Below are 288,358 nucleotides of genomic sequence, written 5' to 3'. Positions count from 1 at the left end.
TCGTCTTTCCTCTTCAATTCTCCTCCTCTCTTCATCCAGGTTGTAGCTAAAAGCTTTGCCCTCACTCATTATTTAGTCTCTTTGAGACACAGATTATTTGTTTTAACTGCATTCTATTGTGTCAGCCCTTCTATAAGACAGTAAGCATGAAATTCCTTATCTGAATGAATGGAGGCTAAAAGTATAAGGAATGGGAGGTGAAGGCATATTGGGCTTCTGAAAGGATGGTCCCTCTTTCATACAAGGTACATTTGGAGGGTGTATCATCAAAAGAAGTTTCCCCCTCCACCCTGAGGCAGAGTAGGAAATAGCAGAGATTTATCTCAAGGGTACTGGAGGGATCCTCAGTCCACAAATGTCTTCCCTGCTTGCCCGTATTTGAAATCCAAAATTCCTCATTTCGACTTTTGTCCTTTTGCATATCTATTTTGTTCTTCAACATTCCCAGATGATGATAATATCCCAAGTTTTTAGCAGAGAATAATTCCCCCTTGAGTAATAGAAACAGCATCATCTGAGATCAAAAGGCTCCATCCTGGGTCTGCCACTGGCCAGTTGGTCAATGTGCTAAAGTCAGTCCATCTTTTGGTGTCAGATTCCCTGTCTATAAAATAAAAGGTCTGGACTGCTGTTCTTTATGACCTTAAAATCTCAGAGTCCTAAAACACTGTGCCCTATAATACAACTGAGAGATTGTTCTAAAGAAAAGAAGATAAGATAGATTGAAAAGAGGATGGGGAAGGAGTGAGTGTGGGGATACAAAAAGGCAGGGTTCAAGCAGGGTGTTGTTAAAAGGGAGGCTAGAAGGCTCCATATTCAAGCTTTGCCTATTTTCTTATTTTATCACCATCTGCTTCACCTCTCCCCACTCCATCCCCTTGTCTCCAGCTGCAAAGACAGGTGTGCAACCCAGGGACCCAGATGGATGAGTTTACACATGACACCTATTATGATGGCAGCTCCAAGTTCCCTCCCCGCACCTTTTTACCCCACTCAGACCACTCTCCATCCTTTGTGGCCTGTATATCATCTTCATAGGCTCGGGTACTAAAAACCAGGAAATTATTAAAGCCCAGGTCTGGCAATTCCACTGAACTTGACAGCTCATAAGGAAGATTCATTCTAAATACATTCCGATCAGCTCTGTCACCTTCCCCTGGTCTGAAAGATAGGAGCTAGTCACACAAGGAAGAGAAAAACCTGGCTTTGTCATATCAGCCACCTCGGCGTACCTCTAAGGCTATCAGGGACTCCTACTGGGTTTCTTTGGTATACAACCCTCAGAGGAGGAGCTGGAATTGTAAATCCTGGTAGCCAGTCCTCTCACCTTGCAACATCTCTTCTTTAAAAGATACTTTTGAAGAGTTGTGTGTACTTACATATGGCTTGCTTATTTCTTGTAAGTAATTGACTAATTTTCTGTCAGTTCTTAGTCACTTCTTAAATTGATGTTTTAGCACTATTTTTCCTTTGAGAGTGGTGTGTCTTGATTTTATTTCTTAGAGTCTATGTATTATAAATGACCGTAAGCTTCTTCACATCAAATGTAAAGAGCAAAAGTCAAGAAGATAAACAAAGCCAATCAATTTTTAAGGCCACCTATCCAGTGGTGTTCTAACTGGTATAAAGTAAGGCACTTGATTTTTTTTTAATGAGTGAATGAATGAACAAACCCTCACTACAAGTAAGATCCTAACTAGAAGTTTGTATTGATCAGTTGCTGTTGCATTACAAACAATCACAAACACCATAGTGTCATACAATATTCAATGTTTATTATTAACGTATGTCTGGCTATGCCTCAAGTGTCTCATTCTGGGGATGAGGCTGGAGGAGCAGCAGCTACCTAAACACATTCTTCTTGGGATCGAGTTCAGAAGCTCCTTGCGGGGTGAGTAGAAAGAGCAATACCTCTTCAAGGCTGAGGCTCAGAAATGGCACCTTGTCACTTCAATCCACATTTCACTGGCCAAAGCAAATTGTACAGCCAAGTTGAACATCAATGTGTGAGAAAGTCATCTTCTCCCACGGAGGACGTGGGGGGAAGGGAATGAATATGTGCCCCAAAATAACCTAATCCATCAAATACTCCAAATATAAAATGGAAGCGACTGCAGCTGCCCTGGTTGATGGTTGAGACAAGCCAGCCCAGAATCATCCCTCAAATCTCGTTTCTCTCTCTTGCCTCCTATGGTGTTTCCTGGGCTACTTCATCAGAAACGAGGGCTCCAAAGGACACAACTTTACAATAAAAGCAAGTACTTATATATTCCCTGGATATGATACTGCAAGTACCACGTTCACAAGTGGGGTGTGAATTCTAGGCTGAGATAACAAACAAAAGATGTTTTTAAAACATTTTCTCCCTAGCTCTAAGTACCATTCTTAGGACATTGTATGTAGGTGATAATCGATGTTTCCAAAAAGGTGAATAAAAATCAGAGTGAAAACATAAATTTAACAGTCACTTGGCTAAAGAGTGTATAAAAATTTCAGCTAGTTTTATAGTTTAAATTTATCACAAACACAATTGGTACTTATAAAGTATACATATAAAGTTAAAGAGAGCTTGTGTGCTTCTTGGAGCCCTGCCACGGCCGTGTGAACAAGTTCAGGCCAGGCTGGTGGAAAATGAAAGACCAAGTGGCAGCGTGTCTAACCAAGGCCACTCTAGACCAGCAACTATAGCTGGTTTACTTCCAAACGTGTAAGAAAGCAATGCCAAGATCTACAGAGCTGCCTACCTGGCCCACAGCTAACCATGGATGCATCAGTGTATCCAATTGAGACCAAAGGAACTATTCAGCTGACTCATAGACGCATGAGCAGTAATAAATGCATACTGTTTTAAGCCACTGGGTTTGGGGTGGTTTGTTGCCTTAGCAATAGACAGTGGATGCAGCTATAGCTGTTTTCTTGCTATCTTTATGTAGGTGCTGGAATTGGTTATAAAGAAAGACAAAGGAAGTGATAAGAATATAAAACAAAGTTAAACTGGAAGTTTTAATTGAGATAATGAGATAAGATAGCCCTCAGCTACCAAAAGAGGCTGTGATATATGCCAACGAGTAAATACTTCAAAGTAGAGGTCCTAGAAACTCCTTAGATATCACCAGATTGAGGGCATAAAAGAGTACTGAATAGAGATGGAGAAATGTTTTTGTGAGAATTATTTTCTTAGAGCATGTTCTCCAAGGGCTATAGTGGATTGCCTGCTTCTGTCCTCCAATACAGTGTGAGGGACTTGAATTGGACCATTTGGAGGCTTGACACATTGAAGACATGGTAGATTGGTGTCCACCTCAGTCTTACTCAGGAAATCCAGAGCACAAGAGATGAGTTGGTGAGTGCTATAGTATTGTAGCCTGGAAACTTGCTGTATTTTGTGATTGGCATATACTCTTAATTTATACTCTGGAAGCAGATACTAGATTCATGGAATAGCAGAGGGAGTAAGCAACTACTGAAATAGAATATATTTGCCTTGGTCAATGGTTCTCAGCCATGGGGAATTTCACCCCTCAGGAGACATATAGCTATGATTGGAGACATTTTTGGTTGTTCCAACTTGGGGAGGTTCTACTAGCATCTGGTGGGTGTGGGGCAAGGATGCTGCTAAACATTTCCCAGTGCATTGAACAACTCTCCACAACAAAGAATTATCCAGCCCCAAATATTGATAGCACCAAGGTGGAGAAAACTGGCTTAGGTAAAGGTGATGTTTGGGATCACCAAAGAATGCACAAAAAGGTCCCATGAGAGAGTCAGCTTTCAACACCTGCCAGGCTGAGAGAGCACAGAGCCATCCTGGGTGCATGCCAGTCATAGAGGGATATTCCTAACCTCTTTACTTCTTCTAGCTGCCCTCCTTCTACCCTTTATTTTCCAACCCTTTAGCACCATGGTGGTGGAACAAAAAAAAAAATGTAACTACAGTAGCAAGAAGGGAAGGAGGCGTAGTGGTATATGCCTGTAATCCCGGCTATTTGAGTAGCTGAGGCAGGATGATCTCTTGAGTCCAGGAGTTTGAGACCAGCCTGGGCAACATAGCAAGACCCCTTTTCAAAAAGAAGGAAAAAAAGCCAAGATTTAGCTGCCTGGATGGCCTTGAGGCAATCTTCTGTGATGCTTTTGGGCATTTGGGGAAAGGAATAAAAACAAAAAAAGAAAGGAGGGAAGATGGAAGTGTAGTGTGTAGAAGGGGATAAGGAAGAAAACACCCTTATCCATGAAAAGTGACTAGTTTGTAACAGGCCCCAGCTGGAAAAGGAGAGATTGATTGTGAAATTGGTTTTGGAATTTGAAATACTCTACTGGACTGATCATTAGAATTATTCAGTTGAGACTGTGTTTATGGCTTAATGTAACCCTAGGTCTCCCTAGAGTGAAAAGAAATTTTTGGAATTTACTTGAAATTTTATCTAGAGCCTTCTAAAGGGATATTGAGATGAAATAAAGTTGCTGATTGCACCCCCTGGGTCCTGCTTGTTTTATATACTCATTACCTTAACAGTTGCTGAATAGCCACTATGAAAGCTGGGAGCTGTCATATATATCATCTCACTTAATCATCAGAATTGAGGAACGCATGTATTTTTCTCTTAGTATTTGAAGAGGCACCATTATTCTTACTTTGCAGGGAGAAAACCAAGGCTTAGAGACGTGAAGTAACTTGACCAGATGGCACTTCAGGGAAGGGCTGGATAGTGGTGCTGCTAGTGGGGAAGTACAGGAGGTGGTTTCAGTGATACTCATTTTGTTAAAGCACATTCATTTTCAGAATCCTGGAATCCTACAGAGAGGCATTTAATAATATATTACACTCTTTTGTCAGTGTGATCAGCTAAGAGAGACAGAAACAGTAAGAGTTTTTAATGTGCTGCACATCAACAGGCTCCAAAAAAATTATTTACAGCCAATATTTTCTAGGTATGGGCAAGCGGAGAGAGGAATCCAGGGCCAAGTCCTGCTCCTTAATGACCCAAATTAATCTCTCTGCAGCCAGTTGAGTTAGTTGGACAGATGTGTGTCCTCTTTCCCTGTGGGCTGACTGAAGACTTCTTCATAGCACTTTATATAAACCTATGTTACATTCCCTGTCACATTGTTTTATAATAATAATTTTTTAATTTTCTTTTGGCCAGGTAGGCAAGACTCCTTAGATCTGAGACTTTTTTCACTTTATTCATTTTTTATCTTGTTGCACCGAATACATAGTAGATACTAAATGAGCACAGAATAAGTTATTGAGCTAAAATCCTTGTCTTTGGCCAGACCCAGTGGCTCATGCCTGTAATCTCTGCACTTTGGGAGGCAGAGGCGGATCACCTCAGGTGAGGAGTTTGAGACCAGCCTGGCCAATATGGCGAAACTCGTCTCTACTAAAAATACAAAAATTAGCCAGACATGGTGGCTCACACCTGTAATCCCAGCTACTTTAGGAAGCTGAGGCAGGAGAATCACTTGAACCCGGGAGGTAGAGGTTGCAGTGAGCCGAGATCACACCACTGCACTTCAGCCTGGATGAGAGTGACTCCGTCTCAAAAAAATAATAATAAAATAATAAAATCCCTGTCTTCAAGGAGCTTACACTGTACATGGAGAAGCGTGTAAAAAGGCTGTTGTAAAATAGTACAAATGGCATAATTTCTGTTTAGAGATACATATATGTTAGTACAGAGACCAAAAATAATATCTGAAAGATTCTGCACTAAACGGTTAACAGTGGTTACCTTTGTGAGGTCAAATTACAGAAACTTTCTCTTTCTGTAGAACATATTTTGAGAAGGGTTTATAATATGTAGAATTATTTTAGCTATTTGATATTTAGTCAGAAAATATAAGGTACACATAAGAGAAATGAAATACTGTATATAATACAAAGTTGTATGTGACTAGTTTTAAAATGTCAGCATGCAGCAAGCATGCTAGAATTCAGGTGGAACTCGAGATGATGAAACTCTAGACGATGGAACTGCAGACGACAGAACTCCAGAAGATGGAACTCCAGAAGATAAAACTCCAGATGATGGAACTCCAGACAAAGAACTGGGGTGATCAGGGAAGCCTCCAGGAGGAGGGCTTTGAAACTTACACATTATTCAGGGTTTTGAAATAGACTTTCAAAAAGCATCCAAGTCCTGATCCTTCCGTTTAATCTCAGGATCTTGTTATTGCTTTTAGAAAAGCCAGCGTCATCTGTTTTTGGAAGCTGGCACCCACACCCGGCTGCTAATTTGGAATCCTAAACCACTTTAAAAATTAATGGCTTTATAAAAGGTCTGCAACTGCCTCTTAAGAGTTTAATATCATATTTATAAACTCAGTCTGTATTGAGTTCCAGCATATTGCAAATAATTTACAGTGTTGTCCTGCACAGAGCATAACTAATGTGGATCCACAGCTGTGCAGATAACTTTTCCTATCAACAGATGATGAACTCTAAGTGGCCCCATTTGGATGTGGGAAAAGAGTCCAGATTTTTAAACCTGCATTGGTGCCACTGGGAGGGAATTGCTATAGCAATGGCTTCCCTTACCTGGAAATCATCTCAATAGTAATAAATACAGCCAGCTTTTTTCCTGCTAGTTATTATACCTAGGAAGAGTGAGCCAGTCATGAAGTATTAATATATCACCTGCTGGTCAGCTTGCAGAAACTCTTTTTTGAGCAGTTGATAGTTTGGGAAGTGGGTCAGCCAGCTAAGGGGCCCTGAAGTCAAAAGGCAAGGTCTGGAATGGCAGAAGGGGTGAAGTAAAGTTTGGACCTGGGTCAGTTGCTATATAAGGATTACACATATTGTGCCTTAACATCTCTTTAGTAATTTCTTGGTGCATTTCAGGATCCTAGAAACCGGGTCTGCTCTCTGCAGGTATGAAGTTCTTGCCTCTGAGGTCATGGTTCCTGTGCAATATTCAGTCTACCTGCATATCAATAGTCCTACTTATAGTGACTCCATGGACAGCTTTTGGGGGAAAGGACCAACGGTATACACATTGCCACTTCTACCATTTTCTATTGGCTAAAGCAAAGTAAAAGCCACGTCAGAATTCAAGGATCAGTAAAACAGACTCTATTTCTTGGTGGGAAGAGCCCCCACATCACACTGCCAAGAGTACAGACACAGAAAGATGTGAAGAATTGGGCCCACTCTGTAATCAATCTACCACACTGAGTGTGATGGAGAATTCTAGCTGTCCATCAAAATCCACTCTCCCTGCTTCCATAGCAAAAGAAATGCAGCCAGCCATGTAGATTACATTGCACAGCCTCTTTTGCAACTCAGTGTGACCTAGGTGACTACGTTCTTATCGTGGACTAACTTTTCACTAATGGAATGTGAGCAGAAGTGACATGTGTCACTTAAGATTTCTGAGAATGTCTTCTGGGAGGCTACAGTCCATCCTTTTGTCAGCTGGAATCTTGATGTAGCAACAAACCTAGCATCATTTTATTTATGCAGCTGATGATGATGTCCCTGGAGATAGAGGAGTAACAACTTACAAGAAACTTGGGTTCCCAAATGACCAAGAGAAGCGGAGCTTTTTTCCTGACCTGAACTGCTCATGTCAGAAGTAATGTGCAAAAGATAAATATACTTTTGTTCTTTAAACTACTCGGTTACAGCCTACCCTCACCCAACAAATACACTGGGGCAACTGAAGGTGCAGTCACCATTCATTTAGAAAACGAGGTCAACGAATACTTCACTATGGTATTTTCTGGAAAGAATCAAAGTCAGTCCTAATCCCTCCCTCCTCAGCCCCTCCATGGCCCACAGCCTCAGAGGGAAAAATAAAGCAATGATCTGACTACTTGTTAAGAGGATTTCAGTTAGGAAGGTGGGGAGGAGAGCTGTCACTCTCTAGAAACACTTTGTAAATATACTCATTCATACTAGGGTTTTTCTCATCTGATGAACCCACGTCACAAATCTTTAACCTTTGCCTGAAGTACTTCTGACAATAATTGTTAGGGCTTCCTGTCACAGGGGCATTGAAATTCTGACTTTACAGCTCCTTGAAGGAGGATGGGCCACCAGCTATATTTCCCTCCCAGCTGGTATATCTCTGAAAATATTGAAGAATGGTGGACACTGACTTGAAGAGTGATCAGAGCTTCCAAATTAAGAGGCACATCATTATTGAAACTTAGGGTAGCCTGCAACTAAACAGAAGGACCCCATGGCTCCTCTATGTTACAATCTTCAAAGAATTTCTTATCTCTTTTAAAATTAAATCTAAAACCTCTGACAGGAGCTATTAATACAAGGCCCTGAATGATCTAACCATTTGTGGCTGCACAGCCTCATCTCATCCACGTGTCCTGATTGCTTCCTGCCTCTGCTCCCACTGGCATGGGCATTCCTGTTTCTCTGTTGCATTTAGTGTCCTGCACTCCTCTCTGCCTGGACAGTTTTCTCCAAATTCTCTGCCTAAGTCCTATCTATGTTTCTGATCAATGCTACAATGTCAGTTCCTCTGGGAAGTTTTTCCTCACCCCTCAGATCAGGATAGAGCCCTCTTTCTGCCTTCTGATGGGACCTTTCTTAGCACTGCAACAATTATACTTAACTAAGTATTTCTTTCAAGTTGAATACTAGACTCGCAATCCCCAGAGGACAGGAACCATGTCTCCTTTCCTTACTGCTACTTGCCGGCACCTGACATAGTATAGCAGGCAGCCCTCAAAAAATACTGAATGAGCTCATGCATGTAATCCCAGCACTTTGGGAGCCCAAGGTGGGCAGATCACGAGGTCAGGAGATCAAGACTGTCCTGTCTAACCTGGTGAAACCCCGTCTCCACTACAAAAAAAAAAAAAATACAAAAAATTAGCTGGGCGTGGTGGAAGGCGCCTGTAATCCTAGCTACTCAGGGGGCTGAGGCAGGGGAATTGCTTGAACCCTGGGAGGCGGAGGTTACAGTGAGCCAAGATTGCGCCACTGCACTCCAGCCCGGGTGACAGAGTAAGACTCTGTCTCAAAAACAAAAAAAAAAACAAAAAAACCAAATGAATAAACATATAGATAAACTAATGAAGGGGAAGTGTCAGAAAGAGAAAGAAAAAGAGAGACAAGCAGACACAGGAAAAGAAGAAGCAGAGAAAGTCAGTTTGCCACCTGATAGAATGGTTCACATGCCAATGAGACACTGGAGGCACACCCTCCACCCCGGATCCCAGGAAAGCTGCACAGCATCTCTCCTCCGTGTCCCACTAGTTGTTTCAGATGTTAGCCAACTCATTTCATTCTCCTTGGAGAGATGCATCGGTGAGGAATCGGAACGCACTTTACTGCACATTCCCTTTTAATAGCAAACATGGTGAATTGAATCAGGGGCCTGGACTTAGGGACAAATTGCATTTGGAAATTGTATTTATGTATCAAAAAACTAATTACCACCAAGTTCCACTTCAGTAGTACTTGATGATTTCATTATTGGACTTAGTTGTACTTCTATTCAGGATAAGAGTTTACTGTCTTTTAATTGATCATGGAAATTGAAGATACAAAAATGTGAATGGATACAAGACCTCTTTCTTTTGCTGATTTCTGGCCCACGGAAAACAAAATAGCCTCCCACCACTTTCAGGCGAAACATATAAATATTTATCCATCTTGAGCAATCTTTTGGGATCTGCTAGCCTCAAAAGATTTGGTATGATACTTTGTACCTGCTTTCAGAAATTTACCTAAATGACACAGGCTTTCAAATCGAAGGTGCGCACTTTCACAAAACTACAAATGCCTTGTTCCTACAAACATCCCGTGTTCTTCCTCTGAGATAAGAAGTGAGGCAATGGAAGACACACTTCTTCATGACCATTTGATGAGGGAATTGCTGCCACTGCCTGCAGTCTCAGTGCAGCCCTGTCTGCAGCCAGGATAGGAAAAGCTCATGGACTCACCCGGCAGGAGAGTCGCGGTGGGACATCTCACCCACTCACCGAAACTGGGAGTGGCAGGGTCTGCCATCACATTAAGCCACATCTTAATGAAGTAAAACACTGGATTATCCCTGGTAACGTTTCTGACTTGTCACTTTATAGAGGCAGCAAAAGAGGGCAGCTGGTGTAGCAAGCAAAGCAAAAGAAACCTGAACTCCCAAAATCTAACAAAAGATCCCCAACACCACCTACACCCAGAAAGAAGGAACCCCTTTGTCTGCCTTAATAATAGGTTTTGATTTCTTTTTCTTTTTCTTCTTCTTTTCAAAAAACTTGGTCATGCAGGGCTCTGGGTGTATTTTTAAAGTGGTGACCTTCTTGTCACCTCTATCAAAGGAGAAAAGGTTTGCTGGCTGGCTGGCTTGTGCGCTTCCCTCTTATGACCAAACCCCCAGTTCCCTTGCCTCTCACATCTTTCTGTCTTTCTAGTGCCTCAGTGACTCGTGTCTCCTTAGCCTGAGGTCTATGCAGTTGGTCAGTTGGAGAATGAGAGTTTGTAACCTGCAGTGTGCAGAATCCAAGGGCCAACAGGCAACTAGGGCATGCTTCTCTTTAGGAGATAATGTTTTGGCAGGGCTCTTGTTCCAGTCTGGTTGTGAATAGGCTTCATTTCCTGGTTCCATCACATCTTCCTCTCCTCAGAGGAACTCGGATACTCTCTAATTCTCTCTGTGTCTCTTTGCCTCAGTCTTCATTGTGTTTCTGTTCTCTCTCTCTCTTCCTCCCTCCACTTCCCCTCATTTTATCTCTTTCTCTTTTTCTTTCTCAGTCTGTGTATCTGTCATCTGTCTTTGTCTCTCTCTGTGTCTCTATTTCTCTATCTATAGATCTATATACCTATCTATCTCCCTCTCTCTTCACGTCTCTTTGTCATTGGATAAGCAAAGCCCAGATCCCACCACCTGTTCAGGCTGAGTTGCCTCTCCACGGCCTCCCTGACATATTCACAACTTAATGCTTTCCGGTGCCTTCCCTCCCTTTTCCTGAGAGATCTCCCACACTGGCCCATCTTGCTCCTGGGCAGATACCAACCCTACTCCATGCATTTTTCCTTCTCATGCTCCACAGCTTTCCAGTTTTTCATAGTCGTGCTCCTGACAGCCTTGATGACTTCCTCCTGAAGGCTTTTCTGCATTCCTCCTGCCTTCTTCCCTCCTCTTTCTCTACAATCGCTCCAATATTTCTTTCTCTAACCTGCCTCACTAAGTAACCCATCTGGGCACTCAGTGCTCATTGTTTCTCAAGAATCCTGATCAAACCATAAAGCAGTATTAACTTATTCCAGTGCAAATCACATGTGTGCGTTTCTAAACTTCATTTTTGACAGGATTGCTCAATTGCTTCTGACTAAATCAGACAAGGAAATTCCCAAAGCCACACCCATTTGAAAATGAGAGATACTGCTCCTTAAGCTGATAAGCAACTTCAGCAAAGTCTCAGGATACAAAATCAATGTGCAAAAATCCTATATGTACAGGCATTCCTATACACCAATAACAGACAAACAGAGAGCCAAATCACGAGTGAACTCTCATTCACAATTGCTACAAAGAGAATAAAATACCTAGGAATCCAACTTACAAGGGATGTGAAGGACCTCTTCAAGGAGAACTACAAACCACTGCTCAACGAAATAAAAGAGGACACAAAAAAATGGAAGAACATTCTGTGCTCATGGATAGGAAGAATCAATACTGTGAAAATGGCCATACTGCCCAAGGTAATTTATAGATTCAATGCCCTAACTTTCTTCACAGAATTGGAAAAAACTACTTTAAAGTTCATATGAAACCAAAAAAGAGCCTGCATTGCCAAGTCAATCCTAAGCAAAAAGAACAAAGCTGGAGGCATCATGCTACCTGACTTCAAACTATACTACAAGGCTGCAGTAACCAAAACAGCATGGTACTGATATCAAAACAGACATATAGACCAATGAAACACAACAGAGGCCTCAGAAATAACACCACACATCTACAACCATCTAATCTTTGACAAACCTGACAAAAATAAGAAATGGGGAAAGGATTCCCTATTTAATAAATGGTGCTGGGAGAACTGGCTAGCCATATGTAGAAAGCAGAAACTGGATCCCTTCCTTACACCTTATACAAAAATTAATTCAAGATGGATTAAAGACTTAAATGTTAGACCTAAAACCAATCCAGTCGGTTCATGAACTATGGTGCAATCAAGGTTTATTTTACACTATACAGGATGAAAAGCAGCGGGAGGTGGGTGGAGGCAGGTGAGAGGGAGCCCTTTCTGGGAAAGGTGCGTTCTCCTTTCTACACCATTTGCTTCACTGAGCTGCACTTAAAATCATTACACAGAAGCCTATATTTAGGGTAAAAAAAAAAAAGTCCAAATGCAAGAGGATTTCCAAACATGGGGAAAAAATGCTCCTACCTAACATACTGAAGAGTTTTCGTTGATACTGCCCCACCCCCCCACTCCTTCCTCTCACTGGGCCTATGAATGCAAAGCAAAACATTTTAGGGCACTCATTGGTATTTACCCAAAGAAGTTAAAGACTTTTGTCCACACACAAACCTGCACACAAATATTTACAGCAGCTTTATTTAGAATTGCCCAAACTTGGAAGCGACCAAGGTGTCCTTCAAAGGGTGAGTGGATAAACAAACTCTGGTACATCCTAACAGTGAAATATTACTCAGTGCTAAAAAGAATGAACTATCAAGCCATAAAAAGACATGGAAGAAATGTAAATGTATACTAGTAAGTGAAGAAAGGCAATATGAAAAGGTTATACACTGTGTGATTCCAACTACATGACATTGGGAAAGGGCAAAATTATGGAGACTATAAAAAGATCAGTGGTTGACAACCAAAGCAAAAATAGACAATTAGGATTACATTAAGATAAAATGCTTCTGCACAGCAAAGGAAACAATCAACAAAGTGAAGAGACAACCCACAGAATTGGAGAAGATACTAGCAACTATCCATCTGACAAGGGATTAATAATCAGAATATATAAGGAGTACAACCAACTCAATAGCAAAAAAAAAAAAATCCATTTAAAAATGGGCAAAAGATCTGAACAGACACTTCTCAAAGAAGACATGAATGACGAATAGGTATATGAAAAATGTTCAACATCAATTATCATCAAAGAAATATAAATCAAAACCACAATGAGATACCATCTCACTCCAGTCAAAATGACTTGTATAAAAAGACAAAAATAGAGCTGAGCGTGGTGGCTCATGCCTCTAATCCCAGCACTTTGGGAGGCTGAGGTGGGTGGATCTCTTGAGGCCAGGAGTTCAAGACCAGTCTAGCCAACATGGTGAAACCCCATTTCTTCCAAAAACGCAAAAATTAGCCCAGCATGGTGGTGGGCACCTGTAATCCCAGCTACTGGGGAGGCTGAGGCACAACAATAGAATCACTTGAACCGGGGAGGTGGAGATTGCAGTGAGCCGAGATTGTGCCACTGTACTTTGCCCTGGGTGACAGAGTAAGACTCTGTCTCAAAAAAAAAAAAAAAAAAGACGAAAGTAACAAATGCTGACGAGGATGTGCAGAAAGGGAAACCCTCATACGCTGTTGGTGGGAATGTAAATTAATATAGCCACTATGAACAACAGTATAAAAGTTCCTCAAAAAACTAAAAATAGAATTACCATAAGACCCAGAAATGCCACTACTGGGCATATAGTCAAAAGAAAGGCAATCAATATGTCAAAGAGATATTTGTACTCCCATGTTTATTGCAACACTATTCACAATAGCCACGATACGGAATCATCCTAAGTGCCCATCCACAGATAAATGGATAAAGAAAATGTGGTATGTATATACTATGGAATATTATTCAGCCATAAAGAAAGAATGAAATCCTGTCATTTGCAGCAACATGGAAGGAAATGAAGTCTATTATTTTAAACAAAATAAGCCAGGCACGGAAAGACAAATATTGCATGTTCTCAATACTATGTGGGAGCTAAAAAAGTGGATCTCATAAAGATAGAGAGTAGACTGGTGGTTACCAGAGGCCAAGAAGGGGATGGGGGAGAAGAAAGTGAAGAGGGGGAGAATAATAAGGTATTTATTGCCACTGATCTGTGCACTTAAAGATGGTAACGATAGTGAATTATACATCTATATTTTACATCAATTAAAAAAAATTTAAGATTAGTGGTTGCCTTGAGAACACATGGACACAAAGAGGGGAACAACACACATCAGGGCCGGTTGCAGGTGTGGAGTGAGGGGAAAGAACTTAGAGGACAGGTCAATAGGTGCAGCAAACCACCACGGCACACGTATACCTATGTAACAAACCTGCACGTTCTACACATGTTTCCCGGTTTTGTTTTGTTTTAAGAAGAAATAAAGTTTAAAAAAAAAAAAGGATCAGTGGTTGCTAGGGTTTAGAGGAGAGAGAGATGAATAGGTGATGGGCACAAAGACATTTTATGGTGGTGAAACTATTCTATATGAAACTATTATGGTAAATATATGCATGTCTTCATAAACTTGCCCAATCCTGTAGAATGTACAACACCAAGAGTAAGCCAGAATGTAAACTATGGACTTTGGGTGAATATGATGTGTCAACGTAGGTCCATCGATTGTAACAAATGTACCACTCTAGTGGGGGATGTTGATAATGGGAGAGGCTATGCATGTTGCAGACAGGGAGTATATGGGAAATCTCTGTGCCATCCTCTCAATTTTACTTTGTACCTAAAACTGCTCTTTTTAAAAAGTCTTTAAATATGAACAAATAGGAGGTCACTCAGAATGATGTGCAAGTCAAAAAGTCCCATATAGTCTCTGACTAGAAACTGTTGGGTCCAGTAAATGCCTACAGATGGAATCCTGGAATATCACTATGCTTTATAACATTTATATTTAGTGTGTTTTGAGTTCATTTTATTTGAGTGTGTTTTTGCTTTAAAAAGTCATCATACCGGCCTGGCAAAGTGACTCACACCTGTAATCGCAGTACTTTGGGAGCCCGAGGTAGGAGGATCACTTGAGTCCAGGAGTTTGAGACCAGCCTGGGCAACTTAGTGAGACCCCATCTCTACAAAACTAATGAATAAGCAAACAAAAGTAGCCTGCCATGGTGCCATGTACCTGTAGTCCCAGGTACTCAGGAGGCAGAGGTGCAAAGATGGCTTGAGCCTAGGAGTTTGAGGCTGCAATGAGCCAAAATCACACCACTGCACTCTAGCCTGTGTAACAGAAAGTGAGACCCTGACTCTAAAAAAAAAAGAAAGAAAAAAAAGAAGTCATTGTAACAAAAACGGGAATCTGTTTAAAAAGTGAAATAACTTTTCTGGAGCTGTTGTGACAAATTGTCCTTAGCTGAACGGTTGTCATGCAAGATGAGTCTGTTGACCAGCAGCTGAAGAGGGAATCTACAATAGTCAGGGGCAGAGTGGGGAATACAAGGGAAAATAGGTAATGAGAAATGCACAGCGCCAAGCTACCAATTATCTGAAAAGGAGGCCCCTCCCAACTAAAAAGCAGGGCCCCTTGTGTCCCTGCTTCACAAGGCAGGGAGAACATCACTGGCTCCAGAAAGCTGAGTATGAAACCACAAAACAGTAAATAACATCTTCTGCCCATGAGAGGCCTCTCTGTCAGCCACACTTGGTTGTTAAATTTAACCCACCTGTGACCGTATCCTGTGGCCCTAATCCCACCCAGTTATCTATCAAATGCAAACTGTCAGTCATCAGGAAGACTAGATAAGAAAGTGTGAACAACAGTGGAATTCTGTGCCCACTGGAATTAACAGCATTGCATAAGACACAACAAGCTGCATTACTGTTTTAAAGTCAAACCCCAGAAATGAGACCTCTGCTAGCCTGCATCGTGCCTTTGGGTAATTTTGAGAAAGGTGCTCAGTCTGGGAAAGTTCACTCAGATGTAGCACCTAGACCAGATTCAGGGCTTAACAAATGAAGCAAACCTTCCATTTCAGCCCTCGTTCACCTCTTATTAGTCTGAGTGTTTTTATGCAGTGCACAGAATACACATCTCTATGCAGCAGCCCCAGCAGAAAACTATACAATGGAAGAATGGAAAACCCAGTCTGCAGACTACTTATCTCAAGGAACATTCAACAGTCACTTATATTTAAATTCCAACACACAGAGGATTCTGGAGTCAAGAGATCAGGATCATATACATGGTGAAACCCTAACGGAATGTATAATCCTGAGCAAATCACTTCTCTTCTTTGTCTGACCTCAATTTTCTCACCTGCAAATAGAGGAAACTGAACTTGCTGACCTCTTCTGAAGATACTTCCAGCTCCGGTCTTCAGGTCTCTCAGAGGAACTGGCACAAAAATGTGGAGGGTACCATTGTTTGCAATGACAGCAGTTTTTTAACAGGATAAAGAAAAAAATCGGCCGGGCGCGGTGGCTCAAGCCTGTAATCCCAGCACTTTGGTAGGCCGAGACGGGCGGATCACGAGCAGGAGATCGAGACCATCCTGGCTAACACGGTGAAACCCCGTCTCTACTAAAAAATACAAAAAACTAGCCAGGCGAGGTGGGGGGCTCCTGTAGTCCCAGCTGCTCGGGAGGCTGAGGCAGGAGAATGGCGTGAACCCGGGAGGCGGAGCTTGCAGTGAGCTGAGATCCGGCCACTGCACTCCAGCCTGGGCGACAGAGCGAGACTCCGTCTCAAAAAAAAAAAAAGAAAAAAGAAAAAAATCCTCACCACCACCCAGATGTTCATCAATAACGGATGGAAGTAAGTAATAGTACATTTATGCACTGTAATAATTTGTAATATTTTTAAATAAACCATTTAAATCTATAGTTAATGATGTAGAGCAATGCCTGATATGTAGTGTTAATTTTTTTAAAAAACAAGCTGTAGAAATATATAAAGAATATGATTTAAACACACAAACATACACACACGCACACACACGCTTATTTTTTATTTACAATGATCGTGTAGGGTAAACACAAGAAACAATTCACAGTTGTTACTTTTAAAGGGTATGATGGAGGGGGGAGGGGCAAGAAGGGAGTCTGTCACTTTTATTTTACATCCTCTGTGGCCCTTTATTTTAGGTTTATCTAAATTTATCTTAAAAATCGTAAAACGTTTCTTACAAAAGAGGCTTACGCTCTGCACCCTGCTGTGAACAGATGCCAGGGACATGGTGGCCCACTGCTACTTTTCCTCCCTGTCTCACCCCTCAAATGTTACAATGGCTACAAAGTAAGGTGTTCACAAAAATTACATGGGGGAACATTTTTTAAAACCAGGGAACATTTTTTTAAACCAGTAACAATGAACACAAAATAAAATCCGCTCATTCTACCGCTGTTTCAAAATTTCCACATTAGTTTTTACAAGCCCTTCCCTACACCCCCAACTCTGTTTGTGAGGAACTAAAACATTGTATCTGGTGAACAGCAAAGGTTTCACTACACCTCAAATGCTAACACCTGTGAAGCAGAGGCATGATGGCTTTTTAAACAGAAGCAGGTTAAAAAAAAAAAAAAAAAGATGCAGGACTCCTTCAGTCCTTCACTAGTATTAGTTAAAACTTTCCAGAAAACTGTTTCATGCTGTCTGCAGCAAATACTGTGCATTCTATATCTGGTCCTATGTTCTTAAATGATAATAATCTAATATTCACCTCCTTCCACAGGCTCATCAGTTTCCATTGAAGCTCCAACTCATGATGGATTTGTTTGATTCACTGACCACCTTTGCCAATAATAGATCCAACCAAATCTTTGGGAATAGTTCCTTGTGTAGTAATAATAGGTCCACGATATGAGCCACAATCCCCTGCATAGGAATAACTATATCTGGAGCCACTCTGTGGCTCCTAAACCATGTGCCATTCTGATGCGCTCCACGTATCTATTGCAGAGTCCCAAGTTTCATCAGCATTGAGGCCAGCCATGCCATGTAACCATCTCCAGGTCTTCCTCTTCTGTCATAGGCCCTTATGTCTCCCACCCTCAGTGGTGGTAGTGAAGAAAGATGAAGATTCTCAGCTTTGCTACCACCCCAGGCACCTTGTCCAAAAGAAGGAGGAGGTGGTCCTCAACAAGGACTCATGTCATAATAATCTCTTCTAGATAGTGGCAGGGAATGTCCACACTGACTGGTAGACATTCTGTCAAAAGCACCTCTTCCCTGCCTGGGAAACCCCACCAGGCATCTAAGGTGGCCATCAGACATCATTGTAAAACCACCATAATGTAATGATGTTACATCATGTAATGTAATAGGTTACACCGTGAAAATTGGGATTATAAGGCTGTGCACATCCTCTGTAGGAGACTCAGACATAAGATCAAGGATGATTTTATGCACTCTGCAACTCCATAGCTTTTCTCCAATAAGAACAACTCTGTCAGTGGAATGAGGACAGCATTCCTGGAAAAGCTTGATTGTTGTTTGAGTGTTCTCCTGAAGCTCTTTGATTTTAGCATCTTTGACCTCAATAATTCCTCCTGCCAGACTCTGATGAGTCAACAGCCTCAACTCACAATCAAAGTTGCTTCCTTTATAATGGTGGTACTCTTCCAAGGTAGGGATGATTTTCTTCCGAATTTCTCCAATTGTGTCAATATCAGCACTGATACTCAGCATGCACTTGGGGCCACTGCCCTCTGGGGCTAGAACCCCGGCACTGTAGTCTGTACAGAAAGCCTTAATATTCTTACCTCCCTTTCCAATCACTGTCCAAGCATTCTTGCTCTGAAATACAACACATAATTCAGCCATCAGTGTTTCTAGATCTTTTAAATGCTTGTCCCTCTTCCATATCTTCTGCAAGGCATTTACCAAATTCACCATTGGTTTCAGTGTTAGGGAAGGTTTCCTCTAGCTGTTCAGTTTCCATTTCTTAAATCGGCGTGAAATGGACACATCAATCTATAGGCATGTGGGACAAACGCAGGACACAGGCAAGATGCCGAGGTCGGTGCAACAGAGAAACAGGATAATGACTCCTCTGTGACTTTCTGAATTTTATCATAAGCATTAATCACATTGGGAATAAAAGGAGACAATAAAATGTTTTAAGTTAGGTAGTCAACAATTAAGATCAAAACATACAGGAGGGATTGCTAACTCTGAAAACTTTGTTCCGTTATTTAGATATTTGCTTATTCCAGGGTCTGCAGCATTGCCAGAAGCACATCTAGTGGGGTCATTTTTATGACTCAGTTTCCTAAAATGCTCTCGCCTCCAGGTTCCAGCTCAGTGCCATCCTCCTCACCTTCTCCCTGTGGAAGATGAGGCACCTCACGGTATCCTGATTTTCCCTCTTTGAAATAGCTTGAGGGTTTCTCCAAAATAATGGCTCTTTCTTCTAGATATTAATTAAGAAGGCCAGTTGCAGTTTCACTTAGAATCATAAGGTCCAAACTGAAAAGCCTAACTTCTCTAACTCCACAGAGAGCAATAAAATCCTCTCTGCGGAGACTTAATATAAGCAAAGAAAATTCATCTGGAAAGGTGAGGCCCGTCAGTCAGCAGGAAGCTACAAATCCCGCAGCTGGTACAACTCGGTTATTGACCTCCACTGTAATCGTATCTGTTTTCTGTTGAGAATGAACTAAATTCCATCAGGCTGGGCTCTCAGGGTCTCTGTTCTCAGTTCAGGATGCAGTGACCTGTGCTGATGTCTCCTAGGGTAAATCTATTTTTTAATCATCTCCTCTATCCTGCTTTCCCTATCTCCTAAATGGGAGATGCCTATCCTTAGCACTGCTGCTTTTAGAATTGAGAAGAAATCAATCAGGAATGACCAAAACACAATGTGTCTATAAAATACAACAAAATAATCACAGCTATTACAATGTTTAAAATCCACCAGGGCCTTCAAATCACTTGGGAAAGCATTTTATATGTGAATATAAATTATACCATCTGCTGCTCTCTCCTAATGTTTAAATCAGATCACTGCCAAATCCAAGCATCAACGAAAGAAGAAAACTGAGTCCATTTTTTTGTTTTCTCATACCTTTGAGCCTCTTCACCTCATTGCACCTCCCTTTGTCCTTCTAAGATGTAGGTTTTCCCCAAGGATATTCAGTGAGATCAAATTCACAAGTGATTGGCTTTAAAAAAAAGTAAATATATAACCTCCAACACAGACACCCACACAAACTAATCCTTGAAAGCACCCTCCCAATGTTGAAAAGAATGGGATTTGGATTGAAAAGAATGAGATTTGTGGGGGGGAAAAAAAGAATTTTTGAAAAGCAACCAAACTAGACTGGGCTCAGTGGCTCATGCCTGTAATCCCAGAACTTTGGGAGGTCAAGGCGGGTGGATCACGTGAGGGTGGGAGTTGAGACCAGCCTGGCCAACATGGTGAAAACTCGTCTCTACTAAAAAAATACAAAAATTAGCCAGGCATGGTGGTGCACGCCTGAAGTCCAAGCTACTTGGGAGGCTGAGGCTGGAGGATCACTTGAACCTGGGAGGAAGAGGTTGCAGTGAGCTGAGATTGTGCCACTGCACTCCAGCCTGGGTGACAGAGTAAGACCCTGTCTCAATAAATAAGTAAATAAATAAATAAATAAAGTCCTGGTCATCAGAGGGCTCACCAACTGTAAGAGATGCTTTCCTTACCATTTGACCCAGCCATCCCATTACTGGGTATATACCCAAAGGAATATAAATCATGCTGCTATAAAGACACATGCACGTGTATATTTATTGCAAAACTATTCACAATAGCAAAGACTTGGAACCAACCCAAATGTCCATCAATGACAGACTGGATTAAGAAAATGTGGCACATACACACCATGGAATACTATGCAGCCATAAAAAACGATGAGTTCATGTCCTTTGTAGGGACATGGATGCAGCTGGAAACCATCATTCTCAGCAAACTATCGCAAGAACAGAAAACTGAACACCACATGTTCTCACTCATAGGTGGGAATTGAACAATGAGATCACTTGGACACAGGAAGGGGAACATCACACACCGGGGCCTGTCGCGGGGTGGAGGGAGAGGGGAGGGATAGCATTAGAAGCTGTACCTAATGTAAATGACGAGTTAATGGGTGCAGCACACCAACATGGCACATATGTACATATGTAACAAACCTGCACGTTGTGCACATGTACCCTAGAACTTAAAGTATAATAAAAAATAAAAAATAAAGAGATGCTTTCCTCTCAATTCCTTTCTTGCTCAGGGAAATACTAAGATACACCTAGACTGGGGATGTTAACACCTCATCAGCTTCCAGGTCACAAACACAGTGAATCACGCACACAAGGGAGGATCAGAAAGCAAGAAAAGATTTCCTGAGGAATACGGAGGCCAACCCTAAAATGCAGGACCACATTACACCAATTATTCCTGATCCAGGCTGAGGTGTCTGGGTACAGTGGATAATTAGAGGCCGCCCCAGTCTTTGCACCGACATGACTGGTGCTATTTAATGTAATTACATTACAGTAAAATGATGAGTTTTCCCATAATTGGTAGTTACAACATAATTGTGTCTACACAGAATATTAACACCCTAATTGCTGGAGCCTTCCATTCATGTCAATGAATGTTTCCATTCTCTCTGGGCCATAAAGTGAGAGAATTGGAATTTTCTGGTATAGCCCCTCACATTCATCCTCTTTTGTTCATACATCGATCCCCTTAGATCTTTTAAGGAATCCCACTTTTATCCCTCAAGGACACAATTTCTTTTTCTCCTCTTACTTTCCACCTTCCTTCCCTGGTAAAACGAGCTCTGCCAACCGGAAAGCATGGGACAGATTCATTTCATTGACAAGTACAGTATTCTAGTGAGTGCTAGGCTCAGAGAAAGGCAGGTCTGTGCACATCCTGGCTTGCCTGCTTTATTTCTGTGTGACCTTGGCAAGTTGCTTAACCTTGCCAAGTCTTAGTTTCCTTATTTGTAAAGTGAAGATTATACTATCCACTTCATGGTGCTAATGTAGCATGTAAAATAAGCACTTAAGGCCAGACGCAGTGGCCCACGCCTGCAACCCCACCACTTAGAGAGGCCATGGTGGGAGGATCACTTGAGCCCAGGAGTTCGAGATCAACCTGGGTAACATGGTGAAACCCCATCTCTACAAAATATATATTTTTAAATTATCCATGCACGGTGGCACACACCTGCAGTCTCAGCTACTCAAGAGGCTGAGACAGAAAGAGCTCTTAGGCATGGGAATTCAAGGTTGCAGTGAGCTATGATCGTGCCACTGTGCTCCAGCCTGGGTGACAGCAAGGCCCTGTCTCTATAAATAAATAAAATAGGGATTTAAGTAATGTTCGTTGAATTTGAGAGGATCTTACTAATAAAAATTATAGGATATTGTCCCCAGGGTTATTTCTATTTTTAAGGGGAATATGGATACTTTGAATTAAATCAACCAACATCATTATTCAACAGGTAGGTAAAGTATTTAAGGAAGTAGAAGAGGTTCTTCCAAAACTCATTGTCATACATAATAATGTCTGGCCACTTAAGACACAGAATAGCATGATGATTTAATGCAATACCCAAAATCCAGATGGCCCAGGTCTAGATCCCAGTCTGCCACTTTTGATCTATGTGGCATTGGGCCAGCAAATTTACCTATCTGCGTTATCATCTCCATCTACAAAAGCAAAATGTTGTTAATTGTACTAAACTCCCAGAGTTGTTATGAGGATCAAGTAAGTTGAAATACGTAAAGCCAGCTCCTCCTACCACCCCCAGCCAACCAAACACTTTCTAAGGATCGAGACTATGTATGTGTGATTAAGTCCTCTTCAATGGTAGGAGCTGTAAGGCGTAAAACTTAGCACTGTTGATAGTAATTATTCCCCTCCATTTGAAAAATAGAACAAAAGGAAAAAGAGAAAAACAGCAGTCTTCAGTGAGAAAGAATGCAGGAGACACAGTGGAAAACAAAGAAAGAGCTGGTGATATTCCAGAGCTTGTTCTAGTTTGTCCTGCATCCCAGATTTCTATAATTTAGTTATCCAACCTCCCTTAGAGTCTATGAGCGGATAAATTCTCCTTTCTGACAAATTGTAATTTCATATCTTGCAACCAAAAGAGTTCTGACTGATATGCCCCTAAATTTTGGGGAGCAACATACTGACATCCTTGAAAACTGTAAGTAGGCCAAGCGTGGTGGCTCATGCCTGTAATCCCAGCACTTTGGGAGGCCAAGGCAGGTGGATCACCTGAGGTCAGGAGTTGGAGACCAGCCTGGCTAACATGGTGAAACCCCGTCTCTACTAAAAATACAAAAATTAGCTGGGCGTGGTGGCAGGTGCCTGTAATCCCAGCTACTTGGGAGGCTGAGGTGAGAGAATCGCTTGAACCTGGGAGTCGGAGGTTGCAGTGAGCCCAGATTGCACCATTGTACTCCAGTCTGGGAAACAAGAGTGAAACGCCATCCCAAAACAAAAGAAAAATGTTAGTAGATGAGCATTGACATCTTCACCAAAAACCTTCTCAACTGCTTTTACAACAGGAGAAAAGAGAAGGGCTGTGTGTATAGTGAATATCGCAGGGAACAGGAACAGTCCTCCCAGGCTTTGAGCTAGCCACCTTTCTCTACCACTCCCTTGGTAGACACTTGAGCAAGTCCTTTAGCTGCTTTAAATCAGAATTTCCGCATTTTTTTTTAAATAAAAGGATTGGATTACAAGACTTCTAGGACCCCTTCAAGCCTGAAAATCCCAGCTTTCAATTTCATTTCTCAAAGTCAATTAATTGCATCTGAGCTGTCAAGATTCATTGGTATTTGTCTAGTAGGAGTTTGTTTTCAAAACTCCTTCCCATTCTCCTTTTTTTTTTCAGTCTGGAAGCTTGTGTTAGCATTTGAGCCAGTCTCATCGTTTCTTCAATTAAATCCAACACTTCTTGGAAATTGGCTGGAAGGCTACAGCCTGGATGGCAGAGAAGGGATTAACAAGAGTCCCTCATTAGCACGATACGGCTAATGAAGAAACAGTGTGTGGTGATCGCTTCTCTGGAGAGGAGTTTAACCTTGGGAAGGATTTCACTAGTGGCAGCTGAGGACACTGATGCCTTTGAGAAGGGGTTGCAGAAATTAGCCTAGGGTTGCACTCACCAAGAGAGAGAGAGCCTTAAGTAAAGGCACTTGGAATTTGTTCAGGCCAATCTGTAGGGAGCAGATGTCGCCAGGAGCTTGGGGCTGGGATGTGAGCCAAGGTCGAAGAAGGAGTCAGGAAAACCCTAGTGACAGATCAGCGGAGCCAGCGGCCATGCCTGTGATAGAATGAAATGCTGGCTTCCAACGTTTGCAGCCAGCTTTGCTGTATCTGAGAAGAGTTGGAAGGAAGACGAAAAGATGAAACACGCCTGCCAAGCAGATAGAAGTCTTGCCTGCCACGTCTGAAATGGCATGTTTAATCACAGTGGCACACTTTCTGTTGCCTACTAATGACAGAAGGAAGTTCCTAATGAAGTTATTGCTCTGCTGACTGAATTAATGATTTCCAGTTACAGGGCTTGTAAACACGCCGTGTTACGCGTGCACATGTTAATTGAGGCTGCACTTTAGAGACACTGACTCCACAGATAACTCATCACAGATAGCAAAGTACCAGAGAAAGCAGGGCTAACCAAGGGGAACGGGCTGTGGTTGCTTGGAACACTCAGGGCCTGATGAGTGTTTGTGAATTAGGGAAAGGGGAAAGGGAGAGAAGAGGATGACACCTATCTAAAGATGAGAAAGAGGGCACCAGAGAACAGATAAAGCCATCCGTATCCCTGACCTGTGCCTCTGCTATCCCCTATATCCAACTTCATACCCCACTCCTACAGCACTCATTCTTCCCACCTTCAAGCCTACTCATCTCAAATCCCAAATTTAGACGTTGCACTGAATATTTTTGCCCAATGGTGAGCCTCATAATATGGCCAAATATGCTGGAGAAAGAAAGAGAAAAAAAAATTGTTTTTTTCTTTTCCAAATGTGTTTTTTAAAGCCATCAGAAGGGCATACGTCTTTTAAGGTGACAAGCTCACCTGTGACCTCACGGGGTCCACAGCAAGGAGGACACACAGAAGCCAATCTCGTAGACCACAGGCTGCGTCCCACTTCCTGTGGCTGCCGCTGTTGCCATCTGCATCTGAGTCAGTCGGGGACTGAGAGCACAGCAGGCCGGCGAGCGAGAGGCTGCCAAATTACAGAGCAAGGAGCACTTAGGGTGGTGGGAGGGGGAGGAAAGGAGGAAGCTAACTAATAGCTTGCAAACGTGTCTTCTAAAAAAGCGTGTTAACCAAACAAGCTGCCATCCCTTAATCCCTCCCACTCCTGCCTGAATGTACACTAATTGAAAATTAAGTTTTCAATTTGAAGCCATTTTCTAATTCTGTCTCATTCAGGAGCAGTTAGAGTCCCGGTGTTTTGCTGAATTCCCAACGTGCTTTTCATGAGCTCCCTCAGAAAGCCAACAAAAGAGTCTTGTCAACATGTTCCTGACAGCAGCAGGAAAAAAAGGTTTGTGTAGAAGGAGAGGGTCATCTTGGGAGTCAAAGAAAGCAAGGCCAGACCAGGCTAAAGATCCTGCAGATCTTGAATGAATGTAGAAGACATTTATTTCCTCCTTCCTTCTCCCATCTCCTCTTTCCCCAGTTGAACCGTAGTTACAGCCCAGTCAGGAGGGAATCCTCTCACTCGTCACTGTCCTGTGCCCAGTGCATTTGGAAAGCCTCACCAATGACACCAGAAGCTCCTTGTGGGCAGGCACTCTGTCTTCTACAAACAGGCTTTGATTTCCAGGGGTGACTACAGTGAATGAACTTACTTGAAAGGAAAACGTCATAGAAAATAGAGAAAACCAGGTTTACTGGGGCTCTATATTAAAACCTGAAGTGGGCTGGGCATGGTGGCTCACGCCTGTAACTCTAGCACTTTGGGAGGCCAAAGTGGGTGGATTCCTTGAGGCCAGGAGTTCGAGACCAGCCTGGGCATCAAAGTAAGACCCCCCATCTAGAAAAAAGAAAAGAAAACAAGAAAACAAAGAGAGAGAGAGAGAGAAGGGAAAAGGAAGGAAGAAAGGAGGAAGGGAGGGAGGGAGGAGGGAAAGGAGGGAGGGAGGGAGGAAGGAAGGATCAATCCAAGCATGGTGCTCCCAGCTACTTGGGAGGCCCGAACAGGGGAGGTCAAGGCTGGAGAGAGCCGTGATTGTGCCACTGCACTCCAGCCTGGGTGACAGCAAGACCTTGTCTCAAAAAATAGTAATAAAACATAAAATAAAAAAATAAAACCAGAAGTGAAAAGTTATAAAAATTGATTTATTTTAAACTTATAAATAACAAGTTGTAGGTCATTACTATTCCAGAATAAAGAATAAATCATGCATTGATTCCTTTGGCATAATTTTTCACAAAATTGTATGATTGCACAATAGGGCATTCTTTATTTCATATTTAACATTCTCAGTGAGAGCAAATAAAAGAGTCATTTTTGAAAAATATTTAAAAGCTTCCTCATTTTGCCCAAGAGACTCCCTTAAGCTTTTGATATTCTAATTATTTTCTCTCAAAGAAGTTCAGGCATCCTCATCCTTATCTGCTTCCATTTATAAGGGTTCTTCTGATTCCTGTTTTGCCAATAGTTCAGACCATCCTCCAATATCAATTCCCTTGACTTCATGAAATCCTACATCTTTTGCAATATTTTCAGTTTCACTTTGCAATTGATTGCAATTGAATTTGCATTGCATTTGTTAGATATTCACCTTTCATCAATCATCAAGAGCCTGACACCCACTCACAAAGACCCTGGGTCATGGAAGGGGATAGAGGCTAGGGCTGATCAGGGAAGGATGTGTGCCAGAGAATTGTTGGAAATGGTGAGTTCATTAGTGGGTATTGTCATTTGCAAAGCTTTTCCTATGCAACTTCATAGAACCCCTGTGATTTGTTGAGTAACTCAGATATCTGTCACAGGTTGCTACCAAGTCATGATTTTGAAATAATCTAATTCTAATTAATGGGTTCCTGGGAAGGGGAAAGAAGGACACTTTGTTTGGGAATTTAATTAATGAAGTATTTCCAAACATCATGATAAATTATGACAAATGACATGACCACTACCCCCTTCTTAATATTTGTGATGAACAAGAATCTCATATGCTTTGATTTAAATGTAGGTCTGAAAAGGTAAATCTTAGTATGGATTGGAATTTGGGTGGCATAAACTTGAGTGAACGTTAGAGAAATGAATCTCAGGAACAGAAAGAAATGGGCAAATAATATGCATGAATTTGCCCGGGGCTTGGGGAATGGAGGAGAAGGAGTGCGGTAGGTTAAAGTAAGGAAGCGTCGGATGGCAAATAGAAGTAAAACAATTTGAGGAAACTTTAAGCCCAAGATGGAGAAGAAAAAGGAAGGACAGATTCAAGGAGTTAAAATGTCAATCCTTATTTCTGGGAAGAGCCTAGAACACCAGCTATCAGAAGTGCTATTTGCTAGACAAAATCAATGGCTTATGGTTTCGGGGCTTAACGTAGTTTCAACAAACAACTTGAGTAGTTACACTTGATTCTCCCCCACATGACTGTGATTCAAAGTCTGGCTCAGCTGTGTGGCCACAGGAAGTAACCTAACTTCTCTGAGCTTCTGCTCCTCACTAATAAAACAGGACTGTCACTCTTTATTTCAGGTATTGTTGAAAGTTAAAACTGATGTCTTTGTTATTATTACATATACTATGGACAATTTGGCACATACTAGTCATTTGCTAAGAGGCAGTTATGATGATGATGATGAAGATGATGATTGATGATGATGATGATGATGAAGATGATGATTGATGATGATGATGATGATGATGATGACAGGGACAGGGCTAAGGTGTAGCAATCCAACCTGAGTTCAGATAGGGTGGAACTGTGTTAGGCTGAGCCAACAACATTTACTAATCCCAGATGCTGTCATAAAGCAGACATTGTCCTCCATACAAATGACTGAGGAGCAAACACTAAAAAGTGGGCTGCCAAAGTGAAGTGCAGAGGAACCTCTAGCAGTCAGAAGCTAAGGGAAAGCGAAGAGAAATGCTTCAGGCCTGCACACACTCTCAAGGGTGGCCAGTGGTGATGAAGGGACAGCTTCCCCTGGATGTGCCTGGACCGTCTCAGCCCAGGAACCAGTCAATGTGTACGGGGAAAACTTTTCATTCTTGGCATTGTAAGATAAATGGCAGAAAATATGTATATATAATTGCAGTACCAAATCATGGGGAAGGCAGGGAGACTGGGAGGTAAATTCCTGGCTCCCTGATATGGTTTGGCTGTGTCCCTACTCAAATTTCATCTTGAATTGTAGTTCCCATAATCCTCACATGTCATGGGAGTGACCCAGTGGGAGGTAATTTAATCATGGGGGCAGTTACCTCCATGCTGTTCTCGTGATAGTGAGTGAGTTCTCATGAGATCTGATGGTTTTATAAGGGGCTTTGCCCCCTTTTGCTCATTTGTCTTCTCCTTGCTGCCACCATGTGAAGAAGGACGTTTGCTTCCCCTTCTGCCATGACTGTAAGTTTCCTGAGGCCTCCCAGCCATGTTGAACTGTGAGTCAATTAAACCTCTTTCCTTTATAAATGACCCAGTCTCAGGTATGTCTTTATTAGCAAAGTGAGAACAGACTAATATACTCCCTGAACATGTTCATGGTAACAGCAATCTAATACTTTCATCCAGGGCACTTGGCTCAGGTCGGATTCCCTGGAAGCAGAACCTGAGGCAGGAATTCAGATGCACTTGACTTATTAAGGCTGTGCTCTCAGGAGAGCTCAAGCAAGGAGAAAGAGCTAAGCAAGGATGTGGTCCCAGATAAAGTCCAGCCTTGGCCAGTACACCAGGGAGGGGAGATCAACCTCCCAGGCATCTCCAACAGAGTGGCTCCCATGGGCCACCTTTTCCAAAGAAGATCACTGGTGTGAGTTATCAGCCATGTCTAGGAATGGGTGCACCAGCTGATAAAGGGATTTGGAAGGGGCATAAGCAATTTCTAATCTAACGCTGTTTTCGATGCTTTATCTATATTAATTCATGACGCTCCTCTGAGGTTCTCCTTTGATTTACAGAGGAAGAAGCTGAAGCCCAGATACTCCAAGTAACTTGCTCTAAGTCATTCAGTGACAGAGCCAGGATTTGTACTGCAACACTCTGGCTCCAGAACCCACACACCAGGCCACTGTACTGCCTTTTGAGATATTGTTATGGAGCAAAGCATGGTGGCTCTTGCCTGTAATCCCAGCACTTTGGGAGGCACAAGGCAGAAGAATTGCTTGAGGCCAGGAGTTCAGAGATATTGTTATGAGTTGAATGGTATCTCCCACAAATAAATGTTGAAGTCTTAATGCCAAGTACCTCAGAATGTGACCAATTGTATTTAGAAATAGGTTGTAATTAACTAAGTGAAGGAAGTGGGGCTATCACAGACTTCAGAACTCTCCTGTAGCTATGACCCCAGTATGTATTATAAGGTACACATGGATTGTGTAACCTTTCTATGTAAGTAAAATGCACACACACAGTCCTTGACTTATGATGCTTCAACTTAAGAATTCTCAACTCTGAGATGGGTCTTTTGGGAGGTAATCCCACTGTAGGTAGAGGAGCTCCTTATAAAACATGATAGGGTTACGATTTCTACTGAGAGCACCTTGCTCCAGCACTGTCTCAACATGGCAAAAGCACAAATGGAACGGTTGAAAGTCAGGGACCATCTGCTGTGTTAGCAGCATTAGGTGCATTTTTGACACATGATAGTTTTGACTGATGATGGATTTATTAGGACATAGTCCATTGTAAGTTGAGGAGCATATATATAAGAATAAAACGGAAGAGTCACAGCCGTTTCCCTTGCCATGGTGACAGTGCAAAGCCTAGTGATGGGTCCTCACGTGAGGATCTTTGTTGTGCCATCAGTGTGCCAAGAATGACCCACCTCTGGGCCTTGTGGGACTCTCCCATGTCAGGACCACCTGCTCATCACAGCCTCCTCAGGCACCTAACCTGCATCGGGTCTGCACTACCTGAGGGGAGAAATCGCCCTTATTTGTCCCACGGGCTTGCCATTTACCTAAAATGAACAACCACCGAAAGTGAGCATCATGCCACTTAGGAAAATGAGGTTATAACCAGAGACGTGCAGACAGCGCTGACACAAAGTGGCTCCCAGAACAGGCCTTGGGAAGAGCTGGAAACGCTCTGGTCCTAGTTCTTGGAGTGACATTTGACTGTTGAAACTCTGTACTTCTTTTTGTTTGTTTTCAATTTTATTTTATTTCAGTAGTTTTGGGGGAACAGGTGCTTTTGGGTTACATGGATAAGTTCTTTGGTGGTGACTTCTGAGATTTCGGTGCACCTATCACCAGAGCAGTGTACACTGTACCCACTGTGTAGTCAGTCTTATTCTTCACCCCTCTCCCTCCTTTCCCCTGAGTCCCCAAAGTCCATTATATCATTCTTACACCTTTGCATACTCATAGCTTAACTCCCACTTGTAAGTGAGAACATATGATACTTGGTTTCCATTCCTGAGTTACTTGACTTACAACAATTGTCTCCAACTCCATCCAGGTTGCCACAAATGCTAATATTTCATTCCTTATGATGGCTCCAAATTCTGTAATTCTGTTACCTGGATAAAAAATGAAAAGTATATTGAAAACAAGGTCCACCCTATTCTAGTATGACCTCATCTTAACTTACCTAATTACAACCTATTTTTGTACCATTTGGGTTGAGGTAGAAAGAAAAAAGAGAGAGAGAGAAAACACAGACACATAAGGGACAAACACCACATGAAGATGGAAGCAAAGACTGGAGTTAAGGCAGCTGCAAGCCAAGGAACGCCAAAGACTACCAGAAAACCACTGGAAGCCAGGAAGAGACAAGGAAGGATTTCTCCCCTACAGGTTTCAGAAGAAGAATGGCCCTGCTGATGCTTTGATTTCAGACTTCTCCAGTTCCACCAGAACTAGAGACAATAAATTTCTATTGTTTTCAGTCACCCTTCTTGTGGCACTTGGTGATAGCTGCCCTAGAAAACTAATATAGGTAGTAGGAGAAGGGAATAAACACTGGGGAAGAAACAAGCCTGCTGTAACTACTAATTTAAAGATCAAACTAATGATGTACTAAAAAGTACATTATAATCGTGGGCAAGTGTTTCAAAAGGACATATGCATGAGGAATTCAAACAACTCTCAGGAAGACTTTAAGCTGCGGTGTTTAAGCTCTCAGGCTCAGGGTCATACTGACTTGGGTGATCATTCTAGATTGGTCTTTTTTTTTTTTTTTAGCAGCTATGTGACCTTAAGCAAGTCCATTGACTGCTCCTCAGTGTTCTCATTTGTGAAGCGGGGATAATGGTATCCTCTCCTTAGAACCGTCAAGAAGATGATGTTAAATAATACATTTGACATTTGGCATAGGGCCTAGTATACAGCAAGCACTGGATAAATGCTGGCTATTCTTTCTATTGCTACTTTGAAATCCAGTCACTGTGGACTCCAAAAACCTGTGCTCACATCTCAGCCCTCCTCTTGGATACTTGCGTACCTCCAAGTCTAGTTTTCTCAGCTATAAATGGGATTGAGCTAAGGGGATATTAGAAAGGTAAACCATCAAAACTGTATGTGTAGGCTGGGTGCAGTGGCTCACACCTGTAGTCCCAGCTACTCGGGAGGCTGAGGCAGGAGGATTGCTTGAGCCCGAAAGGCAGAGGTTGCCATGAGCAGAGATTGCAGCACTACACTCCAGCCTGCGAGACAGGACAAGACCCTGTCTGAAAAACAAAAAAAGACTATATGTGTGTGAATAGATAAATAGATATTATTTATATATCTCCTTTAGGCATACAGTAATAGTGTTCTTTGTAAATATGACACATGTTGACAATGTTAGCTTATTATTTATTCTCCACTGGACTAAAGAGAACTAATTATAGGCTGGTGAGAAGAAATATTTCCTCTGAGATTCTGGAGGCCAGGACTTCTCAAACTTTCCTGGCTACACCGTTCACCTGGGGAGATCGTTGAAATGCACCATCTGATTCAACAGGTCTGGGGTGGAGCCTGACATTTCACATTTCTAAGAAGTCCCAGATGATGTCCACGCTGTGGGCTCAAAATTTACAGGGGCAGGTAGCTGCCTCCGAAAACAGCATGAGATTTACCACGGAGATGGGGTTCACCTCCTGTGCTCCCTCTGGGATTTAGCAACATGATGTATCCTTGTTCTGGGAACAAAATCAGAGGCCTTTTATCATAAGCATAAATTTTGTGTCTCAGTTGGCCACCGCGGGGATAAACATCGTCAGAAGACCTCTTGGGAAGTCCCTCTGGGGTAAGGATGAACGCCTGTTTGTGCCCTGGGAGGTGCTTAATGCTTCCCAAAAGAGTCTACTTGGTCTGAATTGTTGCAATCACTCCCAATGGCCTCGTCCCACAACACAGCCAAAACCAGGGCTGAAGAGTAAAAGCTTCAAAAAGAAAAATGACGGAGGCTTATCGCCACCTACTGGATTAGAAAAGAAAAGGCTATAGTAAAAGATTTCATTGAGTCCACCTCGATGAGAAGCACCAGAGATGGGGGGAGGTGGTAGAACTGCGCAGGACCCTGGAGGTCATACATTCAACCTTATGGAGTTCAACCCAGGAGCATAAACCATCCAGGCCTGATGCCATTCCTTCCTTCAGTCACTTTGCCACTTCCCGAGAGAAAAATAACAGTTATAATTCATTGAGGGCTTCATGTGTGCATCCAGGGGCATTATTTGTATTGCCTCATTTAAACGTTGCAACCATTCTCAAGTGAAAAACTATTATTATCACCACTTTTTCAGAGGAAGAAACTGAGGCTTAGGAATTTAAGGAATTTGTTTAAGCTCACCCAGGTAGTAGGTAGGAGCCTGAATGTAAACCTGGGTCTATTAACATTTGCCTCCAAAGCCTAAACCATAAACCTAAGAGGAGGCACAGACCTGATCAGCCCTCCGCCATCTGGTTGTGTGAGACTGCGTCAATCCCTCGAGTGCAGAGTCGAGCTCCCTCTTCTATTCCCTTGCACGTTCCCTCATCATCCCTAAAACATAAACTTAACCTGAGTTTTCAGAGCAACTCCAAAGTCTATGCTACTCCATGCTGACCAGCAAGTTAAAGAATTGTCGATTCTGGCCAGGAGCAGTGGCTCACACCTGTAAACCCAGTACTTTGGGAGGCCAAGGTAGGCAAATCACCAGAGGTCAGGAGTTCAAGACCAGCCTGGACAACATGGTGAAACCCCATCTCTACTAAAAATACCAAAAAAAAAAATTATGCGGCATAGTGGTGTGTGCCTATAATTCCAGCTACTCAAGAGGCTGAGGCAGGAGAATTGCTTGAACCTGGGAAGTGGAGGCTGCAACGAGCCAAGATTGCACCATTGCACTCCAGCGTAGGTGACAAGAGCAAAACTCCGTCTCAACAAAAAAAAAAAAAAGAATTGTCACTTCCTTCTCCATCTTAGAATGTGTATCCCACTGTCTTAGTTTTCTTGGGCTGCTGCCACAAAGTACCACAAACTGGGTAGCTTAAAACAACAGAGACTTATCGCAGTTCTGCAGGCTGGAAGTCTGAAAGCAGGTCGGAAAGGCCAGGCTCTCTCTGCAGGCTCTGGAAAGGATCCTTCCTCATCTTGTCCTAACTCCTGGTGTTTGCAGCCAATTTTTGGCATTCCTTGGCTTGTAGATACTTCCCTCCAATGTCTGCCACCATCTCCACATGGACATCTTCCCCGTGTGTCTGGGTATCGCTTCTCCTCTTTTAAGGGTACCAGTCATGTTGGATTAAAGTGTAATCCCAATTTAGCCGGTTACATCTGCAATAACCCCTGTTCCAAACAAGTTCATATTCTGAGGTTCTAGGAAGGACATAAATTGGGAGAGGATATTATTCAACCCAGAACATCCACCCCAGTGGTTTAAAGAGTAACCTCAGAAGTCCAGCTGCCTAGGTTCAAATCTCGGCCCCAGATCTAATTAGTTGTATTATTTGGGATGAGTTACCTAACCTCCTTAAACCTCAGCTTCGCCACCCATGAAATGGGTATGACAATAATTATCTCCACCTTATAGGGTTACCATGAAGATTAAAAGAGTTGATACCTATGAAGTAACTCCCAGAACCTGGCAGTAGGGCTATTCTCTGGAGCCCAGTTGCCCAGGTTTCAAATCTTGGCTTTGCTGCTCACTGACCGTGTAGTCTTGGGTAAGTTACTCAGCCTGTCTAGGTCACAGAGCACTCCTTTGTAAATTGAAGGATGTTGATGATGATGACAATTGCACCTACTCATGGAAAGTGGGGTGGTTGTGAAAATTTAATGAGTTAGAACAGTGCTTGGTAATAATAAGTAATTGATAAATGTTGCCTAACATCATCTACCTCAGAGCTTGATAGAAGGGTTAAATGACATAGTCCAGGCCAGGCGCAGTGGCTCACACCTGTAATCCTAGCATTTTGGGAGACCCAGGTGGGCAGATCACTTGAGGTTAGGAGTTCGAGACCAGCCTAGCCAACATGGTGAAACCTCATCTCTACTAACAATACAAAAAGAATTAGCCAGGGATAGTGGCACATGCCCGTAATCCTAGCTACTCAGGAGGCTGAGGTGGGAGGATCACCTGAACCTGGGAGGCAGAGGTTGCAGTGAGCCAAGATCATGCCACTGCACTCCAGCCTGGGCAACAGAGTGAAACTCCATGTCAAGAAAGAAAAATTAAAAAAAAAAAAAAAAGATACAATCCATTTAGACTCTGAGTCTTTCTATGTGCTTGATAAATGCTGATTATTATTATTATTAATTTACACAGGCTCACAGGAAGGAGAGGAGAGAGAGAGAAAGAGAAATGGCTTGAGGCTAAGGCCAGAGAGACTCCACAGGCAGGAAAATGGAAAGAGCCAGTATTCTCAATTCTCCAAAGTAGGAACTATAAAGGTAACTGAGTTTACACTAAGTGACCCAACTGAGCCTCCAGACTGTTAAATCCCAGAGCAATATCTCTATTCCCTTCCCTCCCACACAAGCCCAAGATCCCCGCCATCTTCCTGCCTCCTGCTCTATCCCTCGGGTTCTCTCCCTGTCAGGGTTCACTGTGCAGAGATACAGTCTCACAGCTCCTCCCCTTCTTCAGGACTTTGCCATCAAACCCACAGTTCCCGTCTTGCTTTAAGGATTTGATTCCTAATCATGGCAGGAAAAATGAAATAACAACAAAACAGGGAGGTGAAAAATGTTCCTTAACTTAGTATTTATACCTGGCATAGTCCGTAGTCTGTTTCAGATTCCCTCTCTTAGGTGATACCTACACATTTGATAGTTTCCTCCTCTCTTTCTTTCCTGAAAATGGTGCTCACTAAACCTCTGGCTATCTCGGACCCCAAGCCTTCCTACACGCAAATGCCTACTTTTGTAGTTTAGGAAGACTCATGTGGATAATTTGCATTCATTCATTTAAAACATATATATCCAGCACTGACGAAGGGCAGATACTGTGCCAGGCTCTGGGGATACGATAGTGAACACTGAGCTATCTAGCGCTTTGCTGTCCAATAAAGTAGCCACTAGCTACAAATTTAATTTTAAATTTAAAAGATTTAAAAATTGAATAAAGGTTAAATTTAGTTCTTGAGTTTCACTAGCACCAAGTACCCAAACACTATGTGTGACTTGACAACCATGTTGGACAATGCAGCTATAGAACGTTTCCATAAATACAGAAAGTCCTATTGGAGGGCACCAGTCTAGAGAGGGAAAGAGACACCGAGCAGATACACAAAGAAAGTAACTGCTTCTCTCAGCATCTCCAGAAAGGATGTCATCAATCTTAAAGGATCTCTGACCCACTTTGGAAAAGTCATGCCCAACGCCCCTCCTGGGCTGCCTTACGCCATGGAACTAACTCAGAAAGGGAGGGTAAGGGGACCCCCATTTCTCAAATGCCGCTTCCCAACCTAGACTGTGGACCCACAGCAACACTACAAGATTGGGAACTGTGACTCTGTTTTTACAGCCAAGGGAGCAGAGCTGAAAGCAGTTACTTTGGGGAGAAGTTTAGCCAAAGTTACACTGAGCCAGTAAAGGATGGAGCTGAGATCTGAACCTGAATTTGAGTCTGGGCTGCCTGGCAGCAGGGTAAGCCCCTGGAGAGTTCTCTTCTGTGAAGCAGAAGGTGCTCGCGGGGAGAATCTTAGGGTGGCCCCAGAATCAGCCTGGAGCCCCACTGAGTCTGAGCGGTCCAACAGTCTCATTTTTTGTCACCTTCAGAAGGTAACTCAGAGAGAGACAGAAAGAGAATGTAGTTAAGTTTGAGATTCACAGCCTGGATCCCACTACTTATTGCTGTAACGTGGCATCCGGCACAGAGCAAGCACTCATCATCATCTGTTACATAAGGACTAGAGAGACGATCGAATGTGAAGGTCAAAGCTCTAACGTCAGAGGACCAGGCTGAACCCTGGTTTGACTCAGAGACTATCAGCTTTGTTACCTCGGGCAAGTTACTTACCCTCATTTGTAAATTAAGGATAACTGCCTATTTTCAAGGGTTATGGTAAGGATTAGATGAGATAATTTATGTAAAGCGCTTAGCATAGTAATCTACTAGGCGCATAGTAACTTCTTAATAACTATTAGCTATTAATACTGTTATTACAGCGCAGAGGGAGGGAGCAAGGCAACCAAGCCCCCACTGAGGAACTGGAGTTTCAGGAATAGGCGGTGAGCGCCATCTAGTGGCCCCTACGCGCAGCAACTAGCACAGCCAAACGAACCTGACTTAATTTTTCACTTAATCTTCCCAAGTAAGATTTTCTAGCCCCCAACTCAAAGTCGTGTCTAGTCTCTAGAGGCTGATACAGGAGTAGAAGGGGCCGGGGGCGGTGCGGGGGAGTGGGGGAGGCTAAACTGAGAAGCAGATTTTGAAATCCTTCTCGGCCATCCCTAGTGAAATGCACAAAGCTGATACACTGCAGCTGCCGGGAAATGTCCTGATGCCCTCGTAGTGTTAGGGACAGTTCACAGAGTTCAGAGAAGTTAAGCTTCATCTTAGCTGCCTTTTGTTTTCCCACTGTATCATGGTCTTTTTCATCTTTGCCAGGGCACAACTTTCTCAATCCTGCAAAGCAGCATGGTGCCTGGGAAACAGCATCCCATAACAGACCTGAGTTCAAGCCCCAACTCAGCTCTCCGCCAGCTCTGATTTTGGGGAAATTCATTTAACCTCCCTAAACCTCAAGTTCCTCATCTAGAACATGAGTCTGTACTGCCCAGTGGGAACGGCACTAACTTTGATGTCAGACAGAGCTGGGATCGGATCCTGAGTGACAACTTGGCTTTTCTGAACTGCCAGTTTCTCTTCTCTCTGTCAAAATAATTAATTGGGAAGCAATGACACGAAGGCAACTCTAGAACTCTGAGTTTTGTTTGTTTGTTTGTTTTTTGAGACGGAGTCTCGCTCCGTCGCCCAAGCTGGAGTGCAGTGGCACAATCTCGGCTCACTGCAAGCTCCGCCTCGGGTTTCCGCCATTCTCCTGCCTCAGCCTCCCGAGTAGCTGGGACTACAGGCGCCCGCCGCCACACCGGCTAATTTTTTGTATTTTTGGTAGAGACGGGGTTTCACTGTGTTAGCCAGGATGGTCTCGATCTCCTGACCTCGTGATCCACCCGCCTGGGCCTCCCAAAGTGCTGGGATTACAGGCATGAGCCACCATGCCCGGCCCCAGTACTCTGAGTTTTTCTGTAAACAAGCCAAAGCCCAACTCAGCCTGAATTGGTCAGATCCTAGGAAAACAAAACTTAAGCTTTACCAATCAGAAACTGACAACTAACTCCTAACTAGGGGCTCTGCCACTCAGAAACCAACAACTGACCTCTAACTAGGGATCTTAAAACTACTGTTTCATTTCAACCCAATATTTTCTTCGCCTGGCTTCTGCATATGCAGAACAGAAGTTTTCCCCTTGCATCCCTTCAGCGGAGTCCTGAGCCACTTGCAGTTTGGTGCTGCCTAATTCACGAATCAATGTTTGTTTAAATAAAGTTGTGAAAATTTTAACGTGTCTAAGTTTATGTTTACCATATAAAAGGCAGTAAATAATTCCAACCTTGACAAGTTGTTAGGAAAATTATATGAACTAAGGGTTGTAAACCACCTGACATACAGAAGGCACTAAAAATATTATAGCTCTCTTCATTGGCTATTTCACAATTTTGTTGTGAAATGTGAGGTGTCAATGAAATGATGTCTGTGAAAGTTCTTACCACAATTTGTGGCACTTAGTAGAAGTTGTATGTTGTTAATGCTGTGGGAGGTCACCCAGATCCCCCTAAAACTTTCGGCAGAGTTTTGACAGCTAAGTCCCCCTCTGGACATTGTTCCCAGCTGAAGACAGTAGCCTTGTCCTTACCAGTTGTGGCCAACAACCAAAGACTCATCAGTTGGTGGGTTTAAAGGCCCAATTCGATTGCCTCATTTAGGTCAACTCCACAGGATCTTTCCAGCCTCAGGGCTGCAAAGGGATGACTGAGGCCTTTGTTTCAACTAAATGACACCCAGCTTCTCCCTCTGCCTATTCCTGCTTCCTTTACCTCCCAACTGATGTTGGTCCAGAGAACTCTCTCCAATCAACTTCCTTCATTCAGATCTTCTCAGAGTTTGCCTCTTAAGGAATTGCCCTGCAACAGTTAAATATTAGTTCTTCGTTACACTCTCCTAAGTCCCTGTCTCTTTCTTCCCCCCCTGTAAACCAAGGATATGGAACAATAATGCTTGTCTCCTGCCAGCTTCATTGAGCAAGAATAAATACAACTGGGGGAATAGGAGTGCTACTGTGCTACTTATTCCCAAAATGTTTCACACAAATCAATGAGCTATAGAGGTGAGAACACTTCAGGAAATGATTAAAATGATAAAATCTAAGGAATTGGGAAGCTCTATTGAGTTGACTGACAGCGAGTTAATAATTGTAATAGCCACAATGTATTGAGTACTTAGTATGTGCCAGGCACGGTGATAAATACATGAAAATTATATCATTCCATTGTTACAAAAAATCCTAAAGATAAATACTATTACTATCACCACTTTATACATGAAAATTTGGAATTAGAGTATTGAATTATTTGCCCAAGGTCATGTAGTCATTAAATGGATGGGAGGCAGGATTTTCTTCTAGGCAGCTGGACTCCGGAATCAGTACTCTTATCCACCAGATATGAGGCCAATTTGAAGTAACAAGGAGGTGGGGCTCTATTTCCTTGACGATTAACCCTTCATTATACAATAACTCTGATTTTTAAAGACCATTACTTAGAGTTCTTGGAATTCTAGTAGAAATTCCAGGAAATCTGAGACTTCTGGGCAACATGTGAATGGATAGGTCAGAAGCCATCATTTTACCGTGACAATTGAATTTTTCTAATGATATAACAAGATGATCAGGCTAAGAGACTTCCCTCCAACTGCCTCTTATGCAATTTTAAGTCGTCCTGTTCAGACTTCATGGAGCCGTAGGGTTCTGGGGCGGGAAAAAGTCCCCATCACTCATTTGGAACTTAAGAACTGGCACCTTCTCCTCCTAGTGAAAGAAGCACTTAAACAACCACTTCTTTTTGGTTCTCTTAGAATCTTTCAACAGGGAGGCTAAAAACACAGGCTGCTGACTTCCCAATTTTCCTAGGGCCAGGCCTAAGAAACGAGGGCATTTCACACCAGCGAGTCATCATGGATGAAGTCATAGCTGTGGAATGTTCTCAGAAATGAGGATACCTTGAATAATTAGAAGAATATAGCGGTTATTTCCATTATCTATTGCAGCAAAATAAAGTTTCCCAAAACTTAGAGGCCTAAAATAGGGTCAATAACTACAGCCTGTGGACCAAATTCAGCTCGCCACTGTTTTTGAAAACAAAGCAGCCATGCCCCCTTGTTTATGTGTCATCTATGACTGTATTCATGCTATAATGGCAAAATAATGGCAGAGTTCAGTAGTTGCGACACAAGAGCGGGGGCAGGGAAGTGCTGGGTAGAGAAGGGCGAGGTCCCTGATGAGGGATCCACCTCGGCCTGTGCCCATGGGCCTAAGTAAGAACAGGCACTCCTGTTTTCTCACCTGAATGTTGCATTTTCCAAGACCACTCTGACCCGCCACACCCCCATCATGTGCCCATAGAAACCTGAGACCTTAGCGGGCACACACACAGCGGCTGAATGTTGACAGAAGCAGCAGAGACCAGCAGAGAAGCAACAGCAGAGCCACACGGCAGAGGAAGAGAGAATAGGATGTCTGGATGCTAAGGGGAGTTGGCCAGGGAAGTCGGAGAAGAGTCTGGCCACTGGGTGGCTGAACTCCAGGGGAAGATTATCTACCCTGCCTCTCCATCTTCTGGCTCCCCATCTATCTCACTGAGAGCCACCTCTACCACTCAAAAAAGCCTTGCACTCATGCTTCAAGCCCGCATGTGATCCGCTTCTTTCAGGACACTGGGCAAGAGCTCAGGATACAAAAGGCTGTCACACTGACCCTCTGCCTTTGTGGTAAGGCAGAGAGGGTCCATTGAGCTGATTAACAATCAAAGCTGTCCGCAGACAGCAAAGCTAAAAGAGCTTTGTAACACAGGGTTGGGCTGCAGGCACCCACCCCTAGACACTACCAGGGGACCGAGAGCTCAAAGCACTAGCCCTGGCCTCTGCACCTGCCCACCTGCAGGCTTCCCTCAGGGATCTGAGCTGTGGGGCAACCAAACAGGCGAGTCACACCCCTGTCGTACATCCTGCTAGGGGAATCAGGGAACTCTCCCATTTCAGTTGCAACAAAAATTGAGCCCAAAATATTTACCGCCTGGCCCTTTATGGAAAAAGTTTGCTGACCTCCAGCCTACAACAACGATTTGTTATATCTCACAATTCTTTGGTTTGGCTGGGCTGTCCTGCTGCTGGTTTCCCCTGGGCTCTCAGGCAACTGAATTCAACTGTAGGGTGAGCCAGGGGGTGGGCTTTGCCAAGGAAGCTGGGGCAGCTGAGCCTCTCTCTCCCAGTGGTCTTTCATCTGGGTTTCCCCGTGCAGCTTTACAAGAGGACAAATCCCAGTACACAAATGCTCATCAAGTTTCTAATTGCTTCATGCTTGTTGATGTTCCATCGACCAAAGCAAGTCACCTGAGCAAGCCCAGGGTTCACGTGGAGGGTCACTACGCAGGGTGCGTAGACTGGGAGGTGTGATTCCTTGGGAGCCATCAAGGTAACCATATACCACGTTGGCATTTAGTATTTTTTGGTTGAATAAGTGTAAACGGCCTGGAAAATAGGGTTCATTCTTTCACTCATTCAGCAGATATTTATTGAACCCCAACCACATGCCAGACCCAATCTGATTGATTGCATTTACTCAACTATTTGTCTAAAAGTCCTTTGGTGATAATAGTTTTCACAGGAGCTTCAGTTGTGTTGATTCTCTTGCAGTGAAGACTTAATGAGCTTTTGGTTTAACATGGTATATTTTAATGCACTCTAAGAATATTCAATTCAATGCAGATGAAATGTCCCCCCAAAAAAGGAGCCCAAAATAATTATGCCGGGTTTTGAAATAAAATCACATTTGTGCAAATGAAGCAGAAGTTTCTGCACTTGCTAACTTGAGGTGTAGTCTGGACAGTGTTGACTTTAGCCTTGCTTCAGACCTCAAGCTCTTGATAGGTGTCTAGTTTTCCTGATCACCACCACCTCCAGTGGGAAGGCTCCCAGATTACAGAGCCAGAGTTCTAGATTCTCATCCTGGTTCTGTTAGCACCTCATTGTGTGTTAATGGAATGAAGTCGAGATCATTTTTTCACCAGACATTAACACTGCTTGCCAATATCTTGTTTCCCTCTCCTTTGGGGCACAAGGAAGGCATGTACTTTCCTGCCACTTGAAGTTAGAAGTAGTTGTGTAGCTTTCTCTGGCCAATGAAATATGAGAGGAAGTAACCTGTCACTTCCAGGTGGAAGTATTGAATTGCCAGTGCCCAACTCTCCACCTCACTCTTACCCCCACTGCGGTGATTTTGACAGCACACACAGATAGCGTGCAACCCTCAGCCACCACATGCAGGAAGTCTTCCCTGAAATGTCACCCAATCCCACAAGAGACTTTGAATGGGCAAGAAATAAATCTTGTTTTGAGCTACCCAGATTTAGGAGATGTTCACTACTGCAACATAACACAACCTAACATAACAAAACTTTATTTCTTAGTAACAGTGCAGCATCACTGACAGGCTCTTGGTGCAAAGAGCAAGTTTTTATGACATATTCAAGTAACAAGAAAGAAACTAAGTTTCTAGGCATAAGATGAGGAAAGAAACTATTCTGCTCCAGAGAAGGAGATAGAGGAAAGAAAGAGAAGGGGAAAACAAGATGATGGATGTGTGCATGCTAATATATCCCTTTCTTGTGATCTTTTCAAGTCTCCAGTAGAGCTTAAGCATTTATGAATGTTTAGCAAGAATGGGACTGTTTATATTATTTATTAATATGCTTTTGTTTGTTGTTCATTTGTTTGTTTGCTTGTGGTTTAAAAAAAAAATATTTGTTTCAGTAGAAACTAGAGAAGGGGCTGTGTGTCAAGACACAGGTTGACACAGGGAGAACTAGAGACAGCTCGTGCCACCACACACAGGAGCTGGAGGCAGAGGTCATCATAAAGTGAAAGTACAAGTCCTCGGGAATCATAGAACTCCCTACCACCACCACTACTGATAGCAGGAGGGGGCAGACAAATGCCTAGGCAGATAGGAGCAGATCCCCAGTGAAACTCCACCTTCAAGCCAAAAACAGCCTGAAGCCTGAAAGACTAGGCTGCTGGTTCTGAATGAAAAATGCAGTCTGGAGTGAGAACTTCTATTCCTGTTTGCCCACCCTTTCCCAGTTGGTTCTTTCTGAATAATGCTTTTTAACCAATTGAATGTTGCCTTTTCCAATAGTACCTATGGCCTACCCCTCACCCATCCTATGCCCATAAAATCCCAGGACCCAGCCACACTGGGGGAGGAAACCACCAGACTTCAATTGGGTGGCCATCCCCACATTCCTTCTCTGCTGAGGGCTGTTCCGTCACTCAGTAAAATTCTTCTCCGCCCTCCTCACCCTTCAATCACCAGCATATCCTTATTCTCCTTGGATGCAGGACAAGAACTTGAGAACTGCTGAATGCAGGTATGAACTGTAATACAGGCAGACTGGGGCTGAGCCAGTGGACAAGCCAGGTGTAGCCCAGGCAGGCTGAATGGTCAGGCCACTTCCTGCAGCAGGTAGCATGCCTGAGTGAGGCTCAGACAGGGGCATCACCAGCCACAGGTCCCCAGTTGAAAAAGTGGCAGAGAAAAATCCTGCGTCACTACCACCACAACAGCAATAGCTGACACTTAGAAAAGGTTTACCATGTTCCGGGCAAGTGTCTAAGCACTTTACATTATGAATTCATTTAATCCTCATAATACTACCTTTAAATCAGGTACTATTATTATCCTGATTTTACAAATAAGGAGACTGAGGCATAAGGAAGTTAAACGACTAGGCCAAACAAATAGCTCCTCCTTCCAAACACTCTCCCAGTGACTGGCTCTTTTTGGTAGTCTCTCAGAGCTACCCTCAGAACAGATGAAAAGTCTGTCTGGATGCAGTGACAACTCCTAATCTCTTCTCTCCTCCAGTGATTGATCTTTCTTGGTTCTTTGATGACATTCCTATGGAGGAAGTAAGAACAATTGTGTCCATTTGGAAAGACGCTTTCTTAGATAAGAAAATTCTAGAAAGAGTCCCTCCCAGTGCTCCTTTGGGAAAGACAATCAGAGAGATAGGGAGGGAGTAGAAGATAGGAGAGAGGCCTTAGTTCTACGGCTTATTTCTGAGGCCTTTCAATTCTCAAAGCACTCAGTACATCAAAGTGCCACATTTGGGGGAATCATTCTGTGCCCCAACAATTTGTCTTCCCATCATTAGTCTTGACTCTTGGTCTTCCCTCTACAGTCACAATATGGCTTCCACAGCTCCTAAAATTGTATCCCCATACAACCACATTCAAAGGTTGGGAGAAATAGGAGGTTACCCCTTGATCAGGATTAAAAATATTTTCTCTTAATAGTCCTGAATTATCTTCTGGTTTCATTGGCCAGGGTAAATCATATGCCCAAGCCTTGATAAGAGAGGCTAGAAAAATGAAGAACTGGCATATGCAGTAAGAGGCAGGTTCTGCCACATAGGAAAGTGGCCATCACATGCAGTCAAAAGTGCTAGTCACAGGAGGCTACTCAGAGAGAGATGGTAGTGTTTTGGCCGCCATCTTGGCATCGTCTCTGGAAACAGTAAATAGACATGCATAGAGAAGTTGCCCAGAAATATTAAGTCTGTAAATCAAAACTCAAAGAGAAAGAAAGCCTTTACTTAACATTTATAAAATAAAATAAAAAGTCTTCTTGGAACAACCCTTTGATGGGACAGGAAAGTAGTAAATCTTTCTAAAGAGCAATTTGGCACCATGATCCAAAAGCCTTGAAGAATGAGCTTATCTCTTCTCTTAAGTAATTCCACCTATAGTGATATATCATAAAGAAACAATCAGAGATGTAATCCAAGAAGTATGTGCAAAGATGCCCATCAAGCATTGTTGATAATAGTGAAAAACAGAACAACCTAAATGCTTAATAACAGTTGAATGATTAAATAAGTTATAATGAAATGGCATTCATTGTAGCTATGTGAAAACTATATTTAGAGGATTCTGGTTCAAGATGGCTGACCAGAGACATTGGACACTCACCCTCTCCAGAATGAAGAACCAAAATTATGAATAGATAACACACCTCTAATAGGACATCCAGGAGAGAACACCAAAGTCCAACAGAGAAGTTACAGGAAATACCTGAGGCACAGAAGGAGAAAGAAGTGAGCAACCAGCTCAGCTGAGATCAACATAGACTGGCTACATGGATAAAACATAATCCAACCATATGCTGCCTGTAAGAAATACACATTACCTATAAAGACACATATAGACTGAAAGTAGAGGGATGAAAAAAGATATTCCATGCAAATGGAAACCAAAAATGAGCAGCGGTAGCTATACTTATATCAGATTTTAAAAAAAACTTTAAGTCAAAAACAGCATAGAAAGAAATAAAGAAGGTCATGATTCAATGATAAAGGGATGAATCTAGCAAGAGGCTATAACAATTATAAATATATATGCACCCAACACTGGAGTGCTCAGATTCATAAAGAAAATAAAGAAAGAGATAGCAACACAATAATAGTGAGGGACCTCAACGCCTCATTCTCAGCATTACATAGATCATTTAGACAGGGAAAAATATTGGACTTAAACTGGACTTTAGACCAAATGAACCTAACAGGCAGACATGTGCAGAACATTTTATCCAACAACTGCGGAATATACATTCTTCTCATGAGCACATAGAACTTTCTCTAAGAGTGACTGTATACTATGCCACAAAACAAGCCTCAACAAATTTTTAAAAATCAAAATGATATCAAGTATATTCTCAGATTACAATAGAGTAAAACCAGAAATGGATACCAAGAGGAACTTTGGAAACTATACATATACATAGAAATTAAACAATATGCTCCTGAATGATCATTGGGTCAATGAAGAAATTAAGATGAAAATCAAAAAATTTCTTGAAACAAATTAAAATGGGAATACAACATACCAAATCTGTGGGACATAGCAAAAGCCATGCTAAGCAAGAAGTTTATAGCAATAAACACCTATATATATAAAAAAGAAAGATTTCAAATAAACCAGCAAATGATAATGCACCACAAAGAACTAGAAAAGCAAGAAGAAACCAAACCCAAAATTAGTAGAAGGAAAGAAATAACAAGGATCAGAGCAGAAGTAAATAGAGACTAAAAAACAGTACAAAGGAACAATAAAATTTAAAGCTGTTTCTTCTAAAAGATCATAAAATTGATAAACCCCACTAACTAGACTAACCAAGAAAAAAAAAAAAAAAATGAAAAAGGAGACATTACAACTGATACTACAGAAGTAAAAAAAAAAAAAAAAGAAAGAAAAAAAATCAGTCTTATGAACAACTGTACACTAACAAAGTGGAAAATCTAAGGGAAATGGATAAATTCCTAAAAACATACAACCTACCAAGATTTACTCAGGAATAAAGAGAAAACCTGAACAGACCAATAACCAGCAGCAAGATGGAATAAGTAATAAAACGTCTCCCCACAAAGAAAATACCAGGAGTGGATGGGTTCACTGTATAATACTAACAAATGTACAATAAAGAACTGGTACCAATTCTTTTTTAACTATTCCAAAAAGATGGAATGCTCCCTAACTCATTCTATAAAGCCAGCATTAACCTGATATCAAAACCAGACAAGAACACACACACACACACACACACACACACACACACACACACACACAGAACACTACCAGCCCCAATATCCCTGACAAATATAAATGCAAAAATCCTCAGCAAAATACTAAGAAATGAAATCCAACATGTCAAAAAGATCATATCCCATGATCAAGAGGGATTTATATAATGGTTGCCAGGATGGTTCAAAATACACAAATCAATAAACATAATCCACTGCATCAACAAAATAAAGGACAAAAAACACATGATAATCTCAATAAATGCAGAAAAGCATTTGGCAAAATTCAACACCTCTTCATGATAAAAACTCTAAGCAAACTAGGCATAGAAGGACCATACCTTAAAATAGTAAAGGACATATATGACAAACCCACAGCTAACATACTTAATGGGAATTTGTTGAAAGCCTTTTCCATAAGAACTGGAACAAGACAAGGATACCTACTTTGACCACTCATATTTCACATAGTACTGGAAATCCTAGCCAGAGCAATCAGGCAAGAAAAAGAAATAAAAGGCATCCAAATTGGAATAGAGGGAGTCAAATTGTTCCCTTTTGGCCGGGCACAGTGGCTCTCGCCTGTAATCCCAGCACTTTGGGAAGCTAACGCTGGTGGATCACAAGGTCAGGGGATAGAGACCATCCTGGCTAACATGGTGAAACCCCGTCTCCACTAAAAATACAAAAAATTAGCCAGGCATGGTGGTGGGTGCCTGTAGTCCCAGCTACTCAGGAGGCTGAGGCAGGAGAATGGTGTAAACCCGGGAGGCAGAGCTTGCAGTGAGCTGAGATGGCGCCACTGCACTCCAGCCTGGGTGACAGAGCAAGACTCTGTCTCAAACAAACAAACAAAAAATTGTTTCTTTTTGTGGATGACATGATCTTCTATCTAGAAAAATATAAAAGACTTCACCAGAAAACTTTTAGAAGTGATAAATTCAATAAATTTGCAGTATACAAAATGAACATACAAAAATCATAAGCATTTTATACACCAGTAATGAAAAGACAAAAAAATCAAGAAGGCAATCCCATTTACAATAGCTAACAAAAAAAAAAAAATACCTAGGAATATATTTAACCAAGGAGATGAAAGATCTCTACTAGAAAAACCACAAGACTCTGACGAAGGGAATTGAAAACAATACAAACAAGTGGGAAAACATCCCATGCTCATGGAAGGGGAGGATTAATATTGTTAAAATGACCATATTGACCAAAGCAACCTACAGATTCAATGCAATCCCTATCAAAATGGCAACATCATTTTTCACAGAAATATTTTACAAATCCTAAAATTCGTATGGAACCAAAAAAGAGCCTGAATAGCCAAAGCAATCCTCAGCAAAAAGAATGAAGCTGGAGGCGTCACACTACCTGACCTCAGAATGTATTACAAAGCTCCAGTAACCAAAACAGTATGATATTGGTATACAAATAGACACATAGACCGACAGAACACAATACAGAAGCCAAAAATGAATCCACATATTTGCAGCGAACTCATGTTCAACAAAGCTGCCAATAACAGTCACTGGGGAAAGGACACCCTTTTCCATAAATGGTGCTGAAAAAGTTGGCTAACCATAGGCAGGAGAATGAAACTTGATCCCTATCTTTCACCATACACAAAAGTCACTCAAGATGGATTAAGGACTTAAACCTGAAACCCAAACCTATAAAACGAATGGAAGAAAATATTTTAAAAACTCCTCAAGACATGGTCTAGGTAGAGATTTTATGGCTAAGACCTTAAAAGGCAACAAAAATAGACAAATTGGACTATATTACACTAAAAAGCTTCTGCACAGCAAAACAGACAATCATCAGAGTGAAGAGACAACCTTTTGAATGGGAGAAAGTATTTACAAATTACTCATCCAACAGGAGACCAATATCCAGAATATACAAGGAATTCAACCATCTCAACAGTTAAAAAAACACACAATCCCATAAAGAAGTAGGCAAAGGGCATGAATAGACATTTCCCAAAAGAAGACATACAAATGGACAACAGGTCTATGAAAAAGTTCAACATCATTTGAGAAATGAAAATCAAAACCACAATAACCTATCATCTCACCTCAGTTATAATTGGTTACTATTAAAAAGGCAAAAAAACAGATGCTCGTAAGGATGTGAAGAAAAGGGATTCCTTATGCACTGTTGCTGGGAATGTAAATTATTATAACCCCTATGGAAAACGGTATGAGTTCTCAGAAAACTAAAATTAGAACTACCATATGACCCAGCAATCCCACTACTGGGTATCTACCCAAAAGAAAAGAAATCAGTATATCAAAGAAACACCAGCACTTGCATATTTATTGCAGCACTATTACAATAGCAAAGATATGGGATCGACCTAAGTGCCCATCAACAAATGAATGGATTTTTTAAAATGTGGCACATATACACAAGCGAATACTATTCAGGCATTAAAAATAGAATGAAATCATATAATTTGCAGCAATACGGATGGAACTGGAGGTCATTATGTTAAGTGAAATAAAGCAGGCACCAAAAGACAAATACCACATGTTCTCACTCATATGTGGGAGTTAAAAAACTTGATCTAATAGAGGTCTTATAGAGATAAAGAATAGAAGGAAAAACGCCAGAGACTGGGAATGGTGTGGGGGTGGGGGCAGGGAGAGAAGAGTAGTTGGTTATGGGAGCAAACATACGGTTGGATAGAAGAAATAAGTTCTAATATTTAATAACAGACTAGGGTGACTATACTTAGCAACCATATTATGTATATTTCAAAGTAACTAGAAGAGAGGTCTTGAAATGATACCAACATATACAAATGATAAACACTCAAAGTGACGGATACCTCAATTACTCTAACTTGATCATTACACATTCTTTGCATGTAACAAACACATGTACACCATCAATATGTAAATTAATGTACACCATCAATACGTAAATTATAATATATCAATAAAAGGAAAAAACATTTAAAAAAATTTAACAATATAGGAAAAGGTTTCTGATTTAAGTGAAAAACATGTTACAACATGATATACCCCTAATAAAAATTTTAAATGTTTTCTGTAAGTTAGAATTTATATTTTTATATGTAAATAGGAAAAACTACTCCAACCTGGGTAACAGAATAAGACCCTGTCTCAAAGAAAAAAAAAAAAGAAATAGGAAGAGCATTTTCATTTCTTCAGCAAACATACTGGAGTGTTAATAGAAGTTGTGGTCTCTGAACATAGGATAGTAGGTAATTTTTATTTCTTTCTTTGTGCTTTTCTTTGGGGTTCAAATTTTCTTCAGTGAATAAGAACTACATTTTTAATTTTAAAATGTAAAAATTACCCATACTTTTAAAAATATCTTTTTTTTTTTTTTTTTTTTTTTGAGACAGAGTCACTCTATAGCCCAGGCTGGAGGGCAGTGGCCCAATCTCAACTCACTGCAACCTCTGCCTCCCAGGTTCAAGTGATTCTCCAGCCTCAGCCTCCCAAGTAGCTGGGACAACAGGTGCCTACCACCATGCCTGGCTAATTTTTGTATTATTAGTAGAGACAGAGTTTTACCATGTTGGCCATGCTTGTCTCGAACTCCTGACCTCAGGTGATCTGCCTGCCTAGGCCTCCCAAAGTGCTGGGATTATAGGAACGAACCACCGCAGCCAGCCACAATGTCTCTTCCATTTCATATTTGGGAATTGATTCTGGGACCATTCTGCCTTGCTGAACAAAATTGATACCAACTGATGTCCCTTTGCATGCAGCAGGTATTTGCTATCTGTATTGATTAATGAACGAGGAACATGGAAGGAATAAAGATGTACAGAATCTGCTCATTCTCCAGGAAGGGAAAACAAAGAGAGGAAAGAATTTTCTCCAGCTCCAGTTAGTTGCTATAGTGCAGGATAGTGGGAAAAGATGTAAAGCTGTGGAATCTAAGAGCTAGACTGGGCAAGGTGGCTCACACCTATAATACAAGCACTTTGGGAGGCCGAGGGGAGAGGATCCCTTGAGCTCAAGAGTTTGAGACTAGCCTGGGCAACAAAGAAAGACCTTACCTCTAGAGAAAACTTTTTAAAAAATTAGTCGGGAGTGGTGGTGCGTGCCTGTGGTCCCAGCTACATGGGAGGCTAAGGCAAGAGAATCGCTTGAACCCAGGAGGTCGAGGCTGCAGTGAGCCAAGATCGTGCCATGCACTCCAGCCTGGGTGAGCAAGACTCTGTCTCTAAAAACAAAAAACAAAAAAGAAGGCCAGGCACGGTGGCTCATGCCTGCAATCCCAGAAACCTGGGAGGTCGAGGAGGGTGGATCACCTGAGGTCAGGAGTTTGAGACCAGCCTGGCCAACATGGTGAAACCCCATCTCTACTAAAAATACAAAAATTAGCCAGGCGTGGTGGCAGGTGCCTGTAATCCCAGCTACTTGGGAGGCTGAGGCTGGAGAATCACTTGAACCCGGGAGGCAGAGGTTGCAGTGAGCCGAGATCAGGCCTCTGCACTGCAGCCTGGGCAACAGAGAAAGACTCCGTCTCAAAAAAAAAAAAAAAAAAAAAAAAAGAAAAAAAAAAGAAAAAGAAAAAAAGAAGAAGAATCTAAGAGCTTAGGCTTTGAAGTCAAAAGGATCTGAGTTCAAATCTTGCTTCTATCACCAATTAATAAACCTAAATAAACTCGGGCAACTTATATGACCTAAGGATCTCTCTGCTATAGTGCAGAATTAAATCTGTACTTCCCAAACCTGGAGAGAGGGGCAGATCCCACAAGGAAAGCACTTAGCATGGAGCTGCACAGCATACGAAAAGCACTCGATAATTGTTACCATTGTTATCAGTAGTAGCTGCTGCATCATCTCAACTGCTCTCCCTTCCTCCTTCAGGTTCTCTCCATCCCCGAGACCCTAAAGATTGGTAATCAATCCATGCTAGGAAGGTGAGACCAGCCCCAGCCTCCACTGCACTTTTTTTTTACTGGTAATTCCCAAACAGCTAATGTCCCGATGATCAATAGTGGACTATATGAAACACTTTGCACTATATAAAATGCCTTTTGAAGAAGATGCCATAACTCAGACAAAGTGGACTTTCTTCAGCTCAAGGAGAAATTCTCAATTATTTCCTTCCTGCCTTCCAAACTCCCTAGCTATTTAAGAAATCCAGAGCAAATTTCCTGAGCTTTAAGCATTTTGCAAAACAAAGTGGCCCTACACATGTAAGCCTTTTTCAAAAGCATGAAATGAGTGATGCCAGCTGTTAATATGTTTAAGTAAATGTGAGCCAACATTGTTAAAAATAAAACAAGCTGATCACCCTCGAAGTACTTTTGTCCTTTAAAATCTTCATAGTACACTAATGTAGGAATTACTCTTCTCTGCAGATAGAGAAAGAAGGCTAAAAGAGTAAATTTAACTGAGTGGCCCAAAAAGCATTAATAATAATAATTTCTGCCACTGTTCTCACTTATTTGTGGGATCTAAAAATCAAAACAATTGAACTCACAAAGATATGGGGTAGAAGGATGGTTAGCAGAGGTTGGGAAGGGTAGCGGGGAGGGGGAGAGAAGATGGGGGTGGTTAATGCATACCAAAAAAATAGTAAGAAAGAATGAATAAGTCCTGTTATTTGATGGTACAACAGGGTGACTATAGTCAATAATAATTCAATTATACATTTTAAAATAACTAAAAGAGTATACTTGGGATTGTTTGTAACACAAAGGATAAATGCTTGAGGGGATGGATATACTCCATTCTTCCTGATATGACTATTATGCATCACATGCGGGCATCAGAACGTCTCATGTACCCCATAAATATATACACTTACTATGTACCCACAAAAATTAAAAATTTAAAATAATATAATTTGGCAGGTCATGATCGTTCATGCCTATAATCCCAGCACTTCAAGAGGCCAAGGTAGGTGGATCACTTGAGGCCAAGAGTTTGAGACCAGTCTGCCCAACAGAGTGAAACCCCGTCTCTACTAAAAATACAAAAATTAGCAGGGCGTGGTGGTGCGTGTCTGTAGTCCCAGCTACTCGGGAGGCTGGGGCAGGAGAATTGCTCGAACCCAGGAGGTGGAGGTTTCAGTGAGCCGAGATCGTGCCACTGCACTCCTACCTGGGCAGCAGAGTGAAACTCTGTCTCAAATAATAATTACTATTATTTCTGCCACTAATAATCTCTCTTCTCTTGATTTTTTTTTTCTTTTTTGAGGCAGGGGGCAGGGCCTTACTCCTGTCACCCAGGCTGTAGTGCAGTGACGTGATCATGGCTCACTGCAGCCTCAACCTTCCTGGCTCAGGTGATTCTCTCACCTCAGCCTCCAGAGTAGCTGGGACTACAGGTGCATACGGGGGTTTCACCACGTTACCCAGGCTGGTCTCAAACTCCTGGGCTCCAGCAATCTGCCCGCCTTGGCCTTCCAATGTGTTGAGACTACAGGCATGAGCCACCACACCTGGTCGTCTCTGTCGGTCTTACTTAGCCTTACCTGTTTCGTCTGTAAAGTGGGGATACCCAGGGGCGCATCAGAGAAAACATTCAAAACATGATACTATCATTATTATTAGGCAGACTCTATGTGACAGGCTCTGCACAGTGAGCTCTCATTTTAACCTCACAACAGCCCTATGACATGGCACTGTTATTATTCCCATTTTAAAATGAGAACACTGAGGTTTGGAGTACTTTATTAACCTGCTCAAAGTCCCAAGGATAATATTTCATTGGTCCCCTCTGTCACCCTTCTAATCCAGTGCTCTTAACTGCTAGTGGTCTCTGTCTCTCTCTCTCTCTCTCTCTCTCTCTCTCTCGCCCCTGTTCTTCTGTAGCTAGAACAATAATGGCAACATCTGGGGCTCCTGCATTGCAATGGGCAGCAGACCAGCAGGAGGTGAGCTGTTCTTCAGTAGGTGGTTCGTCTAGAGCTTGTTTTCAGGCAAACAATTCAACTTTTCCAGTGAGTTGTTTACCCTACTACTAGTTAGTGCTTAGGGACCCAGGTCGGGTTCCCAGGTGTTGTGACCAAGGAGCCCCTCAGTCGGTAGACACAGGAGAAGGCTGTGTAAAGACAGATGCAGAGATTACAGTGATACTACCACAAGCCAAGGAATGCTGACAGCCACCAGAACCTGGAAGAGGCAAGAAACGGAATCTCCCCGAGAGCCTCTGGAAGCAACGTGGTCTTGCCAGCAACACCTGCATTTCAGACTTCTGGCCCCCAGAACTGTGACAGCACCGTGAGAACACGAAATGGTTTAAAGACACCACATGTATGATCATTTGTTATGGCAGCCACAGAAAACTAATACACCCTAGTTTCCCATATTTGAGATGCAATCAGAGGGAGCAAATTTATCTCCAAAGAGTAACTGACAGTGACCAAAGATCATTCATTCTTGAAATATAAATTAATAAGACCTAAAATGGTATGAGGGAAGGAAGTGAACATTGAGCACTTACCATGAGGGAGGCATTGTCCTAAGCACTAGCCTGTATTATTTCATTTAATCCCCACAACAACCCTAGAGGTAGATACTATTCATAATCACGTGAAGCTTCCCTGGCCAGACCCAAATTGGATTAGAGGATGGAAGTGTCTTGGTAAGGAACTGGGAGGCTCCACACCTGACTTAGAAATAAACGTATTTAAATAAGAGGTAGTTTAGTAGATAGAGGTGCAGCCATCAGAGCCAGACTACCTGGATATTAACCCAAGAACTTCTAGTCACCAGCTCTGTGGCCCCGGAGACAGGGTCACATAAAGTTACGTAACCTTACATTACGTTATTGTGAATATCATTTGAGCTGAAACATCGAAAGCAGTTAGCACAAAGCCTGACAGATAGCAGTCACTCCACAAGGTTTAGCTATTACTGTAACACATATGCTATTATGCACACGGTCAACACTTAATGTGTATCTGCTATGATCATCATCATTAGTTGAATTAAGACCTAGTTAGACCTTAATTTGGAAATCTTTCTTGGTTTCTTCCAGAGAGCCATGGTCTCTTTTCTGTTAGAATTAAAAAGACCTCCTTGGAAGATGGAAATTTAAAATAAAAGCTCTCAGAATGTAGGCAAAAGATGGATCCAAAATATAAGGCATAAAAGTACTGGCAGGGGCCAGGCACAGTGGCTCATACCTATAATCCCAGAACTTTGGGAGGTCAAGGTGGGCATATCACCTGAGGTCAGGAGTTCGAGACCAGCATGGCCAACATGGAGAAACCTCACCTCTACTAAAAATACAAAAATTAGTTGGGCATGGTGGCATGCGCCTGTAATCCCAGCTACTCAGGAGGCTGAGGCAGAAGAATTGCTTGAACATGGGAGGTGGAGGTTGCAGTGAGCTGAGATGATGCCACTGCACTCCAGCCTGGGGGACAGAGTGAGATTCCATCTCAAAAAAAAAAAAAAAAAAAAAAAAAAAAAAAAGGTATAAATCCATCAGAAATGTCACACCTCTATATAGCAGCCAATGTTTCCCCAAATAAAAGGTCAGGAGTTTGAGACCAGCCTGACCAACATGACAAAACCCCACCTCTACTAAAAATACAAAAATTAGCTGGGCATGGTGGCACACACCTGTAATCCCAGCTACTCGGGAGGCTGAGAAATGGGAATGGCTTGAACTTGGGAGGCAGAGTTTGCATTAAGCCAAGATAGCACCACTGCATTCCAGCCTGGGCAACCGAGTGAGATGTGTCTCAAAAAAAAAAAAAAAAAAAATACTGGAAGTACTGGCAGGGGAGGAGGTGGTCCTTTAAGCTTTTCAGCTAATATTTAACAGACAAACCCAATTTTAAAGTTACAAAATAAATAAATGTAAAGATAAATAAAAGATAAAGATCTATTTCACAGCACTCTAAATGCCACAATATACTGGGGCAAAAGTTACTGATGTTAGGTAGGTGGGATAAGGGGAAGTTAGGAAAAGGGGCCGGGCGCGGTGGCTCAAGCCTGTAATCCCAGCACTTTGGGAGGCCGAGGCGGGCGGATCACAAGGTCAGGAGATCGAGACCACAGTGAAACCCCGTCTCTACTAAAAATACAAAAAATTAGCCGGGCGCGGTGGCGGGCGCCTGTAGTCCCAGCTACTCAGGAGGCTGAGGCAGGAGAATGGCGGGAACCCGGGAGGCAGAGCTTGCAGTGAGCCGAGATCGCGCCACTGCACTCCAGCCTGGGCAACAGCGTGAGACTCCGTCTCAAAAAAAAAAAAAAAAAAAAAAGGAAAAGGGGAGAATAGTTTTCCTAAAAATAAAATAATAAAAAGAAAACAAAGTTTAAAACGATCTTACTGCCAAGAAGCTGGTAGAAGCTTTTGTCATACTATAATAAACTGTTGTTGGAAAACTTCAAATTATTTTTATTATTTTTTAGTTTATTCTTTCATTTATTTAACACTTATTAAACATCTACTAAGTAGTTCCTGATCAAGTTTTATTATCCAGTGGAGCTGTATACAAACAACTGCAATACCAAGTAGGAAGATTCGAGTGTCACAGAGAGGCAAAAAAAAGGAAGAGATGGGCTGGGCACAGTGACTCGCACCTGCAATCCCAACATTTGGGGAGGCCAGGCAGGAGGAATGCTTGAGACCAGGAGTTCAAGACCAGCCTCGGCAACATAGTGAGACCCTGTCTGTACAAAAAAAAATTTAAAAATTAGCTGGGCATGGTGACACACACCTATAGTCCCAGCTACTTGGGAGGCTGAGGCAGGAGGATTGCTTGAGCCCAGGAGGCTAAGGCTGCAGTGACAGAAGGGAAACTAGGGCCAAATGGTGTGTGAAGCCCCTTTTATAAAGGCCTTAATCCCATTTAAGAGGGAAGAGCCAGCTGGGAGCGGTGGCTCACACCTGTAATCTCAGCACTTTAGGAGGCTGAGGCTGGCAGATCACCTGAGGTCAGGAGTTTGAGACCAGCCTACCAACACGGAGAAACCCCATCTCTACTAAAAATACAGAATTAGCTGGGCATGGTGGTGCATGCCTGTAATCCCAGCACTTTGGGAGCTCGAGGCGGCTGGTTCACGAGGTCAAGAGATCGAAATCATCCTGGCCAACATGGTGAAACCCCATCTCTACTAAAAATACAAAAACTAGCAGGGCCCGGGCACGGTGGCTCACGCCTGTAGTCCCAGCACTTTGGGAGGCTGAGGCGGGCTGATCATAAGGTCAGGAGATCAGACCATCCTGGCTAACATGGTGAAACTCCGTCTCTACTAAAAAATACAAAAAATTAGCCGGACGTGGTGGTGGCTGAGGCAGGAGGATGGCATGAACCCGGGAGGTGGAGCCTGCAGTGAGCCGAGATGATGCCACTGAACTCCAGCCTGGGTGACAGAGCAAGACTCCATCTCAAACAAACAAACAACAACAACAACAACCAAAAAAAACTAGCTGGGCATGATGGCGTGCACCTGTAGTCCCAGCTACTCAGGAAGCTAAGGCAGGAGAATCGCTTGAACCTGGGAGATGGAAGTTGCAATGAACTGAGATTGTGCCACTGCACTCCAGCCTGGTGATACAGCGAAACTCCATCAAAAAAAGGAAAGAAAGAAAGAAGGAAGGAAGGGAGGTAGGAGGTAGGAAGGAGAGAGAGAGAGAGAGAGAGAGAGAGAAGGAGGGAGAGAGAGAGAGACAGACAGAAAGACAGACAGACAGAAAGAAAGAAAGAGAGAAAGAAAGAAAGAAAGGCCAAGTTGGGAAGATGGCTTGCGCCTGGAAGATTGAGGTTGTAGTGAGCCATGATCGCACCGCTGCATTCTAGCCTGGGTCACAGAGGGAGACCCTGTCTCAACAAAAACAAACAAACAAAAAAAAAAAACAAAAAAAACCCGTGGGCTTTGGAATTAGGCTGCCAGTGAGAGGTGAAGCCGGCTGGGCTTCTGGGTAGGGTGGGGACTTGGAAAACTTTTCTGTCTAGTTAAAGGATTGTAAACGCACCAATCAGCGTGCTGTGTCTAGCTAAAGGTTTGTAAACACACCCATCAGCACTCTGTAAAAACGCACCAATCAGCACTCTGTGTCTAGCTAAAGGTTGGTAACTGCACCAATCAGCACTCTGTGTCTAGCTAAGGGATTGTAAACGCACCTATCAGCACTCTGTAGAAACACACCAGTCAGCACTCTGTGTCTAGCTAAAGGTTGGTAAATGCACCAATCAGCACTCTATAAAATGGACCAATCAGCGCTCTGTAAAATGGACCAATCAGCAGGACGTGGGTGGGGCCAAATAAGGGAATAAAAGCTGGCCACCTAAGCCAGCAGCAGCAAACCACTTGGGTCCCCTTCCACGTTGTGGAAGCTTTGTTCTTTCACTCTTGACAATAAATCTTGCTGCTGCTCACTCTTTGGGTCCACACTACCTTTATGAGCTGTAACACTCACTGCGAAGCTCTGTGGCTTCACTCCGGAAGTCAGTGAGACCACAAACCCATCAGAAGGAAGAAACTCCAGATACATCTGAACATTGGAAGGAAAAAACTCCGGACCCCACCATCTTTAAGAACTGTAACACTCACCGCGAGGGTCTGTGGCTTCATTCTTGAAGTCAGCAGGACCAAGAACCCACCGGAAGGAACCAATTCTGGACACATTTTGGTGACCATGAAGAGACTATCACCTATTGCCAAGCAGTGAGTTCCATCAGACCCCTTTCGTTTGCTATTCTGTCCTGTTTTTCCTTAGAATTCGGGGACTAAATACTAGGCACCTGTCGGCCAGTTAAAAGCGACTAGTGGTGACCACTGAACTAAAGACATGGGTGTCAGACTTTCTGGGAAAGGGTTCTCTAACAACCCCCGACTCTTCAGAGTTGGGAGCATTGGTTTGCCTGGAAGCAGCTTCTGCTTTTCCTGTACTTCAGGGCGGAGCCGAGGGTCAACAGAGAGGAAAGCCATTCAGCTCTGGGGTCCTGACAACAAGTTGGTTGACCCTGAGGCCATGAGCAGAACTCTCAAAGTCATGTTGCCCAAGCGAGACTCACCCATCTATCCTATCTATCCTGACCCCTTGCCTCCTGGGTCCTAATGCCTGTCAGACAAACCATCCTGCCTCTCTTCTCAGAGGCTAGTCCCACCTCTAAAAACCACTCCCTGTCTCTGGTGCTTTTCTAGTTTCTCCTATAAGAATGATTTCTAGTATAAACTTCAGGACCCTTTTCCCTTCTTTAGGCACCCAGGCTCACCAATCAGAAAGACATAATTTTTGCCCAAAGCCCCATTGGCAGCAGGGGACTATCCAGAATTTTAGGATCCCTCCTCAGACTAGCAGGCCTAATAAAAGCTGTTCCTGAAGCTAGGATATGGGAAGCCTCAGAACCTTCCTATTCAAGTGAGGACGAAAGGCATCACTCTTCCAACTCTGGAGATCCCTCCCCTCCCTCAGGGCATGGCCCTCCACTTCATTTTTGGGGCATAACATCTTTATAGGACACAAGTGAAGTCCCAATACTAACAAGAGAATGTGTAGGACTCTAACAGGTTTTCAAGAATGTGCCGATAAGGGCCACTAGATCCGATTTTTCTCAGTCCTTTTTGTGGTCTAGGAGGACAGGCAAGGGTGCAGGTTTTTGAGAATGCATCGGTAAGGGCCACTAAATCCGACCTTCCTCAGTCCTCCTTGTGGTCTAGGAGAAAAATTAGTGTTTCTGCTGCTGTGTCAGTGAGCGCAACTATTCCAATCAGCAGGGTCCAGGGACCCTTGCAGGTTCTTGGACAAGAGGTGTTTCTGCTGCTGCATCAGTGAGCGCAACTATTCCAATCAGCAGGGTCCAGGGACCATTGCGGGTTCTTGGGCAGGGGGAGAAACAAACCAAAACCGTGAGTGGTTTTGTGTTTCAGATGGGAAACCCTCAGGCATCAAGAGGCTCACCCTTGAAATGCATCCTAAGCCATTGGTACCAATTTGACAAACCCTGAAGAAGAGGCAGCTTGTTTTTTTCTGCACTACAGCTTTGCCCTAATATTCTCTCTCTGATGGGGAAAAATGGCCACCTGAGGGAAGGGTAAATTACAATACTAGCCTGCAGCTTGACCTTTTCTGTAAGAGGGAAGGCAAATGGAGTGAAATACCTTCGTCCAAGCTTTCTTTTCATTGAAGGAGAATCCACAACTATACAAAGCTTGCAATTTACATCCCACAGGAGGACCTCTCAGCTTACCCCCATATCCTAGCCTCCCTATATCTCCCCTTCCTATTAATGGTAATCCTCCTCTAATCTCCTCGGCCCAGAAGGAAATAAGCAAAGAGATCTCCAAAGGACCACAAAACCCCCTGGGCTATTGGTTATGTCCCCTTCAAGCTGTAGGGGGAGAGGAATTTGGCCCAACCCAGCTACATGTCCCCTTCTCCTTCTCAGATTTAAAGCAGATCAAGGCAGACCTGGGGAAATTTTCAGATGATCCTGATAGGTACATAGATGTCCTACAGGGTCTAGGGCAAACCTTTGATCTCACTTGGAGAGATGCCATGCTATCCTTAGATCAAACCCTGGCCTTTAATGAAAAGAATAAGGCTTTAGCTGCAGCCCAAGAGTTTGGAGATACCTGGTATCTTAGTCAAGTAAATGATAGAATGACAGCTAAGGAAAGGGACAAAATTCCCCATCGGTCAGCAAGCCATCCCCAGTATGGATCCCTACTGGGACCTCGATTCAGATCATGGGGACTGGAGTCATAAACATTTGTCGACCTGTGTTCTAGAAGGACTAAGGAGAATTAGGAAAAAGCCCATGAATGATTCAATTATGTCTACCATAACTCAGGGAAAGGAAAAAAATTCTTCTGCCTTCCTCAAGTGGCTACAGGAGGCCTTAAGAAAATATATTCCCCTGTCACGTGACACACTAGAGGGTAAATTCATCCTAAAAGATATGTTTATTACCCAATCAGCCACAGATATCAGGAGAAAGCTCCAAAAGCAAGCCCTGGGCCCTGAACAAGATCTGGAGGCGTTATTAAACCTGGCAACCTCGTTGTTCTATAATAGGGACCAAGAGGAACAGGCCCAAAAGGAAAAACAAGATCAGAGAAAGGCCGCAGCCTTAGTCATGGCCCTCAGACAAACAAACCTTGGTGATTCAGACAGGACAGAAAATGGAGCAGGCCAATCACCTGGTAGGCTTGTTATCAGCGTGGTTTACAAGTACAATTTAGAAAAGATTGTCCAACGAGAAACAAGCCACCCCCTTGTCCATGTCTGCTATGCTGAGGCAATTGCTGGAAGGCGCGCTGCCCCAGAGTGCAACGGTTCAGTTGGCCAGAAGACCCCAACCAGATAATCCAACAACAGGACTGAGGGTGCCTGGGGCAAGCACCAGCTCATGTCATCACCCTCACTGAGCCCCAGGTACGTTTAACCATTGGGGGCCAGGAAATTGACTTCCCCCTGGACACTGGCGCGGCCTTCTCAGTGTTAATCTCCTGTTCCGGATGACTGTCCTCAAGGTCTGCTACCATCCAAGGAATCCTGGGACAGCCTGTAACCAGGTATTTCTCCCACTTCCTCAGTTGTAATTGGGAGACTTTGCTCTTTTCACATGCCTTTCTTGTTATGCCTGAAAGTCCCACACCCTTATTAGGGAGGGATATATTAGCCAAAGCTGGAGCTATTAGCTACATGAATATGGGGAACAAGTTACCCATTTGTTGTCCCCTACCTGAGGAGGGAATCAACCCTGAAGTCTGGACATTGGGAGGACAATTTGGAAGGGCAAAAAATGCCTGCCCAGTCCAAATCAGGCTAAAAGATCCCACCACTTTTCCTTATCAAAGGCAATATCCCTTAAGGCCTGAAGCTCATAAAGGATTACAGGATAGTGTTAAACATTTAAAAACTCAAGGCTTAGTAAGGAAATGCAGCAGTCCCTGCAACACCCCAATTCTAGGAGTACAAAAACCAAACGCTCAGTGGAGACTAGTGCAAGATCTTGACAGAACTAGTGGCACTTACCCAAGCCTTAGAATTTGGAAAGGGAAAAAGAATAAATGTGTATACAGATAGCAAGTATGCTTACCTAATCCTATATGCCCATGCTGCAATATGGAAAGAAAGTGAGTCCCTAATCTCTGGGGGAACCCCCATTAAATACCACAAGGAAATTATGGAGTTATTGCACGCAAAAACTCAAGGAGGTGCCAGTCTTACACTGCCAAAGCCATCAGAAAGGTGAAGGAGAAAAGGCCGAAGGAAACTCTCAGGCAGATGCTGAGGCCAAAATTGCTGCCAGGCAGAACCTTCCATTAGAAATGCCTACGGAAAGACCCTTGGTATGCAACAAACCACTCCAAGAGATTAAGCCCCAGTATTCCGCAGCTGAAACAGAATGGAAACTTTTATGGGGGCATAGTTTTCTTGCCTCAGGGTGGTTAATGACAGAAGAAGGAAAGGTACTTACACCTGAAGCAAGCCAGTGGAAAATACTTAAAACCCTGCATCAAACTTTTCATATGGGTATTGAAAACACTCATTAAATGGTCAAGTCCCTATCTACAGGGCCAAATCTCCTCTGGACCATCCGACAGGTAGTCAAAGTCTGTGAGGTGTGCCAAAGGAATAATCCCTTGGTCCATCATAAGGCCCCTTTGGGGAAACAAAGAATAGGTCACTATCCTGGAGAGGACTGGCAGTTAGACTTCACCCATATGCCTAAGTCAAAGGGATTTCAATACTTGTTGGTCTGTGTTGATACCTTTACAGATTGGATAGAAGTTTTCCCCTGCAAGAGAAGGCTCAGGAAGTGATTAAAGTCCTAATTCATGAAATAATTACTAGATTTTGGCTTCCCCAGAGCTTACAGAGTGACAATTGTCTGGCTTTTAAAGCCACAATAACTCAGGGAATTTCCAGGGCGCTAGGAATACAATATTATCTTCACTGTGCCCAAAGGCCACAATCCTCAGGGAAGGTCGAGAAGGCAAATGAAACACTCAAGAGGCACTTAAGGAAACTAACACAAGAAACTCATCTCCGCTGGCCTACTCTTTTGCCCATGGCCTTGTTGAGAACCCAAAATTCTCCTCACAAAATGGGGCTCAGTCCATATGAAATGCTGTATGGACAACCTTTTCTCACAAATGACCGCCTACTTGATCAGGAAATGGCCAACTTGGTCAAACATATAACTTCTTTGGCAAAATATCAACAAAACCTTAAAAGCCTACCTGAAGGCTGTCACAGAGAAAAGGGAAAGAGTTGTTTCAACCAGAAGATCTAGTGTTGGTCAAATCTCTCCCCTCTACCTCCCCATGTATGGACTCTTTGTGGGAAGTACTGTACTCGGTAATCCTCTATCCCCACTGCAGTTAAGGTGGCAGGAGTGGAATCTTGGATTCACCACACCCAAGTTAAATTTTGGACACCCCCTGAGGAACCTGCAGGACCGTCAGCTCAGGAGTCCCAAGATCAGGCAGACCAGCCTCGATACACCTGCGAACCATTGGAGGACTTGCATCTCCTATTTCAGAAGGAAACATTCCAGACTAAAAAGGCTCCTACCACTGATCCTGAAGAAAAACCCATCCTCCTTAAAAAAGATCAGTGAAAACCTACATAATCTTTATCTTTAACACCTCTCCTTGCCCCTTCAATGGAATCCTTTTACTATTTCATCTTATTATTAAGCAGCATACTAACCATACTCTTTGCGATAGGACTATATACTGTAGCTCCTGTCAGGACAAAAATCCTAGTCACATCAACCTTCTTTCTATCTCCCTTCCTTCTGACAGCAATTTACTCCTACCTTTAACTCAGACTGGATAAGATGATCTCGTCTTCCAGAGCACACTCTTTTTTTTTTTTTTTTTTTTTTTTGAGACGGAGTCTCGCTCTGTTGCCCAGGCTGGAGTGCAGTGGCCGGATCTCAGCTCACTGCAAGCTCCGCCTCCCGGGTTCACGCCATTCTCCGGCCTCAGCCTCCCGAGTAGCTGGGACTACAGGCGCCCGCCATCTCGCCCGGCTAGTTTTTTTATATTTCTTAATAGAGACGGGGTTTCACCGTGTTAGCCAGGATGGTCTCGATCTCCTGACCTCGTGATCCGCCCATCTCGGCCTCCCAAAGTGCTGGGATTACAGGCTTGAGCCACCGCGCCCGGCCCAGAGCACACTCTTTACCTTCCTCTTTACTCTGCCTATCTATTCCTCCTGCTTCCTTGGATACCTCATACAATCATCCCTCTCCTTCCACTAGCTCCTAATGACCTCTACAAGACTCTCAACTTAACCCACTCTCTGTTCAAGCAGTCCAATCCTTCCCTGACAAATGACTGTTGGCTTTGTATCTCTCTATCAACTTCTGCTTACGTTGCCACTCCCATTCCCGCAAAAAATACTGGGTCCTTACCAACTTAACCTACCACCCTCGTTATGAAGGAAAAGACCCTTTCCGACTTCTAAATCTGCAATCATTAGCTGACTTCCCCATCTCTGACAGGACCAAGAATACCGTAACAGGACGTGCAATCCAACTTTTGCATTCTTACATTTCCAACCTCACCTAATACATAAGCAATGAAAAGCCCACACACAGCCCTGTAACTATGAATACCATCTTAACTTTTCAAGCCCCTTTATGCATCCAACACAATCTGTTATCAGGCCTGCCCCTGGGGCACCTACTACCCATCAGTGTAATTACACCCTACAACTTCAAGCCCCAACTGATCATGGTAACTTCCGAGTCACCCAAACAGCTCCATTCAGATGTCTTGTCCACTTCTCAGGGCCCCAAAAAATCATCACCTCCTCCCTGCTTAACAAACAGTCCAGGTTTTGTAATGGCAAACATACTCCCTGCATGACCATCCACCCCTGGACTCCCTGCAGCAGCGTCCCCATCACTAGTGAAAGCCTTCTCATCCCGTCTTTTAATCACTCTCTCAAATGGTTCCTAGTAGATACAAAATGGTTTTATCTTCCAATGGGAAAATAGAACACAGGGAGCCACTCAGTTTGCTCCCAACACCCCTTTCCAGCTGCTCACCGGAGCTACCTTGGCAAGTACTCTAGGAGTATGGGAAAATGAAAACAACAAACTCACTCACCTTTTTGACATACACAACCAGTTCTGTCTACCCAGCCAAGGTATATTCTTCTTATGTGGAATGTCGACCTGTATCTGCCTCCCCACTAACTGGACAGGCACCTGCACCATAGTCTTTCTAAGTCCCAACATTAACATTGCCCCAGGAAATCAGACCCTATCAGTACCCCTCAAAGCTCAAGTCCATCAGTGCAGAGCCACACAAGTAATACCCCTACTTATAGGGTTAGGAATGGCTACTGCTACAGGAACCAGAATAGCCAGTTTATCTATTCATTATCCTACTGCCACATACTCTCAAAGGATTTCTCAGATAGTTTGCAAGAAATAACGAAATCTATCCTTACTCTATAATCCCAAATAGACTCTTTGGCAGCAGTGAATCTCCAAAACCTCTGAGGCCTAGACCTCCTCACTGCTGAGAAAGAAGGACTCTGCACCTCTTAGGGGAAGAGTGTTGTTTTCACACTAACCAGTCAGGGATAGTACGAGATGCCACCCAGCATTTACAGGAAAAGGCTTCTGAAATCAGACAATGCCTTTCAAACTCATACCAACCTCTGGAGTTGGGCAACATGGCTTCTCCCCTTTCTAGGTCCTGTGACAGCCATCTTGCTATTACTCGCCTTAGGGCCCTGTATTTTTAACCTCCTTGACAAATTTGTTTCCTCTAGAATCAAGGCCATCAAGCTACAGATGGTCTTACAAACAGAACCCCAAATGAACTCAACTAACAACTTCTACGGAGGACACCTGGACCAACCTGCTGGCCCTTTCACTGGCCTAAAGAGTTCCCCTCTGGAGGACACTACAACTGCAGGGCCCCTTCTTTGCCCCTAGCCAGCAGGAAGAAGCTAGAGTGGTCATTGCCCAATTCCCAACAGCAGTTGGGGTGTGTTGTTTAGAGGGGGGATTGAGAGGTGAAGCTGGCTGGGCTTCTGTGTTGGGTGGGGACTTGGAGAACTTTTCTGCCTAGCTAAAGGATTGTAAACTCACCAATCAGCACTCTGAGTCTAGCTGAAGGTTTGTAAATGCACCAATCAGCACTCTGTAAAAATGCACCAATCAGCGCTCTGTGTCTAGCTAAAGGTTTGTAAACGCACCAATCAGCACTCTGTGTCTAGCTAAAGGATTGTAAATACACCAATCAGCACTCTGTGAAAATGCACCAATCAGTGCTCTGTGTCTAGCTAAGGGTTTGTAAATGCACCAATCAGCACTCCATAAAAACACACCAATCAGCACTCTGCATCTAGCTAAAGGTTTGTAAATGCACCAATCAGTACTCTGTAAAAACGGACCAATCAGCACTCTGTAAAATGGACCAATCAGCAGGATGTGGGTGGGGCCAAAATAGGGGAATAAAAGCTGGCCACCTGAGCCAGTGGCAGCAAACCGCTTGGGTCCCCTTCCACGCTGTGGAAGCTTTGTTCTTTTGCTCTTGATAATAAATCTTGCTGCTGCTCACTTATGGGTCCACACTACCTTTATGAGCTGTAACACTCACTGCAAAGCTCTGTGGCTTCACTCCTGAAGTCAGTGAGACCATGAACCCACCAAAAGGAAAAAGGAATGTGAAGGAACAAACTCCAGACACACCATCTTTAAGAACTGTAACACTCACTGTGAGGGTCTGTGGCTTCATTCTTGGAGTCAGCAAGACCAAGAACCCAACAGAAGGAACCAATTCTGAACACACCAGGACTCAAAACTCATCTGAGTTAAGGAACATGGTACTAGTTAGTTGATGTCTGTCTATTTTCTCATTTGTAAAGTGAAGATGAGAATAGTATGTCCTAGCCCATAGAGTTTTTGAGAATTGATTCACATGAAGTGCTCAGAACTCTGCCATCACTTAATATATGCTGGTTATTATTGGGATGACTCCCAATATCATTACCATTAGCATCGTCATCGATGTTGTCATCATTATCATCATTAGGACCAATCAAAACCCATTAGCTTAAGTGACCAGCTAGAAATAGAGAAAAATAGGAAACGATTTAAAGCAAACCCCAGGACTGTTACAGAGGAAAAAGAAGACCAAGAAGCATTCACAAGCCTGATGAACGTGGCTAAGTAATAGACTGCATCAGGAAGAGCGGTGTTGAATGAAACTGCCTGGCAACTTAGACAAGGGTGAGGATTTTTTTCTGTTTGTTTGGTGGTTGTTTTTGTTTTTTGAGACAGAGTCTCACTCTGTCACCCAGACTGGAGTGCAGTGGCACCACCTCGGCTCACTGCAATCTCTGTCTCCCAGGTTCAAGCGATTCTCCTGCTTCAGCCTCCCGAGTGGCTGGGATTACAGGCGTCTGCCACCACGCCCAGTTAATTTTTGTATTTTTAGTAGAGACAGGGTTTTGCCATGTTGACCAGGCTGGTTTCAAACTCCTGACCTCAAATGATCCTCCCACCTTGGCCTCCCAAAGTGCTGGGATTACAGGTGTGAGCCACCGCACCTGGCCGTCAAGGGTCAGTTTTAAAGGAGTTTGTATGAATAGCTATATTTTAGAACATAGAAACACAAGTTGAGTTTTTTTCCTCTTCTTAAATTTGTTTTTAAAAATGGATACATAAAATATATTATGTGTATATATTGGCATACTTATTGTAATGAATTAAAACATTAAGCCAAAGCAAAGGTCCCCCAAGCAAACACCGCTTTATTTCCTGCCCCAGATTGCTTTTCCTATGTTTAAACATGTAGGTATCACTACATCAAATACTTAACTTGAAGGATGTGATCAAAATACAGCTTTATTGGCTGGGCACAGTGGCTCATGCCTGTAATCCTAGCACTTTGGGAGGCCGAGGCAGGCGGATCGCTTGAGTTCGGGAGTTTGAGACCAGCCTGGGCAACATGGCAAAACCCTGTCTCTACTAAAACTACAAATGTTAGCCAGGTGTGGTGGCATGCGCCTGCAGTCTCAGCTACTTGGGAGGCTGAGGTGGGAGGATGGTTTGAGCTCAGGAGGTTGAGGTTGAAGTGAGCCGAGATCATACCACTGCATTCCTGCGTGGGCCACAGAGCCAGACTATGTCTAAAAATATACATACATATATTATATATTAAACTATAATATATAAAAACATATGAGAATAATAAAGCTATATATAGCTATATATGTCTATATATAAAAATACACACACACACACACACACACATATATATATACAGCTTTCTTATTGTCTTCCACCACCTCTTTAAAATTTATTCAGGTGGTGTCTTAGTCCATTCATGCTACTATAACAAAATACCTTAGAAAGGATAATCTATAAACAACAGAAATTTATTGCCTCAGTTGTGGAAGTTGGGAAGTCCAAGATCAAGGCACCAGCAGGATCTGGTGTCTGATGAAGGCCTGTTCTTTATGGATTGTGCCTTCTGTGTGTCCTCACAGGGTGATAGAAGGGGCAAACATGCTCTCTCAAGCCTCTTGTATAAGGGCACTAATCTCATTAGTGGGAGCAGAGCCTTCAGGACATAATCATCTGTCAAAGGCCCCCACCTTTTAATAGTATCATTTTGGGGGGTGGGTTTCAACATATGAATTTGAGGGGACACAATCATTCAGACATAGCAGGTAGGGTCATCTCATTCCAGCCCTAGAGAGAAATTCTGGCAGAACCAGCCTTTTCTGCTTCAGAAATTAAAACATCCATTTCAACATGTGAATCCAAACTTAATTTCCAACCAGATCTTGTTCTCTTCTCCAGCTGAGGTTGCTCCCCATCTTGCCTTTCTTCTCTATATCCTCCACTCAGTTTGGTGGGCAGCTTCTGACCCCTCCTGCGCAAATGCACCGAGAGGGGAACATGAGAAGAAAGGAAGAGTAGAACCTCGCAAAGGTCTGGACGGTGCAGTACCACAGGCTCTCTCTGGTCTGATAGAGACCAGGTCTGTCCTGTGGCCACTCCAAGGGCCTTTAGAGGCCACTCCCAACGGTGACCCCGTGAGGTGTTGATGTGCTGCTCGCAGTCACCACTCTCTTTCTGCCGCCATTGACTCTTGCCGTGTGGGCGTTCTTACTCTCAGGCAGAAGGACTCAAAATGAATCCAGAATCTCTTTCTCTTTTATAGGGCTCATCTCTGCTATAAGGGAATCACTCCCATCCCCTTGCTCCAGCAAAATCTGGGAACACAGTAGATCCCAACATGGCCACCTCCACTCTGCAGCCACGGGTAACCTGAGCTTATCAGGCATGTCCAGTCCTTTGTGTCTCTCAACCACCTGGGACCATATTTCAGGCTCCTCAAAATGGCCCCACGCTTGAGGGAAGGGGATAGAAATTGCCCTCAATGTACTCACAAGAACATCTTTCTCTAAAACATAAAAATAAAAAAATCTTATCACCAATTGCTCTCATTTCATTCCCTAATTCTTTTTCTGTTTCTCCATGAAAGTCCAAATTGTAATTTTTTTAACATTGAATTTTACACTTGATTTCTTATTTTTAGACAGGGGTCTTGTTATGTTGCCCAGGCTGGACTTGAACTCCTGGGCCCAAGTGATTCTCCTCACTTAGCTTCCCACATAGCTGGGACTGTTGGCTATCACACTCAGCTCTAATCCTTTTTAGGGTTGGAAATTTATCCTCAATCTAACTGAGAAGTACAAGAGCCAGTGAGTTCTTTTGTAATCATTTCCTGTGTATATTCTGTACAAGTGGATCTGGCTTTGAAATTTACAGTGTATTAGAGTTTGATGTTTCAATCTTGAAATTTTAACATCCTTTAACATCCTTTTACACATACACACATAACTTTGTTTTGTATGCTTTGTATGTTTTACCTAATGGGATCATCTTATACCTGCTTTTTAACTTTTTTTTCTTTTTCTGAGATAGAGTTTTGCTCTGTGGCCCAGGCTGGAGTGCAGTGGCATGATCTGGGCTCACTGCAACCTCTGCCTCCTAGGTTCAAATAATTCTCCTGCCTCAGTCTCCCAAGTAGCTGGGACTACAGGTGCGTGCCACCATGCCTGGCTAATTTTTGTATTTTTAGTAGACACCAGGTTTCACCATGTTGGCCAGGCTGATCTTGAACTCTTGACCTCAAGTGATCCACCCACCTCAGCCTTCCAAAGTGCTGGGATTACAGGTGCGAACCACAGCGCCCAGCTATATATAGACATGATAATTATATAATATATATATAAAATTTCATCTAAACTTGTATCTTAGAAATTCTTATCAGTAAGCGTACGTGATTTCATTTATTTATTACTCTCTTGGATACTATACATAATCAGGTGGCCCCAATTCTTTACACTGGCAGCAAAGATATGCAAATTCTTCCAGCAGGCCGAATTTGACCCCACACTTGATTAGCGTGGTGGACACAGAGGGTTTTTAAATGGCACAGGAATGCTTTTTGCTTCCCACCGGACCCACTACCCTCTATTGCCACTGATTAATATTACCTTCCTTGAATCAGGAGGAAACCGTTTGTGACTTCTCATATGTAAGATCCTCTAAGGGCAGAAACGCGATTATCTTTGTATTAATCTCCCCGCCCACCCCCACCCCTCCCATCGAGAGCCTCCAGCCAGGTTCAAGCTTTCAAAAAGGCGTGAGATAATCCAATCATCCTTGCCGCTTTTTGCTCCTCCAAGCTCTAGAGGGCGACAAAAATCGCGGAGGCGCATTGGAGTCTACTGAAGGCCGCTCCCGACGTGCGCGTCTTTACGTAGACGTCGGGGGCGGAGCCGCGCTGTGAGCGGTGACTGGCGGCGGCACTGGCGGCAGCTAGAGGTGTAATAGTGCAGGTAGTGGGGTTGGAGAAGTTCCGAGGCGGCGGTGGCGCCGGTGAGGACTAGGATAGCGGAAGCGGGCCCTGGGCTTGTCGCTCACCATGCCGACGGTAGAGGAGCTTTACCGCAATTATGGCATCCTGGCCGATGCCACGGAGCAAGTGGGCCAGGTGAGTGAGTCCCCGGGCGGCCTGCAGGGCCCGGGGCTCCGCGGCCTTTCCAAAGCGCAGCCCGCCGCGCTCTCCCGGGCCGGGCGGGGGCTGCGGCTTCATCCTCCCGGGGGAGCTCCTAACCTCCCCAGGCCGTCTCGTCGGGGTGGGCCTCTCTGGGAGTGTAGACTCTGGCTTCACCAGGGAGACCGCGGTCCCCAGGGTTCCAGGCTTCCCTGCCTCCCTCGCCCAGCCTTTTCCCACCTTGGCGTAACCTAACTCAGCCTGTTCAGGCTCACGTTAATTCTCCTCCCGGGCTTTCCTCTACAGTATTCTCTTAAGCCTTTCTCCTTTCCCGTCCCCTTTTCTGAACAAGATTAGATCGGGAGTTTTCTTCAAGGGGTCAAGGTGTGTTGTTTTTTTGTTTTTGTTTTTGTTTTTTTGGAGGCAAAATTCTGCTACTAGTTGAAGAAGAGTGTTTAGGAGACAGAAGTTTGTAAGAAACAGAAGAGGGACTCTTTGGTCCAGACTTTGATGAGGGCTCACGGTTTCATTTATGCAGTACATTTTTTGAGCGCCGAGCGCTGGAGATACAGATGGAAAGGTCCGCGCGCTCTCAGAATGTACAGTTAGGAGGGAGTGTAGTGAGTGATGAATAAGAAAGGCATTGTGAGGCCCGGCGCGGTGGCTCACGCCTGTAATCCCAGCACTTTGGGAGGCCCAGGCGGGTGGATCACGAGGTCAGGAGTTCGAGACCAGCCTGAGCAACATGGTGAAACCCCGTCTCTGCTAACAATACAAAAATTAGGCGGGCGTGGTGGTGCGCGCCTGTAATCCCAGCTACTCAGGAGGCGGAGGTGGGAGGATTGCTTGAACCTGGAAGGCGGAGGTTGCAGTGAGCCGAGATCGCTTCACTGCTCTCCAGCCTGGGCAACCGAGCGAGACCCCGTCAAAAAAAAAGGGTTTTTTTAAAATTATTATTTATTGTTTTTAATGAAACGTGTTTGAAGAAAATAAAACAGGGCTGGGCGAAGGAGTGTGTGAGAGTGCAGCTCTGAATGGAGTTCTCTGGAAGAGCGCTCTTGCCATGCTTGCCGCGGATACACAGTTTCTCAGCAGTGAATTATCCGTACGAGCCATTTGTTCCCTGTATGAGTTTTCAAGTAGCGGAGTACATTGAACTTGATAAGTGGCTGGGAAAAGAACCAGGAAGTCCTAGAGGCAACTTTGATAATTGTTTTAGAAATCCCACACCATAGCTTTTCAGTGCTTAGTTAGAACTTTGTGATTTTTCTGCTTACGCATCCCTTCTTGGAGAAAGTGGAAGATTCTAGTCTATTAACAGTCGTGGGAGTACCTTTCCCGTCCCCTTTTCTGAACATAATTCAAATAAGACCTTTCTGAGCTGAAAGAAAAAAAAAATTCATGTTGGAGCTTTATTGTAGCTTAATCTAGAATTGTGAATGTACCAGTTTGAAATAGCAGATGATTTTTTTTTCCCTTCATTCCCTGTCAGTAGGGAATTTCACTATTATCAGTGAGAAATGTATACGGATATTCTGTTGTACATGTGGATAGAGTGTGTAGGTCGGTTGTGAAGGAGGAATATTCTCTTCATTAAGAAGATAAAAACTGCCGGGCATGGTGGCTCACTCCTGTAATCCCAGTTCTTTAAGAGGCCTGGGTGGGCAGATCACTTGAGGTCAGGAGTTCGAGACCAGCCTGGCAAACATGGTAAACTCCTATCTCTACTAAAAATACAAAAAATAGCCAGGCATGGTGGCGTGCGCCCGAAGTCCCAGCTATTTGGGGTGGCTGAGGCAGGAGAATCACTTGAACCCAGGGGGCAGAGGTTCCTGTGAGCTGATACCAGGCCACTCCAGTTCAGCCTGGGCAGCAGAATGAGACTCCATCTCAAACAAAAAATTAAAAAAAAAAAAAGATAAAAACTATGTAGGATCAGTTGGAATTTGTTATTCCTAAAAAGAACTAGTAGTGAAGATATTCTCAATCGTATAATTTTTCTGGGACTTAGTTGGGTAACTTTGTAACAAATTGTTCTACCTGTGTTTGATTTTGTTGCACATCAGTAGAGGGGATAGGGTGAAAGCTAGAACTGTGGTTCTGTCAGGAATCTTTCTAAGAAGCCTTTGAAACCATATAGATAATGCTGTCCCATTCCCCTACTTTAATTTTGAGATTTGCTTACATTTCCTTCTCATGTCATCTTTATAAAAACCAGATTGAATTGAGAGTTCTCCCCCAAGGAGTCAAAATGTCTTTCTTGCAGCAAAAATGTATTTGCAGCAAAAATGTACTCTTTATTTAGTAAGGGTACTTGAGACAAGTTTGTGAAAAAATGGAAAAGGATAACTTTGTCTACACTTTAATGAGAATTCATGCTTTATTCGGTAGGTTTCACCTACCATGTACCACACACCCGGCTGGACGCTGGAATTTAACACAGTTCCCTGTAGATTATGGGTCATCAATGCGTTCTGTATTGACAGCTGTCAAGCAACTATCTAAACTCTCTCTGCATAATGAGATGTAGTGATTAGCTCAGGCTGCTCAAACATTGTGAATTTTAGGAGAACCAAAGATAATGCCTACTAGTTCTGCTCTGTTGGGTTATACTTCTCCCCTTTTAGATAAAATGCCTAAAATCACTTACTAAAAGACAGTAGGTTTTAGGATATTGCTTGTAATTTTAACTAACAAAGGCAAAAGCCAACTTAGTAGAGAGGATACCATTTCACTTGTTTTTAAGGAGAGAAAACCGTGTTCATGTTCCTGATGTAGCAAAGCCTGATTTTCAGGTCAACTTACGAGATTTATGATCAGTACTAAGTTTCCTGGCAAACAACATGTCTGGATACTTCTGAGACTGCATTCGAGTTTGTCAGTCTTGACTTCCTTCTAACTTTTATTTTGATTATCAACCTTTTCTAGAGAGGTAAGCACAACAGTTTTTCTGATTGCTGCCACTACAGACTAGTCCCTCCCCGTTATTGTCAATACTCCTTTCAGAGTAGTGCCTTCTAAATATGTAAGGGTTAAACACAAGCCCTCCGAGGTTTTATCAGCTAATTTCCCCAAAGCAGATCAAATCCTTCTCTTTTTGAACCCCTTGGCACGATGTACTTATTAACAATACTTCAGACTTGTATTTTATTTTATTTCTTATTCCTGTACTTACATTATAACGTCTTAAGGGTTAAATCCATTGATTGATTGATTGATTCTCTTCTTGCACTGTACCTTGCCCTTCAGTAAGCATTTCTTTTTCATAGTTGAAGAAATGTGTTCAAAGAAGGAACAGAGAAACCATTTACAAAATACAAGAAAAACCATTTACACAGATTATCTCTAATGGATAAAGGGAACTTTATCATACACACATACGTACATCTTTGGGCATGTATATTCTAATAAGCAAACTGCAGATGACAAATTCTAAGTGCAGAATTATTTAATACCTCAAATCTTCCAGTCTTATCATCTTCTCATGTAACCCCCATGTTCTGCCTATGCATTCATCCTGCCTTTCCTCCACTCTGCCTCTGCCACTCCTTCAGGTCTCACTCTTGTGTGCTCCTTTACCTTTCTAATCTCCTTTTCCGCTGCTCTCTACCCAGGGCTCCTAACTAGCCATAACAGAGCAAGTTGTGGGCCCACTATTATTTTAAATTCTGTTTCAAATTATTATGAATTTACTTAAAATATACTTAATTTTATATGATGTATTCAAAATCTTAAAAGTTAAAAAATGTATCAGACACCTGTTAAAGGACCACAGCAGTCTGGCTGATTAGATGTCTGTAATGCTGAAACCCCGATTCCTCCTGTTCTGCCAATCATTGAGTACACTAGCTTTGCAGGGTTGGCATGTAGGCTTCTTGGACTTTTATTTCTTGAAATACCACTCTTGTAGCATTTTTTGTATGATTAAGCTAAAACCACTGACTAACCAAGTTCATAATCCCTCAGAAATACACGGAAGTATTTATTTTGCTTCTCTGAGCCCTAGTTTCCTCATCTAGAAGATAGGAATAGTAGTAACACCTGTTGTGATATAGACAAGGAGTCACTCAGTCCCTGGTAGACTTTCAATAAGTATTGCTAATGATTCCTTTTTATTTGATTCCAGATTTAATATTTTTTTCTTGGCAAAAGGAAGTTTTGTTTTAAGCAGGTTTTTTTTTTCTTTTTCATTTAATTTTGGACAGCGTAAGGAGTTTCTTCAAATGGCTTTATAAGTAAGTTTGAGTTAAAGGGAATTAGATTTGTGATACCCTGCAAAAAGTAAGGATGTCAGAACAAACTTTGATTTTATGAAGCCTGCCTAGAAGTCTGAGGCAAACCACAGGAATGTAAAGTGGTAGAGAAGTCAGCATGATTTCTTTTTTTAATGTTTGCGGTGAAAAGTATGTCATACACCTTTCTTTATTTGAGACAGGGTCTTGCTCTGTCAGGCTAGAGTGCAGTGGCGCAGCCACAGCGTACCACAGCCTCTATCTCCTGGGCTCGAGTGATTCTCCTGCCTCAGCCTCTCGAGGAGCTGGGACTGCAAGCACACACCACCATGCCTGGCTAATTTTATATTTTTTGGAGAGACGGGGTCTTGATGTGTTTATAATACATTTTTCAGTGATGACTCCTGAAGACTGATACATCTGCATTTCATGAAGAAGCTAACCTTATTCACAGAAATTTCTGTTACTTGGGAGTTGTTCTGTAACTTTGCATCCTGCTTTATTTTTTCACTTAGCATTATCCACAAAAAGAATCATGTAAAATAAATCTGGGAATTCTATAGTTCATTGGATATTTATTGGTCATTCCCCACTAGATGGCGTGAAGTAAGCTCATGTGTCTGAAGCACTTAGAACACTCCTTATACATAATAAACACTATACTGTGTATACGTTTGGTCAAGATTATAATTTTTAAGTTTTTTTTGCAGTTACTTTTATTAATATGTCCAAACAGAAGATATATGTGTAGTCTTTCTGTATTTGTTACTGTTATTGACCATCTTTATCAGCGTCATTTCATAAAACAACTGGTTTAGAGGCAAGCACTTGAGGAGGATTGGGAACTTATTGATTCCTCCCATTATGAGTATTTGAGGGAGAGCACTTGTGATTTTTTTTAAGGAAACAAATGAGCTTTGAGTGTATAGTTCCAATAAAATGTTTAAACATGTGACATTAGAGTCTGTCTTAATCCAAAATTGTCTGGCTCTATGGAATGGTCACGGCTTTCATATACTGCTATGAGGTAAAATTAAGCTGCACTTCCTAACATTGCTGGAATTGCTAAATTTCTGGAATGTATTCCCTTCATCCTCTTCGTGGTGCTAATTGGAAACAGGCAAATTTTTTTTTTTTTTTTTTTTTTTTTTTTTTTTGAGACGGAGTCTCACTCTGTCGCCCAGGCTGGAGTGCAGTGGCCGGATCTCAGCTCACTGCAAGCTCCGCCTCCCGGGTTCGGGCCATTCTCCTGTCTCAGCCTCCTGAGTAGCTGGGACTACAGGCGCCCGCCACCTCGCCCGGCTAGTTTTTTGTATTTTTTTAGTAGAGACGGGGTTTCACCGTGTTAGCCAGGATGGTCTCGATCTCCTGACCTAGTGATCCGCCCGTCTCGGCCTCCCAAAGTGCTGGGATTACAGGCTTGAGCCACCGCGCCCGGCCGCAAATTTTTTTTTTAAGTAAATATGGTGCAGTTATTTGTGAAGTCTGTGGTATTCACTATGATTTATTTCCTTGTTTAAGATGGAGTCTCGCTCTGTCACCCAATCTAGAATGCCATGGTGCGATCTCAGCTTACTGCAACCTCTGCCTCCTGGGTTCAAGCAATTCTCGTGCCTCAGCCTCCTGAGTAGCTGGGATTAGAGATGTCTGCCACCACGCCCAGCTAATTTTTGTATTTTTAGAGAGTGGGGTTTCACCATATTTAGCAGGCTGGTCTGGAACTCCTGACCTCAAGTGATTGCCCACCTCGGCCTCCCAAAGTGCTGAGATTACAGGCGTGAGCCACCACACCTGACCATCATTACAATTTTTTTTTTTTTTTGGAGACAGAGTCTCACTCTGTCGTCCAGGATGGAGTGCAGTAGTGCGATCTCGGCTCACTGCAACCTCCATTTCCCAGACTCAAGTAATTCTCCTGCCTCAGCCTCCCAAGTAGCTGGGATTACAGGCGCGTGCCACCATGCCTGGCTAATTTTTGTGTTTCATAGAGACGGGGTTTAACCATGTTGACCACGCTGGTCTTGAACTCCTGACCTCAGGTGATCCACCCGCCTTGGCCTCCCAAAGTGCTGGGATTACAGGCGTGAGCCACCATGCCTGGCCCATTACAAATTTTTTAAGCATGACACAGTCACAAGGCTAGAGTCAGTAATCACTAGAATGAAGAAGCGTTGGTATATTAACAAACACACGTATGCTTTTTCCACTTTAAATTAGACTCGTCCATCTCCCCCAACTCAAAAATTAACCAAAGGTGGAGGAAGAACAGAATTGGGAAGATAAGTGTCCCATTTAAGTAGTAAACCTCCGAAAATGAACCTTATTTCTTAGCCTGTGTAAAAATTTAAAGCACACGCTAACATGTTTTATGGTCTTTTACTTAGCTTCCCAACTTTCAAAATCATGTGTCTTTCTTTATTTCAGCATAAAGATGCCTATCAAGTGATACTGGATGGTGTGAAAGGTGGTACTAAGGAAAAACGATTAGCAGCTCAATTTATTCCAAAATTCTTTAAGCATTTTCCAGAATTGGCTGATTCTGCTATCAATGCACAGTTAGACCTCTGTGAGGATGAAGATGTATCTGTAAGTATATGAGTGACACTTTATAGCAGTCTTTCAGATGTTTCTGTGTGTGGCTAATACAATTGGAGTAGCCATCTGATATATCAGAGTACACAATAAAATACTACAGTATGGTCTGGCATGGCATCATACCCAGGCTTAAATTTACATATGATAAAATGTATTAGCCTTTTTCACCACCTTTAAATTATGAAAAATGCATAGAATCTCAAAATACTTAGTTTTGCTTATTTGTCCACTGTTAAAAATGGATTGTGGCTCACATCTTGTTTCATAGATTGTTATTCATTGTGCATATGAAATCAGACTGTTTTTAATCAATTTGTGCTTACTTAGATATGTGTTATAAAATAAAATGTACTTTCACTACCCTTATATATTTTGCATGGCAGAAAAATGGTCTGAATGGTCTGTGTAATAAGTGAATAGGATTACTAGATTAAAAGAAATAGTTTTTGTTTTTTGGGGTTTTTTTTTTTTTTTTTTTTGAATAGAATTAACTGGTAATATTTCTGGCTGCTGACACAGGTTCCTAAGAATATTCAATTGTTAGCTCTTGTCTTTTCAGATGAAACAGCGAATTGCCAACATTTCATGCAGAATTTGCTGGATTTTTTTGTGTGTTTTTAATAGAGACAGGGTCTCACTCTGTTGCCTAGACTGGAGTGCAGTTGCACATCCATAGCTTACTGCAGCCTTGAACTCCGGGGTTCATGCATTTTTTCCACCTTAGCCTCCCAAGTAGCACAGGCTACCGTTCCCGGGTGATTTTTAATTTTTTTGTAGGGTCTTGCTATGTTGTCCAGGCTGGTCTCAAACTCCTGGCCTCAAGCTGTCCTCCCACCTTGGCCTTCTGAAGCATTGGGATTACAGGCGTGAGCCACCTCACCTGGCCTGCTGTACATTTTTTATGTAAAAATCGAATAAGCTAAGATCAGTATTTGGAATTAAACATGCAGGGTATAGCCACAAATGTTGTATTTAGTAGTCAATACTGAAAATTCTAAAGTAAACAGTTAACTAGGTATAACATTGCCACAGTAGCCATTTTTTTAAGGAATACTGTATTATAAGCCCATCGGTAGTAAAAACCTAACAGTTGCATATAATTAGCCTGTATACAGTTGTTTATAATCTCTCCTTCAGCCAGACATTGTTAACATCACGTTTTACATTTTTTTCTGTGTAACTTGAATATTAAATTGGAGCAAATTCTTTTTTTTTTTTTTGAGACAGAGTCTCGCTCTGTTGGCCAGGCTGGTCTCAAACTCCTGATCTTGTGATCCTCCCGCCTCGGCCTCCCAAAGTATGAGAACAGCCTGGGCAACATAGGGAGACTCGCCTCTAAAATTAGCCAGGCGTGGAGGCTTGCGTCTCTACTTCCAGCTACTAAGGAGGCTGAGGCAAGAGGATCTCTTGAGCCTAGGTCAAAGCTACAGTGAGCCATGATTGCACCACTGCACTCCACCCTGGGCAACAGAGCAAGACCTTGTCTTTAAAAAAAAAAAAAAAAAAAAAAAAAGCTGTGTGTGTTATTTTAAAGGTGATAGTATTTGGTTAATTTTTGTTTGAAATCATGCCCAGATTCGACGTCAAGCAATTAAAGAACTGCCTCAATTTGCCACTGGAGAAAATCTTCCTCGAGTGGCAGATATATTAACGCAACTTTTGCAGACAGGTAAGGGATTTTATTACCGTTTTCTCTAAATATATATCTTCTTTCTGAAATATTGACTCTGTTTTTAGGTTTTGAATGGGGTGCAGGAGAGCTGGAGGTCCTACATCTGATAGAGATTAAATTTCCCACTTTCATTCAGTAGTTTAAAGTGTAATGATTTCTGGTTATCTAATTCCTAGTATTGTTTTGTTTTTAATTCTGTTATTAAGGTGTAATGACTAGATTCTTTTGAGCATTTTGATGTATCATAATTTTCCCCCCAATTTCCTGTCGTTTCATAATTGTAGCATCTTAATAAAAGTTTTTCAGGCATGCCAGATGGGGTTCTCTACCCTTATAAGGAACATGTTATCTTTTTGGTACTTGAGGAAATGGCTTAAGTTACAAGTTTCCTGTCAATGTAACCTTGAGAAACTATGTTGAATCAAGTTTGAAACTGAAGCAGATGATATTTTAAATTTGTTTTATATTCATTATGCCACTTTTTCTTTATCCAGATGACTCTGCAGAATTTAACCTAGTGAACAATGCCCTGTTAAGTATATTTAAAATGGATGCAAAAGGTAAGGCCAGTTCTTATTCTGAATTGTGTTTGATGTCTTACAGAATCACAAAGTTAGGTGTTACTCATTAAGAATAAACTCTAGGGTTTACCCAGAGTTCTATTTCATAAAAATTTTAAGTATTGTGAAAAAAGTCTCCTTAGGTCAAGATGTTTATGACTAGAAAAACCAGCAGAAATAACTGCAAAAACAGATCAAATTTTTCCATTAGAAATCTGTTGGAAGAACTCCCTTTGACACTTTAAAGAAATTCTTCCAAAATATTTGGTTTTTATTATTAGTAATGATAAAAAAGGAAAGTTATGTTCAAGCTGACTATGTCTTCATGAAGAAAGTGCTCTTATGATTCAGGCTGTAGAAATTTCAGACTACTTTTAACTAGTAATGAGGATGATATTTGGGAAGTTCATTAACTTATTTGATAAGAAATACTATAAATTGAGTTAAATGGGAAAACACCATTACACTATAGAATTGACTTGCTACAGGCAACTATTTTGTTTTGCAGGGACTTTAGGTGGGTTGTTCAGCCAAATACTTCAAGGAGAGGACATTGTTAGAGAACGAGCAATTAAATTCCTTTCTACGAAACTTAAGACTTTACCAGATGAAGTCTTAACAAAGGAAGTGGAAGAGCTTATACTAACTGAATCCAAAAAGGTGAACTTTGGTCTTCATTTGGTGGAAATTCTCTAAAGCAAAAGAACATACTTGACTTTGGCAGTATTCCTCAATGTTATGTGTGGCTTGTGTATAAAATGGTATATCATATATCCCATTAGAACCACCATAGAACTTCCGAGTTTTTCTTAGATTGTATTTAGCACTTTTGTCAGTGGTAATGATGAATCAATTTGGTAATTTAAAGGAATCTGATTACATTTAAACTTTTTGTGGTAGTGTCCTTAAAATGTGTGCAACCTCTGCAAATCACCTCCTTCAGGAAACTTTCTCTAAGTCCTACCCCTCCCTTCCATTTTAGGATACTCTCTCATAGTATACTGAATTATTTCAAAATGAAACATATTATCACATCAAAATGACCTCTTTTCACCTTAGCCCTTGACACTATCCGCTCTTCAAGGGTGAAACCATGCTTGTCTTTGCTCCCAGCATCTAGCATAGTTGTAGACGCTAGGATTGGCAAGGTGTGTCACAACTAACTTTTCACTCATCTTAATGTGCCAAAGTTTGGAAATAGTTTCCTTCTTTTTTTGAGACGGAGTCTCGCTCTGTCACCCAGGCTGGAGTGCAGTGGTGCGATCTTGGCTCACTACAAGCTCCACCTCCCAGGTTCACGCCATTCTCCTGCCTCAGCCTCCCGAGCATCTGGAACTATAGGCGCCTGCCACCACGCCTGGTTAATTTTTTGTATTTTTAGTAGAGACGGGGTTTCACCGTGTTAGCCAGAATGGTCTCGATCTCCTGACCTCATGATCCTCCCGCCTCAGCCTTCCAAAGTGCTGGGATTACAGGCTTGAGCAATATGTTCAAGAAGATTCAGTGTTTTCTCTAAAGAATGTGATCACTCTTATGGTTCAGGCTATAGAAATTTCAGACTACTACTATCCACTTCCTTATTGATAAGATTATTTTTCAGTGAGAAAGAGATAGATCTTTAGCTGGGAGTATCAGACTATTTTACCTATGCCCCAGCTAGTAATCTGGTAGAGCATGTCGTGATTGAGCTCCTTTGGTCCATGAATAGAAAAATTTAGACCCACTGATATGGAAGATTTAACATGAGACTTGCAAGGTGTCCTATTTTGTGTACAACAATTACCATATTAATATGAATTAGACTGCTTTTAAATATAGGAAACAATCTGATTCAACAGTTTACTACAGAATTTTTCCAGCCATTTTTTAAAGTCACTCCCCTGAATAGCCAATTTAAGAATTAAAAAAATTTTTTTCTTCTTAACTGCTCTTCCATGAAATTTTAATGCCACATATATACTGTATATCTGTTTACGGTACTATATGTATATCTGTGCTTTGTACATAAAAATGTAACATTTTCTAAGAACCAATTTTTGCCCCTTTGGAGAATGCCTGGTTTACTCTGAAGTTCAATTGACTGAAGCTAGAAGTTGCCTTTTCCTCAGTATTTCGGAAGCATTAATATCAAACTGACTTTAGTAACTGAAATAAATTAGCTATTTTCTTTCAATGTTGATCTGTCCCATTCAAATGATGAGTATACTGTTATTCTGAATTGTCTCTTTTCCAGGTCCTAGAAGATGTGACTGGTGAAGAATTTGTTCTATTTATGAAGATACTGTCTGGGTTAAAAAGCTTACAGACAGTGAGTGGAAGACAGCAACTTGTAGAGTTGGTGGCTGAACAGGCCGACCTAGAACAGACCTTCAATCCCTCGGATCCTGACTGTGTGGACAGGCTCTTACAGTGCACTCGGCAGGCAGTACCCCTCTTCTCTGTGAGCTCTTTATTTTTACACACCTGGTATTTGGATTACTGTATTAGCTGTATATATTTCCATAAATACTCACTTTAACTTTCCCCTTAAACCTTTCCAGTAGTGTCCCTTATCTGAAATGCTTGCTTGGAACCAGAAGTGTTTTCAGATTTTTGAATATTTGCATTGTGCCTGGTTGAGCATCCCTAATTCAAAAATCCAAAAACCTGAAATGTTTCAATGAGCATTTCCTTTGAGCATGACGTTTGAGCATCATATTGGTGCTCAAAAAGTTTTGGATTTTGAAGCATTTCAGATTTGGGATTTTCAGATGAGGGATGCTTGGTCTGTGTTTATAAAGGCCACAGTGGAATTGGTGAGAACCCAAAGCAGCAAGAAACTTTTTTGAAAGAATTTTTTTTTTTCTTTGAGACAGTCTTGCCCTGTCACCTATGCTGAAGTGCAGTGGCATGATCTTGGCTTACTGCAGCTTCCACCTGCCAGGCTCAAGCCTTCCATCTCAGCTTCCCAAGCAGTGGCTTCCACAAGCATGGACTATCACGCTTGGCTAATTTTTGTATTTTTTGTAGAGCCAGGGCTTCCCCGTGTTGCCCAGGCTGGTCTTGAACTCTTGAGCTTAACCAATCTGCCCACCTTGGCCTCCCAAAGTGCTGGGATTACAGGTGTGAGCCACCACGACTGGCCAATAAAAATTTTTAGTCTTCCTAAAGACTTTTTTTAAAAGTCATGAGAATTTTGTATTCTGTCTCAGGCTTTGTGTTTCCTCTGGCCATGCATCTTCTGGGATGTGTATACATTCATTTGAAAAACACAATTTAAAGGAACTATCCTAGATCAGGCGTGGTGGCCTGTGCCTATAATCCCAGTCCCAGCACTTTGTGAGCCAAGGTGGGAGAACGCTTGAGGCTGAGTTCAAGACCAGCCTGGGCAACATAGCAAGACCTTGTCTCTACAAAGAAAATTAAATAATAGAACTATCCCTTTTCAGAAATGTGCAGTCTGAAAATCCAACACAAAGGTTCTCACAATGAATTTATTTATTTATTTATTTATTTATTTGAGACAGAGGCTCACTTTGTCCCCCAGGCTGGAGTACAGTGGCGTGATCTTGGCTCACTGCAACCTCCACCTCCCAGGTTCAAGCAATTTTCGTGCCTCAGCTTCCCAGGTAGCTGGGATTACAGGCACACACCACCATGCCCAGCTGATTTTTTTGTATTTTTAGTAGGGATGGGGTTTCGCCATGTTGTCCAGGCTGGTCTCGAACTCCTGAGCTCAGGCAGTCCGTCCGCCTCAGCCTCCCAAAGTGCTAGGATTGTGAGCCACCATGCCTGGCCATGTCCCAAATTTGATCTGAGAATCAAGGAAGAGATCAAAATGTATAAATGTCCCAATGCTCCAGATGACTTTGCAGTAAAGTATATAAGGGATCTTCAGAAAGTTCCTGGAAAATGCATATTATGAAAAAAAACCTATGCATGGATTTCAAAACATTTTTCACCAAAATAAACTTGTATTTATAACATGTCTGAACAGGATATAGTTTGGGGAACTAAGAAGGGTAAGACATCAGTTTGAAAAACGAGCACCTGTCAGAGCAACATGAATTCTGCTAAAGTTGAAGCAAGAACAAATGTCAAATTTATGGTGAAGCGTGGTGGAAGAATGGTGAAATCATTGATGCTTTATGAAAAGTTTATGGAGACAATGTCCCCAAAGAAATCAACAGTTTACAAATGGATCACTCATTTTTAGAAAGGACAAGACAACGTCGAAGCCCATCGCAGCAGATCAATTTGCAAGGAAAAATTTAACTTGTTTATGCCCTAAATGAAAAGGACCGACGATTAATAGCAGAAACAACAGCCAACATCATAGACATCTCAGTTGGTTCAGCTTACACAATTCTGACTGAAAAATTAAAGTTTAATAAACTTCCTACTCGATGAGTGTCAAAACCACCGCGCTCAGATTAGCTGCAGACAAGAACAGAGCTTTCAATGGAAATTGTAAACAAGTGGGATCAAGATCCTGAAGCATGTCTTTGAAGAATGGGAACAGGAGTTGAAACATGGCTTTCGCAGTGCAATTCTGAAGATAAAGCACAGTCAAAGCAATGGCTACCAGGAGGTGAACATGGCCCAGTCCAAGCAAAAAGAGACCAGTTAAGAGGAAGGGTTATGGCAGCAGTTTTTTGGGATGCGGAAGACATTTTGGTAGTTGACATTCTGGAGGGCTAAAGAATAATGTCTGCTTTTTATGAGCTTGTTTGGAGAAAGTTGGCCAAAGATTGAACAGGAAAACGCCTGGGAAAGCTTCACCAGAGTCCTCCACCACCATAGTGCTCCTGTTCATTCCTCTTATCAAACAGGGACAATTTTTTAAGAGTTTTGATGAGGAATCATTAGGCATCCACCTTAAAGTCCTTATTTGGGCCCTTCTGATTTCTTTTTGTTGCCTAATCTTAAAAACATCGTTAAAGGGCACCCACATTTCTTTGGTTAATAGTATAAAAAGACTGCATTGACATGGTTAAGTTCCCAGGACCCTCAGTTCTCTGGGATGACTGCTATCATTGCCTCCAAAAGTGTCTTGACCTTGATGGAGCTTATGTTGATAAATAAAGTTTATATTTTTTATTCTTTGTCTTTTAATTACATTTTTCCATGAACTTACTGAAGCCCCTTCGTAGACCACCTATTGAGGTTATATCCAGGACATGCTGGGGTGTGCACTATATTGTATTTATAGTCAGAATACTTGATGCTGTAGCACTCAGCATTTATTGAATGAAATTCTCCTATAATATTTGAGCAAATATTTGTTTTTTGACAATGCATTTTCTTTGATTTCTTACAGAAAAATGTCCATTCCACAAGGTTTGTGACATATTTCTGTGAGCAGGTTCTCCCTAACCTCGGTACCTTGACTACCCCAGTGGAAGGTCTTGATATACAGTTGGAGGTAAGCAAAAATGTCAGCTTTAGCACTGATAAGGCATTCTTATATTTTAACAAAAATGTAAACCACTAACTTAGATCTGATTTCTAAGGGAGCAATTTAAATGTCTGGTAATGGCCAGCCAGCAATCTCCCTAGACCAGAATTAATTGCATTAGGACTGCTTCATGGATTCAATTAAGGTTCGCTGCAGTGGGAAAGCACTGCCTGTAGTTTTTATAGTCGGTCTCTACCTTTGTAGCCTTAATATTTTTAAATAAGGTGTTTAATTCATCCATTTCTATCCATAACTGATAGAGCCAATTTTAAACTGGATTAACACAAAATATCCTTTATTCCTTCTTCTCCAATAGAATTCACTACCCCTCCCACCTTTGTATCTCAACTGTAATGTATATAAACATTTTTTCACAGCATCTGTAATACTTTACATTTGTTTATAATCTCTCTCTACGTTTAACCTGATTCACCTCTGTATCCCCAGAATCTGGCACAAAACTTGATTTTGAATCAAGCACCCATTAGTGATTATTGAATTGGACTGAAATATGGAAATGCGTGTGCCATTTCCCTCGTAGGTCTTTGGGATAGAGAAGAATATCACTGTGCACTGGCAAGGTAGTTTGCTTCAAATGTGCTGGGCTAGGCCTATCAGACTGGGATTGGGAAATGCAGGAATGAACCTTAAGAATAGTGGTCATTACCAATATTTTAAGTATCCAGAGACTAAATTTAATAGGAAATGAGGCCCACCTTAACCAGGAGTAATTAGTTCTTAGCTGTTGAGAGTTCTTACTAGTGTGTCTTTTTAGTTAATATATTTATCATTTTTGCCTTGCAATTAGCACTATCATTAACCTGTAGCAGAAAGTGTCATATGGATTATTTTCCATACTTCTTCTCAGAGATATATTGGAAATCATGAGATCTGGGTTTTAGGGTCTGCCCAGCCACTTACTCCCTGTGACTTTGTCGAGCCACATAATCTCTGACCTTTACTTTCCTTCACAGTAAAATCTTGGGCTGCATCTCTAAGGTTTTCTTCCATTTCAAACGTTATAACGATTCTGTAAAAGCATAATTGAAAATAAGTAAAGTCTTAAATCGTTATCTAGAATTACTCTTACTTTACAACCCTTGCTTATTCATAAAAATAGTAATAGTGAATTGTGTGTTTTAGGTATTGAAATTGTTGGCGGAGATGAGTTCATTTTGTGGTGACATGGAAAAACTAGAAACAAATTTAAGGAAACTATTTGATAAGTTATTGGTAAGAACTTTTTCCTTTCCTTATGGGATAGTTAGTATATAGCTCAAAGTCTAATTTACTATTAATTTCTAGATTACAAGAACCAGTTTTTGAAATTTCAGTTAAACAGTAATCCTAACAAGTATTGTTAGCTTCTTAGGCCACATGTTGTTGTCTACTTTGTTTTAATCTTGGTGTTTCTTATAATTAGGGAGAAAATAGGCTGTCTGATAAAATCATTAGCAGCATCACTGAGTGATTTTCTTATTTGATGTATTTGTATAATTAACACAGTGATAAGCATTAGGTCCTTAGCATGAATTGAGTCATCAACATCTGGTGCTCGTCCGGATGTAACTTACTGGGTTGTTACAGCACTGATACTGAATGCCATTGGCAGCACTTTGCTTGTAATGAGTCAGTACTTAATATGGACTAATGTTCAGAAAAGATATTTGTAGTAAGCATAGTATAGTCGTTAAGAGCATCAACATTTGATGTCAAACTTAGATTGAATTCTGGCTCTTTAGTTTATTAACTTTGTTACCATAGGAAGGTTACTCTCTCAGGGCATCGGTGCCTTTGTCTGTAAGTGCCTAATAAATATTAGCTACATTAATTTTCATTATTAATAATAGCAGCTGTAACAGGTTAATATGGAGCATTGACAGGCTAGAGCATTGATCCAGTAAGTAAAAAAGAAATCCAAGTATCTGGTTTTGGTAGTTTTTAATGCTCCATGTCTTAAAAACATGCACTATAATTCCCTGAATATCTGTTTATAATTCGAATATGTAGAGCAGATTGCAAACATCTGTATATTTTTCTCTCTTAGGAATACATGCCCCTCCCTCCAGAAGAAGCAGAAAATGGAGAGAATGCTGGTAATGAAGAACCCAAGCTACAGTTCAGTTATGTGGAATGTTTGTTGTACAGTTTTCACCAGTTGGGCCGAAAACTTCCAGATTTCTTAACAGCCAAACTGAATGCAGAAAAGCTCAAAGATTTCAAAATCAGGTGATATATGATTGAGGTGGCTCAATCCTTGGCAAAGGTGGTAGCTATCTTGAAGTTCCTTGGGTTTTGCTTTTGTTCTATGAGAGCTTTCTCCGTATCCTGCCTTACCCCAGTGGTACAGAATGGAGGGTTCAGATTACATGTTTGTCAACATGTGACAGAAGTGAGCCAGGCACGGTGGCTCACGTCTGTAGTCTCAGCATTTTGGGAGGCCAAGTCAGGAGGGTTGCTTGACGCCAGGAGTTTGAGACCAGCTGGGCAACATAGTAAGATCCTATCTCTATAAAAAATAACTTTAAAAAATTAGCAGAGCATGGTGACACACCAGTAGTCCCAGCTACTTGCAACACTGAGATGGGAGGCTCACTTGAGCCCAGGAGCTCGAGGTTACGGTGAGCTGCAGTCATGCCTCTGCACTCCTGTCTGGGCGATGAAATCATGTCTCTAAAAAAAGGAACAGTAAAAGCAAACTTGAAAAAAAAAAAAAAAAAAAAAAAGACAGAAATGACTTAACAAATCCATGGGGGAATAAAGGACTCTAGCTCTTCCTACTTGTTTTATGATCTTGAGCAGGTACCCTAACATCTCTTATTCTCCCCAAATTTTTCTCAGTTGTTAAATGATAATAGTACCTACCTCATAGAGTTGTGGGAATTTAATAAGACAGTGAATGTACAGCTTTTAGCACAGTGCCTGGCAAGTAGTAGGTATTAGTAAACTGTAGCTATGGTTATTAATAATATGTTAGTGTTACTGGAGAAGCAGCCCTGGAGAAGTCAATATAAGTAGTTTTCACAAAGACACCGCTTATTGAATTGTTCCATTAACAAATTCACATCTTAAATTTTGAAATGCTTGAGCCATTGTGTTACCTGTTACTATCCTCTACCATGTGGTAAGGCGGAAGTTTGATACTTGATGAAGCTCTTGATCAGAAGCAACTTAAAATTTTGTTCTTTAATTTATTGGTCATGTAGCCATTTCTGCACTTAGGATCATTTTGCTATAGTATAAGATTGAGTTTAAAAACAAAATTGAAGTGATGAATTGCTAATTAACAAATACGTTTTCATTTAGGCTGCAGTACTTTGCACGGGGCCTGCAAGTTTATATCAGACAACTTCGCTTAGCTCTCCAGGGTAAAACGGGTGAGGCCTTAAAAACAGAAGAGGTAAGAATACTGGCTCACATTTCATAAACTCCTAGCTCCATACCAAACTATATAGACTTGTGTTGGGAGTTTTTCATTTTCCCTTATCTCACGTAATTTAACAGTCTTCATCCCAGTCCTAATGAAATATTTTTAGATTTTCATTGTGTTCCTATAACTTAACCTGATTTATTTTAAAACAACTTCTATTTGTATGTGACCTTACTCATTTTTTAGGTACATTCTAACCTGTCAAGGGAACACAGATTATTTACTTTCTTTGCCACATCTAGATTTGTTTAGAGTCAAGCAATAGGAATACACATTATCTATAGATTTAAACCAAGGAATTATGTAAAGACCGTACAAGTGATTCTGATAGAGAAGTGTAATTACTCTAGTTCTGTGTCAGAATGGATTACGCCTCATAGAAATTATTGGCAGTTTGTCTTAATTTTCCTTTCCCTTTGCAGAACAAGATTAAAGTCGTTGCATTGAAAATAACAAACAATATCAATGTTTTAATCAAGGTAAGTCTGTAATACCAAGTGACATTTCTGCAGTTACCACAAAATCATACATTTATTTATTTTAAAGTTTTATATAAGATACTTCCAACAAAGGGAGGCTTGCAAACTTCTATCTCAAAGCATTGAAACAGATAGATACAGTCTAAGAAATTTCAGTGACTTAAGTTCTAGTGGTCTTAATGCTATTGGGTTCTTTTGAGTGGCCAGTAAATCCCTGTTTTGCTTACTCTTAAGAATGGACATGTAGTGTGTAGCACAATGAAATGTTTTCCTGTGTTTGTTTTTTTATAAACTTGACTATGTAATAAATTGAGAGCTTTCTGTACTGTAGGCTAGGGTATACCTTTCCATTAAGCCATAATTACTTTTCGATTCTCTTTACCCTTCCCAAGTATCTGCTAGCCTAAATAAAATAATAACCTGAGAGAACCAGAAAAAATCATAAGGTAGCCATCACTTATATCATACAATACAATTACAGCTTAATTGTATTGTGCCAGATGGGAAAAAGAAACAGTATTTGTAACACCTACAGCACGTAACCTGCCAGTAACAAAAATTGGGACTAGTATGCCTTAAAGCTAATGTAAAAATGATATGGAATAATTATAGTTGACCCTTGAATAATGAAGGGCTGAGGGATACCGACCCCATGCATACCTTTTGACTCCCCAAAACTTAACCACTGGCTGGTACAATGGTAGTGGGTTATCAGAACTTACTAACATTATTATCACCAAAATTGGTATACAACCCCCACCCCACTGCTAAATTTGACTGGCTTTATAAAAAATCATTTAAAAAAACTAATAGCTTTCTGTGGACAAGAAGCCTTACCAATAACATAGTTAATTAACACATTTTGTATATGTAGTATATACTGTATTACAATAAAGCTGCAGGAAAAGAAGTTTTATTATAAAGAAGAGAAGATAAGTGGAAGTGTATTATCACAAAGGTCTTCATCCTTGTTATGTTCACATTTAGTAGGTGGAGAAAGAGGAGGGGTTGGTCTTGTCTCGGGGTACCAGGCAAAAGAGGTAGAAGGAGAGGCAGGCACACTAGGTGTAACTTTTATTGGAAAGAATCTGCGTGTGAATGAGACCATGTAGTTCAAATTCAAGTTGTGCAAGGGTCAACTGCAGTTTGTGTCAGGAGAGAGAGGGAAGCATTTGAGAAAAAGCAGCTCTGATTAGATGTTGAGGAAGGAGTATCATAGTGCCAAGTAGAAAAGTGAAAAGGCATTAAACACAGAAGAGGTAAGAATATTATACTAATCTCCTAAGGAAATGTTTCCATTAGCTGCCATTTATTACAAATCTTAAATATAAGGAATTATTTTGCATAGTAAATTCATATATAAAAATGTGAGATTTGACTGTATTTGAACCGCTGATAAAAGTCTATGTTGAAGATACAATGTGTTAAGAACATTTTAAACTTAGCAAATGCTTATTACCTGTATGCAGATGAGAAAATGTTCTTTTCAGGAATCTGTAAGTTATCTAAAGGAAGGTATGGGGAAGAGAGATGAATAGGGTCCGAAACCTGTGTGTAGAGTGCTCTGTGAATATAGGAATAAAGTCAGTTTCTCCTGCTGTACTCACAATGCACTTCTAACACCAGATGGGTGGAGGTTATTCCCCATACATCAAGTAAGTAAATAGTTCTGCAGTGGATACTAGCTGTGTGTCCTCCAATTCAGTCCTGACACTATCTACCTAGAGGTAGCATCAGATTCCACATGTTGAGGGCCCAGTCCCACAAGACCACTTCTGATGATAGTTGCAAGCTACAAGTTGTTTTACCCATGCTTCTGATTGGCTGGCTATAAATGGGGGTTCCCACAATTTAACCAAACTTAAGCTGCTAGAGCAGCTTACAGAACTCAGGGGAACACTTACTTACGTTTACTGGTTTATTATAAAGGATACATATGAACAGCCAGATGAAGATACACATAGGGAGAGGTCTTGAAGGGTCCTGAGTGCAGGAGTTTCCATCCCCATGGAGTTGGGGCGTACTGCTCTCCCAGCACATGGATGTGTTCTTGTTCATATTCCGTCCTGGAACACCCAACCCCCCTCACTCTCATACACACACACACACACACACACACACACACACACACACAGTCCTTTTCTGTTTTTATGGAAGCTCCATTACATAGGCATGATTGATTAAATCATTGGCCATCAGTGATAGATAGACCTTTATTGGTGTTAAATCAGCCCCTCTCTCCTCCCTGGAGGTGGAGCTGGACTGAGTTCCAACCCTGAAAGTATGTGGTAGGTTCCCCAGGCAGTCACCTCCCCCATCCTGTGGTTATCTAGGGACTTTTCAAAAATCACCTTATTAATATAAACTCAGGTGTGATTGAAAGATGCTTGTTAAAAATAAAAGATTGTCTTTCACCTTTATTGCTCTGGAGCTTTTCAGGAAACAGTAACAAAGGGCCAAATGTTTTAGCAAAAGATAATCATATTGCTCTAGTCACTTAGGAAATTTCAAGAATTATTGGAGCTATAAGCCAGGAATCATGGACAGAAACCAAAATGCAGTCAATACAGTCCTTCTGTATCCAAGGGGGATTGGTTGCAGGCCCCCCTGGATACCAAAACCCTCAGATTAACCCTTATTAAATGGCATAGTATTTGCATATAACCTACACAAACCGTCCCCTATATTTTAAAGCATCTCTAGATTACTTATCATACTTAGCAACCTAAAATAATTAAAAGTCCCAGGGTCCAATCAAAAGAGTTTATTCAGGTACGAAGTATGAGATTGGCCATCTGCGAGCAGAATTACATCAAAGAATGCTGGTCAGTGCTCCTGGCATGGAGAAAAATGAGGATTGTTTATATGGGCAAAAACTGATACAGGCATAAACTGAGGTGCTAAAAAGAATGACATTTTCCATACAAAGGCTAACAGATAGATATATGATTGGCTACTATTGATTACACTCTAAAGGGATTAACATTTTATTGTAAAGAGGTAATAGTCACAGTGGTCTCTATCTCCCTCATTTAGTCTAGGTTTAAGTAAAGAGTAGACTCTGGTTCATGCAATCTCAACACAGAGGTCAGGAAGGCAACGGTCATGCATCAGAGAAGAAAACAGCCATGTTATGAGTCAGTTTCCAAGAGTTAACTTCTCCCCTTGGTGTAATACATTTGGGAGAACCTTAAATTTTATTTTTACATACCTAATACAGTACCTACACATCACTTCATTCTCAAAGATTCAGCATAGTAAATTCAAGTTTTGCTTTTTTATAATTTTATGCAATTTTTTAATGAGTATTTTCCATCCACAGTTGCTTGAATCCACAGATGCAGGAACCATGGACACAGTGGGCAAACTGTATATATCACATAATATCACAGGTGCCTTACCTGAAAATCTTGAAATGTTTTTAAGTAGGGTAGAAGTATGTGACATAAATTTTTTGTTTTAGGGAGAACATAGGTATGTTTTAATCCATCCTTGACATTTTTTGTAATCTTTACCTACCAGGCAGACTCATCTAATTTCATAACTTCATTTTTATTTTAATGAATCCCTAAACTATACACCATTTTCCTGTCGTCATCTGAGATTTAACATGTTTATAAGTGAAGATTTGCCCTTTCCTCTTCATGTGGTCCCTTTTTCAGTTAATATTATAATATGCAAAATCACTCCAGTTAGAAATCTCAAGCATTTTTTATTCAAAGCATGTTGCATTGGCCAATTCCCTACATTTATATAGTACACTGGACTTAAGTTTATATACCAGGGATGTTTTTTTATTAGTATACTCATTTTAACTGGGAGAAAAGTTTACTTTTATTTAATTTTACCTATGTACAAAAATCAAGGTAAAGCTGGTAAGAAGTATTACTAAGAATAAATGTGTTTAGCGGTTTATTCAGTTGTGAGGATATTATGAGGTTAGATTATTTGAATTCCAGGTTATTTTAACACATTCAGCAAACATTTGCATTCCTAGCACATTGATCATTCGGTATTTAAATCTTACAGGGTTTTTTTTGCCTTATTAATAATTCACAGATATTTCCTAGGGCAGGGGGAAACATGATTAGCCAGAGCTTTAGTGGTTTTTTGTTTGTTTTTACTTTACCTATGGTGCTGGCAGTAAAGCTTTAGATTTTTTTCTAATTTTGAACGACTTAAAAATTTGCAAAAGCACATGCAGATTGCACCATTGTATTTTCCTTAAAGCACCATGGTGACTGCATCTGTGCAAAAACAAACCAAAACAAAATTTATTTGCTGACTTTGTTTATTAAACTGGATAAATATTGATATATTTTATCCTGAAATGTATACTGACATTTAGAAAAAAATTAGCTACACTACAGTTTGTTATGTGCACAAAGTTATGTTAATGAGGTAATAGACGTGATTTGTAAACAAAATTGTTTCTGTTTAATTTTCTGTTGCAGTAAGCTCTGTCTCCTAAATTTAATCTTTAAGATCTGTCTTGGTTTCCAACCCTCACCACCACTCCCTGCCACCAACAAATACATTAGAATTCTTGTCTGATTTTTGTCTCTCCAGGATCTCTTCCACATTCCTCCTTCTTATAAGAGCACAGTAACACTATCCTGGAAACCTGTACAAAAGGTTGAGATTGGGTAAGAAATATATTTAAAAGAGATTTGAGTATTATCAAAACTTAATTCAGTAGTTACATTTACTGTTCAAAAGGGTGCAGTGTTAAATGATTCATATAAAAAGCTGCTTTCAATATTTGTAAAATAAACTGGTGGGAGGCAACCCTGGAACTTTCGGCCTTACTTGTATTCCTGTAACAAAACGATTTTTTTCTGACACGTTTTGTAAAGTGAGTCACTTGCATGTAAGTCTATGAAGCTACATATTTCAGATTATTTTAAAGCCTTGTAAATGCCTTCTGACATTGTCTGCATAACCAAACTATGGTTAATTTGATGACATCAAATGTTAATTCCTTTTTTCTGATGAGATTATCCTCTTTAGGATGTCTTTCATAACTGATATGCTAAATTATAAATGTATTGATAGATTTTGGCATAATAGAATGTTTTTTAATTGCTGTTCTTCCTATTGTTACAGGCAAAAGAGAGCCAGTGAAGATACAACTTCAGGTTCACCACCCAAGAAATCTTCAGCAGGACCAAAAAGAGATGCCAGGCAGATTTATAACCCTCCCAGTGGGAAATATAGCAGCAATTTGGGCAACTTTAATTATGGTGAGCGTTTCCGTTTGGGTACAAGCAATATGGGAGATTAGGCAGAAATTGTGTTGTACTTTATTTTAATTAGTAATTATTTACAGTGTCATGGTTCTATCCGATGACTTTTCTGAATTAGCTTGGAGAACTAGGGCTGTTGAGGAAACGATTTATCCCATTCCTCTCTCATTCACCCTTGTGGGCTCACTGTATTGAGCATGCAACATTAAACAGTAAGCACTTAAAGAAAAATACGCCCCTTGTATTCAGAGGAACCAACAGAAACAAAAGAAGTTGACCGAACCATTCTTTCCATGCTTTCCCAGTTGCAGCTTCAAGGCAAGGCATTCTGTGCATTCTGCCTCAGGGATGGGTATAGCTTCTGAGAGATAATAGTATGAATGCTCTTTCTTGGACGTTGTCAGCTTGCTGCCTATACTCCCATCTCCTGTAGCTAGTTGAAAAGAAGTCACAGAAGTGGAGTCAGATGTTCAGGCATCATCTAGCAAGGAAGATGTGTTCTATTGCAGTCTCTCCCTCTACCCAGAATGCAATCCTCCTATAAGTGCTTCCTATTCCCCTTTAGCCATTAGAGCCAGGAGAGCTTCATACCAGTCCATCCTCTCCCATGGCTATTGAATCAAAAGTAAAGTTTATCTCTCATTAGCTTATTTCCTCATGGATCTTTTTTTTAAAAGAATGGAGAGAAATATCAGGTCAGTTCCTTACCTTGCTTAAGAAGACAAAGTTTAGGCAGGCATGGTAGCTCACAACTGTAAACCCAACGCTTTGGGGAGGCCGAGGTGGGAGGATCACTTGAGCCCAAGAGTTTGAGGCCAGCCTGGGGAAACAAAGCAAGACCCCATTTCTACAAAAAATTTAAAAATTAGCTGGGTATGGTGGCACGCACTTGTAGTCCCAGCTACTCAGGAGGCAAGAGGCAGGAGGATCGCTGAAGCCCAGGAGCCAAAGCTGCTGTAAGCTATGATGGTGCCACTGCACTCCAGCCTGCGTGACCAAGCAAGACCCTGTCTCTTAAAATTTAAAAAAAAAAAAGTAGATTCTGAACCATACCTGTAATTTTGTTTCCAAGGTGAGATAATTGTAACAGTAAATTACTTCTGTAACAGTTGAATTCTTCTAGTGTTTGAGTAAACAGATTATAGAAAGCCAATTTTAGACTGAAATATGAACCCCTCCCCTCCAGACTCTGAGACATCTTTAAGGATGATCACTGAAATCTTTTACTTACGTAACAGTATGTAAATGTGCATCTCCTTGCCTCTTATCTGAAAATGAGGTAACAGCTTTTACAGCCTTCTAATAACAATATTTGTGAAAGTATTTTGTAAGGGGAAAGGATTCTCTGTTACTTGGTTGAATCACATTGTTCTCTGTCACTTGTATGATTTAATGTGTCTAACAGTACCGTTCTTAAAATCAACAGTTATCTCACATACTGGGAGAATGTGGCTTTAATGAGAGTAATCAAGAGCTGTGGCAATATAAGAATTGTACTCCTTTTTATTGGGCAAGTCAATTTGATTTTACATGAGGATTCTATTGTGTGAAATTCATTGCCTGCTCAATAGTGAGAATCAGGTGATATAATGCTTGTGGAAAAAGAATGTCAAAAATCTGACACTTTAGATTGTATACAATGTTTTTTAAAAAGAAACAAAAAAAACTGTCAATGTGAAAAACATAAGCAAAGTTTTACTCAAGACAAAAATCCAGGAGTCACTACTTCAGTTATTCCCAGTCTTCAAAATAACAGAAGGGCAAAGCAAAGTAAACATGCAAAAGCAAACTAAAATCTGACTCTTCTTATTGGAAAGAACAATGAATTTCTGCAATTATTTTACATTTGAGAATTTAATGTGATCAGGTCATCGGTATTCTCACAACAAAATTTGAAGCATTTGCTTGACTTTATTTCACCTATTGAAATGAAAGTAGTTCTCAGTATCCAAGTTTATTGCTTTACTAACCAGTATCTCTGTTTTTTGCTTTACAAACATGGTATTGGTTCTCACAAATTAGTTCAACTTCCCAGTGCATTCATAAACATATACCCACGTTTAGTTTTCCTTCCAGTGCACAAAGTTCCCCAGTAACCTAAAAGTACTAAATGTTCTACATTTTGTGACTTGTGTTCTTTACTTTTTGGAATATAAAAATAATACTTAAAGTTTAATTTAAACTGAGTTAAATTAAACTGAGCAGTGAGTTAAAAAAAAATGTAAGCTTGAAACCATTGAAAAGATCATGAAAATGCAGAAGTATTTTTAGGATGAAGCTCTTCAAAAAGAAGAAAATTTGGTGAATCTCTGTACTATAGAAATGGCTGTATCAATTGGAGGTAAAAAAGCATTAGCCAATATAGAAAAGATAACTACGTCAAATAGTACCTTCATACAGTGTATTTAATTTCCTCATTAGGTACAGCTGAATAGAGTGTAATCCAAATTCATACTAAAATTGAAAGAGTGGATTGTAGTAGTCTTTTAGCTTAAAGCTAATAATGGTATCTATGACAGTGTTAAGTGTGTTGGTGTGAATAATGAGTATGGTAGGGTGAAATGTGCAGGCATCTGCACAGGTGGCTGTAAGTCTGAACAGTCAAAAATGTAGAAGTCATGGCCCACAAAAGGCTACTGCACTACTTTAATGCCCCCATAGTTACTGCGTCTGTCTCTGGGAGCTTCTTGCCCTTGGAGAAACCACCTCTGATTTTCTGAATGTGTTCACTAGAATAATAAACATAATGATTTCATTTTCAAATGGTTTGCATACTAATCAACTTGTAAAAATGTGTCATGGCATAAGAAGGTGATTTTGAATCGGACCCATTCTATTATGCAGATAAATATTAGCCAAATCGGGGAAAGGTCCAGTGAGTTTCCTGTCTTAGAATTGAATTACTTTTCTTTCTGCAGAAAGGGGGGTAAAAAAAGACATCAAGACATCGCCCTAATAAGACATAATGGCAAAATAATTTATTGCAATATTGACTGAAAAGGTATTTTTCAAGCCTCCAAGATTGTGGATCAAAAATAGCAAAACCAAGCTCTCTCTATTGCTGCTAACAAGATTGCTATAATGAGGAAGTTTAGAAGTTAATGAAAAGATTTGATCTCATTTACATATGATTAAAAGTCCAGCCTTGCTGATAACTTCAATCAGTTTTCTTCACGGGGACGACACCTTTGTGGCTCTAAAAGTGACTGACCAATGGATCAGAGAGACTTGTTCTACTGTATAACACAAGTGACTTGATTTTTCAGCAAAAGATATGCTTAGTTTATATCAGTAGCTGAAACACACTCAGATGCACATACACACATAGCACCTTTTTGGCAGTACTTTGAGAAGCTTATGTAGCTGGTAAAGCAGTGAAAAAAACTCAGCATTTAGATCTACATTTGTGTGAGTCCAGTTGCGTGAAATACTGTGATCAAAACAAAAATTGCATATTTATTGCATTCAGAGGGACATTTTTTAGTCTAACCTGATTTTCGAAATTGATAATTTATTTTTCATAGTTATATAAGTTACCTTTAGTAATGATAGACAATAAAATAAAGAACTAAGAAGTTGTTACCGAAGTCATAGCCAGAGCAGGTAGACAAGAGAAAGAAATAAAGGCCATCCAAACTGGAAAGAAGTCAAATTGTTTCTCTTTGCAGACGACATGATGTTATATATATATTTAAAAAAAAAAAAAAAAAAAAACTAAAGATTCTACCAAAAAACTCATAGAACTGATAAATTTAGAAAAGTTAGAAGATACAAAATTAGTATACAAAAATCAGTAGCATTTCTATGCATGAACAATGAACTAGCCGAAAAAGAAATCAAGGTAATCCCATTTATAATAGCTATGAAAAAAAATCTAGGAATAAATTAACCAAGAATGGAAAAGGTTTCTTCCTTTTTTTTTTTTTTTTTTTTTTTTTTTTTTTTTTTTTTTTTTTAAACAGAGTCTCACTCTGTCGCCCAGGCTGGAGTGCAGTGGCGCCATCTCGGCGCACTGCAAGCTCCGCCTCCCGGGTTCAGGCCATTCGCCTGCTTCAGCCTCCTGAGTAGCTGGGATTACAGGTGCCCGCCACCACGCCCGGCTAATTTTTTGTATTTTTAGTAGAGACAGGGTTTCACCGTGTTAGCCAGAATAGTCTCGATCTCCTGATCTCATGATCCACCCGCCTTGGCCTCCCCAAAGTGCTGGGATTACAGGCGTGAGCCACTGCGCTCAGCCTGGAAGAGGTTTCTATACAAGGAAAACTATAAAACACTGATGAGAGAAATGGAAGGGGATACAAACAAATTGAAAGACACTCCATACTCATCAACTAGAGGAATCAATATATTTTAAATGACCATGCTACCCAAAGTGATCTCCAGATTCAATACAACTTCTATCAAAATAACAATGACATTCTTCAGGGAAATTGCCACCAAAAAAAATTCTGAAAATTTATATAGACCCATAAGACCCCAAATAGCCAAAGCAATCCTGAGCAAAAAGAACAGAGCTGGATTTATCACACTACCAGATCTCAAAATATAAATCAAAGATGTAGTAACCAAACGGCATGATACTGGCATAAAAGTAGATACAGACCAATGGAACAGAACAGAGAACCAGAAAGCCAACTGATTTTTTACAAAGGCAGCAAGAACACTCATTGGAAGGACAAAAAAAAGGGATAGTCTCTTCAATAAATCGTGCTGAGAAAACTGGGTATCCATATGCAGAAGAATGAAACTAGATCCCCACCTCCCACCCTGTACAAAAATCAACTCAAAATGGATCAAAGACCTAAATGTAAGACCTAAAACAATAAAACTACCATAAGAGAAAACAGGAGAAGCACTTCAGGACATTGGTTTGGGAAAAGATTTTAAGACTAAGACCTAAAGGCACAGGCAACAAAAACATAAACCAGTGGGATCATACCAAATTAAAAAGCTTCTGTGCAGCAAAGGAAACCATCAGCAGTGAAAAGACAACTTACAGAATGGGAGAAAATATTTGTAACCTCCTCATCCAACAGAGGATTAATATTCAGAATATAGAAGATATTCAAACATCTTAATAGCAAAACAAATGTAGATTTAAAATGGGCAAATGATCTGAACAGACATTTCTCAAAAGAAGACATACAAATGGCCAATGTATGAAAAAATTCTAAACATTACTAAGCATCAGGGTAATGCATATCAAAACCACAATGAGGAAGTTTGGAAGTTCAGTGAAGAGATTTCTCATTTACATATTTAATCATATGTAAATCATGTAAATATGATTAAAAGTCAGACATTTGCACCCCCATGTTCATTGTAGCACTATTCATTGGCCAAGATGTGGAATCAACCCAGAATCAACAGGTGCATCCGCAGATGAATGGATAAACAAGATGTGGTATTATACACAATGGGATACTATCCAGCCATAAAAAAAAAAAAAAAAAGTCCTTTCATTTGCAGCAACATGGAAGGAACTGGAGGACTTTATAGTAGGTGAAATAAGCCAGCAATGGAAAATTAATGCATGTTCTCACTTGTGGAAGTTTTAAAAAGTTAATCCTATAGAAGTAAAAAGTAGGATAGCACATACTATAGGCTGAGAAGATAGGGGGAAGGAAGGGATAGGGAGAGATTTGAGGGAGAATGCAAAATAACATAGGAATAAGTCTTAGTGTTCTGTACCACTATAGCATGACTATATATACTTTCAAATAGGATAATGAATGTTCCCAACACAAAGAAATTATAGGTGTTTGAGATGATGGATATGCTTGTTACCCTGAGCTGATAACTATACATTCTTTGTACCAAAATATGCTACCCCATGAATATGTAGAATTATTATTTGTGAATTTGAAGAATTAAGTTTTTTAAAAAGTGTACAGGCAGGGCATAGTGGCTCACACCTGTAGTCCCAGCATTGAGGCAGGACGATCGATCCCTTGAAGCCCGCAATTTGAGATCCACCTGGCAACATAATGAGACCCCATCGCTACAAAAAGAAAGAAAGAAAGAAAAAAAAAAAAACGTGGTGTGCATCTGTAGACCTAGCTACTGGGGAGTCTGAGGCAGAAAGATCACTAGTCCAGTTCAGTGTTATGGTGAACTGAACTGTGAACGCACCACTGCACTCAAGCCTGAACAACACAGCAAGACCCTCCAAAAAAAAGTGTAGTTATCATAACATCACCTTGAAACGACTTTGTTACTGGGATACATTTAATTAAGCAACTATCACAAATGTAGTTGGTACCTTGCCTTATGTACTTCAGTATATATGTTGCTCTTGTTTTATAGGCAGGCTAAATTTGTAGATGGAACAGCAGAATATTAGTTCTGTTCTTATAGGGCCTACTGCTGTATTCAGAGTTATGAGCTACATTTCTTCTGCGTTTGCTGTACCATGAAATCCTAAGCAAGACCTAAACCCTTGTTCGCTTTTTCGTAGAGCAGAGAGGAGCCTTCAGGGGAAGTAGAGGTGGCCGAGGTTGGGGCACACGAGGAAATCGTAGTCGGGGAAGACTCTACTGAATAAGACATCAGCATTCTTCAGCATTGTCATGAGCTTAATATACTTAAATTCTACTACTCATTGGATTGCCGGGGATGTCCCTTTAAACAGACTGCTGCCTTCAGCTAAAAACTTAATGTTCTTTATACCTTTGTATGTATGATCTACTTTTGTAACAGACCATGGTTGTGTCCAAGGTAAAACCACAGTGATATTTTTGGATGCTTTGTCTGCAATCTTGACTTGTTTTTGCAGTATCATTATTCAGACTTCAACTTGTGAATCTTTTACTTTTAAACATCTTGATAATTTGTTGTTGAGAGCTGTTCATTCTAAAATGTAATGAAATTCAGTCTAGTTCTGCTGATAAAGATCATCAGTTTTGAAAGGTTACTGATTTTCCTCTTCCCTCTTAGTTTTTTGCCCAATATATGGAGAAGAGTAATGGTCAATCTTAACATTTTGTTTTAATTGTTTAATAAAGCTGCTGGGCAGTGGTGCAGCATTCCTACCTAGTGTCATAAAAGCAAAATACTTACATAGCTTTCTTAAAATATAGGAATGACATTACATTTTTAGGAGAAAGTAAGTTGCTTTGCACTGCTTACTTAATTCTTTTCCATATATTGTGATACAAACTTTTGAATATGGAATCTTACTATTTGAATAGAAATGTGTATGTATAATATACATACATACATAAGCATATATGTGTGTGTGTGTGTGTGTATATATATATATGCATGCTGTGAAACTTGACTACACAACATAAATCACTTTTTAAATTCCAGGAACGGGTAGTCTGACACGGTGATTATCCTTTTGAGGCTGAATCCGTTAACTTGTTATTTAGGTTTTTACTCCCACTAGCAAGGGATTCTAAGTCAGTTGCACTTACATGATTATTGTTATTTAAAACTAAAAATAAAGACTGCATTTTCAAAGATAAATTGGAGTTGCTATTGGTGAAATACAACCAAAATACTGAATTTGATGTACATACAGGTTTCTACAGGAAGAGATAGTATAATTTAGAATTTGGAGATTTAATAACCAGGGCTACCCAGAAAAAGTGACTTGATAACATGGTACCAATAAGTAAGGGATGCTCTCTCGGTTTGCTTTTGCCACTTTCAAGATTTTAACTTCTCAGGTTATTAATCAAAATTATTGTATAAGTTAGCCAATAGAATTTTTAGGTTAAAACAACAGACAGATGGGGGGTTTGTGGAGTGTTTAATGTCATGGGCATTTTTAGTAGCATAGACCCTTTGTTCTGCATTTGAATGTTTTGTATATTTTTGTTTCACAGTTAATCTTCCCTCCCCAAGTTTGCTATTCAAATCAGCTGCCTAAATGACATTTCTAGTAGTCTGATGTATTTTTTTGAGGAATAGTTTGTGATTCCAATGCAGGTGTCTTCATTACCATTACCTCTACACTGCAGAGGAGGCAAAACTCCTTTATTAGAATTACTGCACATGTGTATGGGGAAAATAGTTTTGAAAGACTAGAATGATACAAGTGAGCAAAAGTTGGTCAGCTTGGCTATGGAGTGGTGGCAATAATCTCTAAACATTCCTAAAGACCATGAGCTGAACCTAAACTCCCTTGGAATCTGAACAAAGGAATATAAAATTGCCATTTGAAAACGACCAGCTAATCTGGACCTCAGAGATAGATCAGCCAGTGGCCCAAAGCCATTTCAAGTACAGAAATTGTATTGAGACTACAACTAAATAAATTTGAACATTAAGTATAATTTTACCACTTTTCCTCTTTATAAGCATATTTGTAAACTCAAAACTGCACAGAAGTGACTTTACTTTCTCAAGTTTGATACTGAGTTGACTGTTCACTTATCCCTCACCCTTCCCCTTCCCTTTCCTAAGGCAATAGTGCACAAGTTAGGTTATTTTTGCTTCCGAATTTGAATGAAAAACTTAATGCCATGGATTTTTTTTTCTTTTGCAAGACACCTGTTTATCACCTTGTTTAAATGTAAATGTCCCCTTATGCTTTTGAAATAAATTTCCTTTTGTAATTTTGTTTTGTGTCTTGATGTGTTATAATTATGGTAACTTCAGATTCTTGGATATTCATTAACACTTATTGATTGCTTCTACTGTGCCAATAGGCTGAAAATATAAAGATGGACAAGAACTGCTCTCTACCTTCAAGGAGTTCAGTCTTTATTGTTTTTTTTTTTTTTTTTTGAGACAGAGCCTTGCTTTGTCGCCCAGGCTGGAGTACAGTGGCACGATCTTGGCTCACTGCAAGCTCCACCTCCCGGGTTCATGCCATTCTCCTGCCTCAGCCTCCCAAGTAGCTGGGACTACAGGTGCCCACCACCACACCTGGCTAATTTTTTGTATTTTTAGTAGAGACGGGATTTCACTGTGTTAGCCAGGATGGTCTCGATCTCCTGACCACGTGATCCGCCCGCCTTGGCCTCCCAAAGTGCTGGGATTATAGGCGTGAGCCACCATGCTCAGCCTATAAGGAGTTCAGTCATCAATTTGGTAAATTATCTTTAATTTTGATCCTTCAAAGTTCTGATTTGAATTTATTTTTAGGAGCTAATATAACCTGAAAAAAAGAATTTGTGTGTGTGTTTTTTAACCAAAGCAAAACATTAGATAATTGACGAATCATCATTAAATAAATCATTTCTATCTTCAGATAATGTGCAAAGCAAGTTGGAACTTAGTAATTTAACTGCCAGGCTTTATGAAAGTGTTCCTGAAGTAGCAACAAGGATGGTTGTGAGTGTGGGAAAGTCAGATTTTAAGTGGATCAGGATAAGGTGATCACATCCAGGCCTACAGCTTTTTTTTTTTTTTGAGACAGAGTTTCGCTCTTGTCGCCCAGGCTGGAGTGCAGTGGTGTGATCTCGGCTCACAGCAACCACCACCTCCCAGATTCAAGCGATTCTCCTGCCTCAGCCTCCCAAGTAGCTGGGATTATTGGTGTCTGCCACCAAGCCCAGCTAGTTTTTTGTATTTTTAGCAGAGATGGGGTTTCACCGTGTTGGTGAGGCTGGTCTCGAACTCCCGACATCAGGTGATCCACCAGCCTCGGCCTCCCAAAGTGCTGGGATTACAGGCATGAGCCACCATGCCTGGTCTTCCAGGCCTATAGCTAAGGAATGCCAAATTTGTATCCCCATTATTTCTTGCCTGGAGTTTCATAATAACCTCCTAATTGATCTCCCTGCTGTTATGCTTAACTCTCTACAATCTGCTCGAAACACAGCAGCAAAGAGACATCTAATTTTCTGCCAGAAATTGTTCACTGGCTCCCCATTTCAAAATAATAATCAAAAACATTACCATGGCTTTTAATTCTGACCTCAGCTGCTATTCTTACCCTTGTTCACTCTGCCTCAGCCAGTTAGCTTCATGCAGGCCAAAGACATCCTCCTGCCTTACAGCCCTTGCATTAGCTAGCTGTCCCCTCTAGTCACTGTTCCTTATATCCACACATCTAACTCCTTTTTCACGTCCTCGAAGCTAACCTCAATCCTATCTGTCCCCTACTGCTAGAATATAATGTGGCTAAAATGCAACAAAAGTAAAGATTTTTGCATGTTGTTGATTCATAATCCCAAACATCCAGAACAGTGTTTTGTACATAGTAAGCTTTCAGCTCTTAGTAAGTTGAAGGCACTGTTTTAAGCCTAGAGGATATAGTAGTGAACAAAACAGGCAAACTCATGGAATTTACATACTCTTATGCAGATCCTGACAAACTTAAGCCTGTACCAGAGTAGTAAGTGCTATAAGGATACTGAAGCATTCTATTGTGCTTCAGCTAGTATAGAAAGAATGGTCAGAAAAAAGCCTCTGAGTGATTGATTTGAGCTGAGACCTGGATAATGATACCAAGCCAGCCTCGTGAAGACCTCAAGGAAAAGCATTTGAGATCAAGGCAACAAAATCTGCAGGACTCCTGGCTTTTAAGAATGTGCCAAGCTGTGCTAGAGAATGGGCTATCTCCAAGTTCTAAGATTCCTAACCTTGACCTCAGAAGTCCTAAATTCATCCACTACTACAATAGTGAACTGCTTTCAGTAACTGACAGTTAACACCATGCTCTTTCTAACATTAGGGCATTTTCCCTCTGGAAAATCATGGTTCCTTGATTCTGCCCATTTATCTGGCTGATTCAGGTCTGAATAAATTTGACCCTCCTTGGGATGCCTTTCCTCTCAAGTTGGTTACAGGACCACCTATTATGTGCTTCCTCAGTAGGTGGGTAAAAGACAGCAGGAGAGAGATCATTGTAATCAGTGTGATGGAAACTAAAGCTAATATAAAATCTAACGTATCAATAAAAACCTAAGATGACTATCTTGCTATCCTCAGAGCAGCCCTAGTGTCACTGTGAGTTTGAATCCTTGGTCTCATCCGTGGTAGCCCTCATACTTCAGACTCCCTGATCTATTTGACAAATGATTTCTAAATGAAATTACTATATTAGGTATCCTCTACCTCCCTTTAAAAAATCCTCTTCACTCACTGTGCATATTGATGTTGAGGAGTTACACAAGTAAAGCCCTCTTGCTATAACCAGGCTCCTTTCCAACCTGTTCCCCCCGACCCTGCTTCCCATCAATTCAAAATTGCTCTTAAAGACTTAATTATATGTAGTAGGATGCCAATAATTCCATTCCTACTCAAACATGCTGCTGCTTCTATCAAGATGAGTCTGTTTCCATCCACACTTGAATTTGGGCTAAGCTTGTTACTTTCCTTAATCAGAAGAATGCATAAGTGATGCTTTGCCACTTCTGGGGCCTTGACCCTCTGACAGCCTGGCAGCTTCCTTTTATTCTTTCAGCACCCTGAGCTACCCTGTAAGAAGCCTGTGTAACTACCTTGTCTGAGAGAGGCCCAGCTACCCCCAGCCATTTCAATCACTCCAACTAAAGCACCAGACGTGTTGGAGCCAGTTTGGAACATTTCAGCCTCAGCTGAGCTCCTAGTTGAATGCAGCCTTAAGAGTGACCCCAGCTAACACCAGGAGTTGGCAGAAGAACCACCCAGCTGAGACCAACAAACTGAAAAATAATAAATCATGTTTTAAGAATTAAAATTTAAACCTCTAAGACTTATGTTGGTTTTATTATAAAGCAAAAGATAACAGAATGTAAGCCAGAGTGTTACCCTCCTCCCTAGGAGTATTTATATCTTAAATATTTTCTCTAAGGAATAGGCAGTATGTAAATCCTTTGCAATTTTCAGGTAAGGTGGCCCAAGGGAAGAAGTTAATCCAGAAAGATCATTCATTCTATCAACAGAATGAATTCTAATTAATAACTTCAAGAATTCTATGATTTATAGTGATAGTAAATAAAAGACCTATTTGCTAAAATATGTTCAAAGACTAAATTACATGCAGTTAGGGGCTTGCCTATCATTTGTTGAACTAAGAATTGAATCACAATTTGGGATATCAGCAATTTTGTCAACTGCCATCCTGTATTTCTGTAAGTTTCATCTAAGGAAAAGTATAATGAAAAAAGAAACATCAGAAAAACAGAATAAAAGAACGGGGACAAGTGATCTGGATGTAGAAAATTAGTAGGAACAATTTTATTTAGGTTAAGATGTTTAACTGTTTTATTCACACAAAATGGGAATGCTACATTTGGGGGAGCTAAAAACCTGTAACTATTTTGTACAGAAGCTCCAAGGAAGATAAAAATGTTAGTATAGGAAATGCTTCCTGCCCTCAGTTGCTAGTGTAGGTAAAGAATTGCAAGATGACACGTCCCTGGATGGCCTTGGCCATGCCAACTCTTCCCCCACTTGCTTGCAATTTTCAGGCAGAATGTACTGAGAATGCAACATTCTGAGATAAGGAGGAAGCTTCCAGAACAACCTGGGCCGTGTCCTCATTTTTCCTAAAACAGGATGTTCTGCAACACTTGTACTCAGCAATCTCAGTCATATCCAGGGTATAAAACCCAAAGTGTTTTTGGAGTCCCTCATCTGTGCTGCAACATGGGGTATATGCAGATGAGGCTCTATCTATCTGCCCAGGGCAGCTTTCCTGAGCCATGGGATCAGCTAACCATGGATCCTCCATTTCTGTGTATCTTTGCTGCCTATTCGTAAAAAATTTGCTTTGCCTGACTTACTGTTTGAGTGTTCTGTCTCACCATATTAGAACTAAGAACTTTTGCAAGAACCACTGAAGTTTGGGTGTTCAAAGTTTATAAAATAATATCACACAGCAGCATAGTATTGTCATGTTACTGCTACAGAATTCAGAGGCAGCAAACAAGTTGACAGACATTTTTGCAGGCTAGGATTTCAACTGTATCTTAAATAGATTTGAGAAAGCAGCATGAGGAAAGGATTTTAGGCAGGGAACAGGAGCAAAAGTATGTCTAAATTAGTCTGTGATACTTAAAACAGTTCAGTGAAAGACTAGAAGAATGGTACTTGGCAGTCAGGATCTGTGGTAGGCAAAATTCTAAGATGATCCCCAATGGTCCTTAACCTCATAAAATCTCCCCTACATATATTAAAACATCATGTTGTACACTAAATATATACAGTTTTTGTCTATTTCACCTTAATAGAGTAGAAAAGGGGGAAATTTCCTAACTTGACTGTGTGGGGAAAACATGAATACGATATCACTCCTGTGATTATAGGTTTGGATGTGCTTAGGGCCCACCAAAACTCATGTTGAAATTTGGTACCCAATGTGGCACTGTTGGGAGATGGGGAGGTTTCTGGGGGTGGATCTGTCATGAACAGATTAATGCCCTCACGGTGGGGCAGGGTGCAGGGGTGAGTTCTTGCTGTCTCAGGAATGAATTAGTTCTCATGAGCGTGGGTTGTTAAAGAGTTTGGCTTTCTTGATTTCTCTCTCTTGCTGCTTCTCTTAACATGTGATCTCTATGCACACCCACTCCCCTTCTGCTTTCCTCCCTAAGTGGAAGCAGTGTGAGGCCCTTACCAGATGCAGCTGCCCAATCTTGGACTTTTCAGCCACCAGAATCATAAGCCAATTAAACCTCTTTTCTTTATAAATTGCCCAGCTTTAGGTATTCTGTTATAACAACGCAAAATGGACTAAGATAATGTTATATGGCAAACAAAATTTTTGCAGACGGCATTAAAGTTACTAACCAGTTGATCTGAGGTTAATAAAAAGGGATATTATTCAGATAGACCTTATCAACTCACATGAGCCCTTTAAGTCTGGGCTTAGAGATAGAGGAATTCAAGAGATTTCAGCAGTGGAAATATTCTCCTGCTTGCCTTCAAGGAATAACTGCCATTGTGAGAGCCACATGGCAGAAAATTGTGGGTAGCCTCAGTGTTTGTTAATGGCCACAATCAGCAGCCAGTAACAAAATGGAGCCCTCAGTCCTACATTCGCAATACATTGAATTCTGCCATGGACTTGAAGAATGAGCTTGACTGAGGACCCCCAAGCCTTAGATGAGATTGAAGCCTTAATATGAGCCTTGTGACACTGAGCAGAGAACTCAGTCACACCACACCAGAAGACTCTTGCCCCAAGGAAACTGTCAGATAATGTGTTAAGCTAAGTTTGTGGCAATTGTTACACAGCATTAGAAAACTAATACAGGATCTCAAAAGATAAGAGTTATCTACAGAAAATAGGTAGGTGGTATAATAAAGCTATAGAAGCTGTAATTCCACCCCGTTAGAGGTTAACTTGTGAAGGTCGACGAAATTACTGATAGCAAAATATGTGATGCTGGGGACTTTCTCAAATTCCTCACTATCCTTCATTCATTTTCAGGTTCTCAGATCTAGAGTCAGGTGGCTCTGAGTCCAAACCTGAGCTCTACCACTTAGCAATACGATCTTGGCCAACTTACTTAACTAGCCAGAGCTCGGTAAGTTGTGATGATTAATAGGAACTATGCATGTACAGGACCCAGCATGTATTAAACACTCAAGAAATGTTAGATGATGATGATGATGTCAGCTTTATACACAAGAAAGAGGGTTGACCTCTATGCCCCCAAAGTAAGATGCTGAGACCAAAGGGATTCCATCATTTGCCACTTCTCTATTTTAAAATTCTGAGGCTGGGCGCGGTGGCTCACGCCTGTAATCCCAGCACTCTGGGAGGCCAAGGAGGGCGGCGGATCACGAGGTCAGGAGATCGAGACCATCCTGGCTAACACAGTGAAACCCCGTCTCTACTAAAAAATACAAACAATTAGCCGGGCGTAGCGGCGGGCGCCTGTAGTCCCAGCTACTCGGGAGGCTGAGGCAGGAGAATGGCGTGAACCCGGGAGGCGGAGCTTGCAGTGAACCAAGATCGTGCCACTGCACTCCAGCACTCCAGCCTGGGCGACAGAGCGAGACTCCGTCTCAAAAAAATAAACAAACAATAAAATAAAATTCTGAAACACTCCCTGTTGCCTATGTCTAAACTCTAAGAAAGAAATTCTTACAACATGCCACTGACTTCACCTTTTCTTTTCTTGAGACGGATTCTCGCTCTGTTTCCCAGGCTGGAGTGCAGTGGTGTGATCTCGGCTCACTGCAATCCCCTCCTCCTAGTGTTCAAGCAATTCTCTGCCTCAGCCTCCTGAGTAGCTGGGATTACAGGCGCCCACCACCACGCCCGGCTAATTTTTGTATTTTTAGTAGAGACAGGGTTTCACCATCTTGGCCAGGTCGAACTCCTGACCTCGTGATCCACCCACCTCGGCCTCCCAAACTGCTGGGATTACAGGCGTGAGCCACCGAGCCCGGCTGACTTCACCTTTTCACTTATTATTCTGCCTGAACCAGTACCTGAGCTCCAAGCCTTTTTTCACCTGGTTGGTTGCTCTCTCCTGTACATATGCCTTCATACACCCCCATTATCCTGTATTTTAATTGTTAGCCTGCCAATAATATCTCACTATATTGCACACTGCTCAATGGTGACATTTCCAAACCCAGAGACTATCAGAGTACCAGGCAAAAAGCAAATAAGCCATATATTTTTAATGAAATGAATGTTCAGTCTTCAGGTCTTTAAGTAAAGCTGTTCCTGGAATGAAGAAAAAACAACAACATGAAAAAACCAATGCTGTGGTTGTTTCTATATTTCTATAGTGTGGTATTTAAACACTTAGCAATTGCTCTCCCGCATACACTTGTGTAGGGAAGCGGTTAAACAATATTTTCATCCTTCTTTTCCCAAGGAGAAAACCAAAAGCATACCAATCTTAAATAACAAACACAGAGGACAATCTTGAAAGACCTAAAATGACCTATCTAGCAAGAAGCTGGCAGCCAAGCTTGTCATCTGCCTGCCTGCTGGTTCACTAGAGGGAAGTGGGTCTCAAACTTTAATATGTATACCAGTCACCTGAGGCTGTTGCTAAAATGTAGTCTGATTCGGCAGGTCGCAGGGGAGAGGGAGAAGAGCCGATAATGTGCATGTCTAAAAGCTCCCAGGTGATGCCAATGCTTCTGGTCTCCAGACCTAGACCTCTAGCTTAGACGTGTGCTGACCAGTACTGTAGGCACATGCGGCTATCTATGACTAGATAAGCTGTCAGTGTAAAATACCGATTTCCAACACTTACTGGAAAAAAAAAAAAAAGGAAACTACCTCAATGATGTGTACCGACCACATTGAATTTATATTTTGTGTATTTTGAGCTAAATAAAATGTACTAGTAGGATTACTTCCCTCTATATTTTACATTGCACACGTGGCTCGCATTACCGGACAGCGGTGCGCTAGACTAACAACCGTCTCCATTCTGAAGCTTCCAGTATTGTGAGACTTTAAGAAGAAAAGCAACACCTCTCTTCCCATAGGTGGTTCGAAAGCACACCTTTTGTTCCCCAACTATTTACCAGAAATAAAATGAAAAATCAAAGATTTAAAAAACAACAAAACTGACTCCTCTCACTTCTGCTTAAGCTCCACCTAAGCCACTGCTTTTCTCTCCTTCCGGTTCCCACGCTCCGAGATCGAACCACCCACAGAAAAACAATAACTAAAAAGTGGTCTCCATCCCTGAAGCCAAGCTGGGAGAAGAGCCGAATGTCGCGCTTCCTGGCCGCCCAAACCCAGGAGGAGGAAACCTGATAATCAGCGAGCGACGCCTCTCGACTCCTCCTCCTGCTCCTCCTCCAGCGCCGACCTTTCCAAGATGGCAGGCGCCGGAGACTAGCTTCCGCTTCCGGTGTGAGTGGCCCGGCCGGGGGGGCAAGATGGCGGTGGCAGTAGGGGTCCGTGGCCGGTACGAGCTGCCGCCTTGCTCCGGCCCAGGCTGGCTCCTCAGCCTTTCAACCTTGCTGAGTGTGGCGGCACGAGGGGCCTTCGCCACCACGCACTGGGTCGTCACGGAGGACGGGAAGATCCAGCAGCAGGTAGCGGCCGGGGCGTCCCTCTTCGCCCGTGCCCGCCCTCGCCCCGGGGGGATTCCCCTGCTTGGCCCCTGGCTGTTGGGCTCCGCGCGGCCCCGCCCCCAGCCTACCTTCACACTGTGGTGGCACCGCGACCCCGGCCTCCCTGCATTCGGACTAGGCACTTCCCGCTCCCCACTTGTCTCCTGGTCCTCGTTTGGCCGCCTGGAAGTTCTCACCCTTCCACCTCGCGGGTCGCGCGCCGCGTGGGGAAGAGTCGCCCAGCTGCGGGGGACGGGCCCTACGGACCGTTTTTTGGCTCGGGGTTTAGAAATCACAGATTTCAGGATTCCTGCCTTTGGTGCTTCTCGGGCTCACGCGTCACCGGCCCTCCCCGAGGAAATAGAAAGCAGGTGGCAGCGCCAGGGTGTGCGCGAGTCCCAGGGTGTGTGACAGCTTCTGCACCCCTAGCCTGTGGACCATTCATGCTGCTCCCCTAGTCTCGTCTACCACATGGTGGATTTCGTTTCTGGCTGTGTTGGTTTCAGCTTGTACCGTTACTTAGGTCAGCAGTGGCTCATTAGAAACAGTATAGAAACACTCCCCTTCCCAAAGAATGCTTGAAGATGCCGCTGGTGGCGTTGCCTGCATCTTTTCAGCTGTTACTGCCCTCGTTTCCCAGTGTACTTTGCTTTGTTTCTTTACCTAGTTCCTGTGACCCAGCCTCGCATAGAGGATATGCGATTTCCTGGATTCTTGTATGCCTGAACTAATTCCTCAGAGGCGAGACTGCTTTTCTTATATAACTTTATGATTGCCTGCATTTTGTAAATGCTGCTGATGCCTAAGGAGTGTGTACGTGTGTGTTCCGCTACAGAATCTTGGTAAACTTACTGACTTCGAACACTGGAGAACAATCTTGAAGTGTCTAGCAAACATACAGAAAGTGAAGTGTGTGCCCCATGCAGTGTAGCCCACTGATCTAAAACGTTTTAACTAGTGTGGTGGGAAATTACTGGTCCTTTGGGTTGTGTGTCATGAATCATGATAGGAGCACATTGCAACGTTTAAGGTGAGGTTTACCCTTAGATTTGCTGTGTAATGTAATGGCAAATTCTATCTCAAATATAATAAGTAAATTAAATATAATTAAAAATCCGCCTAGGTGTTCATGAGTGTTTTTCAGCATATCTGAGAAAAGACCGTCTTCCTATTGGGTAACATTTTCTATGTGACATACATAAAGAACAGTTTCATTTTCATTGCCATACTAGCTGAGAGTTTAAATATATGTGTATGTGTTTCAGAAACCCAAGAAAACACTGTAAGTCCATATGTGAGTGCTGGTTGCTTCCACCCTTCTTTGTTTCCTGATGGTGGTTTTCCGTGAGGTCTTTATGAAGGGAGACGTGGAATTAAGTCACTCCTGCTGCAATTTGGGGAGCCTTTCTCCTGTTGGCTCTTCTGCAATATTGTTTTTGGCCACAACTATTTATACTCTATGACATTGACTTCTTCCCATTTTGGTGTCCTACCGCCCAGCTGAAAAAGTAGCCCATCTAAAAAGTGAAAGCTGGTGGCAATGTTTTATGTATATGCTTAACATTGCAGTGGGAAAGTAGAGTCTTTTTTTTTTTTTTTTTTTAACAAATTCCTTCTTTTTGCACTTTGGATACATATGTATTAATGGGCGAAAGCAGGGGTTACTGGAAATTGCCTCAGAGTAGAGGGGGACATCTGAAGAATCTTTTGGATCTCTGCCAAGTCACTCCTGCACTAAGTAATTAGGCTTAAATTTTAAAAAGTTAGATTTCTTTATTACATGACTTTTTAAGTGATCCTTTTCATTGAATTTTCCAATTCTTTGCTATACATAACATTTATAGTGTTATGTTCAGGCAGCCGCAATATTTTATGCCAGAAGAAATAAGGTTGGTGTCTACAGTGTAACAATAAGAGACCAGGGGATGAAAGTTGGATTTAATCTGAAGAAAAGGTGCCACATCTGAATAAAGTAAAGGAGTTGGGTGCTGTGGTGAGCTGCTGAGTTCCACTCTGATAGCTGATTGTGCATGACCCATGCTTCCCTTCCTGGCAGTAATTTGTATATAGGTAGAATCCAAACTCTCAATTTAGGTCGTGATTAATTATCACATTTGGGTATACTGTACTTAAGGACTTGAAATATCCTTTTAGTATATGAAATCCATATATATTGCAGATTTATTTGTACATTCAGAAACATAACTAATTAAAAGCTTAGTAAATACAGATGCTTCTCAGCTTATGAAGGGGTTATGTGCTGATAAACCCATTGTAAGTCAAAAATACTGTAAGTCAAAAATGCGTTTAATGCATCTAGCAAGCATTGTAGCTTAGCCTAACCTACCTTAAACTGCTCACAACACTTACATTAGCCAAAATTTGGGCAAAATCATCTAACAGCCTCTTTTACAATAAAGTGTCAAAATACCTCATGTAATTCATGAATACTTCACTGAAAGTGAAAAACAGAATGGTTGTATGGACACAGTACAGTTGCTACCAAATGAGTATCACTTTTGCAACATTGTAAAGTCAAGAAATCTAAGTTGAACCATGGAAAGGTGGGGACCATCTGTCTACTTTGTCCTAACTGACATACCAAATTCTTGCTACTTATTCTTGGTTACAATATTTGAAAGCAAAAGTGTGATTTCAGTTTTAAAGTGACCTACTACCAGGGAAAGGGCTAAGGGCTAACTGGATTGACAGCTTTTAGAAAATTAGATTGGTATATACATACCTTTTGAGAACCTTTGATATTAAACCTATCCAAATTAGATACATGGGTCATTGTTTTCCACAGTGATCGTAAAGAAGTACTTATGACTTAAAAATCTGAATTGCCCAAAATACAGATTTAAGCGGACATTTTCGATCATTATAACTTTCTTTTTTTTTTTTGAGACGGAGTTTCACTCTTGTTGCCCAGGCTGGAGTGCAATGGCGCTATCTCGGCTCACTGCAACCTCTGCCTCGCAGGTTCAAGCAGTTCTCCTGCGTCAGCCTCCAGAGTAGCTGGGATTACAGGCACGCGCCACCACGCCCGGCTAATTTGTGTGTGTGTGTATTTTTAGTAGAGACGGAGTTTCACCATACTGGACAGGCTGGTCTTGAACTCCTAACCTTGTGATCCGCCCGCCTCTGCCTCCCAAAGTGCTGGGATTACAGGTGTGAGCCACTGTGCTCGGCCATTATAACTTTTTAAGCACAGCAAGGAGTCTTTACCAGGAGAGATGAAAATTCATTTGATTTTTTATATTTCAAGGTTTAGCAGACAATAAAGATAGGCACCCACCAGTTACATACTGCAGACTTGTCAACATGCATATGTTTTGGAAATGGTACATCCTTTGGTGGGTTTAAAGGGGGGCTTAAGTAAGAGCAAGGAGCATACATTCCTGCAGGCAACCTCTTCACAATCAGAGCTGGGCTGCTGCAGGCAGCAGCTGGTGTCCATTACGTGGCATGGCAGTTAAAGGAATTATTTCTTTCTCTTTTAGAGATGGGGGTCTTTATTGCCCAGGCTGAAGTGCATGGTTATTCCCATGCATTGCAGCTTCAATTGATCTTCCCACCTCAGCCTCCTGAGTAGTGGGGACTACAGGCTTGTGCCACCATGCCCAGCAAGTTGTTGCATTTCACAATCCTTGCCTCAGCTAGGAAGCATACCTTCCCCAATTTTTAGGTTATGTTTACTGAGCTGCCACTGAATTCCCAAATATAGTCCAGGGAATCCTGGAGCTGGAATGTGGAGAGAACATTCTAGTCACTAAGCTCCTTTTCCACTGGTGTCAGGGGAAAGAGAAACCCCTTCTTCTCCTCTTTGGCTCTGTGCTGTTTTCCTAGCTTTGGGCTTTGACATACCTCTGATGCCCTAGTCTCTGTCGCTGGTACCTGGAACCTAGTAAGGCCGTCTCACTTTATTTAAGCAAGGGTCCTTAACTTGGACCCCATGGACTTAAGAAGTGAGCTATTATAACCTAGTCACTAAAAGGATCACTAGCATCATCAGGCCAGTGGATCTTTTGGTTGACTTTGTGAAAAATAGGTTTCAGGATAAATTTTGTGTTGTTTCATTTTGAGGTTGTTTTTGCTTAATCACTAGTTTGGCAGTATCTACTTTCTATTTTCTGTTTTTTATTAAGTGTCTGGCAATTTACTTGCATCAAAGGTTAAACTTTTGTGAATTTGCCTAAGAGCCTAACCACTCTATAGCACTTCATTTCGTTGAAAAAAATGTATGTTCCATGTTCTAGGTAGCGCTAACAAGAGAAACTCTTGAAATGTTACCAGTTTGTTAGCTGTGGCCTTATTGAATCAAGAAGTTGTATTGCTAGCACTGAGTTCTCTGCCTCTGGATATTCTTTTTCTTCAGAAGTGGAGGGCTAAAAATTTAAGTAAATAAAGAGTATCATCTGTATCAGCTGTCTTGTACATTTGAATATTTGTATTCTTTGTCACCATTTCCCTCTTCTCCAATCTTACTTAGAACTGTAGACTTTCAGATTTGGAAAACATTCTTAAAGATTATATAGTACAACTCCTAAGAGAGAAAGTCACTCAAAGTCATGTAACTAATGTGTGGCATTTGGTAGCAATAGTAAGTAAAAATGGATTAGTCTGCAGTAGCATGCAGGTGAGCACTTTGTACTCAGTAAGTTTCAAGTACATTTTTTTCCTCTCATAATACCTATAAATGAAGGACTACAAAGAAACATAAAAGCAAAAATGGTAATGAAGTAAAGATATCTTCTTTTCCAGTTTGCTTTATCTCCATAGAATGTTTTGTGATAATGTAAGATTCAGGGTAAGTGGGTGTGAAAGGATCCTAAATAAGTGTGAGTTCATTTGGCATTTACTTAATCATTTTGCCTTTCAGTCAGGCCAATATCTTCAGAGTACAGATCCTCTTTTTTTTAAGAGAGACGGAGTCTGACTTTATCACGCAGGCTGGAGTGCAATGGTGTGATTCCGGCTCACTGCAACTTCGGCCTCCTGGGTTTAAGCGATTCTCCTGCCTCAGCCTCTCAAATATCTGGGACTACAGGTATTTGAGTGCTAATACAGGTATTAGCACCACCACACCCAGCTAATTTTTGTATTTTTAGTAGGGACAGGGTTTCTTGTTGGCCAGGCTGGTCTCAAACTTCAGGCTTCAAGCAATCCTCCTACCTTGGCCTCCCAAAGTGCTGGGATTATAGGTGCGAGCCATTGTGCCCAGCCATTAATAGCTTGTAAGCGAAGGCCTGGTTTAATTTTGGTCTGATGTTAAGTAATTTGGTTAATCTGGGAGAGAGCATCCATATGGCACTGTGAAGCTGACAGCTTTATTTCTGCGCTTTTCAAAAGTAACTCATCTTTTTTTGTCATAGAAGACTATTTCTATGTTTATACACTTCCGGAATTTAGTTACACCTGGACAGGTCATGGTGGTTATTCACTAATTTGCCAGGCATCTGCCAAACCTTTGCAGTTTGTCCAAGACCTTCACTTCAAAGTGATTCTCATTCAGTCCATTTTTTCAGATATCATCCACTATTATTTTTCTTCTTATAAATTACCCAGATTCGGACTTTGTTTATACTATAGGGCAGTGAAAGGAGCTTGGAAATATACAGAGATAAATTAGAACGTTAAATAATTTTCCCAGTTACTTTTTCAATTTTTCAATTTTATTTTTTATGTTTTATTTATTTTTTATTTATTTTTTGAGACAGAGTTTTGCTCTTGTTGCCCAGGCTGGCGTACAATGGCATGATCTCGGCTCCCCTCAACTTCTGCCTCCTGGGTTCAAGTGATTCTCCTGCCTCAGCCTCATGAATAACTGGGATTATAGGCATGCGCCCCCACGCCTGGCTAATTTTGTATTTTTAGTAGAGATGGGGTTTCTCCTGGTCAGGCTGGTCTCAAACTCCTGACCTCAGGTGATCCGCCTGCCTCAGCCTCCCAAAGTGCTGGGATTACAGGCATGAGCCACCGCACCCCGCCATAATGTTTTTTATTTTTTAAAGGTCACTTTGTCACCCAGGCTAGAGTACAGTGGCACCATCATAGCTCACCGTGACCTTGAACTCCTGGGCTCAAGTGATCTTCCCACCACAGCCTCCCTAGTACCTGGAACTACAAGTGCACGCCACCACACCTGGCTAGTTTTTTTATTTTTTATTTTTTGTAGAGATGGGGTTATATCATGTTGCTCAGGCTAGAGTTCAGTGGCATGATTATGGCTCATTGTAACCTTGAACTCTTGGGCTCAAGTGATCCTCCCGCCTCAGGCTCCCATGTAGCTGGGACTACGGGCATGTGCCACCACACCCAGATAATTTTTGTATTTTTTTGAAGAGACGAGGTTTCACCGTGTCACCTAGGCTGATCTTGATCTCCTGAGCTGAAGCAATCACCTGCCTTGGCCTCCCAAAGTACTGGGATTACGGGCGTAAGCCACCACGCCTGGCCAGCTCATCTCCTTCTCAACTTTGTTGTTTTTGTTTTTTTGCCCTTGCTCTTTTTCATACTCACCCTCTAAATCAGTAGTTCTCAGACTTTACCTTGCACAGAAATAATTGGGGAGTTGGGAGTTGTTTGCTTAAAATGCGGATTTCCAGGACATCCAGTGTATCTGATTCAGTAGGTTGGTGGTAAAGCCAGGGATTCTGCGTTTTTATCAGACTCCTTAGGAGAGTATAATGCAGGTAGACCATACATCAGTCTAAGAAATTCAGTTTTAGAATTCCACCTTCTGTTCCAGTTTTTTTAAACTCTCTACATACACCTGAGCACCCTCATCTTGTCTCAGGACATCAGTTACCATATATATGCTGAGAGGATCTGCATTCCTTTTGTAAGTATTTTTTTTCTCCAGAGTTGTAGATTTAAGACCTTTTTTTTTTTTTTTTGAGTTGGAGTCTCGCTCTGTCGCCAGGCTGTGGTGCAGTGGCGCAATCTCGGCTCACTGCAACCTCCGCCTCCCGGGTTCAAACAATTCTTCTGCCTCAGCCTCCCGAGTAGCTGGGACTACAATCACATGCCACCTTGCCCAGCTAATTTTTGTATTTTTAGTAGAGATGGGGTTTCACTGTATTGGCCAGGATGGTCTCAAACTCCTGACCTGGTGATCCACCAGCCTCGACCTCCCAAAGTGTTGGGATTACAGGCATGAGCCACCACACCCAGCCTATAACTTTTAATTCAGTGTGAATGTCTCCTGAGTACTTCAAGCTAAAATGACCAAGTTGAAGCTCATTTTTACCCCTAAATTGCAGCAAGCCGTATTATTGCTAATGTAATGAAAGATACTACCAACCACTGTTGATATGGTTTGACTGTGTCCCCACTCAAATCTCCTCCACCATAATTGTGAGGCTTCCCCAGCCACGTGGACCTGTGAGTCCTCCATTAAACCTCTTTCCTTTATAAATTGCCCAGTCTCGGGCATGTCTTTATCAGCAGCGTGAAAACAAACTAATACAACTAACTACCTATTTGTTCATGTCAGAAATCTAGTTGTCTTTAATTCCTTTGCCTCCCTTAGCCCTTACCAAGATCTTTGTTTTACTAATTATATTTTACTTTTTCCCATAGTTACTATCATTACTCTAATTCAGGCCACCTTATTATTGCCACAGCTTCCTGTTCTCGTCCTTTGTTTTATGTAATTAAAAATTTTGAAACCATCCTGGGCAACATGGTAAAACCCCATCTCTACTAAAATACTAAAAAATTAGCCAGGCATGGTGGTACGCACCTGTAATCCAAGCTACTTGGGAGTCTGAGGCGGGAGAATCGCTTGAGACCGGGAGGTGGAGGTTCTGGTGACCCAAGATCATGCCACTGCACTCCAGCTTGTGTGACAGAGTGAGACTCTGCCTCAAAAAAAAAAAAAAAAAAAAAATTGAATTCAGAAATAATGCATGGCATTGTAAAAATAAACATGCACCATGGCAGCATGAGAGTATTTAAAGTAATAAAGTGAAATCCCGCCACCTCTGTGCACTCTCACTCCCCAGAGAAAGCTACCTTTAGTAGTTTGGTGCATATCCCAGGATATGGTCCAACCTCTTTATATTGACAAGGTTTTAGTTGGGGAAGGGAGACAGATTCTTGAATATATCTTACGTGACCTGGCCCTTCCTCTCTAGCCTTATCTCTGGTCATCCTTGAATACCCCACCCTCACCCTAGAATAACACACACAGCCATACTGACTTAGCTTTTGTGAGCTTCCCCAAATATGCTGTGTTCTCACTTCTTTTGGGCCTTTGCACGTGCTGTTCTTCCCCCAACACTCGAGTCTAGCTGAGTCATACTCATCATAATATAAACATCATTTTCTCAGTGAAGCTTCTGGGATGCCCAAATTTGAATAAGCTGTTCTATGTGCTTCCATAGCATTCCTGAATTCCTTTATGAAAGCATCTACCATACTATGTTGGGCTTGACTACTTAGGTAAATGCCACACTAGACATTTCTCAATGAATCCTTATAGTATTCAGTAATATGTTAGTCATCTGGGGACTAAGCCTAAAGGAGGCCTCAGACTTCCATGTCTTTTTTTTTTTTTTTTTTTTTTTTTTTTTGAGACGGAGTCTCGCTCTGTCGCCCAGGCTGGAGTGCAGTGGCCGGATCTCAGCTCATTGCAAGCTCCGCCTCCCGGGTTCACGCCATTCTCCTGCCTCAGCCTCCCGAGTAGCTGGGACTACAGGCACCCGCCACCTCGCCCGGCTAGTTTTTTGTAGTTTTAGTAGAGACGGGGTTTCACTGTGTTCACCAGGATGGTCTCGATCTCCTGACCTCGTGATCCACCCGTCTCGGCCTCCCAAAGTGCTGGGATTACAGGCTTGAGCCACCGTGCCCGGCCTTCCATGTCTTTAAAGCTTTGACTAACGCATTAGTGAATCAGCCCTTAGGCCCTCAGAAAAGGTGCACAGTGGATGAGAAGAGCCATAATTTCAGAGATCATTCCTGCTTATCTACTGTAGTCATGCTGCGTTATGCAAGGGGAAATCATCCTCGCTGTCTTTGTACCAGTTTAGATATATCTAAAAGGTCAGCTTTAATGGGCAGGCATCAAAAAGCAAAAAGTACGGGGCAACAAGAGACAAGAAAAAAGATAAGCAGAAGAAAAGAATCAGAAAAAACAGAGGCGAGGTAGATGAGAAATGGCAGCTGCACTGTTGAAGAGGGATTAGAACCAGCTGTGGGGTTCAGCAGTTGTTGCAGTTTAGAAGCCACACTGGTGAAAGTAAACAGAAGGCGCTCTGATAGTGAAGAATAAATAAGAGGGCTCGCGAGTTGCTCTCATCACAAGTTAGAACAACTTTGCATTCCAAAATGTTAAGGAGCAGGGTGTAAGGTAAAACCTGCATCTCAGCTGTACTCCTTGATAGCAGAAGTGAAAATAAGGGGCATGTCTGTGTATGTATGTGTGGCTCTTTTACAGACAGACACCCCAAAAGAGTTATTTGTGCTCATGGAGTCTCCTCTCTCATCCTTTTCTTTTAAGCCCCCTCCAATTCATCCTTCATCCCTACAACTCTTGTCAAGATACCCGGAGTCTATGCTCATTTCTCGCTAATCGTGAGTTCTTAGCAGCCCAGCATTTGTCTTCATATCTTACTCAGCTATTTTCTTACATGCTTACCTAAAGGAATGGCTGACACATAGTATACACTGAGGAAATACTGAATAAGGGGGAGATAATGTGTGCAACCAGCAACTTTTTACACCTGTAATAGCTCTTATATACATTAGCATACAGAAGAGCCACCACACATTCCTGGTTTTTCTTCTCAATCCCTTGCCCTGACTTCTGATTCTCTTCTTCTGAATTTGCCTTTTCTTGATGAGTCTTAGATGTTGGTGTGCCCCTTTTCTTCCCTCTGTACGTATGTTCATCGGATGATCTTATGAAGTCTCGGGGCCTAAAATACCTTTTATATTCTAAAGACTCTCAAATCTTATGTGCAGTTTCAACTTCTCCCTGAACTTCAGACTCTCATATCCAACTGCCTACTGAACATCACCATTTAGCTGTCAGCACAAATACATCATGTCCTAAACTAAACTCTTGATTTTCTACCCCACCACACCTGATCTTCCCCCATTCACAAAATTGCCCAGGTCCAAAATTTTGGTATCTTCTTGACTCTTTCTCTCATATCTCATCCCCAACCTAGCAATAACTTGTCAGCCCTACTTCCAGAATGTTTCCTGAATCCAGCCATGTCTTTCCACCTGCATTTCTGTAACTCTAGTCAATACTGTCTTCATCTCTTTACAGAACCTATGCAGTGGCTTCCTACCTGGTCTCCTTGCTTCTACTTTTGTCCCCTAGATCTGTTATCTCCAGAGCAGCCAAAGTAATCTCTTAAAAAGCACAGCTGATCATGTCACTCCCTTTGGGATAGAAGGGAAACAAAGAACATCAGAAAATCTTCAGTAGTTTCCCATCATACTTAGATTAAGATCTGGAGTTTTCCTTATGGCCTACTAGGTCCTGTAAGGTCTAGAACCTGGCCCCTGTCTACTCCTCCAGCCTCGGACACCACTCTCCTCCTCGTATGGTGTGGTGTGCTCTGCCTCAGCCATACTAGCCCTCGGGATGTTCTTCAAACCACCAAGCTTGATTCTGCCTTTGGACCTTTGTCCTTGCTTCTTCCTCTGCAGATGGCATCATGGCTCAGCCTCTCTCTCCTTTCAGGTTTCTCTTCACATGTCATCTCTTCTGACTACTTTTATCTAAAACAGCATCTATTTGAGCTGGGCGCGGTGGCTCACGCCTGTAATCCCAGCACTTTGGGAGACCAAGGTGGGCGGATCACAAGGTCAGGAGATGGAGACCATCTGGCTAACACCATGAAACCCCGTCTCTACTAAAAATACTGAAAATTAGCAGGGTGTGGTGATGGGCGCCTGTAGTCCCAGCTACTCAGGAGGCTGAGGCAGGAGAATGCGTGAAGCCAGGAGGCAGAGCTTGCAGTGAGCTTAGATTGTGCCACTGCACTCCAACCTGGGTGACAGAGCAAGACTCTGTCTCAAAAATAAAATAAAATGAAAAATAAAACAGCATCTATTTCTACTATTCTATATTCTTACTGTGCCTTATTTTCCTTTTTTTTGTTGTTGTTGTTGTTTTGTTTTTTTTTTTTTGAGATGGAGTTTCACTCTGTTGCCCAGGCTGGAGTGCAATGGTGCAGTTTCGGCTCTCTCCAGCCACCACCCCCTGGGTTCAGATGATGCTCCTGCCCCAGCCTCCCAAGTAGCTGGGATTACAGGCGCCCACCACCATGCCTGGCTAATTTTTTGTATTTAGTAGGGATGGGGTTTCACCATGTTGGCCAGGCTGGTCTTGAACTCCTTACTGCAGGTGATCCACCCTCCTTGGCCTCCCAAAGTGCTGAGATTACAGGCGTGAGCCACCATGCCCAGCCCATTGTGCCTTATTTTTCTTCATAGCACTTATTCCTGGCACTGTATTATATGTATTGCCTGTCTTTCAACAAGAACATAAGCTCTGTGAAGGCAAAAACTTCGTTCAGTGAAGCAACCCCAGTGCCTAAAACTGTGGCTGATATATGGTTTACATTCAGGAAATACTGAGAAAGAATGTGTACAAGCAAGGAGTTATTTACACCTGTAATAGCTAATGTAAATACAGAAGGGCCACCATTATTTTAGTAGTCTGGAGCAGGGACAGTGCATTTGCTTTAAAGGTGACAAGCCAGTTTATTCCTTCTCTCTCTTACAAATACAAGTCCTAGGCAATCTAAGTCTTCTCTAAGAACATGGTAATCTCTGAACCAGAGATGTAAAATGGTGCCTTAGATCATGGCTGGAGTGCAGTGGTGCAAGATCATCTACTTTCTTGTTGGTTATTTGGAGATATTCTCTCTCCAACATGTCTTTTATCTGTCTCTCTTATGCTTACATTTTCCATATTCACTTCAGGTATTTTATTGTTTATTTTATTGGGTTTTTTGTTTGTTTGTTTTTTAACAGAGTCTCGCACTGTCGCCCATGTTGGAGTGCAGTGGTGCGATCTCGGCTAACTGCAACCTCCATCTCCCGGGTTCAAGTAATTCTCCTGCCTCAGTCTCCCAAGTAACTGGGATTACAGGTGCCTGCCACCACGCCCAGCTAATTTTTGCATTTTTAGTAGAGATGGGGTTTCACCAGGATGGCCAGGGTGGTCTTGAACTCCTGCCCGCCTTGGCCTCCCAAAGTGCTGGGATTATAAGCATGAGCCACCGCGCTCACTGCAACTTCAGCCTCCCAGGCTTAAGCGATTCTCCCACCTCAGCCTCCCAAGTAGCTGAGACTACACGTACTTGCTACCACGTCTGGCTAATTTTTATATTTTTTTGTAGAGATGGGGTTTTGTAATATTGCCCAGTCTGGTCTTGAACTTATAGGCTCAAACAATCAGCCCTCCTCAGCCTCCCAAAGTGCTGTGATTACAGGCATGAGCCACCGTGCCCTGCCCACTTCAGGTTTTTTGTTTGCTTTCTTTTTTTCAGACAGTCTTGCTCTGTCTCCTAGGCTGGAGTGCGGTGGTACAGTCATAGCTCACTGCAGCCTTGAACTCTTGGACTCAAACAATCCTCCCGCCTCAGCCTCCCAAGTAGTTGAGACTACAGGTATTCACTCCCAGGCCTGGCTAATTTATTTTTTGTGTGTGTGGAGATGGGGTTTCACTATGTTGCCTAGGCTGGTCTGGAACCCCCGGGCACAAGTGATCCTCCTACTTTGGCTTTCTAAAGTGCTGAGATTACAGGAGTGAACCACTATGCCTGGCAGCACTTATTTTATTTTATTTTATTTTGTTTGTTTATTTATTTATTTTTCGAGATGGAGTTTCACTCTGTCGCCCAGGCTGGAGTGCAATGGCATGATCTGGGCTCACTGCAGTCTCCACCTCCCAGATTCAAGCAATTCTCCTGCCTCAGCCTCCCAAATAGCTGGGATTACAGGCGTGCACCACCATGCCTGGCTAATTTTTTGTATTTTCAGTAGAGACAAGGTTTCACCATGTTGGCCAGGCTGGTCTCGAACTCCTGACCTTAAGCAGTCCTCCTGCCTCAGCCTCTCAAAGTGCTGGGATTACAGGCGTGAGCCACTGCGCCCATTATCTCATTTTATCTTCTTACAGACCCAGTAAGGTGTGAGTGTTGATCTTCTTTCTACTGAATAAAGAAATTTATGCTGAACGTGATTAAACTTGTTAGCCAATGCCATGTAGCTGGGAAGTCTCAAAGTGTGAACTCAGGCTCAGATGTGTTCGTTCCACACCGTTTTCTTTTCTGCAGTTCTGAACATTGTTACCAACACAAGAAAAATTTCTGTAGTTTTATTTGTAAAACATCAAGTTTCTAAAAAAAAAAAAAAAAAAAAAACTTTTTTCAATTTTAAATTGAATTTAAAACTATAAGATACATAATTATTATTGAAAAGTATTTTTTCCCAAACTACTCAGCATGTTACAAAATGAAGGTGAAAGTTTCAAAACTACTGCAGTCCCTTTTCCTGGAAGCAGTCATAATGAACTTTTTCTTGTGTATTCTTGTTTTATTATTTTTTTGAGATGGAGTCTCGCTCTGTCACCCAGACTAGAGTGCAATGGCATGATCTGGAATCACTGCAACCTCCGCCTCCCAGGTCCAAGTGATTCTCCCACGTCAGCCTCCGGGTAGCTGGGATTCCAGGCACCCGCCATCATGCCCGGCTAATTTTTGTATTTTTGTAGAGATGGGGTTTCACCATATTGGCCAGGCTGGTCTTGAACTCCTGACCTCAGGTGATCCACCCGCCTCGGCCTCCCAAAGTGCTGGGATTACAGGCGTGAGCCACTGTGCCTGGCCCTCATGACTAACTTTTAGTTACTTAATAACAAGACTTAGACATCTGTCAATGTCAAAAATAAAAAGCTACCTCCTCTTTCCTTAAGACTGTTTAGTGTTCTGTTGAATGGATATTCTGTAATGTATTTAATCAGTCCCCTAGTGACAGACATTTAGATTTTTTCTAGGTTTTTTCTATCATATACAATACTGTAGTAAGTGAAGGTGCTCATATGTATATCTTTGCATGTTTCTATGCATGTATCTGTAAGATGAATTCTTAGAAATGGAATTATCTGGGGTGGCGCGTGGTGGCTCATGCCTGTAGTCCCAGCACTTTGGGAGGCCGAGGTGGGCGGATCACGACGTCAGGAGATCGAGATCATCCTGGCTAACATGGTGAAACCCCATCTCTACTAAAAATGTAAAAAATTACCGGACGTAGTGGCAGGTGCCTGTAGTCCCAGCTACTCGGGAGGCTGAGGCAGGAGAATGGCATGAACTCGGGAGGCGGAGCTTGCATTGAGCCGAGATCGCGCCACTGCACTCCAGCCTAGGTGACACAGCGAGACTCCATCTCAAAAAAAAAAAAAAAAAAAAAAGAAAGAAATGGAATTATCTGGTTCAAATAATGCATTATATTTTGTATTCTTAGATAATGCCAAAATTGTCCTAAAAGACTGCATCAGTAGTGTTTGAAAATGCCCAACAGTATTTGGGATATGTAAAACCTTTGTTTATAATTTGATTCTAATGAAAGACTACTTATTCCTTCCATTGCCCATAGCTTAGCAGTGTTGTGGCTATCGGTAGACATATGAACAAAAAGGAACCTTCGGTTTGGTTTTGTTGCCTTCATAGACAAATTAAACCTTTGTTATTAATGCGTGTTTCACACTTGTTGGGATGAGATTGCAGTAAAATAAATTAGTTATGCTGATATCTTCCCCCAACATTTGATACTACTATTTTGATGCATAATCAAGTTTAACTATATTCGATTGTCTCTTTTTTGTAGAGCAGTCATTTCCAGCACGAAATATCAAAGTAATTCCCTGGCTGTTGAGTTTGCCATCACCTGAGTAATGATCTAGCTAATAAGGTTCAATTTCTGGCACTGGTTTTAGTGTCCCCTTTCAAATATTTGACTAACCTATCTGACTAATAATTTTTAGGCTCATGCTCACTTTCTTCATGTCTAGTATTATGTCTGGTACTTAGTGGGTGCATATATTGGTGGGTGCATCCTATTGCTGCTATTAAAAATTACCACAAACTTTCTGGTTTAAAACAACACTAATTTATAATCTTACAGTTCCGTAGGTTAGAAGTCCAACCCACGTCTCGCTGGGCTAAAATCAAGGAGACAGCAGTGCTGCATACGTTTCTGGAGGCTGTAGGGGCGAGTCCATTGCCTTGCTTTTTACAGCTGCCAGAGGCTGCTCACATTTTTTGGCTCTTGGCCCCCTTTTGCTGCATCTTCAGAGATAGCTGTGTTGCAGTCCTTTGCCAATTCTGCCTTAGTTGCATCCCTCTCTTTGACTGCCCCATTCCACTTTTAAGTTCGTTATGATTAGATTAAAGCCTCCTTATAATCCAGGTGATACTATTTTAATTAAAGTAATCTGATTAGCAACCTTAGTCTGATTAACACCTTAATTCCCTTTTGCCACATAACGTAATATATTCAAAGGTTGTAGGGATTAAGACATGGGCCATCATTCTGCCTACCACTGTGCCCGATAAATATTTGCTGCTGGAATTTGAGTCTCTTCTGAGTTACATATAAAACAGCTCTAACAGCAAAGCTACATTATGTCTGTGTTTATAAGAATATAGTCAAGTATGCAAAGGAGAAAACCCATGACTGTTGTGTCTTGATCCAGCTTTTCACTTACCTTCCTTTTATAGTTACAAATGTTCTACTTTATTAATTATGTTATTTGTATGTGTCCTGGTGACATAAATTAGAAAATGTGGACTGGTAGCACTACTGTAAGAAGTTATTCATTTTTGGTTCATGTTGAAAATGGTTACTAACTTGCTTACCAATTAGGAGAATGGTGATTGTTTACAGACATGAATATTCTCATAAAATGGACTGCAACACTGTAGATGTTCAAATATAGATAACTGCAATACATGTGTCCCATACCTAGGTTATTTTATGTAAATTTGCACCTGTAAAGATCCATTTGTATATTTCAGGAACTGAAAATGAGAAGGTAAAATCCAGTTGAGGGTAAAACTTTAGAAAACAGGGATATAAGGCCATGGAAATTCAGATGATAGTCAAGATTTAGCATTTTCATTTATTTAACATTTGTTTTTGACTTTGATGACTTGATATCCTGTAAGATTAAAATTGGTTTCTAATTGCTTTTGTTTTTTGTGGGGTTTTTTTTGGTTTTTTTGAGACAGAGTCTCGCTTTGTCACCCAGGCTGGAGTACAGCGGTGCAATCTCAGTTCACTGCAACCTCTGCCTCCCAGGTTCAAGCGATTCTCCTGCCTCAGCCTCCTGAGTAGCTGGGACTACAAGCGCACGCCACCATGCCCGGCTAATTGTTGTATTTTTAGTGGAGACGGGGTTTCACCATGTTGGCCAGGCTGGTCTCAAACTCCTGACCACAGGAGTTCTCCCGCCTTGGCCTCCCAAAGTGCTGGGATTACAGGCCTGAGCCACCGTACCTGGCCTCTGATTTTTCAAAAATACTGTATAAGTGCTCTAGCTTCAAAAAGTCCTAATTAACAAATATATTTCCAAATCTTTGCAGTTCATTATAATAGTTTTCTCAATCTCATACAATGAACTGTTTCTAGTAAAAGATCTGTTTATATTACACATTTGTTTTGACAGTTATAGCCAGGAGCTCATGTGTATCTCTTTGAAGAGTGGAAGCTGGGCTACTATTTTGTGAACTTGTACTTCTCTAAACCTCAAAGAAGATGCAAGCCGATGGTGGTTAGACTTGAATCCTGAAGAGATAATTCCATGAGAAGTGGAGCAACAGACTTTCTGCCTGCATCATTCTGTCCCTGTGAAACTCATCTTGCTTGCCACCATAGTAGCCTGGCAGGGATCGCATACAGAAGGGTCCCTTAGGCAATCATTTGAAAATAGCTTTGACCTAGATTTGTGACAAGGGTAAAAATCTGAGGGAAGAAAGGTAAGGAGCAAGAAAATACAAAAGGTGTTGCATTTTTGAGGTGTTCTACCTAGCCCTTTATCTGTGAGAGAAATTTTTTTTTCTGTAAATGAATATATGAGGGAAAAATACGAGATTTTTCCTCAGACTTGACCTTATAGTTGTCATTACAGTTTAAGAAGAAAAAAAAAAAACGATAAAACATGTTACATAGTGTTCTAAAGTTTCAGTATTAACAAGATGACCTATGGATAGCACATTAGAAAAATAAGCACTTTACAAATTTAAATAATACATGCTCACTGTAGAAAAAGTCAGAAAGCACAGACAAGAAGAGAATAATCACCTAGAGTCATATCAACCAGAAACCACATTCTTAAAATATGATATATAAACTGTCAGATAGTTAAAGAGAGGCAGCAAGGTTTTGTTTTGTTTTGTTTGAGATGGGGTCTCTGTTGTCCAGGCTGGAGTGCAGTGGCACAATCATGACTCACTGCAGCCTCAAACTCCTCAAGTAGTTCTCCCACATCAGTCCCCCAAGTAGCTAAGACAGGCACATGCCACCACACCCAGCTACTTTTAAAAATTGTTTTGTAGAGTTGGGGTTTTGCTGTATTATTCGGGGAGGAGGGGAGGTCTTGAACTCCTGATCTCAGGTGATCTTCCTTCTTTGGCCTCCCAGAGTGCTAAGATTACAGGTGTGAACCATCACAGGTGAGATTTTTTTATAAGTACACTGTGAATGAAAAAAACATCTCAGTTTCTCCCACTGTTCTCTTACAACACGTTTCTGACACCACCACCAAGCAACCAATCAGTTCTGCAGCTGACACCGGCTAGGTGGCTTCCAGTTCAGTTCTGACACGTCTACCTGGCAGTGGCTTCAGATCCTACAGGTTGAGAGTTCAGTCCCACAAGACTCCGCCCACCCCATTTAGTCCCAGCCTCTTCTGACCAACCAGCTTCAAGTTGGGGCTCCCACAGCTGCCTCTTTGAGTTCAGTTAATTTGCCAGAGTGGCTCACAGAACTCAAGGAAACTTATTTATATTTACTGGTTTATTTTATTAGAAAAGATACAGATGAAGAGATGTACAGAGCGACGTATGGGGCAAAGGGTGTAGAACTTCCATGCCTTCTCCAGGAACTTCCACGTGTTCGGCTCTCTGGAATCTCCTGAACTCAGTCCTTTTGGGGTTTTATGGAGGCTTTATTATATGGGCATGATTGCGTAAACCATTGGCCACTGGTGATCAACTTAACCTTCAGCCCCTCTTCTCTCACCAGAGGTTGAGGGGTGGGGCTGAAAGTCCTTATCATGCCTTAGTCTTTCCAAGGACCTTCCCCCATCCTGAAACTACCTAGGGGCTGCCAGCCATAAGTCAACTCACTACTGTACAAAAAGACAGCACTTTGGAGATTCTAAGGATTTTAGGAGTTGTATGCCAAGAAAAAGTGGGTGGGGTGGAAGACCAAATATATATTTTACGATATCACATACACAAAAGAAATACATATGGCCAAGGAAGAAACTAAAATGTATTCATGGCCTGACGCAGCAGCTCACCTGCAGTCCCAGCTACTCCGGAGGCTAAGGTGGGAGGATTGCTTGATCACAGGCATTCAAGGTTATGGTGAACTATGATCACACCACTCCACTTTAGCCTTGGTGACAGAGCAAGACCCTATCTCTTTAAACAAAAAAGAAAAAAAAAAAGTGTGTGTGTGTGTGTGTGTGTGTGTGTGTGTGTATATATATATATATATATTCACCCTTATTTCTGCATTCCTAAGGATGTGTAGGAACTCGGTCATTGTTGTTAGGGATTTAAGTTGATTCAACTGTTCTGGAGAAAATCTAGCAAAAACTGTAAATTTAAAAATGTCAAAAAAAAAAAAAAAAGTGCAATTCCTTTAACCTAACAGCTTTCTTTCTATTACAGGGAAGAAATAATCTGATAGCTGTCTAAAAAGGTTTGTGGGTTTGTTTTGTTTTTTTTTTTTTTTTTTGAGAAGGAGCCACTCTTGTTGCCCAGGCTGGAGTGTAGTGGCATGATCTCCTTTCACTGCAACTTCCACTTCCTGGGTTCAAGTGATTCTCCTGCCTCAGCCTCCCAAGTAGCTGGGATTACAGGGACCTGCCACCACGCCCAGCTAATCTATTTTTATATTTATTTATTTATTTATGAGACAGAGTTTCACTCTGTTGACCGGGCCGAAGTGCAATGGCACGATCTTAGCTCACTGCAACCTCCACCTCCCGGATTCTAGTGATTTTCCTGCCTCAGCCTCCCAAGTAGCTGAGATTACAAGCATGTGCCACTACGCCCGGCTAATTTTTATATTTTTAGTAGAGATGGGGTTTCACCATGTTGGTCAGGCTAGTCTTGAACTCCTGACCTTAGGTAATCCACCCACCTCAGCCTGCCAAAGTGCTGAGATTACAGGTGTGAGCCACTGTGTCCAGCCAAATGTTTTAGTATAGGATGTTCATTGTAGTATTGTTAAAAAGGGAGAATAACCAAAAACCTGAATTTTAGTTAGGAACCTGGGAAAATAATATTAACCACTACAAATATTGACATCTGTATTTACTGGGAAGTCTGACAAAGTGTAGAGAGGAATAGAGAGAGGAAGGAAATAATATAGTAGATATATGATTATCCTATTTTTGTGAAAATATTTATCTACAAAGCTCTGTGTGTTTGTGTATGTATGTAGAAGTTATCCTGATATGATATATATCTCACAGCAGATACCTCTGAAAGTGAAATTTCAAGTAATTTTTATTTTCTCCTTCATATTGTCTATATATTTTGTTTATAATTCTAGAAAATATTTTGTTAGTATTAAGTAGCTTAGGGATAAAGAGGGCTGATTTTGCCTGTAATAAAATGAACAACCTAACTGCTCAGAAATAGCCACTGCTAATTAGAGCCTTGGTTTAATTTGACAAATTGACAGTTTAAAAGAAGCTTTTTTTTTTTTTTTTGAGGCAGAGTCTCACTCTGTTGCCCAGGCTGGAGTGCAGTGGCGCAATCTCTGCTCACTGCATGCTCCGCCTCCCAGGTTCACGCCATTCTCCTGCCTCAGCCTCCCAAGTAGCTGGAACTACAGGCGCCTGCCAGCACGCCTGGCTAATTTTTTGTATTTTTAGTAGAGTTGGGGTTTCACTGTGTTAGCCAGGATGGTCTCGATCACCTGACCTCATGATCTGCCCGCCTCGGCCTCCCAAAGTGCTGGGATTACAGGCATGAGCCACCGTGCCCGGCCCTGAAAGAAGCTTTTAACTACAGCTTTGAAAAATATTCCTGCCCATAGTAAGTATGAATTTATATGGGCAAATTGAAAGAATGATAATTTCATTCATTTGAATATCAGACTATTTCGGGGGTATAGGTCTGGCTAGTAAAAATGTGATACTTTTATGGTAACGTTAAATCTTTTATAGAAGTAGGATTTTAAAATTAAAAGGAATTTTAGAAATTATTTGCTTGTGTCCCTTCAGTTTATAGATGAAGAAACAGAAGCCCAGGCAGGGAAGATGATCTGTTTAAATCCACACAGCTAGTCATAGACTGGTCAGATGCATATTTTGTTTCTGATCTCTGGTAGCTTAGCCACTTTACCTTTTTTTCCAAATAGTCATCAGTGAATGATAATGCTTTAGCAGATGGAGTTGGTGTGTCTAATAAATGTGGCAGAGTATCTAACAGACCCTGTCCTCAATCAATCAACAGTATATTAAATGCCTAACATATACCTGAAAGCAAGTTACATACTGAGGGCAGAAAAAGAAATATATAAAAAATGTTTGTGGGAAAGGACTCCCTATTCAATAAATGGTGCTGGGATGACTGGCTAGCCGTATGCAGAAGTATGAAACTATATCCCTACCTTTCACCATATACAGAAATTAACTCAAGATGGATTAAAGACTTAAATATAAGAAATAAAACTACAAAAATCCTAGCAGAAAACCCAGGAAATGTCATTCTGGACATAGGCCTGGGCAAAGAATTTATGACTAAGACCCCAAAAGCAATTGCAACAAACCAGAAATGGACAGTGAGACCTAATGAAACTAAAAAGCTTCTGCACAGCAAAACATCAACAGAGTAAAACTATAGAATGGGAGAAAATATTCTCAAACTGTGCACCCAACAAAGATCTGATATCCAGAATCTGTAAGGAACTTAATTCAACAAGCAAAAAACAACTCCATTAAAAAATGAGCAGATGACTTGAACAGGCACTTCTCAAAAGAAGACATACATGCAGCCAACAAATACGAAAAAATGCTCAACATCACTAATCATTAGAGAAGTGCAAATCAGAACCACAATAAGATACCATCTCACACCAGTCAGAATGACTATTATTAAAAAGACCAAAAAAAAAAAAAAAAAAAAAAGATGTTGGCAAGGCTATAGAGAAAATGGAAGGCTTATACACAGTTGATGGGAATGTAAATTAGTTCAGCCCCTGTGGAGATTTCTCAAAGAACTTAAAACAGAACTACCATTTGATCCAGCAGTTCCTGTACTGATTATATACCCAAAGAAAAATAAATCTTTCTACCATAAAGACATGTGTACTCCTATGTTCATCACAGTGCTGTTCACAATAACAAAGATGTGGAATCAACCTAGGTGCCCATTAACCGTGGACTGAATAAAGAAAATGTGGTACATATACATCAAGGAGTACTATGCAGTGGGGAAAAAGAATGAAATTACATCCTTTGCAATAACACGGCTGTAACTAGAGGCCATTGTCCTAAGCAAATTAATGCATAAACAGAAAAGCACATACTGCATGTTCTTATAAGTCGGAGCTAAACATTGAGTACTCATAGTCATAAAGATGGGAACAGTAGATGCTGGGGACTACTAGAAGGTGAAGGGTTGAAAAACTGTAAGGTATTATGCTCAGTACCTGGGTAGTGGGATCATTTATACACCAAACGTCAGTGACACAATTTACCCATTTAACATATGTGTACATGTACCCCCCAAACCTAAAATAAAAGTTGAAAAAAATAGATACCTATATGTAGCAAAAATTGGTACCTGGATTTTGAATGATTTATGTGTATTTAAATTTAAACCAGCTGTGATTATGGTCAAAAATGTTTTGGAGAGACAGACATATAGTAATTAAATATAAACGCTATTACAGAAGTGTGTATAAAGTGCTATGGGAACTCAAGAGAAGGATGTCTTCACAAAAGAAATGTCATTTGGCCTTCATGTACAGCACAAGGATAGAACTGCATTCCAGGTAGAGGAAGCAGTATGTGCAAAGGCACAGAGGCTCTTAAAAGAGCCACAGTAGTAATAAGATGACCTAGGCAGAGGGACATCAGTGAAAATTAGGTGGAAGTTTAGAAATAACACACCAATACTTTCTGTATTGTAAAGTTTTCATTGGACCGTTTAGGCAGATTCTAAGGGCTGCAGATACAGTTTGATTCAGGACTCAAATAGTATAACAAGGATCGCTTTTTCTGTTTCTGTTTCTTTGCTTCTTCATCCCCATTCTCAGGCCCCATGTAGATACCAGATGGCTAGTTACCAATAGCTCAAAGTTCTGGATTAGAGTCTCTTTAGGACCAACTGACCTTACTGGAGTAGTATCTTAGAAATAATCACCATGACCAAGGGAAAGGAATTCTCTGACAAGGGCTTCCCATGTGGGGAAGGAAGCAAGTGGGGTGCTTTTGCCACAAGGAGGGACTTACGGATATTGCATAGCAGACACTACAAATACTCAACAGAACCATTTCAGATTTTACATAGAGGCAAAATGTTGGCGGCTTTGGAGATTTTGATTTCTGTTTTGCTTCATATTATCTTAATATTTAAATAACTTTAATTCTGAATTAAAATTTTTAAATTATTTTGTCCCTAGTTTCTAACTTAAGGGGAAAACTTTTAAAAAAGAATGGCATAATTTAAGATTATATTCATCAGTTTCCAACCGCTATTTGGAGAATAAGATTATATTCATCAGTTTCCAACCGCTATTTGGAGAAGAGTGAGTTTCCCATGTTGCTTTCGTGTACTCAGATGAATACCATTTAAAAAACAGTAAAAGTGTGCAGTATATATGAAGAATAAGTTGCACATGAGAGCTTGAATTAATGTTACAACAGAAATGTTCAGTTTTCTGCCATAAAGAATAATTAAAAAGTGATTGACTCAAATTTGTTTTTGTAGGGCATCAAAAATGTTTATACTCTTAAATTGGTTAAAATGTTCACCCTTAATCTGATTTGGCAGTGAAATAATTACCCTCATATAGTGAGTGATATTTCCATGTTACCATGTGAACTTACTGAATTTGTTGAGATAGGGCTCCAGATTGGAGGTATAGATATTAACCATATCTTGGTTAATTAATACAAAACATGAAAATAATTTGATAGGAGTAAAATATTTACTCATGTTATATGTAATTGGATACATGTACAGGTTGAGTATTCCTAATCTGAAAATGCAGAATCCAAAATGCTCCAGTGAACTCAAAAAGTATCGGATTTTGGAGCATTTCGGATTTTGGATTTTCAGATAAGGAATATTCAACTTGTACTTATATAATGTATTAAAAGGAAAATGAAATTGAATTGCCTTATATGGCTTGTCATTTTCCTTATTATAATAAATTGCTACAGTAACAGTCAGATTTTGTTTACTTGGAACTCTTAGAGAATGAATCATTCTGAATAATGGAATTCCATGGAGTCTGATTTCCAGGTACTTGATCAGGTTTTCCCTGTAGTTTAAATTTTTCTCTAAAATACTTTTCATGATTTCTTCACCTCCTTAAAGTTAAGTGAAAATTATTCTAATTTTTCTTTACAATTAGGTTATTGTTTGCATCATTTATTGTGCTGTGCAGCAGTGGAAGTTTGTAGGGTTGTTTATCCTTTGTGAAAAAGCCATAAAGTGCTTTGAGATCTTGTGTGTTCATTATGTCCTTTTTAACCTGCCTCTCTCTAATTCCTGTCTCTTTTTTGCTTCTGGGCTTATAGCGCCTCTTTTCAATGCTAAAGACTTTGAATGGCATATTACCATTCTTTTACAGGTTGTATATAACACAGGAGTACATAGACTCTAAACATAGACTCATAGTGGGCCTGGCTTATAAACATTTATTGGTTGAATGGATGTTGTAACATGGCCATGGCATTGCTTAAAAATGGGGATGTGTTCTGAGAAATGTATCAGGTGATTTCAGCCTTGTGCAAACATCATAGAGTATACTTACACACACCTAGATGGTACAGCCTACTACACACCTAGGCTACAAACTTATACAGCATGTTATGGTACTGTAGGCAGTTGTAACACAATGGTAAGTATTTGTGTATCTAAACATAGAAAAGGCACAGTAAAAATACAGTATTAGGTTGGGCGCCATGGCTCATGCCTATAATCCCAGGACTTTGGGGGCCGAGGCAGGCGAATCGCAAGATCAGGAGTTCGAGACCAGGCTGGCCAACATGGTGAAACTCCATCTCTACTAAAAATCAAAAACTTAGCTGGGCGTAGTGGCGGATGCCTGTAATCCCAGCTACTCGGGAGGCTAAGGCAGGAGAATCGCTTGAACCAGGGAGGCTTGCAGTGAGTCGAGATCACACCACTGCACTCCAGCCCAGGAGACAGAGTGAGACTCCATCTCAAAAAAAAAAAAAAAAAATCCCAGTATTATAATCTCATGATCTCATGGGACCACCATCACATACGCAGTTTGCCATTGACTGAAATGTTACTTGGCATGTAACCGTATTTACAGAGTTGTCAAACATACTCTGATAATCTTCTAAGGAGAAGTATTTGAGAGGTGAGAAATTCACATTAACATTTTCCAAAGACAGTTATCATACATCTTAAAATTTAAGAACTTGAAAGTACCTCAGAAAACATGTATGTCAGGCTGTAAGTCTTCTGCAGTCAACCTTTATCTGTCAAAGATCTTTGCCATTTTCTGTCACCTCAAAAAGAGAAACACAGCTGTCAGTGAACTCCCTTCCTTCTGCTAATACTTTTATCTTTATGCCTCCTCTGTATCTTTGCTGAACTAAAAGCTTCAAGGAAATGATAAGTACTTCCTCACAATTGAATGTTGACCAGACCCATGCTATTCAAATATTATAAAACTTTGTTATCTAGTAACTTTTTAATCTAAAGCTAAGTTATGCTTTAAATAGTTCTTTCAATCTTCATTTATCTCATTTTTTCTTTCTTGCAATTCTTCACATATCAGGTAAACAGACTAGTTAGGCATTTTGTTTTTTGGTTTTGTTTATTTTGTTTTTTGTTCTTTTGAGACAGTCTCGCTCTGTTGTCCAGGCTGAAGTGCATTGGCACAATCTCAGCTTACTGCAGCCTCCACCTCCCAGGTTCAAGCGATTCTCCTACCTCAGCCTCCCGAATAGCTGGGACTACAGTCCTGCGCCACCATGCCAGCTAATTTTTATATTTTTAATAGAGATGAGGTTTCGCCGTGTTGGCCAGGCTGGTCTCCAACTTTTGAGTCTCAAACTTTCGACCTCAGGTGATCCACCTGCCTTGGCCTCGCAAAGTGTTGGGATTACAGGCATGAGCCACCACGCTCAGCCTGGGTTAGGCATTTTGGAATGGGACTGTCACACTTCCACAGGTCCTTCCCTCCCCCAATTTTATTTTTTCTAAAAATCTCATTTAAAAATACCTGTAGAGTCATGTACTAAATAGCTATCTCTTGATGTCTGGACAGAGTTGTAAATTAAGCACCTTCTCCTCCTTCCTTATGTGAAGCTCTTATACTCTGGTCACTGGCAGTAGCTTTAACATTTTTTCTGTATCCCATTCCTCTGGACAGTGGGTCTCTCTGTCACTTTATTGATTGACTTAGGTTGTTTCTAATTTTACTTTTGCAGCTACAAATATTGTAGTGAGCATCCTTATGTATATCCTTGCCTACTTATTGAACAATGTCTGTAGGATAGTTTCCTAGACTTTGTTTTGCTCAAAGGTTATGCACTTGTAACATTTTGATATATTTTGTCAAATGACACTCCAAACAATGAGAACACATTTATAAGCCAGCTACCAGTATATGAGTGTTCATTTTTTCTACAGCTTCAACATAATTGTTTGATTTGTTGATCCAGAGAACATGAGCAATAAGTAATAAATCTCAAGGTTATTTTCTATTATCTTTGATTTATGACTTCTACAAATAGCTTTCAAAAAGAGGTGCATTTAATATTTTCCTTTTATCACTTCCAAGCCTATTCAGATATGAAATGTGCTATCAAAACAAGACAATTCATTTTTTATTATTACAGGCATGAAACATCATTTAAGGAAGTTACTTTATCAATCATTGCCAAATACTTCTTTACTATTACATCACCTGTCAAGTCAGGATATGTACTTTGAATGCTTTTTCTTCCAAGTTGGAGTTTACAGGACAACTGTTGAACTTGTCATTTCCTTTGCTAACATTTACATGTGATCACTTTGAAATACTCCTTGAGTTTTGCTGAGCAATAACACTGATTACAATGGTGAATGAACAGTAATTTAAAGCATATTAAAGGAGACTTTGTTAATCCAAACAAGCATTAATGAATCTGAGCTTTGTTTATTTATTGCTTGCTTGCAGGTGGATTCACCAATGAACTTGAAGCATCCTCATGACCTAGTCATATTAATGAGACAAGAAACAACAGTTAACTACCTCAAAGAATTAGAGGTGAGGCAACTGGGCACATGCGATGCAGCTGAAGCTTGCTGCATTTCACAGGAGCCATTGTGTTCAAAGAAAAGCTAAAGCATATTATTTTTTAAGTCTGATTCTTCTAACTTTTGCAGGAATATACTACCTGCAATTTTTTAAAAATCATTTTATCAAAGTGATATTTGAGCAATAGTGAGAAAAACAGACTACTCTAGCCTGGGTATGTGCCTGACTCTTAAAACTCATTTATCTTTGAACAGAGTTTCCATGTTTTTAAGTTTTTTCATCAAATATGAAAATGATATAATCTCTGAAGATATTCCTAGAATAATTTGGGTAAAATCTGAAAGAAAGAAAGAAACATTTTAATAGCCTAAAAATGTAATTATTGTTTATTCCCAGGTAGTGAAAACTAATGTCTTCCTATTATGTCTTCTTATGGTTGACGTGAAAAACATTAATCACCTTGTACCTTGAAAGCTCGAACCTTACTAGTGCTAATAAAATCTGACCTCTTTTTAAAAATAAACATCAGTTTTCTTTTTCTCTAACATGTTTCCATAAATTGATTTTTGCTTAATAGCAAAGAGTATTTGTTATTTGAAAATCTAGGGTTTTTTCCTCGTGAAATCTTTGCTTAAAAGTTACAGTGTAAATTGAATCTAAATTGTAAAGAAACTATAAGTTGTAGAAACATTAAATCAAATTGCAAAATGAGAAAAAAAACTTGAGAATAATAAAAGTAGTAAGAGTAGAATCAGAGTATTTCACAACTACAAGGAATCATAAGATCCTAATTTTAGAGGCAAGGAAACAAGTAGACCTGAAGACACTGAATTGTCTGACTTCATAAAGCAAGATATGGCAGAACCAGAAACAAAAACTGTATCTCTTGACTTTAAAAGCTGGCATATCTGGTTTTTTGTTGTTGTTGTTTTTTGAGACGAAGTTTCACTCTTGTCACCCAGGCTGGAGTGCAGTGGCACAATCTTGGCTCGCTGCAACCTCCACCTCCCAGGTTCAAGCGATTCTCCTGCCTCAGCCTCCTGAGTAGCTGGAATTACAGGCACCTGCCACCACACCCAGCTCATATTTGTACTTTTAGTAGAGACGAGTTTCGCCATGTTGGCCAGGCTGGTCTCAAACTCCTGACCTCAGGTGATTCACCTGCCTCGGCCTCCCAAAGTGCTGAGATTACAGGCGTGAGTCACCGCACCCAGCCAAAAGCTGGCATACCTGGTAAACTAAGTTGGCTTGTATTTTCTTGTTATGTAAAAGTCCTGAATTTCATTTACTTATATTTAGACTAGTGTATTTATCAATATACGTGTGTCTACAAATAGTTATAAATATGTACTTTTAAAAAATCTGTGAATTAAGAGAGAAAAGTAGCACACGTTAACCAGCTCTGCCTAGGTAGAAGTATATTTAGAGTATTTCTAGAACTTGAATACCTCAACATTGTAAAAATAGTTTCTCACCTTGTACACACTGGTTTTATCACTTGTAAATTTGGAAATGTTGATTTTTGTCAATACTAGGAATTAGACAGTAGGTATCCTTATAGTGCTTCATGCTTGGAAGCATGATCTATTTTTATTTAAACCCAGTGTTCAGAAAGATGCAGTGGTGCAGAAAATCTGTGTTGTTGTTGTTTTTTTTAGGTATATAGGCACATTATATATGTTTATTGCTATTTTGGGAGGCTGTATTATATAAAGAGAAAGAGATTAAATTAGAGGATATATAGGAAGAAAGTGCCATTTCTTAAGTCAGTGAAAATGAAATGAAAAATACTGACTCCAACAATTTTTGGTTAAGGTAATGTAGAAGTTTGTACTTAGTAAACTTCTATTTTTGTTTATACTGATACTAAGTATAAACTTCTATTTTTGTTTATACTTATACTATGAAGCTTCTGCTTCATATGCATAGCAATGACAGGTAAAATATAAAAATAGAAACCAAAATAAAATGTGGGCAGGCTTGAAAGTAGTATAAGCATCTCCATAAACCAGAAATGAGGAGAAGCACTAAATTGGGAATGTGACCAAAGCTACCAACCTGTTGGGCTCCAAGGCCAGGAGCAGGCTATAGTATCTGATATTCAGCACTGTGGGGTTAAGGGAGCTGACAATATTCCATGCAAGATGTAGGAACAGAACGAGGCTTACTGCTTGAAGACTGGGATGAAGCCATTCTGCTCATAGAAAGAGCCTGGCCAAAAAAACAACAACAACAACAAAAGAAAACATATCAAAAACAGAAAGACTAATGCTGATGACCAAAAAAAGGAACTGAATCATCCAATAGTTCAATAATTACATCTTCAATTTCCTGAATATCATTTTAGGGTAGAATATTTGCGATAGGAACTTGAAACCAAAATTGAAAGGTCTGATTCTGAACTTGGTAACTGGATAGAACCTGGAAACAGCCACAAGACTGTGAGACCTAGATGATGGTCATGGAGTGATTGGAAAGAAGGGGATGAGACAGAGGGTGTGAAGAAATACTCCAGGGTTTCTGACTTGAGTGATTGCAAGATTGAAGTTGATGTTAGCTGAGATAAAGAAGACTGAAAGAGGTACAAGATTGGGGAGGAGTTTGGCTTTGAAATGTTTTTATTTTTTTTATTTTTATTTTTTTTTTGAGACGGAGTCTGGCTCTGTCACCCAGGCTGGAGTGCAGTGGCGCGATCTCGGCTCACTGCAAGCTCCGCCTCCTGGGTTTACGCCATTCTCCTGCCTCAGCCTCCCGAGTAGCTGGGACTACAGGCGCCCGCCATCTCGCCCGGCTAATTTTTTGTATTTTTTAGTAGAGACGGGGTTTCACCATGTTAGCCAGGATGGTCTCGATCTCCTGACCTCGTGATCCGCCCGTCTCGGCCTCCCAAAGTGCTGGGATTACAGGCTTGAGCCACCGCGCCCGGCCTGGCTTTGAAATGTTAACGTTTGAATTGCCTGTCAGGCATTCAAGAATGGACATCACGTGGGCAGTTGGTTCTTCTAGTGCAAACTCAAGGGGAAAGATTCAGGCTGAAGATAGAAAATTGTTAGTCATTGACAGATAGACTTAAAGCCATGAGACTAGATAAAACAGTTTATCTACCAAGTAGTGACAACTATATGAACATCTTAGATAACAGAAGACAGTGAAGGATAAGGGAAAATCAATTCTACTGAAATTTTATATTCTTTTAAACTATCACTTAAAAATGCGGGCAAAGTAAAGATAATTTCTGACGTACAAAGGCAGTACTAACCACAGACTCTCACTTCAGTTGAAAAATTATTAAGGATGTTTTCTGCAAGAAGAAAAGTAAACCTATTGGAAGTTCATATAATGTATGATAATAAGTTAAAAACATTGATGAAAAAATTGCTAAATTTACTTATTATGCTCTCTGAGGTCAAACTAGATAAAATTAATAATATGCAATTGGGTTGGAGCATGTTCAGTGATTAAAGCATGTTAGATTGTTTTGTCATGATCAAAAGATAAAAATAACTGAATAAATTAATATGCTATGGGAAAATTTATTGGCAAATATATTAAAAACTTAAGAATGTTGCTTGCTACTTTGTAAGTAGTCTTACCAAAAAATAAACCACAATATAATTTGTTATTCAGTGTAATTGGTTTCCTTTGTCATTCTATCTCTTACATTTTATATATTTAAAAGATTATTCTGAGAACAGATCTATAGGCTTCATCAGACTGCCAAAGAAGTCCATGACACAAAAAGATTATTACTCTAGATCCTGCTGTCAATATTCAGGAAATACAGAAAATAGAGGAACATATTCAGTGAACCTTGAGGACCTAGTCAGCAAATTCCCCTAGAATGGCAAACTCTACAGAACAAACAATCCAATTTCCTTTTTTTTTTTCCTTTTTTTTTTTTTTTTTTTTTGAGACAGGGTCTTGCTCTGTCACATAGGCTGGAGCGCAGTGGCATGAACACGGCTCACTGCAGCCTCAACTTCCTGGTTGTCTTCCTCATGCTGTCTTCCTACCTCAGCCTCCTGTGTAGCTGGGACCACAGGCGTGCACAATGCCCAGCTATTTTTTTTATTTTTTGTAGAGACAGGGTCTCACTTTGTTGCCTAGGCTGGTTTCAAACTCCTGGGCTCAAGCAGTCCTCCCAACTTAGGCTCCCAAAGTGCTGGGATTATAGGCATGAGCCACCATGTCTGGCCCCAGTTTCTTTAACACATAAATTACAAGGGAGTGGGGAGAGAAAGTATCCAGTAGATTAAAAGAGATGTAAGAGACAAATCACCCATTTGCAGTGTGTATGGACTATATTGAATTCTGATTCAAACAAACTGTATTTTTATTTTTATTTTTTTTATTTTTTATTTTTGAGACGGAGTCTCGCTCTTGTCGCCCAGGCTAAAGTACAGTGGCACGATCTCGGCTCACTGCAAACTCCACCTCCCGGGTTCACACCATTCTCCTGCCTCAGCCTCCCGAGTAGCTGGGACTACAGGCACCCACCATCACGCCCAGCTAATTTTTTTATATTTTTAGTAGAGACGGGGTTTCACCGTGTTGACCAGGATGGTCTTGAACTCCTGAGCTGAGGTGATCTGCCTGCCTCGGCCTACAAAGTGCTGGGATTACAGGTGGGAGCCATCGTGCCTGGCCTCAAACTATATTTTTAAAAGAGAAGAAACAATTGGGAATTTGAATGCAGACTGGATATCTGATATTAAGGAATTACTGTTTTTTACATGTGATCGTGGTGTGGTGGTTTTATTTTTTTACACAAAAGAGGCTTTTCTTTTCAAAACATACTGAAATATTTACTGATGAAAACCAAAAACAAAAAACGTAGGGGACAAGCACTAAAATAATAGACATGCAGGCCAGGTGTGGTGGGCCACACCTGTAATCCTAGCACTTTGGGAGGCTAAGGCAGGAGGATCACTTGAGACTAGGAATTTAAGACGCTGTCTCTACAAAATAATTTTGAAATTAGCCAGGCATGGTGGCAGGCACCTGGAGTCCTAGCTACTGGGGAGGCTGAGGCAGGAGAATTGCATGAGTCCAGAAGTTTGAGCTTACAGTGAGCTATGATAGTACCACTGCACTCCAGCATGAGGGACAGAATGAGACCCTGTCTCAAAAAAAAAAAAAGGTAAATCTATAGTTACCAAACTTACAAATAAAAAAGAGGATATAGGAGGAGAGGAGAGAATGTAGAAAACGTATCTGCTATACAAATGCTAAGCAAAAGAAAGCTGATATGGATGTATTTATACAAGTTCACAGTTCCTTATTTGAAATCATTGAGGCTCTATGTGTTTAAGAATATGGTTTTTTGTTTTGGTTGTTTAATTTTAGAAATGTTAGGCCAGGCACAATGGCACACGCCTGTAATCCCAGCACTCTAGGAGGCCGAGGCGGGCAGATTGCTTGAGCCCTGGAGTTCGAGACCAACCTGGGCAGCATGGAGAAATGCTGTTTCTACCAAAAATAGAAAAATTAGCCAGCGTGGTGGTGTGCGCCTGTAGTCCCAGCTACTTGGGAGGCTGAGGTGGGAGGATCACCTGAGCCCAGGACATGGAGGTTGGAGTGAGCTGAGATTGCACCACACCACTGTACTCCAGCAGCCTGGGTCACATACCAAAACCAGGCCTCAAAAAAAAAAAAAAGAAAAGAAATGTGACAGGCACAAATATTTTATATTACATTCTACTTCTCTCAGGGCTGTTTCAAAGTCTATAATCAGATACATTAATATTTCTTTAGTGACATGTATGACCATGCGTGTTAAGAGTATAAAGACTGTAAAATGGCTTTCCATCAGGTTTTGTTGCCATGTGAATTTTAATGCAAAAAAATTTTTTAAAGCTTTAGGTTTTCAGAATTTTAGATTTACAATGATAAAGAACAGTGGGCCTGTCTCAGACAAAGTAAGAGCCTAAAATAATTAATAGACAGATACTACATATTAACAACCTACCACAAAATATAATATCATATACTTGTGTGTACCTAACAACTCGGCCTCATGGATGTGAGTATGTTTATATCAAGACAGCCGAAACTGACAGAATTACATGAAAAGTCAGCCAGAGGAAGCAACTTTAGCAGATTTTTGTCAGAAACTGGTAAGTCCAACAAAAATAAGATACAGGAAGTAACACCTTTGGATCTCTGTATAAATCTATACATAGATGTATACAGCGAGACATAGAAAAAGATATAGAGGGAGCGAGTATGCCCTAAATTGAACAAAGAGAACATACAGTGTTTTCAATGTAGAATATTTACCAGAATTGACCACTACCAGGATATAAGGGAAGTGATTTACAAAGTTTTGTTATCATGCGTAATATGTTCTCTGATCACAGTGCAATTAAGTTAAAAGAAATAAAATACACATGCCCAGGAAAAAGGAGAGAAAACACAAATTTTGAAAATCTTGAAGGCATTCTTAAATCACCCATGGTTTAAAGAGAAAAATCACAAAACTTTAGACTATGGTGAGAACACTTCATTTCAAAAATCCTGAAATGAAGCTTAGATATATTTAGAGATGAATTTATAGAAAAATGCATTTATTAAAATAAATGGCACAGTGACTCACATTTGTAATCCCAGCTACTTGGGAGGCTGAAGCCGGAAGATTGCTTGAGCCCAGGAGTTTGAGTCTAGACAGGACAGCCATAGCGAGAGCTTGTCTTTAAAAAAAAAAAAAAAAGACTGAAAAGAAATGAGTTAAATATTCAACATGAGTTAGAAAACATAATAAACCAATTAACTAAAATAATATAAATATGGAAATAATAACATAAGAAATTAAACAGTCTCAAGAAAACAGTATTTACTTAAAAAATAAAAGACCAAACTCTAGCAGCAAGACTTATCAGAAAAAAAGAGAAATGACAGAAAAAAAGAAATGTTAGTGATGAAAAAGCAGATATAAGATAAAGATTTTTAAAACTAAAGACATAATTATTAATACTATAAAAACTCTAGATCAATAAATTTGAAAGCTTAGGTATAATGTAAGATTTTAGAAAACGATGAAATTTAAAAACATTGAATAAATGGGTACAGGATAGACTCTTTATAAATGATATTAGGAAACTGATTGTCCATGTGGGAAAAAAATACCTTTCAATGTACAAAAAAAAAAATTTCCTATACGGTTTAAAAATCTAAGTATGAAAAGTGAAACTTTTTACTAAAAAAAAAAAATTGATAGTCATACATTGCTTAATGACAGGAATATGCTCTGAGAAATGTGTTGTTAGGGGATTTCACCATTGTGGGAACATCATAGAGTGTACTTACACAAACCTAGGTGACATAGCCTACTATACAGTCACCTATGCTATATTGTCTAGACTCCTAGTCTACAGAACTGTATAACATGTGTACAGAACTGTATAACATGTTACTGTACTGAATACTGTAGACAGTTGTAACATAATGGTAAGTATTTGTATATCTAAGCATAAAAAAGGTACAGTAAAAATGTGGTATTGTAATCTAATGAGACCACCACTGGGGTCTGTTGTTAACCAAAAACATCTTTATGTGGTACTTGACTGTAATTGATTGATGTAATTACGATCTCAGGTTTGGGAAGGATTTCTTAAATAAAACAGAGTACAAACCATTAAGAAAACAGTTGATAAAGTTGCCCACCTTATAATTAAAAGTTTTTCTTCAAATGATAAAAGATAAGCTACAGACTAAAAGCCGATACTTGCCATGCATATAACTCATAGAGGATGAGTTTATAGAATTACTTTTTCCATAAATTTCTACAGATTAATTTCTTATTTATTTATTTATTGTGAGACAGGGTCTCATTCTTGCCCCAGCTGGAATGCAGGTAGGATGATCATTGCTCACTGTAACCTCATTGCCTGGGCTCAAGCAGTCCTCCTACCTCAGCTTCTCCAGTAGCTAGGACTACAGGCGAGCACCACCACTACGCTTGGCTAACTTTTTATTTGTTTCGTAGAGATGGGGTCTCGCAGTATTGCCTGGCTGGTTTCAAACTCCTGAACTCAAGTGATCCTCTAGCCTTGGACTCCCAAAATGTTAAGATTATAGGCACAAGCCACCACGCCATTCCTACACATCAGTTTTTTAAAAAAGAAAACCTATTGGGGAAAAAAAATGAGCAAACTTGAACAGCCAGTTCACAAAATATCTCATAAACATATGAAAATATGTTGAATCTTATTAAATATTATTCTATTAGTTGATATAGTCCATATTTTATAGTGTATTAGTCAACTTGTGCATTGGCAACAAATAGCCACAGAACCTCAGTGCTGTTCTTATGAAGGAAAGTGAAGGCTCAAGGAAGAACAACCAAATAATATAAGCCTGGTTAAAGTTTCTACTGAGAAGTGATATACACCATCTCTACTCACATTCCATTGGCCAAAGCAAGTCATGTGGTCATGCCTTGAAGTCAGTAGGGCAGGATAGCATATCTCCGTGAAAAGTGTGGAGGGAATAATTGGAAACAGATCATAGGCTCTGTCCCCATTAATAACCCCAAAATCTTAATGGCATAAAACAATAAGGCCATGCTAAATGATCATTTGGGGCTCTGTTGGGGATCTGTACCATGTCACTGTGATCCATAAGCCAGGACCTAGGCCGACAGAGCAGCCACTGTCTGTAATATTGGCATTCTCAGTAGCTGAGGGAGAAAGAAAGAACATGGTGAAGCATACACTAACTCTATAAAAGCTTTCCTGTAAAAGGGTCACATGGGACTTATGTTACATTGGCCAAAGCAAGTCATATTGCCCAAGCCTGAGTCTGGCAAAACAGTGATGTATCACCTTGTAAGGAGGGGCAGGATTTTAGTGAATAGTAATACAGTCTATCACAATAACATAGTCTACTACCATAATAAATATAACAAAATAATGTTTCATACCTATTAGATTGGCATAAGTTTAAAAGTATGACAAAACCAAACATTGGTAAGATTCTGGGGATATAGGTGTTATGATCTACTGGGAGAATTCTAATAGTTATAACCACTATGAAAATCAGATTGACACGTCTGCATAAAACTGAAAATGTGCGCATCCATATGACCCCATATTTCTGCCCTTGCTAGAATTTTTCACATGTGTACAAGGAGACATAAGAATATTGTAGCATTTTTAATTGCAAAGAAAGTTTTTTTAAAAGAAGCAACATAAATGTTTACAGGAAAATGGATAAATCCATATTTATACATCCATCTAAATGAAAAATTTAGAGCTATTCTGACTAATGTAGATAAGTATAAAAAACATACATACTTTTTTTTTTTAAAGTTGTAGATACATTAAGTATGATACCATTTATGTAAAATTTTAAAACTTACAAAGCAATGCTGTATGTTGATTTGGGATACATATATAATGAAAGTAATATTTTAGGAGAGTATGGGTAATATAGTATTTTATTAAAATATACGTGGAAATGACACATAAACTCAGATTAATTATAAGAAGTTAGAGATTTAGACAACATTAAAGAATACCTTGAACTCCCTCCCTTTTTTTTTCTTCGGAAAAAAAAATCTCAGCTAGGCATGGTGTCTCATGCTAGTAGTCCCAACACTTTGGGAGGCCAGGGTAGGAAGATTGCTTGAGCCCAGGAGTTTGAGACCAGCCTGGGCAACATAGTGAGACCCTATTTCTATAAAAAACAGAAAAGTTGGCCAGGCATGGTGGCTCATGCCTGTAATCCCAGTACTTTGTGAGGCCAAGGCAAGTGGATTGCTTGCACTCAGGAGTTTGAGACCAGCCTGGGAAACATGGCAAAACCCCATCTGTACAAAAAAAAAACAACAAAAAATTAGCCAGACATGGTGGTGTGCATCTGTAGTCCCAGCTACCTGGGGGTCTGAGGCAGGAGGATCCCCTGAGCCCTGGAGTTTGAGGTTGCAGTGAGCTGTGATCGCACTACTGCACTCAGCCTGAGTGACAAAGAGAGACCCTGTCTCAAAAAAAAAAAAAGAAAAAAAATTGGCATTTTGGCACATGCCTGTAGTCCCAGCTACTTGGGAGGCTGAGGTGAGAGAATCGCTTGAGCCCAGGAGGTCAAGGCTGCAGTGAGCTGTGATCGCACCACTGCAGCACTCCAACCTGGGTGACAGCAAGACACTGTCTCAAAAAAAAAAAAAAAAAGTGGGGTGGGGGAAGATAAAATATTGGCATATGATAGATATGGGTGTTGAAAAATGGATATTTGTGTTATTTGTACATTTGAAAAAAGAGATATTTTATGAGTGACAGGAATTAACTGGAATACCCAGGTACCAATAGCAGCATGCTCTATATCTTGAAGGATTGAAACAGCTTGACAGGTTTGTTTTCATTGCAGAGCCATTCTGTGCCAGGAAAGTTAAGTTAGTAGATGTGCTTCATGGGTAGTCAGAAATCATATTATGAAGGTACATGTGTGCCACTATGATAAATGTCGTGTTCTGTTACTTTCTGTATGTGGACATCTTTTTTGAGAATATTGTGTGTGTTGACTAAGTTAACTAAGGGCATTTTCAGAATTCTTGTCTTCCTGCATAGAGGATTCTGACTTCTTCAGCTCAAATTCCCCTTTCTCTTCAATGGTAGTTAGACTAAAATATTAGAAGAATCCATTCTGTTCTTACTTTCTTCTCAACAGAAACAATTAGTTGCTCAAAAAATTCACATAGAAGAGAATGAGGACAGAGACACAGGACTGGAACAGAGACATAATAAAGAAGACCCAGACTGCATCAAAGCCAAGGTGCCCTTAGGGGACCTGGATCTGTATGATGGCACATACATAACTTTGGAGAGCAAAGACATCAGGTAAAGAAGTTCTCTTTCCAAAAATAAAATTGCTTTTTCAAACATTCTTTTCTCAAATTAGTAAGAAATTATTTCTGTAATAAGAGTAAGCTTCAATCACAGATGAGTTTTAGAATTTGAAAGTTCAAAATACATACTACATGTAGAATTCTTATAAATTAATTTAAAATATTTAACACCACAGTAGAAAATGGAACAACTTGGCTGGGCGTGGTACCTCACACCTGTAATCCCAGTACTTTGTGAGGCCAAGGCGGGAGGATTGCCAACAGCCAGGAGTTTGAGACCAGGCTGGGCAATATAGCGAGACCCTGTCTCTACCAAAAAAAATGTAAAAATTAGCCAGGCATGGTGGTGTGCACTTGTAGTTGTAGCTACTCAAGAGGCTAAACTGAGAGGATCACTTGACCCAAGAATTCAAGGTTACAGTGAGCTATGATGGTGCCACTCTACCAAAGCCCAGACTCTAGGCTGGGTGACAGAGTGAGACCCTGTCTCTTAAAAAAAAAAAAAAAAAAAAAAAGAAAATTGAAAAATTTGTAGTTAAAAAAAAATTAACAAAACATTACTTATGGCCAATAAACATGGAAAAAAATTTCTCAGAAATGATCAAATAAGTATAAGTTGCAATATTTAGATAGTTTTCATCTACCAAAATGGAAAGTATATCCAAAAAATAGTAACTTGTAAAAATGTAGAGAGACTGTCAGTGGAAGTATAAATTGGTTTAACGTTTCTAGAAACAATTGAGCAGTTATGTTAGTTATTAAAAAGTCTGTGATCTTATTCTGTGATCTATCTACTATTTTCTATGTGATTGTTGACTTTAATTTGAACTCCCAAAATGTTTGACTTTTCATGGCAGGTATATGAAAAGGTATGAATATTGACTAATAATTGGTTGTAAAGTTGAGATGCTATGAGAATATGAGAAAAAGTTGACATTTCTTAAAGTACTATTGACTGAGCGCAGTGGTTTACACCTGTAATCCCAGCACTTTGGGAGGCCAAGATGGGAGGATCACTTGAGGCCAGGAGTTCAGGACAACCCTGGGCAACATAGTGAGACCTGTCTACAAAAAATAAAAAAATATATAGCTGGTTGTGTTGGTGCATGCCTGTTGTCCCAGCTATTTGGAAGGCTGAGGTGAGAGGATCGCGTGAGACTAGGAGATCAAGGCTGCAGCGAGCTGTGATCATGCCACTGCACTACAGCCTGGGCAACAGAATGAGACCCTTTCTCTAAATAAATAAATAAAATATTGTTTATCTCACCTTTTATTCACTCATTGCTTCTTTTTGATTTTAGTCCTGAAGATTATATAGACACAGAATCTCCTGTCCCTCCAGACCCTCAGCAACCTGATTGTACTAAAATTCTAGAACTTCCATATAGTATACATGCTTTTCAGCACTTGAGAGTAAGTAGAGAACTTTAGGATTTTTTTTTTTTTTTTGCATTCTTCTTTCTGTTGATCTCTCACTTATAAAGACTATTTCTCTTTCTTCTCTTCTTCCGAACAGCTTTATAATTTTACAGGCATCTCTTATTTCTTAAAACTCCAAAATATTAGTATTTCAAAATAAATACTGTAAGATACCGAATTATTTGTCATCTTTTATATCCTTTGATATGTCTTTTGAATCATTTTCTTCTCTTCAGGGTGTACAAGAGAGAGTTAATCTTTCTGCACCTCTACTACCTAAAGAAGACCCAATCTTCACATATTTATCTAAACGATTAGGAAGGAGTATAGATGACATAGGCCACCTCATTCATGAAGGCCTACAGAAGGTAAGTCAGCAGTCACTTTAAGAGCCAGCAGGCTCTGTGTAAACAGAAGGTATTTTTCTCTTGGAAAATACCTGAGTAACTTGTTTTAGTCTAGAAGACAATTTGAAATTACACTTACATTGATGCAAATTGCATAGTTCAGTGCTGGGGAGAAATATGGATAGACTAGTCTCCTTTCCCAGGAAGAGATGCTGGAAAGTTTTATCTATACTAATTGATGAAAAACGAAATACAAACTGACATTAGCAACAGGGTTTATAGGCTGGATTATATACATTGTGTGTGTAAGAAAGTTAATGTTTTAGTGTCTTTAATATTATCTACACACAATACATATATTACTACTGTTTTCTGAGACAGAAAAAGAATCACCACCAGCAATAAAATCTTCTGTAACTTTCTTTTAAGGGAACATCTACTTTAAAAAAAAATGAAATAGGGATTTATGTAACAGGACCCAAGAATTTAAATGTGTCATTCAGGATTAATGTGGGCATTTAGAAAATGTTTTTGTTCTTCTTTGTGCCTAAGGAGTATCATAAAATGCAGTTTAGTTTCTAAGCAGTATTGTAGTGGTATAAAATAAGATGTATAATTGCCAGCTTTGTATACAGTTTATTCAAATACATAACTCTGTATATTGAGAGGAATTTTCAGATAAAAGTACAATAATAACGACTTTCAAATGCTTTATATGGTTATTTTTGTAGCTGTGTTACCATCTTCATCTTATTTTTCTGAAGGTAATATAAAACTTTTACGTTCCCAGAACTTGATGAGTAATAAGAGAAAACTGGCCCAGGATTTTACAGTATCCTTCAGAGAATGGTTAGTTGAGAGTAGACCATAGTGGTAAGTGTTCTATAGAAAATTGAAACAGAAAGTAACTGGGTGGTTACTTTAGATCTAGCAGTTGGGGTTATCTCTCTGGAAAGGTGAAATTTAAGCTGACACCTGAATCACAAGAAGAAACCAAAATTCAAAGACCTTGGAAGAGCATGCTAGGCCACAGCAAAGGCTCTGAATCCTGACTGAGGTTAGGTGGTTGTATTTGTCTGCTCTGGCTTCCATAACAAAGTACCACTTTGGACCGTTTCTGCTCAAAACACTTCTGACACCAAACGTATGGAGTTTTTTCTCACACTACTAATTCTCCAGTTCTCCTGACACCAACTAGGTGTTCTCCAACTCAGTACAATTCTGACACTAACTACCTGGAGTTAGCATGACCCCACAGGTCAAGGACTCAGTCCCACAAGGCTACCTGCACTTCAGATGCCAGTCGCATGTCAAGGCCACCAGACAAATCAGCTATAAAGTCAAGAGTGTTCCCACAACTGCCTCCCCAAGTTAGAACAGCTCACAGAAGTCAGGAAAGTGCTTTACCAACTATTATTGGTTTATTGTAAAGGATGCAATTCAGGAACAGCCAAAGCCATAAGCCAGGGAATAGGGAGAAGGGATGCACAGACCTTCCATGTCCTCTCCAGAACACCACCCTCCTAGAATCTCAATGTGTTCACCAACCCAGAAGCTCTCAAAACTCTGTTGTTTAAGAGTTTCTATGGAGGTTTCACTATGTAAGCATGATTGACTAAAGTATTGGCCATGAGTGATGAACTCAATCTCTACTTTCTCTCCCATCCCCGAAGGACAAGGGGAGAATGGGATTCTGAAAGATTTAACCCTCTAATCATGCCTTGGTTTTTCTGGGACCAGCATCTGTCCTGAAGCTATCTGGGGGCCACCTGCCTCCAGTCATCCATTAGCATATGAAAGACACACATTACTGCTGTGATTCTTCAAGTTTTAGGTTTGTGTGTCAGGAACTGGGGACAAAGACCAAATATATTTGTTCACACCACATACTAGGTGGCCTAACAAATTTATTTCTCATAGTCTGGAGGCTGGGAAGTCTAAGATCAAGGTGCCAGTGATTTGGTTCCTGGTGAGGGCTCTCTTCTTGCCTTGCATATGGCCACCTTCTCTTTGTGTCCTCACATGGCCTCATCTGTGTGCATGCTTGAAGACAGAGAGAGAGAAATCTGTCTTCCATTTCTTATAAGGACTCTTATAGGAAGAAACCAAATTTGGGCCCCAGCCCTTATGACCTCATTTAGCCTTTATCCACTCCTCACAGGTCTGATAACACTTGAACATATGAACTTTGAGGAGACATAGATAGACATTCAGTCCATAACAGGTGGCATGCAGCCAAATTCAGGCCAATATTGCTGGAGCCTGGTGAGCAAGAGGAAGGATGATAAGGAATGAAGCCAGAGAATTAGGCCAGTGCCAGATTATGTAAGGGTCTGAAATCCAGGGTAAGGATTTTGGATCTTATTCTAAGTGTGCTGAGAAGTCAGAGCAGAGAAGCAATGTATTGCAATTAATGGTTTAAAAGATCACTTTGATTGCTATATGAAGAAGTTATTGAAAGGGCCACAACTGGAAATAGACCTGTTAGAAAGCTGTTGCAGTAGTTCAAGAGAGAGATGAAGGTGGTTTGGACTAGCAGTTGTTAGTAGTGGAAATGAGAGGACTTGAACTATTTAGGAGATATTTAGGAGTTTAGAAGCTGATGAGTTAGATATGGGGATTGAGGGCAAAAGAGGAATCAAGGAAAACTCTTAAATTTTTGACTTGAACAACTTGAAGGAGGAGAGTGTTGGGGTGGGAGAAGAGAAAATAAGAGTTCTATTTGGGCCATGTTAAATTTGAAACACCTATATGAGTTTGGAATTTCAGGGAAAGTTAAGAGTTGGGCACATAGAGAGTAATTATTAAATAATGAATATCTGAAGCCAGGGAACTGGATGAAGTCATCTGGGGAAGAGTAAAGTTTGAGAAGAAGCCAGTTGACTCCTGGGTGCGTCCCACATGTATTTATCAAGCAGAGGGGGAAAGCCAGCAAAAAAGACCAGAAAGGGTATCCTGCAGAATGCGATGTCCTAAGAGCCAATGGCAGAAAGTGGTCAAAGGAAGGAGGGAGTAATTCACAGTAACATTAGAACATTTATAGATTTGGGGGAGATTTTATGAGAATTACAGAAAGATATTTCTTTAAATATGTATTTTTATCTTACCGCCAGTATGCTATGATATATATTTAACTTATGCTCTTTTCAGTAGTTCATGTAGAACTTTTAATTGAACTTTTGTCCCAGTTTACACTCTGACATGAAAATAAAAGAAGAAAATCAAAATCAAAGCATTGGTTGATTTGAAAAACAACTTTCTCAAAAGGCCATGAAAAAGAAAACTGAAACCTCGGCCACAAGTCAGTTGTGAAGAATGTATTGTCCTTTAACCAACTTCAAGTAGTAGAAGTTCATAGTCGATCTGCTAATAGTGCAAAAATCTGAAATTGCATCACTCAAAAATCACATACTTTTTTTGATAGAATGCTTAAGGATGAATAATGCAGGATTGTACTTATTGTAGTCTTCAAAAACTACATTTAACTAAATTTAAACTTTTTAACTACATTAAAATAGCTCTTTTAAAAATAATTGGGCCCTTGCGAAAGATTCATACTATAAAAATCTATAAAAGAAAGTAAAGTGAATAATTTCAAAACTGGTTTGTAATATATTCTTTTGGAGTTTGATTTGTACATAGCTTTATAGTTAAAACGTAATTATTCCCCATAGTATACATTTTTAATAATAGAATTGTGGGAGTCAAAGGGCAAATGTAATATACATTAATATGTATGTTAATGTAATATACATTACATTTTTAAAGCTTTTTACATGCATGTCAAGTTGTCCCCCAGAAATGCTGTAGTAACTTAGCATTTCTATAGTTTAATATCTAAAGTTAATAATATTCAGTAAGTATTGGCATTCTTTTTAGTCTTTGCCACTTCGTAAAAGGAAAACCTGTATCTTTTAAATTTCTATTTGTTTGTGAAGTTACACATTTTACATACTTCTTAGCTGTTTGTTCATGTTTTGGGCCCCTTTTCCTCTTTTTTTTTTTTTTTTTGTCTTTATGTTTAGAGTAAGCCTGTTTAGGTTTGTGCCTTCACTCAGATATTACATAAATAGAAAAATTTGTACAATGTTAATTTCAGGAATTTCACGTTAGAGCTATTTCTAAGTAGATGAGGTCTTCTGACTTAACTTCGGAAGTCCTGAAATAGAGCTCAACAAGTTGTGGTCAATTGGTGGGATTTTCAGCTTTATTTCCCTCTTGGAATAAGCTGGAGTCGGATGGTCTCTATATGAAGACCACACACTAATGCACGTGCTCAGTTGATGATTAGAATACCCTTTTGACAGGTATAGTTTCTTTGCACTGTGTAATTAAACTGTCTTGAGTCCTGTTTGTAATTTCACTTTTTTAATCTCTAGAACTCTTCCTCATGGGTACTGTATAACATGGCTTCATTTTACTGGAGAATTAAGAATGAGCCATATCAGGTAGTAGAATGTGCCATGCGAGCACTTCACTTCTCTTCCAGGTAAGATTCCTCCTCTTCTGGACTTGATTTTCCACATTCCTCAGGACTGTTATAGAAACAATACATAAGAAAGCAATAAGAAGCAGCATTGCATTATCTACTTTTCTCCATCCCTCTTCAAAGAAATAAGTCCCACAACAACAACAAAAAAAATCACAGATGTCAAAAAGTTCAAAGTGATAATTGTGTAGTATACTTTCCATTTCCATTAAGGAAAAAATATGTTATGTAGATGCCCTATGATTCACATAGGACTTGAATGGAATTATCGTAAACTAAGTTTAACTTTTCTTAAAGCAAATATAAATCCTAAATAAATTGTAAAATCATAGTGTCTGCAAGACAAAATTTGTAGCTATCAGGTTAAGAACCATCAATAATTTAAAAATGAAACTCTATGATTATCTTATTTGCTCCACCTATATCTTAGTTTCCTAAGCACAAGTAACTTTGAATGTCATTTTTCCTTGTCAAGTGGTTCTACATAATCGTGGAATATGTGCTGCTTTCCTTAGGCACAATAAAGACATTGCCCTGGTCAACCTGGCAAACGTTCTACACAGAGCACACTTCTCTGCTGATGCTGCTGTCGTGGTCCATGCAGCTCTGGATGACAGTGACTTCTTCACCAGCTATTACACTTTGGGGAATATATATGCAGTAAGTACAACTGTTTGTTTCATGAGTCATGCTAGTAGTTGCCACTTTCTTTTTTTTTTTTTTCCTCCCCGCTCGGTAGAATGTTACTTTTTTCCATTTATTTTTTGGTCTGAACAATGGAAATGAAATTGGGAGGAAGAAAAATCCTCAACACAATAATGTAATTGTTCTAGCCTCTTGCCGAAAAAAAATAATAATAATTAAATTGGAATTTTAAACTTCTACAGGGTACACCTTTTAAGGTTAGCAATACCTTCCAACTAAACCATCCTATAGTATGCCTTAATACTGTAGGGATCTGGTCACTGATCAAAATAATGGTCACTGTAGAGTAAGATGTAGGTGTGATCTCCTAAATCATTAGAGGATTTGGACAGATGCAACCAGGCCATGGCTCACATTTTTTCCCCTTGTGCGTGTGTGTGTGTTTTTGTCTCTTCAGATGCTTGGGGAATATAACCACTCAGTGCTCTGTTATGACCACGCTTTGCAGGCCAAACCTGGGTTTGAGCAAGCTATAAAGAGGAAGCATGCTGTCCTATGTCAGCAAAAACTGGAGCAGAAATTGGAGGCTCAACATAGGTAATTGAGAGGAAAAATTTCACTGAAGCACTAGCACTATAGAACCTTAGGTTAAATCTGTGTAGGGGATATCAGTGTTAATTTGGTAATTGGAATTAAGAAAGAAACCTCTTCAGTACTGCAGGTCCTATGCTTTTTCTGTTAGTCCTGGTGGTTTAGCACAATTCAGTGGTTGTGTAGAGGAATATCTTTAATTGTATGGATTCCTGCAACTAGAGACTATTTGTAGTAAAAGCTGTCATTTAAATCTTTATTGACCATTGATTACTTTTATGAAGTCAGTTGGGATGGGGAGACTGGGATACTTAGTAACTTTGTTGACTACATTTTTATTTCCATAGAATATACTAAGTTTCAGTAAAATCACTTACATGTGCAATAGTTGATATTTCTCCTCTTGGAGAGAGGTGGTGGCTTCTAGGGTTGGGCTCTTGTTAAGGTAGTTAAATGGGATCAAGAGACATTATTTGGCCCACATTTTAATCATGATTGTGTGTTAGGTTCTACAGTAATGGAATTCTATTGTATTTGATCCTTGAGGTATAATAAATTAAAAAACATTTCCTTCAGTCAATAGGGCTAGTTAAAAAACTTTATGTTAACTCAGAAGTGAATTTTTCATATCTCAGAATTAACTGTAATAGTTGAGTTTACTTTGGTTAGTAGAGAATTAAATAGAGATTTAGAATTCATTAAGCTTTTGTATTTGCTTATTTTCCAATCTGTTTAAGGCATAACATGGTAGGAAGTAAAAAGGATGACAGCTTGCTTATTCATAACTGGTTTCTGTTATACCTGGCTGAGCTTTTCCAGTATCATGCTCTTAACTGAGCTGGCTCTATCTTTACACAATCTGTGTAGCTCCTAAAATCTCTATATGTTACAGTGTGTAATAGGCAGTATGGGTTTTGTGATTAAATGTAATCAGGCAGCTGATTTACTGAAATCAGGTGGTGAAGCATATTCCTTTCTAAGTATAGTTTCTGTAGTTTTTCCTGGCCTGTAACCAATAAGTTAGAATATGAAAGCAAAGTACTGTGGCCCCTAACTCTTAACTTTGTCTTTAAGCAGAATCAAGGGAAAAAGTGAAAAGGAGGAAAGGATTCTAGAAAGACTTTGAATGTTGATGGCACTAATGCAGATTTTGTAGAGAGTAATAGAGTTGTTAAATACGTAAACTTGTATATTGTCATGTATTTTTTTATGGCACCTGAAAAATGCAGCATACCATTTGATGTCATGATAATTGTATTGCCAGGTGTCATGGCCGATGCCTGTAATCCCTGTTATTCTGGAGACTGAGGCAGGGTGGAGGGGAGGAATCACTTGAGGCCAGGAGTTCAAATCTATCCTGGGTAACATAGCAAGACCCAGTTTCTAAAACTAAATTAGCCAGGCATGGTGGCATGTCCCTGTAGTCCCAGCTACTCCTCAGGAGGCTGAGGCAAGAGGACCCCTTAAGCCCAGGAGTTGAGCCCAGGAGTACAAGGCTGCAGTGAGCTACCATCAGGCCTCCGCATCCAGCCTCGGCAACAGAGCGAGACCCCATTTCTTTTTTTAAAAAGTGGTATTTAAAGGAAGAATTTCACGTTTATCTTTTTGCCCTGTTATTATTGAACTGGTGGTACAGGGTTGTATGTTAAATAAAAGGAAAACACGCAGTAATTGTTGCTGAGAACCAGAAAAATCTATGCATTTAAGTGGGTTTAAAATTTTATGATTTTATAGCTCTAACTTTTTCCTGGTATTAAAAAATGTTAAGATCTCTCCAGCGAACACTGAATGAGTTAAAAGAGTATCAAAAGCAGCATGACCACTACCTGAGACAGCAGGAAATCCTAGAAAAACATAAACTGATTCAGGAGGAGCAAATCTTAAGAAATATCATTCATGAGACTCAGATGGCAAAAGAGGCACAGTTAGGTAAGTAGTGACTCCAAGTAATTGAAGACAGGTTAGGAAATTCGCTTCTAGCGTGCTTTACTATCATAGCTTTCTTGTAGCCTTAAAGCAGTGTGAAGTTGTGTTTATGACTTCCCTACATCTTGAAAGCATGATTCATCACGGTGGGTATACCAGGAGGCTTGGGGAGCTGGTGTGGTCCGCCTTGCTTTTTTCAAATTTACATTTTGAAATAAAAAACAAGTCTTGTACATCCTAGAAATTCTTAAGTTATTTGCCTTCTTTGCTCAACATCAGTTTGGTTTTTTTCCGACTTTAATATGCATATCAGTTTCCTGGAGATCTTGTTGAAATGCAGATTATGATTCAGTAGGTCTGAGTTGAGGTCTGAGAGCCTGCCTTCCTAATAAGCTCCCAGGTGATGCCTGTTGCCGCGGGTCTAAAAACTCTGCACTGTGGTGTAACAAGGCCTTACACTAAGGGAATATAAGCCAGACCCACCTAGAAACAACCCATCCATACTCCTTTTTTTCTTGCTCTCTTAAAAGCAGCATTTTAGAAGTGAAATTTTAGACTGGAATTTTAAACCTGGATCGATGGATAAGTTTCAGGGGGTTCTGAAATCCTCTCGAAAATTATATGTAGAATTGTGTATGTGTCCAATTGTATTTTTCTGGGAAGAGGGTATATAGCTTTTATTAAAATCTCTTAAGCATCTGTGATCCGTAAAAATAGAACCACTGGTTTATAGGAACTTGGATTGGCATGAGAGCAATGATTTGGTTATATCTAGAATGTTTTGTTTCTAATTACGAGGGAGCAGATCTGACAACTGAACACCAGAGAATAAATTAATAGAATCTCTTAATTATACCTTTCTCCCTTGATAAGTATGTTCGTCAAGAAAGCTTCTTAACCTTTGACGCTTAGCTGTGACCATTTATAGTTTATTTTACAATTCCCTTAACACATTTTCTTTGCTATTATGAGAGTAAGGAGTATGCTTATCTTTGGAATTACTTACTGCCCAGTCTACTGAAACGCAACCAGAGCTCTTACATATGCATTTGAAACAAAATTATGAAGTATATAAAGCAAATTCTCTCCAGAAAGATAGCCAAAGTCTCTTAAAACAATGTAATCAATAGATTTTACAATCATAGACTATAATTGCTGAAAGATACCTCAGTAATCATCTAGTGGAGTCCCTTTGTTTTTATAGGTGGAAAAACTGGGACTTCTTAAAATGATTTAATTTGATTAGCCATTAATGAATACTTCTCTATATAAGTACATCCTATATAAGTAGCCTGCTGGGCTCTTGAGGGATACAGGGTTGATACTAAATGACTTAGTCTAAGAAAATCACATTGGCATTGTTGACCTTGCTCATCATTTGTGTAATTTTCTTTCTTATTCCAGGAAATCATCAGATATGCCGACTGGTAAACCAGCAGCATAGTTTACATTGCCAGTGGGACCAGCCTGTACGCTATCATCGTGGAGATATCTTTGAAAATGTGGACTATGTTCAGGTCTTTTTCTTGGTCCAATCTAGTTCTTATAAACTTTTGCTTTATAAAGATTTTTAAAAACTTTTGTTTTTTCCCATGATTCTTTATATGTTTGATCTCTAAAATTTGTGGTTATCATTTAGATCTTTAAGATTTTGAGGCTGGGCACAGTGGCTTATGCCTGTAATCCCAACCCTTAGGGAGGCAGAGGCAAAAGGATCACTTGAGCCTAGGAGTTCAAGACCAGCCTGGGTAACATGGTGAAACCCCATCTCTACAAAAACATATATAAATTGGCCAGGCATGGTGGCTTGTGCCTGTAGTCCCAGATACTCAGGAGGCTGAGGCGGGAGAATCACCTGAGCTCTGGAGGTCAAGGCTGTAGTGAGCCCAGATCATGCCATTGCACTCCAGCCTGGGCAACAGAGCAAGACTGTCTCAAAAAAAGAGAGGGAGAGAGATTTTGATGATCTGTTTTGTTTACGAAGTCAGATTTATAGGGAGTACTCAGTAACTCCATGGATGCTTTCTCTTTCTCAAAGTACCATCTACATATTTATATGCACATGCATTTGATTCTTTTCTCGTTTACCATGGGAGCTAGAATTGGGCTATTATTACTATTGAACTCAAAGCTTTCATCTCCCCACTTTACCTGTTAGAGTAAGACCTATTTAAAATTTGAGAGCAACCATGCCATTTGTTTCCTGAAATAATCAGTCCAGTTATATTGCCTCAACCAATACCACCAACAAAATACTCATTATCGACAGAAAATCTTTTTTTTTTTTTTTTTTTTTTGAGATGGAATTTTGCTCTTTTTGCCCAGTTCGTAGTGCAGTTGCCTGATCTCGGCTCACCACAACCTCCACCTCCCAGTTTAAGCGAGTCTCCTGCCTCAGCCTCCCAAGTAGCTGGGATTACAGGCATGTGCCACTACGCCTAGCTAATTTTGTACTTTTTAGTAGAGACAGGGTTTCTCCATGTTGGCCAGGCTGGTCTTGAACTCCCGACCTCAGGTCATCTGCCCGCCTCGGCCTCCCAAAGTGCTGGGATTACAAGCGTGCACCACCGCGCCTGGCCCAGAAAATCTTTATTAAGCACACTGCTAGGTGTGCACTTTCTCTCACTTTGTCTCTATATACACACATATGTGTACACACACATACACACGTGTACAATCCTAATCTATCTAGTTGGGAAGAACTAACACGAAAATATAATGATACCAAATAGTACATAATTGATGTTGAGTAAGTGATACAGACAGCAAGTACAGCCAGAATTCTGAGTATCAAAAAAAAGGATTCAAACACTGAAACTTTTTGAGCACTGACATGATGCTCAAAAGAAATGTTCATTGGAACATTTTGGATTTCACATTTTTGTTGGGATGCTTAACAGGTAAGTGTAATAAAATATTCCAAAATCCAAAAAAATCTCAAATCTAAAATACTCCTGGTCAAGCATTTCAGAAAACTGATACTCAACCTATATTAGAAATAAAACAACATTTATTCTATCTTAGAGAAAACTCATCATGTCTCTAATTGTAGATATAGAAATTTTCAGCAATAACTAATTAAGATAACTAAGAGATTAGGAGACCATCTATAGCAGGACAAACCACAAAAACTTAGAACTCTTTAATCTGGAAAAATCCAGACTGCATTGGGAAAAATTAAGAGACAAAAAGTAAGAAGCCATTTGAAAGGGGAAATAGTGATAGGGACCAAAAGCTTCCTATGAGTATTGTAAACCAGCTCCCAGCAATATCTCGTGTTTGGTTTCCAAGGGAAAGAATAAAGGAAGACCAGATTCACACCCTCTGGCATTATAGCTCCCTGTCTTAAAACCAAGCATTTTAAAGGGAAAAACGGGGATGTTTAAAAATGAAATAGATTGAAACCCAGGTGTACCTTTTGGACTTTTTGATGGTCTCAAGACCATTTGAAGGAGTGTAGCTTCCAATAGACTATACTCATAAAATTGTATCACCACTATACAGTGAAATAATCCATTCCTATTCATAAAGACCTAGAGCTACAAATTCATCATATTCATTCCTTTTTCTTATGTCTTTCCTACCCCATCCCATCCCCAGTCCCATTCTCATTATCTAGCAAGGTTTCAGAAATACACAGGCATCTTGTAAGTATATCCAACATTGTTCCACCTTGCTTTGAAAGAAGGCTGTATATGTTTGTGTTCTCCCATCTTCTAAGTTACCCTTTCACCCCCTAAAACTTTCATTTGTAATTGATTGAATGCAGTCTGTAATCCTTAAGTGATAGTGATAGAACCCTTAAGAACACTTTCTTAAGTTCCCTCGCTTCTACCCACACACAGCACACTAATTTTAGAGTGGTGAACATTTTAGTGTAGGAAGAAAAGGGGAATAATGAACCAGATTTCTAAATTAGCTAATTATTAACCTAAAGAGACTAAATCATAAAAATGAAGCAGAGGGACAGGAAAATGACCTATGCCATTTTTCTCATACTCCAATGGCAAAGTTATTGAAAGTTGCTAACTATGTATTATCCATGAAAGAATATCATTGGGGCATAGCTCTTAAAATTAAAAGATCCAATTGCTTTATTACTGAGCTACTTTCTGATTTTCTACTAATTTTGAGTATTCACTCGCTTTTTTGGTGTGAGTTAAATTATAGTCACAACTCCTTTTCCACTTTCAATTTGATTGAACTTTTTGTTTCATTTTCTAGTTTGGTGAGGATTCATCAACCTCCAGTATGATGTCTGTGAACTTTGATGTTCAATCAAATCAGAGTGATATCAGTGATTCGGTCAAGTCTTCTCCCGTAGCCCATTCTATTCTCTGGATTTGGGGCAGGGACTCTGATGCATATAGGGTAAGTTAATAGAGGATGATGAAGCAGTTTTCTCAAACTGACAAGATCCATTAAAGCAGTGCCCTCAACCTCACTGATTAATATGGCCTCTATGACTGTTCAGATTAGTTCAGCAAATGTGTATTACATTTCTATTAAATGGAAGCCATTTTGCTAGGTAGTGAATGAGTAAGATGCAATTTCTGCCTTGAGTTTTTCCCAGTCAAGTACAGCAGAGAGATACCCTGATTTCAATTTAAAGCTTTATCCTCTGAATATTATTACCAACCTTAACAAGTTTCTAAACTTGACCCAAGAGTATGTTTTTATATACTTCGCTTGATCAGCATTCTTTTATTGAGCTCCCATCTGTGTGCTAGGCTAATGCTAGCGGTGTAATAGATAAGCCCGCTTGCTCTTCTGGAGCCTACACTCTAGTAGACGACATAGACAATAAACAAGTTAGTACATGTGCATTTCTAGACTAGCTAAGAAAGAATTGTAGGTTAGCTGAGGCAGATACCAAGGTATTAGGACAGAGACTGTGATTTTTATTCACCATTAAATTTTCAGAATTTAATCAAGGGTTTAACAGAATTAAACAACCACTTAGATTTAATTGTATGTAATATAAATCCCCCAAAGTTTGATGGCTTCAAGATTTAAGTTTAGTAAGCCTCTGGTACATCTTGTTTATATTTAGAGAAAGTGAACATTTTACAAATCATAAAACAATTGTTAAACTTTGGCATTGGCAAAAAAAAGACCTTAGTTTAGGGAAAAATAGTGTTCAATGCCAGGTTTTATAGGCTTATGTATGCTTTCAGGTACAAGTAATAAGCTCCACCTCAAATTAACTTAAACACAAAGAAAACGTGCCTATTATTACAGGAAGTCCAGAAATAGGATAAACTTCAGGTTTGGTTGATTCAGTGGCCCAGTGATGTCATCAGTGACCCATTTCTTCTTTTTCTTTCTTTTTTTTTTTTTTCTTCACTCTACCATCCACAGTATTGGTTTCATCCAAAAGCTTGGTTTTTTTCATGGTCATAAGATGACAGCCAGCAGCAACTGGAACAACATGATTTTTTGTTCATAAGTAACATAAGAGCCTAAGACTTGCTTCTGTTTCCCAAAAACCCCAAGCAGACCTCTTCTTGTGTCTCAGTGGCTCAACTGGCTTATACCCTAGCCCAACCCTGAACCAGTCTGTGATAAAGCAGGTAGAATTGCTGACTTAGATTAATAATCTGCAGTAGCAGGAATATTATAGTGTCTACCATAATCTTAAGGTATTATAGTTTTGTTCAGTTATTGTAGTATATTTATATCATTTTAAAAGCTTCTTTAGCATATTGAAATACTGAATCCTAAGAAATTTATGAGAAATGTTATTTCTTTATCAGGACAAACAACATATTCTGTGGCCTAAAAGAGCAGATTGTACAGAAAGCTACCCTAGAGTCCCTGTTGGTGGGGAATTGCCAACGTATTTTCTGCCTCCGGAAAACAAAGGACTCAGGCAAGTGCTGATGGATTTGGCAAAGCACCTGATTCTGCATGATTGTCATCTGGCGGTTCTTTGAGAGCACCAGCCTTGGACTTGAAAGGTTAAGTCTTTATCTTGAAGTCACCCAAACTTTGAAAATATGAATCTTGTTCCTTTTTCTTGTGCCAGGATCCACGAACTCAGCAGTGATGATTATTCTACAGAAGAAGAGGCCCAAACCCCTGACTGTTCCATAACTGACTTCAGAAAAAGCCACACTCTGTCCTACTTAGTCAAAGAATTAGAGGTTCGCATGGATCTGAAAGCCAAAATGCCAGATGACCATGCACGAAAAGTAAGGCTCACTTAGGCTGGTATTTATTGCCGTCCATTCTGGGTGACTTCAGAAGCCTCTTAAATGGAACAAAAAATTGATAGAAGGTAGCTGTTTGAGCTTTAAGTATATGAAATGGAAGGATAGAGTTATAGACTTGGTGAAATGATGGCGAAGTCAGTCATGCTCTTAAAAGAGTGCCAGAGAGTTCCTCGGGGCTACTATACATAGATCACCTAAACAGTATTCCTCTAACTCAGAGCACTTCAAAGATGAGTAGCACAGAACTCTCAATTATCTAATGGAGTCGGTGTAATACAGGCCATTGCAACCACTAAAAGTTAGCTTTGCATCCTCCAGGCCCCCAGAAGTTTATATAAATTGAAAGCTTGAAGAATCTCTTTCTCTGGCCTTATCAACCCTGCTGTGACCTTATATGAGGTCCCTAGGAATTTATATTAATTTGATAATGACTCTGCAAACATTAGAAGTTCGGTTATGCTCTTTTCCTAAATTCCTATAGATTACCATATTAGATATCATTCCATAGACAAAAATGAAAAAAATTACCTTGTTAGCAATCACAGACCATCACAACCACCTTTTCTTTTTTTTTTTTAAGTTAATTTCAAAACTATAGGCACTTATTACTGCTTACATTCGACAGACATTTCCTTAGGCAAGAACATTATGTGCCAGACATTGTTGTGGATGCTAGGAATACAAAGATAAACAGACCATGATCTGTGCCTTAGAGTTGCTTACGGTTACATAAATGCTGCAGGAACAATGAAGTAGAATAATGAGGATCTGGTATTTTCCAGGAAGGAAAGATAGTAGATTTTTATTACATCAGATATTGCATGCTGTTGTCTGTTGAATAATTTCTTCTTGGGTTCTGAACACTTAGGCTGACTTTAATGGGGTATGGTAGGTTACTTTAATGTGTGTGGGTATATATGTCTTTTTAACTTTTTAGTTAAACAAACTATTACATACATGTGAGCAAGTCAACACCTGTTGGTATGTCAATGAATTTATGTCATATATATGATTATAAATATTTGTTCAGATTAGCTGTTCCTGAGGAGCTCAAGAAAAGACTACCATCTATAGAAATTCTTTCAAATGTCTTCCCTGTTATTTTCAATTGAGTCAGTCTTCCTTTTGATGTTTCAGATTTTGCTTTCCCGTATTAATAACTATACTATCCCAGAAGAAGAAATTGGGTCTTTCTTATTTCATGCTATTAATAAGGTGAGTCATTTACTTTAGACGTCTAAAACTTAAATGCTTCTGAATTATAACTGAAAGTTAAAATGCACTTATTAAAAATCTTATTTAGAACAAGTACTGTATTCTTGTACTAACTGAAGTATTTTTGGATTTTGCAGCCAAATGCTCCTGTCTGGCTCATACTCAATGAAGCTGGACTATACTGGAGAGCAGTAGGAAATAGCACTTTTGCTATTGCCTGTCTTCAGAGGGCTTTGAATTTAGCTCCACTTCAATACCAAGATGTTCCTCTTGTCAACTTGGCCAACCTTTTGATTCATTATGGCCTTCATCTTGATGCCACTAAGCTGCTACTTCAAGCTTTGGTCATCAATAGCTCTGAGGTGAGGTGTTAGGGGTTCTCATAGCTCCGTATACTATGAAGGATAACTCAAATTTAGATTACAATTTTTATTTTTCTAGGGAAAGCATAAAAAATGTCATATTCTGTCTTTCACAGTAGAATTTGCATTATTTCAAGAGAGTGTGAAAAAGCTTTTGTTTTATTTTGATGTGTTCTTTAAATTTTGAGTGAAATTTATAATTATACAGTTAAGTTTTTTTGGAAACTTACATTTAAATAACAATAACATAGCTGTAAAAATACACTGCCACTTTTTTATGTCAGTTTGAAACATCTGGTTTGTATTTTATCCTACTCATCACAGCATGCACACTGCTTAATATTACACTGTTTTACAACTTTAATTTATAGAAATATTTATGCCATTCAAGCCAGAGGACAATTCAAAGGTGGTTTTGATAAGAGTAAATAGGTACATTGATTTTTGTGCCCCAAACCTCTCACATGCAGCTTATGGAGTTACATCGGTGCTTTGTAGTTCATGGTTTTGAAGATACAACTTTTGTTTTTCATATTTTAACATCCCTGAAATCAGGATGGATGTTATAATTCCTGTCATTTTAGGTTTCATGAAATTCAGTTACAATAAATATACAATTAAATTGATTTTATACCTAATGTCTAAATGTTTATAGGTTTTATATCCGAAGAAACCTTCAGAAGGGATGTGCATGAATGGTTTAGGTGTATTTACGGTATCTGAAAACTGATTTTTTAAGGATGAGAAGAAAATATTGCCTGTTTTCCTTTGAAATACACAAATTCACAACTGGATTTTAAGCAAAAGTTTACAATCTCAATATTATGTAACAGGTCACATTGCCAGAGAAGTACATCAAATATTTATCTAATGCTTACTGTGTACCAGGTGCTGGTACTGTGGGAACAGATGTGACAAAGTGGGAGTGGAAAGTGCAGTGCAGCGGTATTCCCTTGAAACTTTTCATGGTTCCCTTTTTACTGTTTTCAGCCAAGGGACATAGGTAGTATTCTTCTGAAGAAAAAAGACCTCCTTTAGTGATTGGTTACCTTTTGATATTTTAAAATACTAAAATTTTAGTTGTTAAATACCATGGTGCTACAATAAGAATAAAAAGATAAATTAATGGCTCAGGGTGAGTACCCCAAAAATACACCTTTTTTTTGCTTTGAGACAGGGTCTTGCTCTGTTGCCCAGGCTGGAGTGCAGTGGCGTGATCATGACTCACTGCAGCCTCCACCTCCTAGGCTCAAGTAGTGCACCCACCTCAGCCTCCCTAGTAGCTGGGACTACAGGCATGTGCCACCATGTATGGCTGATTTTTGTATTTTTTTTGTAGAGATGGGGTTTCACCATGTTGGCAAGGCTGGTCTTGAACACCTAAGCTCAAGCAATCCTCCCATCTCGGCCTTCAAAAGTGATGGGATTACAGGCATGCGCCACCACACCCCGCCCCAAAAATGTACCTTAATCAACACCCTCTTCCCAACTATCAATGTTTGGAAATTCTTCCTTATAAGCATGTCTTCTATACAAATATTTCATAATGTTTCAATTCTACTGTACAGGTGATCTCTAAAAAATTTATTCCTACCTAATTTTAAAGCCATCAATTTAAATGGTTGTGTAAAGGACCAATGAATTGATACACCACAACCTACTTTTCTGTTGTTGCATATTTAGGTTGCTAACAGTACTTAGCTGTTATCATTGATGGTTTTCTGCAAAGGCCTTAAAAGATTGTTAACAGTGGAATTACTAAATCAATAAGAGAATGAATATTTTGATGGCTCTGGAACAAAATACGAAACAACCCACTAAAATGTTTGGGCCAATATATATTGCCATGAACAAGGTCTAAAAATATTAATTCCACCTGTGTCTTTATTAGAATTGAACAACTGAAATAACTGCTAGTTTTTTTGATTATTTACTAGAGCCAGGCACAATGCTAGGCATCTTACATGTAATAACTAATTTAATCCTCACAACAACCCTGTGAGATTGAATTTCCCCTTTAATAGATGAGGAAATTCTTAAGAGTTAAATGTATAGAATAAGGGATTTGTGGAAAGTCACGGAGCTTGGTTTTGAACTCAGGGAGATTGGCCACAGAGCAAATACTCTAGTCGTGTTATGCTACCTCTGAATTAACATTTATAAAGCAAGTTTGCTTGCTTAAAAATATCACTTCTCTGTTGTAACATAAAGTTTTATCTTGTGCTTGTTTTTTGTTTTTGAGACAAAGTCTCGCTCTGTCACCCAGGCTGGAGTGCAGTGACATCTCAGCTCACTGCAACCTTCGCCACCCAGGTTCAAGCTATTCTCGTGCCTCAGACTCTGGAGTAGCTGGGATTTCAGGTGTACACCACTATACCCGGCTAATTTTTGTATTTTTAGTCGAAACAAGGTTGTATTTTAGTAGAAACATGTTGGCCAGACTGGTCTCAAACTCCTGACCTCAAGTGACCCGCCCACCTTGACTTCCCAAAGTGCTGGGATTACAGGCTTGAGCCCTTGCGCCCAGCCTTGTAATTGTATTTTTAAAGTAAAAGTTTGTGTATATATTTTGTTCATTTTGGAATGTTATTTTTTAAATTTTATGCAAACCCTTTGTATGATAAACTCTTTAACTCCATCTCTCATGTGTTAAAAATATTTTCCCTCTTTACCTTTTTATCTTAGCATTTAAAAATTGACCTTAAGTTTGCCAGTCTTTTCAGTGTTGATTTCTATTGTTAGATTTCAAGTGTTCTCACAAAACTGTTTGTTTTTGTTTTCTGTGGCTTAATCGTTGAACAGTTGATTCTCAGATTATATAAAGATCTTTTCCTGTGTTGTCTCCTGGATATTTTATAGTTTTAGGCTTTACAGTTAGGTCTATGATTCATTTCAAGTTAAATTTTCTTTGTAGTGTGAGGTAGGGATCAGAGTTCATATTTACCTGGATATCCAGTTGTTCAGCTTCATATCTTGAGCAGACTGCCCATTTCCTGTTGAATTACCTGTCACCTTTGCCCTGAACTCCAGGCTCCTTTATTCAGCAGCTTACTTGACACTTCCACTTAGATGTCTAAAGGGCACTCTAGAACTAAAGGCCAAAAGCAAGCTCCTTAACACCTTTCCAAATTTCTTTTTCCCAGTCTTCTTCTTTTCAGGAAATAACAAAGCTATCTGTCCAGTAGCTCAGACCAAACACTTAGGGACTTCCTTCATACCTTTCTCCTACTCTCAGGGAAAATTCAATGCACTAGCTAACCTTGTTGATTCTGTTTTCAAAATATACCTCAGATTTTACTACTTATCATTGCTTCCACTGCTATCCCATCCAAACCATAATTATTTTTGTCTGGATTATTTTAGTAGCTTCTAAACTGGTCTCTCTGCTTCTGCCATTGTTCCCCAGTCTGTTCTCATACAGCAAGTAGTAAAATCCTTATAAAAAGTCAAATGTTGTTATTTGTTGGCTCAGATCCCTGTGGTGGCTCTCCATAGAACTCACAGGAAAATATGAGTTTGTAATGGTGTAGAAGGTCCTACATGACCTTGTTACTTTTCTGACCTTGTCTCTGTCGAGTCATTCCTTAGCACATTCTATCCTAGCCTCACTTGCCTCCTTGTAGTTCCTTGAACATACTAAGCATGCCCCTACCTCAGGGCTTTTGCATTTTCTGTCCTCTCTGCTTGCAGTACTTCATCCCACCAAGATTCTTCATTGCTTGCTCCACCTCCTCAAAGTCTTATGAATACCAGCTTCTCAGTAAGTCCCTCTCATACTACTCTATTTTAAATGATGCACCCCGCCACCTAGTACTACCTCTATTTCTTCCTTCTATATTTTTCTCTGTCCCATTTTACTCGCTGACACCCCCACACAAGACTGTAAGGTCTATGAAGGAGCAGTTATCTTTCTTATTTTCTGCTGTAACCTCAATGCTCAAAACTATGCCTGCAACATAGTAAATACTCAGTACTTATTTTTTGGATCAAGGGATGAAAGTTCAACTTTTTTTCCAAAATGCTAACCAGTTTATCTCAGTGCAAGATATTTTAACAGCCATCATTTTGTCATAGAGATAATTATAACACTTTGTTTCCTAATGCAAAATATAAAGATACATTTGAAGTCTAAGTATGAGATTTAATTTTGTATCTGGGTGTGAACTACTAAGTAATAGTTTGAATGTAATCTGAGCTACTTAGGTTAGAATTCCTTAATCTAGAATATTTTTTATCCACTGCCTTGGTTACAGTGAGACATTTCTGATGATCTAACAGCCCGAATCAAAAACAGGTAATTGGATAAATCATAAGCATTGTTTTTCATAGGGATATATTGTACATTTTGAAAATAAAACATTCTTAGATCTTTTTAACTATTTTTAATGATAAAATAAATATAAAACATATGGTTTGCACACAAGCAAATGTAAAAACACTGTAGATATATTTCAGTTAAAATGGCCTAAACTGAATACTTTGGGCTGCTTATAAAAACAGTCTCAGCAAACAATTGGAAAACAGCATACAAAGTATGCTATTTACAATAGCATCAAGAAAACATCAGATCTGGTATAGTGGCTCACACCTGTGATCTCAGCACTTTGAGAGGCCAAGTGGGGAGGATCACTTGAGCCTAGGAACTCAGTACCAGCCTAGGCAACACAATGAGATCCAATCTCTACGAAGAAGGAAAAAAAATTAGCCAAGTATGGTAGTGTGCACCTGTCGTCCTAGCTACTTGGGAGGCTGAGGTGGGAGGATATCTTGAGCCCAGGAGTTCCAGACCAGCCTGAGCAACAGAATGAGGCCTTGTCCAAAAAAAAGGAAAGAAAGAAAACATCAGATTTCTAAGAATAAACCTAAAAGAGGATGTGCAAGATTTATATACTGATTACAAGATATCCCTAAGAGAAAGAAGACATAAATACAGGTTGAGCATCCTAAATTCAAAACTCTGAAATCCCAGACGTTCCAAAATCCAAAACTTTTTGAGCACCAACCTGACACTCAAAGAAATGCTCATTGGAGCATTTTGGATTTTGGATTTTCAGATGTGGGATGTACAACCAATAAATATAATAAAATATTCCAAGATGTTTAAAAATCTGAAATCCAAAACGTTTCTGGTTCCAGGCATTTTGGATAAGGGATACTCAACCTGTAAATGGAGATACACATCGTGTTCACACATTGAGAGAGTCAATATTGCTCAGATGTAAGATCTCTGCAAATCAATTTATAGATTCAATTCAATCTCAAATACCTAGTAATTGCATATATGTGTTTGTGTGTTAATAAGTTGATTCTAAAATCTACATAGAACGGGACCTAGAATAGCTACACACACACACACGTACACACAAATGGGGGCAGGGTAATGGGGAGGAACAGAGTTGGAAGGCTTTTATTACCAAATTTTGAGATTTACTATAATTAAATGAGTATGGTATTGATAAAAAGATACTCAAAACATATCAATGAAACATAATAGGGAATTTAGAAGTAGACCACCGTGAATATGGCCACTGATTTATGACAAAGGTGTACCTGTAGTTCAATGAAGAAAAAACATTTTGGTTTTTCAGCAAATTAGTGCTGGAGTAATTGGATGATATCCCTATGGAGAAAGATAAGAACTTTGACTTCTACCTCACACCATACACAGAATTAATTTGAAGTGGATCATGTGCCAAAATATGAATGATAAAACAAGGTTTCTTTATGAAGACATAGGAGAAAGACTTTATGACAAAGATGTCAAAAAGCACTATGAAAGAAAAAAATGATAAGCTGAACTTCATTGAAATTAAGAAATTCTGTTTATCTAAAGATACTTATTCAAAGAGTAAAAAAACAAACCATAGAGAAGATTTTTGCAATAAATATTTTCAACAAAGGACTAATATATAGACAGAAAATTCCTTCAAGGCATTAAGGGCAATCTAATTCTTTTAGATAGAGAAAAGAGCAGGCACTTCAGAAATGAGGATATCCAAATGGCCAATGGGCTCCCAAAAAAAACCCTCAGCATTATTACTCATCATGGAAATGCAAATTAAAACCAGTTAGACACCACTGCAGCTCGCTGAAATAGCTAAAATTAAAAAGACTGACAATACAGAGTCTCTGAATTCTTACACTTGCTGGTAGGAGTGTAAATTTGTGCATCCATTTTGGAAAACTATTTGGTTGTATCTACTAAAACTAAATATACATCTACCTTACAACTCATACTAAGTATATACTCAAAAAAAAATGAGGACAATATGCCTATCAAAAGACATTTACAAGAATATTCATAGTAACTTTATTCATAATAGAAAGTGGAAATAGCCCAACTGCCAATCAGATGAACAAGCTTTGTTATGTTGGAACATTACACATCAGCTTAAAAAACAATGAGCTACTGATGTACACAAAAGCTTGAATGAATTTTAGGTTGAGTGAAAGAAGCTACAAAAGGACACATATTACTTGTAATCATAGGAGAACATGCAGTTTGATTTCATTTATCTGAAGTTCAAGAACTATGATGACAGAAGTCACAACATCACAGCAATGGTTACTTCTGGGGTTGGATTGCCCAAGGCAACCTCCTGGAGTACTGAAAATATTTTTGTATCTTGAGCAGTGTGGTGGTTACAGGGATATATACATATATAGTTTATATTACATACTTTATATATTTTTTTATCTTAGCAAAAAAAGTAGAAAACACATTTACATGTATTGTACAGTTTAGAATTGGCTGGTATGAATAAAATGGGCAGTTAGCAATAACGTTTATGGGGTAACCTAAAAAGAGCCAAAAGCCATATACTGTAAACGTTTTGTAACTCCCAGAAAATAGTAGTAAATTAACATTTTGTCAATTTTTTTTTTTTTTTCTTTTCAGCCTCTGACCTTTTTGAGCCTGGGAAATGCTTACCTTGCTCTGAAGAATATCAGTGGAGCACTTGAGGCCTTTAGACAGGCCTTGAAATTAACCACCAAATGCCCAGAGTGTGAAAACAGCCTGAAGTTGATCCGCTGTATGCAGTTTTATCCTTTTCTGTACAACATCACTTCTTCTGTTTGCAGTGGTAAGCAGCTGTTAAATGCTGACAAACTAATGAGCTCAGCCAGAGTTCCTGTTCTGATCAAAAGAACACAGAAAGTGATTTTTTGTATTTTACCCAAGGATTTTAGATAACTAGTATAATTCCAGACGCATAGGAAAAGATGTTAATTCCTTACTTACTATATAGATGCCTTAGGGTATTAAGGCTTAATTCTCTCTTAGAACTCTGGTTAAGAAAGGCTGACTAAAATACATGGTATATTCAACTGGGATTGATAGGCTTTGAGATTTTTTTCCCTCCCTCTAAAATCTCTAGTGTTTTATAATAACTGACATTCCTGGTAAAGTACATTTTTCCTGTCCGTGAAGTCAAAGTATACAATTTGAATCGAAGCAGTTCTATATACTCATTCACTGAAATACAGTTCCTTGTCTTTCATTGAAGATGATTCAGACCTTTACTCTACCTTTAAAATAGTGACCCAACATTCAGTGGCATATTTTTCCCTTCTTCCACTCTCTCCCACAGCGTATATATGGGCATATATGCCTGTGTATAAGTGTATCCACCTGGGTAAAGCTAATGTCTAAAGCTGTTGCACTTTCATTATTAGAACCTTCTTTCTAAGAATCACATGATATTTGGTTCTCTATTTGTTTAACCTTCACTGTAAGAAAAACTAAACTCGTGAATTTTAACTCTCTGCCTTCGATTGGGATGGGTGCAGTTTACGTATGTGTGGATCCTCAGTATCTAGCCATTGTAGAGTGCACAGTGGGTGCTTTGTTAATATTCAAATTAGGTTATAATATTTAATCACATGGATATTAGTTCAGCTCCTTCACTTTTGATATTTAAAAACAAAGAACAACCTGACATCCACTTATTTATGTGACTTGTCTAAAAGACATCAATAATTATTAGTAGATTTGGGACCAGAAGTGGTTTTGTTGATTCACTATACCAGACTGCCTTACAATTTTAATAGAATGACAGACAGTAAGTAGTGCTTGCCTTTTAAATATCAAAGCCCAGTTATTTACTGAAGAAACCAAGAATCTCCCAGCAATATAACTCTGTAGCTCAGTTGTGAATCAGTGTTGAGCACAATCTGAATTAAAGTTATTTTATGAATGCCAGAGTCAGAAAACAGTACAGCAAGGTGGTAGAGTGGAGTGGCTAGCAGTAGAATCTTACAGATTCATGTTTGAGCTGTAGCTCTGCCATTACTTTCTTTTTTATTTTTAAATTTTTTATATTTATGGATACATAATAGTTGCATTGTTCTTACCGTATGGTAGATACTGGCTAAAAGTAAGCCATTAGAAATTCATAGTGAATACAAGGTGCTCAGAACTTTAAAGGTGTAAATTGTGAATTTTTATCTTTTTAATCCTGGAAGATATGCTGTGGTCTTTTTGTTTGTTTGTTTTTAATTCTACTGCATCTTCTTGTAATACTGGTTTTTTAAATGTTGTGGGTTACCTAAGAACAACCTTATAAAAAGGATTTTACTTTTTCAATGAGCTTTTTATATTAATAGAATCTCTTATTTTCTTTATTTACTATCATCTCCCTCAACTCTGTTGGAATTTATTTCTGTTTTTGAGAAGGGTTTTGTCACTATATACATGTAGTGACCGTTTTCTAAAAAGTCTCCTCCTTGGCATTAATTTCACATGTTTTTTAGTATTTCAGTTTATTGAAATGTATTCTTAGTTCATGTCACTCATGTCAAGAGAGGGAATACAATTGTCTTGAACTTTTTCCCCAGAATGTAACCTCAACTGGTCCAGGAAACTAATAACTTGGAGCAGATCTTTCTCAGAGTTGTGGTATCTGATAGTCCAGAGTATTCAAAGAATATTATTGGGTCCAATATAATAACAATAAAAGAAAATAATTTGACATGGAAACAATTTTTTATAATAGTTCTTTCAGAGGGAGCTCATCCATAAAAAGTATTTAGCGCCTTTTACATTGTAATTAATGAATTTATGAAATTTAGTTAGAAAGTTTGCTCAAACTTACTAAGGCCAACAGAAGAAGTTACTTAATCCTGGGAAATATTCTGCAGTCTTCTTTTTTTTAAATTCTTCTGCATCTTCTCAGAATGCTGTGATCTTTCAAATGTCGTAGGTTACCTAAGAACAGCTAATAGTCTATTACTGCTGGTAGACTTAAAATCCTTCTGATATGAATTTGAAAAGAATCCAACATTTGCTAACACCTAAATAAATACTGTTACCTCCTAATGGATATGTATGCTATAGCATTTTCTAGGTTTAAAAATTCATTAGTAGTAGTGAAACAATTTCAATGTTGTTTTTCTTTGACAATGATTTTGAGTTGCTTATTTCCAAAGTAATCCCATTCATTCATAGTTACTTTCCTGAGTTGCAGCTTTGAAAAGCTAAAATTTGAAAGAAGCCAAACATCTTTATAGAAACCAGGAACTTATGTTTGAAATCTAAACAGTTGCATCTATTCTAGTTATCTCTGAGCTTTGCTAAATAATTGATTAAAACAAAGAAAAAAAAAAAAAAAAACCAGGAAAAACCCTCTGATGGATGATTAGGATTTCTTTACCTTTTGTGAAATCAGATGTTTCTGTTTGCCATTTCCTTTTTCATTTTTGCAATATTAAAGTAAGTTTTATAAGTTATCTTGTCTGACATAATCTGTTTTAAGTTTTTATTATGACAATACAGAGGTTTCAAGAGAGTGACAAGGCTTATGATTCTTTTTCCATGTAATAGTCACAGAATTCATGATAATTGTTGGCCAGGTCACAGAATTCATAATTTTTGGCCGGGCATGGTGGCTTACGCCTGTAATCCCAGCACTTTGGGGGGCCAAGGTGGGCAGATCACCTGAGGTCGGGAGTTCAAGACCAGCCTGGCCAACATGGTAAAACCCTGTCCCTACTAAAAATATAAAAGTTAGCCGGGCGTGGTAGCAGGCGCCTGTAATCCCAGCTACTCAGGAGGCTGAGACAGGAGAATCAACCTTGAAGTACAGGCTTGAACCCAGGAAGCGGAGGTTGCAGTGAGCCGAGATCATGTCACTGCACGATCCAGCTTGAGTGACAGAGCGAGACTCCGTCTCAAAAAAGAAAAATGAATAAATAATTATTTTTACAGCAACTATAGTATAATGTCTTAAATAGCATGACCTAGTGGTAAAGGGATGGGCAGTTTAACATTAGCAAGAATTTTGTTATTTCATATATAATCATGGAATTTTTTAATGCAGATTTTTAGTTTGTGTTTCTTGGAATGCCTATGCAGGTAATTTATTCTATTACTTTTAAATACTGTTTTGTTCAACTTAAAAATACACAATCACTATGCTAAAAAATTTTTTTTGTACTTATAAAGACTTCATAGCTAAAACTATTGATCAGTGAAGCATTATTTATCTGACAGTGTTTTCAAACTTTTATTAACCTAGAAATCAGTGTATTGGCTGCCATTTGTTAGATGTATGTGTTCTTATAGCAACTGTTTATCATCTTCATCTCTCCCTCTTTTGAATACAATTTCATAAATCCTGGTCTTTTATAGGTAGTTTTATATCACTACCATTTCAAGGATGCTGTGAAGGAGAACTTAATAGATTGATTTTTTTTTTACTTGCCCACTCTTGAATTGACTGTAAAAGTTAGTGCTTTCAGTTTCAATTAAACATCTTGTTTGGGCAGTTTTAAAATACCTACTGTTTTCCACATTTATAGGCTTGTCATTTTACAATTTTATTTAACTTACGCAGAACTGAATTGGTTACTGTAGCAAACTCATTTTTCAATAACAACTTCGTCCTTTTAAAAGTAAAATAGAATCTCTTAAATAAGCTTATAATGCTTTTGAAGATAAGCAAAGTCTGTGAAGTGCTCAACACTAAAAAAAACAGCCTTTTTTTAATTGGAAAAAATAAAAGTGTCACAGAGAATGAAACTTTATGAAACAGTAAAGGTTATCTTCTCTAAAAAATGGAAAATAACTTTTAATAATAACATGAGCAAAATGATTAAATATTGAATCTGTAGAAAAGTCCAGAAATACATTGATGTGGCATTACAACATGATAGTGGATTTTCCAAGCATTTATTACTAAAATATTTTTGAAATACTGATCTGCAAATTAAAAAGTTACATCTAGCAAAGATATTTTCTGCTACTAAAGTAATCTAGAGTGTCTTACTATATCTTTGCTACATGTGATTTTACTTTGTTTTTAATGACCTATATTTATTATTTTTCTTATATTGGCATAAAGCCAATGGTAAGTTCTATTTATTAGACTTTTATGCCACAAACAGCAACATTGATCTTTACAGCATATAATTAAGCATTAAACCCAAGATTTCTGAGCTCTGGTCATTTCTTAATTAATTGAGGCACATGCCCGCTTAAAAAAATTGGCCCAGATCCTAAGAAAGTATGAATAAATGTTATGCAGAAGAACTCAGACTTTAATGTTTAGGTGTTCCTATAATTGTCTGCAAGTTTCTCTCTCTAATATATATTTGATAGCTTTTGTCTCTGGAGAAAAAAGTCGAATTTTCAAATCATGTTCATGAGATTTAGTATCTATTCCAATGTGCAGATGGATTATCTTGTCTTCTCTTCACAGTGTTTCTATATTTATAGCATCTATTTATGTAAATCATATCTCCTTTTATAACTTGGTTCATTGTCTGTAGTTTTAGTCTGTGTTCTTCAACCTAAATTTTTATAGTTTAATAACTTGCAGCTTAAAGCAATTTTACAGAGTTCAGATGTCGAAGAAAAGGAAATCCTGCATTTTGCTGCCCTCTAGTGGATTATCCAGCATATATACTGCCTGCAATTAAGGATCTTTGCTTTATCACTTTTTTTTTTACATTCTTTTGTAAGAATTAGTGAAGGTATCTGCTTTTTTAAAAAAGATACTCTTATAGACCCAGTTTTAATAGCAGTTCTTTTAGAGGCAGGGTCTCACTGTGTTGCCCAGGCTAGAGTGCAGTGGCTATTCACAGGCTCTATCATAGTATACCATAGCTTCTAACTCCTGGCTCAGGCAGTCCTCCCATCTCAGCCTCCCAGACAGTTGGGACTACAAATGTGTACCACTGCATCTGACTCTTACAGCATTTTAAATATGCTACTAGTTAGGTCACCTCTATTTCTGTAAAAAGAATTAAAACTTTGGTTAATGTATTGCAGATTTTAAAATCCTGAGATGCAGGTATATGCTGCAACAAAACCAAATGTACTTCTGTGTATGTAATGTGTCTAAATGTGTTATTTCTTTACTTAAAAGGGCTGTAGTTATTTGATTAACAGTTTTTTAACTTATATCTTTAACATGTATTTAACCTGTGATAGAGGAGAGAATAGGAAAAATAATTTTTGTATTTATGAACCTACAAGCAAAGGTTATGATTTACTCAAATTACAGTCAATCATTGGTGGAGCTGAAACTAAAATGTGAGTCCTCTGTCTTCCAGGGCCAGTGTGGTTCCTATGCATAATTCTTCTGCCTTTAGCCAATCATAAATTATTCCACTGCCATGATTGAAAGATTGAAATAATTCATATTTGTAGATTCCTGGGACATTTTATGAAAGTGGTATAATCACTACACTTTTTATGTCATCTCTCAAAAGAGATACATTCCTACATAAAACATGGATGTAAACTAGATTATGGGGGGCAGTCATAATGAACCCCAAGAGCATACCTAAAATGGTCTCTCAATTTAACATATCACCCTGATCTTTTCTGAATCTTGCATCATTAAATTGCCACATAGCCTTCTATTTTACATGGAAGATCTTATGGCTGTACTTTTGTAGTATTAGCTTAGTAGACGGTATTTTTCTTTTGGGATTTCCAGCATTTAGCTTTTATGAACAAAAGGGATATTTTGGTTTTTATAACAACTTGGAGACAGTATTATCAGATTCTGATGACCAATGGTTTTATACTTCAGCCCCTGAAAGACATTATATATAAATATTTGTTGGTTTTTAATGTGAATTTTTTGTCCTGCATACCAAAAAAAAAAATCTGTTTTATTTTAAAGAATGAGCCTGTTAGCCCTAGCCTGAGATCTTTTCACAGCTATTCATCCAGTCATTATAGGTTGTTAGCCTGGCCAAATAATATTTAAGAAATACGAAATTTGATAGAGGATATAATCTTCTAAAGCAACAATTTGTTTTCTTTCAATGAAAGGAAACTGGGTGTGGTTCATTCATTCATTCATTCATTCAATGAACACTTACTTATCTACTATATGCCAGTCACTATTCTAGGAATTGGAAACCAAACAGAAAATACCTCCAGCTCTTACAGAGCTACATTCTAGTAGAGGGAAACAGACAGTGGATAATAAACACAATCATTTAACTAGAAAGTGAGTGCTCAGGGGGTTGGGGTCATTAAGGAAGACCCCACTGAGAAAGTGACATTTGAACATAGACTTGAGGGAGGATAGAGGTTCTAAGCCATGCAGACATACAGCATAAAAGCATTTCAGGCAGAAAGAATAGCATTGTGGAGGCAGAGAGAATAGCATTGCAAAGGTTCATGCAAGAAATAGCAAGGAGGGCTCTCCAGCTGTGGTGGAGGTGTAGGAGATGAAAGCGGAGATAAATATGGTGGAGGATAGAGCCACTTTTTTACTGCCTTGCAGAACATTTTAATAATTTGGGCTTTTCTTCTAAGAGAAAGATGTATGACTAGGAACTGGACAACACAGAAGGAGATGAGTGGTGGGCCAGCAAACAAAGCTTCACCTGCATTTACAGCCAGTCCCCATCACTCGCATTACTGCCTGAGCTCCGCCTTCTCAGTGGTGGCATTGGATTCTCATAGGAGCATGAACCTATTGTAAGCTATGCATGCGCGGGATCTAGATTACACGATCCTTATGAGAATCTAAAGCCTGATTATCTGTCTGTCTCCCATCACACCCAGATGGGACCATCTAATTGCAGGAAAACAAGCTCAGGGCTCCCACTGATTCTACATTATGGTGAGTTGTATAATTATTTCATTATATATTATAATGTAATAACAGAGTGCACAAAACATGTAATGTGCTTGAATTATCCCCAAACCCCATCGCCACCCAGCCCCCAGTCTTTGGAAAAATTGTCTTCCACGAAAGCAGCCCCTGGTGCCAAAAAGGTTGGGGACTGCTGACTTGGCAGATTTTGAACGCAAGAGTGAAATGAACCGATTTACATCTTAACATAATTCCTCTGGTTACTCTGTTGAGAATAGACTAGTGGGATAAGAGCAGAAGCATGAAGATCTGTTAGGATGCTATTGCAAAAATATCAGTGAGAGATGATATCAGCCTGTACCACTGGGGTGGACAGGGAGAAAGTGAGAAATGATCATATTTGGGGTATATTTTGAAGGTAGAACCAACACGACACTACTAGAAAGGGATATGGGAAATGAAAGAAACAGAGGTCAAGGGTGAGTCTTAAATTTGGAACCTGACCAATCAGGTAAATAGTGGTGCTATTTAATGAGATAGTCACGTCTGAGAAAGGAGCAGATTTGGGGAGAAAAACAAGTCTGGTTTTGGACATGTGAAATTTGAGTTGCCTATTAAGTGTTCAAGTAGAGATGTTGAATAGGTAGTTGGATATATGAGTTTTATGATAGGGAAGAGACCAGGATCGTAATTTATGGGTCATGGACATATGCATTTTTTAAGTCATTAGCTTGGATTAAATTACAGCAGTAATTACTATAAAAAGGAAAATGGGTCAAAAATCAGTTACTAGGGTATTCTAGCCAACATTTAAAGGTCAGGAAGAAAAAGAGCAATAAAGGATTAGCCAGTAAGCTAGTAGAAAAACCATTCAAGTATTTTATCCAACAAGCCAAGTGAAGAAAATGTTTTAAGGGGTTATCAAGCATATCATTATTATTGTACCAGCATGCTATATCCTGAGAGATTGAGCTGGATGTGGGCAGAGAATGAACCACTGGATTTGGTAACATGGAGATTGTTGGTAATCTTGTAAAAGCTTGTGTGAAATCGGTTTTGAAGGAAGTGAGGATGGCAAGCAACTCCTAAGTTTTGCTATAGTGAAGAGCAGGAAAATGGGATATAGCTGGAGGGGCCTGTGGGATTGAAGGTATTTGTTTTTGTTATTCTAACAGTAGAAAGCACTGCAGCATGTTTCAGTAGGAATGATCCAGCAAAGTGGGAAAAATTGAAGATGCAGCAAAGGGCTAACTGTAGAAGCAGAATTCTTGAGTAGACAGGAGGGGATGAAATCTAAGGCACAAATGTAAGAGTGGGCCTTAGGAACAAGGATGATATATAAGTAAAGCTATAGGTATGTTGAAAGATTTCATGGTGGGACTTCTGATTGCTTCTCAGCAGAATATGAGGTGACTTGTCAGATGAGAAGAGGTACTGAGAATGTTGGAGATTTGATGAGAGAGGAAAGGCTGAAAACAGTTGTCTCAGAATGCAAATTAACTAGAGAGGTTTCTAACTTTGGTAACTGGATAGATGTCAATGTTGTTAAGAATGAGAATACAGAGGAGAAATCATCTATGCATTGATGTTGTGCTGGGAATAGCAAGTTCAGTGATAGACATGTTCATTTGGAGATGCCTCTGATTCCCTCAGAATGTGCAGGATGTGAAGAAAATGCCAAGAATGGAATCCTAGAAAATACTAACATTTAAGGAACAGAGTCAGTGAAAGAGTGACTAAATAGAGGCACTGGAAGAGCAGGGTCATGAGGTTTAGAAGAACAGAGAGTTTGAGAAGGACAAAGAGGACAATAGTAGTGTGTCCTGTATTGGTTCATTTGCAAGCTTTTAGTTGGTATTTTACTTTTAATATTTATGGTTTGTTTTGATGGGCATTAGAAAAATGTTTAACTGGTGCATAAAACCTGTGATTTATGAAAAGATGGTAATGATTTTCCCTTTTAACCTAAATAAGTGTAAGATTAAACCCTAGATTCATTTAAAAAATTATGTAAGTAATGATACTGCTAAGCTATGGAAAAGTCATGATAGTCATTGGTAAATGAATATACTGTGGGAAGCTCTGGGTTTAACAGTTTAGAAATTATTGGTGCCTTCATTTTATCAAAAGCATTTTTTTAAATGGGGAAATATCTACACTAAAACAACATTAATAAATTTTAGAATAATGGAAGTATTGAAGTGAGCTCTCTATATGTAATTGAATTACTTTTAGAGCTATTAGCATAGTTTCTAAAATATAGCTCATATTTTATCCTATTACTTAGTGACTAAAATAACTTTAAAGCAAATAGGAGATAATACCAAGAATCATTCTTTTTTCTTTTTTTTTTTTTTTCTTCTGAGGCGGAGTCTCACTTTTGTCGCCCAGTCTAGAGTGCAGTGGCTAGATATCAGCTCACTGCAACCTCCGCCTCCCCGGTTCAAGCAATTATCTTGCCTTAGCCACCCCAGTAGCTGGGAATACAGGCGCCCACCACCATGCCTGGCTAATTTTTTGTATTTTTAGTAGAGACAGGGTTTTGCCATGCTGGCCAGACTGCTCTTGAACTCCTGACCTCAGGTGATCCACCTGCCTCGGCCTGCTGGGATTATAGGTGTGAGCCACTGTGCCTGGCCAACAATCATTCTTTAAAAAACATATAATAATAGAACACAAATGAGGAAAGCTTTCTGAAAAAACTTTATTTGTTAGAAACATGAAAAGGTGGCTGGGCCTGATGGCTTCACTAACCCCAGCACTTTGGGAGGCCGAGACGGGCAGATCACCTGAGGTCAGGAGTTCGAGACCAGCCTGGCCAACATAGCAAAACACCCTCTCTACTAAAAATACAAAAATCAGCCGGGCGTGGTGGTGCATGCCTGTAATCCCAGCTACTGGGGAGGCTGAGGCAGGAAAATTGCTTGAACCCGGGAGGTGGAGGTTGCAATGAACTGAGATTGCATCACTGTACTCCAGCCTGGGCAAGAGACTCCATCTAAAAAAAAAAGAAACATGAAAAGTTAATTGTGTATTTTTAATAAAATAGTAGAAAACCTTGATGGGTGATTGAAGAAACAGGACGTTTCTCAGAAAGATAGTCTAAGCTCTATAAGCAAGAGGGGATCTGTTTTTTATAGTTCCCACTACTCATTGAACAAGGTATTTTTTAATATGGTTTGTTGCTGCAGTTGTATTTCATTCTCCTGACAGGAAGTGAAGGGGACTGACTTCTTGTTATGTACACTTGTGTGTAGTGAGTTAGGCAAGTTCATAGGACGTTGTCTAAATCTTGAGTTTCCTTCATCATTGTAGATGTTTTGGAGACATTTCAGTTTACGTAATGTTAAGCTTTGCCATCTTAGGTAGCAAGCATTTATACAACTCTTCTCCATTCAGAAAGATGATTCTAGCTGGGCTTGTGGGGTGTGCACAGTAGTCCCAGCTACTTAGAAAGCTGAGGTGGGAGGATCACTGGAGACCAGGACTATGAAGCACTGATCACACTACTGCCCCCAACCTGGGAAACATGATGGGACACCTGTCTCCTAAAAAAAAAAAGAAAAAAATTATTCTAATTGGCAAAATACACAGACAACTTACTCTACGTTGGTAGAGCGGGTTCTTTTTAAAATTTCTAAGTGATTTGTGCCTCAGAAAATTATGTTTGCTTTGAGACAGTTGAAATGAGTTCCTAGTTTTAGACTATTTTTTTAAAACAGCACCAACTATGTAAACCCCTTTTCAAATTTAATCATTGGGTGATCTCTTCTCAGTTCCATGACCTGATGTATATAAAGCCGTGAGTCTGATAATCATTAGAAAAGAGCATTCGTGAGATTTTAAAGCACGTAAGACTGAGGATGCCTGCCATATGTAAGTGGACATGTGTATGCTGTTTGAGTTTTTCTCCCCCTGTTTTCTTGCATCGCTAGTATTTATTACTAGTGGTTGAATTTATTTCATACTGAGCCACTCTTTGGCCAGGAAAATTTCAGTAATCTGTTACTTTTCCCTAACCAGCAAAGTTTATAATAATTATTATTTCAAAGATGCAGGAGAAATTTAAATCACGTTTCACAGATATTGAAAAGACCATAGCTTTGGATTTGTCTTCCCGTTTAGTTGCCTTTTATAGGAACAAACCTAAATTTGTCATTCAAATTTTGCCATCCTTTAATCCTCTTTAGCTGTCAGGCTTTGTTAATAACCCAGTCAGGTCACAGATATACAGTGAGATGATTATAGAAAGTAATAAGCACAATTTGCCTAAGTACATTTCAGGAAAAAGAGCTAGAGGTCCATGGCAGCTGAGGGGGTACTGCTGTCAAGCAAGTTTTCTGATTCCTGCTGCACCTCTCTAATAATAAAGCCCTATTTTGCTTGACGATGAGAAATACAGCTAGAGAAAAACCTAATATGAACAAATTAATAATCAATTCACCACCCCTCTCACAGTACACTGGCTAAAAGCCATAAATGTTGAAAGTTGGGAGAGACTGAGTAAGATCCTGGAAACCATGTTATTACCTGCAAAGTGGCCACTGAGGTGAGTGCCGCCAGGTGACTTTCATTTGGTGGCATAAAGCAAGAGGAAACAATATGTAGCCAAAATACATGATATCAAACTTTCCCCTTGATCATGCTTTGGCCATATTTACTTAGGTGTAAGTAGATGTGTTCAAATTAAAGTGCCTGTCTTAATTCCATACCCTTGAGGCAGGATCTGCAATCAGGGAATTAGAAAGCTTTATTACCGAGATCCATCCACAAGTCTCTGCTCATAACATTGTTTGATAGAGGGACTTCAGTGGGATTTTTAAAACTTTGATTTGAATATCATACTTGCTACCTCTACCAATGCAAAGGACATTTCCTAGTGCTTGATCTTTTTCCTTCTATGTAGGACCTATGAGGTATTACTAGACTCAAATTTTGATCAATTATGGAATAACTAGGATCTTGAGTTCTCATTTGAAGATACTGTCCTTGTAATTCATTTAATTTGAGGAGGAAAAAAGACAAAATAGCCTTTGTAACTTCATTAGCCTCAGCCTTGCTCTGTGTCCTTGCTCTAGGGGAAAAAGGCAAGCCTAATAAGCCCAAAAAGTGCTGGGCATAATTAAGGATTGGTTTCTGCTCTCAGGGAGCTAGGAGAGTCTTGTTAGAGAGTTGTTCGATGTACAAGGTCTGTTGGTTTAAATATCAAATTTACTACCTATACCAATGGTAAGTTTAAATATCATACTTACTACCTAAACCAAGTCTAGTTTGCTAGTAAGTTTTAAACATCGATACCATATTTAAAACTTTGGTTTAAATATACTTACTACCTATACCAATGCAAAGGACATTTGGTTGGCCTAAATATCATACTTGTTACGTAAACGAAGTCTGTTGATCACTTTCCTACTAGATCACTTTCCTCTGCGTCAGCAGGTGACCACTCATAGCAGGAAAAAGGAGAGGCAGATGGTAAACACTAATGGTTGTGGGTAGCTAGGAAATCTAAGCCCCCTCCAACTGTTTGTAGGCTTGTTCTAAGTTTAAGAATTGAGTGAAGCAGACTCACTGTAAGAGTGTGTGATGGAATCAGAAAGATAGGTTGTATTTTAAAGTCATTGACTAGAAGAACTTTATGACATCTGCCTTTTGCAGAATCCATGGAAATTGTACCAAATCTTGGTACCAAATGATGATGCTATTGCAGGTAGTTTTCTTGACTACATACATCCTGCTTTGCTAGTTTGATGAGTTAGCACACATTTTTTTCTGCAGCTCTATCCCATAACTCTCCAGCTCTTTCCCACAGCACACACACACAAAAGTACCATTTTTACCCATCTTTCAAGACCCACTTCCACCATATGCCTTACTTGATCTCCTAATTACAAGTAATGTGTAATCAGACAATTTAATTGTGCCTCTCCTTTGGCTCCTTTGACTTGCCATGTTAGTTATCTGTGTACATCACACAACTCTCTAATAAGACTCTCCTAGCTCCTTGAGTACAGAAACCTATCCTTTTTCCACCTGCATACCCCAGCTCACCAAGCATTCCATGCTCTTCCCCCCAACATTTAGCACATAGAATATTCTTTAATGGCAAAGTAGCTGATGATATTTCAAGTCTGAACTACTCAGGTAACTAAGTATTAAATGTAATAAAGAGTAATTAACTTGTACCTACCCAAAGTTTGCCCAGAGTGCTTTCCTAGGAAACCCCCCTCAATGTACATAAGTAGATACAAATCTCCTTTAAAGTCTACAGTTCCCGCTGTAAGAGGGAGAAGAAAAATGGAATTGTATTGTCTTGCTGGTCCACTAGGAGCTAACACATCTAACAAGTGGCCTGTATTGTCCCACCCTCAGTCCCTCCTGTTTTTAATGAAAGTTATAAACTAATGGCTCTCCTGACCCTCATTGAAAACTAACACTATGGGTCAGTCTCAGGAAGTCTGTTGAATTTGTTTCCCCAGTAATCTTGCTTAAAGAAAAGTTCCCTAGGCTGAAGTAAGCCAGAGATTTAAATTAAAAAAAAAAAATAGCTATGTCTGTTAATTTTATTTTTCAATATAATTTCTGCATGGAAAAGTCTCATAGTAAACTTACAATGAATTTTAAATTTGCTTTAGATATGTAATCTGATCATTTACCTTTCTAGAAGCACTTATAACTGCTGAAACCCTGGATTCTTCATTAAAATAGTTTCTAACACAGCCTACATGTCATGGTATCTGTGTCTCAACTGGTGCTGACTTTGCTTCCTGTGCTTTAGTCATTTAAGAGAAGGCTACATGGCAAGACCAAGAGGCCAGATTTATAGCCAGTTCTCCTTTCTCTACTCTAAAAGGAGGCAGGGCATGTGGGATGCAGGGGCATATAGGTCTGCAGAAATCAATTCAGCTCTAAGTTCTTGGGCAAAGCAAGTTCCAGGTGTGACCATGTGTGAACAGAGTATTTCCCAGGATAGAATTCAACTCCAGGATATGTAGTAAAAGGGAAACACACACACACACACACACATACACACACACACACACACACACACACATTCATATTTGGGAATCACATACTTTTCTTTCTTTCCTTTTTTTTTTTCCTGTAAACTCTTCTGACTTAATCACCTCACCAGGAGAGAGTGCTGATTTCAAGTCTTTAATATGGTCTGTTTCTCTCTGCCATTGTACTTTTGAGGTCAGTCAGTACATAACCATTATTTTAAAACATTCTGCAAAGAATTTCATTCAGCAGTAATTACTGAATGAGAACAGGTCTAAGGAGCCATTATTTCTTTTCAAATAATTTATTTTTTCTTTTCCAAATAGAGGATAAAACAGGGTAGAGGAGGTGAGGCATCTTCATTTGTCTCTCAGATGCAGTCATCGGCAACCTAGGTTTCACCCAGATTCAGGTTCTGTATGCTTATATTAGCAGTGGTTTCATTAACGATGTTTCCCAAGAATCCTCTGACAGTAGGACAGTAGTTTGTCTCTCCCTTTCAGAGTAAAACATCCTAGACACAGAGATGTAAATTGATTTGCCCAAGTTTGTACAGTAAGGCTGCAACTGAGGCAGGATTTGAATTTATACCATGGAAGTGTTCCTCTTGGTAAAAGGTCTGTTAGACTCTGTTATAACCGCTGGAGGTGAAAATCATAAAGGTATCTATTCCCAGTAAGGTCTTCTTCCTCAGCTACACCTGTTACTCTGTGTGGTACCAAAGTCCCACATGTCACCTGTAGTAAAAGCTTCCTGGTAATATTTTTAAGTAATTTTGTATGACAGTGGTGAACAACTGAAAGATATATTTTTGTTCATGGCATTTTGCTATCTCTTCTAAAAGACAGATTATATTTTACTAAAGATAAATACGAAATAGTGTTATTAGGTAGCTTAAATTATAATAAAAGGAAACAGTCACCATGTGTTTCTAAGCTACCTATTTCCAAAAGAAATCATTTTTAACTGCATAATTTTGAGTGCAGTTGGGTAGAAAGGTAAGGAGAAAATACTATATAAAAAGTCACTCATACCTGTTAAAAGGATGATGATGTCTGTATTTTCCACCTAGGTACTTTAATTGAATCTATCAGAATGCTTCCTGTAGGGTAACTTTTCTGAAAGGCAGAAGAAAGGAGACCGTAGAGTATAATATAAGCCTGTTCAAGCAGGGATGGTAGGAAAACAGAATATTCCACTGTTTCACAAAGACCACTTTTATAACATCTTTGCCTTACATTTTGAATTATGGCTCGTATTACAAATCAGTTTATTATTTATGTCTTAGAAATTAGTTATGTAATAAGTTGCATAGGAATATAACATATTTATTGTATGAAAGCAAAAAGTATGTTTGGGGAAGGAGTGAAATAAGATTAACAGACTAGAGGGGGCTGGGCACAGTGGCTCGTGCCTGTAATCCCAGCACTTTGAGAGGCCAAAGAGAGCAGATTACTTGAGCTCTGCAGTTTGAGACCAGCCTGGGCAGCATGCTGAAACCCTGTCTCTACTCTAGAGGCTGAGGTGGGAGGATGGCTTGAGCCTGGAAGGCAGAGGTTGCAGTGAGCCCAGATCATGCCACTGCACTCCAGCTGGGTGACAGAGCAATTCTGTCTCAAAACAAAAAACAAAAAACCTAGAAGGAGGGAGTTATTGAACAGCAAAGAGTATAGTTAACATGGTACCTGTAGCCTTTTTTCATATTGTAAGGCAGTCTGTCTATTAAAATGTCCTTTAGAGAGCACAGAGCCGACTGTGAGACTAATTTCTAAGTGTACTAAATAATTTGGGGCTTAGATATGCTAAGGAGTTTGATCTGAATTAATTGCTGCTTTCTTCTAAAAGATTGGTAGAAATGGACTCTGTGCTGCCTCCAGTATCCCCTACATACATGCACACAAACATACACACACAGAAAGTTGAAATTACACAGATACCTTGATAACTTCTTTTTTTAATTATTATTATTATTATACTTTAAGTTCTGGGATACATGTGCAGAACATGCAGGTTTGTTACATACGTATACATGTGCCATGGTGGTTTGCTGCACTCATCAACCTGTCATCAACATTAGGTATTTCTCTTAATGGCTACCCCTCCCCTAGCCCCCCACCCCCTGACATGTGATGGTCCTCTCCCTGTTTCCATATGTTCTCATTGTTCAGCTCCTACTTATGAGTGAGAACCTGCAGTGTTTGGTTTTCTCTTTCTGTGTTAGTTTGTGGAGAATGATGACTTCCAGCTTCATCCATGTCTGTGCAAAGATTATGAACTCATCCTTTTTTATGGCTGCATAGTATTCTATGGTGTATATGTGCCATATTTTCTTTATCCAGTCTATCATTGATGGGCATTTGGGTTGGTTCCAAGTCTTTGCTGTTGTGAATAGTGCTGCAGTAAACATACGTGTGCATGTGTCTTTATAGTAGCATGATTTATAATCCTTGGGGGTATATACCCAGTAATGGGATCGCTGGGTCAAATGGTATTTCTAGTTCTAGATCGTTGAGGAATCGCCACACTGTCTTCAGTTGAACTAATTTACACTCCCACCAACAGTGTAAAAGTGTTCCTATTTCTCCACATCCTCTCCAACATCTGTTGTTTCCTGACTTTTTAATGATCACCATTCTAACTGGCGTGAGATGGATACCCTGATAATTTCTAATAGCCGGTTAATTGATCATACTAGAGATTCTGAGTTGGCTATAACTAAAAGGCCTTACTTTAAAAAGATTACATTGGGATAACTTACTATTCCAGTGCAGCTTTTCAGGGAGTCAAGGGCTAATAATATTAGCATCTTACCATGTGCTGGGCAGTGGTCTGGCTCTTTGCATATAATTCTCAACAACCTAACGAAATGGATATTATTATTAAGCTCAATTTGCAGCCGGGTGCAGTGGCACACACCGGGAGGCTGGTAAGAGGATCACTTGAGCCCAGGAGTTCAAGTCTAGCCTGGGCAACATAGTGAGACCCCCACCTCTTAAAAAACAAAAACAAAAAACTCAGTTTGTAGATGAGGAAACTGATTCACAAAAAGGTAAAAGTAACTTGTCTTGCCCCAGTCTGTACCCATAACCACTGCTCTAATGCTAAAAGAACCACATGATCTTATCATTGGTGCTGGCTTTAGTTACTTGGCTCTTACCAAGTTTTGATGCCTCTCAATTCATTTGTGGCATTTCTTTATTATAACTAACCAAAAAGCATCCTAAGTTACCCAACCAGGAATCTCTACCAATATATGAGATTTAGAAGGTAAGAATTCTTTTTAACAAATATGTGTTTACCCAACTCTAATTGGAAAGTAGAAAATAATCTTCTAGCAATTTGTAAACAATTAAGATGAGAAGATAGGAGATCCTGAGACCTTAGTATACTTTGAAAAACTGTTTGGCGACGTGGTAAGTTGTGTCTTTACCCCTCAGGAGACTTTACTTTGACAAGGTATATTAAATATGTAGTTGTTTTTCCAAACACCCTTGTAGGATAGGTTAGTATTAATAACGCTATTTATGCAGGAGATACTCTAAGTGTAGAAAATAATGTTAATATACTAGGATCTCATAGTAGTTCCAGAATCAGAAATACCCTTTTTGGAGTTTTACACTTAGTTGATAGTCTTATAGTCTCTTACTTCTAAGAAAAACCAAACTGCCAGGATTTGAATTAGATGCTAAATGCTTTGCAAGCAAGTAACAGCATTACACAGAAAAGTGTTTTCCGTTGTCACCTGGGACCTTGTTACCTAAAGCATTTGATTTAAATAGTGTTGTTCCTTTAAAGAAAAATCATACCTCTCAAGGTTAGTGTAAGTCATAGAATCTCCCCATTTTGTGTCAGCAAAAAATAAGTCTTATGCATAGAAGATGACTTGCTACTTTCCAGGTATCTTTCCATTTTTCCTTCTCCAATATTTTCCTGTGTTTCTTTAATGAGAACATCATTCCGACCTCTGCCAGGAAAACAGGCAATATTTTTCCACAAAGGCCAGTTTTTTTAGTTCCCCTTTGAGCTGGAGCAGACCTATACTGTAGTCTAAAGAAGAGAAATTTTAAGTTCTTCTGAAATACTTCATTTACCCTTAGAAACTGGAAGGAGTAATTTTAAAAATTAGGCAATGCAAATATCGCCAAACTATGTATGCAAATCATATCAGAATCCTAAACTGGTCTGGTTTTTTTGTTGTTGTTGTTGGTTTTTTGGGTGTTTTGTTTTGTTTTGAGAAGGAATCTCACTCTGTCACCAGGTTGGAGTGCAGTGGCGCAGTCTCGGCTCACCACAACCTCCGCCTCCCAGGTTCAAGTGATTCTCCTGCCTCAGCCTCCTGAGTAGCTGGGACTACAGGCATGCGCCACCATTCCCAGCTAATTTTTATATTTTTAGTAGAGATGGGGTTTCACCATGTTGGCCAGGATGGTCTCGATCTCTTGATCTCATGATCCTCCTGCCTCGGCCTCCCAAAGTGCTGGAATTATAGGCGTGAGCCACCGCACCTGGCCAAACTGGTCTGTTTTTAATAGTTTATTGTAAGAAAGTTAGTATTCACAATTCTAATCTTAAAGCATGTAGCTTTTATGTGATCATTTTGATGCCTACTTCCGAGAAATACCCTAACACAAACCTCTTATTCTTTTTTTATTCCTCCCGTTCTCCTCCCTGATTCTTCTCGTCTCCCTCTGAGAGATGCTGGCCCCAATTTCCTGAATTTGAGGACAAGACATTCTTAGAATGCACATGGCTTGCACAAGATGTCTGAGTTTGAGGTCATGCAGAAGGAGTAATTTAGCTTCAGGGTCCCTTGTGCACACAATATTTTATAAATTACCTACAAGGTATTTTTTCGTATTGCATAAGTTTAAAAAGATGAGACCAATTAAATTTTTACTGTGGGCAGAGGGTGGGAGAGAAACAGAAGAGAATCAAATGTTGAAGGAGGAAATCAACTTCAGAAAACACAGAATTTCACTGGGTTCTAGTGCTAAAGGTTTGTCCTTTGCTTTTATAATGTTTTATACAACCTGTGTCAGTCAATGTGAAGAATGCTTTAATCAGCATCATTGTCATAATTATTTCCTCTTTGCTTTTAATAGTCATGCTTATTTATATCCCAATTAAGAATTGTCTCTGAGAAGTGTGATGTTCTTCATAATAAATTATACTCAATTGGGTGTGCAGAGTTGGTTGATGTCATGATTCTGTTTTATTTTAATGCTCTTACGTTTAGCTCCCCTGACTTAACTACACATACCAGATGGTGAAAACAGAAGTGAGGGCAAATTAACAACCTCTGTCCTGTCATAGGAGAATCTGGAGAAAGAAAGCAACTACCATTGCTCATGACTTCTTTCCCATTAGCCCTCCATGGGCGGACATGCACACACACACACACACACACACACCCCTTGCTCGTGGCTTCTTTCCCATTAGCCCTCCATGGGCAGGCGCGCACACACACACATACACCACACTCAGTCTTTATCAAGCTGTACTTTTCACTGCTCCCAAACACAAATGAGAATTTCTGTCCCTGTTGCTTTGCCCAACACTTTATTCTTCCTTGCCTAGAATGCTGCCTTCCCTACTGACCAGGGGGAAGCCTAGAAGCCTTGTAATAAGATAAAGATCTCAGATCCAGATCTCAGATCTACTACTTTTGACTTTAGGCAAGTTACTTTATTTCACTGAGAATCAGTTTCCTCATTCGTGAAATGAAGATGCACACGGTTTTTATGAGGATAAAGTGGATGAAAAAATATAAAGCATTCAAAAAATATTTCTTCTATTTCCTGTAGTTCTCCTTCTATAAGTCCTGCCTATTCTTTAAAATTCGAGTTCTAAGCTTATTCTCTGAAGCACTTATTTGGAACAAGTGTTCTTTGTTGTCTTGTATTTACTGTCTCCCCAAGTTGTTTGTCAATTTCTTGAGAGCTGAAACTCTTAAAAGAATCCTCAATTTCTGACATAGTCTTGTTAAATATGGTAGCCTCCAATGTATAATAGTGTAAAAGTGGAAAATGGAAAGTGACTCTCTAAACATGTGGTCCCCTTACTCTAAAGTCATTAAGTTGGAAAAGGCTTTGAGTCCATTACAGTTTCTTGGCACAGTAAGGGAGATGGCATTAGAAGTACTTCCGTAAATTGTGAAATCTAAGAGAGCCATCAGTCAAGAAAGAGACATCTTGTGTTTCCATTCATGTAGAGAGAGCTTGATTTGGTGAATCTGTACATATAGATAAGATGATTGATTGATTGATTGATAGAAGGATAGATAGATAGATGGATAGATAGATCGGTCTATCTTTGAGACAACATTCTCTAAAGAATAAACTTAGAGTGTGTTTGAATGTTCTGGTAAAGGAGAGCAGCTACTTCTACACTCTTAACCAAAGAATTTTCCTCTAACAGGAAAGCTGTGATTCTCCATTGGAAATGCATTTTCATTGACAATGTCCATGGAACACAGCGGGCAAAGAGGATAGCTATTCAGCTTGCCAGATCAGCTAGAACTAACCAAGGGTAGTCAAAGGAGGGACAGATGTCAGCCAGATTGCTGCCATATTAGATACAACTATCTGGTAACATACTCTCCTACCCAGAGAATGACCATCAGGTAGAGCTGAATAGTGGGGGTTTTGGTTCATACTAACACAAAACTCTTAATAGGATCAAAATCCTTTAACTCATAGGTAAAAGTCGCTGTAGAGGTCATTCCCACTATATGTGCCAAAAGTTATTTTTATTGACATGACCAGAACTTGTTTTCCAAAAGAAACGTTGCAAAACATTTCCAGATGTTACATTGCAGTCTTAATTGTTGACTTTCTGCCATCATCTCCCTTTAATTCTTTGGCTTTTAATTTGTAATAATTTGTCATCTTTTGATATATCTCATTTTAAGCCATGATGCAAAAATAGTATTTTTCTCTGCTATAATTTATCTCAGACTTATCCAGGTATTAACCTGTCATTTCTCACAAATAGAAGGAAAACTTTTTGATGATACTTCTAACTTCAAGAAAATATTTCATGGCCGTTATGAATGGAACAAGGTCTTGGGGCTTAATCTTTGTTGTTACAGTTGTTTTTATCCTCCCAAATACTTGACAATAGCCTACAACTGAAACTTGAACTTCATTGCAAAAGCTTGAATCACAGTAATGATCTGGCTTTGGGTGCTGCAGCTCACTGATTTTTGTATGTTCTGAAGAAAAACCAGCATTGTCACATTTTTGCTCTTCTTGATATTTTAGGACCTTGTACTATAGTACTACACAAGAGAGATATTTCTAATGTGCTATATCTGTGTCTCTTGTCATTGAGGTAATTGTCATGAAAAAACCCTGGACAACAGCCATGACAAACAGAAATATTTTGACAACTCACAGTCACTGGATGCTGCTGAAGAAGAGCCCTCTGAGAGAGGAACAGAGGAGGACCCTGTGTTCTCTGTTGAGAATTCAGGGAGGGACTCAGATGCCCTTAGACTTGAAAGTAAGTTGATTTGACCTAAGCTGTGCTTCTGGGGAAAAATCAACTCTCAAGCTTTAAGCTTAGGCTTTTCTCTACTTTTAAGAATTTGTTTTCTTCTTTTAACAATCATATTGTAGCATCATGAGGGTGACCCCTAGGTGGTGAGGCAGAAGACAAACTATAGTGTGAAAGTGTTCTTCACACTTTCTTTGTTCTCTACTTCAGTGTCTTCTGTTGCTAGAACAAATCTGATTTGTTTATGTATCAGTCTTCTTAATGTTACTAGTATATTGAGTAAATCATTGTAAAAGGAACATAAGTTGCTTTTACACTAACCCAATAAAATATGAAGATTTGGAATAATGGGCTTACCTATTACGCCTTCTCCCAAGATTCCATTTTATGACCACATTTTGAGCTATATTGTACTAAATGGTTCTTGCTTAGATTATCAGAATTGCCAAAATGCATGACTTCTTTTTAGTATTCACCCACTTGACCACTTTACTGTACCTGGAACTATGCATAACTCCTCCCCACTTCTTGAAACTCTCTTCTTTCCTCTTGGCTTCTGGAATATCACTTTCTCTTGGCTTTCTTCTATCCACACACCATCTTTTAAAATTTATTTCACTTACTCTTTATTCTGCCCCTTATTTGTTGGGTTATCCAGGATCCTGACTTTGACCTTCTATTCTCGTCCTTCTATGTATTATCTCTTGGTGATTCAAATACCCTTGACTACACCAATGACTCCAGACCTATATTTCAGCTAAGACATTCTCTACAACTCCAGATCTTATTTCTACTTTTTTTTTTTTTTTTTTTTTTTTTTTTTTTTTTTTAGTGTACTCTTCATCTGGATGTGCCATAGGCACTTAAATGTAACATATCCAGAATTGAACTTCTCCTCATATGGGCCCTATTTTCTGAAATACTTCTAATTTCTACATTCCTGATCTCTGTTAACAACAGCACAACTCACCCAGACACCACTGTATCCAGTCAATCTCTCAGACCTGTTGCATCTATATCTCTTCATTCATTCCCTCTGCCACTGCTTGAATTCAGACTTTCTTCATTTCTGCCTGCACTATTGCAGTAGCGTCTCAATTTGGCTCTCTAAATCTAGTCTTTTATTTTAATCTGTATGTGAAGAAAGATAATACATGTAATCAATACAGAATTTTAAAAGTGGAAACAACCAATGTTACTAATTTTTTGTACGTCCAAAGAGTTGTTTCTAAAATGTAGATCTGATCAGATTTGCAAGTTACTTAATCTTCCTGAGCCTTTCTTACCTCATTTATTTAAAAACAAACCAACAAAAATGCTTCATAGAGTGGTTTTGAGTATTTAAATGAAATAACTTGGTGAAGCATTTATTTTAGTGCCTGGTACTCAGAACCCAGTAAATGTTCTACAAACATAGGTATAACTGCAACTTCAGGAGTCAAAGTCTTTACAAGCACATACACATAGTACATGATCAGTAAACATCTGTTCAGTTCAAGGGAGCCATAATATATTTGCACAAGAATTGTTACAGGAAAGGTTCCCTGTTTGCTTTTCTAGGTTATCTACTCAGAGTTCCCAGTTTTCTCTTGCTATACTGACCCAGCTAGAAAAAGGAAGAACACCACTGGTGGCAACGAATACTTATGATTATTGTTTTCTGCTCAGAAGAGAATGATTTCCCTACCTACCTTAATCCGAGTGATTTAATCTAAGTCTTTTGTGCTTTCTGATTACTGGCTTGAAATTTTATGTCATTGCTTATATGTTAAATCATAAGCATATCTGCAGCTTTCCAATCGACTTCAAACCAGATGACTGCTTTTTCAAGAGAACCCTAGGACTCAAAACAGAATTGCCCAAGGCCCTATGGTGGTAATCTTTTTTTATATTTTTGAGAAGGAGTCTTGCTCTGTCACCCAGGCTGGAGTGCAATGGCGTGGTCTCGGCTCACTGCAACCTCCACCTCCTGGGTTCAAGCAGTTCTCCTGCCTCAGCCTCCCAAGTAACTGCGATTACAGGCACATGCCACCACACCCAGCTAATTTTTTTGTATTTTAGTACAGATGGGTTTTCACTGTGTTGCCCAGGCTGGTCTCAAACTCCTGAGCTCAGGCAATCCACCTGCCTCGGCCTCCCCAAGTGCTGGGATTACAATCATGAGCCACAGCGCCCGGCCCTATGGTGGTAATCTTAATTTGGAACCAAGTTTGTCTAATTCCTTAGAATACTCTTTCTTTTTTGTGAGACAAAGGGACATATTCCCTCTACAGTATTGTTATTAAAGATAGTATGTGCCTTACTTGCCTTTAGAAGCCACAATCTTAAGTACTCTAGCACCCATTGATATTACTCATGCAAGATTTCTGGAGGAAGATGTTTTCGGTCAGATTTTGCTGGTCATCTCTTTGAATTTGTGTTCTTTACCTCTTTCTATGGCTATGTTTACTTCTGTCTTGTTTTGAATGTAGCACTCATCTTTCCATCCTCTGCTCCCTAAAACTCCTTGAAACTTCTCTTCCAAGATTGTTAATGCTGTTTCTTATCAAATATAGTCACCTTCTGTTAATCGGCTTCTGATATTCCACTCCCTCTCAGTAGTGTTCTCTGTAGCCATTAACTGGCTTCTATTTCTATTCCAGGTGTGGTGATCCCAGTTTCTTCCTGGATAACCATTGTCATCTGATCCAAAAGTCTTTCCTAATATTGAGCTAAAACATGACCTCTCATTTCTAGTTTTGTCTTATGAGGCCAGCAACGTCAGTCTTGTTTCTCATTAATAGCACATTCCTGTAGGTATTGAAAATGGTTATTGTTCCTGCCTACCTTCCTTTCCCGTGTCTTTGCTTCTCTTCAGTTAAATGTCCCCACTTCCTTGAATAACTTAATGTTATGGCATCTAGTCTCTTCACTGTCTTTGAAGTAATCTCCTTGGAATTTTTCAAAATCTTTTCAAGCCCGAATTTTTGGTGTAATATATCAGCTACTCTTCCTGCCACTGGATCCCCCTAGATTTCTTCAGTCCCTCTTCTGAAGTTTTGAGTACTTTTTGCCAAGTATATTTTCTGTGAATGTGCTCTGCTTTGCACATCTCCTAAAGTGAGGTGCCCAGACTTAAACATGAATCTCCAGGTGTGTGTGGAACATTTCAAGCTTCTTTTTGTTTTCAACAGAACTACATATGCATAGCTACGTTTCTTTCTTTCTTTCTTTCTTTCTTTTTTTTTTTTTTTTTTGAGATGGCGTCTTGCTCTGTTGCCCAGGCTGGAGTGCAGTGGCACAATCTTGGCTCACTGCAAGCTCCGCCTCCCGGGTTCATGCCATTCTCCTGCCTCAGCCTCTCGAGGTAGCTGGGACTATAGGCGCCCACCACCACACATGGCTAATTTTTGTATTTTTTTTTTTTTTTTTTTTTTTTTTTTTTGAGACGGAGTCTCGCTCTGTCACCCAGGCTGGAGTGCAGTGGCCGGATCTCAGCTCACTGCAAGCTCCGCCTCCCGGGTTTACGCCATTCTCCTGCCTCAGCCTCCCGAGTAGCTGGGACTACAGGCGCCCGCCACCGTGCCCGGCTAGTTTTTTGTATTTTTAGTAGAGACGGGGTTTCACCGTGTTAGCCAGGATGGTCTCGATCTCCTGACCTCGTGATCCGCCCGCCTCGGCCTCCCAAAGTGCTGGGATTACAGGCTTGAGCCACCGCGCCCGGCCTAATTTTTGTATTTTTATGAAGCAAGATTTTACCATGTTGGCCAGGCTGTTCTCAAACTCCTGACCTCAGGTGATCCGCCCACCTCGACCTCCCAAAGTGCTGGGATTACAGACGTGAGTCACCATGCCTGGCCCATAGCTTCATCTGTTAACACTTCTCCTAGTCCCTGTGATTCTTGATAGTACCTAATATGGCTCAGATACAACCATAAACCTTCCCACTACCCTGGAATAGGCTTCATCTCCGTAAAGGATGTGAACTCACATCTCACATAAACCTCACTGTGGATGCTCACATTCTCTCCAACTTCACAATATTTATTCTTCTTTTTCCCAGTGTGAAAATGGTGCATGGTAACGAAAATCGTTTTCAGTTTATATCATACCATCTGTCCTACAAGCAGCAAGATTTAGTTATTCCTCTTGCTTCAAGCATAATTCGAAACCTTCTGAGATCTCTCTACAATCCAGACCTTTCACCAAACCAGAATTCTGTATTTTCAGCTGTACAGGACAGTTGTGTAGGGCAGTGTTCTATATAGGACAATATCTGAAGATACATTCCTCCATCCATTCTTGTCTAGACTGTAAGTTCCATGGGTTGTTACCACCCAGCCCTCAGCACATTGCTAGATACAGCAACAAATATTTTCATGAATTAATGACTAGTGTCTACAATTCCAAGTCTTTATCCTGTTGCCCTTTCCTAACTCCATTGTCTTTATAAATATCATTCTGTTTACATATTCACAGATTCTAAACCTATAGTCATATATTAAAAATCCCAGTTTTTCACATTAGACTTAAAAATCTTGAAATCATCTTTGAGCCTATCCTATTACTAATTTTTCTCCATTAACATTTCCTTGTATACCTCTTTACCCTCCCTTTTTAAAAAATTCCTTTTCCCTTTACCTTAAGACAACCCACTTCTATAACTCTTTTTTTTTTTTTTTTAATACTTTAAGTTCTAGGGTACATGTGCACAACGTGCAGGTTTGTTACATATGTATACATGTGCCATGTTGGTGTGCTGCACCCATTAACTCGTCATTTACATTAGGTATATCTCCTAATGCTATCCCTCCCCCTCCCCTCTCCCCACTCCCCACAATAGGCCCCGGTGTGTGATGTTCCCCTTCCTGTGTCCAAGTGATCTCATTGTTCATTTCGCACCTATGAGTGAGAATATGCGGTGTTTGGTTTTCTGTTCTTGTGATATTTGCTGAGAATGATGGTTTCCAGCTGCATCCATGTCCCTACAAAGGACACGAACTCATCCTTTTTTATGGCTATATAGTATTCCATGGTGTATATGTGCCACATTTTCTTAATCCAGTCTGTCACTGATGGACATTTGGGTTGATTCCAAGTCTTTGCTATTGTGAATAGTGCTGCAATAAACATACGTGTGCATGTGTCTTTATAGCAGCATGATTTATAATCCTTTGGGACACTTCTATAACTCTTATAAAGATTCTTAAATACCTTTCTAATTGGTCTGTTTGTCTTCTGTCTTCTCTTTCCTTGTCCAACACCCCTGTTCCAATACACAAACTGATTTACTACTCTAAGACTTTAACCTTCGTAATTATTATGGCCCTCATCCTGTTATTCTTCTGCTTAAGAAACAAGAGGCTCCCTTTACAACGAATCCTCTTCATGACTTTCTCACACATTTGTAACATCACCTACCTTTCCTAAGTGTCTTATTTGTTGCTATCCCCTGTATACATTCTTGGTTGTAATTAATTTGAAATTGGTCATGCCTTCCATGTGCCTTTACTATTCCTGTATGTATGTGTGTGGACAAATGAGTCTATGCATACATGCTTTTTTAAAAAAAAATGTCACTCTGGAAGGCTGGGTGCAGTAGCTCACACCGGAATCCAAGCACTTTGAGAGGCTAAGGCAGGCGGATCACCTGAGGTCAGGAGTTCAAGACCAGCCTGGCCAACATAGCGAAACCCCATCTCTACAAAAATACAAAAAAAAATTAGCTGGGTGTGGTGGCCTGCACCTATAATCCCAGCTATTTTGGAGGCTGTGGCAGGAGGATCACTTGAGCCCAGGAGACAGAGGTTTCAGTGAGCTGAGATCGCGCCACTGCACTGCACTCCAGCCTGGGTGACAGAACAAGACTCTGTCTCAAAAAAAAAAAAAAAAAAAAAAAAAAAAGTCACTCTGGGGAGTGACCTCCCTGGCCCTCTACTCTGTCTGTCTAAATCCTGCCTCAGGTAGTCCGCCTTTCTCTAAGAAGCATTTTGTGATTACATGCAAGTATTTTTTCCTCTTAAAAAAAAAGTTAATTGTTCTCTTTATTATTTCATGTATGTAGTTTTCTGTCTCCAACTTGATTATAAATTCATTATATTTAATTTCTTAAGGTTAGAAACTTTCCATTTTTTTTTTGTTCCCACCTACAGCTTACAGAGATAGACACATAGTAGGCTATCAATAAAGTTTGGTTTATTTTTTGCTAACTCAGAGCACACTTATAATCTACTTATTCCTCACCTGTGAGGAGAAAATATAAAAATATGTACATATTTAGTGTTGTTTTTTAGCAATTGCTTTTGCCCCAACCCCAGCAGCCTTTAGAAAAGCCTAATGGCTACCAGCAACAGAAGCCTGCAGCAAGCTCCGTATTCTCTCTTCATTTGAATATCAGTTTCCATTGATGAAAGCCCCTCTCTCTCAGAAGTTTTAAATAATGATAAATATTACCATATGTTAGGAGCACAGGGAAGCAGTAGCCTTGGATTACTGGGTTTGCAGAACTCTTTGTAGCTAAACAGCGTGACTTTTTTCCAGTATGTTGCCTAACGACAGGGATATGTTCTAGGAAATGCGTCCTTGGGTGATTTTACCATCGTGGGAACATCATAGAGTGTACTGTACTTACTTACACAAAGCTAGGTGGTATAGCCTACTGTGCTCCCGTGTTATATTGTGTAGCCTCTTGCTCCTAGGCTACAAACTTCTACAGCACGTTTATCTGCTGAAACACTGTAGGCAAGCATAACACAATGGTAAATATTTGCGTCTCTAAACATATTTAAATGCAGAAAAGGTACAGGGGAAATACAGTATTATAATTTTATGGCACCACTGTGGTATATGCAGTTCATCATTGACCAGAACTTCATTATGTGGTGCATGGCTGTGATACCATGTTCTAAATCCCTGAACAAGCCAGAATTACCAACTGAAGATTACTGCACTAGAATAATGAAACTGGCGTTTTGTGAGGTATCAACCCAGAGCTCTCAGGTTTTCCTGTGGGTATATGTTACAAAAGGAGATGTTTTGTTATTTGTTCTTGTACCCTATCTACTTCCTAAAGGGACTAGGGATAACTTTCATGGAATGCACAATGTAACATCCAGCCATTAATACAAAATAAACAGGAAAAGTTAAGTAGTGCAGAATTTTTTAAAAGAAAGCCTTCTATTAAGAAACTCGGGCTGATTTTCTCTGAACTTCCTTGTTATTCAAGCGTAGAGGAAAACTCAAGAGGGTTGTGTAGCCTTCATTGGATAATAAAGGAAACATACTGAGTTCTCAAGAGAGAGAATTTTTGCTAGGCCATTATGCTGAGAGTCTTCCATCGGGGTCTTTTAGAGACTTGAGCCACCTAAATAATATCTTGGTAATCATTTTAGAAAGAAATTATTGTAGTATATTGCTATTTCTTATATCAGCCATTAGTGAAAAATGGGAGCCTTCATGTAGAATTCGGATAGTTTTCTATTAAACAAATCATTTTTCAGTTAAGTCAGTTAAGCCAGCTATATGGTCTGGACACACAGCTATGTCCAGATATTTGAATAAACCTTGAAGAATCCCATATATTAAATAACATAATAAGCTTCATCCTTGCCATCTATGTTTTGAATGTAGAGCAAGTGGATCTTTTTTAAAAAATGGTATATCACATACCTGTCCTCATGCTCACTAATAGGAGAATCTCTGCCTGCCTGCTGTCTAGCTGCCACTGTTCTCAGCCAGGCTTTTGGCAAACGCTAGATGACAAACTTGGTATTTTATTATGTATTTTGAAGATGCTGAATGGTATTTTTATCACATTGGGCTATAGAAGTGCCTCTAAGCAGAGCCAAAACGTTTCTCCAGAAGCAGGGTTGGAGTCACTCAAGGACTTGAATGAGTACTATGTACCTTTTACTAACATGCTGGCCCTTGAATTTCAGGTACGGTGGTTGAGGAGAGCAATGGCTCTGACGAGATGGAGAACTCAGATGAAACCAAAATGTCAGAAGAAATACTGGCTTTGGTGGATGAATTTCAGCAGGCATGGCCTTTGGAAGGCTTTGGGGGTGCACTGGAGATGAAAGGGCGGCGTCTAGACTTACAAGGAATACGGGTGCTGAAGAAAGGTCCCCAGGATGGAGTGGCCAGAAGCTCTTGCTACGGAGACTGCAGAAGTGAAGATGATGAAGCAACAGAATGGGTAAGTTTGCCAGCTTAATTCTTACAAAATTGTAGCCCATGTCCTTCAGGGGATCCTAGTATGCAAAGTGGAAGTTTCTGTTGGATATGTGGCACTACTTGGCTGCACACTCCAGGACAGCCTTCACATTGGAATTTTACCGGGAGGAAGCATTTCATGTTACTTATGTATTGCTGGCTCTTCTGGGAGGCAGGAGGAAATGGGATGGGTGTGAAGCCACAGTCAGAGCCTGCAGACTTGGAACTGTCCAGTTCAGACATCTTTCTTTTCAGTTTCTCCTATACATTCTTCAAGACTAGGTTATTTTGTTCATTTCACTAACCATTTTTTATTTAGGTCTTTAAGAGTTAAATTCAAGGAGAGAACCTGAGCACAGGACTTGGTTATTCTTAACTAGTATTCACAAGTCATTGACAGATTTGATCACTGGTCTCATTTGTCCCTAACATGTTTCTGTTTCCCAGATTACATTCCAGGTCAAACGTGTAAAGAAACCCAAAGGAGATCATAAGAAAACTCCTGGGAAAAAAGTAGAAACAAGTCAGATAGAAAATGGACATCGTTACCAAGCAAACCTGGAGATCACTGGCCCCAAGGTGGCATCTCCTGGGCCACAAGGTAAATTCGAATGTTTAATATGCCAATTTCTTGTTTTAGATATCACTGTCTCATTTCTCACAGAGGCTGTATTTGTAACTTGAAATAGTTCAGATGAGATGATAAAGGGGCAAAGTGATCAAGAAACCAGTCTTCTGTATCAATGAAAAAAGTGTTCAAACACTAAAACATTATGGAAATGAAATTCCAGTGGATTTAACATTATGTGTAATAAATCATAAATGAAGAAAAACTAGGTGAATATTTACATGTTCTTTCCATGTAGAAAGAACTTTCTAAGGCAGAGAGAGAGAAAGAAAATAATAATTCTGACACTGGAAAGCACCACAAAATAAGACAAAGGACTGAAGCAAAGTATTTTTTGTAGATTATTTTTGTATATATTTACAGAATATATGATAAGCAGAGGGTATCAATATCATTTAAAGAGCACTTACAAATCAATATGAAACATACAGTATTTCAATAAAATGTATGCAGCGTACATAGGCAGTTCACCAAACACAGACACACACACACACACACACACACACACAGAGATGGCCACTAAACTTGAGAAGATGTTCAACCTCATCAGCAATCAAAGGAGTGCAGGCATAAACAGTAACATACCAGTTTTGATTATCAAATTGTTTTTAAATGTGTAACACACATTTTATTTAAATGAAGTGAATTTTGGGGTAGTCTGACTAGACACATCAGAAAATTTAAATATATACCAGTTATTCTACTTATAGTAATTTACCCTAAGTAAATCATCTTACAAGTGCCATAGATGTAAGTAGAAAGATATTGATCATGGGGTTGCTTATAATAAAAATTTGTAAACAACCTGAATGTTGTAATTGCCTAAGTAAATCATAACACGTCCATGCTGCATAATATGCAGCCAAAATATTGGTAATATACTAAGAAAAGCAATTTATAAAGTAGTAAATGTAGAGAATACCTTAATCATTATGCTGTATTTCATCAACTACATTTTTTTCACATTTCAATATCTCTGAAATTGGAATACATCTTAGAGTTGATAGTATCTTATATAATAATTGGCACTGTTTTTCTTTCTTAAATCCTTTAAAATAATGTATATTTACAGTTGGCAGCATCTTAGATTTGATGAAATATGGTATAATAAACAAGCACATAGAAACAAAAGTAGGAGGAAATACATCAAAATGTTATAAATGGTCATCTCTGGGTGCTAACAGAGCTATAGGTGATTTTTATTTTCTTCTGTATGACTTTTCCATTTTTAAAATATTTTACAATAAGCCTGTATTACTTTTATAAACAAAAAAACTAAAAATGTATTATAAAAGTGAAAACTAAAGCTGAATATGGTTGAGATGATATGAGAGCACTTAAGCAGTTTTAAATGTATTCAAATTGGTGGGCCCAAGTAGGGCATTGAATGTACTTGCAAATGGGATCATGGAACCACTTATTGGCATTAAAGTGAAAAGCTCTAAAGCATAGAGGACAGAAATACTAGAGAGATTCAAAATCCCAATTTTCAGTTAAGTATGGATTCTATTCACTGCTAACTAATCAGCTTCATGATAAATCCTGACCAAGTTATAAAGCAAAGTATTAAATAGTTTGTGAGCCCATGGGGGAAAAATGGAGATCATTAAGAGCCATTGTAGATTTTCTAAGAACTAATAATAATGCTTAACTAATTTCATTTCCTTTTTTGGTTAGGGCTACTAGACTGGAAGACCAGGAAAGTGCCATAGACATAATGTAACTGGATTTCAGCAAGGCATTTAACAGAGCCTCTTATGATATCCTTGTGAACCAGATGGAGAGATGTGGGCTTGAAGCCTTCCCATTGCCTACAGGATAAAATTCAAACTTCCTAGTGTGGTGTACAAGACCCTTTACAACCCGCCTCTGTGTACCCTTCAACACCATTCTCTGAACCAACCATGCTCATGTTTTTACCTCAGTGCCTTTGCACATGCTGTTCCCTATGCCTGGAATGCCCTATGCCCCCTCTGCCCTCTGCCGTGCTAAAATATCCCTCATCCTTAAACTTCAAAATCAAGTGCCATCTCTTCCTTGTTACCTTCAGGCAGAATTAGTTACTCTTTCCTCTGTGCAATTGTTCTATATCTTTGCTCTAGCTCTTTTCCTATTGTATTGTAATGATTTGTTTATGTTTACCTTCCTTACTAGACTGTGAGCTCAAGAGCAGGCCGTCTTATGATTCCTGTCTGTACCCCTAGTGTCTTTTATGGTTCTCAGCCCCTTATAACAGGTGCTCAATAAATATTTTTCAAATGAAATTATTAAATGTAAAAGAAAAATAAGATTTTTTGTGAAAATTATGGCTTATTTAAGTTATTAATTTAAAGAGAGTTAATTTGAAACTCTTTCAAAACTGTTCCTTTCTGTTTTGTTAAAATCTCAATCTAAACCCCTGCCTGTACCTCAAACAGTTTTCTACTGTTGGTAAATTCCTATAATATAAAAAGTGCTATACAGAACTAAAGTTCTCCTTCCTGCCTATTCCATTATAACTCCTTCAGAAAACCCCTCCCAGACAAGACAGTTCTGCTCTTTTCTTGGGGATTTGATGTAAGTAAAGCGCCCAGACCCAAAAAGTAGTACCTACGAAGGATATTAATAAACAGAGCTTTAAAATTTTTTGTAGCTTTAAATAGCTTGTTGATTGGGAACATACACGTTAGAGTCAAACAGACTTGGATCAGGATCCCAGCTCTGCCATTTCCTAGCCAGGTGACCTGGGCAAGTCATCTAGTCTCCCTGAGTCTCTGTTTTCTCATCTGAGAAATGAGGGTTAAAACCTACTTCAGGCCAGATGCAGTAGCTCACATCTATAAGCCCAGCACTTTGGGAGGCCAGGGTGGGAGGATCACTTGAACCCAGGAGGTTAAGGCTACAGAAAGCTAGTATCATGCCATGGCACTCCAGCCTGGGCAAGAAAGCAAGGTGCTGTCTCTAATTAAAAAAAGAAAAATGGAAAAAACTTATGAGGTTAAGGATGTAAAGCACTTAGCACGGGATCTGAATACACAGGAAGTGCTCTTCAAATAGATGATAACCAGGCTGGTTCTTGGACTGTGGTGTTGTGGCGGGGGCTGCGGGGAGATGATCATCTTTCATTAACATCATTATTCCCTGCTGCTCTTCTTTATAGCAGTGGTTCTCTCTACTGGGTGTGATGTTGCCCCCCCAGGGGACATTTGGCAATATCTGGAGACATTTTTGTTGTTTTATCTGGGGAACGGTGCTACCAACATCCAGTGGGTAGAGGCCAAAGATGATGCTAAACACCCTCCAATGCACAGGACAGGTCCTCAAAAAATTATCCAGCCCAAAATGTCAATAATACCAGGTTGAGAAACCCTGCTTTAGGGATATATGTTTCTACTAAGTTGGAGTTGTCTTTATAAAATCAAAATACAGAGGGGGCAAAAATTAAGTTTGGTAAGACTATTAACATTGAAGAATACCTTAACCCTTATTTCATGTTGCTCAGTCTTAAATCCACCAAAGGACTCATTTATTCTTTCTTCTCCACCTGTCTTTACTCAGAGATGATCTTTAGTCCCATTTCATAATGACAAGATTTTAATTAGACCATAGATGGGGGAAATGCTAAAGACTACAAGAATGACTAGCACCTCCAAATACACCAATCTGGGTGAAGTAATCATCAGGGCACAAGGCCCTTTGGGTTCTGTTCCTTTGCAATCGCGTGGATTCATGGCATACTTTCCTTCCAGGAAAAAAACGTGACTACCAGCGTCTGGGATGGCCCAGCCCAGACGAATGCGTCAAACTCCGCTGGGTAGAGCTGACTGCCATCGTGAGTACCTGGCTTGCAGTTTCTTCAAAAAACATTGAGTAAGTATGTTAAGCCTTTCCCTCCTTTATGGCATTTGAGTTCCACTGAACCCAGCTGACTTTAAGGATGCCCTCTTAGCAGAGAGTAGAAAAGTTATCCTTTCTAGAGCTGAATTTTCAAAGGATGACCATGCTGACCATGGCCCCCAGGTGGACCCAACCCATTGTAGCAAAGCCTTGAGTGTGCCTCCCTTCCCGGTGCCTTCACCTGTCCTTCGTAAGCTATCTAGCAGCCATGTATAACCTGCTTAGTTTGCATTGAAGACTAGATCCTCTTTATAGAAGCACAAAACCCATAGTTTCTCATGAATATCATGCAGTTGTAAGGGAGCCAGAGCAAATCCAGATTTGCAAACACCTACCGAGACATACTAGGTGCCTCTGATAACTGCTTTCTCCTCACTGGACACTCACTCTCTTTTGCTGACCCCTTTTCTACCCTTTAAGTGTTGGAGTTTCCCAGGATTTACCTCTAAACCTTCTTATTTTGTAATCACGTCTAGTCAGACTGATCTACTCCCAAAATTCCAATCAACACAGATGTACTAACAGCTCCCAAACTTGAATCTCCATACCAGACCTTCTACAATGCCTTCAACTCATTTGTCTGTCTCCCTGACCTGTCTTGTCTAGACTGCACTCAGGCATCCCATGCTCAGGAAAACTAAAGTCATAATTTTCTTGCCCACTTTCCATATTAAAAAAATAATTGTTTCGTTTGTTTTTTCTTTTCCTATTTTTAGTAAATAGCTCCAGCAATGCTTAGGCCAAAAACCTGGGAGTTATCCTTAACAATTTTCCTCCCTTGCTCTTCAAATTCAGCCTGTTACCAATTCTTAGCACTTTTACTCCCTGAGTATTTTTCAAAACCACCTACTTTTCTCCATCTCCATTGGTGCCTCCTCAAACCAGAGCATAACCATCCCTACATCAGTTCATCCAGTACCTCCTAGCTGGTCCTCTTGCTCTGTTCACTCTTGCCTCTGTTCAACCTATTCTCTCCACAGTACTCAGAATTCTTCAAATATAAGTCAAATCATTCTTAAAGCACTCTAGGAAATTCTTACTGCTGTTTAAAGTGGACTTGATCTGCTTTTCTTGATCTGCTCCCTGCCTGTTTTTTCATCCTCTCTTTTGCCCTCTCTCCTGCCAGGACTGTCACACATGGTGTCTCTTTTGTCTGTGGCATTGTTCTCACTGTGGGTTCTCAGCTGGTTAATTCATACTAAACCTTCTGGCCTCAACTTAATCTTATCTCCACAGAATCCTTTACTAGCTACCTCCCTGCTCCACCAGTGCAGAGGCAACGTATACCCTCCTGGAGTGTACTGTCATTGCACCATATTTTATCTTTTATAACTTATCACATGTAATAAATGAATCACTCACAGGAGAATGAACATGATAACAGCAGGGACTGACTATGTTTTACTCATTATTATAGTCCTTGTATCTGACATGTAATAGGCTGTAAATAAATAATGAGTGAATGTTTGCCTAATAATTGTTAGACTTTTTAAATAGCTGCAAGTAAAACATGGCAGTGCCAATTTGTCATATTAGTGCATATGACAGTCTATAATAGTTTGTATATGGTGGGAAAATGAAAGGAAGTACTTAGTCTTACACCTAAATACAATGTATGGCTGTTTATCTCTATAAAATTTACTGTCTAAGCTTTAGGTAACTTTTTCTGTGTGGAGGAATGTGCTGCCATGCATGAAAGAAAACTAAAAGATAATAACCAGTTGTGGGTATTTATCACCACTTATATCTTGGAAGAAGAAATCCTAGAAGAAAACTTACCTCGTTTAAAATCAGGGGATAGCATATTGAAGCTATGATGAGCTGATTGTTGACGCTGTCTCTCTTCTCTTCGCACCCACTCAAAAATTTCCTAATGTGGTCATCTCCATTTCTCAGCATCACAGAACACATAGACTTTGCCACCCCTATACAGCAGCCAGCAATGGAGCCTCTTTGCAATGGCAATCTCCCTACGAGTATGCATACCCTGGACCACTTGCATGGGGTTTCCAACCGAGCCAGCCTGCACTACACAGGGGAGAGTCAGCTAACAGAGGTGAGTGCTCAACTTTGTTCAGGCTGGTTTTTAGCCTCACAATTAGGATGCACATTGATAGTGGAAAGCACAGGTGACCAGGCCTTTAAAAAAAAAATAGGGGCTTTTTTTCAGTTAGGCATCACCTAGGTGGATTTGGGCCAAGCCTGATTTCTTTCAGGCCCTTGGACTGAGCTTATTAGTCTTTTTTTATTTATGACCATGGAATTTTAATCCTGATTTACCCCTCAAGGGGAGTAGTTCTGCCTTGCCATCAAATACAGACTCTTGAGAAAAATGTTTGGGGCAGTTAATTCTCCTGTTGACATTTTTAAGAAGGAAGGTAAGGAAGGCAGACCCAATATATACCTAGCAAAGCATCTACCTAGAAGAATTGGAAAAACATGTCACAAGTATCCAACAGTAGAGCATTGGTTAAATAAATTTTGGTATAGAAGTAAGATAGTATACAGTGGCACCATTAGAAAATATATAGAAATATTCTTATTGACGTGAATAAATTTTCACAGTATATAATGTGAAAACATAGGTAACAGTATATAGTATAATTCAATATTTTGTGAGAAAACGTACATAGAAAAATATCTGAAAGACATATAAAGGTGTTAAAAGTGGTTGATACCTCTCTATATGTCTTTACATGTCTGAATGACAAGATTACACATAGTTTATTTCATTTACTCTGTGGTCTAATGTCGCTATAATGAATGTGTTTTATATTCTGTAATTTTTGTTAAATGTGGGAGAGCTGAGGGGATGCTAAAACAGCCTTAAATGTATCTTCCATAGATTACCTTACCAATAGGACCACAGCATGTATCCCAGAAAAACAGTTTGCCTCTGTGGTATGGTGCCCAACTCAGCATTAGCAGTATCATCTAGATCCTGCGTCGTTTTCATTCTACTAATCTGCCATCTTCCTTCCTTCCAGGTATTACAAAATCTCGGCAAAGACCAATATCCACAACAGTCGCTTGAACAAATTGGCACCCGAATTGCCAAAGTTTTGGAAAAGGTAAGTCTCCCCACAGAAAAGCTGGAAACAATTGCCCTCCTTCTAACTTCTTTTCTAGGTTATTTGCTCCTAAGTGTCTCTAACCTCTTCTGTTAGTTACTTAGCACTTGGTGGCTCAAAGGATAATGTGAAATAACTCCCCTCAGAATGTTTCAGTCACTTTTTTAATATTCTTTTCTGTCTCTTTGCCTACCTTCTGTGGTGAAACTTACCTAGTCAGTTTTCTCTTCTTTACCCCAGTATGTGTGTATAGAGGTGTTAGTATTGGAAACCATGGAATCTAGGTATATGAAATAAGTCAGATATGCTTCTGATGGTGAAGAATATTTGGTATTTTGGATGATGGATGGGAAACACACTTTGAAATGTCTTTTCTCTTGAAATCATGAAACAAAATATTTACCAAATTGCATTTTCATAGAGCCTACAGAAAATATCATTGAGAGATTCTAAGACACCACTTCTTCTGTGTGATATTTGTGTAAAGAGGAGGGGTTTTTAAATTTAATTTTATTACTTTATGACTAAGAATCTCTCTACTACTGTATAATATTAAATAGCTAATTTAGCGTAGTCATTTAAAGAATTAACCCAACTTAAAATATGAATGTGACATTGTGAGATAGTGAGATAGCAACTTCCTTCATCTTCCGGATATCGCACATGGAAAAATCATCAGCAGACCCCAATTATAATGAAACTAGGGCAAGCACATGATCCCCAGACTTCAAAAAAATGTAAGGATTGCCAAAAGTGGTTATGATCCACAAAACCATACAAGATGAATTGTAGCAGAAGTCAGGCAGGGTTAGCAATTTCAGAAAACATCAGCAAAATTCTACTACCTGAAGGAACTTTCTACAAGTAGCCCAACCAGGAAAATCCTGAGTAATAAAAACAGAGCAGACACAGCACTGATACAAAAATAAAAGAAAACCGGCTGGGCCCAGTGGCTCACACCTGTAATCCCAGCACTTTGGAAGGCCGAGGCAGGTAGATCACTTGAGGTCAGGAGTTCAGGACCAGCCTGGCCAACATGGTGAAACCTCATCTCTACTAAAAATACAAAAATCAGCCGGGTGTGGTGGCACGTGCCTGTAATCCCAGCTACTTGGGAGGCTGAGGCAGGAGAATCAGTGCTAGCCCAGGAGGCGGAGGTTGCAGTGAGCCGAGATCACACCACTACACTCCAGCCTGGGTGACAGAGTGAGACTCCGTCTCAATGAAGAATGAATGAATGAATGAATGAATGAATGAATACCATAGGAAAAAGCAGCAAAACTTACCAAAGAACACAGAGCAGGAAACTATTGTCATGGAACACATTATAATTCAGACTAAACTTTTCTCCATGAATTAAAATATTAGGCCAGGCAGAGTGGCTCATGCCTGTAATCCCAGCACTTTGGTGGACAAAGCAGGAGGATCATTGGAGCCCAGGAGTTTGGGCCAGCCTGGGCAACATGGCGAGACCCTGTCTCTACAAAAAAATTAAAATGTTTGCACACACCTGTAGTCTCAGCTACTTGACAGATTGAGATGGGAGGATCGCTTAAGCCCAGGAAGTTGAGGTTGCAGTAAGCCATGATCATGCCACTGTACTCCAGCCTGGGTAACAGAGTGAGACCCTGTCTCATTTAAACATAGAATATTCATTTGTGAAAATTGTATCAGAGCAGTGAACAAATTCCAAGGAAAAAAATAAAAGTAGCATTTTCTGGCCACAATGCAAAATAATAATAATAATAATAAATAACAATATAAAAGCCCTCCTACTTGGAAATTCTAAAACATGTCATTTAAACAGCTCCTGAGTCAAAGGGAAACTAAAAAATTTAGAATTTCTTGAAGATAAATGAAAACAAAATAACAGTCTGTAGAACAGACTAAAACAGTTTTCAGAGAAATTTTCATAGCGTTAAGTACCTGTAGCAGTAAAAATGAAAAATAAGATATGAATTAAACACCCAAAACTGGGATGAAAAGATAAACCAAACTAAAAGCAAAAGAATTAAGAAAGAAAAAAGATGCATTAGTTATACAGAAAATCAGAAGAAATAATGAATCCAAAAGTTGAGTTTGAGGTATGTATCAATAAAATAGATACATCATTAGCTAACCTAATAAAGGAAAATGAGATTGCCAAAGTAAAATTCAAAAGATAGGGGGACATGACCATAAAAATAGGACGTTTAGAGAATCACACTAGTTTGACCAAAACATATAATTTATTCAAATATGTTTGAAAACCTAGGTGAAATAATATTTTTTGGAAACCTACAATGCAGAAAAAATGACCTCAGTAGAAACAGCATCTAAATCAGAAAGACTGCCATAGAAGAAATGGAAAAAAATCGTTAACTCCAACCAAAAAGCACACTAGGCCCAGATGACTTCACAGAGGACTTTTACAAACCTTTAAAGACCAAAAATTTCCAGTGCTGCTATATTTCAGAGTATCAAAAAAAGAAAATGTATTTTACAAAGAAAACGTATCATTGTTCCCCGAATCTGAAAAAATTGGCATTAAAAAAAAAAACGACTAACCTATTTCACTTGTTATCAATTCAAAAGTGATAAAATAGTAGCAAACAATCTAACAGCATATTTTGAAAAACACTTCATGACTAAAAGGCTGCTCTAGGAATACAGAATTGATTTACTATTTGGAAACCATTAATATCATCCTTCATATTGATAGAGGGGGAAAATCATATAATCATATCCAGACTTGTGCAAACATTGGATATATTCAATACCAACTTAGGTTAAGAACTCTAAGAACTGATACTTTTCTTAGCACAATAACACACACACACACACACACACACACACACACACTCTCTTAGCAGAAAAGCCAGGACCTTACTAGGTGCCTTCTAAATGCTTTTCCACTGAAGTCAAGAACCAGACAAGAATGTCCCCTCTATCTACTACTACTCAACATGAGTTTGAATGTATTAATATAGACAAAGGCATTCAGACTGCCTACTGTATCTGCTAAAATCATATGTCTGGAAAACCCAAAAGAATCCATGGAAAACTAACTACAAAGAATATAAGAATTTAGTCAAATAACATTAAAAGTTAATACACATGTAAAAGTAATATTCCAGTTAGGATGTAGTAGGTCAGGGCAGGTCACTGCCTTACAATAACTTGAATGAACCAGATAAACTTCTAAAATCATGTTTTTAAAGCTATCATAGAACTAGGCAAGCAACAAGATATGAAAGAACTAAATTACTAGTGACAGAAGAACCTTTCCAAAGTGAGTGGTGATTGCCAGCTGTGTCTTCCTGCCTATGCCGCCAGCGCTTGTTGATTCAGGGTATGAGCTAAGAACTGGCCTTAGCGTAGGGAGAAAGCCATTACTGAGAAAAAAGACAAAGTAGTAAAGCTTTTAGCAGTTGTTCAAGGTGGAATTAACAGATTGGAAATCAAACACATGACCAGTTGTTTTCCAAGGAGCATTTTGATTAGAGCTAAGGCCACACAGGAGTCTGGGGGATTAGGCCCAAAACTTAGGAAAGGTGGAGTGAAATATCTCCATCTCGCACTGCTTAGGAAATAAGGAGATGCCGAATGACAGAGCCAGCCATAATCATATGGCTTTTTCCCCTCAGGATTTTCATCTAGATACTACTTGGATGCGAGACTGAAGTGAGCTGGGGACCTCTAACAGGAAGAAGTCTTTAGGGCTGAGGAGACAGACACCTAACCTACCTACTCAGACACCTGAGGTCATTCCTGTTCCTCAGTTGTGGCACTCTGGGGATTCTGATTAGGTCTAAATTAGTTTCTAATCTAGCATTAGGTCTAATTAGGTCTAGCTTAGTTAATAATCAGAATCCCTGGTGTGCCACAACTAAGGAACGGGAATGACCCAGACAGACTGAGTCTTGCCAAACTGCATGCCCCAACCTAACTCATTATCGGGCAGGAATGAGTTGATGAGTCTTACAACTTCTTTGCCTAATAGAATGAAGGGAAAAACTGCCCTGATGAAATATTTTAATATCTGGAGCTGCTGTGGTTCTTTTATACAGAAAGACCAGAATACAATTTTTAGAAAGAAATACTAGATATGCAAAGAAGCAAGAAGGTATGGTTGATAACAAGGCAAAGTGTAGACAACAGGAGCAGATTTACAGATAATAGAGATATTGTACTCAGTAGACAAGGACTTTAAGATAACTACAATTAATATATTCACAAAAATAAGGGAAAAGATGAAGAAAGTAGATGAAAAGAAGTACCTTTTCACCAGAGAACTAGAAACTATTTTAAAAATCAGAAAGCATTCTAGAATTTAAAAATAGAGTAATGAAAACTCATTGAATGGGTTTAATAACAGATTGAACAGAGCACAGCCCAGAATTGGTAAACTAGAAAAATATGCAGACAGAACCACAGAGAAAATAAGGGAGTGTGGGGATTGATAAGAGCATAAGAAACGATGGAAAAACTCCAAAGATCTAACATACATATAATTAGGGTCTGGGAGATAGAGAAGTAACAGAATCGGGCAGAAGTGATATTTGAAGAAATGGGCTAGAAATGTTCCAAAATGGATGAAAGGTAGCCTACAGATTCTAGAAGCTCAGCAGACCCCAAGCAGAATAGGTACAATGAAAAGCACACCTAGGAAAATTAAAAGCTTAAGAGGCAGGAGGAAAAATACTATTTCTGTATCAGTTACCTACCATTACAAACAAACAAATGGCTGTTTACAATTACAGAACTTAGCAGCCATTTATTTCTTTGTAATTCTGCTGTCTGGGCTGGGCTCAGCCTGGCACTTCTGCTGATCTCACCTGAAGTCACTTACGTTGCTGGGGCTGCACACCCAAGAGCTCTTGACTCTCATGTTTGGTGCCTCTGGGGAAGCCTGGAAGAGTGGGAGCTGTCCAGGCTCCATCTCTACATGGTCTCTTAAGTACCATGTGATCCCTCCAAGTCCATCTGGTCTCTCCAGCTCCACATGGTCTCTGTGGCACAGTAATAATCACGTGATGGGTCAGGGCTTCAGAAGGGTAAAAAACAGAATCTGCCCAGCATCCCAAAGCCTAGAAACTGATACAGCATCATTTCAACTGCATTCTTGTTGGTCAGAGCCAGTCATCACAAAACCAGCTGAGATTCAAGGAAACAGATAGGACTTCACTTCTTGATAAGACATGGGTGAAGAGGAGGGCAAATAGAATTTTAGGGCATCTCTCATTTGCCCGAGTCTTCCTACTGGCTCAAATTGTTTAAATTCCTCCTACGTGCAAAATGACACCCACCCCAAGAACCCCACAGTCCCATCCAATTATGGCATCAGGCTCAGAGTCTACTTGTGTACAGTAGTTCCTCCTCAACTGTGGTTTCGCTTTACATGGTTTTCAGTTACCCACAGTCAACTGAGGTTCAAAAATAGATGAGTACAGTAAAATAAGACATTTTGAGGTAGAGAAAGATGCAGACCACATCCACACAACTTCTATTACAGTATATTATTTTAATTACTGTTTTATTGTTATTAATCTCTTACTGTATCTAATTTATAAATTAAACTTTATCATAGGTATGTATATAGGAAAAAATAATAGTGTGTATAAGGTTCGGTACTATCCACAGTTTCAGGCATACACTGGGGGTCTTGGAACATATTCCCCCCAGGTAAGAGAGGATTCCTGTGTATGGAAGAGACTCCTCAGATACAGCTTCTCTTCACCTGTAAACCTATGAATTTAAACAAAAAGTTACTGGTCGTAATCCACCCCTGCACATACAACCTACATCATTATGGCAAGGATATGATGTCACATCAATTGACTAAATTTACAAGAGAGGAAATTGAAGGCATATAGCAATCCCATGGCAGTTGTGAACTCCGTCTGGCTGTATGTCACCAATTCCCCCAATTCCAGGGGTAGGGAACGTTTGATTAGTCTATTTTGGTTCTCTGAAGTTTTTCCCTTTTCTGTTTCTCAGTTCTTGACTTTTTCTTTGAGCTGTCTTTCCTTGTCCATGAGAAATGTCCTGTTTTTGTAGCTGAATAGCTTTCTCAGCCTGCTTCTAGGCTCTGTCCCAACTGGCACAGTTATCCACACTGGCACAACTTCTTTAAAAAACTTTGTGGACTTTCAAATTATAAATCACTCACCCCACCAGAGAGAAGCCACACCCACAAATTTCTTCAAGAAGTCCTCTATATACTTTGAATGTGAATCAGGGATGATACCCTTTAGAGTCTTAGATGCCTTTTGTCTAACTAAGAGCATCCGCTAGGCACTGGCATAAATCTTTCTGAAGTACAGGTGGTCGTCAACTTATGATGATTCAACTTAGAATTCTTTTACTTTAGGATGGTATGAAAGCAATATGCATTCAGTAGCAACCATACTTCAACTACCCATACAACCATTCTATTTTTTATATTCAGTACACTATTCAGTAAATCATGAGATATTCATCACTTCATTATAAAATAGGCTTTGTGTTAGATGATTTTGTTCAACTATGGCATAATGTAAGTGTTCTGAGCACATTTAAGCAATGACAGGTTAAGCTATGATGTATGGTAGGTTAGGTGTACTGAATGCATTTCAACTTAATATTTTCAGCTTACGATGGGTTTATTAAGACATAACCCCACTGTAAGTCAGGGAGCATCTGTAGTAGTAACAAGGTTGTATTGCATGTCCTTTATTTTATCTTGACCCTGAGACCATAGTCCTACTGTTAACGCTCTGGAATTTTTTTTTTTTTTTTTTTTTTTTTTTTTTTTTTTTTTTAACTTCAGAACCTTTTGCTGGAGAAACTGGTAACGAGAAAGTTTTATTTTGTAACCCTGCAAGTCCCAGGTTGAAAGTATGTTCCTCTAAATTCTGCTTGAAACTGAGCAGTTCCTTGTTTAGTTCTTCTCTCTTTTAATACCTTTTACAGGTGTTTTTTGAAAAATTGCTTATCACTTTCAGCATTCTTCCTGGAAACCTTAGCCACATATATAACTTCACTAGGTACTTTTTGTATCTTCCAAGATACAGTCTCACTTATTTTGTCAGTAGATTACATGGCTTCTGTCCAGCCTGAAATACCTATTTCCTCAGTGGTTTTCCGGCTTCCATTAGTAGTCTCTTTGCTGCTTTTCCACCAAATGTCTATAACCCAGTCCCCAAACTAGTGCTACATGTCTTAAGTTTCTACCATGGCAATGCTCTATTTAAATACGAAATACTATTTCAGTTATCTTTTTCTGCCTAACAAATCACCCCAAAATTTACTACCTTAAAACAAAACTATTCTTTGCTTAAGATTCTACAGTCTGAACTGGACTCAGCTGGGCATTTCTTCTGGTCTCACCTGGAGTCATTTACACAACTGCAGACATGTGGGGACTCCCCTGGGGCTGGCCACCAAAGATGGCTTTACTCAAATGTCTGGTGCCTCAACTGGGGTGGCTGCATTAGCTGGGGCACAGCTGCAGTTCCCTCTCCAGCAGGGTCCTGGGCCATTTCACATGATGGCTGAGGGCTCCAAGAGGGTGAAAGCAGAAGCATCCGGACCAGGCCTCTCAGAGCTTGTGCATAAAACTGAAGCAGCACTGCTTCATCCATGCTGCCTTTCAAAGCAAGTCCTGGGGCCTGCTCAAAATTACAGACAGGGAAAATATCCTCTACCTGATGGTAGTGACAAAGAATATGTAGCCCATCTTTAATTCGCCAGTTGCCTTCACAGTTGCAACAATGAGACTGTTAGCTTCTGAACAGAAATGATAGAAACTAGAAGCCGTTGTAACAACATGTTTAAAGTGCAAGAATAAGAAAACTGCAAGCTTAGAATTCTAAACCAGCCAAAATCATCTTAAAAGATTAAGGCAAGATAAATATGTGTTCAAACAAACAAAAACAGAGAGAATTTGGTACCAGTAGGCCTGCATTGAAAAATTAAAGGAAGTTCATCAGGAAAATAATCCCAGATAGAAATATGGACTTGGAAGAAAGAATGAAGAACATTGGGAAACATATGTAAATGAATAGTAACTGTACAAAATAATAATTGTACACCCTGAGGAGTTTCAATTTTATGTACTGTATATCTGAAATTCATGGTAACAATAACATTAATGATGAGAGGGAAGCAAATGGAGTTTAAAAGTCCTAAGGCTTAGTTGGTATCAGCCAAGTAGTAAAAGTAATAATTTGCATTGGCTTTAATAAGTAAAAAAGCATGTTTTAAGCTCTAGGCTAACAACTAAAAATTATTTTAAAATGTAACTTAAAAGAAGGAAAATGGAATCATGTAGAACATTTGATTAATCCAAAGGAAGTCAAGGAAGATAAAGGTACATAAAAGTAGAGCACAAATAGTACAATGGCAAATATAGACCCAAGTACATCAGTAGTTAAATGGAGAAAGACTGTGTAACTTAAGAATTAAATGTGGGCTAGATTTAAAATAAAATAAAATAAAAAAATAACAGCTATATAACTATACCCTTGTCAGAGAAAGTAAACTTTATAATAAGAATCATTACTAGAGTTAAAGTGGAATATTTTATAACAATAAAGGGATCTGTGGCAGGCTGAATAGTGTCCCCCACAAAGGTATCCATGTTCTAATCCCTGGAACCTGTGAAAACTATGTACATACACAGTATGGAAAGAAGAGGACTTTGCAGATAAAATTGAGGATCTGGAGATGGACCAATTATCCTGGATTATCCAGTTTATCCTGGATTATCCAGGTCCTAAAGCCAATCACATGTATTCTTATAAAGAAGGAGACAGAGAGAGACTTAATCCAGAAGAGAAGGTTGTGTGACAATAGAGGCAGAGTTATGCAGCCACAAGCAAAGGAATGCCAGCAGCTACAAGAAACCAGAAGAGGGAAGTAACAGATTCTCTTCATCCTCTGAAGGGAGCACAACCCTGCTGACACATTGACTTTGACCCAATGATACTGATTTTGGACCTCCTGCCTTAACAGCTGTGAAAGAATACATTTTTATTGTTTTAAACCACAAAGTATGTGTTAATTTGTCACAGTAGCTATAGGAAAGTAATATAGATTTAATTCACCGGTAGGTATGTTCTGTAAACAGTATGAACCTAAGAATATAGTCTAAAATATATAAGGTAAGCATTGGTGACATAACTGGCAGAAGAAATAGACATATTCCTAATTGAAGTAGTTTTGAATAAAATTATAATAACTGATAGCAGTTATTATTATAGCAGACGAAAAAAAACCACAATTACAAACTGGACCTAGTTGACATATAAGCACTGCATTCAGCAGTGACAAAATTCTTCTTCTTCTTTTTTTTTTTTTTTTTTGAGGCAGAGTCTCGCTCTATTGCCCAGGCTGGAGTGCAGTGGTGCTATCTTGGCTCACTGCAACCTCCGCCTCCCTGGTTCAAGTGATTCTCCTGCCTCAGCCTCCCGAGTAGCTGGAACTACAGGTGTGCACCACCACGCCCAGCTAATTTTTGTATGTTTTAGTAGAGACGGGATTTCACCATATTGGCCAGGCTGATCTCGAACTCCTGACCTCATGATCCTCCCACCTCGGCCTCCCAAAGTGCTGGGACTACAGGTGTGAGCCACCATGCTCAGCCCAAAATTTATCTTTTACATGCACAAGGAAGGAACGTTTATCATATGTGAACACTTAACATATGACTTAGCCATAAAAAAGGACTCAACAAATTTCCAAAGATTTAAAGTACTTAGCATGGAAATGGATATTGACCAAAACAGATTAAGCCAGAAATCAGTACAGTTATCATACAAAAATAAATACTTTTCATATATACAATTAAAAAAAAAAAACAGAAGTTGTAAGAGAATTTTAAAAGATAATACCTCGGGCAAGTTTTTCTAAAATCTCCAAAATTTAAAACTCTTCTGAAAAATGCAAACTAGGCTTGAACAAATGGAAAGACTTAACCATGTTCTTGCATGTGAAGTCTCAGCATCATATAATGTCAGTTCTCTTAAGTTAATTTGTCATTTTAATGCAATAACAAAAATGCCATGTTTTTTTCTGGTGCCAGGCAAGCTATTAATAATTGTTTAAGTTCATCTCAAAGAAGAAACAATCAAGAATAATTAGAGAAACTGAAAAAAAGAACAGTGGGAGAAGAGGAGGATTTAACCTAGAAGACATTAAATGTACATGAAGCCTTTAATTAATGTAGTTTGATATTGCTGCATGAATGCACAAACCAATGGGAAAGAATAGAAAACTAATTGCATATGGCAATTTTGAATACTGTAAAGGCAGCATCTCATCAGTGAAAGGAAATGTGTGTTTTAATGCTAAATAGAGGAAAAGATAAAATTGTATCCATTCCACCAGGTGTGGTGGCTCATGCCTATAATCCCAGCACTTTGGGAGGCGGAGGCAGGTGGATCACCTGAGGTCAGGAGTTCGAGACCAGCCTGGCCAACATGTTGAAACTCTGTCTGTACTAAAAATACAAAAAAATTAGCTGGTGCACACCACCTGTAATCCCAGTTACTCAGGAGGGTGGGGCAGACGAATCACTTGAACCCGGGAGGCGGAGGTTGCAGTGAGCCGAGATCGTGCTGCTGCACTCCAGCCTGGGCAATAGAGTGAGACTCCATCTCAAAAAAAAAAAAAAAATTACATCCATTCCTTCACTACACACCAAGATAAATTTTAAATGGATCAGAGATTAAAATAAGTGTAACAAAATGACTTCATACAAGGACAAATAGAATGCATGGGAATTTCTCTGTAACTTGGATGTAGGGAAAACTTCCTAGTTGACTCAAAATTCATATACACTAAGGAAAAAGATGAATAACTTAATTTTTTTTAAAAAACTTGCATTTCAAATAAACACAATGGACAAAATGAAAAGCCGGGAACAGTATTTTCAAATTATATTACAGATAAAGGGATTTTAAACCTAATTTCTAAGGAGTTTTTTACAAGGAAGGAAGAAGGTCAACAATCTTAGAAAAATGGACTAGGTGCAGCAGAAGAGAAAATGAAAGCAGAAAATTATGGAAAATAGCCAAACGGAATTATAAAGAGGAAAAAGATGGAAATGCAAGCTTTTTTAAAAAAGAGAGAATGATCTGCTACAATACAGGAGGCTGATGTAGGCAGAGAAAAAAAACAGCCTTTAGAAGTCATGCAGGGCTAGAGAAATAAGATTGAATACTAGAAGGGCTAAGATCCTGCTGAGAAGGGAAAGACAGATGTGAGCCTAGTACTCTTCACAATACATTGGCAAATTCTGAAGCTACAAAACACAGGAGACCAGAAAGCCAAGTAGAAAGCTGTGAAAAACCGTTTTTAGGAGGCTAGTACTAGAGTTCAAGACCCAGCATTGAGGACAAGAGGCTTTTGATGACTATCCCGGGATTTCATTTGGAAAGTCTGGAGATTTGTGCCTTTTATGAAGGGACAAAACTAAGAGTAAGTGAAATTTGGATCTAGGAATGGCAAGACCAGCAAGAAGATCACCATTGCCAACTGTAGCCTTTACACAATGGCATAGCAGCCCAAATTCAGTCAGCTATTGAATTAAGTTTATTGTCTACTTGCCAAGCTAAAGAATGTATGAATGCTCTCTTTAGAAGATAACATCATATGGAGCCTCGACACCTTCTTAGACACAATGTCAAGCCTTTAGTAAAATTATACTAGACATTCAAGAAATGAGACTGAAAACCAAGAGAAAGAGCACACAATAGAAATATGCCCACAGATGATTCAGGCTGTGGAGTTAAGACCAGGACTTGAAATAACAATGATAATGTGTTCAAGAAAATAGAAGACAAGGAGAAAATAAGTAAAAGGGAAATTTCCCCCCAGATAATTGGAACTTGTGGGAGATAAAAAGAATCAAATGGATATTCTAGAGCTGAGAATTGCAATAACTGAAATTCAGAACTCAATCAATGGGTATAAAATCAAATTAGACAATGGCGAGCCCAAAAATAAACCCTCAAATATATAGTCAAATGATTCTCCACAAGGATGCCAAGACCATTCAATGGGGAAAAGATGGTCTCTTCAACAAGTGGTGTTAGGAAAACTGTATATTCATATGCAAAAGAATGAAGTTGGACCCTTACTTTATATCATATGCAAAAGTTAACTCAAAATGGTCCAAAGACCTAAGTGTAGGACCTAAAACTGTACAACTCTTGGAAGAAAACATAGGAAAAAAGCATTAAGACATTGTATGTATTTCTTGGATATGACAACAAAAGCATAGGCAACAAATGTAAAAATAGACAAATTGGACTATATTAAAATTTAAAACTTCTGGGCATCAGAGGACACAATTATTAGAGTGAAAAGACAGCCTACAGACTATGAGAAAATATTTGCAAGTCACACATCTAATAAAGGGTTAATATCCAAATTATATAAACAACTTGTACAACTTAAAAACAAAATAACCCAATTAAAAAATATACAAAGGACTTGAATACTCATTTCTCCAAAGATGATATGCAAACAGCCAACAAGCATATGCAAATATGCTCAATACCACAAATCATCAGGAAAATGCAAATCAAACCACAACGAGATACCACATCACACCAATTAGGATGGCCACTATTAAAAAAAATAAAATTAATAAGCATTGGCAAGGATGTAGAAATTGGAACGCCTATGCATTGTTGGTGGGAATATAAAATGATGCAGCTGGCTTTGCAGACACTGCTGCCCCCCAACAGCCCCTGTCACTAGGCCATGGTCATCCCCACTGTGCCCTTCAACATCATCAACAGCAAGCCCTTGGGAGACATCTCCTTTCAGCTATTTGCAGACACATTTCCGAAGACAGGAGAAAACTTTCACACTCTGAACAATAAAGACAAAGGATTTGGTTATTAAGATTCCTGCTTTCACAGAATTATTCCAGAGTTTATATGCCAGGGTGATGACTTCACACACCATAATGGCATTGAGGGCAAGTCCATCTATGGGGATAAATTTGATAAGAACTTTATTGTGAAGCATACAGGTCTTGGCATCTTGTCCATGGCAAATGCTGGACCCAAAACAAATGGTTCCCAGTTTTTCATCTGCACTGCCATGGCCAAGTGGTTGGATGGCAAGCATGTGATCTTTGGCAAGGTGAAAGAGGGCATGCATATTGTGGAAGCCATGGAATGCTTTGGGTCCAGGAATGGCAAGACAAGCAAGAAGATCACCATTGCCAACTGCAGACAACTCTAATAAATTTCACTTCTGTTTTATCTTAACCACCAGATCTTTCCTTTTGTAGCTCAGGAGAGCACCATTCCACCCCATTTGCTCACAGTATCCTATAGTATTTGTATTCTCACTGCAGTTCTTTGAGTTCTACATTTTCATTATATCCCTCCACATATAGCTGGATTGCAGAGTTAAGTTTATGATTATGAAATAAAAACTAACAAAAAAAAAATGATGCAGCCACTATGGAAAACAGTATCACAGTTTCTCAATTAAACATTGAATTACCATATGATTCAGCAGTTCCACTCCTGGATATATATCCAAAAGAACTGAAAGCAGGATTCCAAAGAAATATTTGCACATCCATGTTCATAGCTATACTATTCACAGTAGCCAAGGGGTGGAAGCCATCTGTGTGCCCATCCACAGATGAATGGATAAACAAAATATGGGATATACATACTATGAATACAGCCTTAAAAAGGAAGGAAATTCCAGCGCATGCTACAACATGGAGGAATCTTGAGGAATTACGGTAAGTGAAATAAGCCAGTCACAAAAAGGCAAATACTGAATGATTCCACTTATGTGAGGTATCTAGAGTAGTCATATTCATAGAGACAGAAAGTAGAATGATTGTTGCCAGCAACTGGGAGGAAGGGGCTGTGAAAAGTTGTTTAAGGATATTGAGCTTCAGTTTTCCCAGATGGAGAAATTCTGAAGGTTGGTTACCTGATGTGAACATACTAAACACTACTGAACCATATACTTAGAATGGTTAAGATAAATTTTATGAGTTTTCACTACAATAACAAGTAGAACAGTAAACCAGATGATTAGTCACAGCAGAAAAGATGAAAGATAGGTCAAAACAGGTTATTAGAAAATATCCAGACTGATTTATAAAGACATAAAGGAATTTGTGGAGGCAGAGGGGAGATAAGGGAATAAAGGACGTGTGGGTCACATCCTAAAAAAAATCCAACATACAGAATCCCAGGAGAAGAGGAGAGAGAACAAGGCAGGAGCAATGTTTGAAGAGGTAATGGCTCAGAATTTCCTAAAAATTATGAAAGACATTATTTCACAGAATCAAGAAAGTGTGTGATCCACAGATATAAATACAAAGAAGCCTTACTACAACATCATAACAAATTGCCGAAAACAAAAGACAGAATAGAATCTTAAAAGATAGAGAAAAGAACTCACTTTCAAATGTCCAAGACCGACAGCTGACTTCTCAGCAGGAGCAGTGGAACCAGAAGACAACAGAGTGACATTTCAATTGCTGGAAGAAAACAGCACCAACCTAGACCTCTGTACCCTGCAAATATCCTTTAAAAATGAAGCAAATAAAGTAATCATTATGTGTGTTATTGGCAAAATGATAGACCAACAGAACAGTGGAACAGAAGAGAGAGGCCAAGAATACACCCTTACATACAAGGTCAAATGATTTTCTTAAATATGGTCAAATGATTTCCTCAAAGGGCACTAGAGCATTTGAATGAAGGAAATAAAATCTCTTTAATAAATATGTCTGGAACTCATGGATATGCATATAGAAGAAAAAACCTAACCCATACCTCACATCATCCACAAAAATCAACTTGAGATAAATTATAGACATAAAAGTAAAGCTAAAGCAATAAAGCTACCAGAGCAAAACATAAGATATTCTCTTTAAGTTCTTGGTGTAGGCAGAGACCTCTTAGAAAGCATGAACTATACAAGAAAAAAAAAATTGATAAGTTGGACTTCATTACAGTTTCTCAGCTGGGCATGGTGGCTCACACCTCCAATCCCAGCACTTTGGGAGGCCAAGACAGAAGGATTACTTGAAGCCAGGAGTTCAAGACCAACCAGGGCAACATAGCAAGACCCCGTCTCTACAAAAAATTTAAAAATTAGCCAGCAATGCCTGTAGTCCTAGCTACAGAGGAGGCTGAGGTGGGAGGATTGCTTGAGCCCAGGACTTTGAGGATATAATGAGCCATGATTGTGTCACTGCACTCCAGCTTAAAAAAAAAATTTTTTAAATAAAATTTATCTTCAACAGACACTAAAGAAAATAGACACAGACTTAAAAAATTCACAATACATATATCTGATGGACTTGAGTTCAAAATATATAAAGAACTACAATTTAATAATTTTTAAAAAGACAATGCAGTTTTTTAAAGGTGAGTTTTGTGAATAGGCATTTCACAAAACACGATATATGTGTAGTAATTATATTTTTAAAGTACCCAATGTATTAGTCATCTAGAAATGAAAAGTAAAATCCCAGTGAAATACCACTTCATACCTTCTAGAAGGGCTACAGTGAAAAAGACAGACAATGACAAATGTTGGAGAGGATGTGGAGCAACTGGAACCTTCATATATTGCTAGTGGGAATAGAACATAATATGATTATTTTGGAAAACAGTTTGTCGGTTTATTAAAGAGTTATATATACATAACCCAGTAATTTTGTTGCTAGAAATTTATCAAAGAGGCATGAAAACGTATAAAACGTATGTCCACAAAATACTTGGAAAAAAATATTTACAGCAGCCAAGAAAACTGGTAACAGTGAGGTGCCCATCAATAGAAGAATAGGTAAAGAGTGCTCTATTGAGACAGTGGATGCTATTCAGCAAAAAAGAACCAACATCCACAACATTGATGAATCTCATATTATTCTCACAAAAGAAGTTGGTCACAAAAAAATGCATAATGATTCTAACTACATGAAATTCTAGAATAGGGGAAAATAACATAGGGATAGACATCAGATCAGTAATTACTTAATGGGGGAAGGTGTTGACTGGGATACAGCATGAAAGAACTTTCTGGAGTGTCGGATATTTCTATGTCTTTGACTGTTTCTTAATTGTCAAAAGGGAATGTTACACTTAGGATCTGAGCATTTGTTTATGTAAGTTATACCTCACTTTTAAAAAATGAAAGTTAAATAAAGATTTTAGACCACTAAAAGCTGGAAGATGTGTGTTACCAACAGATTGTACTAAAAAATCACTAAAGGGTTTTTTCAGGCAGAAGGAAAACTATCCCACATGGAGGCTCAGAAGTATAGGAAAGAGCACAAAGCCACAGAATGGGTAAATGTTCGAGGAGACAGAAATGAGAATGGCTTTACAAAATGAGGACAGTAACATCTTCTAAAGTAAAAATGTGTAACAACAATAATAAAACAATAAAAGGCAGATGGGAACTGAAATAAAAATGAAATAACAACAATAATAAAACAATAAAAGGCAGAAGGGAACCGTACAGACCACATTAGATAGTCCTAGGACCAGTTAGACATTTCACATTCATGCCGCTGCAGCAGCCTCAGGTACACCCCCGAGTGAGCCCTCACATAGCTCGCACCTTAGTCCAGGGGCCATTCTCTGCCCACCCGCATTTTCTGCCAAGCGTCAGTTCAGGTAGAAGGGAACAAATCAAAGTATTAATTGTGAGAACTACCCTAGCTTAGATACCCTAAGTTCCAAAAAAAGAATCAACATCTTTTATAATAGCCCCTTGAGCAGAGAGTCCTGGAGAGGGACATGGCTTGGCTACAAGAACCCTGACACTCAGAAGCTCAAAGCTGTGGCTTTTCTTCAGGTATTTGTAGTTTATTCACAATCGTCTCAGTCCAGATAGGTTTACCAGCCAGTGTTATTTTTTACCATATGTTACCTGTAACAGATATTAGATATTTAGTGAAATAAAGCTAGAAGTTTAATCCAACATTGTTTTCCATTTTAGGCTCATGGACTAACTTCCAGGACCTTGAGTTAAAACTTTAGGGTAGATAAGAATTACCTGGAGGCCTTGTTAAAACACAGATTGTTGGTGCCCTATGACTTACTTCCTAGCTCAGTAGCTCTAGGGCGAGGCTTGAGAATTTACATATCTGATAAATTCCCAGGTGATACTGCTGACCCATGGACCACAGTTGAAACCAATGCCTTATTCAACGGCAGTGATAACACAGTAAAAGTGCCCCTTTCCTGTTTACTGTTTGCAAAAGATATGTTCTCTTAGCTTCAACCTTTAAAATACTAGTCATTATTTATTATTGCTTCAAAAGCCCATCTCTTAATTGTCTCTTTAGGGAGTTTTTGAGTTCACATTGACATTAATTGTCACTAACTGTCAGCAGATGGCATTGACCAGACTCTATTTTAGGGTTAAATCCATCTGATCCACCTACGCTATCAGAACCTTCAGGACGCGACTCAGGCTGCGGCTCAGAGGGCTCCACCAGTGGCCCTAGACTTGCACCAAGCTGCTGCCATTGCCACTGCGCCAGCTTGTATGCCAGGTTACCACATAGTCCTATGTAATTATGTGGGCTGCTGCAGAGTAATTCCTTTACTTTTGTCCCCCGCTGCCTCAGGTAGAGGCTCATAGACATTACTCCGTGCTCATTGGATGAGCAGGCAACTCAGCTTGGTCAGAGCCAGCCGGCTGCTCCACCCCCTTTGTCCTATCACAGACTCAGTCACAGACATAAACTCTCAAGTCCTGTGCTTGTCTCCTTCCCTCCCCCAGCCAGTCATCAATGCTTAGTTTGGCCTAATGCATCAGCTGCACCAAGGCAAAATTATTTTTGCCAACCAGCCCAGCTGCAGCTTGGTTTCTGGTCAAGTCTATTTTATGGACAGTGGAGAGGAGTGGACCACTTCTCAGCATAAGTTTCTCTCCAGCTTTCATCCCTTTCCACAAGGGGAAGATTTCCCAGGGAACATAGCCAAAAGGCTAACATGAGATCAACTTCCCATGAGTATTCATGGATAAAGTGCTAGGTTTTAGCATTATCAAGGAAGTAGTGAAATTAAAGTAATAATACATATTTTTAGCGTGTAATAGGTTGAAGATGCAAGTTGCAATCTCTAGGCTAACCATTTAAAGAATAGCAAAACGTGTATAATTAAAGGAAAAGGAATAAACATTTGATTAATTTTTAAAAAGAGACAAAGGAGGACAAAAGGAATGTGTGAAATAGAAGGCAAATAGTAAAATGACAGATAAACCTAATATATCAGTGATTAGAATAAATATAAAAGGACTAAGTACTCCAGGTAGAGTACTGACATTGTCAACTGGGCTTTCAGATATGAACCAAATTATGTGCTTTTTAATATAAATATTAAATTAAACAAATTTTAAAAAGATATATCAGCCAGGCACAGTGGATCATGCCTATAATCCCAGCATTTTGGGAAGCCAAGACAGGAGGCTTGCTTGAGACCAGGAGTTTGGGACCAGCCTGAACAACATAGTGAGACCATCTCTACTTAAAAAAGCAAACAAACCAACCTAGCCAAGCATAGTATTAACTACTCCAGAGGCTGAGGCAGGAGAATCCTGAGCCTAGGAGTTTGAGGCTGCAGTGAGCTATGATTGTACCATTTCCCTCCAGCCTGGGTGACCTCAGAAAAGAAAAAAGATATATCATGCAAATACTAGTAAAAACAAAGTTGGTGTAGCTATACTAATATCAGACAATATGGAATTTAAGGTAAGAAGCATTACTACGGTTAAAGACAGACATTTCATAATGATAAAATGATTAGTCCACTAGGGATATAGAAAATTGTAAATTTATATGTAACTAATAGCATAATTTTAAGTTATATAACAAGTATTAAACATGAATCTGCAGTCTTAGTGAATTTAACATACCTCTCAATAGGTAATAGAATTAAGCAGACAAAAAAATCAGTAAAAATATAAATCATCTTACTAAAAAACAAACTTGACCTAACTGACATTTCTATAAGTTGATTTCAACTATGACAAACTACTCATTTTTAAAAAGGCGTATGGAACATTTGCCATCTTGATCATAACCTGAGTCATAAATTAAGCCTCAGTTAAATTTTAACACATTTAAAACATTTGCAGTATGTTTTCTGACCATAGTGGAATTAAGCTAAAAAAAAAAAAAAAAAGATCAGAAACAAAAGAATAGATAGAAAATCTCCAGGCTGGGCGCAGTGGCTCAAGCCTGTAATCCCAGCACTTTGGGATCCACAAGGCCTGTGGATCACCTGAGGTCAGGCTGGTCAGGAGATCAAGACCAGCCTGACCAACATGGTGAAACCCCTTCTCTACTAAAATTACAAAAATTAGCTAGGCGTAGTGGTGTTTGCCTGTAATCGCAGCTATTTGAGAGGCTGAGGCAGGAGAATCGCTTGAACCTGGGAAGCAGAGGTTGCAGTGCGCTGTGATCGCTCCACTGCACTCCAGCCTGAGCGACAGAGCGAGACTCCATCTAAAAAAAAAAAAAAAGAAAAAAAAAATCTTTAGCTATTTTGGTAACATTAAGCAGTACACCTCTAAATAATCCATGGGTCAGTAAAAACACAAAGGGAATTAGAAAATATTTTGAAATGTATGATACAGTATAAAAGATATGGTATATCAGCACACGTGGGATGCAGTTAGAGCAATACTTGAGGGAAGTTTATATCCTAAATTGATACATTAGTTTAAAACAGAAAGAGGAGAAGAGATGAAAGTCAGTGATCTATGCTTCTATCTCAAAAAGCTGGAAAAAGAACAAATCAAAACCACACTACATTGAGATATTTTTCACCCATTACACTGGAAAAAAATCAGAAGTTTGATAAGACAAAACCTCTTAGACTGTGGGGAAACACACTGCCATACATTGCTAATAAAAATGTGAAATGGGCCAGGGGCGGTGGCTCACGCCTATAATCTTAGCACTTTGGGAGGCTGAGGCAGGCTGATTACTTGAGGTCAGGAGTTCAAAACCAGCCTGGCTAATATGGTGAAACCCTGTCTTCACTAAAAATCAAAAAAAAAAAAAAAAAAAATTAGCCGGATGTAGTGGTGGGCACCTGTAATCCCAGCTACTTGAGAGGCTGAGGCAGGAGAATCACTTGAACCAGGAGGCGGAGGTTTCAGTGAGCCAATATTGCACCACTGCACAGCCTGGGCAACAGAGTGAGACTCTTGTCTCAAAAAAGAAAAAAAAAAAAAGTGAAATAGATGATCTTACAGGGAAGAAATTGACTATATCTAGCAAAATTATACATTCATTTACCATTTTAGCCAGCAATTCTGCTTTTAGTAACTGTTCCCAAAAATACATTGGCAAAAACATTAAAACAAAACTACTTATGAATGAGGCTGTTTATTGTAACCTGAACTGTAGCAAATTGGAACAACCCAAATGCCCAGCAGTAGTGGAGTGATTAAATGAAAAGTTCCCCGTGGATATACATTACGTGTGAACATCCACACAGTGGAAGCTTCCACACAGTGGAGGCTTCTGCAGCTGTCAGAAAGAACTAGGACCATTTCAATGAAATAAAATCTCCAGGATATCAAGTGGAGGAGAAAACGTGGAAAAAAATAATATCTTAGGATACTATTTAGCTTTTTAAAAAAATGGCAAGGGAAGAGTGAATATATGTAGAGAAAAAGATATTTTAAAATGGAAGACTAAATCTTAAAAATATTTTCAAATGGTTTTCCATAGAGGAAAGAAAATAGGGTAGAGAGGACAAGGAATGAAGCTAGGTTCCTTGAATCTACATTATTTTTTTCAATTTGACTTTGAAACTAAGTAAATATTTTGCACAATTACACAAAATTTTTAATAAGGCAGTTTCTACTTAAAATTAAATGAGCCCATGTATTCAGCTGGTAGTATAACCATACCAAGGGGAATTTTCAAGAGAAATTATTCCAAGTGACTTTAAAACACAATTACAGTTGACCCTTGAACAACATGGAAGTTATGGGTGCCAACTCCCTACACAGTTTAAAATCCACATATAACTTTTGACTCCTCAAAAACTTAATAGCCCACTATTGACTGACAGCCTTATGATAACATAAACAGTCGTTTAATACATATTTTATATATGTATTTTGTGTTATAATCTATAGAAAATAAAATTAAGAAAATCATAAGGAAGAGAAAATATATTTACTATTCATTAAGTGGAAGTGGATCATCTTGAAGGTCTTCATTCTCACCATCTTCATGTTAAGTAGGCTGAGGAGTAGGAAGGGAAGAGGTGGGGTTGGTCTTGCTATTTCTGGGGTATTAGAGGCACAAGATGTGAAGAAGACGGAAGGGGAGGCAAGAGAGGCAAGCACGCTTGGTCTAACATTTTTTGAAAAAAATCCACGTATAAGTGAACTTGCACAGTTCAAACCTGTGTTGTTCAAGGGTCAACTGTATTTGACAATACATCCCTAATGAGATTTACCCTAAGAACCAAAGAAAACCTTCTACAGATTGATTATCCTTTATCCAAGATGCTTGGGACCAGAAGTGTTTTGAATTTCAGATTTTTTTTTTAACTTAAGAGAGATGATTTAGGGTATCTGGTGGAAGACATTTCTAAGCAGCAAAGCATTCAAGAGGTGTCATGGGTGCTGTTAAAGGCATTCCGTTTTATAAGGAAAGCAGTCACCCAGGCTAAAGGTGTGAGTGATCACCACTCACTACAGCCACGATCTCCCAGGTTCAAGCAGTTCTTCCTCCTCAGCCTCCCAAGCAGCTGGGACTATAGGTATGTGCCACTATGCCTGGCTAATTTTTAAATTTTTTTTAATAGAGACAGGGTCTTTCCTATGTTGCCCAGGCTCCTGGACTCAAGCAGTCCACCTACCTCTGCTTCCAAAAGTGCTGGGATTACAGGTGTGAGCCATCACACCCGGCCTCAATTTCAGATATTTTTGGATGTTTGAATATTTGCATTATTCTGCTTGAGCATTCCAAATGTGAAAGTCCAAAATGTTCAATGAGCATTTCGGTTATCACATTGGTACTCAAAAAGTTTCAGATTTTGGAGCATATCAAATTTGGGATTTTCAGATTATGTATACTCAACCTGTACTATTTTCAATAATGTTGTTAATGATATTGATGGTATTCTTCTGAGATTCTAAGTGTATGTATTGTGAAATGAATGAGTTCTTTTTTGGTGTTGAGAACTGGAATTTTCGGTAGAGATGAAAGGAGATACAGATGTGAGAATGATGATGTTAACACCTGTGGTCCTGAATTGGGAATATTGGTACAAATTCTGATGTGTTTTATCATTTTTAAAATACAAACGTCCTAGCTTTATTTGCTGAAAAAACTAGAGGTAGTGACAGGTCCAGTATTAATAAGCACCTTTAGTCTCTAGATTGTGGACTTTAGCTTCCATTTTAGTGGAAAATGGTACCTAAAGGTCACAATCTAGGTGAACCAGTATTCCTTGGAGAAATAGCTTCTACCATGTATTTGAGCCAGTATTCTTTGGAGAAAAAGCTTCTACCAAGTCTGGGAAAGCAAGGAAGCTGGCAATGACAACAAAGGTTGTATCAAAAGAATTTGGAGTGAACTTGAATAGGCTCCCGTTGGCCAGACATAAGACAGTTTGAGCAACAGGATGATAATAACTGCAGTGAATGAAATGCATCACGTACAATTAAACTACTGAATTTGCAGTGATAATTGTACCTTGGAGAATGCATGGTGTATTAATTCATTTTCTTGCTGCTGATAAAGACATACCTGAAACTGGGAGCAAAAAGAGGTTTAATTGGACTTTCCATACATCTTCTGAAATCTAGGTGGGGGTTCCCAAACTTCAATTCTTGACTTCTGTGCACCTGCAGGCTCAACACCACATGGAAGCTGCCAAGGCTTGGGGCTTCCACCCTCTGAAGCCACAGCCCAAGCTATATGTCAGCCCCCTTTCAGCCACGGCTGGTGTGGCTGGGACAGAAGGCACCAAGTCCCTAGGCTGCACACAGCACGGGGACCCTGGACCCAGACCACAAAACCACTTTTTCCTCCTGGGCCTCTGGGCCTGTGATGGGAGGGGCTGCCGTGAAGTTCCCTGACATGGCCTGGAGACATCTTCCCCATGGTCTCAGGGATTAACATTAGGCTACTTGCTACTTATGCAGATTTCTGCAGCTGGCTTGAATTTCTCCCCAGAAAATGGGTTTTTCTTTTCTATCACATAGGCTGCAAATTTTCTAAACTTTTATGTTCTGTTTCCCTTATAAAACTGAATGTGTTTAACAGCACCCAAGTCACCTCTTGAATGCTTTGCTGCTTAGAAATTTCTTCCACCGGATATCCTAAATCACCTCTCTCAAGTTCAAAGTTCCACAAATCTCTAGGCAGGGTTAAATGCCACTAGTCTCTTTTCTAAAACATAAGAGTCACCTTTGCTCCAGTTCCCAACAAGTTCCTCATCTGCATCTGAGACCACCTCAGCCTGAATTTTATTGTCCTTATTGCTATCAGCATTTTTGGCAAAGCTACACCACAAGTCTCTAGGAAGTTCCAAACTTTCCCACATTTTCCTGTCTTCTTCTGAGCCCTTCAAACTGTTCTAATCTCTGCCTGTTACCCAGTTTGAAAGTCGCTTCCACATTTTCAGATATCTTTTCAGCAGTGCCCCACTCTGCTGGTACCAATTTACTGTATTATCTTGTTTTCATGCTACTGATAAAGACAGACCCGAAACCGGGGACAAAAAGAGGTTTAATTGGTCTTACAGTTCCACATGGCTGGGGAGGCCTCAGAATCATGCAGGAGGCAAAAGACACTTCTTACAAGGCGGTGGCAAGAGAAAAATGAGGAAGAAGCAAAAGCGGAAACCCCTGATAAACCCATCAGATCTCATGAGACTTATTCACTATCACGAGAATAGCATGGGAAAGACCAGCCCCTATGATTCAGTTGCTTCCTCCTGGATCCTTCCTACGACACATGGGAATTCTGGGAAATACCATTCAAGTTGAGATGTGGGTGGGGACACAGCCAAACCATAACAAATGGGAATAGTTTTTTTTTTTTTTTCAATGTAGATGTAATTAAAAGTAAAAAGCATGTATCCTTCCTTTTCTAAATTAACTTTTTTGAGGGGGTAAGTAACTGATGAGGAAAAGTCTCTCTAGGAATATTCCAATTAATAAACTGAAAGTGGTAACATTAGAATATTACAGTTTTGTAACCCTTAATGAATTTCGGCAGTGATCATCACTGGCTGCTAACATCTCAAATAGAGACACCCAGATAGTAAGTACGTATCATTAGAAGTACACATCCCTACCTATAAAGTAGTTTTGTCCCTACTCTTCCCCCAAAAGTTAAATCTAAACCAGTCACTTCTCTAACTACAATTTACAAGAAATAACAGGGAACAAAGGAGCACATTAAATGGTACCATAAGGATGCAGTAGCAGAGTCTAATGCTGGAAACCTACAGGACAGATAACCCTATTTCTTCTACAAAAATAAATTTGTAAAGAAAAACACTAATGGAGATGGACTCCAGAGATCACAACAGATTTAAGGAGAAAGCAGCCAATTACAATGTACGGAGCTCATTTAGATTGTGATTCAAATTGTAAAAGCAAAACGAAGCTTTTGTAAGACACTTGGGGGACATAGGAACACCAACTGAATACTTGATGATATTAAAGAATCATTCTCACTTGTAGATAATGTAGATAAGCTTATGTTCTAAACGTGAGTTTTTATCTTTTAGAGGCACACACTAAAGAATTTACTGGTGAAATTATATGAAATCTAGAATTTGCTTCACATTAACATGGACGAGGGTATAGATGAAACAACACTGGCCATGAGTTGATAAGTGTTGAAGCTGAATGATGAGCACGTGAGGGTTCATTATATTGTTTTGTTTATTTATGTATGTAATTTAAAGAGACAGGGTCTCCATCTGTCACCCAGGCGAGAGTACAGTGACACAGTCATAGCTCCCTGCAGCCTCAAACTCCTGTGCTCAAGTGATTCTCCTGCCACATCCTCCCCGCCCCATCCTCCAACCCCCCAAGTAGTTAGGATGACAAGCATGGACCATACCAAGCCAATTTTTAAACTTTTTTCGTAAACATGTAGTTTCGCTATGTTGCCCAGACTGATCTCAAAGTCCTGGCCTCAAGCAGTCCTCCCACCTTGGCTTCCCAAATTACTGAGATTACAGGTGTGAGCCACTGCACCCAGCCAGAAGTGCAACTTTAAAAAGAGTAGTTCCAGGCCTGGCGCGGTGGCCTGGCGTGGTGGCTCATGCCTGTAATACCAGGGCTTTGGGAGGCTGAAGTGGGCAGATCACAAGGTCAGGAGTTGGAGACTAGCCTGGTCAACATCGTGAAGCCCCGTCTCTACTAAGAATACAAAAAATTAGCAAGGTGTGATGGCTCAGGCCTGTGATCCCAGCTACTCTGGAGGCTGAGGCAGGAGAATAGCTTGAACCCAGGAGGCAGAGGTTACAATGAGCCAAGATTGTACCACTACACTCTAGCCTAGGTGACAGAGCGAGACTCCACCTCAAAAAAAAAAAAAAAAAAAAAAAAAAAAAAAAAAAAAAAAAAAAAGTTCCTTTATTTTTGTATATACTTGAAATGTTTCATTATAAAACATTTAAATGATGTGATTACAAAGATGAGAAAACAAATAGCATCAGAAATGAGTAGGTAAATTTAAAAGGCAAATTAGCACATCTTAAACTAAAATAAATTGTGTAAGTCAGATATTCAGTTGATGGGTTACATGAATTAGACATAATTAAATAGTGAATTGCAAGCTTCATAAAAAATTTACATGGAATATTATAGAGACAAGGAGACAAATGAATCAACAGACTTAGGAAGTACCATGTATTCCAAGCTGGAAAAATAAAAAGAAATCCATACCTATACATTATAGTAGAACTACAAAATAGCAAATAGTTTGTTTAGACTTTGTTGAATTTTTACAGTAAAATGTAAGGGTATCATTAAAAGAATGCACAAATGTAAAACCTATGAGGATAAAATAATGAAGTAAGAAGAGGATGAGCCAAAAAAAAATCAATACAAGAAAATGCAAAAAAAAAAAATTCAAGAATCTGGACAAATAAAAAATGATCTATAATATAGCATTGACAATAATGTCAAATTGGAAAACTTTTAAAGGAACTACATATTTTTATGACTACACCTAAAACATAATAGAAATGTTAACAAGTTGGAAAAGAAATACCAGGTACAAACTAATAAAAAGGAGGTAGGCATAGTTATATTAATTACCTGAACGAGATATATTTCAAAACAAAAATTATTAGGAGTAGAGAGAATGACTACATAATGATAAAATGGTTAATTCACCAGAAAGATATACCAATTCTAAACTTATACATATTCAATAAAATACCCTCAAAATATGTAAAGCAAACGAAAGATAGATCTACAGTTAGAAATTACAAATCTGTCGATATAAACACCCTCCATTATGGATAAGTCAGTCAGTTTGTACCTGTGTTTATGTTCATGAGGGATATTGGTCTGTGGTTTTTTTTATTACAATGTTTTTGTGAAGTTTTGGTATCAGGATAATAATGACCTTGTTTAATGAGTTGGAGGTGTTTCCTTCACTTTAGTTTTCTGAAAAAGTCTGTAGAGAATTCCTTAAATATTTGGTAGAATTTGCCAGTGAAGCCATCTGGTCCTAGAGTTCTCTTTGTGGGAGGTTTTTAATTATAGCTCTAATATATTTAATAGATATAGGGCTATTCAAATTATCTCTTTCTTCTCTGGTGATCTTTGGCAATTGTGTCTTTCAAGGGACTTGTTCATTTCATTTAAATTGTTTATTGACATAAAGTTCTTCATATTATTTTCTTATCCTTTTACTATCTGTAGGATCTGTGGTAATAGACCCTCTCTTAATCCTGATGTTGGTACTTTGTATCTTTTCTCTTTTTTTTCTGATCAGACTCACTAGAAGTTTATGAATTTTATTGACTTTTTTTTGTTGGGGGATGGGGGGACAGAGTCTCACTCTGTCACCCAGGCTGGAGTGCAGTGGTGTGATCTCAGCTCAGTGCAGCCTCTGCCTCCTGGATTCAAGCAATTCTCATGCCTCGGCCTTCTGAGTAGCTGGGATTACAGGCATGTACCCCCACGCCTGGCTAATTTATTGTAGTTTTAGTAGAGACGAGATTTCACGATGTTGCCCAGGCTGGTCTCAAAACTCCTGAGCTCCAGCAATCCGCCCACTGTGACCTCCCAAAGTGCTGGGATTACAGCCACCATGCTTGGCCAGTTTTACTGATCTTAAATAATCAGTTTGAGGATCCACTGACTTTTCACTATCTTTTTGTTTTCTCTTTCGTTTATGTCTGCTCTTATCTTTGTAATTTCCTTGTCTTCTGCTTGCTTACGACTTAATTTGCTTTGCATTTTTTAGGTTTTTAACAGTTTTTTTTTTTTTAGGGTTTTAATGTAAGCTTGTATTATTGACTTGATCCCTGTCTTCTTTTCTAATGTAGATGTTCAGTGCTAAAAGTTTCCTGTAAGCTTATGACAAATTTAATTGTCATATTTTCATTTTCATTCAATTCAAAGTACTTTATAATTTTCCTTGTGATTTTTTTGACCCATGAGTTATTTAGGAGTATGATATTTCGTTTCCAACTGTTTGGGTGTTTGCTAGATATCTTTCTTTAATTGATAGCTAATTTAATTCTATTGTAGTAAATGAACATACTTCGTATGATTTGAATTCTTTTCAGCTCAATTCAAGCTTGTTTTATGGGCCAGAATATGGCCTATCTTGGTTAATGTTTCATGTGCACTAGAAAGGAATATTGTCTTCTGCTTTTGTTAGGTAGAGCATTTTAGAAGTATCAATTAGGTTAAGTTCATGATAGTATTGTTTATGTTTCAATGATTTTTTTGGTCTTCTATAAGTTATTGAGAGGCTAAAATATTCAACTATATTAATAATTATGAATTTGCTTATATCTTATTTTAGTGCTGTAAGCTTTCGATTTGTGTATTCCTAAGTTCTGTTACTAGATGTAGAAATCAATGAAATAGAAAACAAAGATACAATAGAGAAGATGAACAATCCAAAAGTTGTTTCTTTGAAACAAGTAGTAAAATAAACTTTTGGCAAAATTAAGATAAAAGGAAAGTACAAATACTCAATGTCAAGGAAAAGGGTGAAACAAAACTACGTTTATATCAAAATAAGAGATAAGAAAAGCATATAATTGCAACTTTATGGCAATAAATTTGAAAAAAAGTAGATGGTTTCTTAGAAAAATGTAATGGACTTAAACTGATTCGAGAACAAAAAGAAAACCTGAAGGATCTTATAATTTTCAAATAAATTTAAGTAGTAAGTTTTTTAAAAATCTCACAAAGAATACAACAAGATCTGTTGATTTTGCAAGTGTGAATTCTACAAACTTTTGAGAAATACCTCATCCTAATATAAACAGATTTCCAGACATTAGAATAAGGGATGAAGTACCAGTTAATTCCTTGAGGCAGGTATAACCTTTACAACAAAATCAGACATTATGAGAAAGAAAAATCATATATATTTATATATGTTGTCATATATAATTTCTAAGTTAGCACTAATCTTACTCGTGAACTTAGGTATCAAAATCATAAGCAAAATGTTCACAGACTGAATCCAGCAGCACATTTCTTTAAAAAAAGATATACCTTGACCAAGTTGGGTTTATCCCAGAAATACTGAAAATGGTCTAACTCCAGGAAAACATAAAATATGAGTCACCACATTAAAGGAAAAAAACCGTGAAATCATTTCAGTAGATTGCATTTGATATAATTAATACCTATTTATGGTGTAAAACTTAGTAACTTCCTTAATGTGGTGAAAATAATCAACAATACATCTACTTCAAAGATGATTCTTAATGAGGAAATATGAAAAATAATTCCGTGAAATCAGGAAAAAGAATCACCATTTCTTTTCAACCTTGTACTGAAACTCCTAGCAAGTATAGTAAATCAATAAAAATAAATTAGGCTGGGCGCAGTGGCTCACGCCTGTAATCCCAGCATTTTGGGAGGCCGAAGTGGGCAGATCACTTGAGTTCGAGACCAGCCTGGTCAACATGGTGAAACCCCCTCCCTACTAAAAGTGCAAAAATTAGCCAGCGTGGTGGCGCAGGCCTGTAATCCCAGCTATTCAGGAGGCTGAGGCGGAAGAATCACTTGAACCCGGGAGGCAGAGATTGCAGTGAGCCGAGATTGCGTCAGTGTACCCCGGCCTGGTCAACAGAGCAAGAGTCCATCTCAAAAAAAGAAAGAAAGAAATGGCATAAGTATAAAGAAGACGAAACAAAATATCATTCGGAGATGATATGATTATCTGTATAGTAAACCCCAAAGACTCCACAGATAGTTTTTTAGAAATAATATATTTCTCAAAGTGGCTTCCTGTAAACTCAATAAATAAAAAGTTGCATTTCTGTACAGCAGCACAAAACTTAAAAGTGTAATTTTTAAAAATATACTTCATTATAAAAATATAAAGTTGTCAATAAATCTTACAAAAATTATCAAGACTTGTATGCAGCAAGAGATATAACTTTATCAAAAAGCATTTTAAACAACCAAAATAAACATATATAATGTTCATGGATAAGAAGACACATGTTGTAAACATGTCAGTTTTCCCCAATTTGATTTATAGAGTCAATGCTATTATAATCAAAGTATCAGCAGGGTTTTTTTATGGCACTTGAAAAGCAGGTCTTTATATGGAAAGGTAAAGCATGAAGAATAGACCTGACACTCTTGAAAAGAAAAATAAAGTGAGAGTTGCCTTACTTTTTTAATAAAACAAGACATTATGCTATTTGCTCAAGCATAAATAAAAATGGCTAGGAAGACTAAATAGAAAGCCCAGAGATAGACTCTAATACAGGGGTCCAGCTCCCCACAGATGGGTACCGGTCTGTGGCCTCTTAGGAATAGGGCTACACAGCAGGAGGTGTGTGGCAGGTGAACTTCGTCTGTATTTACAGCCACTCCCCATCGTTCGCATTACTGCCTGAGCTCCGCCTCCTCTACATTAGATTCTCATAGGAATGCAAACCCTATTGTGAACTGCACATGCGAGGGATCTAGGTTGCACACAGGTTCCTTATGAAAATCTAATGCCTGATGATCTGTCACTGTCTCCCATCACTCCCAGATGGGACCATCTAGATGAAAGAAAACAAGCTCAGGGCTCCCACTGATTCTACATTATGGTGAGTTGTATAATTATTTCACAATGTAATAATAATAGAAATAAAGGGCACGATCAATGTAATGTACTCAAATCATCCAGAAACCACCCCCTACCCCATCCACGGAAAATTTGTCTTCCATGAAATCAGTCCCTGGTGCCAAAAAGGTTAGGGACCTCTGCTCTGACATCAGAACTGTGATATATTTAAAAAGTAATATTGAAAATTGGTGGGAAGAGAAGGGACTGTTCAAGAAATAGTACTGGGGCAATTGCTTAAGTTAATTTCAATCTTCATATCTGACACAAAAATTCAATTCCATATGAATTAAGGACTCAAGTGTCAAAAACAAAATGTTAAAAATTAGAGTAAAATATAGGAGATGACCTTTCTGGCTATGGAGTAAGGAAAGTTTTCTTCTTGAAGAAGACACAAAATAACTATAAAAGAAAATGTTAATGAATTCAAGTATATTAAAGTTTAATTTGTTTAATTAAAGAGAGGCAGGCCAGAGAGAAAACATGTGTAACACATTTAATCTACAAAAGATTAATATATGAAACATATAAATTGATGAAAAGTAATAAAATAGAAAAATGCATTAAAGATATTAACAGGCATTTCACAGAAGTGATCTGTGTGATGAATAAACATGAGAAACAATTCTCAATCTCACTAGTAATCAGGAAATGCAAAGTAATACCACAGGAAGATGCCATTTTCCCCTCACCAATAATACCTAGGGTTAAGAAGGATATGGATCAAGAGGTCCTTTTAAACAATGCTAATGGGGCTGTAAGTTGGCATAGCGCCTTTGGGAAACAATTTGGCAATCTCTGGGGTTGTTTTTTTTTTGGAACATATGCATATCCTGTGGCCCAGAAATTCTACTCTTCAGTATCTAGTCTAGACTATAACAGGAGACAAACAGGAAGCAATCTAAATGCCCATCTACAGAAAATGGATAAATACCATGTAGTGTATTCAACTTAATGAGCATTTAATTGTGTAGCAGGGAATTGAATAAATACAACATGAATGAATCTTAGAAATATAATGTTGAATAAAAAGCCCCAAGTTCGACAGGTCTACATATAGTATGCCATAGTCCCCCCGCCTTATTTGCAGCTTCGTTTTCCATGGTTTCAGTTATCCACAGTCGATCATGGTCCAAAAATATTAAATGGAAAATTCAAAAAAAAATAATTTATAAGTTTTTAAGTTGCCCACCATTCTGAGTAGCATGATGAAACCACCTGCTGTTGGACTCAGTCCACACGGGATGTGAATCATCCCTTTACCTAGTGTACCCACACTGTAGATGCTCCCTGCCTCTCAGTTATCAGATTGAAAAAAACATAGTAGATATAAAACTGGATGCTATCCATGGTTTCAGGCATCCACTGTGAGTCTTGGAATGTATCCCCTTCAAGTAGGAGGAACCACTGTACCATTTTCATAAAGTGCAGGAAGAAGTAAACTAATGTATATTGTTGAATCAAGTATACATGTATGTCAGAGATAGAACTATGTTTAAAAGGTGAAATGGAATCCTAAAGATAACATTTAGAATAGTGGGTGAGGATGGAATGGTGTAAGAACACATCGGTAAATACAAGTTCATTTTTCAGTAAGGTGGTCATTTCTGGAATATTCATTATTGTATGTTTTACAGCGTGAATATGTTTTGCATAGTTATATACTTACTATTTATGTTATATAATTTTATATTTACTTGGCATGGTGGCGCATTCCGATAATCCTAACACTTTGGGAGACTGAGGCAGGAGGATCACTTTAGCCCAGGAGTTCAAGACCAGCCTGGACAACATGGCAAGATCACATCTCTACAAAAAATTTAAAAATTAGCCAAGCATGGTGGTGCATGCCTGTAGTCCCAGCTGCTCAGGAGGCTGAGGTGGGAGGCTGAGACAGGAAGATCATTTGAACCCAGGAGTTCAAGGCTACAGTGAGCTATGATCACACCACTGCACTCCAGCCTGGGGGACAGAGCAAGAGCTGCCTCAGAAAAAAGAAGAAATTATATATTATACATGTATTTAATGATTTATATTCTTTTGTGTGTCAAATATTAGCATTAAATAAATTTTTTTTTTTTTTTTTTTTGGAGATAGAATCTCACTTTGTCACCCAGGCTGGAGTGTGGTGGTGCAATCTTGGTTCACTGCAACCTCCTCCTCCCAGGTTCAAGTGATTCTCCTGCCTCAGCTTCCTGAGTAGCTGGGATTATAGGCAGCTGCCACCACGCCTGGCTAATTTTTGTGTTTTGAGTAGAGATGGGTTTTCACCACATTGGCCAGGCTGGTTTTGAGCTCCTGACCTCAAGTGATCCACCTGCCTCAGCCTCCCAAAGTGCTGAGATTACAGGTGTGAGCCACCACACCCGGCCTAAGATCATTTTATTTAAAATCCTTTTAGAATACCAGTCAAAAAGAGCAAGTCACTTAACAAGGAGGAACAAGTCACTTAACAAAGAGAAACAAGTCGGGCTAGCTTCAGATTTCTCTCAGCAGCATTCCACACCAAGAGGCAATACAGAAATGCCAATACATTATTTGAGGAAAGACTAAGCTGTGGTTTTAAATCCAACCAAGCTGTCTTTTAGCTCTGAAAGCACCAGACAGAAAGTTTTCAACATATATGAGTGTATTGGTTTGCTAGGGCCACTAGAATAAAATACCACAGACAGGGTGGCTTCAACAGCAGAAATTTATTTCACGGGTCTGGAGGCTGGAAGCCTGAGATCAAAGTGCTGGCAGGGTTGGTTTCCCCTGAGACCTCTCTCTTTGGCTTGCAGTTGGCCTCATGCTGCCTCTTCACATGGTTGTCCGTCTGTGCACATAGGACCCTGGTGTGTCTCTCCTCTTCTAACTCCTTCATACAAATCCAGTCATTTAGAGTTAGGACCCCACTCTAATAGCCTTATTGTAACTTAATCACTGCATTGAAGGCCTCCAAATACAGTTACATTCTGAGGTACAGGGGATTGGGACTTAAAAATATGAAATTTGGGGGAACATAGTTCAACCCATAGCAGTGATCTCAAAGAATATTGTTCCCATGAGCCCTTCTTGAGGAAACTATTAGAAGATGAGCTTTAGCCAACCAGGAGATGATTGGGAAAAACAAACAAAGGTAATGTCAGTGATCACTGATTATATTCAGCTGTAAAACCAATACTAAAACAAAGGTGAGGCATAGGGTGATAGATCAGAAGGTAAATACTATACTCCCTGACAATGTAGAATTCTAAAATTAACAAAAATGTTATTGAAAACCGAAATCAGACAAGCAGTTATGTCTTCTGAGTGCCTCTTCTGTAATGGCTGGGAGTCAGAGATCAACCAAAAGTTGCAAATGAAATAGATTTTAAAAATCCAAAGTTAGACCTAAATTCAAAATTCAGCCTAAATTAAATACTGTAGTTTTATCTATAGTAAAGGTAGTATCTCACTGGGGAGAGAGGTGAATTATTAATTAAATTTTGAGACAAATTAGTAGCTATCTGGAGAAAAATTAAGTTGGAGCCATATCTTTTACCTTATAGCAGATTAAATTTCAAATGGATCAAATATTTAAATGTAAAAAATGAAATTATAAAAATTCTATAGGGGAAATGGTAAAATATTTATTTATTTTGCTTTTTTAAGAGACAGAGTCTCAGTCTGTCTCCCCCAGGCTAAAGTGCATTGAGTGCTGTGATCATAGCTCACTGTAACCTCAAACTCCTGGGCTCAAGTGATCCTCCTGCCTCAGCCTCCTGAGTAGTTGAGACTACAGATGCACAGCATCATGCCCAGCTAAATTTTTTATTTTTTGTAGAGACAGGATCTTGCTGTGGTGCCCAGGCTGATCTCCTCTTGCCTTGGCCTCCCAAGGCACTAAGATTACAGCTGTGAACCATCAAGCCTGGCCCAGTAAAATTTCTTGATATCCTTGGAATGAGATAGGGCTTCCTAACTACAACTGGAAAATCCAGAAGTCATTGAAGATCATGAAAAAAACAAATTCTGTAGCAATCAAAATCTGCATCACACAAAGTACCATAGTCGAAAGACAGACTTCAAACTCAGGAAACGTATCTGTAAATCATAGGCAAGGATGATCTCCCTAAAATATAAAGAACTTTTTACCAACAGATAAGACAAAAGCCTCACAGAACAATTAAAATATAAAAGCAGATAGTTTACAGAAAAGACGTACAAAAGGCTAACAAATATGAAAGAATGGTCAGCTCCACCCATAAGAAGGGAAATGCAGATTAAAACCACATTTCTCACCCATCAGATTGGCAGAGGCCTAAGAGTATAGTAACAAACTCTGTGATGGGGCTATAAGGAAGTGGTGATACTTACATATTTCTGGCCGGAGATTAAATTGTTATAATCCAGCCAGGCGTTGTGGCTCATGTAATCCCAGCACTTTGGGAGGCCGAAGCATGTGGATCACCTGAGGTCGTGAGTTCAAGACCAGCCTGGCCAACATGGCGAAACCCTGTCTCTACTAAAAATACAAAAATTAGACAGGCGTGATGGTGCACACCTGTAACCCCAGCTACTCGGGAGGCTGAGACAGAAGAATCGCTTGAACCCGGGACATGAAGGTTGCAGTGAGCTGAGATCATGCCACTGCACTCCAGCCTAGGCGACAGAGAGACTCAGTCTCAGGAAAAAAAAAAAAAAAAAGAGAGAAAGGAAAGGAGAGGAGGGGGCAAGGGGAAGAAGGAGGGGGGAAGGGGGGGAGGGGAGGGGAGGACATTCTAGAAGGAAACGTAAGAAACTAAAAATAGCGTTTCCTTGTCTACCATAGAGACAAGGATGGGAGGTAGACTTCACGGTATAACTTTGTATACTTTGTGGTTTTTAAAACATGTGAATATGTTACCTATTCAGAAAGTTAAATAAAATAGAACATAGATATGAGATATAGTTCTGCTATTCAGTAGTTGAGTGAACTTGGGCAAGACACTTAACCTCTCTGAGTCATAGTTTTCTCATTTATAGAAGGGCTGTAATAGTAGTATCAAGCTCATAGGATTGTTCTAAGGGTTAATGAAGGACAGGAGGAACAGAAAGTGCTAAGCAGAGTGCCAGCACTTAGTAAATACTCAGTTGAATGGTCGTGACTTGTGTAACTGAACTTAATCTTGGTAATAAATGAGTATGTTCTTGAAAGGACACCAGCCTTAGCTAACATTCCTTTGCAGAACCAGACATCCTGGGTCCTCTCCAGCATGGCAGCCCTCTACTGGAGGGTGAAAGGCCAAGGAAAGAAGGCAATCGACTGCCTCCGCCAGGCTCTGCACTATGCACCACACCAGATGAAGGTGAGTGGGACTCAGAAGGTGGGAATTTCTGCCCCTTGGTCCTTTCCATTCCCCATGGTTTATTCTGCCCTTTCAACCAGCCTCCCTCATGCTCAGCCAGTGAGGACATGTTACAAGGAGAGAATGGGGCAGGAGACCTTCTGACTGGGCATGTGCCCCAGCAAGCCTGTGAACTATCCCTGCTGCGTGCCTCCCCAGCCTCAGCAGCTTGGAACGTGGGGAAGGCCTTCCAGATCACTGTAAGACGTTACTGCATTGAGTCCCCTTTCTGTTGTGTTCAGAGCCACCCAACATACAGCAAATGCACTGGCCAAAGTGGGCTGACAAATAGAAGTCAATCTGAGTTTAGCTTGTCCTCGGGGGCCTGGTGACCTCTTAGACTTGTTTTGCTTATCCTCTTGGCTTGAGCTTGCTTCCAAGCACAGAGATAGAAGCGAATTTCCATTTCTTCACATGCGTTGATCAGTCCCTGATCATTGTCTGACTTGTACTGTTTCCACAAAAACAAAACAAAACAAAACAAAAACCAAACCAGCTAACCCTGTGTGACACCAAACTTTTCCGGAAGACCAGTTGTTGTTATGATGGGTGAGAAAGTATGGTTTTTATCAGCACATTTGTATCCATGTGTTCTGAGTTCTGCATTAATCCAGATCTTACACTTTTTAAAGACGTGGCTGGTGTCTTCTTTACTCATCAAGGCAGTGTATGGAATGATGGAAGGAACACAGGATTCACTGCCAGGCATTGCTGAGTTTTAAACACAGCTCTACCTCTTACTAGCTTTGTGAATTTGGGCACCTTATTGAACTTCAATGAGCTCATCTAGGGTCATGCATTCTATGGCTGTCACAAAGATGGGTCCTTTTTTTGTTTCTTCTGTGTCTGCTATAGAACCCAATATGGCGTGATACAGGTAGCATTGCTCAGGTAAGGCACTTAAAGGGAATGATATTTGTGATGATAACAGTATTGCAACAATATTGCTACTTGTTCCATCCATCATTTTGTACTCTCTACTGTTAGGCAATAGGGAAGGGCTGAGGCTCCACCTCTAAGAGTCAGCAAACTTCCTGAAAAGGGCAAGAGAATAAAACACTTAGACTCTCGAGGCCAGACAGCCTCTGGTGCACCTACTTAATTCTAGCATTGTAGTATGAAAAGTGCCACAGAAATACGTACAGGACTGGGAATGATTGTGTCCCAATAAAACTTTTTAAAAAATAGGCAGCAGACTAGGTTAGACCTCAGTTTGCCAACCCCTAATGAGATGATGGTTCTTGCAGAAATTATTTTGACTTTCTGACAGCATGACTCCAAGTGTGGTCTGTGGACAGTACACAGACTTTTTATTAGCAGTCTGCAATGAGACAAGGAGCTTCACCAGAAGAAACCAACTACATCATTCAGCGGATTGTTTACTTCAGCTGACATTTTGTTGTGTTTGGTTTTTGAAGCAAGACTCTGCCAATGAAAGAAGGAATTGATTGATATTCTGGTACAAGCACCTTATCTATCACAGACTAGTAGCAAACAGCAGAAAAGCGCTTTGAGTGGCACTATTCTCATCATTCACCAGGAAGCACCGACTATATTCTTTATGATCACCAAAAACAAGAATGAAAGCTCAAAACCCAGTTTTCCCTTCTCACCATTCTCCTTCTTCTCCCAGGATGTGCCCCTGATTAGCCTGGCCAACATCTTGCACAATGCCAAGCTCTGGAATGACGCCGTCATAGTGGCCACCATGGCAGTAGAGATCGCACCACACTTTGCTGTGAACCACTTCACTCTGGGCAATGTCTACGTGGCAATGGTGAGATGGGGGTGTGAGCAGAATGTACCAACTCTGCCAAACAGCAGCACCTCTTTGATTTCAAAACCTCTTTGAATATGTCATTGCCCACCAGTCTCCTGTAAACTTGTCTAAAATTGCTAGCTCCAAAAAAAAATGTTATATTTTGTGGATAAGGGTTTGAGAGGTGTTTTAAAAAAATAATACATGAAATTCTTCTAAGTATTTGCAACTGCGTAGTTCCTCAGCATGAGTTGAACACCAACAGCAGAGTCAGATTTACCTACAATTTCCTGGAGACACTACCTGTTCCAGAGAACCTCTCCTGACATGCCATGTAGAACATGCTCTGTTGCTTCCAGGTTGGGCTAAGGTACCTGTCATCGCACTCATGACACCCTGTGCATATTTTTCTTGCTGGATTTTCACCTTGTTTTATAATTTTTTGTTTAAGGATTTGTCTTTCCCTCTAGCCTATGGGCTCGTTGGGGACAAGACTCCTCTTCACCTCCCTGTTCCGGTGCCTCACAGTGTTTTTGGCACGTGGTAGGTGCTCACCAAGTAGTTAATGAATGATGAAATTCCACTAGTTTCATGGAATACCATTTAGAGAGAAAATGGCAAAGTCATCCAGATCCCTCATTCTGATCAGAAACAAGAACTGATTTCAGAACTGAAAATCCCAGGGGGACCCCCTAAAAGCTGTCATAACCCAGTTTAGCATGAGAATCATGCCGTTCACTTTCATCTAAAATGTGGCATCACACATAGGGCTGTTCCCAAGATGCTCTCAGTAATGGCTTATGGAGTGAGCAGCCCTGGGCTGCCAGCTTCCTTGACTTCAGAGGTGAGAAGTATTTTGCCAGGGAGGTATTGCCGAATATGCAGATTTCCCTCTGCTTCTTAAATTGAAGAATCTGTTGTTGCCCCCAGTAAACGTGAAGTTTGCTACTATGAGCGAGGGCTTGTGTCTCTCATTTGGCTAGAAGTCATTGAACCAGTTGATTTGGGCTCTTCTTTAAGAGTGTAACTCTAAGTAAAAGATTAACCTTCAGTATGGCAGGGATCATTTCCTAATCTTTGTTGGAGTTTTTAAATGTTAAAGTGAATTTTAAAACTCTTCAAAATGTTCGAGTCCAATTGAGATACCTGACTTAGTTTCCGTCTTTCTAGCTACATTAGAAAATTTAGGCAGATGCATAATGGGCGTTTGTCAGGCATGGTTCTAGAGGTTTCTGTGAGGATTAAATGGAAGGATTTCATGAAGCACCTAGCACAGTGTCTGACACATTTCAGGCACTCAGGACTGTTAGGTCTTATTATTACCACAATTACGACTGTTGTTGGGTTTGTAAAAGCTGCTCTACCCCTTTTCCTTTTGTTCTTGGGCTCTGCCGTAGTTTCCTTTGTGATGTTACACCTCGGGGATGAAGGCAGCTGTTTCCTCCCAGAGGAACCTCAGACTTGTCCACAGAGACTTAGATCCATTGAGCAAACGCTGCAGGGTTGTCCCTAGCACAGAGGTGCTTCTTGAGAAAAAAAGAGGGCACAGTATATATTTAGCCTGGTGATGCCATCCCCTCACGTTTGTCTCCTTGGCCCTCACAGGAAGAATTTGAAAAAGCACTGGTGTGGTATGAATCCACACTGAAGCTTCAGCCCGAGTTTGTCCCGGCCAAGAACCGAATCCAGACCATCCAGTGTCACTTAATGCTGAAGAAGGGACGGCGCTCTCCTTAGTGCACTTCTTCTTTCTCTCTTTCTCTTTACTCATGCTCTCAAAAAAAAAAAGAAAAAGAAAAGAAAAAAGAAACCAATCATTGTCAGTATCTACTATTAATGATGTGTGTGAAAATAACTAAGACTTATAACAGGACTATTACATATGCGGGAATTGGTTTGTTTTTAAGTTTCTCCTTTCCCCCAACCAGCCTCAGAAGAGGCACCTTCAGAAACACACATTTCTTAAAAGGAAAGTGCAGCTTCAAGATATTGTGTAAATACTGAGCCAAGACATTTCTGGAGCTGTGCTCTGTCTCCAAAAACCTCACTGCCTTTAGGGCTTTTCTCAGTGGTCCAGCTAGCCTCCTCTTTGGAGGAGGACGAAGCCGCATTGCTCATTCTCTGCTTCCTGTCGTAGCCTCTGTTGTCAGTGGAAATGCAGAAGCTCATCTGGTGCCCGTCGGTGAGAAGCCACGTTCTGCGCTCTCTCCGTTAGACCTCCATGCTGTCCCCAGTCTTGTACGTTCCGTGCTGCTATGTTACAAACTCTCAGAGGTAGTTTGCAGGGGAGGAAGGGGAATATGAATTTTAAAACAAAATATTTGCAACAACAAAAATTCTTAGGATCAGCTGACCTTTGTAATGTTATTTATGTTGGGGAGGGAGGGGGGCTGAGAAGGGGAAATCAGCAGTGTGCAACATCTTTCTCATTTGTACTTTAATTACCAATCACAAGGAAACCAATAAGTTGAAATCCTATATAACAGGTTTATATATATAGAATATGTATATTTGAAGCCCTCTACAGACTGAGTCTATGTTTTACTAATTCTTTGTTCACTGTGTTACCCATCTTGGAATAAGGTGTGAGTGTCAGCTCCCTCTCTCTGAGGCCTCCCGACTTTGCTCCTCAGGAGAGTAATGAGCCAAGGTTGAGTGTTTCCATACAATGCTTTTACCTTTGGTCCCAGGAGAATCAGAAACTCCAACATTTTGGAATCTTCAAGGGCACATACTGAGAAAATAAAATAAAATTGTTTATGATCAAAATAGGTCGGTCGCGTGATTTTTCTTTAGAACCTGGCTAATTTGGGCAGCTGTGAAGCCTTACTTTAACTCGATCTGATCGTCCCAAGTCCTACATTGGCTTTATCTTTCTTCCAGCAGCAAGGTGAGGGGAGAAAAAAACAATCCATCATCACTAGGTTTTATACTTGATGAACTTATTAGAACAATGCATTTAATCAGGAAAGACATACAGTCAGCACATGTTCAGAGTTTAGTATATAATTGACCTTCCTGGCAAAGGAAGAATCATCTAAGCCACAAAGTCATGGTCCTCAGGTAAGCACTGATCTTAACATTCATCCAAGTAAGTTTCACAGACAGCGTTGGGGTGCATCGTGTAGGTTGGGCATGCCCCTTGGGACAGGATTCCACTGAAGACAGCATTTCTGTGGACTTTCCTAGGATGCAATCAGACACTGATCATCTCAGATAATGGCTCGTGGAACTTGAAGGGTTTAGTTCTAGCACAGACTGTGTAATTTCTTAGAAGCAAAGTCTGATTTCTTACACCAGACATACCTGTGACTTCTCTGTTGTTTACGCAGCTGAAGTCCAACAAACCCCAGTTTTATCAGATATATTTTGAGAACAGCAAGCTTGTTTGTTACTGAATACAGTGAGCCTTTATTCTCTCGGGGATCCATCAAAATTAACTTGTATCTAAATGTAGTTCCCTGCTTCCCCACCTCACTACAGTTTTTTCCTGAAACCTTCAACAGTTGCTTGACTTTTTTTTTTTTTTTTTAAGACAGAGTTTCACTCTTGTTGCCCAGGCTGGAGTACAATGGCACGATCTCAGCTCACTGCAACCTCTGCGTCCCGGGTTCAAGCAGTTCTCCTGCCTCAGCCTCCCAAGTAGCTAGGATTACAGGCATGTGCCACCACGCCTGGCTAATTTTTTGTATTTTTAGTAGAGACGGTTTCACCATGTTGGCCAGGCTGGTTTCAGGTGATCCACCCACCTCGGCCTCCCAAAGTGCTAGGATTACAGGCTTGAGCCACCATGCCCAGCCCAGTTGCTTGACTTTTTAAAATTAACATACTATGAAATTCACTCTGGTATACAGTTCTATCATGCAACCATCACAACAATTGAGATACAAAACTTTCATCATCCCCAAAAGACTCCCCTCGTGCTGTCCCTTTGTAGTTGAACCTCCCCAACCCTTAACCCTGGGCAACCACGAGTCTGCTCTCCCACCCCATCGCTTTTCCTTTTCCATAATGTCATATAAATGGAATTCGGGTATGGCCTTTTGAGTCCGGCTTCTTTCCCTCAACATAATGAATGCACTTGGGGTTTGCCCATGTTGTGTGGATCAGTGATTCGATACTTTGTTGCTGAGTAGTGTTCCATTGTTGGCCTGTTGGAGGACACTGGGATGCTTCCAGCTTCTGGAGATTGTGAATAAAGCTGCAATAAGCATTTGCATGTAGGTTTGGCTGGGCACCGTGGCTTACACCTGTAATCCCAGCACTTTGGGAGGCCGAGGCGGGCGGACCACTTGAGGTCAGGAGTTCGAAACCAGCCTGACCAACATAGTGAAACCCTGTCTCTTCTAAAAATACCAAAAAAAATTAACAGGCGTGGTGGTGGGCGCCTGTAATCCCAGCTACTCAGGAGGCTGAGGCACGACAATCACTTGACCCCGGGAGGCAGAGGTTGCAGTGAGCTGAGATCGCACCACTGCACTCCAGCCTGAGAGACAGACTCTGTCTTAAAAAAAAAAAAAAAAAAAAAAAAAAGCATATAGGTTTTTGTGTGCACATAGGTTTTCGTTTCTATTGCATTGATAATTCAGCAAGTATTTTTCTACTCTGGACTGTTTTTTTTCTCTTTTTTTTTGAGACGGAGTCTCGCTCTGTTGCCAGGCTGGAGTGCAATGGTGCAATCTCCGCCCACTGCAAACTCCGCCTCCTGGTTTCAAACAATTCTTCTGCCTCAGCCTCCCAAGCAGTGGGACTACAGGTGCACGCCACCACGCCCAGCTAAGTTTTGTATTTTTAGTAGGGATGGGGTTTCACCATGTTGGCCAGGATGGCCTCGATCTCTTAAAAGCAGGAATGGTCAGCCAACACTGAATGGAGGCAGCTTCAAGTCGGTTTTATACAGAAGGAGTACGGGGTAGGGATAGCTACAAATCTGCTTATCTGAAAGGAAGAGGAAAGAGCTTGACCTTTCTTTGAAATGACTTGGAATTGCCTCCACAGCATTGTTCCCAGCCTCATTTCAGATGCTGCTTCAAATCAGGTGTGGTGGGAAGCTGTACTGCGGGACGGCTGACAGACCATGAATGTGTATCTCCTGCAGGGCTGGCGACGCGAGGGCCTAGTGATCATGCACTGGCAGGGAGCTGCCCTGCCCTGTGGCTGCCATCCTGGAACTCTATGGGGCTTATTCACTAGATAGGTCAAAGCTCTGACTCGCACTAGACTTAGACACTGGCACCAACTAGCTGGGAATGAAACTTGGAGCCCAACTCCCCAGCACAAGGGGTGGCTGTTAGTGGCCTTTCTGTTCCACATACAGCGAGGGTCTGAGAGCTTCCAAGGCAGATTCCCCCAGAACTTTGGCGTCATGAGAACTTTGGCTCTGTAGCAACTCCTCTGTGGTAGGACTGTTCCTGCCTCAGAGAACCTCAGAATGGGTTCAACAAATCTGGGTTCAAATCTCAGTCCCGCCTCTCACTAGCAAGGAGATCTTGAACAAGTGTTTAGCTCTGAGCTGAATTTCTCACTGAAATAAAATAATCTGAGAATGATAAGAGCTACTATTCTTCACAGGGGATAGCTGTGAGAAGTAAAGGAGATTTTTAAAATATGAAGCATTCAGCACGATGCAAACACCCAGGAAGGGGTAGCTGTTGTTATTTGCACCACGTTATAGAAACTGGATATTTTAAAGAAATTTACTTAAGTTAATTTTAAACAAGACCCAGCCGTTCAACTCCACCCTGGCACATCTTCTGGTCAGGCCAGCCTCGCTGTTCTGATTTCCAAAGCTTTTGCTTAATCCATTCCCCAACAAATGTCCCCTCTTCTCTCTGGTTCCTGTCCCCCTTCTAGGCCTCTTTTACCCAAGCTTTCGTGATGACACTGATTGATCTACATGTTCTCTGATTCTTATAACGGCTTCAATTCATTGAGCCAGACAGGAAGCTGTGTGTAGTCAGAAACATCTAAGATTTGTTGAGCTCTTACTATGTTCCAAGATTATTTTAAGAGCTTTACATGAAATAAAATTCATTTAAGCCTCACGTCAAACCAATGGTGTAGATACTGTTGTTATCCTGACTGTGAGAATGGGAAACTGGAGCCCGAGATTTAAGTAACTTGTCCAAGACCACAGCTAGGAAGTGATGGGAGTCAAGGTCTGGGCCCAGGGAGTCTAATTCTAGAGGCCACGCTCCTAACCACCATGCTATACACCCATTATCTCATGGAGTCTTCACAACTACAAAATAGGTTGGCAACATTATCTCTGTTTTACAGATGAGAAAACCAAGGCTCAAAGGTAAAGTAACCAGCTCATAATCCCACAGTATGTGGTAGAGTTCAGATTCAAACCAAGCTGGGATTTGCCTAACACCAACTTGGTGTTCTTACTCCTCTACTATTCTGCCTCTATGTAGTGCTTATTTCCAGGAAGTTCTTCATTCTGAGCTGTTTCCTATTTGCTTTCAGGTGTAAATAGTCAATGCTAGTGGTTAACAAGCAATGCAACTGATATGTTCCTCTGCTTCCTGCTTTTGGCATTCTAAGGGCTTTCCACCCACATCTCACAATCTTTTAGGGAACCAATCTTAGGGAAGTGAAGTATCTTGCTTTCTCTGCCATGGAACTTGAAGAAGAAAAAAGCTCTCTCCATCCTTCTGCCTCAGGCTCACTGCTCTCAGTCTGGCTGGTAGAGGAAAGTGCCTCGCTGCCCATGAACCTCACAAGGCCTATTCTGCCCTTCACTGCCCAACAGCTTTGCACCACTTGCTGGAAGAAGACGCGACCACTGTGGTGTGGCCAGCTTCAGGGGATCCACCCTGCTGTCATGGTTGAGCCAGCAGCCGGGGGGACTGGCTTCTAAATTCAGCTTTTGTGATTATTCTAATGCTCAGACAGGCATCCCTAGATCAAATCTCATGTTTCCCCTTTCTGTGGAGATGTAAACAGGCAATTCCAGCTCTTTCTACAAACAGATTTAGTTCAACATGTACTGATGTCCAACACTGGATGAGACATTGGACATGGTCTCTGCCCTCAAAGAGTCACAATCTAGTTGGAGAGACAAGATAGAGAATTCGAGGACACAAAGTCCACTCCAGCAGAAGCCTGAATATTGAAGACCCAGAAACTGAATTCTCTGATGAATACACAGGGTCCTCTGAGACAGTCAGCCTTGCCTAGGTGCATAAACCATCTCGGTTTCGACACTCCAAGCGAGTCCTCCATGGCTCGGCCACTGCCTGCCTTTCCATGCTTGTCTTCTGCCACTCATTTATTCATTCAATGAACATGTATTGAAGAAACTACTATGTGCCAGGCACTGAGTTGGTCACTGCAGGTAGTTCAATATGGTGCAAGAATAGAGGGTGGGTGGGACAGGTGCTAAGAAATGAAGCTAGGGCCAGATCACAAAAGACATCATACACATGGCTGAGGAGTTTGGACTTTGTCCTCAGTGAAATGGAGAGCCATTCCCCAGATTGCACTTCAGGCTACAATTTAGGATTTCCCACATGCATCAAAATTCTACTACATTCCCATCCCTGTGATCACGCTATTCCCATTACCTGGAATGCCAAATCCTTGCAATCTTCCCCCCCCCCCTTTTTTTTTTTTTCACTTATTTAGGTCTACTGGTTTTCTGAGGCATTGTTCTCAAGATGCCATGCTTCTAAGGCACCTGCCATAATCCCCATGGTGACACTCATCACATGGTATTGAAATGAGCTATGTATCTGGTTCCCCATCAGATACTTAGCTCCATGTCTAATCAATGTCTATGTCCCTTACTTTTACAATATAAAAACCTGGCACAATGAAATTGCTTAATTAAAAAAAAAAAAACAGTTATTTGACTATCGAATTGACGGTTAACTGACCCAACAATACCCTAGAGAAACTACAGCAACATTGAAGACAAGAGATTGGAAATAGGAGCTATTGAAACCGAGAGGGAAGACGAAATCAGGGAGAACTCCAGCAGATATGGAGAAAAGCTGCTTCACTTAATCTACAGAGCTACTGCCTGTTCCCTCAGCCCATCCCCGAGCCACCAACTGCTACTGACCCATGTAAAGTATTTTGAACAGGGACAGGCACACACTAGGCAGTCAATAAATGTTAGCTCTTCTTATTAGCAGAGGACTTCAATCCTGCCAGTGACTCCTTAATTCTAGAAATAAATTACCTTTTCCTTTCTGCTAAGAATGTTGTTCCGGGCTAGACAGAGTGGCTCATGCCTGTAATCCCAGCACTGTGGGGGGCTAAGGTGGGAGGATAGCTTGAGACCAGGAGCTCAAGATCATCCTGGGTGACACAGCAGGACCCTGTCTGTTAGAAAAGAACAAGAAAAAGAAAAAGCCAAATGTGGTGGCACACACTTGTAATCCTACCTGCTCGGGAGGCTGAGATGGTTGAATTGCTTGAGCCCAGGAATTCAAGGTTACATTAAGTTTTGATTATGCCACAGAACTCCAACCTTGGATTGGGACCTTGTCTCAAAACAAAAACAAAAATAAATGGATTTTGTTCCATTTCTGGATTCGGACTCAAAAGCTTGACTGGTTAGGACAGTGACCCCTAGCTTTTAAGAAGGGGGGCTTTCACCCAAAGACAGCACTAAATACGAACACCTATTTCCTAAAAATTGAGGAAATTTTTATCTTCCTTTTTTTCAGTTTGATGGATTTCTTCCATTCTGTCTTCTGATTCATTGGCTTTCTCTTCAGCTGTGTCTAGCCTGCTGTCCAACTCATCCATTGAGATTTTTACTTCAGTAATGACATTTTTCACTTGCATGATTTCTGTCTGGTTCTTTTTCATCATATCTATCTGCTCATGTTTCATAATCTTTTTGTGTGTGTTATGGATGCTACTCTTTTAACTACTTGAACACCTCCAGCATACTTACTTTTCAAATTAGTCTATTTTTTTGTTCATTAGGAATAAGTTATCCTGTTTGTTGACTATTTGCACTGTCTGACCCTATAGCCTTGTAACCCTCTGAGTTCTCAGTCTTTGGATCACTACTCTAAAAACCACAATTACTTTTGCACTAGCCTAATATATTCTCTCAAGTTCTTAGTGATATCATACTATCATACTGTCTCCATGCTTGTGACCTTCCAATTTATATGTCCAGCATAGATGTCCTCTATCCGCTCTAAATTCATTTCATTTATCCAACTTTCTACACAGTATCTTCACATGAACTGTACAAAACAGAATTCCGTATCTTCTCACAAAATTATTATCTAACTTTGGTCTTCCCATATGAGTTAATAGCAATTCCCTCCATCTAGTTATTCAAGTCAAAAAAAAAAAAAGGAAAAAAAAAATCCTAGGCCGGGCGCTGTGGGTCACGCCTGTAATCCCAGCACTTTGGGAGACCAAGGCAGGCAGATCACTTGAAGTCAGGAGTTTGAGAATAGCCTGGCCAACATAGTGAAACCCTATCTCTACTAAAAAAAAAAAAAAAAAAGTACAAAAATTAGCCAGGCATGGTGGCACATGCCTGTAGTCCAACCTACTCAGGAGGCTAAGGCAGGAGAATCTCTTGAACCTGGGAGACAGAGGTTGCAGTGAGCTGAGATCACGCGACCGCACTCCAGCCTGGGCGACAGAGCGAGACTGTCTCAAAAAAAAAAAAAAAAAAAAAAAAAAACCCAGAGTAACTATTGACTCCTATTAAAACATGAGTCAGATCATGTCATTCCTCTGCTTAAAACTATTGGCTTGCAATAACATATAAAACCCTAAAAAATAAAAAAATTTCACAATGTGGCTCACCTCTCTAGCTTCATCTCTTTTAATCTCCCTCTTGTTCACTCCTCCAGTTGCACTGACCTCCTGGCTGTGTTTTGAAACTTCTAGTCATGCTTCTGCCTCAGGTCATCTTCATTTGCCATTCCCTTAGCTTGAAATACTCTTTCCCCAGACACCCACTTTGCTCACCTTCTCACCACCTTCTCTGTGAGGTTTCCCTAATCATGATATTTTACATTGTGACATCCTCCTCCACAATTTCCTAATCCCCTTTTGTGCTTGACTTCTCTTCGTAGCTCTTATCATTATCAAGTCTGCTCTGTACGTGACTTATATATTGTCTGCCACCCCCAACTGGAACATAAGCTATAAGAATGCAAGATTTGGACCTGTTTTGTACCCTGATATATCCCTAGCCCCGGGTACATAGTAGGTGTCCAGAAAAAAACTGCTGAATGAATGAATGAATCCATATATGAGTAGTGCTGAACTTCCTCATATATATATATATATTTTTTTGTCCTTATTTAGCAGCAGTTAATGCTTGAAGTATTTTCATACATCATGTGGGGTCAAGGACACTTCCTCACAGAGAAGTTTCTGAGGTTGTCTTTGCTGCATCCCCTACGAAGTCGAACTTTTTTTTTTTTTTTTTTTTTTTTTTTTTGAGACGAAGTCTCACTCCTTCGTCCAGGCTGGAGTGCAGTGGCACTATCTCAGCTCGCTGCCATCGCTGCCTCTCAGGTTCAAGCGACTCTCCTGCCTCAGCCTCCCAAAGTAGAGTAGCTGGGACTACAGGCGTGCACCACCACGCCCGGCTAATATTTTTGTTTTGTTCTGTTTAGTAGAGACAGGGTTTCACCATGTTGGCCAGGCTGGTCTCAAACTCCTGACCTCAGGTGATCCTCCTGCCTCAGCCTCCCAAAGTGCCGGGATTACAGACGTGAGACACCGCACCCAGCCAAACATGTTTTTATGTTAGTTTCTCAGCTTGGGGTTTCTACACAGCATGGAGAACATGAATTAGGACTCCATTTTCCCACAGGTGGGAGGCTCAGCGTCCTAATAAAGCCTCTGGTGGAAAGGGGCTTTCTGGTCTGTGACTTGCCTTTGGTGCCTGGCCACACCTAGAGCCTAGTTCCATCTCTCAGTTGTCCATGAGGCTTAATTTCTGTCCTTCCATGGCCATGAGTTAGGCCTAGAGTCTGGAGTTAGGCCATGCCCTCCAATCCCAAAATTTCTGTAGAGGCCTATTGCAGAAAGCCTAGCATCTCTGAAAATGTCTAGCTCCTTTGGGAAATTGCCTTTTATTATTTAAAAATGGGCCCTGTATTAGTGAGAGTTCTCCAGAGAAGCAGAACCAATAGGGTGTGTGTGTGTGTGTGTGTGTGTGTGTGTGTGTATCATTATAATACATATATGTCTATATAAACATACATGATTTATTGTAAGGAATTGGCTCATACAATTATGGAGGTTTAGAAGTCCCAGGATCTGCTGTCTGCAAGCTGGAGACCCGGGAAAAATAGTGGTGTCTTTCGAAGGCCTGAGAGCCAGGAGGCTGATAGTAGAGATTAAACTCCATGTCTGGGCTGGGTGTGGTGGTTCACGCCTGTAATCCTGGCACTTCGGGAGGCCAAGGCAGGTGGATCACGTGGTCAGGAGTTTGAGACCAGCCTGACCGACATGGTGAAACCCCGTCTCTGCTAAAAATATAAAAATTAGCCTGGCGTGGTGGTGGGCGCCTGTAATCCCAGCTACTCAGGAGGCTGAGGCAGGAGAATCGCTTGAACCCAGGAGCTGGAGGTTGCAGTGAGCCGAGACGGGGCCACTGCACTCTAGCCTGGGCAACAGAGCGAGACTCCATCTAAAAACAAAAAAGTCCAAGTCTGAAAGCTTGAGAATCAGGAGTGAAGAGGGCAGAGGACGATCAGTGTTCCAGATCAAGCCATGGGCTAAAGAGAACCTTCCTCTTCCTTTCTGTTCTCCGCAGGCCCTCAGTGGATGAGATGACGCCTGCTCTCATGAGGAGGGCCACTTGCTTTACACAGTGTACTGACTCAAAGCCAATATCCCCCAGAAACATCCTCATAGGCACACCCAGAAATAATGTCAAACCAGATATCTGGGCACCTCATGCCCCAGTCAAGTTGACACATCAAATTAACCATCAGAGACACAAACCCCTGTTGAAATGAAGGCCCTTACCACAAGCTAACTTCATACAAATGGCTACCGGGAGCCCGGGGGTTCCCCACTGAGCCCTCTCCAAGAGTTTTGAGAATGTGTCGCGAGTTGTGCTCCCCACTCATCCTCTATACAGCCAGATGCTGTAGAGAGGGGTTTCCACAGAGCATGGGCAGTGAGGATGAGGGGGCTCGGCTGCTGCCAGGCACCAGCCATCTCTAGCTCAGGGACGAGGGATCAATACACCTTGTGCACATTGCTCTCCAAATCCTGCAGGTGGCAGCTGGACACAAGGCTAAGGCTCTGAGGACCAAACTCAGCCACTAAGGGGAGGACCCTGTGGCATTCCAGGTGATGTGTTTTTGGGCACCGTAATGCCCAGTCACGGGAGCTCATAATTGCTCTAGTGGCAGAGGACAGAGAAGCGAAAGGAGAGATGGATGGAGCCTCTAGCCCTGCCCTGTCCAGTACAGTAACCGTATCTGCCCCTAACCACATCTACCTATGGACATTTACACTTAAATTCATTAACATTGAATAAAATGTAAAATTCATTTCCTCACTTGCACTTGCTACATTTCAAGCACTTAGCAGCCACAGTGGCTCCTGTTTTAGCCAGTGCAGATATGAAACATTTCCATCATCAGAAAGTCCCATGGGATAGCGTGACTCTGAACCATGAGCTCCACCACCCAGACTCATCCGTGGAACATGCCCATCCAGGAGGCCGCAAAGAAGACCTCTCATCGCCGCTGTTTTGAGAACTAATTACTGCCCCCCGAGGCTTCTCCTTCCAGCCTCAGGGCTTTGGAATGTGCTAACAGCTCGGCCCAGCACGCCCTTTCCTTCAGATCTACTTATCAAACAGGGAGAGCCGTGCCAGAGCCAGCGGTGCCTGCCCACATCCCTCCGCATCCACTTCTATGAGCCCAAGACTGCAGGCCATGCAGACAGGGACTGAGGGCTTGGTTCTGGTTGTGCAAATGGCCTTTGCACAGGTGGGCAGTACTGGAGAGTTGGTGCCCCCAGAAGCACCCCTTAGTCACCAACAGATGGGTGTTGGTGGTGTTAAAGCAAAAATTTTGGCCAAATTACATTTAAAGGAGTTTAATGGAGCAATGAACGATTCGCGAATCAGGCGGGCCCCAGAATCACAGCAGATTCAGAGAGACTCCAGCGGTGCCTCATGGTCAGAACAGATTTATAGACAAAAAAAAAAAAAAAAAAAAAAAAAAGTGATGTGCAGAAATCAGAAGTGAGGTACAGAAACAGGTGGATTGGTTACAGAGTTTGCCTTATCTGAACACAGTTTGAACACTCGCCAGTCCATGAGTGGTTGAAGTATGGCTGCTGGGATTGGCCGAGACTCAGCTATTGTTACAGGTGCATACTCCTAAATTAGGATTTCAATCTTGTCTGCCTATTAAGCTATGTTACAGTTCATCCACAAGGACTCAGAAACAGAAGTAAGGAGTCCTTCTCAGGCCATAGTTAGTTTGCTTTAACAGTGGATATGTACCCCCTTGAGGAAGATCGCGCTGAGGTGTGTTCTTTATCTTCTCCCAGAGCGCCCCCTACCCGCCCCAACCAGAGATTGAGCTTCTGTTAGTCCCCGGGGGCAGCTGGCCTGATAAGACATCTTTCACTGGCTTTCTCCACTTCCCCCACTGGTGTCTCTTCAGATCACCTCCCAAATAAATGGCCTGCACTTGAATTCCTAGTCTTCTTATGGGGTAATTCGAGCTAAGACAAGGGCCTGCCATGTGCCAGACACAGTGGTAAGCATTAAAAAAAAAAAAAAAAAAAAAAAAAAAAGAGATTTAAAAAGAACTAATGGGCCTGGTGCAGTGGCTCACGCCTGTAATCCTAGCATTTTGAGAGGCTGAGGCGGGTGGATCACAAGGTCAGGAGTTCAAGACCAGCCTGGTCAACATGGTGAAACCCTGTCTCTACTAAAAAAATAACAACAACAATAATAATAATAATACAAAAAATAGCCAGGCGTGGTGATAAGTAGTCCCAGCTACTCAGGTGACTGAGGCAGGAGAATCACTTGAACTCGGGAGGCAGACATCGCAGTGAGCCAAGATCGCACCACTGCACTCCAGCCTGGGCCACAGAGCCAGACTCCATCTCGGGAAAGAAAAAAAAAAAAAAAAGAACAGTTTCTAGGAGGGGGACAGTGAAGCCAGTGTTGATGATTGAGGGAGGAATAGGAGCTCTGGACAGAAGCACTCCTAAGGAAAATGAATAGGGAGCCGCTGACATCGTTCAGCCTGGGTATAACATGATTGGACAGCTACTTCACAAACACCGTCCTGGCAGTGATGCAGAGAAGGGACCGCGGGGGGCGAGGATGAAAGCTCAGTGTTCACCAAGGAGACTGGTGCAGGACTGCTGATAAGGAGAGAGATAAAGCACAACTAGGTAAGGCCCAGGCACTGGGGCTGGGCAGAAGATGAAAGATGAGAGGAGGGTTGCTGCAGGACAGTTGCCGGGACCTGATGATCACTGAGCCACAGAGGCTGAGAGCGGCAAGGCTTCAAGCGGATTCCCAGGTTTCTGACTTCAGAAGCAGGGTAGATGGTGCTGCCATTCCCTGCACCATAAAACACAGGAGGAGGAGTGGGTGTGAGGGAAAGATGATGGCTTTAAGTCTGGACATGGTTTTGAGGTGCCTGTAGGCCAACGGTTCTCAAACTGTGGTCCCCAGACCAACAGCATCAGCATCACCGGGAACTTGTTAGAAATGCACATTCTCAGGCCCTGCCGAATCAGGAGCTCTGTGGGTGGGCCCAGCAATCTGGGTTTTAATAAACTGTCTAGTCCTCCAGCTAGAGGCATCCTGCCAAATGCTTAGCAACAGGCCCTCCAGGGACAGGGAGAAGCCCTGATGGGTGGTGTTTTCCAGTTCCTGGGGTGCCAATCCCATCATGACTGATTTCAAGCTACCCCTGACATCACTAAACGTGCATCACTAAACGGGGAATTGGGAAGACGTGCACACACTGTCTCCTGCAGCAGCAGCATGAACGGCCTCCAGGTGATTGCGATGCACACCTGTGCCAGAACCACTGCTCTAGGCCAGTTGCACGAATGTATCTGGGGGGCAGGAAGACGTATGGGTCTAAAGCTCAAGAGAGAACTGGGAGGCAGAAAAGGTTTTGGAGATGTCAGTGTATATACAACCACCTACCAGAAAAACACGGAGTGTGCCAAAATGAATAAGACTCAGTCCCTGCCCCCAAGGAGCATGCAGTCACATGGGGAGAAAGACAGGCAAACAGTCACAGCAGAGGGAATGGTGGCTGTACCCAGGAAGAACGGTGGGAGCACAAAGGAGGGGGTGGTCCCCTCAACCTGGGAAGGTCATAGAAGCTTCTTGGAGGAAACGGCAGGAGCTGGGTCTCTAAACACAGGAAGGGGATTAGGCAGGTCGGGAAGTGGGAGCCCAGCGTCCCAGGTAAAGGAAAGGCAGAGTGGAGGGAAGAACGAGGTGTCTGCAGGGGCCTGTTGGGGAGAACTGATGGATGGAGAATGAGGCCCAGTGGTGCAAGTGAGGCCCAGGAAGCCAGGAGAGAAGGGTCCTCGGTTCGGAGCTGATGAATCTGAACTTTATTTTAGAACATATGAGGAATCATTTAAAAATGTGGAGCAGTGGAGGGTTATAATCATGTTGGAAGATTCTAAAGGTTCTAATGCCCTCTCCTGGATCATTGCATCTTATTGGCACTGTCATTTCCTGTTTCTCACACGTGTGGTGCAATCTCCCAACCCCTGCTGTTAGGTCCACAATTCCACAATTCCCCTTCCTGGAACTCTCTCGCCTTGGCTCTCCTCTGGGTTACTTCTTATCCTTTGAGGCTCAGCCAAAGGTCACCTCCTCCAAGGGGCCCTCCCTGGCCATGACCTGAATTGAAATAGGCTTCCTCGGTCCTGCCTGTCACAGCAGCCCGTCCATCTCCTTGCTATAGACAGCACTAGCCCCTAGCGATAATGATCTTAATTGTTTCTGTGGCGAAGGTAAAAAGTCATTATGTTTCAGTTCCCATAACTGAACTGTAACTGAATTCAACTTTGTTCTCCAGGCCCTATTCTGACTCTTTCCTAGGCCAGGATACTGGGTTCAATTTAATAGGAGTCTTTTCAGCTCAAGTTAAATATTATCTCATTCACTGTTCATTTCAGACTGTGGTCGCTTTAAGAAAAATAGTCAGTTCTTCAGGATTTTCTTCTCCATGCTGCTGTTCTTGACTTTCTTTTCAACTGGCATCTGGACCCAAGGGCAAAGCACACACATTTGAGTGATTGGGAGTGGAACTGGAGAGGAAGAAGGGGCCGGAGGGGAGTTTCTCAATGCCACCCTTCAGTCTTCGCTGGCCTCATCTACAGCGAGGAGGGTCTGGCTGCGCCAGGAAGATCACTGCTGCTGCTGCTGCTGACAACAGTGCACTTTGCCACTGCCTTTGGCAAAGAGGCCTTTGTCCAGACTCCTGGCCTCTTCCTTCTCCCTGAAGTGCTTTCTCTTTCCTCCTCCTGTCTGGAAGGATCCCCCAAATAGCACATCTTCCTTTCGCAATGAACTTCTTGGTTCTGGGCAGTGTCTCTCTCTCCTCCCCTGCGATGTCGTCTTCATGGTTCAGCCTTAATGGTGGAATACTGCAGAAGGAAAGAGGGTGGGGAGAGGCAAATGATTGAGAAGGAAGACACATCAGAATTTTGTTTTGTTTTGTTTTGTTTGAGACGAAGTCTCACTCTGTCGCCCAGGCTGGAGTGCAGTGGCGAGATCTCGACTCACTGCAACCTCTGCCTCCTGGGTTCAAGTGATTCTCCAGCCTCAGCTTCCCAAGTAGCTGGGATTACAGGCACATGCCACTGTGCCTGGCAAATTTTTGTATTTCTAGTAGAGATGGGGTTTCACCATGTTGGCCAGGCTGGTCTCAAACTCCTGACCTCAGGTGATCTGCCCACCACAGCCTCCCAAAGTGCTGGGATTACAGGTGTGAGCCACTGCGCCTGGCCCATCAGAAATACTTCAAAATCATTTTCTTGGCTGCATTTATCTGCTAATTGTCTGTCTGCATCACTAGAACAGAAACTTCCTGAGGGCTGGGGCCTATCTTATTTACAATCCCATCTTCCTCACCTAGTAGAGTGCCTGGTGCTCTGTAAATGTAGCCAGATAAATAAGTGAAGATGTGAAATCATTACATTTGTCTTTGAGAGTGGCTAACTGATGCTTTTTCTTTTTCTTTTTTTAAAAAAACATTGAGCTTGGAGATGTGGAGGTAAGAGCCTGGACTAAGGTTGTAAACTAAGGTGGTAATGACAATGAGATGGAGGTTTATTAAGAAGAACTGAGGTATAGACAGCAAAATAAATAAATAAAAAGAAAAAAAATGGACACAATCAGACTTCATCAAAATTTAAAACTTTCATACATCAAAGGACACTACCAGGAGAGTAAAAAGACAATACACAAAATGGGAGAAAATATTTGCAAATCACGCATCTCATAAGAGATTAATACCCAGAATATATAAGGAACTCCTGAAACTCAACAACAACAAAAAACCAGGCCGATTAATAAATTGTCAAAGAGCATAAATAGATATTTCTCCAAGAAAACATACAAATGGCCCGTAAACACATGAAAATATTGCTCCATATCAACTAACTACCAGAGGAATGGTAACCGAAACCACAACGAGATACCACTTCACACCCATTAGGATGGCTATTATAAAAACAACAGGCCAGGCAAGGGGGCTCATGCCTATAATCCCAGTGCTTTGGGAGACTGAGGCCGGCAGATCACCTGACATCAGGAGTTTGAGACCAGCCTGGCCAACACGATGAAACCCCGCCTCTACTAAAAATACAAAAATTAGCCAGGCGTAGTGGCTGTCTACTGTAATCCCAGCTACTTGGGAGGCTGAGGCAGGAGAATTGCTTGAATTCAGGAGGCAGAGGTTGCAGTGAGCCAAGATTGCACCACTGCACTCCAGCCTGGGCGACAGAGTAAGACTCCATCTCAAAAATAAATAAATAAAATAAAAACAACAACAACAGAATCCTAACAGAAAACAGTAAGTGTTGGGTAAGCACATGGAGAAATTGGAGCCCCCATACATGGCTGGCGGAATAAAAAATGGTGGAGCCATTATGGAAAACGATTTAGCAAGTCCTCAAAAAATTAAACATAAAATTACCATCCGATACAGCAATTCCACTTCTAGAATTATGTTTCCAAAAGAATTAAAAGCAGGGGCTTGAATAGCTATTTGTACACCATGTACATGACACCATTATTCACCATAGCCAAAAAGTAGAAACAAGCTAAGTGTCCACTGACAGATAAATGGTTGAACAGATGCAGTATATTCATACAATCAAATATTATTTAACCTTGAAAGGGAATGAAATTCTGAGACGTGCTACAACATGGATGAGTCTTGAAGATATTATGCTGAGTAAAATAAGCCAGACACAAAAGAACAGATTTGTATGATTCCTCTTATACGAGGTACCTAGAATATTCTAAATCATGGAGACAGAAGGTAGAATAGAGATGACCAGGGGCTGGGGAAAGAGGGAAATGGGGAGTTATTGTTTAATTGGTGCTTAGCTTCAGTATGGGATGATGAAAAAGTTCTGAAGACAGATGGTGGGGTTGGTTGCTCAACAGTGTAAACGCACTTAATGCCACTGAATTGTCCACTGATAAATGGTCAAGATAGTACATTTTATGTTATCTGTATTTTACTGCTATCAAAGAAAGAGAGAGAGGGAAAGAGAGAAAGAACTAAGAGAACTTTTGACCCACTGGCTTGAGTGACCGGGCAGGAGATGGAGTCATTCACCGAGAAAATCATTTCAAAGGAAGATTCATGTTTGGGGGTGAACTATGAGGACCTCCGTTCCAGACGGCTGAATTTGGGGTGCTGTGGGACTCCCATGCAGCGATGTCTGGGATGATGTAGCTCTGAACCTCTGAGGAGACATAGCTTGAGGAGTCATCCACATCTAGAAGACATTTGAGACCGCGGGACTAAGAAGATAGTGGAACAAGATTGCATAGGGTGAAAAGAAACATGGCCAAGGATGGAACCCTAGAAAATACCAGTATCTTCTCCCCCGATCCCTCTCCCTGTGTCTGCCTGGGAAATGTTTCCGCATTCACCAAGACTCACAGCCTCAGCTTTTGTATCACCTTCTCTAGGAAGCCCTTTTTGCCTTCATGGAGCAGGGTGGAGCACTCTCTTCTGTGGGTTCCCACAATGCCTTGCTTTCACTTAGGCTGTAGCACCTGTCACATGGCTATAACTATGTGCTTGTGTGTTTCTATCCCTCTCCCTCAGCTCCCAGTACCTCCAAGGCCAGGGCTGGCTTCTAGACATCATTGAGTCCACGGTGCCTGGCACGGTGTTCAGTAAAGGTTTGTGGGGTGAGTGAATAACTGATGGAGCATTTTCTCTGAGGCTTGTGATGTAATCTATATTTCACGTCCTTTTGGAAGGAGACTCTTCTGCCTGGGAGTATACTGCTTCTGGAAGAAGCTGTCTAGCCAGCCAAGTGAGAGTGACCTGCCTAAGAAATAAGACCCAATCCCTGTGTCCTGGCTTTTCAAAGAATGGGAAATAGCCATTCTTTTCTCCACTGTCTATTAAAATCCTGGCTTTCCTGATCAACTCCTCTCTTGAAAGAAATCGTTTCAACTCTCTTAGTCCCTCCTCTTATCTCTTTTGTGACACCTGAATCACATTCTACCTTCTCCGTATTTATATCCTATATCATCTCCTTAATTGGACTTCAAGGTTCTGTGGCCATTTTAATTGCCATAGCACCTTCAGCATGATAGATGCAGATTCTCAGGAATAATCACTGAATAATGAAAGAATCTGTTTTATGAAATTCACAAAGTGCCTTGTCTTTTAGATAACTCAACAGTGGGAAATTTACTGAAAACTCTGTTAAAGGGATCTTTGTATCAGTTAGCTTTCACTGTGTAACAAACTACCCCCAAAACTCAGTGACTTAAAACAACAGTTTTTTATTATTATGTTTTGCCTTTCTTTGGGTTGACAAGGAGTATGCCGATCAAGGCTGGACTTGAATGAGGGTAAGGGGTTCTGCTGATTTTATTGGGGTCACTCCTGCATCTCGAGGTTGTTTGGAGGTTCTTCTCTAGGCTGGGCTTGGCTAGGACACCTTGGTTGGGACAGCTCTGCTCTGCGTATCTCTCATTCTCTTCCTATGATCAATGAAGTAGCCCTCAATATTCGTTTTTAGTTAATTTTTTTTTTTTTAGAAAAAGGTATTGCTATGTTGTCCAGACCATTCTCAAACTCCTGATTCAAGCCTTGGCCTCCTGAGTCGCCAGAATATTCTTCTTACGGCAATGGCAGGGGTACTAGAGAACAGGCTGAATCACGTGAGCTCCTTTTAAAGATCCTGCTTGTCTCACATGTCTGCTAATATCCCATTTCCCGGGAGCAGGGAATTCCAACCTGCCCAGGGTGAGAGAGCATTGCAAAGTTACCTGGCAATGGACAAGGCTACAGGGAGGAGAAAAGAACTGGGACCGTTCACACAACCTACCACAGACTTCTTCCAAGTTTTGCCTTCAGTGGGCCAGATAAAGAGAACATTTGTTTTGTGCTCTCCGTTCACTCTACAACTCTTCAAGGATTTGTCACTTTGGGGTGAATTTTGTGCCAAATGAGTAAACTTTTGGGGTGTCACTTCCTCAGTGAACTTAGCGCCTTGCACCTCCCTCCGTTATAACATATTCTGCATGGTTCTATAGCTGGTTATTTGTGTGTCTGTCTCCTCTATTCTACTGGAAGCTCCTGTTTCGGTCCTAAGTGGATATCAATAAACATCTCTTGAATGCTGTATAAACGACAGCACATTCCTGGCCTCCATGCCCTGTCTGTTCTCTGTCTTCCTCTATACATTCTTTTGACCCTTCATCTCATTTTCTGGGTATGCTAGCTAATTTGCTATGTTTACAATTCATCACTTATAAAGCTACCTGGTGGACTTTTTTTTTTTTTTTTTTTTTGAGGCATAGTCTCGCTCTGTTGGCCAGACTGGAGTGCTGTGGTGTGGTCTCAGCTCACTGTAACTTCCGACCCCAGGGTTCAAGCGATTCTCCTGCCTCAGCCTCCTGAGTTGCCAAGATTACAGGCACCTGCCACCATGCCTGACTAATTTTTTGTATTTTCAGTAGAGATGGAGTTTCACCATGTAGGTCAGGCTGGTCTCGAACTCCTGATCGTGCGATCCACCTGCCTTGGTCTCCCAAAGCGCTGGGATTACAGGCGTGAGCCACTGCGCCTGGCCATCTTGAGTCATTCTCAAAAGTATGTAGTCATTCTCAAAAGACTACATAGAGTACACATGCTTGGATATACTCTCTTCCCACTCTGTGTTCCGAAGGCAGTTTCGGGAAATCCTGCAGTAATGCCATCATGTTTGTTTGAATACTCTTGAGGGTGACAAATCTTTGCCTTGTTAAGGTAGATGGAATTTTTGGAAACAGCAAACAGTCATTTGGATCCAAAGCTGGTAACTAAGGTGGGTGATCAAGCTCGGTCATTCTGGGGACAAAATGAAATGTGATCAGGAAGAAGTAAGCCTGAAATTCTTTCATAGTTTTAAAGCTTTCCCCAAGGACAGCCTACAGGAGCCCCTGATGGAAGGAAAGATGATGTTTGGTGAGCACGTCTACCCCCTCCCAAGGTGACTGTTTTGTAAGGGCCCATGTGCCATTGGATGAGAACATTCTGATCTCATTTACTTTAGCTATGGTTCTTATTCTTTTGAATCCTTTAATAATCTGATGAAAGCACTGACCCGCTTCCCAGAAAAATGCTTATGAGCTCACATTTTGCATATAATTTGAGGAAGCCCGTGAACCCCGTGAAGCCAATCCAAGGATCCAAGGTAAGAATCTCTGTTTGGAATGAGCACACAAACTAGATTTAAGGCACTCGAGAACAACAAGTGTGGTTTTCTTAGTTCCTGCCCACACACCCCTACAATGAGCCCAGTCCAGGGCTGTGACCTGACAGATTCTCCAGAAATAGTATGTGAACTACTTGTATGATCTTCTTCTCTCTGAGATTATTACTTTGTGGGCGAGATCCCTGCGGCCAGCTTCTCCCCAGGGGCCCCTTCTCAGCTCAGCAGTGCAGCCTGCACGTAGCGTGGCTTCTCAGAATGGCTGCATTTCAACCTCAACAAGGTTCTTGCAGTTGGGAAGAAGCAGGAAAGAGTCTTGCAGTTTCAATTTGACTCGGGGGGTCAGACCAGGAATGATCTTTCCTTTCGGCATACAAGGGCCAGGCCAGAGCAGCTTCAGAGTCCTTGGTGCCTCTCCCTTCAGGCACCATGTACCCCTCCCCGCCAGCCTGTCTGCTCTGAGAGCAGCCACAAGAGGGACCCATTTGTTCTAAAGGACCAGGAGTCTGGCTGTGATGGTGTCCCCTGCCTTCATACCCCTAATGCCCACGCAGGCTCCCTGACCAGGGTGTTGAGCGCTGACTGTGGAGGAGGCAAGGCATGGGGGTGCAGGGCTCAGGTGGCCACCAGCTGAGTCAGGTTCTACTCTAGCCACCTGCTTCTATCCAGGCATAAGACCAGGACACCCTTGAGGCCCTGAACGGTCAACCCCAATGCCTCTGAGCGCCCAGGCCTTTTTCAAGGTGTACTGCAACCCCTCTTAACTGTTTCTTTGCCTTTCTTTCTTTCTTTTTTTTTCTTTTTTTTTGGGGGGGGGGTTTTTTGTTTGTTTGTTTTTGTTTATGGCAAAAGCAACCCAAGTTCAAAGGGGAAAATGAGAACATTCTGACAGACAAAGGACACCTGGAACCACCACTTCTCAAAGACAAACCCCAGCACCACCATCTGGGGATGTCCCGCCCGGTGCCTTCACGTCCCGCCCGGTGCCCTCACAGGCCATCTTCCTCAGGAGGTTAACAAGCAACAGGGGAGACTGTCAGGGAGAATGGAGGGAGTTTGCGTTGATGGGGCATCTGGGCAGTTTGTGTGCAAACTGGGGCCAGGGCGATCCCTCCAGGGTTATGAGCCACAGGTGCCTAGAGGGAGAAACGAGAGATCTGGGGAGGGTGAGGAGAGGAAGTGAATGCACACTGAGCTACCCTACCCAACACTGTGTTGACAGGGGCTGTCCTCTTCATTCAAAGCCACCATACTATGACTGGTATTATTCCTCCTTTACAGCCAAGGAAACTGAGACCTTGAGGAATGAAATGACTTCCCCCAGGTCATGCAGCCAGAGTGATGGAGTCAAGAGCTGAGGCCGGGACTGTCTTGCTCCAGAAGCTGGCACTTTAACAAAACCCCTGGGGCCTCTCAGGGCAAGGCTCTGCTCTCAGGCTCAGAGAATGCAGCCCTACTCTGGCCACCCCCAGCTCTACACGTCCCACCTGCATCTACAGGATCCACACACATTGCAGAGTTTCCGGGACAACCCCAAGGTTAGACCTGTCATGCCTGCCGTCAGTCCCCATGTCCTCATCTCACAGCCCCCGCCCCTGAACCAGCCCTCAGGAGGCCAGGGAGGAAGGGTAGGCATGAGGGGAAGTCCTCATCAGATGATGCAGTGAGGTGTCCACACCCGGGTCTCCCCCAGTGGCTCTGGAGAATGGGCCAACAGAGACTCTGGTCGTCTTCCCCAAGAAAGGGGCCTCCTGCAGCCCTTGCATGCTGGGCAGACAGTCCTGAGAACTGGCACACCCCCTCCGTTCCCACCTCCCTTTCTTAGGACACCTCTTCCCAGACTCAGCCTTGAGGCCCAGGGAGAGGCCTGCTTGGTTGCCAGGGCAACGGCTCCATTGTTCACATGACTAATGCCAGGGCCCCTCCATTCTTGGACCCGGCTCTCCCTACCATTCGTGAGCCTGGGGAACCGTCAGGGGCTCATTCTACTCCTCAGGGCCTCTTTGTCACCTCAGGATGCAGAGGACGGGGGTGGGGGGACTGGCTAACTGGTCACCATGCCAACATCACATAGTCCACATCTCTGAGGAGGAGGGGTACTCACAGCAGTGGGACGTTCAGTAGTCTAGGGAGCAGCTAGTCTGTTTCGTGGCTCACCTGCTCAAAAGCCCCTGCTCGGGTCCAGCCACAGCCTCAGGGTCCACTGTAGGAGAGAATTTTCCTAGCTTTCTCTTTTTTCACCAGTTTGCTCCATTTTTGCCTGGTTAAACAAAGCTCAAGGCTTAGGATTTCTTGTACCTGTCCTGGATTTCCTGGCCATGAGAGAGGAGCAACGCTGCGCCCCACCTGATCTGGGCCATTGTCTGTCATTCATTCTTTCATTCATTCACTCACTTTGACTCTCTGATTCATGCAACAGCATTCACCGAAGTGACTCAGGACCCATCCTACAAGTTAATATTATAAAATCACTTTACACATGAGGACACTCTTACTCAAGAAGGTGAATGGTCCAAGGCACCCCAGATATTGAGTGTCAGAGGCAGGATCCAACCTCAGGTCTCCCCACCACTGACATTATCTTGACTATCCCTGTGCAAAATAATTGGATTGTTGACTGAAAATAAAGCCATTAAGGGCAGGTCATCTTGCACAAAGTAGCTGCTTAGTAAGCATTGCAGTGAATGAATAAGCATATTCAGGGTAACTATGCAGTGTATTAGGGGCAATAACCTGGAAGACACTCGTTCATTCATTTGTTACTCTCTGTAAATAATTACCGAGGATTCTCTGTGCCAGGCACCATGCTGGGTGCTGGGGACATAAGAAAACAAAAAACAAGGCAGCTATCTGGTTCCATGTCTGGTGAGAGAGACAGACAAGTAAATTGCCCATTACAGTGCAGTGAGGTGACAGCAACAAGGAGGGAGGTCCAGACGCTGGGGAAGCCATCCCTCAACCTGGGGTCCATGGCTGACTCAAAGTCAGAAGACTCTCAGGCTGACCGCAATGGCGTTTCTCATATTCTGAAGCACTGGGTCACAGACCAGCTGAGCTGACATAGACCAGACCATTCTTCTAGTTCAGTTTTCACCTGCCTTGGTCATTTTTATGGACCACCATCCCTATTTTTGCCACATATACATCCTATCCACTGTTATGTAACTCATATTTCCCTTTACACTGACTCACTGATTAAGGTGTAAAAAAATGTACGTAAGATGGAAACTTTATATCACTACCAGTGATGGAAGACCAACTTATGTATAAAATACACTCACTTCACACATAAAATACACTCACAAAACAGTGTTATTAAATTCTAGGGCAATAGCATTGCTGCGGCTGACCTTGATTCCAAGACCCACTCTCTTCATTTAAAAAAGAAATGATCCAGTCATGGTAGCTCACACCTGTAGTCCTAGCACTTTGGAAGGCAAAGGCGGGCCAGTTGCTTGAACCCATGAGTTCGAGATCAACCAGGGCAACATGGTGAAATCCCATCTCTACAAAACATTAGCTAGGCATGGTGGTGCAGTCCTGTGGTCCCGTCTACTTGGGAGGCTGAGGTGGGAGGATGGCTTGAGCCCAGGAGGTTGTGACTGCAGTGAGCCAAGACTACGCCACTGCACTCCAGCCTGGATGACAAGTGAGACCCTGTTCCAGAAACAAAAATAAAAAATAAATGAGCAAATGTTAGTGAGATATTAGAAACAGGCACCGAGTTGATCATTTCTCTTTTATTTGAAAAGTCTGAAAGAGAATTTAAAAGAAAGGAACTATTTTTAGTGGGTGATTTAATGTTATTTAGGGGCTGTCATGGGGTGAGTCACCCAACGTCATCTCAGGAGCTGCTCGTTCTACGCCCACTCTTTGAGAAACACAGGTGGGCCCTGAGCCCTCCCTGGACAGGTTACTGTGTCCCATGGAGGGGCTGGGGAGACTAAAGGACAGGTCAGGGCCTCGGGATGACCTCTGTGCAGTCCCTTGTATAGTTTTCTGTCCCTCCCACTGATCCTTTCCCTTAATAATAATAAGGTGCTGTGGCTCCACCATCACGATCTCTCCACCCCAGCTGCCAGCTTCCCATCAGCACTGTTGGGTCTCTTCCCCCACCCACATGCCTTCACATAGTGGTCTCCCCCTCAAGAGGGAAGCCCCAAGGGCAGAGATTCCCCAGCCTTGCCTTTGTGCAATGCTCAGCAAGGCCTCAGCCACTGCAGTGACTCACTGGCCTTCTCCTGGATTCTGTGGCTGGTTGACTTTTGACATTTTCCCTTCTAAGCACATTTCAAGAGGAAAAACAAGCAGGATAGCTTATGCAGAGAGGAAGCAACATTTGAGTCTCCAAATCCTGTCCCCTTCTTGCCATTCCCAATGTACATCCCTGTTGCTAGTGCCTGAGAGTGCACCATTAGTGCTTCATTCCTTTGCATTGAAGTAGTTTTCCAGTTAAAAAGTGATTTAAGAGAAAATTTGCGCCAGGCGTGGTTGCTCATGCCTGTAATCCCAGCACTTTGGGAGGCTGAGACAGGCGGATCACCTGAGGTCGGGAGTTCGAGACCAGCCTGACCAACATGGAGAAGCCCTGTGTCTACTAAAAATACAAAATTAGCCAGCCATGGTGGTGCATGTCTGTAATCCCAGCTTCTTGGGAGGCTGAGGCAGGAGAATCGCTTGAACCCAGGAGGTGGAAGTTGCGGTGAGCCGAGATTGCACCATTGCACTCCAGCCTGGGCAACAAGAGTGAACTCTGTCTCAGAAAAAAAAAAAAAAAAAAAGAAGAAGAGGCCAGGCGCCGTGGCTCACGCCTGTAATCCCAGCACTTTGGGAAGCCGAGGCGGGCAGATCACGAGGTCAGGAGATCGAGACAATCCTGGCTAACATGGTGAAATTCCATCTCTACTAAAAATACAAAAAATTAGCCAGACCTAGTGGCAGGCGCCTGTACTTCCAGCTACTTGGGAGACTAAGGCAGGAGAATGGCGTGAACCTGGGAGGTGGAGTTTGCAGTGAGCTGAGATGGCGCCACTGCACTCCAGCTTGGGTGACAAAGCGAGACTCAAAAAAAAAGAAAGAAAGAAAGAGAGAGAGAGAGAGAGAGAGAGAGAAAGAAAGAAAGAAAGAAAGAAAGAAAGAAAGAAAGAAAGAAAGAAAGAAAGAAAGAAAGAAAGAAAGAAAGAAAGAGAAAGAAAGAAAAAGAAAAAAGAAAGAAAGAGAAAGAAAGAAAAAGAAAGAAAGAAAGAAAGAGAGAGAGAAAGAAAGAAAGAAAGAAAGAAAGAAAGAAAGAAAGAAAGAAAGAAAGAAAGAAAGAAAGAAAGAAAGAAAGAAAGAGAGAAAGATTTTGCTTATCGTGCATTTGGATTCCATTTATGTGAAATGTCCAAAATAAAGAGACAGAAAGTAGGTTTGTGGTTTCCCAGGATTAGGGGGGATGGCTGAAGGACACAGGAGGATTGTTGGGATGGGGTTTTTTTGAGGTGATGATGTTTTATAATCAATTGTAGTGATGGTTGCACAATTGTGTTAATACACTGAAAACCATTGAGTTGTACAGTTTCAATGGGTGAATTATATGGTATGTGCGTTATGTCTTGATAAAGCTTGTAGGAAGGGAAGGGGAAGGAAGGGGAGGGGAGGGAAGGGAGGAGAGAGGCCTTCATCAGTCCTGTGATGGAAGACGCTACTTCTGGTGCTGCTCCTTCCTGTCCCCTCATCACCTGCAGCCCTGCCCCTCTCTCTGTCACCCCATCAGTCCATCTTTTAGTCCATCCACTGATCCCTTTCTTTAACAACCATCCGAGCTGACATTCACTGAGTGCCAACTATGTGACTGGCACTGCACTAAGTGTTTTTCGTTTAGCTCCTCATTGAGTTCATTTGCACACAAAGCTCACTAACAGAGGTCACCCTTTGCCCCAGTGCAGAAGGTTAGAAAGATTGGGGTACTACTTGGCTTCCTATAGCTACTTCCAGGTCCCTCTACCAGCATGTCCTCCTCATAAAACCAGTTCATCCTCTGATGTCCCATCCACCCACCCTCATTCCTCTGTGTTGTCTGTCAGCCCACAGGATTCCTTCCAACCCCAACCTTCCTCCAGACTGTGCACATCAGATCACTCATGAGGTCCATCCCCACACTTTGCCTTGCTCTCACCTTTCCACATCCAGGCTGATATCTTATCAGCTTACAGTTCTCAGATCACCTCAGCACTTCAGCCAGCCAGAGGTGAGGCCACACCTGGACCTTGTCATCCTTCAGGGCTGCTCTGACCCTGAGATCTCAGACTCCTGATATTCCAATATCCTATACAGTGACCCAGCTTTCATTTCCCCATCTATCCAGTCATTGGAGCTCATTCTCTGATTTCATGATATTTTTCCATCCAGTCCCCAGATCATTCCCCAGCATCATTACTGCATTTGAACCCTTCTTCCTGTTTGAAGTTAGAGCCCCTCTAAGAATTTGCTCCTCCTGTCTCATTAGTAGTCATCTTTGCAACTCCTCCACTAGACTGCCTTCTTAGCCTACAAAGATCTCTATTATAAAAATCTGTATTAGTCCATTCTCACACTGCTATGAGGAAATATGCAAGACTAGGTAACTCATAAAGAAAAGAGATTTAGTTGACTCACAGTTCAGCATGGCTGGAGAGGCCTCAGGAAACTTACAATCATGGTGGAAGGGGTAGCAAACATGTTCTTCTTCACATGGCAGCAAGAGGGAGAAGTGCTGAGCAAAACGCGTCAAAGCCCCACAGTAAAACCCTCCGATCTCATGAGAACTCCTATCAGGGGGAACAGCATGGAGGGTAACCACCCCCATGATTAAATTACCTCCCACTGGGTCCCTCCTACCACACGTGGGGATTATGGGAACTACAGTTCAAGTTGAGATTTAGGTGGGGACACAGCCAAACCATATCAAAGTCCTTTGTTAATTATGCCATCTAGTTATCTGATTTCCTTTGCTACCATACTTCTTCTTAGAGTTCTTTTCTTATTCTCTCTTCATAGAGCAGTTTTTGTCCTAATGTATCATCTGTGGTCACATAGAATAGAGTAGTATTTTTAAAGAAATGGGCTGAGTGGGCCAGCTCCGACTGGAGTGGCAGGTCCAGCCAGATGCCGCTTCACGCCAGCGGGTGCCCAGCACCTCTCCGGTCCGTGGGGCCCCCAGCAGGGGAGGAGCCTCAAGACCACACGGACCCCCTGGGTGGGCCCCCAGCTTGCTTCCCAGGCTCAGAGCAGGGGCAGGAACCTGGCTCCCCCGGGCCGGAGCTGCCTCTACCCCCTGGTATTGTGGACTACGGCACTCCAGACCTGGGGTAGTGGTGAGGTTCGTTGACTGACTGCGCGATGCAGACTGCGTTGCAAGCGAATGGATTCATAGTGGTATCATGCACTCAGACTCCTGCGAGTTCCCATAAGTTCTCAGAGGACTGCTTTGCCTTTTGATCTAATAATTGCAAAGTTCCATAAAGAATGGCACTTGTGGATAAGCACAAAGTCAAGAGACAGCGATTGGACAGAATTTGTGAAGGTATCATGAATGGACCCCGGCACTCCCACCCCTGGTGGTGCTGCTGCGCGGCGGAGATTGCACCGCGGCCTAAGAACCTGGCCACCATGGCCTTCTGTGACGCGCAGTCCTCACAGGAAATCCACGAGACAGATTTAAATGAAGCTGTGGGCACCATGATGTACCACACCATCACCCTCACCAGGAAGGACTGGAAAAGTTCAAGGCCCTGAGAGTCATTGTGCGGATAGGCAGTGGCAAAGACAACGTGGACATCAAGACTGCGGCGAGCTTGGAATTGCTGTGTGCAACATCTCGTCCAGAGCCGTGGAAGAGAAGGCCGACTCCACCGTCTGCCACATCCTCAATCTGTACCGGAGGAACACGTGGGTGTGCCAGGCACTGCGGGAAGGCACGTGAGTTCAAAGCATGGAGCAGATCCACGACGTGGCCTCAGGAGCGGTCCGCATCCGTGGGTAGACGCTGTGGGTCTCATGAGCTTTGGTTGCACGGGGCAGGCGGTAGCAGTTCAAGCCAAGGCCTTTGGATTCAGAGTCATATTGTATGACCCCTACTTGCAGGATGAGATAGAATGGTCCCTGGGCATTCAGAGGGTCTACACCCTGCAGGAATTGCTGTGTCAGAGTGACTGCGTCTCCTTGCACTACAATCTCAATGAACAGAACCACCACCTCATCAACGACTTTACTATAAAGCAGATGAGGCAGGGAGCATTCTTTGTGAACGCAGCCCGTGGTGGCCTGGTGGGCGAGAAAGCCTTAGCACAGACCCTCAAGGAGGGCAGGATAGGAGGGACAACTTTGTTCAGGGTCCATTGAAAGATGCCCCAAATCTCATCTGCATTCCTCACACTGCCTGGTATAACGAGCAGGCGTCGCTGGAGATGAGGGAGGCGGCTGCCACTGAGATCCACCAAGCCATCAAAGTTCGCATCCCAGAAAGCTTAAGAAACTGTGTGAACAAGGAATTCTTTGTCACATCAGCTCCTTGGTCAGTAGACTGGCAAACAATTCATCCTGAGCTAAATGGTGCCACATACAGATATCCGCCAGGCATCCTGAGTGTGGCTCCAGGCGGACTTCCTGCAGCCATGGAAGGGATCATCCCTGGAGGCATCCCAGTGATTCACAACCTCCCAACAGTGGCACATCCTTCCCAAGCGCCCTCTCCCAACCAGCCCACAAAACACGGGGACAATCGAGAGCACCCCAAGGAGGAATAGCAGACAATGCTGAAAAGTAATCATTCAGATGCATATGGGACCAAGAGACAGTGAAACATAGATGAACTAAGAGAAAAAGAATCTGATGGTCTTTTTAACTGATTCTGGACATATGCATCGTTGATGTTGCAGTGTTAAAACTGCAAGAGCTGGAAAGCTGAAGATGTCTTCTGATTACAGAAGCGCTGAAAGATGAGGATGTGATTTATTAACGATCAACTTCTGTTATTGTGTGTTAAATTTTTCATCTATGCATCAAATCACAAAGAATAAGTAGAGCGTTTTCCTTTATCAGTCCCTTGGGTAGAGCAGGTCCTGAACACCCTGCTCTAGAATGTTGCATCAGGAGTTCAAACATCAAAATAAAAAATATTAAGAGGAAATCCTCATCCTGTGACTCTAGTTCTTTCATTCTACAGGGGCTGGTTACCTCTTCTTGCTAATAGGAAGATCACATTACTACAAAGTGGGGAGAAAGCTCTTTGCCTGTGGTACGCTCCTGCATGCGTAGGACTGAAGACAGTACAGGCTCCTGTAGAGAGAAAAGTCTCTCACATCTGAACTGCATACTGAGCAGGCAAGTTGGTCGTAAGTTTAGTAAAACCCTCTGATGATGAAAAACAAATATTAAGTTTCACAAGCTATTTGTACTCAAATGTGTTTTCTCAGTTTCAGATCCTCTGCTATTTTATTGAGTGGAAAGTCTTGAACTAAAAGAGTTCAAGAATAATAATGAACAAACCCACTTTTTTCAACTTTGATAAAGTATTCTTTTCTTCATGTGATATGTTATACGAGAACACTTCAGATGTATTAGATGTGACTTATTTTAACAAATCCTATGAGATTTGTTTCAACTAGTTACATGTTCTATTCATAATCTTTTGTGAATCATTGCCTGTTTAAAAAGATGGCCTATTTGGAGCCTTTGTGCAGGTACAATTCTGTTTTTGTGACAAAAGAAAAACTTTAAAATTGTCCCAAACAGAAAAATAATGGCTAACAGGAGTATGTTTTGTTTTAGTGTGAGTTACCATTACTGTATTTCTTTATTGTAAAGGCAGACATTTAGTGTTCAGTGCAGTTTTCAATAAAAAGTAATTAAATTTTAAAAAAGAGAGAAATGGCTTTGGCAGATCAAATGGCAAAGGCCATAGCAGAGTTCAATAGTCATGAAGAATATGAGGTCTATGAGGTAGCGTAGCTGCTTCTAACCATCCAGGAGAGTCTAAAGTAATATAATAAAAAGCTCAGGGTTCTAAATTCATGGCTCAAAATACAGCCAGAGATGCAGGAGTTTCCTATAATTGTCCTAAAAGAAACATTTTATGGTTGTCCCCAAAAAATATCTTATCTCTTAGAGCTATTAAATTGATGTAGCTGAAAATTAGACACAGATTCTTATCTTATAGGTTGCCGATTTACAACATAGATTGAATTCATAGTCTCACCAGATTTCATATGTGAAAATTAGGGCAATGATTAGGAAAGACCATTCCAAAAGATTAGAATGGTGACATTTAGGGGAACTCAGTTAATTTTGAAGACCCTTAACCCTTAACTCTACCAAGCTCTCTTACCAGTAGAAACAATTCCTCTTATCTTACCTGATGAGGATGGTCCTGCTTCCTGGTGGAAGACTCTATGACTATTCTCCACCCCCACTGCTTCACACATCCTCCAGACCCATGACTAGAAACAATCTCTGTGCACAGGGAGCCAATTGTAAAGTTGTACCCAGGCAATGCTTACATGACAAAACATGCAAATTTATATCCCAATTAAAAACCTGGAGAATAGGCATAGGAATATGTCCTAACCATGCTTGGGTAGGGAGAGAAGAGCATAATTTTAATTCTGGCTAAATTTATCAGTATGGTTTGCTTACCAGAGATGCTGGAGCTGACGTACACACTCAATAATGTAATACAAGTTCTATTGTTACTTTAGTAGATAAACTGAAACCTGGACTCCATAATAGTCCAGGATGGTTTCTGATGGTTTAGCACTGTCCCCCTAGTGCTGTCTCATGACAGAATTCTCCAGAGATCTGCTTGTCTAGAGTGTGTAGCACCTCCCCCTTTTCTCTCTTCCTCTTGCTCCCACCATTTAAGTTTTGCCTGCTTCCTCTTTGCCTTCCACCATGATTTTAAGTTTCCTGAAGCTTCCTCAGTCATGCTTCCTGCACAGTCTGTGGGACGATGAGTCAAATTTATTTTCTTCACAAATTATCCAGTTTTAGATATGTCTTTATAGCAGTGCCAGAATGGATTAACACAAGCCTCTAGATAGCATCTTCCTCTAATAGAAGGCTGCTTCATCCCCATTGAAAATCTGTTGTTTAGTGTAGCCACTTTCATGCATGATCTTAGCTAGATCTTCTGGATAGCCTGCTGCAGTTTCTAAACCATCCCCATGATCCAGTCACCTTCCACCAGGTCCCTCCTCCAACAATGGGGATTAAAATTTGACATGAGATTTGGGCAGGGACACAAATCCAAACCATGTCAGGGTTTCACAGCTAGAGAGAAGGAGTCAATGCCTGGCTTCAGAGCTTCAGAGCTTCTGCAGTTTGGCATCATCACTCGCTGTCGAACCCTTCACTTTTATGTTATGAAGACAGCTTTTTTCCTTAAACCTCATGAACCAACCACTGCTAGCTTCCAACATTTCTTCTGCAACTTCCTTACCTCTCTCTGCCTTCAGACAGTTGAAGAGAGTGAGAGCCTTGCTCTGGATTAGGTTTTGCCTTAAGGGAATTGTGTGGCTGGGTTGATTGTCTATGCAGGCCACTAGAACTTTCTCCATGTCAGCAATAAGGCTGTTTCACTTTCCCATCGTTTGTGTGTTAACTGGAGTAGAACTTTAAATTTCCTTCAAAAGCTTTTCGTTTACATTCACAACTCAGCTAACTGGTACAAGAAGCCTGGCTTTTGGCCTATCTTGGCTTCAACATGCCTTCCTCACTAAGCTTAATTATTTCTAGCTTTTGATTTAAAGGAAGAGATATGCAAGTGTTCTTCACTTGAATACTTAGAGGCCATTGTAGGTTTATTACCTGGCCAAATTTCAATTGTGTTGTGTCTCAGGGAATAGGGAATAGGGAGACCAGAAGAGAGGGAGAGATATGGCCAATTGATGAAGCAATCAGAACACACACAACACTTATTGAATAAGTTCTTCATCTTATATGGGCACAGTTCATGGTGCCCCAAAACAATTACAACAGTACTATGAAAGCTCACTGATCACAGATCACCATAACAGACATAATAATAATGAAAAGTTTGAAATATTGGGAGAATTACCAAAATGTCTCACAGAGACATGAAGTGAGCACACGCTGTTGGAAAAATGTTGCTGACAGACTTACTCGACACAGGGTTGACACAAACATTCCATTTGTAGAAGCACAGTGTCTGCAAAGTGAAATAAAGCAAAGCACAACAAAACAAGTTACATCTGTATATTTCCTGGGAGAGACCAGAGGACTCCCCCTTTATCTAGACAGAGACAAATACTTTGATGAGGAGAGTACCAGCCTCCTTCAAAGGTGCTAAGTTGCAAAATAGCATATATGCTGGGGATGATGGAAATACTGCCATTGCATGTGTTCCTGAAGCTTAGTGGGGATAATGAGATCCCAGCATTGACTGCGTAGTAACACGCAGAGACCACAAGTGAAGTGGACATTCAAGGCAGCAGGGCCAGAGCAGTAGTCAGAATAGACTGACACACAGAGAACTGTGCTGGTGGCTAATTGACCGTGGAGACCAAGGACTAAAATATACAGGGTAGGCATTAAGGTCCTATTTGATTGTAGAATCAGGGGGTCATAACTTTTCACTAAATTCCCACACTAAAATCAGGTGACTAGAAATACTGTGTACTCTGTAGCATATGACAGTGCAAATTTATATTGTAAATCTTCCTCCCAATTTTCCCCCAAGGGAACTGTGGTCATTTAGGAGAGTGACTTTGCACTGAGAAAAGAGAAATACCACACTTTTCAGGGCTTATTACTGGCTTTGAGCTGATGCTAGTCCCTGCTCATGGGATGAGTGGGAATTAATGGGAGTCAGGAAACAAATGGCATTTTGGCCCAAACCATTTCACAGTGGGCCAAATAGATTCATACCCATCTGTAGTTATCTCTCCAGGTCCTGAATGTAGAGTTGGAATATATATACTCAGCAATAGGCAGGTTCTCCATACTGACTTCCTGACCTATTGATTAAAGACTGTCAAGATAGGAAGGACCAAGCGAAAATCCTAGTGAATCTTCTTCCCAACAAAGCAGTAAATCAAAACCAATGTCACATTTCTAGGAGAATAACAGAGATTAGTGCCACTACAGAAGACTTGAAAAATGCAAGGTTGGTGACCCATCAGTAGGCTGGAATCAGCTAGTACAGGCTCATGAGAATTTTTGTCGTTGTTATCGCTTATTCATGAGAATAGTTACCATGAGATTTTTAACACTGCCTCACAACTTCATTTTCAGTGATGTCATGTTGGTAGTTCGGCATCAGCCATGGTGGGAGTATTTATACCATGGCAATTGGCAAACAGTACTACACGTCAGGGTATATATTTTTTCCTTTTCTAAGAGCCAGTTTACCAGAAAATCCCTAGTGATACCTATCATATTCTTATTTAACTTACCTCTTTGGCTTGTGCAGATGTATCTTGAACTTGGAGAATGATGGAAGGTTATGTAAGAATAATTCGATGGTAATTTCAATGGTTGCTGCTATTCCAGATCTTGTCTATTTACTATCCATATAAACACCCCTTCTGGCACCTACTATTAATGAATGGATGAACACATGCTTGCATGGAAGGGAGGATGTTTGTAACAAAGGATAGTTACATTAAGTAGGAGCATGTTGCTACTGGTGTTGTTGCTTTATTAGAATTTAAGTATGGAAATAAAACTGTGTATTCTTATACTGCAGAGATTCAAAAAATCTAAAAACTTCCCAGAGTTCTTTGCAGATAGAGTTTAAATTGTTACTTAGGTCTGCCAATGAGAAACACCTGGAGAGACTTGAATTTGAAACCCTCCCTCTGTATCCAAAAGTTGCAGTCACAGCTTCCTGATTCCCATAACACAGCTCATGAGAATGTTCCCAGATTCAACAGTTGCAGTAGTGACTTCCAGACTCTTCAGTGTCTTGACTGTCGTAGAGGCAGCACCTCCTCTGGGGGATCAGGGATGAGATGTTCTGGATTCATTCCTAGAGTCTCAGTTTAGAGTTTGGCCCTCTAGCTCTTCTAATGATTTTGTAAGCACCCAATTCACTGTATTAAGTCCTCTTCTGCATATAATAGCTAGAATGGACTCTTATTTGCAACTGAACTCTAATATATCTCCCTTTCAAGTTTTTTTCCTCCCCATCAATTTTCTTCTTTACTATCCAACCATTTCTCATCTTACTTCCCAGAGATGAACTCACTACTTGCATTTTATGGGCAAAACATAGACAAGATTATTTAGAAACTTCTCAACTTTCTGCCTATCCATGTAAGGTCTCTGGACTCACCCCCACCTCCTCTTCTATATCTTTCCTACAAGAGTAACCCATCCAACTGTTTCTTACAAGAGTAACTCATCCATCTCTGCTGTGGATCCCATCTTTTTCCATCTCCACAAATCTTCCCCTTTTCCCGTTTCTTGAACTTCTCACTCTAGTTATTCTGTTCATCCATTTATAGAACACCACCAAGCCTTTCTCATGAAAAACAAAAACAAAAGCAAAAAAAACTCTAAATCTTTTGCTTCCCTCTAGCTAGGGTCACTGCCAACCTTTCCACAAGAATCATCTATACTATCCATCTCCACTTCCTCCCCGTCCATTCACTCCTCTGTCCTTGCAATTTAATCTTTGTTGCCCTCCTTCCACTGAAATTGACCTCAGTGAAGTAACCAATGACCACCTCATGGCCAAATCCAAAGGATTCTTTTCATCTCTTTCCTTACCTGATCTCTCTGGATCGCTGGACAGCATTGCCTCTCTCCTCCAAAACCATCATGACAACACATTCCCCAAGCCATTCTCCAGAATCATCTGGTTGGTCTCTGTCCAAGCCATAGCCTATGGGCTGCATGCAGCCCAGGACGGCTTTGAATGCGTCCCAGAACATTTCTTAAAACATTATGAGATTTTGGGTTTTTTTTTTTTTTAGGTCATCAGCTGTCACTAGTGTTAGTGTATTTTATGTGTGAACTGAGACGATTATTCTTCTTCCAATATGGCCCACAAAGTCAAAAGATGGGACACCCTACTCTATATCCTTTGGAGGCTCCTTATCCCACTTGAACTTTTCCTCAAGGAATGCACTTTTCCTCAAGGCTTTCTTCCTGAGCCCTACATGGTTTTTCCACTCTAATGGTTCACCCTAGGCAACCTCATCCAACTCCATGACTTCAACTACTGACAACTCCCAGGTACACATCTCTGCCCTGACTTCCAGACTGTATATCTAACAACTCTCTAAGCCTAATAACTTTTGACATGTGTTTCTACCTAGATCTCCCACAGACATCTCAATCTCAACATGTCCACATCAGAATTCCTCTTCCCCCAATATCTACTCTTCCTCCGTAAGCACTTTTCTTGTGAATGGCACCACTGTCCACACAGGCCCTCAAACCAGATAGCCAGGAGTCATCCTAAGTTTCCCGTTTCCTTGTCCTTCATAACTACATTGTCACTAACAGATTTCAGTTATATCACTAATACTCTCCAATAGTTTCTCTATTCTCTGTCCCTACTGTCCTGGTCCAACCCTCTGTTCTCTCTCTGTACTCTGCTTCTGCCCACTCACTAGCTTCTCTAAGTCCCTTCGCAACCCCCTCAATCCATTCTCCACACAGAAGTCAAATCTGATCACATCACTCCCTTCCTTCAATCCTGCTACCTAGATGATCTACACTACCCACCCCCATACACATCTGGCAAGACTTCCAGGATAAAGTTCACATTCCTAGTCCCAAACACAAGGTGCTTCGTGATCTGGCTTCTCTTACCTCATCTCTCTGCACTGACCCTGAAGTTCTACCTTTACCCACAAGAACATGACACATTCGCCCACTCCATGGATTTTCCTCCTGATGGAACTGTCTTCCATTTCTTTGCCTGGGTTGCTCCTTTGTCATCTTGGAGATTCAGTACATGACTCCCTTGAGTAGAGCTGACCACCCTTTCTTTGTGCCACCACTGTTTTGTATACTTGAACTTAGCTCTAATTTTACATTAAGCTTTCATATATTACTGTGTCATAGAGGTAGAAAGACTTATCATAGCACTTGTTAACCTGCATTACGTGCTTTTGCATATCAGTATTCTACCACAAGTCCAGTGTTCCTTCAGGGCCAAAACCACATTTACAGTGTGCCTGGTACAGAATAGGCACTTGGTGCGCGTTTGATGGAGGAATAGGTTAAGTTCTACTTGGATTTCATTTGCTAGCTGTTATGGGTGAGATTGTACCTCCTAAAAACAGATAAGTTCAAGTCCTAGCCCCCAGGACCTCACTCAGAATGTGATCTTATTTGGAACTAGGATTTTTGCAGAGGTAATCAAGTTAAAGTGAAACCATTAGGATGGGCCCTAATCCAATATGATTAGTGTCCTTAGTTTTCAAAAAAAAAGGAAAATGTAGACACAGAGACAGACATGCATGTGCCCACAAGCCCATGCATAGAGGCAAGACAACAGGGAGACACAGCGAGAAGGCAGCGAGAAGGCAAGAAGGCAGCCACCTATACACCAAGGAGAGATGAGTTCAACAGACCCTGCCCTGCTAGCCCTCAGAAAGAGCCAACCCTGCCTACAGCTTGATTTCAGACTTGCAGGTTCCAGAACTGTGAGTCAATAACTATATATTGTTTAAGACACCCAGTTTTTGGCACCTTGTTATGACAGCCCTAGCAAACTCATACAGTAATGATTCCTGTGCCTGGAAGTCACTTTCTTTCTTTGAATCACTAGCCAGAAATTAGTAACTCCTATTTTCTTTCTGAACTCTGCAAGCTTTGCTTTTCTAGCATATCTCTCTGTTTCTCTCTCTGCATCTGTCTCTTTCTACTTCTCTTTCTCTCTCTCACACACACACACACCACATGCACACATGCACAAACACGCATGCGCAAATGCACCACAAGCTCATAAGTCCCTTTCTCCCTAGAACTTCCCCTTTTCTTCCAGATACTTCCACTTCACCAGTTTCTCCCTTGTTCATCAGAGTTGGGTCCCAAGTAACAGGTCCCCTCCTGCTTTCTCGTCTTTCTGAAAAAGCATATCAGGCCAATAATTAAATCCACTACAATGTTTATGACAGAACAGGGCACCCAATGGCTGTGCCAATGAGCCCAGGTGGCCTCTTGTCCCTCAGCTAGATTCAAGATTTTCTGGAAAGGACAGCAGCACAACACTGGAAGCCAGGCCAGGAGTTGGGACCTCCCAGAGCAACATCCCTTGTTTCTCTTTTCTTCCCCACCAGTATGCCCCATGGTGCCTCCACCAACTTTCGTTACATTAAATCATGCTATTCTCCTGCTCAAAACTCAGCAATGCCTCCCTATTGCACTTAAAACCAAATTTCAACTTGTAGAAGCCTCTCTTAGATTCACTGGATGCTGTAAGACCCTCCCAGCCTCAGAATTTGGATGTGCTCATCCCTCTGCTTACAAGATCTTTGCTCTGCCTCCCCTGCCCTCTGCCTGGCTAAGCTCAACTGACAGTTTGTCAAAGCAGCTTTCTCTGACCCTTTGTTAGCCTCTTATTAGATGCTCTCAGAGAAACTTGTTATCTCACCAAGGATTTGTCATAGTTTCTACATATATATTTATATTCATGATCATGTGATTAATGCTTTTCTCTCTCACCAGACTGAAAATACCATAAGGGTTGAAGCCTTTTCCGTTTTGCCCCCCAGTGATTCCCCAGTCCCTACTGTAGTGTGCGTGGCATATAGCAGAGACTCAATAAATATTTATTTAAATAAATGAATGAACTGAGTTTTACTTTTTGGCCCACTGCAATGACACCAATTTATTTGCATGAAGGGAATTCCTACCACCATAGAATTCTTGTCAAAAGTCTCATCCAACCAAGTCTTGGTGAAGACTTTGCACTCCTACCAGCCTCATGTTACAATTTCAACTTTATATCATTTATTAGATTATTGTATTGGTCAGGGTCCAGGGGAAGCAGACAGCACTCTCAGATGGGTAATTGCAGAGAGTTTAATAAAGGAACTGGTTAAGTTGTGTGGTCAGGGTTAAGGGAAACCAGCAAGGGATGGAGCTAGCAACAGTGGTATCTGTTACTATGCCGACACCGAAGGTGGAAGAAGAGGGGTAGACACCAGACTGAGAAGAGTTGCCACAGCAGAGCCCAGCATGACAGGAGCTGTGGTCTCAGAAGAGGGATGCAGCCAGCATAAGGAGACCCAGCTGGGAGGGAGCCAGAAAATAAATATTCTGACTTCACTCTCCTCCCACTTTCCAGTCTCCTGCTGGTTGACTCTGATTGGTTGAACCTCACTGAAGCCAGAAGGCCTGAGAGCCCTTTGATGGATCCATAAGAATCAGCCTCCAGGGTCTGGGGCAGACCCAGTGAGTAGATGGCCCAGAGATCCAGAGGAGAAAGTAAAGGTGTCCAGCCCCACACTAAGACCGCAGAAATATTGTTATTAATTGGGAACGTTGCTGTTTCTAATTTTCTGGGATGCCAGGCTTGTTTTCAACAATATCCAATTATCACAGAAGATAAGTATTCATCCTTCCCGCTTTCTCTCAAATTTCAGTTTTTAGTTACATTGATCAGGTGAAAGATTTTCCTTCCAAACATCATTGTCATGTTCCCCTTCAGATGTACTCTTTTTAAAAATATTTATTATTATTATTCTTTTTATTTTTATTTTCTGGTTACATACTAGGTGTATTTATTAATAGGGTTCATGAGATGTTTTGATACAGGGATGTAATGTGAAATAAGCACATCATGGAGAATGGGGTATCCATCCCCTCAAACATTTTTCCTTTGAGTTACAAACAATCCAATTACATTCTTTGAGTTATTTAAAAATATACAATTAAGTTATTATTGACTGCAGTCACCCTATTGTGCTATCAAATAGTAGGTCTTATTCATTCTTTCTAGTTTTTTTGGTAACCATGAACTATCCCTACTTCCCCCTCAGGATGTACTCTTTTCCTGGTAGAAAGTTCATTTGTT

The 288,358-nt window shown here is 40.5% G+C and overlaps 2 protein-coding genes, 1 long non-coding RNA gene and 3 pseudogenes across 8 annotated transcripts; 4 read left to right on the top strand and 2 right to left on the bottom strand.

Moving 5' to 3' along the window:
- Window positions 1–17,497: 17,497 nt before the first annotated feature.
- LOC126935994 (heterogeneous nuclear ribonucleoprotein K-like) lies at window positions 17,498–19,127 on the bottom strand (annotated as a pseudogene).
- Window positions 19,128–70,107: 50,980 nt separating this feature from the next.
- API5 (apoptosis inhibitor 5) lies at window positions 70,108–102,571 on the top strand. 3 transcript variants are annotated; one of them, XM_050758251.1, is made up of 14 exons: window positions 70,108–70,349; window positions 77,009–77,170; window positions 78,755–78,848; window positions 79,346–79,411; window positions 79,920–80,071; window positions 81,645–81,851; window positions 84,711–84,815; window positions 85,992–86,081; window positions 86,896–87,077; window positions 88,155–88,248; window positions 88,701–88,757; window positions 93,327–93,403; window positions 93,864–94,000; window positions 100,461–102,571. In XM_050758251.1, the coding sequence occupies exons 1-14, from the start codon at window positions 70,281–70,283 to the stop codon at window positions 100,541–100,543; spliced, it is 1,575 nt and encodes a 524-aa protein (XP_050614208.1). In that variant the 5' UTR covers window positions 70,108–70,280; the 3' UTR covers window positions 100,544–102,571. The 3 variants fall into 3 exon arrangements, with proteins under 3 accessions (XP_050614208.1, XP_050614210.1, XP_050614211.1); XM_050758253.1 differs by having other exon boundaries at window positions 70,116–70,349; window positions 100,466–102,571; XM_050758254.1 differs by having other exon boundaries at window positions 70,130–70,349; window positions 77,102–77,170.
- Window positions 93,301–110,726, bottom strand: LOC126935997 (uncharacterized). Its single transcript, XR_007719366.1, has 3 exons — window positions 110,615–110,726; window positions 94,287–94,823; window positions 93,301–93,381 (listed from the first exon to the last, which is right to left on the bottom strand). It is a non-coding gene; the product is annotated as an uncharacterized LOC126935997 (long non-coding RNA).
- TTC17 (tetratricopeptide repeat domain 17) lies at window positions 110,705–250,185 on the top strand. Of its 3 annotated transcripts, XM_050758248.1 has the most exons (25): window positions 110,744–110,902; window positions 137,564–137,653; window positions 148,307–148,476; window positions 149,786–149,897; window positions 150,140–150,271; window positions 154,630–154,739; window positions 155,255–155,399; window positions 155,842–155,981; window positions 157,744–157,904; window positions 159,306–159,418; window positions 162,126–162,272; window positions 163,658–163,773; window positions 163,930–164,095; window positions 165,254–165,331; window positions 165,469–165,693; window positions 172,592–172,778; window positions 194,088–194,258; window positions 202,169–202,428; window positions 202,893–203,046; window positions 206,802–206,922; window positions 208,846–209,005; window positions 209,937–210,020; window positions 245,505–245,624; window positions 247,297–247,440; window positions 249,028–250,185. In XM_050758248.1, exons 1-25 carry the CDS (start codon window positions 110,744–110,746, stop codon window positions 249,157–249,159), a joined length of 3,597 nt encoding a protein of 1,198 aa, XP_050614205.1. In that variant the 3' UTR covers window positions 249,160–250,185. The 3 variants fall into 3 exon arrangements, with proteins under 3 accessions (XP_050614206.1, XP_050614207.1, XP_050614205.1); XM_050758249.1 differs by lacking the exon at window positions 194,088–194,258 and having other exon boundaries at window positions 110,705–110,902; XM_050758250.1 differs by lacking the exons at window positions 206,802–206,922; window positions 208,846–209,005; window positions 209,937–210,020; ... (1 more) ...; window positions 247,297–247,440; window positions 249,028–250,185 and adding an exon at window positions 204,751–205,357 and having other exon boundaries at window positions 110,705–110,902.
- On the top strand, window positions 216,782–234,945 carry LOC126935996 (peptidyl-prolyl cis-trans isomerase A-like; annotated as a pseudogene). Its single transcript, XR_007719365.1, has one exon. The product of XR_007719365.1 is annotated as a peptidyl-prolyl cis-trans isomerase A-like (transcript).
- Window positions 250,186–276,831: 26,646 nt separating the features above from the next.
- LOC126935995 (C-terminal-binding protein 2-like) lies at window positions 276,832–278,166 on the top strand (annotated as a pseudogene).
- The last annotated feature ends 10,192 nt before the right edge of the window (window positions 278,167–288,358 follow it).

This window comes from Macaca thibetana, chromosome 14, assembly GCF_024542745.1.
Source record: "Macaca thibetana thibetana isolate TM-01 chromosome 14, ASM2454274v1, whole genome shotgun sequence".
NCBI lineage: Eukaryota > Metazoa > Chordata > Mammalia > Primates > Cercopithecidae > Macaca > Macaca thibetana.
Note: the sequence above shows the minus strand (reverse complement) of the source record. Positions and strands in the feature narration are given on the sequence as shown.

Coding starts and splice junctions, on each gene's coding strand:
- API5 (XM_050758251.1), top strand. CDS start 70,281: ATGCCGACGGTAGAGGAGCTTTACCGCAATTATGGCATCCTGGCCGAT. Junction 78,849..79,345: donor AACGCAACTTTTGCAGACAG/GTAAGGGATTTT, acceptor TTCTTTATCCAG/ATGACTCTGCAGAATTTAAC. Junction 86,082..86,895: donor AACTATTTGATAAGTTATTG/GTAAGAACTTTT, acceptor TTTCTCTCTTAG/GAATACATGCCCCTCCCTCC.
- TTC17 (XM_050758248.1), top strand. CDS start 110,744: ATGGCGGTGGCAGTAGGGGTCCGTGGCCGGTACGAGCTGCCGCCTTGC. Junction 137,654..148,306: donor ACTACCTCAAAGAATTAGAG/GTGAGGCAACTG, acceptor TCTTCTCAACAG/AAACAATTAGTTGCTCAAAA. Junction 159,419..162,125: donor AAAATGTGGACTATGTTCAG/GTCTTTTTCTTG, acceptor TTCATTTTCTAG/TTTGGTGAGGATTCATCAAC.